The sequence below is a fragment of the Sciurus carolinensis genome, chromosome X, assembly GCF_902686445.1.
Source record: "Sciurus carolinensis chromosome X, mSciCar1.2, whole genome shotgun sequence".
Taxonomy (NCBI): Eukaryota; Metazoa; Chordata; class Mammalia; order Rodentia; family Sciuridae; genus Sciurus; species Sciurus carolinensis.
In genome coordinates this window covers 130456096-130738781 of record NC_062232.1, presented here as the reverse complement: position 1 = coordinate 130738781, position 282686 = coordinate 130456096, and the positions used below count along the sequence as shown (strand labels likewise).

The following is a 282686-nucleotide window of genomic DNA, read 5'->3' as shown; positions in this document are numbered from 1 at the left end:
ACACAGGTGGCTTCAAACAGCCATAGGTGGTGCCCGCAGATGCAGTGGGTCAGGAACTCAGGACCAGGCGGCAAGGCAGTGTGCCTCCCCGGCGCAGTATTCCAACCCGGCGTTTCCTCTGCCTTTTAAAATAAGCCCCATGCACCGAGACCTCTCTGCCCAGCTCCCTTGCCCCCTGCTCCTGCCTCATCTGAGACCTCAGTCTCCATGCAGCCGACCGATGCACCGCAGCCCATCGACCCCTACCTCCTCTCTGTCTTCCTTTCTCTGTTGCTGTCCTTCCTGATGTCTGCCTCACTACTCAGCTTCTAGATTCAGCTCTGTGAGTTTCTCCCCAACACTCCCCTGAGCACCCTCACCTCACTCAGGTGGACCTGCATTTGGTGGCTCATGACCAAAGAGCTCTGACCCGCCAGAAACTGGCAACCTAGGGTGGGTTGCAAGCCACAGACTCAGAGTTGTGTGGGGTTTCAGGTGATTTGCAATCAGCTCCAGGGTCAGCATGGGGAAGGCCTAGAGACTCCTCCTACTCATGTTGCAGGGTAGGAAAGTCCGTGGCAGATCCAGCTGTCCGTCACCCATGAGCAACCAGGACTGTGTGTTCTCTGAGGGCAAACTCAGGTGTGGGAGAGGCCGTGAAACTGTTTGTAGAGGTGACCATGGGGTAGGAAGTCACCTCTGATGTTCTCAGATAACCTAGAGCCTGGGAGCCACAGAACACTATCTTGACAGACCCAGAAAGGTCCTTCCGGCCTGGCCATTTCCTGGACCTTGCTGATGGGGTCACTTGGCGCGTGCCAACCAAAGTCTGGATATCCCAAGAAAACCCAACTCAGGCAAGGATTCTGAAAGTTGAATAAACTGCAATGCTGGCTGGGCTCCTAACCTCACCCTGTGTCTGCAGTGATTGTAACAGTGCCGACTAGCAAAGAGTAGTTTCCTCTCAGTTGCAGTGGACCTGGCCAATACTATTGGGAAGACTTGGAGGACCCTGGGTCTCTCCAAGAATGCTGAGAGTTCTATAAGCCTGCCTCCTAGCCTTCCCAGAGAAACTTCTTTCCTCTGCTTGGAAGAGTCTCAGTCTCTGTCTGTGTCTCTCTGTGTCTGTCTCTGTCTCTCCCTCTCTCTCTCTGTCTCTCTCCCTCCCTCCCTCCCTCCCTCCCCACCCCTTTTGTCCCCAACATCCCGTACTGTTGCTTCAGGTCATTTCCTCAGGGAGGGCAACCAGGATCACCAACCTAAATTAGCAGGGAGAACAAGTGTTCAAGGATCAACCAACACAGGCATTTAGACTTTGGCAAAGAGGACATTTTAAACTCAGTGAGTAAAACACGCATTACTCAACAAATGATGTTGGGACACTTGAGTAACCTTTCAGCAGGTGATACAACACCTTCTCTCATGCCAAAATAAATTTTCCAGTAGATTAAAAATTTTAATGTGCTACAATTTGCTGTCAGTGAATAGTTTTATAATTTTATGGTGGATAGTGGTTTCCATAGGCCACAGAGGCTAGATTCATAATGAAAAAAATTGATCCACTAAATACACTTAGAGTGTGCAAGTGTCAGAATAAAAACGGGGCCTTTTGTGTCAACCCTAACAAGAGCCAAATAAACAAATTTGGTGGGCTTTGAAGGAAGAGTTCTCATGCTTGATTGGCTGATAGTAACTGTCACACAAGATTCTGCTTGAACCACACCTTGTACAAGGGCCACCACAACCTTATACCAAAACAACAACAACAACAATAGCAACAAAAAGCCCCACGCACACACACAATTCTGCAACTATCTGTTCCACCGTGGACTGGTGTCACCTTGTTATTAATTTTTGTGGCCAAGGCTTATTGTTTCAAAATACCTGATATGATGTTCCTCATTTTTTTGCGGTAATCAACCACCCCTATGAAGTGCCTCCCAATAGGCCATGCTGAAACTGCCTCAGACTGGCTGTGCCAAGTGTCCAGTGGTGGCTCAGACCCTGGGAAACAGATTTGGGATTCCAGCAGTTGGAAGAAGATGCAAGATGCAGCTGGGAGGTAGCATCAGCCCCCACCCCTACCCCCAGCCTCCAGTCGCAGTCCCATTTTGGTGTGTGCGTGTATTGATATCAGTGGGCGCATATTCATAAGGTAAGTGTTTATGACCTTGAGTTCATATGCTGAATCAGGGTATTCATGACCTTGGCTACATACTAAAAAGATAACCCGCCAGAAACCTCGGAGAGGGAGCCTAACTATAGCCATCTGGGGCCTGCCCTACACCAAGCCAGGCCACAGTGTCCCCTCCAAACGTCTCCAGAGCCAGACTACACTCCCACAGGTCCCTGTTCCCTCTGAGCACCTGGAGAACGGTAACAAGGCTCGCGCTGGGGCCTGAGCTGGCCCCGGGGACTCGGGAACGCTCCTTCTCCAGACCCCACTGCCAGACTTCCTCAGCGTGGTCTGCACTGGCCCCGGAGCCCCTCAGCCTCGGCGGCGCATCCCCGCAGCCCCGTGGTGCCCTGGCTCGCCCCACCGAGAGGCCCAGGCGGCAGTGCCTTACCGCTTCGCCGTCTTCTGCCTCCTGTGAGGAATCTGGCCCCGTCTCGGGTCCCAGAGCCCCCAAACCTCTCCTCTGGTATTGCATGAGTTTCTTTGTTCAAGTCGTGGTCTTTCCTAATTAAATGTTGGGGAAATGGGGTCGGCGTGCGGGCTTGTCTCTGGGCCGGGCGGGTAGACCCATTGGGGTCTGGGCGAGCTGGACCCCCGGGCCGGGAGAAAGGGCCACTCTTCTGAGGACTCAGGGGGGTCCGAGGCCACAGCCAATCCATCGGCTAATCTCCGTGGTTCCAGCGTCAAGAGACCCCCAGTCTCCTCTCTTCTCCCACACCCAGATGGAAGGTGCCATTGCGTCTTGCCCAGCCGCCAGTCTCTCTGCTTCCATCCCGGCCCCCTTCGCCTCCTCCTCAGTGTGGGAGGCAGAGGGGTGCTGTGGGGAGACGAGGCGAGTTCCCCTGTGCTTAAAGCCCTCCAGTGGACTGGCGGCCTGGGAGCTCCTTCCTGTTGGAGCTGTGACTCCCCTCCCGGTGCCCTACCTACACCTGATCGTCCCCTCCTGTTAAGAGTGATGCAGGTGGGGAGAAGGGAGGGTGCAGTTTCACACAGGGTGGCCAGGAAAGCCTCGTTGAGGGTGGCATTTTGGTGAGCCAGGTGGAATGCTGGGCAAGCCAGCTACAGACAGGCAAAGGCCCCCAGGCAGGAGAGGGTCTGGGGTGCTTTGCCAAGGGCGAGGGGCCCAGGTGGTTGGAGGAGAGTGAGCCAGAGGGAGAGCGGGAGGGGAAGAGGCCAGACAAGACACAGGCCAGGTCGCCCTGGACTACTGCAGGCCACTGCAAGGGACCTGCACCGATTCTATCCCCCCCCCCCCGGTTTGATTCAGATGCTAGCGGTCAAGCCAGGGCCTCGCGCGTGCTGGGCAAGTGTTCTAGCGCTGGGCTACATCCCCAGCCCGAGGCTTTGGCTCCGACTCGGAGTGAGGGGGAAGCCCCTGGAGGGTTTGGAACAGAGGAGTGTTGTGTCCTGACTCAGGTTGAAAAGCCACTGAGTAACGCGAGCAGTCCGTCCACAGCGCCGACCACACTGTGGTGCTGGTGGTGACTGTCAGCACCTGCTCCGATTCACAGGACAGTGCATGGGAAATGGGTGAACTTTACAGTACCCGAGTGGGACCTCAAGAAACCAGAGTTAGCCAAAGACAATTCGACCACAAGCCTACTGGGCACACAGGGCTGGGGCTGGGGCTGGGGCTCAGTGGCAAGGCGCTTGCCTACCTACCACGTGCACGCCCTGCTTCCATCCCCAGGACCAGAGAGAGAAAGAAAACACCACCAGGGATACAAAGAGATGGGGAAACGCAGCCCACGTTGAGGAGGGAACTCAATCACTGGAAGCCAAAGTGGAGAAGAGGAGGTACAACTCCTTTATTCTCAGAAGACGCGATTATCTATGGGGAGAGACAGATGGCGTGGGCAAAAGGGTCATGGGACTGACTGGCAGCCTAGAAGTAGCAGAGGTAGCGACGTACCTCACCAGGAGCTAACGCCAACGCCACCCCTGAACACCTGAGCCGGTTGTCCCAGCCCTTTTCCTCACAAGGCAGGGAAGCCACAAAACCCCTACTCGAATGTTTCTGGGCAGCTATTCTTCTCATTCAAACACAAACACAGGGTTTTTGTGCGGGGTGCGGGGGGGGGCTTTGGCGGTGTTTGGTTTTGGGTGGGTCAGTGGCGCTTCGGCTTTGAGCAGCCAGGATTCTCATGGGTGGGTTCACATTCTGGAGAGAACTTTTGTACCATTAAGTTGAAAGCCTTAAAAAATAAACTGAAGCCAGGCATGGTGTCGTGAACACCTGTAATCCCAGCAGCTCAGGAGGCTGAGGCAGGAGGATCTTGAGTTCAAAGCCAGCCTCAGCAACAGCGAGGCACTAAGCAACTCAGTGAGACCCTGTCTCTAAATACAAAACAGGGCTAGGGATGTGGCTCAGTGGTCGAGTGCCCCTGAGTTCAACCCCCGGTACCCCAAAACATGAAATAAAAAAACTAAGCCAGACATGGTGGTGCATGCCTGCAATCTTAGGGCTCAGGAAACTGAGGCAGAAGGATGGCAAGTTAAAACCAGCCTCAGCAACTTAGTGAGGCCCTGTCTCAAAAAAAAAAAAGGGGGGGGGGCTGGGGATTTAGCTCAGTGGTTAAGCACTCCTGGGTTCAATTCCTGGTACCAAAATAAATTGAAAACTAAATATTTAACTCGGTCATTCTACCTCTTGGAACCTATAACAGCTGAGCCCTCCCACTCCCCACTGCAGCCCTGCAGAGAGAAAGTAAGCCTTTGTTCCTAAGGGAAGGAAGGAGGCCCCCAGGGCCCTGCCAGAGGAGGGAGAGATGGTGGCTCCTCTGTGCCTCCTACAGACTGCCCCAGGCCCTGTCGTCCTTTTCTCCAAGCCATGTGCTTGTGGGGGACGGTGGGGCAGGCACTCCCGAAGCCTCACTCCCTACACACATAGAGCTCTAGTTCCCCCACCAGGTGGACACTGTGGAAGGACCAGGGGAGCGGCTGGTTCCTGCTGGGTCCACAATTGTGAGCCCAGGATCAGGTGTTTCCAGGCTAAGATGCCCTCCTGCACACCTGGACCCACTTCCCTTAGTGCCTTGATTTGGGCCCTGCTGTGGGGAGGGACTGTCAGAACCAAGCCCTGCCCCATGCCAGCAGCCACAGCAGCAATGCCCGCTCCCTCCTACCCTCGTGCCCATGTGTTGAGATAGCCCAACCACCTATTTATTAAATTTGACTTCACCTGGATCTCCAACTGTACTAATAGAAAACCTGAATCCCAGAACCTCCCCTCTAACCCACAGATGAGAAAATCTGGAGGTACCACAGCTGAAACTAAAGTCAGGCTAAAGAATAGCTCGGTTTTATTTTCTTTAGTAACCAACATTTAAGCATGCACTACTTTAGCAACAGGGAAACAAACAGGCCAAGAGATATGAAGGGCCAGTAGAGAGGGGAAAAAAATAAAAGACTTTGATTATAAAGTGGCCGTTACCCAAAATATCATTTCCCTATGCCTTGTCAAGTACAGGAGAAAAGATTAGACTAAGGTTTCTTTCCTTTTCCTCGCTTTAGCAGAGCTGGAACCCCAATGCGCCGAATATTTCTCATCACCAAGGAAAGCTGGTCAAGGAAGGTGTTAACAGATGTTCGGAAGAGAACAGGGTCTTCAGTTGTCCATCTACTAAAAGTGAGGAAAAGAAAAACATCAGATTATAGCTGATAAGTCTATGTACATCCAGGGATTCATGCCTACTGTTTACACTTGACCAGATAAAGTCTCCGTTACAATGAGTTACAGTGGAGACCACCTCCCAGCACCCGCTGCCACGACCCACTCCAGATTTTTCCGGAACTGACACAGCCAGGTCATTGCCATTCACTGTGAACTCCTTGTGAATGATCTCTTGTTGTCGTTGCGCATCTGGGACCAGGGACCTGCGAGCCATCTCTGCCTCCAGTGGTGATCGGAAAGGCACAGTTAAAGAGCTGCGGGAGATATAGTTAAGGTACCATCCACTAGTGAGTTTGCTTGGGCCCCAGTACTCTTCACGACTAACAGGACTGCCATCACCCCAGGCCTTTTTAGGCAACCTCCTGCCAACCCAGCCCGCTGCCAATGTTTCAGACATTCTTCTACACTCTGCAGCCTTCTCAGACATAGATGACTCCCTCTCTGCCAGGATGCCCACTGCCCTTACCACCAGTGTATTACCAGTCTATCCATTCCCCAGACTCATCCACCTCCCTGTACTGTGCCCACAAACGCCTTGACTGGTCTGTCCTCCCTGACCCCCACGGGACTCCTCGGAAAGGATACAACTCCAGGAGTCGGCTTCCAGATACTACAGTTGAGGTTGCTGCATCTCCACTGGGTCCTGGGGCACGAAGGGCCTGCTCGCTTTGGGAAGCAGCGACTGCTACTTCGCCAACTGCTACTTCAGCCACCACTCCTTCTCTAACAGCGTTACCTTCGTCGGGGATTGAAGAGGTACCCTCAGGTCCAGTGGCCACCTGTGTGTTTCCACGACCCAGCCAGGGCTTGCTTGCACACACCACGTGGCTGAGCTTCCTGAAGCATCAATCCCTTTGTGGACAAGGAGATCTCCGGGACTTCTGGATGACCGAGTTTGGAGGCAAAGAAGCATGTAGAGGTCCACTTATGGAAGCGCACTGGGGTCCACTGTTGCGCACTGTGGGGTTATGCGAGGCACTTTGTGATGGAGTGGTGGTTGGCCTAGCAACCGAGCGCCGCGTTGGCGGGAGCCTTTGGCGCGAGAACCTCTTTGCGCAGGCGCAGTGCGCACGTCGCGTTGCATTGTGGGGGAAGGGGTGGAGCTTCACACCGGCTCTTCATTTCTTTGGAGCAGCGCGAGGGTGGCCGTTGGTGGTGTTTGAGGTCGCTGCGGGTGAAGGTGGTGTAACCATGGAGGCCCCAGGTGGCGGTGCAGCTGGCCCTGACAATGACCGTGGTGGCCACTATGGATCTCCAGCTCCAGGTTACCAGGATAATTCAGGGGGTTCCATTGAGGAGGGTAGCCATAGCGACTTTGGTCATCCAAGGGGCCCTACTGGTCTTGAAGTCCAGAGTACTCCAAGCAGCCCCGACGAAGGTAACGCTGTTAGAGAAGGAGTGGTGGCTGAAGTAGCAGTTGGCGAAGTAGCAGTCGCTGCTTCCCAAAGCGAGCAGGCCCTTCGTGCCCCAGGACCCAGTGGAGATGCAGCAACCTCAACTGTAGTATCTGGAAGCCGACTCCTGGAGTTGTATCCTTTCCGAGGAGTCCCGTGGGGGTCAGGGAGGACAGACCAGTCAAGGCGTTTGTGGGCACAGTACAGGGAGGTGGATGAGTCTGGGGAATGGATAGACTGGTAATACACTGGTGGTAAGGGCAGTGGGCATCCTGGCAGAGAGGGAGTCATCTATGTCTGAGAAGGCTGCAGAGTGTAGAAGAATGTCTGAAACATTGGCAGCGGGCTGGGTTGGCAGGAGGTTGCCTAAAAAGGCCTGGGGTGATGGCAGTCCTGTTAGTCTGAAGAGTACTGGGGCCCAAGCAAACTCACTAGTGGATGGTACCTTAACTATATCTCCCGCAGCTCTTTAACTGTGCCTTTCCGATCACCACTGGAGGCAGAGATGGCTCGCAGGTCCCTGGTCCCAGATGCGCAACGACAACAAGAGATCATTCACAAGGAGTTCACAGTGAATGGCAATGACCTGGCTGTGTCAGTTCCGGAAAAATCTGGAGTGGGTCGTGGCAGCGGGTGCTGGGAGGTGGTCTCCACTGTAACTCATTGTAACGGAGACTTTATCTGGTCAAGTGTAAACAGTAGGCATGAATCCCTGGATGTACATAGACTTATCAGCTATAATCTGATGTTTTTCTTTTCCTCACTTTTAGTAGATGGACAACTGAAGACCCTGTTCTCTTCCGAACATCTGTTAACACCTTCCTTGACCAGCTTTCCTTGGTGATGAGAAATATTCGGCGCATTGGGGTTCCAGCTCTGCTAAAGCGAGGAAAAGGAAAGAAACCTTAGTCTAATCTTTTCTCCTGTACTTGACAAGGCATAGGGAAATGATATTTTGGGTAACGGCCACTTTATAATCAAAGTCTTTTATTTTTTTCCCCTCTCTACTGGCCCTTCATATCTCTTGGCCTGTTTGTTTCCCTGTTGCTAAAGTAGTGCATGCTTAAATGTTGGTTACTAAAGAAAATAAAACCGAGCTATTCTTTAGCCTGACTTTAGTTTCAGCTGTGGTACCTCCAGATTTTCTCATCTGTGGGTTAGAGGGGAGGTTCTGGGATTCAGGTTTTCTATTAGTACAGTTGGAGATCCAGGTGAAGTCAAATTTAATAAATAGGTGGTTGGGCTATCTCAACACATGGGCACGAGGGTAGGAGGGAGCGGGCATTGCTGCTGTGGCTGCTGGCATGGGGCAGGGCTTGGTTCTGACAGTCCCTCCCCACAGCAGGGCCCAAATCAAGGCACTAAGGGAAGTGGGTCCAGGTGTGCAGGAGGGCATCTTAGCCTGGAAACACCTGATCCTGGGCTCACAATTGTGGACCCAGCAGGAACCAGCCGCTCCCCTGGTCCTTCCACAGTGTCCACCTGGTGGGGGAACTAGAGCTCTATGTGTGTAGGGAGTGAGGCTTCGGGAGTGCCTGCCCCACCGTCCCCCACAAGCACATGGCTTGGAGAAAAGGACGACAGGGCCTGGGGCAGTCTGTAGGAGGCACAGAGGAGCCACCATCTCTCCCTCCTCTGGCAGGGCCCTGGGGGCCTCCTTCCTTCCCTTAGGAACAAAGGCTTACTTTCTCTCTGCAGGGCTGCAGTGGGGAGTGGGAGGGCTCAGCTGTTATAGGTTCCAAGAGGTAGAATGACCGAGTTAAATATTTAGTTTTCAATTTATTTTGGTACCAGGAATTGAACCCAGGAGTGCTTAACCACTGAGCTAAATCCCCAGCCCCCCCCCCTTTTTTTTTTTTGAGACAGGGCCTCACTAAGTTGCTGAGGCTGGTTTTAACTTGCCATCCTTCTGCCTCAGTTTCCTGAGCCCTAAGATTGCAGGCATGCACCACCATGTCTGGCTTAGTTTTTTTATTTCATGTTTTGGGGTACCGGGGGTTGAACTCAGGGGCACTCGACCACTGAGCCACATCCCTAGCCCTGTTTTGTATTTAGAGACAGGGTCTCACTGAGTTGCTTAGTGCCTCGCTGTTGCTGAGGCTGGCTTTGAACTCAAGATCCTCCTGCCTCAGCCTCCTGAGCTGCTGGGATTACAGGTGTTCACGACACCATGCCTGGCTTCAGTTTATTTTTTAAGGCTTTCAACTTAATGGTACAAAAGTTCTCTCCAGAATGTGAACCCACCCATGAGAATCCTGGCTGCTCAAAGCCGAAGCGCCACTGACCCACCCAAAACCAAACACCGCCAAAGCCCCCCCCCCGCACCCCGCACAAAAACCCTGTGTTTGTGTTTGAATGAGAAGAATAGCTGCCCAGAAACATTCGAGTAGGGGTTTTGTGGCTTCCCTGCCTTGTGAGGAAAAGGGCTGGGACAACCGGCTCAGGTGTTCAGGGGTGGCGTTGGCGTTAGCTCCTGGTGAGGTACGTCGCTACCTCTGCTACTTCTAGGCTGCCAGTCAGTCCCATGACCCTTTTGCCCACGCCATCTGTCTCTCCCCATAGATAATCGCGTCTTCTGAGAATAAAGGAGTTGTACCTCCTCTTCTCCACTTTGGCTTCCAGTGATTGAGTTCCCTCCTCAACGTGGGCTGCGTTTCCCCATCTCTTTGTATCCCTGGTGGTGTTTTCTTTCTCTCTCTGGTCCTGGGGATGGAAGCAGGGCGTGCACGTGGTAGGTAGGCAAGCGCCTTGCCACTGAGCCCCAGCCCCAGCCCCAGCCCTGTGTGCCCAGTAGGCTTGTGGTCGAATTGTCTTTGGCTAACTCTGGTTTCTTGAGGTCCCACTCGGGTACTGTAAAGTTCACCCATTTCCCATGCACTGTCCTGTGAATCGGAGCAGGTGCTGACAGTCACCACCAGCACCACAGTGTGGTCGGCGCTGTGGACGGACTGCTCGCGTTACTCAGTGGCTTTTCAACCTGAGTCAGGACACAACACTCCTCTGTTCCAAACCCTCCAGGGGCTTCCCCCTCACTCCGAGTCGGAGCCAAAGCCTCGGGCTGGGGATGTAGCCCAGCGCTAGAACACTTGCCCAGCACGCGCGAGGCCCTGGCTTGACCGCTAGCATCTGAATCAAACCGGGGGGGGGGGGGATAGAATCGGTGCAGGTCCCTTGCAGTGGCCTGCAGTAGTCCAGGGCGACCTGGCCTGTGTCTTGTCTGGCCTCTTCCCCTCCCGCTCTCCCTCTGGCTCACTCTCCTCCAACCACCTGGGCCCCTCGCCCTTGGCAAAGCACCCCAGACCCTCTCCTGCCTGGGGGCCTTTGCCTGTCTGTAGCTGGCTTGCCCAGCATTCCACCTGGCTCACCAAAATGCCACCCTCAACGAGGCTTTCCTGGCCACCCTGTGTGAAACTGCACCCTCCCTTCTCCCCACCTGCATCACTCTTAACAGGAGGGGACGATCAGGTGTAGGTAGGGCACCGGGAGGGGAGTCACAGCTCCAACAGGAAGGAGCTCCCAGGCCGCCAGTCCACTGGAGGGCTTTAAGCACAGGGGAACTCGCCTCGTCTCCCCACAGCACCCCTCTGCCTCCCACACTGAGGAGGAGGCGAAGGGGGCCGGGATGGAAGCAGAGAGACTGGCGGCTGGGCAAGACGCAATGGCACCTTCCATCTGGGTGTGGGAGAAGAGAGGAGACTGGGGGTCTCTTGACGCTGGAACCACGGAGATTAGCCGATGGATTGGCTGTGGCCTCGGACCCCCCTGAGTCCTCAGAAGAGTGGCCCTTTCTCCCGGCCCGGGGGTCCAGCTCGCCCAGACCCCAATGGGTCTACCCGCCCGGCCCAGAGACAAGCCCGCACGCCGACCCCATTTCCCCAACATTTAATTAGGAAAGACCACGACTTGAACAAAGAAACTCATGCAATACCAGAGGAGAGGTTTGGGGGCTCTGGGACCCGAGACGGGGCCAGATTCCTCACAGGAGGCAGAAGACGGCGAAGCGGTAAGGCACTGCCGCCTGGGCCTCTCGGTGGGGCGAGCCAGGGCACCACGGGGCTGCGGGGATGCGCCGCCGAGGCTGAGGGGCTCCGGGGCCAGTGCAGACCACGCTGAGGAAGTCTGGCAGTGGGGTCTGGAGAAGGAGCGTTCCCGAGTCCCCGGGGCCAGCTCAGGCCCCAGCGCGAGCCTTGTTACCGTTCTCCAGGTGCTCAGAGGGAACAGGGACCTGTGGGAGTGTAGTCTGGCTCTGGAGACGTTTGGAGGGGACACTGTGGCCTGGCTTGGTGTAGGGCAGGCCCCAGATGGCTATAGTTAGGCTCCCTCTCCGAGGTTTCTGGCGGGTTATCTTTTTAGTATGTAGCCAAGGTCATGAATACCCTGATTCAGCATATGAACTCAAGGTCATAAACACTTACCTTATGAATATGCGCCCACTGATATCAATACACGCACACACCAAAATGGGACTGCGACTGGAGGCTGGGGGTAGGGGTGGGGGCTGATGCTACCTCCCAGCTGCATCTTGCATCTTCTTCCAACTGCTGGAATCCCAAATCTGTTTCCCAGGGTCTGAGCCACCACTGGACACTTGGCACAGCCAGTCTGAGGCAGTTTCAGCATGGCCTATTGGGAGGCACTTCATAGGGGTGGTTGATTACCGCAAAAAAATGAGGAACATCATATCAGGTATTTTGAAACAATAAGCCTTGGCCACAAAAATTAATAACAAGGTGACACCAGTCCACGGTGGAACAGATAGTTGCAGAATTGTGTGTGTGCGTGGGGCTTTTTGTTGCTATTGTTGTTGTTGTTGTTTTGGTATAAGGTTGTGGTGGCCCTTGTACAAGGTGTGGTTCAAGCAGAATCTTGTGTGACAGTTACTATCAGCCAATCAAGCATGAGAACTCTTCCTTCAAAGCCCACCAAATTTGTTTATTTGGCTCTTGTTAGGGTTGACACAAAAGGCCCCGTTTTTATTCTGACACTTGCACACTCTAAGTGTATTTAGTGGATCAATTTTTTTCATTATGAATCTAGCCTCTGTGGCCTATGGAAACCACTATCCACCATAAAATTATAAAACTATTCACTGACAGCAAATTGTAGCACATTAAAATTTTTAATCTACTGGAAAATTTATTTTGGCATGAGAGAAGGTGTTGTATCACCTGCTGAAAGGTTACTCAAGTGTCCCAACATCATTTGTTGAGTAATGCGTGTTTTACTCACTGAGTTTAAAATGTCCTCTTTGCCAAAGTCTAAATGCCTGTGTTGGTTGATCCTTGAACACTTGTTCTCCCTGCTAATTTAGGTTGGTGATCCTGGTTGCCCTCCCTGAGGAAATGACCTGAAGCAACAGTACGGGATGTTGGGGACAAAAGGGGTGGGGAGGGAGGGAGGGAGGGAGGGAGAGAGACAGAGAGAGAGAGGGAGAGACAGAGACAGACACAGAGAGACACAGACAGAGACTGAGACTCTTCCAAGCAGAGGAAAGAAGTTTCTCTGGGAAGGCTAGGAGGCAGGCTTATAGAACTCTCAGCATTCTTGGAGAGACCCAGGGTCCTCCAAGTCTTCCCAATAGTATTGGCCAGGTCCACTGCAACTGAGAGGAAACTACTCTTTGCTAGTCGGCACTGTTACAATCACTGCAGACACAGGGTGAGGTTAGGAGCCCAGCCAGCATTGCAGTTTATTCAACTTTCAGAATCCTTGCCTGAGTTGGGTTTTCTTGGGATATCCAGACTTTGGTTGGCACGCGCCAAGTGACCCCATCAGCAAGGTCCAGGAAATGGCCAGGCCGGAAGGACCTTTCTGGGTCTGTCAAGATAGTGTTCTGTGGCTCCCAGGCTCTAGGTTATCTGAGAACATCAGAGGTGACTTCCTACCCCATGGTCACCTCTACAAACAGTTTCACGGCCTCTCCCACACCTGAGTTTGCCCTCAGAGAACACACAGTCCTGGTTGCTCATGGGTGACGGACAGCTGGATCTGCCACGGACTTTCCTACCCTGCAACATGAGTAGGAGGAGTCTCTAGGCCTTCCCCATGCTGACCCTGGAGCTGATTGCAAATCACCTGAAACCCCACACAACTCTGAGTCTGTGGCTTGCAACCCACCCTAGGTTGCCAGTTTCTGGCGGGTCAGAGCTCTTTGGTCATGAGCCACCAAATGCAGGTCCACCTGAGTGAGGTGAGGGTGCTCAGGGGAGTGTTGGGGAGAAACTCACAGAGCTGAATCTAGAAGCTGAGTAGTGAGGCAGACATCAGGAAGGACAGCAACAGAGAAAGGAAGACAGAGAGGAGGTAGGGGTCGATGGGCTGCGGTGCATCGGTCGGCTGCATGGAGACTGAGGTCTCAGATGAGGCAGGAGCAGGGGGCAAGGGAGCTGGGCAGAGAGGTCTCGGTGCATGGGGCTTATTTTAAAAGGCAGAGGAAACGCCGGGTTGGAATACTGCGCCGGGGAGGCACACTGCCTTGCCGCCTGGTCCTGAGTTCCTGACCCACTGCATCTGCGGGCACCACCTATGGCTGTTTGAAGCCACCTGTGTTTGGGGCGATTTCTCATGCAGCTGCAGGAATGGGAACGTCAACCGTGGCTACAACAGCAATACAAAAAAATGAGGATTGCTAACATGTATACAGCACTGACTTTGTGTGGGTCCTCCTTCTGAGCACTCTGCTTACAGCAGCTCAACTACTTCTCAGGACAGTACTGCTTGTGGTGAGATGTACTCCTCCCACGGTCGCCAGTCCCTAGACAAGGGAGTCTAGGCATAGAGCTGGTAAACGATTGGTCAGAGGTCCCATGGCTGCCACAGGGATGCACTACAACTGAGTCCCAGCAGACTGGCTCCAGAGCCCATCCTCTTAGCCACAGTGCTAGGTGGCCCACCCTGATTCTTCTTCCAGCAACTTAGCTTCCTCTGGGTGGACAATGAAGTCATGGGGTCAGAGGGCAACAGCAGAGGTTGGGCTCAGGGGCTTTCCCTTTTTATTTAGGAAATGTGCTGAGGGACCTTAGAGAGACAGACATAAAACTCCACCCCAAACCCAAAAGCGAGTAGCAGCACCTCCCTAGTGCAAAGGGAAGACTTCGCTCCACAGGGCCCTCGATGCCTAGAATCAGGATCACCCTTCAGATGTTCAGTGCAACTATCCTAACCTGAGATTCTGAGCAAGCAGCGGCATTGCCACGGCGGCAAATGGAGCACACATTAACAAAGGGGTGAGATCTGAGTGGGATGAAAATAATACTCATTTAGAGCAGTCTCCGAGAAATTCAAGCTTTTGCTTTGGGTATGTGATGCTGCAGTACATTGAATAAATTTCTGCTGGCCATAGCCTCCTGCTGCCCAAATGCCCAAATGCCACGTGAACAGGGTAGAAAAGTGAAATGGGGAGCAGGCCAGGCTGAGAATTAGAATGTTCAGGAGAGAGAGATGATGAGTGCAGGACACAAGGGGCACATCCCAGAGCAATGGGACAGACTCATGCATGGTACAGCATAAACTGGAGCCTCCCAGTCTTTTCCCGAACCTGGCCCAACACTGCTAAATGGCTCCTTACCACCCATAGACACACACACCCAGCTTCACTGCTTTTTCTGTTTAAGAAGAGCTCAGCACAATCAACCACGTGATACAATAGCATCCAAGGTGGCAATTATGGTGCACAGACTTCCCCTTTCCCCCATCCTTGTGCTGTGAGGGGAGGGAAGAAATTGGTAGGACGCCCCCCCAAGATTCCTTCCCTGTTTTGTGTGCCCTGCATATTCTATTCCCCTTGAGGGCAGCAGGGAGCTGTGAATAAGATGGTTGTTAGGTCACGCCAGCGAGTACCTTACATCACCTGGCAAGGGTGAAGGGGTTTTGCAGAAGGAATGAAGATACCTCTTGTTCGGCCAGGTGTGATAGGGCAGTGGGATAGCTTGCTGAGAGGCCCAAAGAACACCGAGAGGCAATGTGAGACATAAGTTTTATTGGAAAAATGCTAACGGGGAAGATCCAGTGGCAACTGGTGGGGCAGGTGCCTTGCCAGAAAGTCTAGAGTCAACAGGCCAGACAGGTGTGCCTCCATTTCACAGGGTGCCTCTGGTGCTTCACCAGAAAATAGTACCTCGATGCTTTGCCCAGGGGCGGCTGGTTGGATGAGCACTTCCCTCTGCATGGCTCTCTGTTCCACGCCAGTTACTGTGGGCCGAGGGGTTTATAATTTAGGCTACAGAGCTGTGGCATCCTTAGTTGGCATTACTCCTTGTAAGACCAGCATCCCAAGGAGCAGCTGTCTGGGAATGCAAGCAGGAAAGCACTTCCTACAGATAACACTACTCTGCCCTATTTGCAACGCATGTGAGGAGGAGAGACTCCGTGTCCTTCAGGATTGTATTCATCTGGACCATTCCTGTTGTTCCCCTTACTTGGCCAGGTCCCTGGGAACCGAAAGTGGCATTTTAGGGACACGGTGTTACACTGTCCTCCTTCTTTTAAGGATGGCATGCCCCTTTGGTTTGGCTTGGAGTCGATCCAAGGGGAGATGAACCTGAATGGTCCTGACCAAGCCAAGAAACTCTAAGAAGGTCTTGGGTCTTCCTTGAGTGCAGACACCCTCTCTTGTGGGTCTCGGAGAGCAAGCCACCATGAGCTGCACACAAATGAAATCTGGCAACCACCACCTGAGTTTGGAAGAGGCCACTGCAACTCAGATGACATCCTGCCTTGACCAACCCCTTGCTTGCAGCCTTGGGAGACCCTGATCAGAGAGGACCCAGCCAAGCAATGCCCTGTCTCCTGACCCATAAAATAGGTGCAATGATAAACAGGCATTCCTTTTGTTACTTTTTAAAAACCGAGATGAAATTCATACAACATGAATATAAACATCTTTAAAAGTGTACGATTCACCAGCATCTAGCCCGTTCACAGTATTACACAACCATCGCCAGCGTCTGGTTCCAAGTATTTTCCAGGAGACCCCATAGCCATTAACAGTCATTCCCCACTCCCCCTCCCCTAGCCCCTGTTAGCCATTACCCTGCTCTCTTTCTCTCTGGACAGTTCATATATGTGGAATCATACAACATGTGACCTTATGTGTCTGACTTGAACAATTGGGTAGTTTCCAGTTTGGGGCTGTCGTGAATGCTGCTGCTATCGACAGTCAGGTACAACTCCGCCCCCCACCCCCAAACCTGCTTTCAATTCCCTCAAGAGTGAATGGACCAGTGGGGCTGCCATCTTCTGTGGCATTTCAAATGTTTCATGTTTTAAGGAGTTTTCCTCAGCAGCCGCCCCATCACACACGCCCAACAGCAGTGTCAGAGAGTGCCCGTTTCTTCACGGCATCACTAATTCTTGTTATTTTCCCTTTAAAGATTAGAATTGGAGCCATCCCAGTAAGTGTGAATTGATAACTCATTGTGGTTTGATTTTCCTAACGACTGATGATGGCGAACTTCTTGTCACGAGCTCATGGGCTGTCTGTACATTGTCTTTTGAGAAATGCCTCTTCGAGCCCTTTGCCCATTTCTTAATTAGGTTGTCTCTCTCCTTGTTGTTGAGCCATAAGTGTTCCTCGTGCATTCAGGATAGGAGACCATTATTAGGTGCATCATTTGCAAATATTTTCTCCCATCCCATAAGTTCTGTTTTTGCTTTCCTGACTGTGGGTTTTGATGCATGTTTTTAGTTATGACAAAGACAAGTCTATCTATTTTTTTTTTCATTTGTTGCTTGTGCATTTGACGTCATATCTGAGAATACATTACCAACTCCAAGGCCATGAAGGAGTATGATTTCAGTACTGACATTTAGGTCATTGATCCATTTTGAGTTAATTTTTGTGCATGGTGCGATGTAGGGGTCCAACATTGTATTTCTGCATGAGGATAACCAGCTATCTCCATACCACCTATTGAAGAGACTATCCACCCCCTTCCCCACCGAATGGCATTAGATAACAACAGTATGTCAAGAGAGCAGGGTTGAACAGAGAGAGGAACCAAGCTGGGATGCAGAGCAAGGCAGCAGACAAGGGCTATCTTAAATCCTGTGGGACGCTGCCTCCAGGTGACCCAAGGTCGTAAGGAACTTTCTGCCAGCGAGGACAGGAGGCATTTGGGTCAGATTATGCAAAGGGCTGAGTGTGGATCTTAATTTTAAAATGATGGTGGGTGCCAAAATACAGTTAGACAGGAGGACCTAGCTCTGGTGTTCGATAGCACAGTAGGGTAAGTACAGTCTACAACTATAGACTACGTTATATTTCAAGTAATCAGAAGGGAAGAGTCTGAAAGTTCCCAGCACAGACGAGTAAATATTTGAGGAGATGGAAGTGCTACTTACCCTGATTTGCTCACTACACATTGTATACACGCATCGCATTATTGCACCGTGCCCCATGAATATGAACAAATATCATGTACCGATTGAACCAAAGAGAAAAAGAACCGGGCGCAGTGGCACACGCCTGTAACCCCAGCATCTCGGAGGCCGAGGCAGGAGGATCCGAGTTCAAGGCCAGCTGAGGCAGGAGGAACCACGTTCAAGGCTAGCCTCAGGAACTTAGTGAGACCCCCGTCTCAAAATAAAATACGAAAAGGGCTGGGGATGTGGCTCAGTGGTTAAGCATCCCTGGGTTCAATCCCCAGTACCAAAATAAATAATTAATAAATCCATACATAAATACAAATAAAAGAAAGAGACATAGTTGTCAAAATTCTCCTTGTCGACATTAATATCTGCAGTGTCCTTTGAAGTCCGTCTCTCAAAGTGAATTCCAGAAGGAGTATCTCTTTTATTTTGTTTTCGTTTGTTTTGTTGGTACGGGGAGTTGAATCCAGGGGTGCTTTGCCACTGAACTACATCTCCAGATCTTTAAAAAAAAAAAAATTTAAAGAAACTTGTGGCAGAATCTTTCTCACTAAGTTGTCGAGGCTGGCTTTCAACTTGTGATCCTCCTGCCTCAGCCTCCCAGGTTGCTGGGATTGCAGGCATGCTTCACCACACCCAGCTTTTCTGATGTTCTCGTAAATGTAACTATTTTCTTAATTTCATATTTAGAGTGATCATTGCTGATATATAGAAATACAATTTATCCTACAAGCTTACTGAGCTTTATATTACTTCTAATAGTTTGGTGTGTGTGTGTGTGTGTGTGTGTGTGTGTGTGTGTGTGTGTGTGGTTTCCTTAGGGTGTGATACGTACAATATTATGCTATTCATAATGAGATGGTTTTGTTTTATCCTTTCCAATGTGGATGCTTCATATTTTGTTTTCTTACTTAATTGCCCCAGCTAGAACCTGTAGTTGTCCATCAAATAGAAGTGGAGATAGTGCACATTCTTATTTTGTTCCTGGTCTTGCCGGGGAGGGGAAATGTTCATACTTTCACCATTAAGTGTACTGCTAGAAGTCAATTAATAGAAAACAATAAAGAGACTCAGTGAAACCAAAGCTGGTTCTTTGAGATCAACTGAAATTCTATCACTCCAGAGAAATAGAACCAACTGGATAAATGTAGATCTGTAAGAGGAGATTTATTATGGGAATCGGCTCACACAAATTCCCGCGACGAACTATCTCCAAAAAGAGTATTTCTCGTCACATTATCCTCCACCTTTTCCAAAAACACAAGTGTGCAAAACATATGATAAAGGTTATTGCAGTTTCTAAAGTCACACCATATGAATTTCAGCACTGGAACCATGTTTTTACAAGGATATCAAATTTCTTTTTCTATGTAAATGGAAAATTTCTACTGACCGATAACCAAACATTTACTGACCGCATTCTTTATAGGATCCTCTGTGGGGAGGAGAATGCAAGAAGAGGGAGTAGATAAAAGATAAACGAGTGCATGTCATTTAAGAGGAGAGAAAAAAAAAAGTGCTGTGCCCACAATTAACTAAAACTTAAAAACCACAGTATGCTACATGTTATGCAACAAATTCAAAAACAATCTTTTGGAGATATAGGGTAAGAGAGAAAGATCCTGACCAGGAAATTAATCACGACTTTCCTCCGTCTGGGCCTTGAATGATGGGTTCGAGTATGTTGGGGAGAAGGGAACAAAGTCCATGTCAACCAAATAAAACGAGTGGATCGAAGAACTGTAGTAGCAAAATACAAGGCTTTCTTTAAAGATGTGCTAGCAGCACGATGCGTGGAAGTGTCCTCAAAGCACTTCTAAAGGAGAAGGTGGGGGGTACCCGGAAAGAGATCTAGTTTCTGTTTTGTTAACACCTCCCTATATCATGGAAAGGTGAATATTCATTATGGATAATTTGTGTGTGGGGTGTGTGTGTGTGTGTGTGTGTGTGTGTGCATGGTGCTGGGGCATGGAACCCAGGGCCTCACACAATGTAGACAAGCGCTCTGCCACTGAGCTACACACACACAGCTCTCACTATGGAGAACCTGAAAAGCATATTATATATTCAAAAAGAGGGAGTTGAATCTATCATCCCAGCAGCGAGGTGTTGATAAGAGACCTATTTTAATGATACCCAACTGCAAATATTTAGAAAGCTGTCAGTTAAAGGAAATAATTATCCAAAATGTACATGACACAGTACTAAGCCGTTGACATATTGCCCGATTTAATCATTACAACGGGCCTAATTTTATAGAAAATGCATGTAGGTCTAGATAAAGTAATAGGCTGTGATCAACAGTAAATAATAAAACCAGCTTCAAAACCCAAGCTGTATGACTCCACGTTCCCTTCTGAAATGACACTCTGCTCTGGTATCTGGCAAGAGTCGGCAAATGACATGTGAGGTCACTCGATGATGAATAAACGCATCACACTTGTAATGATAAGGTTAGATGTGCAATATGCTGAGCTGCAAAGCTAATCCCGCTGAAAATGAACAATATGAATTTTTTTGTCTTTTAAATACATATTTTCTTAGTTGTAGAGGGACACAATACCTCTATTGTATTTATTTATTTCTACGCGGTGCTGAGGATCGAACCCAGTGCCTCCACATGCTAGGCGAGCACTCCACCACTGAGCACAACCCCACCCCTGAATTTTTATCTTAACATGTGAGGTGTAAATGAAAATGCTTTGTATAAAATAAAAATACAACTATTGAGCAATCGGGCACTAGCTACAGTTCTTTCCACACTCATTTAAGCCTTACCATCAGCACGTAAGTTTAGTCATGCTTCCCTTTTCACAGATGACAAAATCAAAGGATAAAGACCTTAGCGAAGTAGTCTGAGGTTCCACAGGAAGAAGGCGGCAGAGCCGGGACTGGGGCCAGGGTCACAGGGACTCTAGTTTCCATTCCCTCCTGGCATTTGTGTCCATGCTGTCCTTTAGGGAGATTCCTCAAGTTATTTTCTCCCTGTTGGATGTCGAAGGGACCATGACTACAGCGAATCAGGAAGCTAAAGCTGCGGCAGGAATAAATTCATCTTCTAGTGCTCCTGCAGAAGGGAAACCAGATTATTTCCTCATCTCATACCATTGTGGGTGGACCGGATGCAGCAGCATGAGCACCAGGCTGATTATGTACTGAATCTGTGTGACACTGCTTTGTGTGTCTTATAAACACATTTGGCTAATACAGAGAAGCTTGAAAATTAATTCTTTTAAAAATAGAAACCAGGAAACACAAAGAGTGCAACAGACATGGTGGCTTAGCATTAAATTCACACCCCGATTAATAACCTAAGAATGGCCCATATTTATACAGGGGTATTGTATTGTACCTAGTTCAAATGAAATGTGATTATTTACCTAAACTATTGTACCTGGTGGAGAAAATAAAAGACTGACTGAAATTTTTCCAAAGTTAAATATGCAAATGTCATGGAAAAGACCACAGTTCCCTGTGGGTGCCTCATTCACTTATGTCTAATCACGTTTTCAAAGTGTTTTTTTTAGGTCAATACCAAAACGGGAGTCACATGTGTGAGATAACTTGGTTCTATCACTCCCAGTAGGTCTTGCAGTGGCTTCAGATGTTCCTGTGGCTGCTCCGTGGGGGATGTCTCAGGACTCTTCCTTTCGGAAGGCTTTTGAGAACATGTAGGGAACATACATGCGTGTGCGACTTGAAAACCCTTCCGAGACAAAACGATTTTTCCACACTGCATGTCACTTTGTGTATCCCAACCTTCTTGAGTTCCTGAATTCCGTCTCTTCCCTACCTCTGGCCAGCGCTGCCATCCATCACCATAAATTCTTTTCAATCTTCAAACTCAAAAATCTGAACTTCCCTGTGCTTTGGGAGTCATGTTAAGGAAGTCTGATCCTTAGCCGACAAGATGAAGATTTGGACCAACTTTTTCTTCTGTAAGGTGCAGGGTCTCTGGTCTGATTCCAAGGTCATTGATCCATTTTGAGTTGAGTTTTGAGCGGGGTGAGAGATAGGGGTTTGTTTAGTGGGAATATCACTCAGCCATAAAGAAGAAGAAAAATCATGGCATTTGCAGGCAAATGGATGAAGTTGGAGAATATCATGCAAAGTGAGATAAGCCAATCCCCAAAACCAAAGGACGAATGATCTCACTGATAAGCGGATGATGATACATAATGGGGGGTGGAAGGGAGGCAAGAATGGAGGAAGGATGGACTATATAGAGGAAAAAGAGGGGGTGAGAGGGGTGGGGGAAGGAAAAATAACAGAGTGAGTCAAACATCATTGCCCTATGTAAATGTATGAGTACACAAATGGTATGCCTCTACTTCGTATACAACCAGAGAAACAAGTTATACCCCATTTGTTTACAGTGAATCAAAATAATTAATAAAAAAAAAATCTCAACTTCCATTCTCTGGCCAGAGTCTTTTCTTAACATTTCTTGGATCTCTGAGCTCCTGTGGAACTTGATCATTCGTTTATCATAATTTCCCATACTTTGAGCACACCCTATTTTTCCCAGCTTGGTGCTTCTGTGCTGGCTTCACACATCTCCCTGCCCAAAGAGAAAAGTGATGGCTGGCCATGGGGGAAGCATCATCATATTGGCTGCTTTAGAGCAACAGATTCTTAGGAATCTCTGCCATTCCTGCCTAGCAAATGCTCAGCTCAGTGAGGTAGGAAGGGTGATTGTCTCTCCCACTGTTAGTCTTGCCTGCTTATGTTCCCAGGTTGGCAGAATGTTACCAAACCCCAATCACTGAGCCACTAAAATGGGAATGACCACATCATTTAACATCTGACTCAGAGAATGGTTGTGAGTGAAAGAGCACCCCATAAAAACCATTCTAAGCCAGCACTTTCCCAGGGGGAATTCTGCGAAGTCACCCTATCATAAGTAGCAGTATACACATTTTCTCATTGGGGTAAGTTTGAAAGGATCTTTTAGAGTTTATTTCAACCAGAATCTACTACTCCCACACTGAGATGACCGACATCCTCCAAGTTAAACCTCCAAGTTAAACTCTGTCAAGGTTTCCTCCTCACCACCTCAAAATGTCTCTCTCTCTCTCTCTCTCTCTCTCTCTCTCTCTCACTCTCACTCTCACTCTCTCTCCTGGAAGTCACTTCCCTTTTCTCTGACTGAAAAAAAACAAACAAACAGTCCTTCATTTCTGACTCAAAGTACAATTCATTCTTGCTTCCTCCAAAATTTACCGGAGAAATTTTTTAGCAATGGCGACATCTTATGCTCCCCCTTGGCCTCCCTTTTTGGGAGGAAGAGTGGGCTGTCCCATGCTGCTGGCTTTCCCCTTGCCCCGATCTCAACTTCTCTGAATACTTAAAATCACTCTTCCTACCCCAGAGACCTGGACCTCATCCACTGGTGTCTACACATCTCCCACACTGGCCGTGCTCAGTCACCACTAAACTAATTCGTGCACAACTGAAGCAATGGCCAGTTCCCAACCCTGTTTCTACCAACATTCTGGATGAGGGGTACAAATCCAAATTTTGCAACGACACCTCAAAGTTAGAGAGTCCAGAGCCAAACTTAATTTTTACATTTGGCCTCCAATTTTCACTTTCTTTAAAAAAAAAAATCCCCACATTTCCTTATTCATTCATCATTATGAAACCCGGGATTAAGTGCCCCTCTTTTGGGAACCTCTGAATAGAATTAGTCGCCTTTCTGTAGATTGTTCTTCTACCACACTCCTCAAAGTTACTATCAAGTTTGGTCTACAAATATTTGAAGTTCACAGTCATTTACCATGTTTGTTAATGTCTGGCTATATGTGTTATTTCTAATAGATATAATTTTGGCTTCATTTGCAAAGAAGTGACAGAGAGAGGTACGGTATGAGGTAGGATGCTAACTGTATCAACTTATTTGTTTATCTGTTCATCCACTTATTTATTTTTAATGAGTGGCCAATAGTCCAAGTACTATTATTTGAATAGTCCATTTTTCCCTCACCCCTTTGAAATGTGACATTTCATATACACTGACTTCCAAAATGTACTGAGCAGTATTTCTGAGCTCTCAATTCTGTTCTACTCACACACACACACACACACACCCACCACCACCACCACCAACAACAACTTTAGCTTTTGGGAATGTATTTGTAACTGACAGAACTAAGGGAAGAAGGGCAAAGGGAGGAGGAGCAGGACAGGAGCAGGAGGAGGAGGAAAGAAAAAAGGTAAAAAATGATGGAGAATTATCCACTGATTTGTTAAGCAGAATTTACATAGTCTAGGGCGATTAGGCTTGGGATGGAAGGCAGTTTCAGTGTAGGCACATTTAATTTCCTCCCAGAGAGGAGCCTTTTTTGCTGAAGAAGTGTTGGCTCAGCCTACATCACTCTGGAAAGGAGAAAAAAGAGGGAGAAGAGGGACAGGAACGCTGGGAAGCATTGAAGGCATTTGCAGGTGCTGTGAGGGTGGATTGGGGAGAAGAGGAATTTCACATTGGGATTCTTTCCACAAATTTCAAGACGTGCTAATAAAGAGTTTGAACTACTCAATGCACTGTATGCTGCTGAACTCTTCCTTTGAGCCTGACACCTCACTGAAATGGAATCCCAAGGTTTCGGCAGGCTACAAATGTGCTGTGAAATGTAACTGAGCGGGAAACCAGGAGAGAGACAATGAGAGGAACAGGTAACTAACCAGCACATTGTGTAGCATGCCCTATGGTCACCGCTTCATTCCTGCAGATGCACTGGTTATGAAGCCATTCTGCTGGTGTTTGTTCCTTTCCCTTTTCCTGATGAAATGCTTAAGTTAAATTTGCTTTATCCCTTGATCGTGTCATTATTTTTTAAATGAAACTTTGTACAAATGTTTCCCCTCAGTGTATTACAGGTGCAATTAGTAACTGCCTGCTCTTTCATTTCAAGTGTTTGTGAAGCGAGTCATTGAAACAAGGTGCTATACAGTGGTATCTTTGGTCATTCTTTCATCCTCTAGTACCTGTGGGGGACAAAATGCCAGCTGTTCACACGCTTTGCTTTTCTTTTCTTTCTTCTCCATTCTAGGCCTAAGTTTCATCTGGACCTGAGAATGAGCTTTACCATATTTTTTTCCTTTTGTCTTGAAGTTGGAAGAGAGAACTGCAAATGTCTGCAGGTTACATGTGGCACTTATTGGCCTTTGTCATCAGCACCAAGGTAACCCCTTGTCAGCCTTGCCCTTATCTATCCCTGATCTGCCATCAGCATCTCAGGTTAACATCTCACTGGCATGACTACACCTTTTCTGTGTTGGATTCCTCTTTTGAGCATCAGAAACTAAATCGAGAAGATAGAATTTAAATCCTCCTGACCAAGCCAGCTAAGAGAGTTCATCAAGGCAGGATGTTGAGAGATCATTCAATCTCGCAGGGGGTTCTTCCAGAGAAATTTATTTTAACATTTCCCAGTGCCTTACAGTGTGCTGGGAATACTGTTCAGTTGGGTCAATAGCCTACCAAATATCTAATCTTGTCAATTATTTCAGCATTCCCGTGAAACCTATGGACAGCAACACAGTTTCTGTGGGGGAGCATGCAAATGTGCTAATGTTGATGAGTTTAAAATTTTACGTCCTACTATGATCTTATCACACATAATTTGTGCTGTGATGTTGCCAGGTTTTATAGACGTTTCGTTCATATGGTGGTTCTGAAAGTGAGTTGAATTGCATGTGCACTACACAAAGATTTGAAGATCGGATCAGTTTTTTCATGCAAATTGAGTCACCCCAAAACTTAATGGCTTCAGACCGGCTTTATTGTTGGTTGCAACTGTGGGCATTGGCTGGGCAGTTTTCCAGTTTAGGCTCACTGGCCGGGGCTGGATGATCCAGGACGTCCTCATGCACTCTTTAGGCTGCCTGCAGTGACTGAGATGGCTGCCACGTCTCTGCAACAGTCCCTCCTTGTCCAGGAGGCTGGCCCACCCATGGCTTGATCGTATGGTGACAAAAATTTTCCCTGTGGTGAGAGAAAGCCCAAGGTGCAAGCGTTCCTCAAACCTCTGCTTCTGACCAAGTTTGCTGATGTCCCTTTGGCCAGTAAAAAGTCACAAGGTTTGAGCCCAGATCTATGTGACAGAGGAATTGGCTTCACCTCTTGTCGGGATAAACAGACAGCAAAGTCCCTTTGCAAAGACACATACATAGGTGGGAGGAAATTGTGGTCACTTTGCAGGTGGCCACAGTGACTTTCGTTAATTATTTTATAGCACTGTCTTTATTTTGCAGTCTACCAGAATCCATTTCTCAGAAAGCTCAAACTGGATTCTTCTAAGGCATTTGTTTTTTAAAAAGGTGAACATTGTGCCAATTAAACTTACAATGGGAATTTCACTTGTTCACTTGACGTCAGATAAAATTCCGACATTTTACTCTTCTGAGTTTATGGCAGAGCTCAGAATGGCTACTAAAGAGATGGAAACAAAGCCTGTTTAGCCGTTTTGAGAGCTTTGGTCCTGTGATTTTCCAAAAGGCAACGTTAACATTTGCAACTGTTGGGTGCAGAGGTCATATCAACCAACGTGGCTTATGTGGCATTACGGTGATTTGCAAGGAATCTTTCATGCTAATCACTCACTATTCATCTCCTGGGGTTTTATGTGCTTTTTAAAAAATGCTAGTAGTATTGGTAAATTTGTTGTTGACACTGATTGTCCTATTTCTCACTTGACTTTACACTGTATTAAAATGATCACTGATCAAAATTAGATACGTGTCCAACCTATTTTCCCCAGCACGTTCACCCAGGGCAGCACCCTAAGATAAGTTAGATTGCCACCATGACTTTTACATGCTGCTTGTCTCAGTGCTTGATTGAATGAGTATTATAGCTGTTCCCAGAACCACCACAATTTACCTTCCCCAGCTGATCATTCATTGGTAATTTCTCTAAGACCATAAGTCTCTGAAACTTGATTTTCTTTTGTTTTCTATTCCAGGCACTGACTTGCTGCTATAATATAAACAAACTGCATCCATAGTGTTACACAAAAATGACGCATTATCTCAGGAAGTATCATCCAATGGCTTCGATGTTTATAGCACACAGTTAATGCAATGTTAGGGTTTGAGACAATAGCGCTACAGAAATGTCTATTAAGTACTTGGGCCGCTTTTTCAGGAAGTGAACAAAATCCCAAGGGGATGGTTCATTGCCTCAGCTGTGGGATACAGAGTCAGGAAACCAGAGGAAATATACATTTTTCTTTTTATACTGGGGATTGAACCCAGGGCAGTTTACCACTGAGTTACATCCCTGGTCCATTTTAGAAGTTTTTAAAATTTTGAGACAGGGTCTCACTAACGTTCTGCTACTGGTCTCGAACTTGCGATCCTCCTGCCTCAGCCTCCCAAGTGGCAAGGACTACCGGTGTGTGCCACCATGCCCGGCTATACGTTCTGTTTTTTCTGGCGCAGCAATACCATCTGCATTTCTGTTGGCAAGTGACTCTGCTGCATTCCTTATTGGTGACCTTATGATTTTATCGTTTCTTTTTTTCACATATGTAAAATCATGAATATAGCAGAATAAGGAACTGTCATTATCATTATATTGTGCAGGAAATACTGGGAATAAATTGGGAAGATGATAAATGAAAACTGGAGTGTGGGTGAAGTTTCTGCTGCCTTAGAAATACCTTTATTTGTACCAAATAAAAGCTGCAAGTATTTGTTCAAGTAGGACAATCATTTGTATCCAACTGATATAGGAGTAACACATCTCCACTAATTACTGATAAAACACAAAACATGTAGTCTCTTACATTACTGCAGTTTGTGAGAACCACTGAGTCATTTTGGCACTCTTTATGGGGTGGCAAAATTAAATCGGTTTGCTAATTGTCCACAGTCATACAATAAGACCTCTGAATGTGGGCTGCATCATATTTACCTCAGAGCCCACGATGATGGCTTGCTGCCGTCTTTCTCATATCCTTGTTCTTCTTTCCTTCCTTCCATCTTGCCTGCCTACCTGCCATCCTTCGTTTCTCCTCTTTTCTCTCCTCCTTTCTTTCCATCTTCATTCTCTGTGTTTGGTTGTAGAACTTGATTATGTATTGATCAAAATACAATGCATGGGTTTTCTGGGTGACATCACTGAAAATGGGATAGTGAAGAACTCCGGAGCTCCAGTCCTCCACCAAAGTCGGCAAAAACTGTCAGTATCAACTTTTACACAAGGCTGGAATCCGGACAAAAATGTATAATCACCAGGGAAAGACTTGGCCAAGAAAGAAGGTGATTCTGGTGATGTGGCTCGGTGGTAGTGACTGCCTAGCATGTGCAGGGGGACCCTGGGTTCCATGCCCAGCTCCAAAGAGGAAGGAAAAAGAAAAGAAAATTAAAGAGAGCAGGTACTGACTGGCAGTTGAGGGAATCCCTGCAGCATCTCTCATTGCCCACCTAGCAGCCCCGATACCTAGCTCAGCAGAGAGCCTGAGGAACGCAGCCGGCATACCTGTCCAGCGTATGCAGTCCCAACAGCAGGAATATGGACTTTCTTCCCAAAGGAGCACGGTTTCTGTTTCAACCTGTTGGACAGCTGACTGCCTGAAGGGACAGCAAGAGGGCTATCATCTGCTTTGCCTGGTTCTTGGAGCTCCGCAGGCCAGGAACCGGGAGGTGGCTTGACTACAAAGAGGTATGAGGGAACACTGGGGTTGATGAAAACACTCTGTATCTCGACTGTGGTGCTGGTGGTAACCATCTGTACGCACCTGTTAAAATTCATAGACCAGCATGCTGGAAAAGGGTGAATTTTATGGTTTGCAAGTCGTACCGCAATAAACCTGTTGACAAAAAAAAAAAAAAAAAAAAAAAATGAAACAGAACAAAAGGAGTACAAAGGTAAAGAGAGACACCTGTGAGGCAGGAGTGGGTAAAGGGAAGTCCCAGGACATCACCTGTGTGTTTGGTCAGCCTAGAAAGAACCAGCCCAACAGAGGGCAGAGGACAAGAGAGATGGTTTAAAACACTAACCCTTGCAGGACTACAGAAACTAAGCCAAGGGAGAAGACAAGGCAGTTTTCCACTTTGGGGGTGGAAAATCCCTCAGAAATGGATAGAATCTACTAGAACCATAATGAGAGAGTGAAGGGAGGCAGAGTGGAGAGTGTTGTCAAAGAGATAATTCTTGCCCATTCATCAATAATTGATGTCTGTAAGACGTGGAGGGTGGTGAGGGAGAGAGGGAGGGAGGGAGAGACTGATTGATGACCAGGGCCCAGCAGGTCCCGGGAGTTCGGCACATGAAAGTCTGATTCACAGCATCTGGACGGCTGGAGTTTTCCAGGGCAGAGGACCAGAGGACCAGAGGACCAGTGTGCCCCATGTGAGTATCCAGCAGACCACGGCCAGCACAAGCACGTGAGGAAACAACCTGAGGACTGGGAAAGGATCTGCCCCTCCAGACGATGCAAGTAAGTGCAGCAGCACTCGGGAAGAAAAGAGAGCAGCGGTTTTCCCCACCCACCAGGACAGAAAGTCCCATTGTCCTGGAAGCATCAGGCAGGGCACTCACCAGGGTCTTGCCTGCCAGCATAGAAACGTTTCTCCTACACTAAGAGCTGCCCTGGTCTCATGCCCTTTGTCCTCAAAGCAAGACTCAGAAGGATCAAAGGTCAAAGCAAGGCTCAGAAGGAGCAAACCTTTTGCCAGTCACTCTTAACGGCATCCCAGCACACAGCTCATGGATCTGTCTAGGAGTACAGAAATATCTACCTAGCAGTCAAGGAAGTAGGTGGAACGGGAGGGACATCCAGTAAAAAGCTACCAGGGATACAATGGGGCATCCAATAAAAACACTACCGGGGGTGCAAAGCAGCAGGAAAATGCAACTCTTGTTGAGGAGAGTAACCAATGAATGAAAGGCATCCAGATTAGGAAGGAAGAAAGGGAAAGAAAAGAAGAAGGGGAAAAAAAAAACACCTTTATTTGCACTCGTGATCATCGATGCATGAAACCTGAGACCATTTACAAAAGAGCTACTTAGACTTAGGGAGCCTGGCATGTTTGCAGGACACAATATTATTTTAGAGACAGCTACTCTAAGGACAGATGCAAATTAAAAATGAGAGGATTAATTCTCACTGTTGAAAAGACGCCTCCCTCTTCCCTTTGTTAAAGCATTTACTTAAGAGAACTACTTGTAAGTTCTTTCTCCGTCTCTGAGAAGGATGTAAACATTTTTTCAAAGGTACATAAGAACGAACTTGTTGCCAGCTTTATGACCCAGGAAGTTCTTTTCCAAGGACCTAGGAACCGTCTCTATGAGAAGTAAACAGCTGGGATGATGTTCCCCCACTCCCCAGTTCCTGTGAGAGAAAGGGAGTGGAAGGGGTGGGGGGTGAGGAAATATTAGGAGTCTAACTCCAGTGGGCTCCTTGCTCCAAGTGCCAAAACTAGATCCTGTCATAAGAATGTGAGAAGTTTACTTATTTTTCCTTTGGATAAAGATAGTTATATTAGTCTGCTCAAGCAGCCATAACAGTACTAGAAACCAGTCGGCTGAAACGACAGAAATGTACTTTCTCACAGTTGTGGGGGCTAGAAGTCCACGATGGAGGTGCCGGTAAACTCAGTTTCTGGCGAGGGCTCTCCTCCTGGCTTGCAGCTGGCCACCTTCTGGCTATGTCCTCGCTTGGCCTTTCCCCAGTGCACGTGCCCTAAATGGGCACCAGAGCTCTCGTCTTTCTTAGAAGGTCACATGGATCAGAGCCCCAAACTTGGGACCTCATTTAACCTGAATTGCTCCCTCAGAGACCCTGTTTCCACATACAGCAGCACTGGTGGTGAGAACTTCAACACACGAATCTGAGGAAAGACACCCTCAGTCCCTAACACCAATGAACTAATACATATGGTCGCCCTGAATGCCATATTAATAACTGAGGATGCACTGTGTGTGAGAGATGGTGCGGTCAAGTCATCCTTCCCGAGGGACCGGTTATTGTTTTCTCACGAGCACCTATGGAACGAGTTAAATCTGCTTGGATACTTGAGAGCGTGAGATTTCTTTCTGCCCCTTTGCAGTCTCAGCGGATTGGCTTTGGTGCACTGCTTATTCAGTAATGAAACCGTTTTCTACCTTTGTACAGACGGTCTCTGGCTGGGCTGGCGGATGATTTTCTTTCTCATTGTATTTTCCCAACACTACAGCTCTCCCTCCCCGAAAACACTCAACTCATTGCCCGAGGCTTTTTTTCTTGGCTGATCTGAAACCGGGATAGTAAGACATGAAGTTTTTGTTCTGGTGTTTCTTGACTGCTCGTTCTTCTTGTGCAAACTACTTTCTTAAAAATTCCAAGCAAGAACTAGATGCAGCAGTGACAGAGACGTGAGGAAACCAGCATTCTGGTGGAAGGGTGCAATTCCTGGAGAGCAGAGCGATTTCGCATGGACATATTCCAGAACCTTAAATAAGCAGGAAAGTAAATGAAATAATGCTTTCTCATGCAATCCTTGTTAAAAAACAAGCAACCATTCACTCAGGGGCCCGTGTACAGAAATCTCCAGCAATCCTCATCCAAGATGAGGAGGGGAGATCAAGTGCAATTTCAATGCTCAATGCTTACATTGCAGTGTGCGTGTGTGTTTGCATTCACATGGTTTTCAAGACTTTCTTGAAAGAGGTCAAACTCAGAGGTCATATGGAGAAAACTAATATTAAATAGCAAACCAAACCTTTTACATTTCTGTGATTGCTATTCATTTCGAATGTAACTACAACTTTCAAAGTACAAATAAGCCGGGCCTGGTGGCGGCACAAGCTCAGTAATCCCAGCAACTTGGAGGCCGAGGCAGGAGGATCACAAGTTCCACACCAACCTCAGCAACTCAGTGAGACCCTGTCACAAAATAAAAGATTAAACACGGCCGGCGATGTCGTTCAGTGGTTGAGCGCACCTGGGTTCGATCCTCAGTTCGTCCCCCGCACAAAGTACGGACAAATATATTGGAAAATGCTGACGGCATAGTGGATGCTGAATGAACAGGACCCAATCGATTTTCGCCTTCCATTTCCTAAACTGCCTTCAATTACGTTGTAATACTTGACTACTGAATCTCAGAATTGCTCCTCCAGTGCAAGGACAAGGGCGGGAAAAGCTGGACACGCAACAGCTGAAGAGACACTCAGACACAGAGCAGCAGCTCAGTTTTATTTCCAGCGTTACAAACACTCACGCGCCCAAGCGCCAGTCCAGAGAAACAATTCCCACCCCACCCCCACCAATACACGGGCGACTACCGCAGCATCAGTGCCCTAAGGGCTGGATGAGGACTCAGGGTGAGAACTCAACCCCCTTTTCCTGGCTGAGGCTTCAGGAAATAGGGGGGCACAAAGCGCTGCATGGCCTGCACCACCACGGAAAGCTGGTTGAGCAAGGAGGCGACGGATATCTGCAGGAGGCTGGGGTTTTCAGCAGTCAATCGGCTGAAAGTGAGGGGAAAAGAAAATCACTCCGGAGGTGCCAACTCCTCTCCCTCGGCGCCCCTCCGCCCCCGCCTCTCCACAGGTGGCCATGAGTTAATCCTGCAGCATCTCACCTAGAGCGCCCCCTCCCCCGTGCGCAGCGCCCCTCCTCCTTCAGACCCTCGGAGTCTGCAGGCGTCTCATACAGAGCCCCTCAGGGCGAGACGCGCCAGCCACCTGCTGCTGGCTGCTGCGGCCCAGCCAGGCCCCTTCTGGAACTTACATAACCAGGTCACTGCCGATCACTGTGAATTCCCTGTGAACCGCCCCTCCGAGGGCCTCGACGCCCGGGGCCAGGTACCTGCGGGCAATCTCCGCATCCATGAAGGACAGGAAAGGCACCATGAGGCTGCTGGTGGAGAACCAGTTAAGGCGACTTCGAGACCCGGGCCGGGCCTACCGCTTCCCAGGACCCCTTCCACCAACTCCAGCCCACGCTGCCCACAGCATAGCCCCCCACCCGTGAGGCTGGCTCCCCAAGTCCCGCTTCGGTTCCCCACTCGTCCTTTGGCCCCGAGGATGTTCCTCCCTGCCAGCCCCCAAACTCTCTCTGCCCATCCCAGGCCAGCGCCAGCCCGGCCCTCAGCCCTGGCCCGACCCTTGGGAAGGATACAATTCCAGCGGTTGGCTTCCCACGCCTTCTGGCGAAGCTTCTGCACCCCTCCCTGGACCATGCAACGCCCCTCGACCTGGGGCGCTTCCCCGGCAGCAGCACCCTCCGCTCCTGCGCCTTCCCACACACCAGGGGCTCCAGGAGCCCAGGGCCACCGGGCCCGCCGGCAACCGCCCTCTGCTCCATCTCGACACCCGCGGCCGCCACCGCCGCTGCCGCCTGGGGCCTGCATGGCCGCTGCACCTGCCCCCTCAGAGCCCACCTCCAACGCGACCTCGCCCTCGCGCGGCGCTAAAACAAATGAGGTGCCCACGCGAAGCCCCGCCCCTTCCCCCACAATGCAACTCGCGAGGCCCACTGCGCCTGCGCCCAACAACCCCACGTGCTGAGGCACCAGCCACGTGGTGAGTTCCCACCAAACGCGTCCTGCCGCCCCTGGGCGGACCGTGGGTCCAAGAGAGAGGTCGGCTCCCTCACGAGGCCCCACCCCTTGACACCCGGCGCTCCCAGAGCACATGCGTGGGCAGGCTCCTCGCGAGGCCACCCTGAACTGTGTCAGGTTTCGCCATTTAAGGAGCCGCGAGGCTGCACTTAGGCCCCCATGGACAACCACTCATGTTACCAGCCTGCCCTGATTTCCCTTGTCTCCGGGCACGAGGTCTACACCCCCGAGAGCCCCCACCCCCCTTCTCCAGTGTCGTGGGGGGGTGCACCTGAAGGGCCTGCAGACCACACAGGGAACTGGGGCAAGCAGGTACTGGGTTGGAGTTTGGGTCTCTCCATGATGGCAGCAAGGACCCAGCAGGCACAGCCAGCCACGCTGGAGACAGGACCCAGGACCCGTTAGGCACCTTCGGCTCTCTCAGGCTGAGAGACAGTGCCTGGGCAAGAGGGACGGTGACAGGAGTAACTGCTGGTAGCCGGCTCTCCCAGGTCAGAGAGCCAGCCTGGGGACAGCGGTCTGGATGATGGAGACAAGGGAAGCCATTGCAGGTTCATCGCCCGAAGGAAGGACTAATGGCAGTGGTCATGTCACAGCCCTTTCAGCGTGGAGGCAGCGTTTTCTCCATCAGTCTGTCAGTGCCACGCCACGCACGTTCCTACACAGATACAATAGATGAAAACAATCTCCAGCGCCACAAATGACACTACAGTGCAGTAAAATGACGTTTTTGTAGCTTTCAAAAATGTAGCTTATGCAAAAAAAAAAAAGAAAAAAAAAAAGAATGTAGCTTATGTGATTACCATCTGAGAGATGGCTGCAGTTAACAGCCAGTGCCGCAACGTGGGGCATTGTAACAACCAGCCTTCAGGAACCCAAAGGAGCTAGCCACAGCCCACGAGCGCATATTGGTCCCCTCTGTCCTACTCCCACCTCTCTAGATGGCCCTTTCATTAACCGCTCCTTGACCAAGTATGTTGGAATGTGCCATCAGTTCCCTGATGTGCCCAGAGTATGGCTCCAAGGATAGGTGGAGGCATCCTAGAGCTAGGTGGGGGGTGTCTTCATGTATCAGTCGGCATGCATCTGCAGATAACATAAACCTCTCTAACTAGCTTTTGCACAGGGGCTTTATAACACAGAGATCCAGTTGCTGACAAATCATTCAAGGAGCCAGACCCATGGAATGTAGGCCAAGACTCTGACAATGACTCCCAAAATGCCACAGAAGACCTGCTGGGGAAGCCAGAACCGGTGCCACAAAAGGAAGGTGGACAGTGTCCAGGTGATGAGTTTGGTAGCTCGCCACAGGGTGAGTTATCAGTTTGTGCCTGTGAACTCCACCATTGTTTCTGGGAATATACCGCCCTTGCTATGGTCCAAGTACTGTATCGGGAAGGTTCCTCTGTAACTATGAGTCCCACCGCCACTCTGCACCTGCTAGATCCGAGTAGCACGTATGAAAGGAGGCCTCGGACCCAGTCCATGTTAGTAAATGTTAGGGATGAGCTCTTGAGAGGCAGGGAGGAGCCCTGATTTCTGGCGCTTGCCAGAAATCACATCATGCTTGCTCCCCCAGCATGGCCAATTTCAAGCTACCAACAGGACCTTATTGAGGGCACAGGTGACAAGAGGTGGTCCCCATGGGCTTTCTGTCACCCTCAGATACGGGCTGGCTCCGACACACCACTACTGGCACCTGCCTTGCCCCACAGAAGGGACCTCTGCTAACACTGCGGTGGAAACGTGAATCTCTGTGCCTTGCAGAGAGAGAAGAGGTAGCACCGTAGGTGGTCAGCTAGGGATTTTTATAAACCATTTCCACAGAGTTGTCAAAGCAGGGGGTCCTGGAGGACATTATTTTCAGAGAGACTTCTTGGAGTGTTAACTCGAGGCGTCAGCTTGGAGTGGGTCACATATGGTCGTCATGGGCAGGAGAAACCACGCTGCACTGAAAAAGTCGGTGGGACAGGAAAATCGAAGGTTCGTCACTGTGGTGGCTTTCCTGGGCAAGCCTCAGTGACCAGTGACCAGGTGATGGTGTCAGGGTGCCTCTGTGTCTGGTCTCAGTGGGGGTGGGGTGGGGCAGAGTGTTCCTCATTTCATGGGTCTTAAGAGAGGGGGTTGCGACTGGTGAGGTTGATAAGCTCCCTTGTCTGGTGTTCCTGATGTGATTTGGGGTGTCCCGTGTCCAGGTGATTTAGTTTGGGAACTTGCCACAGGTAAGTTATCAGTTTGTTATGGTTGTGCTGGGTAGGTGGTGATTGTTTACTTGTCCAAACGAGGGGCGGAGTCATTCTGCCTTATACTCAAAATGGTATTGCTGCTTTACAAAATGGAGCAACTGAGGTTTAGGCACAGCCAGAAAACTGCTGTTCTATACATCGTGGAGTCACTCTGAGCAGGGCGCAGCCTGCTGTCCACACAGCTTAAGCTCCAAATTGTTCACTCGAGCCCTACCTAGACAGCAGATAGCTGACACTGAAAAATGATCCTCTCTTGAGGACCTCAACCGGTGCAGATAAAAATCCACGGTGTGCACCCTGGTGAGACCACCACCCATGGCCCATCGACCGTTTCCAGCAACCTCCATGAAGCAAGTTTTAAGTACCCAAGTTGCAGCAGGAAGGAAAAGGGCAAATGCCCAGAATTCAGTATCTCCAGGCAGCTGCAGGACCCTTCCTGTGGTTCCAGCTGCAGGTCTGGAAAGTTTGGGAGGGTGTCTCAGCCCTGAGCCCTCTCCTTGTCACAGTGGTTCACTTTATGCTTTGACTATATCCCTTGCTGTTCTAAAAAACTCACAATTTAAAACAAAATCTTCCCCACCTTCTCCTCGCTGATCCTCTCCTCCCTGACCTTCTCCTGCCTGATCCTCTCCTCCCTGAACCTCTCCTCCTTAATCTCTCCTCTCTATCTTGGGGAACAGAATTCCTCTGAATCACGTCTTCAGAAACTCCCTGTTCCCACCGGTGGGCAGAATCACGGACAGTGAGACAGGAATCCCTGTGTTTCTCTGTTGCTAGCAGAGAAATCGAGCTTCTTTTTCCTTTTTCTCAAAACCATGCCCCTGTTATCGGATTGGCATAGGGGACAAGGACCCAGCTTTCGGTGGCAGTACCGCCTGGGAGGAAAGAGGCTAGGCTCCAAAGCTCACTGCTCCAGAATTATCGGGAGTTAAATTGGGAGGAAAAATTGGTTTTATTCAAAGTGGGCTCTGAAGAAAGCCGGAAGAAGCCTGTTTGCTTCAAAGTTTCCACAGATGCAGTGACCAGCACCCTGACAGTGCAGGTTCCTGCTCAGGAGGTGTGAGCAGCCTGGGATAACACAAGTGTGAACTGATCAGAAAGAAATAAGACAAAGCCGAAGATTAGATTTAACAAGCAGAGTGCCTGATGGGTCTTCCAGTCCTGATAGGAACTGGAACTGAACAACTGAAACAGACCCCAATTCCTTATTTAAGGGGGAGCACATCAAAGGCAGGGATAAGCTTTCAGTGGGAGGAGTCTTGTTTTTGGTCCCTGCTTCTCAGTGTGGCAGGGTCTTGCAGTGAACAGGTCATTTGGCATTTGGTTCTTGGCGGGTTACTCCCATCTCTGGGGCTGTGTTTGAACTTAGAGCTGCAAGCTAGGTCAGGGTGCTGGGGTGATCCAGGCATTCTCGAACTGGGAGATTCCACCCAGGAGTTCCGAAAAGAGTGACTTCCTTGCCTAATGGCTGGAACACCGCTCAGTTCACACAGGGCTTATAGATGGCTTCCAACAGTGCAGGACGAAAGGCCTTTGAAAGTGGAGTTGAGGAAGAGAAGGACTTTGTGAAGGCGGGTAAGGGAGGGAGGGTCTTGATGACAGGGGAGAGCCAGGTCATTATGTTCTGAGACAAGGTGTGGGTGGAAGCCCTTGGTAAGCCATGCAAGTGCAAGTGCAAGTGTGACAATTTCATGAGCGAGAGGGAAGACCTTGGTGAGAAGAGATGGGTGAGGGAAGGTCTTTGTGAAGGGAGGTCAGTATTTTGCCAGACGAGGGGAGGGACGTCAGTGCTTTGCTAGAGGGAGTGAGGTCTGAGGGAAGGCCTTTCTGAGGGAGTTGGCGGACAGAAGGATTTCGTGAAGTGAGGGTTGGAAGGACATTTGAGGGGAGGTAAGGGATATCACTGCATTGTGGCTGGAGTGGAGGAGGGAAGTCTTTTGTGAGGAGAGGAGTGACAGGAAAGGCTTCTGTCGGGAGAGGTGATTCAGGGGAGAGATGTTTGAGGGTAAGCTCAGGAGGAGGCCTAGGAGATAGGAAGGGGAGGGAAGGAAGGCCTTCGCGGCTTGCGATGAGGGAATTTGGGGAGAAAGGGAGAGCTGTTGAGTCTCAGAGGAAGTGGCCCTAGAACCATGAAAATAGAGGAGACGCCCATGAACCACTGAAATGCCAAAAGCACTGGTGAACAGTGGCAACCCCTGAGGGATAGGCGGGCAGGAAAACTAGCGTGGAACAGTAGAGCTCCACCCTGGCACCACCACCTCTACTCTAGCCCCTAGCAACCACCCTCTCTAAATGTGAACACCCCACACCAACGGGCTGTTCTCTCTCCCTCTGGAGATGGCCCACATCCAAGTGTTCCTGGCTTTACCCGCAAGGCGTCCCTCTCTTGAGATTGCCCCCATCCTCCCCTGAACATGTACCTACTTTTCTAAGTAAGCCTCTGTCTATGCCTTTGACTGGCACAGGCTGAAATTCTTTTCTGTCAGGTATGCCAAGAACCCTGCTGGTCCTGAGTCAAGCTCCCCCTTCTCTCTGGGAACTCCTCAGATCCTTCTTTGGAGACATCTCTCCTCCTGTGGCAGAAGGATTCGTAGGGGATGAAGAGGCAAAGAAGTAAGCGACAGAAGGTCTTTGCAAAGGGAAGTGAGGGGTATTAGTACCTCGTGAAGGGAGACGAGTTTGTGAAGGCCTTACAGAGGAGTCATGAGGGACAGAAATTACCGTGATGCATGGTGAGTGGAGGGAGGGTTTTGTGAGGGCAGATGAGACCGGGAAGGCTTTAGGAAGGGAGGGAAAGCGTTTGTGAGCTGGCAGAGATAAACAAAAGACAAGCTTGTTTCCTGGTCACCTGGTATGTGGTGGGGGACAAGTCAAAAAATGACTGTTGATGCACTACGGTCCCCTCAGGGATGGATGTCAAAGACAGCTGTGAGGGGAAACCATCCTCCCGTGGGACAGAGTTTTTGGGTGTCACGCCTGCTCATAGACCGTGTGTGGAAAGAGAAGGGTCTCGAACTCAGAACACACCATAACTCAGGAGCACGGGCAAATGGCCTGGCTGTTTGGCCAGGAACCTGGAAATTTAGGCTCTTCAGGTCAGGGAGTCTGGTTCACAGAGGGGCCCACTTCCAACATGGTGCACAGGAAGAGTCTCGTTGAACATGAAGTGTTGGCGGCCATCCGCTCCCTTTGGATTCCCCACGTCCTAGACACCAGCAGGCAAGGAAAGGATTCGTTTTGCCATTGTGAGATGCAGACTGTCGTGCAACACTGGCTACAGGGAACAGCCTTGTCCTAGATCCCCTGCTGTCCACCTGGGAATTGATCTATTTCTACAGAAGAGCCCATTTCATCTGCATTCAAGGTAGTTTTGCAATTTCAACACTTTTAGTTTCATCCCTCCTCCTCAATTTTATGTGCTTTTGTTAGATCACTGCATCGTGATCAGACACCCATTTCATTGTGCCCAGAGATGCAGTGGGCCAGCAACTCCCACAGGGCGCAGTTGGGACTGGTGGCCTCTGCTCTGGGAAGTCTGCAGGAGCAGCAGGGACATCTCAAGCAGCTGGAAGCCGAATCATCTGAGGGTTCTTCACTCACAGGTCTCCTGTCTGTGTGGGGGACTCCAAGGCATGGCCCTGTGGACCAGAGCAACCCCTCGGGTCCTCTCCACGCAGAGGCGGCCCAAGGCAGCCTGACTTCTTACAGGCAGCTCGGTGCTCCCAGAGCACATGTTCCAGGGAACAGTCTAGATGCTTCACTGCTATCATGTCAGGCAGCACCAACCCCACTGTCCTCCACCAGTGGAAGCAATACCATACCTGCTCACATTCAAGGGGACAGGGTGGCAAAGGGGCACAGACCCCACATCTCAAAAGGAGGCTGTCAAGGCCAAGGCGTAGATCACGTAGGACCCTCATTCTGTCCTTCCTTGGAGAGACACTCGGCCACACAGTTATTTTTATTATCGTGTACACTGTGGAGAGCAGTGACAGAGGAGGAGAGAGCAGTGACTGAGATCGGGGGGGTCTCTGATGCCCTCATGGTTGTGGCCTGCCCGGTGCCTGGGAATGTTCCTCATCAAGGGCACAGGATGCTCAGCTGCTGTGGCAATGCCCTGCATGAGGAGGCTGTGCAAGAGTCCTGTCAGCTCTGGCCTTGATCTCAGGCACACAGCTCCCCGGAAGGAAGGAATTCTTATGCTAGGCAGCCACAGTATTTCACCAGCTTCTCCAGTTCCTGTCTGCCTTACAGTAACTTTAAACAGTGGACTTTCTTGAGAAGATGCACAGAGCTCCTAACATTGCACTTTGCAACTGTGGATTGCAACTGGGGAAAAGCTACATAGGATGTCCTAGTTTCTGTAACTTTCCTGAGTACAAAGAATAATGGTCACATAGTCTTTAACCTGATAATGAGACATATAGAAATAAAGATTGCTGGCGTAACTCTTTAGATCTGCATCTCCGTCAGAGGGCAGGCTCCACCTTATCCCAGGTGTTTTATCTCAAGATCTGTGTTCCTGAGTCTTTATTTTTCCAATCCACCATCGCCCCTTGCTGGAACCCACAAGTTTGGCCATGCTGGTTGCGACAGTGCACATGTCTAGAAGTGGCATGAATGTCATTTCATCTTGGGCTGTCCTTGGCGAAGTCCGTGCGTGGCTTAAACATGAGGAAGACATGTCTCGATCCACCCAGGAGTACAGAAGGGGCACTGCGCTCTCCTCCGCTTGGCTCACAAGCCTAGTGATTGGGCCATGGGGCCAGAACCCATGTGTCTATTGCTTCCCAGGGACAGGAGCACCTCATTGTGCCTGTTGTTCTTGAGAAGTGAAAGGAGCCTCCTTGGCTCCATCCAAACAGGGCTTAACCATGGGAGCTGGAGAAAGGGGCAGGGAGGAGGAGGTGAGAAGGTCAGCCCTTCTCTCAGCCTCCATTTGCTCATCAATAGGGACCACACAGGGCCTAAGTCGTACATACACAAATTCAAGGGGCAGGCGGGGCTCCAGATGGGTGGTGAAGGACATTCAGAATAAGTGGAAATTAAGTCCCCAGGGCCAAGCACACCAAAGTCACTCCAGGAGTGCTGGTTCCTTGAGCAGATGAAGGGGGAAGGTGGCAGAAATGTGGGCCCAGCCAGATGCCTGGGAGATGGGTCTTGTGGACAGCCCCCTCCCAGTGAAGGGAAGGAAAAGACAAGGCGTCTTTGCTCAGAAGCAGAAGTCGATGTCACCAAGACCAGACCCTGCTCCAACTGAAGAGGCCCTTCAGGGCCCCCTTCATGTCCTTATTCCTTAGGCTGTATATGAAGGGGTTGAGCATGGGAGCCACCACTGCATATAGCACTGTGGCCACAGAATCCCCAACTGTGTAAGACGAGGACGGCCGCAGATAAACCCAAACAGAGTCCCATAGAACAAGGACACCACCGCCAGGTGAGAACTACAAGTGGAAAAAGCCTTCATCTTGCTCTGAGAAGAACGCAGTCTTAGGATGGCTGAGAAAATGCGCATGTAGGAAAGAGAAATCAGGAGGAAGGGGGTCACAAAAAGAAGGCTCCCCAGAGTATAAACGACCAACTCATTGACATGGATATCTGAGCAGGAAAGCTTGAGCAATGCATAGAGTTCGCAGAAAATATGCTGAATTCGGACACTTACACAGAATGACAATGTATCCATAAGCAGGGTGTGGACCAAGGGGTAGATGTTCGTGACAATCAGAGCCACAGACAAGGAGGTGACACAGAATTTGGGGCTCAGGGTTGCGGCATAGTGAAGAGGGCGACATATGGCTACGAATCGGTCATATGCCATCATCGCCAAGAGGACGTTGTCCAGTTCTAGAAAGAAAATCAGAAATACATCTGAGTGAGGCACCCAGCATAGGGATGGACTGGCCCTGAGTCTGGATGTTTAGCAGCATCTTTGGTACAGTGACAGAGGTGAAGCAGATGTCCACGCAGGATAGACTGGCTATGAAGAAGTACATGGGTGTGTGGAGGGTGGGGGTAGAGCTGATAGCCAGGATGATGAGCAGGTTCCCCGCCACCGCAATCAAGTACATGGATAGGAACAGGCCGAAGAGGAGGGGCTGATGTCCAGGCACCTCTGACAGGTCCCAGGAGGAGGAATTCTGAGATGATGGTTAGATTGCCTCTCACCATGGCTTCCAGTTTCTGCAAATAGGCATTGGAGGTACATCTGTCAACACGACCAGGGCAGTCTGGGAAAGCATGCATGACACCCATCATCACTGATGGAAATCCAACTCTGCGATGCTTATGGAAGGATCTCCAGCCTGTGGTAGTAAGGACAAGAGAGTATGGGGACCCAATAGGCCACCAAGTGTGTGGACGTGCTGCTGAGGTTCTCCATGTGGCTGACTTTGCTCAGCAGCCCCTCCTGCTTCCCGGGGAGGAAACAACCAGGCAAAGAAGATACAGAGAACTGAAAGAAAGGTGGGGGTGCATGTGGGGGCGTGTGGGGAGAGTAGGTGGAGGCAGCTAGGGTAGTTGACTTGCCTCAGTGGGAGCTCTCAAAGAGGGGCAAGGAGGGACCTCTGTGAACCATTTTGCTTGTGCACATAGAGGTGTGAGAGATGACTATTAAGGTAAAATCGTGTGTGCACACACAATCAAATGCAGGCATATTATATGTTTGCAGAAGATATCTGGAAAGGTATTCATGAAAATGTTAACAGGGTTATCTCTGGGATCTGAGATTGTAACTTGCGTCTTTCTTTTTAAAAGATATTTTTACTTGTAGATGGACACAATACCTCTATTTTGGTTATTTAGGTCTCTGGTTTCTTTATGTGGTGCTGGGGATCGAACCCAGCGCCTCACACATGCTGGGCAAGCGCTCTACCACTGAGCCACAACCAGAGCCCAACTTACATCTTGCTTAGGACAATAAGCATGTATGGGTTTTCCAACTGTGCTGTATTGATGTTAACAAGTCTTCCAAGAGGATTCTGTGAAGGGTAACTTTCCCACGAAAGCACAATTAGGGGTTCATATTCAAACACTGCCATGCAAAAGGGTGTGTCATGACGCCAAACGAATTCGGGAATACTCCCATCCCCACTCTGAATGGGGCACACATGTCTCCTGCCGAAGGACTGCAGCCTCCCCACCAGGGCAGGTGCCAAAGAAGATGGGGTGGGGTGGAGATCGCCCACTCAGCCCTGTCTACCTACAGGCGAACTAAATCTACATATGTGTGGTCCCTACCCTCTTGTCACTTCCCTGCCTCTTCTCCTTTAAAGGTTGTGCTAATTTTCAGGGATTTCGGAGATGGGATTTTGGAGATGGGAACTGTTTGTTTCACAAACAGCTTCTTCAAAGCCCACGTTGAGTAAAACCAATTTTCCTACCAACTTGACTCTGAACGTTTCTGAACAGTGAGCGTTCTGGCCTAGCCTCTTTCCTCCCCAAGTGGGATCCTCTGCCACCCAATGACAATACGCAGTTGTGTCCCAAGAATGGAGAAATGGCAGACTGGAGGCATAGCTGTTCCAGGAGTTGAATCAAAGCAGTTCCTGAGGCTGCACGGTGAGGTAGCAATGCCATGGGGATTCCCTGGGGTGCCATCCAGAGTCAGTAACCAGGGGAAACCCAGGAATATCAGTTTAGGGAGAATTAGTACAAGAGTTCACAAAAAGAAATACATGTCACCAAGAGTGGCACCTGGGGGAAGCTCTGACTAGCTCAAGGAGACTTTCCCAGTGAATTTAAATAATGCAGGCTATGCTGTCCCAGGAAAACTGCAATCTGAGTAGAAAAAAAAAAAAGGCTCTGATACTGCAAGGAGGACCACAGCAGGAGGAGAAAGCTCCAGGGCACTTCCCAGCAGATGCAGCGAAAGCAGGGGAGTCAGTTTCAAGAGCACCTTAAGTGTTTTTATTGCTTGGGAAATTAGAGATCCCTGCAGTTCTCTCTCTCAGTCTCTCCCCCCCCACACACTTTCTCTTCTTTTGTTTGCTTCCTGTGTGTGTGTGTGTGCATGCACACCCAAGATCCAATGGCCACCTGTGCCTCACTTGTCACTGGATTGGTGGGCACTTGAGTCCATCTGGGCCAAGGAAAGAGACTGTGGCATGAACCAGTGGGAAGCTCCAGGCAGCTGCGAGAGGTGCGGCTGCTTGTCAGCCATGCAGGACAGCAGAGGGTGCTTTCTTTTGAAATTGGTGATCTGAACTCTGTGACAAGGTGGAAGGTTGGCAAGGAGTGGAAGTGGGATGGGCCTGGGTCTGGTGGAAGCTCTTGCCCAGGGCAGCCTGTGGGGGGCCTAAACCCCTCCCCCACGCTCAGTGGTGTTTGGAGGATCTGCTACTGAGACCTGGGCACTTCTCCCCACACCCTGCTGCAGCACAGGGACTGAGGCTCTGGGAACAGTGGGGCTGTTGCCACCTGCATTGCTCCCAGGGCCGCCAGAAAAGGAAGATTGACCCGCAGCTCCTGAAAGAAACACAGACCCCTGCCCGGGTTCAAAACCAAAACCAAAAACAGTGCTGTCAAGTTGAGGTGAATTCTGCTTCCAAGTGGACAACGCTCTCCCAACACTTGCTGGCAGGCAAGGGGAGGGGACTAGGCATAGGAGCTCCCCCAAACAGGTCTGGCCAGCTTGAGTCAGAGCTGGAACAAAGAGACTGCACGACAATTGAGTTCCACAAACCTCTTGTTACCTGTTATCCTAAGACCAAAGCTCTGGGCAGAAGCGTCTGCCTTTGAAACCCCTCAGCAAGGAGGAAGCTGAACTGTTTCATAACTGCTTTTGCATTCACTTCTGAAAATGGTTTTGCTGAGCCCCCCCTCGGTTGGTTGGTTTTCCATAGTTCTCTCTAGTCTTATGTATTGTTTCAATTCATTGCAGTTTTTCTTATTTTATATATAATATACATATGTATATTTCTTTTTAGTTGTCAATGGAACTTTATTTTATTTATTTATTTACTTATTTTTTTGTGGTGCTGCGGATAAAACCCGGTACCTCACACATGCTAGACAAGCGTTCCACCACTGAGCCACAGCCCCAGCCCCGGCCCCATGGAGTTTTCCTTGATACATCTGCTCTTCTTTCTCCTTTTTACTCCCATTCCTTCTCTTTTCTCCTACTTTCTCTCTTCATTTCTTCCTTTGTCCCTCTTCCCTCCCCCACCCCTTTTTCTTACCTCAGCAAGGAGAAATCTGAACCTCTGCATGTCAACCACTGCATTTGCTTTTTAGTCAATTATTGAACTTTGTCTTTCCTCGTTCCTTGTCATTTCATAATGCTCATTTTAAGCAATTAGTTGGTCTTTCCTTGATACCGCTTTTCTTCTTTCTCACCTCTATTCCCTTCCCTTCTCTTTTTCCCTTCATCCTCTCCTCCTTCTCTCTTCATTCTCCCTTCCCATCCCACTCATTTGTCTCTTCTTCCAATATAAATGTTCACTTTCAAGCACATATATTAAGTGTACCATTATTATTACTTAATTTTATCTGCTTATTCGATATTACTTCTCACCCACTTTTCTTACTTGTTAGTGCACTTTATAGATCCTTATTGATAAGTTTTCTGTTATTCGTTGATACACAGCGTGCCCTTAAGTGACCACTGCCACAGTTACACTGGCAAGTACTCTCTCCTCCACAGTGGTGCTGCTGACCAGACCTAACACTTTGATCCCACTGGTTCGGTGCTTTGATGCAGAGAAACACCCCTGGTGCAGAACACGTTGTAGAGAGATAACCTCTTACTAAAATAACGCTCGTATAACAGAGGAAGAGGAATCCATTACAGCACATTCACAAGCAGCACAGAATCATAGGTGAGCACAAGGAACCAAGCCAACGTGATGCCTGAACAAATTCAAAACTCCCCCAAAACTGAATCCACACACAGTGAGGTGGATGACATGCAAAGAACACAAAAGTTGATCATTAAAACGATCAATGCATTAAAAGAAGAAGTAAGGAAGGAACAAAGGGAGGCAATATGGGATGTGAAAGCATACTTCAATAGCAAGAGAGAGATCCTGAAAGAGAACCAAAAGGAAATCTGGGAAATGAAAGGCACAATTAAGTCAAGTAAAAACTCAGCTGAAAGTCTCTCCAATAGATTAGATCCAGAGCAGGATGAAATGTCAGAGCACGAGGACAAGGTGGCCGCACTTGAATATTCATATGCTATTGAAGAAAAAAATGAGAAATCATGACCAGAATACCCAAGAAAATCTGGAGTAAAATTACGTGTCCTGACTTAGGGTTCACGGGTTTTGAGGAAGAAGCAGAGACACAGGCTAATGACATTGAAAACCTAGTCGCTGAAACAATAGCAGAAAAATGTCCAAACCTTGGGAATGAGATGGGCATCCAGGTACTGAAGACATTTAGAACCCCAAGTAGACAAGACCCGAAAAGAACCTTGTCACAATACGTTATGGTTAAGATGCTGAAAATCCAGAACATGGGGGAAAAAATTGTTTTTAAAGCTGCAAGAGAAATTCCAGGTCACTGATAAAGGAAAATGAATCACAATAACAGCAGATTTCTCAGAAGGAACCATAAAGGCCAGTAGAGCTTGGAAGAATGTGTGTCAAGCCCTGAAAGAAAATAACCACCAACCTAGGTGGCTAGATACGGCAAAACTATCCTTCAGGAAATTAAAGGGATACAAATAGGAAAAGCAGAAGTCAAATTACCTCTGTGTGCTGAAGGCATGATCCTATACCTAGAAGGCCCCAAAATTCCACCAGAAGACTGCTAGAATCAGCAAACAAATTCAGAAAACTATCAGGATACAAGAGCAATATTCATAAATCAATCACTTTATTTTTGAAAATAAATAAATGAAGGTATGAAGAAAGAAAATGTCTTTTAAAAAATACCAATGACATTCTTCACAGAACAACTACAGCATCAAAATCGGTTCTAAAATTCATTCGGAAGAATAAAAGCCCAGAATTGCCAAGCAATTCTAAGCCATAAAAGCCATGCTGGAGGCATCACGCGATACCTGGCTTCAAATCATGCTACAGAGCTGTAGTAGTGACAAAACCGGCGTGGTGCTGGCATCAAAACAGACACAAAGGCCAATGGACTACAATGGAAGACACAAAGACAAACCCACAGAGCTATAGTCGTCCGATCCTTGACAAAGGTACCAAAAACATTCGTTGGAAAAAAGACAACCTTTTAAACAAATGGTGCTGGGAACACAGGATACGGTGTGGATCAGAATGAAAATAGGTCCTCATCCCTCACTTGCCCACAAAAATCAACTCAAAATGGATCAAAGATCTAGGAATTAGACTAGAAACTTGGTGACTTCAGGAAGAAAACATAGGAGCAACACTCTTACAGGGACAGACAACAACTTCCTCGACAGGACCTGTAAAGCTCAAGAAATAATGCCAAGATTTACTAAACGGGACGGCATTAAGTGAAAAAGCTTCTTCGGGGCTGGGGCTGTACTTCAGTGGTAGAGCGCTTGCCTCACATGTGTGAGGCACTGGGTTCCATCCTCAGCACCACATGAAAAAGTAAATAAAGATATTGCGTCCATCCACAACTACAAAAATAAAAGGTTTCTTCACAGAAAAGGAACCAATTAGGAGCATGGAGAGAGAACCTACAGAATGGGAGAAAATCTTTGCCAGTTGTTCCTCCCACAGGGGATTAATATCAAGAATTTATAAAGAACTCAAGGGGGGGTTTCAAGATGGCGGACTAGAGGGCGGCTGCATTTCATGTTGCTCCAGGACGCAGGATTCAAAAGAGGAGATAGTGAGAGACTTGGGACCAACTCAAAGCCGCCGGGTGAGTCTCTCCCATTGGGGAGGCGTCCCGGATGGGGCGGTAGCCCCGGAACACAGGGAACTTTGTGAAGTAGAGTTGCTCGGCGAGACGCCCCTCCCCCCACAGGAGCGGTAAACACGGACAACTGGGATCATCGTAGAGGAGGCGGCTCAGCACAGCGCTTGGACTCGGAGCAACCACTGGGGCTCCAGGTGGCTGCCTGAGGAGGAGCTGCGTGGTGAGCTGTTTAGACCCAGAACGACCGCTTCTGAACACCAGGGGGTTGCCCGGAGGAAGAGGAGAAGCACAGCGGGTCGCTTGGTCTAGGAGTGACTGCATCAGAGCCACAGGCGGTTGCCAGAGGAGGAGGCGAGTGGTGAGTTGTTTGGACTCAAAGCGACCGCTCCTGAACACCCGGGGGGCTTCCCCGAGGAGGAGGAGGAACAGGGTGGGTCACTTGGACTCGGAGTGACTGCCTAGGGCTACGGGCGGTTGGCGGGAGGAGGAGACGCAAAGTGAGTTGCTTGAACTCCTAGTGACTGCGTCGGAAACCGGCGGCTATCCGGAGGAGGAGGCGTGTGGCGGGTCTCTGGGTCTCGGAGCTATTGTACGGGGCTCCAGGTGGCGGCTCAGAGGAGGGGCCGCATAGCCAGGCGATTAGGTGCAGAGCAGGGTCCCAGGACCGGCTTCTTGCTGGAAGAGCCGCACAGAGACACGCCTAGGGGCGGAGCGAAGTTTCCAGGACCGCGGGCAGATTCTCTGAGGAGGTGCAGCCTAAGGAGACTCGCCTGCGAAGGGTGAAGCTCCCAGGCCCAGGAGGTAGGTCCGGGCCCCTGGGAACGTTGCAGAGGAAGACAGCCCAGCCCAGGCGGTAGTTGTAGATTGAGGGGAACCTCTAGGAGGGGAACTGACCAGCGAGACCTCCCCACTGGGTGAGTCTTCCCTGCCGGGTGAGGTTTTCCCACAAGGACGGTAAAACCAGAGACACAGGCACAAACAGGCCTTGCCTCAGCCTGCAGCCTAGTTCCCCTTTGGATGACCATTGGTCAACAAGTAGAGGCACCGCTGCTCACTATCAGGGAATATACCCCACCTGAAGACCACCACCCCTAGAGAGGCAGCTTCCTTGTGGAGCACCGCATTACCAACTTCCTCCAAGACTGCAGGCTACTGAAGGATAAGAGGGGATATACTAGCAATCTTCAGGGACATTATAAGTCGATAGAGGAAATCTGCGATATCTTAATGACCCACTGATTCCTGAACAATATGAGAAAACAAGGGAAGAAAATGCCCCAAACAAATCTAGATGTTACATCAATAAAATCCAACGACAGCATGGCAGAAGAAATGACAGAAAGGGAGTTCAGAATGTACATAATTAAAATGATTAGGGAAGCAAACGATGAGATGAAAGAGCAAATGCAGGCATTGAATGATGAGATGAAAGAGCAAATGCAGGCATTGAATGATCACACCAATCGACAGTTAACAGAGCAAATACAGGAAGCAAAAGATCATTTCAATAAAGAGTTAGAGATATTGAAAAACAACCCAACAGAAATCCTTGAAATGAAGGAAACAATAAACCAAATTAAGAACTCCATAGAAAGCACAACCAATAGGATAGAACACCTGGAAGACAGAACCTCAGATATTGAAGACAAAACATTTAACCTTGAAAACAAAGTTGAACAAACAGAGAAAATGGTAAGAAATCATGAACAGAATCTCCAAGAACTATGGGATATCATGAAAAGGCCAATTTGAGAATTACTGGGATTGAGGAAGGCTTAGAGAAACAAACCAAAGGAATGAACAATCTATTCAATGAAATAATATCAGAAAATTTCCCGATTCTGAAGAATGAAATGGAAAATGAAGTTCAAGAGGCTTATAGGACTCCAAATACACAAAATTACAACAGACCCACACCAAGGCACATTATAATGAAAATACCGAACATACAAAATAAAGACAGAATTTTAAAGGCTGTGAGAGAAAAGAACCAAATTACATTCAGGGGGAAACCAATACGGATATCAGCAGATCTTTCAATCCAGACCCTAAAAGCTAGAAGGGCCTGGAACAACATTTTTCAAACTCTGAAAGAAAATGGATGCCAACCAAGAATCTTATACCCAGCAAAACTTACCTTCAAATTTGATGATGAAATAAAATCATTCCATGATAAACAAAAGCTAAAAGAATTTATAAAAAGAAAGCCAGCATTACAGAACATTCTCAGCAAAATATTCCATGAGGAAGAGATAAAACACAAAGAAGCAAATCAGCAAAGGGAGGAATTATCCTAAAGGAACTGTCAAATAAAGGAGGAACCGAGTTGTGTCAAAAAAATAAATAAATAAATAAAATTTTAAAAATGAACCAAATGACCGGGAATACAAATCATATCTCAATAATAACCCTGAATGTTAATGGCCTGAATTCATCAATCAAAAGACATAGACTGGCAGATTGGATTAAAAAGAAAGATCCAACAAATATGTTGCCTGCAAGAGACTCACCTCATAGAAAGAGATACCCATAGACTAAAGGTGAAAGGATGGGGAAAAACATACCATGCACATGGACTCAGCAAAAAAGCTGGAGTATCCATCCTCATTTCAGATAATGTGGACTTCAAGCCAAAGTTAGTCAGAAGGGATAAAGAAGGACATTTCATACTGCTTAAGGGAAGCATAAATCAGCAAGATATAACAATCATAAACATCTATGCCCCAAACAGTGGCTCATCCATGTATGTCAAACAAATCCTTCTCAATTTCAGAAACCAAATAGACCGTAACACAATAATACTAGGTGATTTTAACACGCCTCTCTCACCACTGGACAGATCTTCCAAACAAAAATTGAACAAAGAAACCATAGATCTCGATAACACAAGCAATAATTTAGACTTAACAGACATTTATAGAATATACCATCCAACCAAGAGCGAATACACTTTCTTCTCAGCAGCACATGGATCCTTCTCTAAAATAGACCATATATTATGCCACAAAGCTAATGTTAGCAAATACAAGAAGATAGAGACACTACCTTGTATTCTATCAGATCATAATGGATTGAAGTTAGAAATAAATGAAAGAGTAAAAACAGAAACTACTCCAACACCTGGAGATTAAACAATATGCTATTATATGATGAATGGATAACAGAAGATATTAGGAAGGAAATTAAAAAACTCTTAGAGGTAAATGAGAACAAAGAAACATCATATCAAAATCTCTGGGACACTATGAAAGCAGTACTTAGAGGAAAATTTATTTCATGGAGCTCATTTAATAAAAGAAGTAAAACTCAACAAATAAACAACCTAACACTACAGCTCAAAGCCCTAGAAAAAGAAGAACAGACCAAGACCAAAAGTAGTAGAAGACAGGAAATAGTTAAACTCAGAGCTGAAATCAACGAAATTGAAACAAAAGAAACAATACAAAAAATTGACAAAATAAATAGTTGGTTCTTCAAAAAAATAAACAAAATTGATAAACCTTTAGCCACACTAACAAAGAGAAGATGAGAGAAAACCCAACTTACTAAAATTCAGAATGAACAAGGAAATATCACAACAGACACGACTGAAATACAAAACATAATTAGAAGCTATTTTGAAAATCTATACTCCAACAAAATAGAAAATTTCGAAGACATCGACAGGTTTCTAGAGACATATGAATTGCCTAAACTGAACGAGGAGGACATACACAATTTAAATAGACCAATTTCAAGTAATGAAATAGATGAAGTCATCAAAAGCCTACCAACAAAGAAAAGTCCAGGACCAGATGGGTTTTCAGCCAAGTTCTACAAAACCTTTAAAGAAGAGCTCATTCCAATACTTCTCAAAGTATTCCATAAAATAGAAGAGGAGGGAACCCTCCCAAACTCGTTCTATGAAGCCAATATCACCCTGATACCTAAACCAGACAGAGACACATCGAGGAAAGAAAATTTCAGACCAATATCCTTAGTGAACATCGACGCAAAAATTCTCAACAAAATTTTAGCAAATCGCATGCAAAAACATATTAAAAAGATAGTGCACCATGATCAAGTGGGTTTCATCCCAGGGATGCAAGGTTGGTTCAACATCAGGAAATCAATAAATGTAACTCACCATATCAATAGACTTAAAGTCAAGAATCACATGATTATTTCAATAGATGCAGAAAAAGCATTTGATAAAATACAGCACCCCTTCATGCTCAAAACACTAGAAAAAATAGGGATAGTGGGAACATTCCTTAACATTGTAAAGGCCATCTATGCTAAGCCCATGGCTAATATCATTCTAAATGGTGAAAAACTGAAAGCATTCCCCCTTAAAACTGGAACAAGGCAGGGATGCCCTCTTTCACCACTTCCTTTCAATATCGTCCTTGAAACTCTAGCCAGAGCAATTAGACAGACCAAAGAAATTAAAGGGATACGAATAGGAAAAGAAGAACTCAAACTATCCCTGTTTGCTGATGATATGATTATATACTTAGAGGAACCAGGAAATTCCACCAGAAAACTCTTAGAACTCATAAGTGAATTCAGTAAAGTAGCGGGATATAAGATCAATGCTCATAAATCTAATGCATTTTTATACATAAGTGATGAATCTTCAGAAAGAGAAGTTAGGAAAACTACCCCATTCACAATAGCCTCGAAAAAAATAAAATACTTGGGAATCAATCTCACAAAAGAGGTGAAAGACCTCTACAATGAGAACTACAGAACACTAAAGAAAGAAATTAAAGAACACCTTAGAAGATGGAAAGATCTCCCATGTTCCTGGATAGGAAGAATTAATATTGTCAAAATGGCCATACTACCAAAAGTGCTATACAGATTCAATGCAATTCCAATTAAAATCCCAATGATGTACCTTACAGAAATAGAGCAAGAAATTATGAAATTCATCTGGAAGAATAAAAAACCCAGAATATCTAAAGCAATCCTCAGTAGAAAGAGTGAAGCAGGGGGTATTGCAATACCAGATCTTCAACTCTATTACAAAGCAATAGTAACAAAAACGGCATGGTATTGGTACCAAAGTAGAAAGGTGGATCGATGGTACAGAATAGAGGACACGGACACAAACCCAAATAAATACAATTTTCTCATACTAGACAAAGGGGCCAAAAATATGCAATGGAGAAAAGATAGCCTCTTCAACAAATGGTGCTGGGAGAATTGGAAATCCATATGCAACAGAATGAAACTAACCCCATATCTCTCACCATGCACGAAACTAAACTCAAAATGGATTAAGGACCTCGGAATCAGACCAGAGACTGTGCATCTTATAGAAGAAAAAGTAGGTCCAGAGCTTCAACATGTCCGCTTAGGACCAGACTTCCTCAACAGGACTCCCATAGCACAAGAAATAAAAGCAAGAATCAATAACTGGGATAGATTCAAACTAAAAAGCTTTCTCTCAGCAAAGGAAACTCTCAGTAATGCGAAGAGAGAGCCTACAGAGCGGGAGAAAATCTTTGCCAATCATACTTCAGATAGAGCACTAATCTCCAGAATCTATAAAGCACTCAAAAAACTCTACACCAAGAATGCAAATAATGCAATCGACAAATGGGCTAAGGAAATGAATAGACACTTCACAGAAGAAGATCTACAAGCAATCAACAAACATATGGAAAAATGTTCAACATCTCTAGTAATAAGAGAAATGCAAATCAAAACCACCCTAAGATTCCATCTCACCCCAATTAGAATGGCGATTATCAAGAATACAAGCAACAACAGGTGTTGGCGAGGATGTGGGGAGAAAGGTACACTCATACATTGCTGGTGGGGCTGCAAATTAGTGCAGCCACTCTGGAAAGCAGTGTGGAGACTCCTCAGAAAACTTGGAATGGACCCACCATTTGACCCAGCTATCCCACTCCTTGGCCTGTACCCAAAGGACTTAAAATCAGCATATTACAGAGATACAGCCACATCAGTGTTCATAGCTGCTCAGTTCACAATAGCCAGATTGTGGAACCAACCTAGATGTCCTTCAATTGATGAATGGATATAGAAACTATGGTATATATATACAATGGAATATTACTCAGCCATAAAGAATGATAAAATTATGGCATTTGCAGGCAAATGGATGAAATTGGAGAATATCATGCTAAGTGAGATAAGCCAATCTCATAAAACCAAAGGATGAATGATATCGCTAATAAGTGGATTAGGACACATAATGGGCGGTGGGAAGAGTTAGTGTTAGGGTTAGAGTTAGGTTTAGGGAGGGTGGCAAGAATGGAGGAAGGAAGGACTTTATAGAGGGAAAAGAGGGGTGGGAGGGGTGGGGGGAAGGGAAAAAATAACAAAATGAATCAAACAGCATTACTCTATGTAAATGTATGATTACACAAATGGTATGCCGTTACGCCATGTACAAACAGAGAAACAACATGTATCCCATTTGTTTACAATAAAATAATTTAAAAAAAAACTCAAAAAGTCTTAACACCAAAAAGAAAATCATTCTAATAATGCACTCAATAAATGGGCAAGTGAACTAAACAGATATTTCTCAAAAGAAGAAATACAAATGGACATCAAGTATGTGAGAAAATGTCCAACATCCCTAGCGACCGGAGAAATGCATATCAAAACTACACTGAGATTTCATCTCACTCCAGTCAGAATAGCAACCATCAAGAAGAGAAAAAAATAATAATAGTGAATTCTGGCAAGGAGGTGTGGGAAAAGGAACACTCATAAACTGTTGGGGGTGGGGGTCGTACATTAGTAAGATCACTACAGAAATTGGTATGGATGTTCCTCAACAGGACAGGAATGGAACCACCATAAGAACCAACTATCTCACTGCTTGGTGTTTATTTGAAAGATCTAAATTCAGTGTACTATAACGATACATGCACACCAATGTTTATGGCAGAGCAATACACGGTAGTTGAGTTATGCAACCAGCCTTGGTGTCCATCAACACATGGATGGACAAAGGAAATGCGATGTAGATACACAATGACGTTTCATTGGGCCACAAAGAACAAAATTATGTCAAAATTTTCAGGAAAATGGATGGAGCTGGAGAGCATCATGTGAAGCACAAAAGGCAGACTCAGAAAGTCAAAGGTCGAAAGTTTTTCTCTCAGGTGGGGAAGCTAGGGAGCAAAAAAGGGGGGGAAAGAGGGACCTTGAGAAAACAGAAGAGAGGCCTTTAGAGTAAGAAGAAGGGGATTGGGGGAGAGAGGAGTGGAGGGCAAGGGGAGATACTGTGGAGTGAAATTGATCAGATTATGTTATATGCATACATGTACATGCCACAGCAAAACCCGCTTTCCATATAGTTAATATGTACCAGTTAGAAAAAAAGAAGTCATGTCCCTACGTCTTCATGTCTCCTTCTCGGGTTCAAGCCGTGGACCCCACAAAGGCTACATGTCCGCGTGGCATGATTGTACCCGATGGAGACAGCAACTCTTATAAATCTGAAATTCAGAAGAAGTAGAAAATAAACACTGATTTAAAAATATTGATTCAAAAATGGATGGATGATGGACACACAGCCATCCATGAAAGAAACCGAAAAGCTTTCATGGCTCTCCCCATAACGATAAACTACATGCTTTTGACCCAGGTGCTTTTATCAAACAAATTATCTTAGTTCATCAGATGGTCAACTCCCTAGCTCCACATCAAATACCAGAAGCTTACAAAGAAAGGAATGACATCTGCCTCGTTCACGGCTCAATCCCTATGGTCTCAAGACAGCATCGCACTAAAGCTAAAAGGAGGTGACCACAGCACACACACACAAAGGAATGATGAGACACAAACTTTGAATATGAGCAAATACAGTTCCTCAGTATAGTGAAGGCTTACTGCATTAAATAGGAATACAATAATGGTGGATATGATGGCTCCCATTAATGAGATTGATGAGAATACTTGATGGAAAGAGAAAAAACTGGGATATGAACCAAATGGTTGCTAAAATGGAACTTGTTAAATGCGGTGTTCCCTCACGATTTTTGAAGCCCTTAGCGAAACTACAACTGAAGGTTTGTCTCAAAGCACCAGAGCCTGGATGTCTCTTCCCCTGAATAAGCTGCCCCACCCAGACCTCTCCCTCACACCCCAATCCTTTCCATGTGCTCTCTGCAACTCTTGATGTGTGATCCATCTCTTCTCAAGGCACTGCTCTACCTTGTACCTTAATATATGCTTGGCTCTGTCCCCAGGGACGCTAGTAGCTTTCTCATAGTCCTGTCAGGGTCAGGAAGCAGGTCCAATGACCACTCCTCCCTCCCATTGCTACTTTCCAACCCAGTATTTTCCTCTGTTTAAAAGAGACTCCCGGGAGTGACGTCAGCAAACACATTATGAAATGCAGTTTCAGGGGCCTGGCCCTTCACAGAAACACTGGAACGATAAGCAGAAACTATCAGAATCAACGTCTTCAGAACTCATGAAAACAGCCAAAGACTTTCAGCACCCTAGCAAATGTTGAATCAAGAAAAAGGTGACTTAAACAAGGTAGAAGAAATTTCTTGTGTTTTACTTAGCCTTGTCCCATACCTGTCCCTAGCACAGCAGCAGCCTTGAAGATGTCACCCAACATTTCAAGGGTGGTACTTGGTTAGGGATGGAGGAGAGCAGCCTTTGCTCCCAAGGAGTTGTGTTTCTGTGTTTGGATCTATATTCTTATTCCCAGAAGGACTGACGGAAGGCACTGGCCTTTGTTTCAGCTAACCCAGAACTCTTTCAGGACAGAAAAGCAGCTACACGAAGGGAGTTCCTTAAAAACAATGAACAGGTCACTGTCTCTTGGGGCAAAAGATTACAGCTGGAACAAACAATAGACTTACCATATGCCTTGGAGGAAACCATGGAGAGAGAGTTAATTTGGGAATAGGAGCTTTGAAAAGCTCCTGTCTATAATGAAGAACCCAGAAAGCCATTTGCATGTCTCAGGTCAGAAAAGACCTGAGCATATGATAAGCTCTCCTCTCCTACTGATATTTAGGCTCAGGGAAGAAAAGGTAATAAAGACAACTAAAGTGGAGTTGTAAACTGACTGGCTCAGCATTGAAGGAGAGCCACCCGCATGGAACCAATCTGCAAAGACCAGAAGATTCTTTTTCTTTCCTTCTCCCGGCCCCCTTGGCGTTTAAGAGAATCTCTGTGAAACCACAAACTGACCATATTCTAAAAGAAGAGACTTTAGCGACCAGGCACAATAAAATAAATAAATAAATAAATAAAAAGTCTTTTTAAAAAAATAGCTTAGAAAGGTCATCAAATGAATAATCAGCTACAACTCCCAGCAAGGAACACAAAATAACCCCAAACAGGGGGAAGAATCCAATTTCCAGTGCTGCCACACCATAATATTCAAAGCACCCATTTTCAAGGAAAAATTATGACACCTGGCAATAAACAAGATAACATGGCCCACTCACAGGAAGAAGATAAATTAGCAGACATTGTCTATGAAGATGCAAGACGCTGAACTTCCTAGACAAAGACTTCAACTCTGTTCGAGATGTTCACAAGTCTACGGGAACCATGCTCCAAGAACTAAAGGAAACTGTGAGAACAAAGACTCAACAAACACAGAGTATCAATCATGCAATGAAATCCGAACGGGCAGAAGAAATAATCAGCAAACCTGGAGAGAGAGAAATTGGCAAGTATCCAGTCTGAGAAGAAAGATAGAATAAAGAAAACAAACAGAGTCTAGGAGACCTGTGGGACATCATTAAGATCAACCTACATATTGTGGGAGTCTCAGAAGGAGGAGAGAGAGAAAGGGCCAGAAAAAAATTTGAAAAAATAATGACCCCAAAGTCCCAATTCTGATGAAAGACACGATTCCACACATCCAAGAAACTCAATGAACTACAAGTCATATAAACACAAAAAGGTACACACCGATTCATTGCATATTAAACTGTCCAAAGACAAACAGAGAGATAATCTTATAGTAGGAACAAGAGAGCCACTCATCACATACAGGGGAACCCAAATAGGACTGATCATTTCTCATTAGAATCCCGGGAGGACGGAAGGCAGTGAGGTGACATATTTAAAGTGCCAAAGGGAAAAACAAATTGTCCACCAAGAATTTTCTGTCTGACAAAACTCTGTTTCAAAAATGAAGAGTAAGGGGCTGGGGATATAGCTCAGTGGGTAGAGTGCTTGCCTTGCAAGCATAAGGCCCTGGGTTCGATCCCCAGCACTGCAAAAAAAAAAAAAAAAAAAAAAAAGAAGAAGGTAAAGATATTTCCAAATAAACTAAGGCTGTCTAAAGCTACGATGATTCATTGCTAATGGCTCTAACTGACAAGCTGGGCCAAAACACTATTTCAAGCTGAAATTCAAGGACCCTGGACAGTAACCTGAAGGCTTACAAAGAAATAAAGGATATTGGTAAAGGTAAATACACGGGTAAATATATGAGAGCCGATGTATTTTGGTTAATAAACCCTCTTTTCTGTGTATGACTAAAGGACAGATGCATAAAACAGTAATTATAAAATGATGTTAAGGCACCCAACGTACAAAGATGTAAGTTGTCGTAACAGTGATCACTCTTGAAAAGTTTCCCTACGCAATTACTTGCCCTCCTTTGACCCGGCACTCTAAACCCTAAGGAAAGGTTGCACCTAAATAATTAAGATGTTAACTGTTAAATAATGTTTATTTAGATTGACAGAACCCACGATACAGAGTGGCCTTTGGATTACATCAGAATGTGTGAGATGATGCCTAACTTGCAGAAAAGGAGGGTGTTTACCTAAACACTCACAGGAACTAGGCTCAGGAGGTCAGGGTCGATTGCGATCTTCTGGCCAAGGAAAGACACACTTGCCCTGGATGATGAAGAGCCCTGCTCAGAAAGTAGCCTTCCTGCCTATCGTCCCACCACACCTCTTTCCCTCCCTGCAAGAGCCCTTTTGTGTGCCTAAGCTCCACAAGATGGACCGTTCCTTCTATGATAGCTCCCCACTCCCATCTTCTCACAGTGTGGGCCCTTGAATAAGCCTGATTTTCTTCCCACCAACTTGTCTCCCAGGTATTGGCTTCCGAGTGGCAGGCAGACAGATGTGGGTCCCATAGCAAATTTGGCAACCCAGACAGGAGCTGTGCACAAGGGGTGGCACAGCCCTTTCAGTTTTCAACAGACAGAGCCATTGCCTGTTGCAGCACAGCAGGGCTTTCTTACTCGGGCTACCAGGGAGAGCCAGGACTACTCATAAGAGCCAGCTGCTGGTGACAAGATAACCCTGTGGTTGGGACTGCAGGGAGACTTACCAGCAGCTGTTGAGAGTCTTTGGTCTCAGGGATTCTCCCTTCGCTCCTCCTCTCCAGTTGCCTATGAAAGGTTTCTTGGTGGAAGGAAATGATCTTTGGGGGAGTCCTCAAACTCCAGGCTGAATAAGTCATGCCAGTATGCACATCCGGAATCTTCTCTCTCTGCCACTCAGGGCTCAAATAGCCATTTGGGCCTTGCTGGGGTTGTTTTCAGTACCAGCTGCTGTGAGGTCAGATTCTAAGAACTGGTATTCACAATTTCTCCTCTGGGGGAAATCTGTTTGTGTGAGGAGCACTCGGTTGGGTGTGGCTGTTCCTCCTCTTATAACTACTTTTTTCTTTTGTTTTTCAAATGGGCATCTTGATTTCAATACCATCTAAGAGTCCTCTGGGCCACCCACCAGCTGACTGCACATCTTACAGCTATGATCCTATGACCAGAGAGAAACTGGAATTCCACTGCAACACTGTACACACATATAACACAATATGTGTTTGATTCAGATGACAGAGGGCCACCTCTCAGATCTTGAAATTACCGTACTATTTCACAATTGAAACAGTTGTATCAGAGATCGGGTAAATGGGGTGACATCCCTCGAGAATAACAAAGAGGGAAGGAGGCTGATGGTTCAGAGTAGGAAAAGACAACCCCCACCATATTAACATTCAGGAGGGGTTGGGCACGGTGGTGCACACCTCTAATCCCAGTGACTTGGGAGGCTGAGGCAGGGGGATGCCAAGTTCCAGGCCAGCCTGGACGACTTAGTGAGACCCTCTGCAACCTAGCGAGTCCCTGTCGCAAAATCCAAAATAAAAAGTGCTGGGGATGCAGCTCATCAGTAAAGCTCCCCTGGGTTCAGTCCCCAGTTCCAAAAGCAAAAACGCAGGAGGTTAAAGAAATGTGTCTTTCAAATGCTTTAAATCTGCCCCCAGTTGCTATGAGGCCATGGCACCACCAGGACCCATGGACAATGAGGGGGGGTCCCGGGAGCCCTCACAATCTGTGCACAACCTGTGTATCTCCTGCATGATATGAAAGCAAGGAAGGAATGGTCTCCCACTGAAACACCCAACAGGGCACTCACTCACTTTGCTCAGGGAGCATCCCGTCGCAGGGCAGGACAATACTGTCTCAGACAGCATCCAGTTGGACGACTGAACCCAAATAGTTGTCTGGCAAGATATACTGGGTTTATAGCCCATTCTCAATTTCAGATTTGTTAAACTGAAAACGTCATAACACACCTCATAGAGACAATCCATTAACACGACTGAATCAGCCTGACCTGGTGGCACACGGCCGTAATCCCAGTGGCTCAGGAGGCTGAGCCGGGAAGATCGCAAGTTCAAAGCCAGCCTCAGCAAGTTATCAAGGCCCTAAGCAACTCAGCGAGACCCTGTCTCTAAATAAAAAAATAAAAAGGGATGTGGCTCACTAGTTGAGCACCCCTGGGTTCAGTCCCCGGTGCAGACTGAATCACATGTCTCCAAATTTTGCAAGGCAGGCCGCAGTTTTCATGAGGAGAACACGAGGCGAGGAAACAAAAACAGGTGGGGGAATGTGAAAAAAGAGAGTCCCTAGGAAGGGCCCCATGTGCATATTGCAAGGAAGAGTGGTGCTGGCAGCACGACTGCCTGAAATTAAAGTAAGGGAGTGAAAGTGAGAGGGGAAGTCGCATAGACAGATGGTGAACTAGGGACTCCCGGGGGCTCCCTTCAATCTTCTGGAGCCGATTCCAATTTCCTCACAGCAGCCCTGCTTAGCATTGACGACGACGGGGAACGAAATGATTGATTTTCTTGTGTGCTGGTACCACGTATTCTGTTCTCAACACTGAAGTGGCTTGCAGTAGGCAGAAGGCGGTGTCTATTGCAGGCACGCACGCCAAAGAAACCTTTCCTCCAACCTATGGAATGCCAACTAGGGGACTCCAAACGAAAGCACAGTTTTCTTTACGTGCCAGGACGTCAGTTCCATCATCAGGATGGGATTTGCTGTTCAGAGGAAATGTTCCTGTAAGCTTCTCTCAGAAAAAGACAGCAGCCCCACCTACAGGTCGCACGGGAACAAGCCTTAAGATGGCAGATGCTGCTTCCTCGCGTCAAGGAAACCACCGAGGCTTGCCCTCTGAGATCTATGAGAGGGCAGGACCGCCTGGGCAGATGGAACCCTGGGAGCAACAGTAAGTGCACACCCAGTAAACACCGAGTTGAAAGAGTGAGCTACTGTACCTCAGAAGAACAGCACCCTCTCAAGACAGAGACCTTAGAAGGAGTGCAGCCAGGGCTGGAGAATTTCTTTCAGTGTGAACTGATTTGGTCTTGTCGGTCACACTACAATGCCCCAGTTCTGCCAGTAAGGAAACCTCATGCAAATGGGCACAGATTTCTTCAGGATCTGAGAGCCACCGATTACACTGTGCGCCACGTTCACCCTGCTCTGCCAGATCCTTGTGCTTTATCGACTCTCATAACTGGGGATCACCGACGGCTTTCGGTATTGGACCTGAAGCAAGAAGCACGCTTTCTTTTGTATCCCACTTGAGGGCACTTCTCAGTTACTGTTTCTTTCTTTCTTTTTTTTTTTTATGAATTGTTGGTGAACCTTTTTATATTTATTTGTATGCAGTGCTGAGAATTGAACCCAGTGCCTCACACATGCTAGGCAAGCGCTCTACCACTGAGCCACAACCCCAGCCCTACTGTTTGCTTTTCAATGGTGAGAAATTAAAGGAATTTTGTCCTGGGAACAAAAGCCACCCTCCAATACTGCTCTGCTGCCTCAGGGTTTTAAAGTCCCCACCACTTTGGGTGAGATTTGAGCAAAGACTTAAGAGCTCTCCACGTGGAAGAGAAGAAGGTCTTGCTGAAATATGTTGATGACTGGCTTAGAGCAAGCCCCGCTTATGGAAAATGTCCACGTGACACCATTTAGTGCTAAATCACCTGGCATACTGTGGATACGAAGTGTCACCCTAGAAAGGTCAGACTGGCAAGCAGAGAGTAGCTTACCTTGAGTTTTAATTTAAGCAAGGAAAATGGAGCATGATGTCCAATTGCAAACAAACAATTGCTAATGTCACACAGGAGACAGCTGTGAGAGTTTCTAGGCGTGGCACAGAGTTCTGCCAAATCTGGGTCCCTAATCTTGGACCTAGAGTTAAACCTCTTTCTGAAGCCTTCAAGGGCCAGACTCAGAGCGCCTACATTAGACCACTGAGTGCCAGCAAGCCTTCGACTCTGTTAAGGAAAATTAACATCAGCATAGCCTTGGGGTGGCTTGAACCTTGAAAGCCCTTCAAGTTCTAAGTCCATGAGAAACAAGACATAGGTTTACAGTTACTTATTCACATGCTTGGAGATTGCCCTGGACCTACAGCTTCTTTCCTCAAACAACTGGAACGAACAACCAAAGGATGGACGCCCTGTCTCCGAGCACTCACTGCCACTTGTGGCAGCTTACGTGAGGCAGAAGAGTTCACCTTGGGAGAGGCCATTAGGGTACCTGTGCCTCATCAGGTTGTTTTGTTTGGGGCTCTTGCGGTACTGGGGACTGAATCCAGGGGCACTTTCCCACTGAGCTACATCCCCAGCCCTTCTGAATTCTTATTTCAAGACAGGGTCTTGCTAAGTTTCTGAGGCTGGCCTCAAACTTGCGATCCTCCTGCCTCAGCCTCCCGAGTCACTCCCCAGTGACTCGGGCATGAGCCACCGTGCCGGGCTGAAGCCAGTTTCAAAACACCTACACGAAGGGACACATTGTGGAAGAAATGAACTGGCAGTTTCAATATGGTCCGTCTTGATGGAAGACCCTTTCTAGCCTCTGTGGTCCCTGCCCCACCTTTTAAGTTAGAAAACAAAGTCATGATTGAAAGATATGTACAGTTGGGCCAGATGTTAACTATCTTGCATTCTTTTGCTCTTTCCAGGTTTGCCCACCTGACTTATGAGCCACTCTGCCCCTTCCGTCCTGGAGGGGCTGAGGACCCAAAGAAAAGGTGACCAAGAAGTGGTGAAAGGACCAAATGATTCGCTCTTAACAACCCACTATTCATTGAAGCTTGCAGAGTAAAGCCTGGGTCCATCGCTCTAGAACCAAGCAAGCTCCACCAGCGGAAGACACTTCTGGTCCTTCTTCCGGTCCTCTCTGGGCCTACACAGCAAGAGAGGATCCCAAATATTTATTTGGAAGAACAAGGTAACTAAGACAAGTAAGTATGAGGATATGAACCCTTCTGATTATGCCTCTGTTTTTCCACACGTTGCACACTTGGCAGGATGAAGCCCAAATGAGGATGACTCAGACTGTGACCACCACTGCCAAAGTAAATCATCACTAAACTTGCCACCCCAAGCATCGTCCGTGCACGACAGGGGGGTCAGCTAATTCAGCCCTTATACGATGCCTCCTCACTCCCAGGCTGTGGGAAACACAACCCTGAGCAGCAACTGGGAATCCCGTACTATGTCAGAATCACCAAACGCCCGAGCCCACTTCTGCCTTGACGTGGTCTCCTAGGATCCCCTGTACTCAGGTCTTCAAGCTCCTGAAATGCCATCCCCTCCATAAAACCATCTCAATCCAGACCCGCGCCCATCGCCAGCACCCCTTCGGCCCGGCCCCTTCTGTGCCCACCTCCCACTGCCTCTCAAGACTCCTCTGCCCTCAAATGCTCCCCAACAAGCACATCCACCCTTTGGCCCACCTAGAGTGTTACTGCTGAGCCGCATCCATTGTTCTCCTCCCGATTTCTGCTGTAGCCCTACATTCCAGGGCCGAGCCTTCAGAATCAATCTTCAGCACCAGTCCTTGCACCAGATGCACCACCTGAAATGGGGCTGGGGCTCCGGCATGTGCCCGCTACCCATGGTGGCCTGACCATTAGCATCAGAGTGTAGCTGGCCTGGCTTTGTCTGTGGTCTCTTCCTTCCTGACAGAGCAGGTTACTTCCACCATTTGCCCCGGAAGCCAGCTGCTACTGCCATAACCTCTCATTAGAGAAGTGGGGAAATAGGAGGAGGAGAAGGAGCCTGCTTTCTGGCTCTGGATTCACCCCTCCCTGGCTCTGCAGGTTGCTAAGAACTGGGCTGTGCTCCCAGCATAACCACCCACTCCCAGCATAACCAGCATCCACGACCATCGCTCCCCACCTGCCATAAGTGGAATCTGGGGAAATGCTGAGCTTCTTCTGCACTTACGGTAGCCATGTAACGTCAGATGAGTCACCATTTCCAGAGGTAGCATTACTTGCTCTGTCTCGGAGCATCATTCATTCCATGGAATTAAGCTGCCTCCTCCATATGGAAGGCCATCCACAAGTATTCAGAAGATTCTGAGTGGTGACAGTTGAGATGGTCACCAGGGCCAGGAGCTCTGGAGTGTGACAGATCTGGATTTGGACCCGGTTCTGCCTCACTCTAGCAGAGTGAAGTTGGGGCAGTTATGTAACCTCACGGAGCTTTGGTGTCCTTGCCTATGAAACAAGGATGACCCCTCACGCTCCCTCTGACATTCTCCTGAGAGATGAACGAGAAACCCGACATGTATGTGAAGCTCCCACCACAATTTTTTTTTAACATACTGCCTTTTCTATTTGTGCCTTTTTTAAACGTTGTTTTGCGGTGCTGGGAACTGAACCCAGGGCTTGGTGCATGCCAGGCGAGTGTTCCACCACTGAGATACATCCAGCGTGGCCCAGCCCAATTTTTTACTTTCTTTCTTTCTTGCCATGCTGAGGATGGAACCCAGCGCCTCACACATGCTAAGCAATTCCTCTTTCACTGAGTTATACCCCAGCCCTCCCAGCACAATCCTTTGCTCTACATTAAGGCTATTGATTGACAGCTTTTGATATTCTCAGATAACCTAGAGCCTGGGAGCCACAGAACACTATCTTGGCAGACTCAGAAGGGACCTTCCGGCCTGGCCATTTCCTGGACCTTGCTGATGGGGTCACTTGGCGCGTGCCAACCAAAGTCTGGATATCCCAAGAAAACCCAACTCAGGCAAGGATTCTGAAAGTTGAATAAACTGCAATGCTGGCTGGGCTCCTACCCTCACCCTGTGTCTGCAGTGATTGTAACAGTGCCGACTAGCAAAGAGTAGTTTCCTCTCAGTTGCAGTGGACATGGCCAATACTATTGGGAAGACTTGGAGGACCCTGGGTCTCTCCAAGAATGCTGAGAGTTCTATAAGCCTGCCTCCTAGCCTTCCCAGAGAAACTTCTTTCCTCTGCTTGGAAGAGTCTCAGTCTCTGTCTGTGTCTCTCTGTGTCTGTCTCTGTCTCTCCCTCTCTCTCTTTCTGTCTCTCTCTCTCTCCCTCCCTCTCAAGTGTTTAGAATTTGGCAAAGAGAACATTTTTATATCAGTGCATAAAACATGCATTACTCAACAAATGATGTTGGGGCACTTGAGTAACCTTTCAGTGGTTGATCCATCACTGTCTCTCCCATCAAAATAAATTTTCCAGTTTGCTGTCAGTGAATATTTTTATGATTTTATGTTGGATAGTTGTTTCCATAGCCCACAAAGGGTGAATTCATAACAAAAAAATTATATAAATACACCTAAAAGGTTTTTTTACCTTATACTTTAAAACGGATCATGAACAAAGTTAAACTAAAGTCATGAAGAGGGAAAATGCTTTTAAATTATGACAAAGTTGGTGCTCTATTTGTAAAGAGTAATTACAAATCAATATGAAAACATACCCATCTCAATTAGAAAACAGGCAAAATATACAAATGAACAGTTTTCAGAAAGGAAGATACCACTGGATAAATGTTATATGAAATAATTTTCAACCACATTATAATTCCAAAGGAAAGTAAAATAACATTGGGATATGATTGAAATCATTGTACAAGAAATTATATGAAAGATTGAACATAATGAATCTGTTTGAGGTGGGATGCGAAAAAATGGAAATTGGTGCAAAATTTTGGGAGTATCATTCAGTGATATGTACCAAACACTAAAAATAGTTTACACTCTGATGTAAAAATTTTCTTCCTAAAAATCTATTACATAAATCAAACATAATTTTATTCATTTCTTACTGAAAAACAAAAAACCAAAAGGTATGTAAATAGAGGACTAGTTAAAACAGCTTTGAAATATATGTTGTGGAATATTATCCATCCCCAGTCAACACCCATATGTATGTGTAGAGAAGCTATGGGAGGCTGCACTCCAAGTCAGTAGTGTCCTTGGGAGGGTCATTGCTGTGCTGGACATACAAGACATCTGTAATTCCTTCTTTCTGACTTTCTCAATCTCTTTCCGACAAGAATTATGTGTATTTTATCATCAAAATAGGCCGATGAGCAATAAGGGGACTTCGATGAAAATAGGAATGCTTCAGGAGTAGCAGCAATAGAGGCAGAATGGTCTGGTGTATACTCTGTAACCCCTGAAAAGTTGATCAAACAAACACAATTCTCAAGATCACCAAGTTGCCAGAACTGGTCCCTTTATCCTGAGTGCACCTTCATACCCACCCTCTGAATCCCGAATGCAGAAGTCACACAACACATGTCTTGCATCACCTGGGCTTGGCATGTTGGATCTGTGAGCTTGGTTACAATAGTTAATTACTCTGAGCCTGACCAACACTGGGTGATACTTTCAGCTGAAATTGTGATCCCCGCATAACAGAGAACTAGAATGTGTGTTCCAGTGACCACACAGGATGTCACCTCTCCAGTTGCTCTGTCTGGGCACCTCATGGACTCATGTCTTTTCTATGGCCTCCTCAGTCATTTTCATTCCACCTTGTGCTTTTTGCACCAGGGCCCAGGTCCTTGTCACTGAGACAAAGGGCTGGAGGTGCAGTTTTGGCATACCTTCCAGCCAGGGTTCTTCCTCCAACATCATCTGGAAGGCACAGCCCTGATGGCTGCACCAAGAATACAAGACCACCAGTGCTCTCCGATCTGGCCCTGGGAACTAACTAGACCTGCCTCAGAGTGAGCAGGGCCAGCTCAGCAGTCCATGGCATACACATGAGCTTCTCTCCTCAGTGCCACACCCCTGCCCTGCCACTCCTTTTCCAGGGAAGCTGTTTTGTTCAGAAAGAAAAGCCTGGGCTAGCTGGCATTCCCAGTGCAGAAGCCTGCCTTTGCCTCCTTTCTGAACTCATGCCCAGAGCTTCTGTACTTGCAGAAGCTACCTACCCACCCATCAGTTTCCCTTCTGCAGTGTCCTTTGGATGGGGTTGGCATTGTACTCAAAGACACACCAAATCCATCTGCAGCTCATTTACTGCTGCGTTGGAGAGTAGCCTGGCTACCCTATACAGAAATGACTCTCTACTGTCTGCACACAAAGTTCTCCATACATTTGAAGACTCCCCTGTGAGCTGCTAGCATGGAACAAAATCCAGGATCCTGCACAGGTTAGGCATACTAACAGCATGAGCTCTTTACACACACACACACACACACACACACACACACACACACACACAAGAAAGAGACAGAACTCTAGATGCATGTACTAAATATCTACACACATCATACACATGTGAGCACACACACACACAAACTCATGAATACCATAAAACCAGAGGTCCACAGCACTGACACAGCATCCAGCTTTGCCTGCTTTCAGATTCATCCAGAGTTCTGTCCCTTCCAGGAGAAGTCACCTCCCATCTGAAGTTATCATCTTATCTTGACTTGTATGTGTACTCCTGGAAATATCCCTGGGCTCTCTGGCACCCCAACTCCTAGCCAACTCTTGACTGGGAGCAGGGCAAAAGTACACACATACAGCATGGGTAGATGGAATGAACAGAACAGCAGCTTCTCTGCTGTGATCTGTCTGACCTGCTTGGCTTGGACAACAGCTTGAATGCCCAGGCCAAGTAATGTTCACCAGCAAAAGAAACCTGTGTCTCCCCATGCCTTCTGTCTTCCACACTCTCAGTTGGCCACAGCTCTCCAGAATGTTCACCAGTGTCTAATAGACCCTGGCACCCCTCTCAATGCCCAGAGACCTGAAACCTTCACATATTTCTGTAAGACTTAAGAAGCAGTACCCCAAGAACATGTTTGTACACCAAAGGATATGGGGAAGGGTGTTCTTTTATAAGCCCAGTGTGCAAAAGGAGGCAAAGCTTTCCTTGATTTTTTTTGGGGTGCTGGGGATTGAACCCAGGGCCTTGTGCATGCAAGGCAAGCACTCTACCAATTGAGCTATATCCACAGCCCTGCTTTCCTTGATTTTGAAGAAGGTAAGCTGCCAAGACCCAAACCCTTGCAGCCTGATATGGAACCAACTTTCCTCACCTCATCCATGGGAATAATATGGGTGTATTTCACCCACCTTTAACCAGGAAGTTTCTTATAAGATGCTCAGGCACTTTCCTGGAGCCTTGATCCACAAGAGCAGTAGAGTAGAAGCTGGAAGCAGTAAGAGGAGGCCAGAAGCATTGTTAACAAGGATGAAAATGGAGAAGCTTCAGGGACTCCTGGTGCCTTGGGAGGGAAATTCCCATAAATGTTTGTTAAAGAAAACGATATGATTGGTCCTTTGGAAGGAGAAATGTTTTCATATTTTCTGGTGTGTTCCTCTCATCCCACTGGGCAAGTACAGCTTCAAAATTAACTGTAACAGGCATTGGTTTAAAAAAATAACACTGAAAGATCCCTTGGGGCAGACCCACTTCCAACATCCAACAAAGACAGAAAATGGCTGTCTTTCTTATATACCCATTAGCTCAGAGACCAGACTGAATAAAGAAGGAGAAGGAGGCCAGTTGAATGAGTTTACATCCTCGTAGTCACACTATATTTTCCATTCTCATATTTCACCTTCAACCAGTGGTTCTCGAAGTGATGTCTATAGGCCAGAATAATTAGCATCATCAGCTAAATCTCTGGGAACAGTGAACTCTGTGGCATTCTAATTGTTCTGTTCCTAATTCATTCTCCCAAGTTCTGGAATAGTCCTGAAAACCAGCACCATGATGTCATGGCAAAAACTAGAAATCTAGCAGCCACTGGAATGAGAAATCTGGTTTGGAAATCCTTCAAAACACCATTCTGAGACCGTTATCATTATTTGATTTTTCTGGTGGTTCCCTAGAAGACCCCACCTAACACTAGTCTTTATTTAACTTAAGTCAGAGCTCATCCAGTACAAACAGTCCTTCCCTAGGGGGAGATAGGGGGCATCAAAAACAATCAGAAGCAATTGTTCAACATTGTGGCTTCCTGCAGCAGTGGAAAACAGTTGAGACAAAGAATAGGCAAATCAAGGCCAGGCATGGAGGTGCACACCTGTAATCCCAGCAGCTTGGGAGGTTGAGGCAGGAGGATCACGAATTCAAAACCAGCCTCAGCAACAGCAAGGCACTAAGCAACTCAGTGAGACCCTGTCCCTAAATGAAATACAAAATAGGGCTGGGGATGTGGCTCAGGGGTCGGGTGCCCTGAGTTCAATCCACAGTACTCCCCCACAAAAAAAGAATAGCCACATTAAAAGGCTTATAAAGAAAAGCTATGGAATGAGATGTCCATAAGGGGCTTTGAAAAGCTCTAACAGATTACTGGGAATCTAGAAAGCCAAGGACATGCATAGACCCGAGAAGGCCTTCAGTTCTCAAATTTGGCTAAACTTGAAGCAGAAAGTGAAAGCTAAGGCTAAAGCAGAGGTATACATTTCTTGATCAAGTAGTAAATACACACAGGGCTCATCTTCAAAGACTAGAAGACATACTTGCTCCAGAAATTGAAGTAAGGACCAGGGGTGTAGCTCAGTGGTAGAGCACTTGCCTAGCATGACTGAGGCTCTGGGTTCAAGTCGCAGCACTACAGAAATTGAAGTAAATATTCGCTCAATCATTATCTGACCACTAAGCTAAACAGAGACTCCAGTGGCCATATTTTTTAAAGTATTTTTATTTGTAGATGAACACATTACCTATATTTTATTCATTTGTTTTTATGTGGTGCAGAGGATCAAACCTAGTGCCTCATGTGTGCTAGGCAAGCACTCTACCACTAAGCTACAACCTCAGTCCCTCCAGGAGCTATATTTAATAAGAATTCAGACTACTTGACTGTTTCAGAAAACTCATGAAACAACCATCAATAATAACAAATCCTGTGGCGGATGTAGAATCTGAAACAAAAAAGTATGTAAAGGTAACTATAGAAGTAAACATAAAAGATAATATAATTATATTTTTATTTTTAACTCTTTTATCTGATTCAAGAACCAATGCATAAAGTAATAATTATAAAATTATTTGATGTTCTTGTACAGATATGTAAAAGGCACAGGTTGGCATAATGAATTTTTTTAATCATGATCTGAGAAATATTTTAGATTCAAAGACATAACAGGTTGACAATAAACAAATGAAAAAACATATATATCAGGCAAAAAGTAGCCAAAGACCTAGAATGCATATATTAACATCAGACAAAATAAAATGTAAGAAAACAGTTGCTACTAGAGACTGAAACAATTTATAGTGATAAAACATTGAAAATATATATCGACAATAAAACATGTTTAGAGTGACATTATTCATAATAGCCAAAAAAAGTGGAAACAACCCAAATTTCCATCAATGGAAATAACAAAATGTGATATAGGCATACAATGGAACATCATATCATTTTGCCATAAAAACAAAGTATTGATACATACTACTAAATGGATGAACTTTACAAACATTATGCTAAATAAAAGAAGCCAGTCACAATAAAGCAACAAAGTGTATGATTCCGTTCATATGTAATGTTCTAAATATTCAAATCCACAGTACAGAAAACAGATTAGTGGGCTACAGGGGCTGGAAGTGGGGAGATAGGGCCACAGTGGTAATGAATATGGGTTTCTTTTTGGGTTGGTAAAAATATTCTGGAACTAGATAGTGGTAATGGTTGCATAACTCTGTGACTATACTAAAGACCACTGTACTGTATAATTTAAATGGTGAATTTTATGTTACATAAATTATATTTGTTTTTAAAACTTCAGGAGAAAAGCTCTATTGCTAAAAGGAAGAAGCAAAGAAGATGTATGGAAGATGACATGTTTGCCATATTCTGCCTCTCTGGCTAAGCAACTATAATTCTAGTTCCAAGACAGTTCCAACTGTTTTAGCTGTTCCAGCAGTTCCAGTTCCTATTTTCCCATCAGTAGTGCGGAAGGAGGGGTTAGGGGTGAATGAAGCAGCAGAAAATAGAAACAAAGCATTTTCTTTTTTATAAGATATAACCCAGTAATTACACACATCATTTATGCTCATATTCCTGTGCAGAAATTAATCACACACAGGGATGGCTACCTAACTTGTTGGACCTGGTACAAAATGAAATCAGCAGGGGAAAAAATGCAATTAAAGGCATTGAAATAGAAAGCGTTTTAAATTATTTTATCACCTAGAAAACAAATAGAAGTAACAAGGAAATATGAGAACAACCTAGACTTACAAACTACAAAAAATAATATTTTCATGTCATTTTATGCAATACAATAAATAATAATATCTTCACCTAAAAAGATACCAATGATTCCTTAGGCTAAGGCATTGATTCTACCTCAGTTATCTCTTTGGAGGATAACACAGCAGGCTATGTCTGACAGAATAAGTTTGGCACAGACTTTCCATTCACGGTATCTGGCTGCTGAGACATCCAGGCAATTTCTGACTTGAGGAAGAAGGCACACTGGAACACTGCCCCAGGAGACATGGGGCCACTGGTCGCCAGGGTAGGAAAGGAGAGAAGCATGAACACAAACTTGCCAGAAGGGTGTTACCATAAATGTGACTGTGGCTTGTGATGAACTTTCTAGTTCCTGAGTCTGGGGTTGAGGGGGATGGGGAGGAAAGGGGAGTGGCAAATGCTGAGGGCTTAGTTCAAACAAACATATCTGAGCCCCAGTGGAAAGAAGCAGATCAGACCCCACCCCAATTCAGTTCCTCCTTTATGCCTGTGCTCTAAGCCTTCTCTCTAGACAAAAAGTGCACCAGTACTGCAAACAAAATGAACATTAGTGAAATGCACATTAAACCCACAGTGAGATGCCACCACATACATATTAGAATGGCTAAGGTGAAAAAGAGTGACCATACCAAGTGCTGGAAAGGATGTGCAGAAACCTGGATTCTCCCATTGCTGGCTGGGTGAAAATGTGTGACCCACTGTTTTTCTTTTTAAATAAATTTCATTGTGCATATTTAAGGCATACAACATGTTGTTATGGGATACATATAAATAATAAAAAGTTCCCTATAGTACCTATTTTTTATTTGTTTTTGTGGCATAATCAAATAAAACATACTCATTTAAGGGGTAGAGTAGTAGCCTAGGATATGAAAGTTCCTGGGTTCAATCCCTGGCATCATAAAAAACTACTCATTTAGCATGAAGTTCATATACAGTATAATTTTCTTTCTTAGAGTCCTCATGCTGTACATTGGACCTCTACACTTGCTAATCCTACATCTCTGATACTTCATATCCTATGATCTACATCTCTCCATTTCCCCTCCCCTGTTTTGTTCTTGATCTCCTTGTATTTGAAGACTTTTTGCTCCACATTATAAGTGAAATCATTCAATATTTTTCTTTTCTTTGTCTGACTTATTTCACTTAACATAATGTCCTCCAGTTTCATTCATGCTGTGACAAGTAATAATACATTCTTTTTTTAGGGACAAATAACATTCCATTGTACATATATATCACAGTTTACTCATTCATTTGTCCTTTGATGGACACTTGAGATGCTTCCATCTCTTGACCTTAGTATACAATGCTGCAATGAAGATGTGAGTACAGGTATCTTTACAAAATTATAATTTTATTTCCTCTGTATATATGTTCCAAAGAGGAATTCCTGGTATGTTAACCAGATTTTCATCACTGTGACCAAAACAACCTGAAGGAGGCAAAGTTTATTTTGTTTCATAGTTTCAGAGGTTTCAGTCCATGGTTGACTGGCACCATTGCTGTGGGCCTGAGGTGAAGCAGAATATCATGGCAGAGGGCATGGAGGAGGAAAGCATTTCAGCTCTTGGCACTCAGGAAGCAGAGAGAGAAAGTCAGAAGATAAATGCTTCTAAATGCTCCCAGAGCACACCCCCAGCAATCTACTTCCTTTAACTAGGTCCCACCTCCAAGTAGTCCATTCAGATATCAGTGGATTAATCCACTGATAATGTCAGAGCTCTCTTGATCCAATCATTTCCTGAAAGACCAACCTCGAAACATATGAGAGTTTGGGGGACATTCTTGACCCAAACCATAGCAGCTCGGTCATATGGTAGTTGTAGTTTTCATTGCTTCACACACCTCCACTTTATTTTCCAGAATCTTTTTACCAATCTACATTCCCACCAACAGTGTACAATCGGTCCCTTTTCTCCACACTCTTGCCAACATTTGTTATCTTTTGACCTTTTTTATTAGAGCATTATAGTTATACACAGTAGTTGGGATCTTTTTGACAAAATCTATGTGCATAGAATTTGATTACTGCATTTCAGTCCCTGTTTCCTTCCCTTTTTCTCCCCTCCTCCCTCCCCCTATTCTCCTTCCTCTACTCTACTGATCTTCTTTTCACTCCTTTATTTACATATTTTTGATTGGTTCTTTCCACACAGACATAAGGGTGAAATTCCCCCAGTACATTTATATATTCATGTAACATGTTAAATTCATTTCACATTTCCTCCCCTTTCCAGTCTGTCCTCCCTCCATCTCAACATCCTTCTTCTACTCCACTAATATTCCCTATATCTTTGTTATACCAACCCACTCCCATTTTTTTCCTTTTATTTTGCTCTAGCTTCCACATGTGAAAGAAAATATTCAATTCTTGACTTTCTGAGTTTGGCTTATTTCACTTTGCATGATATTCTCCAGATTCATCCATTTACCAGAAAATACTATGATTTCATTCTTCTTGCTGGATAAGTAAAACTCCATTGAGTATATATACCACTTTTTTTCATCCACTCATCTGTTGATGGGCACCTGGGCTGCCCATAACTTGGCTACTGTGAATTGTGCTGCTGTAAACAATGGCATACATGTATTGCTATAGTATGCTAATTTTAGTTCTTTTAGATAAAAACCAAGGAGTGGAATAGCTGGGTCAATGGTTGTTCCATTCCTAGTTCTTTGAGGACTCTCCATACTGCTTTCCAGAATGGTTGTACTAGTTAGCAGTCACACTAACAATGTATGAATGTATGTTTTCCCCATACTCCTGCCAGCACTTATTATTATTCATATTCTTTTTTTCTTTACACGATTCATATTTTTAATCAGTTCTGTGAAGGATATCCTAAACACTACAAGAAACACAACAGAATATTTTTTTCCAGCTTTAAAAAAATGACATTCACAAAAATTTTTAAGATGCTTGTCTGTATAATCAGGGTGGTGCTCTTGAATTTTAAGAAAAAGTATCATGTTATTGACACAGATTGCTTATAGGTACATTTGGAAATTGCTTTCTAATCATGGTAAACGTTGTATACATGTTTTAAAAATGTCTCCATTTTAACTTTAAAAATATTAGTCTGGCCAAACTTTTCTTTTGCCAGAAGCAATAATCTTGAGAGCCCAAACTAAAAACCTGATAAAACGAAAAATACCTGTGGCCAACAAATGTCCCAGAATTTGTCTTTAAATGAGAAAAAAATTACATGGAGCTTTTTAAAAGGTGTTTTAACAAGCTACCTTGGGAGCTCAATTCAAAAATAGAAGTCGATGTACTAAAACAGATGTCTGAGCACAGCTCCAAAAGTCTTTATAAATCGGCGATTTGGAAGGACATCCGGGATCAGAAGTGTTATTCCTTGTGTATCTACTTTACGTGTATTTGCTTCAACTCAGTTGTCATAATTGTCTCGGTAATTTCTTCCTGAGTAGCGGTCATAGCCACCCCCGCTGCCACTGTAGTCTCAGGACCGTCCATATCCATATCCATATCCTCCAGGTCGACTGTCATACCGGCCACTCCCATAGCCCTGGTCCCCACCACCTCTAGAGTAGCTGTGACCACGCCCATGGGCCCCAAAGGCACCCCCTCTGGTGCCCCGGGCAGACTTGCCTGCATGGTCCTCATGGATCTGCCGACCATCCAGGGACTCTCTTTTCATGGCTTTCATGGCATCTGAGGCATGTTCTGGGTTGGTGAAAGTGATGTAGCCAAAACCCCGGGACCGCTGAGTCTCCCGGCCCTTGACAAAAACCACCTCAGAAATAGGCCCAAAGCTGCTGAACTGATCTTCCAGCGCCTGCTCATCAGTATTGAAGTTGAGCCCTCCCACCAAGAGCTTCCCTTCTTCAGAAGACATGGCAGTGGATTTGAATCCTGGAAATCAAAAAGTAGACAGACAGGAGGCTCTGAAGAGCAAGGAGAATAGGAGTATTCATATTCTTGAGAATTGCCTTTCTGACTGGAATGAGATGAAATCTCAGTGTAGTTTTGATTTGCATTTCCCCAATTGTTAGGGATGTTGAACATTTCTTCATATATTTGTTGGACATTTGTGGTTTTTTAAGCCATGACCTTTTTAAAAATATACAAATTTTTAGTTGTAGAGGACACAATACCTTTATTTTATTTATTTATTTTTATATAATGCTGAGGATGGAACCCAGTACTCTTATTGTTATCTAGATGCAGAGGAACAAGTATTCTGGTCTATGTCAGGTGGAAATGGGAGCTGCACAACCTTTTTGAAAAGTAGTTGGGCCATATCTATTCTTACTAGTAATCATTCCCAGATTTTAAAAAAAGGCCCCCAGGACAAAGATGTCTGTGAAAAAGATGCTTTAATGAAACTTTTTATCACAATGACAAAAAAATCTGGAAATAAAGTTAATGACCTAGAAGTGAATGGTTTAAAGACTCTTAAATATCATGCAGGTATTAAAAAGAATGAAGCAGAGCTGTGCAAATTGATTTGGAGAGATTTATACTAATTACTAAGTGAGGAAAAAGTGCCAAGAGTGGATTTGGGAAATGTCAAAACAAAAAAGAAAGTAAAAATCTACACTACACCCCAGAATATTTGATATGAACTCATGTGTGCAATTCTGTATGCAAAAGGAAAGAGAATGAATATTTCTACTTACAAAAAAGAATGAGGGAAAATAAAGACATTTTCAAACATGTTTTGATTTTTTTCCAGTGCTGGGGAATGAATCCACAGTCTCACATATGTGTTTGTGATTTCAATTCACTTCTGACAGAAGGAAGATGATGAAGAGGAAGGATGAATAGTTTTATATTTAAAAAATAAAGATCCAGATAAAGTTCTAGCAACAAGAACAAGGTAGGGAGATATGTTCAATTCACAGCTAAATCATGTTAAGTTCCATGTCTTTTTTGAAAGTAAAAAAGAGATATCAAATAAATCAGCATTCTTTTAGAAACAACTATTGTTAAATATGCTTTATATTTTAAGGGAAATTACCAAAATAATTGAAAGTTAATCTAAAGCTTCCAAATAAGCAGATGGGAATATGAAATATGGAAAATTTTATAAATGTGATAGAAAGCAAATGACAAAATTAAGCACTAAAATATAAGCAGATAAGAAAATAAAATTGTTAATTAATTCAGACATATCAGTAACTATAATAAATACGAAGATATTAGCTGGGTGAAGTGGCACACATCTGTAATCCCAACAAGTTGGTAGGCTGAGGCAGAAGGATTGCAAGTTGGAGACCAGCCTCAGCAACTTAGAAAGACCCCATCTCAAAATAAAAAATAAAAGGGCTGAGGATGTTGCTCAGTGGTTAAGCACCTCTGGGTTCAATCCAATCCACAGTACCAAACATAAATAATTAAATGAATAAAAAAAATTAAACTCACCTACGAAAAAACACAAATACACTGGATTTATTTAAAAGCAACCATATACTACTTATAAGAGACATGCCTAAAATAAAACCAAAAGTTTGAAAATGAAGGGATGGAAAAAATATATCATGCAAGTACTAACAAATAAAACCAGACAAAATAGAACTTATGGCAAAATGTATTATTAGAAATGGAATGAAGGTATTCCATAATCATGAGAGAATAATCCACTAAGAAGTATAAATCCATGAACTTATGTGCACAAATTTTCTTTTTTCAAAATTTTTTATGCATCACACTTTTTATTTTTACTATGACTCATTGATAAGAGAGCCAATAATGGTAGCCAGGTGCAGTGGCACACACCTGTAATCCCAGCAGCTCAGGAGGCTGAGGCAGGAGAATCTCCAGTTCAAAGCCAGCCTCAGCAACTTAGTGAGGTCCTAAGCAACTCAGCAAGATCTTGTCTCTAAATAAAATATAAAAAGGGCTGGGGGTGTGGCTAAGTGTTTAAGCATCGGTGGGTTCAATCCCTGAAACAAGAAACAAAAGCCAATAATGGCAGAAATTGTGGAATTTTTACAACTGAATCATAATGAAAGTATTACATATCAAAACTTACAGAAAGCAGTGGTCTTTAGAGAAAGTCATAGCTTTAGATACATGTATTTGAAATCATTAAGCATTGGGTTGGAGGAAATAGAAAATCACCATTAGACACTGTTCTAGTCAGTTATTTCTCTGCTGTGACTAAAGGACCAGCCAGAACAACTGTAAAGGAGGAAAGGTTTATTTGAGGGCTCACAGTTTCAGAGGTCTCAATCCATAGACAGCAGGCTCCATTCCTTGGGGCTCAAGGTGAGGCAGGACATCATGGTGGAGGAGTGTGGTGGAGGGAAGTGGCTCACATTATGATGATCAGGAAGCAGAGACTCCACTGGCCAGATACAAATATATATCCAGAGCTATGACCCAATTCCTACCTCCTCCAGCCACACCCCACTACTTCAGTTACCACTCAATTAATCCTTATCAGGGGATTAAATCACTGATTGGGTAAAGACACTCGCAACTCAATCATTTCTCCTCTGAACCTTCTTGCATTGTCTCACACGTGAGCTTTTGGGGGACACCTCACATCCAAACCATAACAGACACCAAAGTAATTATCGTTGTTGACAAGATTCACCAGTAGATGCTAACATGAGTAGTGAGTGAAACTTTAAGAAGAAATGGGAGGGGATCCAAGATGGTGTATTAGAAGAAGGCTGCATTTCCAGTTGCTCTGTGTACTGCTTCTCAGTGAGGTGGGCAAAAGAGGGAATTCATGGAAATTCAATCTTAGACAGAGTCTCTTACAAGACTCATAAAATCAGGTGCATTGAACAAAGAACCAGAAAGAGTATATTGGAGCCAAGGTGGTTGTGGCAGCGGTAGTGGCAGTGATTAACCACAGAGAGAAAGGAAAATACAAATGGGGAAACACAATGGCTAAAACTGGCACAGGAAAACCTGTATGAGGGATCTGGACAATAGGTCCCAGGGAACTTCCCTTATCTACAACAGTTGCCTTTACCCATCCTCCTGCCACATGTATGCGGAGGTGTCTGTAGTAAATTGGAACTTTTGTCGTTGCAGTGGGATAAAATAGAAGCCCAGGGCTCAGCTGGAGGGATGGCAGGAAGGGAAAATGGGGAGAGCACAGAAGGGACTCTCCCCTGGTCTGCACCTATAGCTGAACCCACTGTCCCTGGTACTGGGCCCCCATGATCTCCATCCATACCCTTTGAAGGACATGGAAAATAACAACTCCCAGGGAGAAAAGGAGAATAATAGGCCCCAGGGAACTTCCCTTATCTACAACAGCTGTCCCACCAACCCTCCTGCTCCACCCTAAATGAGCCCACCACCAGCAGTCATCCTCCTAGACCTGGTCCTACTAAACCCTATAAAACTCAGACCCTTGTAGCCTGTCACCATTTTCTCCTTGAAAATGTGCTCCTCCACTGGTTAATAAAACATCGCTGATCTGTTGAAGTCTGCCTCCCTTTCTTTTGGTATTCTCTTTCATTTGCTTTCACTGTAGATCAGAAAAGCTGTAATACAAAGCTGCTCCCCCGCCCTTTCCGGTGCAGCCATTTTCCCCCCTCCCAACTACTTGTCAATCTGTGAACATCCTGGCTAGCTATTGGTTCATCTGTCAGCTTGCAAGAATCCTTCTCCATTATTGGTCCCCTGTTAGCCTGGTGGGATTCTTAAAGATAGCTTCACCGTCATTTTTTCTCTCTTGCTTTTCTCTCCCCCTGACTTGCTTTCTTTCTCCTCCTTGCTTTCCACCCTCTCTAGCATGCGCCCTTTCTCTTTCCTTTTTCTTTTCCTCTCATTTTCTCTCTTACCCTGCAGGGAGACACTTTGTTTGCTTAATAAACCCTCTTATGTGATTTCCCGTGTCCAGCGTGGTTTTCATGGGATTACCTTACAAAAGCAACCTGAACTTAGCTGATCCAGAAGCTGCACAGTGAACTGATGTTTGAAAAGTGCTCAATTGACAAATGGAGAGCTAAGGACGGGAACTTTTTTAAGGAGACCACATTGCAGCTTGCTGCTGCAGGAGCCTAAGAGATCATTGAAAACTTTGCCATACTGTCCCAGAAAGTGCCTACTGTGCATCCAAGGGTATGCCTAGAAGAACATAAGTGAAACAGGCACACAGGACATTGTACCCAAGGGTTATTCAATTCAGAAAAATGGAGGGGAGTCCAACTCGCTTTCCCTTTGCATCTGGCAGCTCATATGACCAGCTGCATAAGGTCAGGAAACAGAACAGTAGGGCTCAACTACCCTCAGGGATTAAGCCAGGGAAGGCTGTATTTGTAGGCAGTGGAAGGTATGAGATCTGAGGAGGGTTGGCTCCCCTCCCCAACAAGTACAATTCTTGGAGGCTCCTGAAATCCAAACTCCCAGCAGAGATAAGCATCTACCCGGCCCTAGGGTTGTGTTGATATAATCTCTGCAGAGCAGATACCTCCCAACAAAGTCCCTAAGGCCCAATTAGAGCTAAGCCCCAGCCACCAGAACTCCCCTTATAGGCCTGTGCATCAGCCCCACCCTGGGAGTGCACCAATCTGATCTGTGTAGACCAAACTCCAACTGACAGTGGTTCCCATCGCATCCTACCTCATACTGATGAAAAGGGAAGTTGAAAACTATTTTAACCCACTACAGTTTTAGGTCACTGCAGCTGACAGTTTGGTGAGTAACTCAAAAAGAGGAGGAAGGTAACAACCTTTCTCTCTCTCTCTCTCTCTCTCTCTCTCTCTCTCTCTCTCTCTCTCTCTCTCTTTCTGTACATAGCCCAAGAAGAAATAAAAAGAAAGGCAGTCAGGCATGGGTAGTGACCATCCATTCTCATTGACAGTTTTGACCACCTCATTGAAGGCAATTCTTTCATGTTTCATAAAAAATCTATTTTTTTTTCCTATTTTTTGGTGTTCTTGCTGCGCTGGTTGGTATATACATATATACATATTTGTTTTTCTTTTTGAATATTCTAAATGTGATATTCACATTTCGAATAGTCTAAACTTCCTTTCACCTTCCTATCACATTTTCTTTTTTTTTGGGGGGGGGGAGGGGTGCTGGGGATTGAACCCAGGGCCTTGTGCTTACAAGGCAAGCACTCTACTGACTGAGCTATCTCCCCAGCCCCACATTTTCTTTCAATGAACTGTATTTTACCATCTTTTAGAAATATTTGATTTGTATAACTCCTACTCCCCTAACATGTTGTTACATTTATTAGTACTATAAGTGGCATAATTGACAAGTTCTGTTTTGTTTTAGCCAGACCTAATTCATGGCTGTTTATCATTTTTGCTTTTGGTAATTGCTGACCCCACCATTTATGTTTTTGTGCTAATTACTATTATAGATGTTATAGTAGGCACTGAGTATTTTTTAAACTGTATATTGTTTGCTTCAGTTGTTGATATTATTTGTCTTCCCCTTTTTGTGAGGTGCTGGAAATCTACAAGGACACTACAAGTTCTCAGGGTAAAGACTCTGCTGATAAACTAAACCCAGTCAAGGGAGAGTATATCTTGCTCCACAAGCAAATTAACCACACTCAAACTTCAGCAATACTGTAACACAAAGAAAAAAAGACAAATTTGGGCTGGGGATATAGCTCGGTTGGTAGAGTGCTTGCCTGCCATGTACGAGGTCCTGGGTTCAATCCCCAGCACCACCAAAAAAAGAGAGAGAGAGAGAGACAAAAATCCTAGGCTAATAACCAGGCCCCAAGTAGAAATGGCTAGGCATGGGCCCTCGAGTCCCACCAATGGACATCCACTCCTACAGCAAAAGCAAAGATAATTAGCAAAAAGGCTGTGGATGCCACATCTATGAGGGGCCTCAATCTATATCACTCTAGAATACTCTGGCAAAAGAAGACTGGACTGTGCCCTAAAAAGTTCCACACATAAGAGTGGAAGAGAAACCCATCACAAGAGCTACATAAAACAACACAGGAACACAATAAATATGAAAAAACAAGGTAGCATGACCCCCCATAAAGTTTGTAATTCACCAGCAACTGACCCCAAAGATATTGAAGTGGATGAAATATCAGATAAATAATTTTAAAAAATGATTACAAAAGTGATTAATGCATTCCAACAGCACACAGAAAAACAACTGAATTAATTAAGGAAGTCAGTATAGGATACAAATGAGAAATTCAATAAGGAGGTAGAAATACTGAAAAAGAGTCAAACAGAAATCTTGGAAATGAAAGACATAATAAATCAAATAAAATGTTCAATTGAAAGTCTTTTTAATAGATTAGACCATGGTGAAGACAGAATCTCAGGGCTGGATGACAAAGTGGCCAGCTTTGAACATTCAGACAGTATAAAAGAAAATAAGTAACCATGACTGGAATATACAAGTACTTTGGGATTACATTAAAAGACAAAATGTAAAAATTCTTGGAACTGAAGAGGGTTTTGAGATGCAGACTAATGAGGAGGAAAATTTTTAAACCGTGAGAATGAGAAGGACATCCACATACCAAATGCATTCAGAATCCATATTTCAAGATCAAAAAATAATCTCTCCACTACACATTTTAATTAAAATGTCTAACATACAAAAAAGATAGAAACTGAAAAACCTCAAAAACATTTGAGGCAGGCTAAACAGAATTATGTCCAATTTCTTAGCACAAAATCTAAAATCCAGGAGACCTGAAAGAAAAGATCTGTCAACCAAGATTGCTATATCCAGCAAACATATTCTTCAAAGTCTAAGGAAAAATAGACTGTTAGGGTTTGGATATGAGGTGTTCCCTAAAAGTTCATGTGTGAGACAATGCAAGAAAGTTTGAAGACGGAATGATTAGGTTATAAGATGTTTAATCTAATCAGTGAATTAATCCCCTGATAGGGATTAACTGAGTGATAACTGAAGGCAGGCAGCATGTGACTGGAGAAGGTACATCATTGGGGGTGTGACTTTGGGGTATATATTTTGTATCTCACAAGTGGACACTCTCTGCCCCCCCCTTCTTCCTGGTGCCATGTCCCTAGCTGCTTCTTTTCTGCCATGATGTCCTGCCTCACTTCAAGTCCTGAAGAATGGAGCTGGCTGGCTATGAACTGAGCTATCTGAAACCATGAACCCCAAAATAAAATTTTCATCCTCTAATTGTTCTTTTCAGGTCTTTTGGTCACAGCAATGAAAAACTGACTAAAACAAAGATATTCCAAGACAATAATAAAGTGATAGAATTTGTGACTACTAATCTGGCACTAAAGAAAATACTTAAAGAAATACTACAAAGAGAAGAACTCAAAATTAATCCCCAGAGTTCACAAATGGTCAAATCTCATTTTATGAGTAGTTAAGCAAATTAAAAAAACAGGACAAAATCAAACATCAGAAATAAATCAAAATTGTAGGAATTAATAAATATCTCTCTATATAATAACACTGAGTACAAACAGCATCAACTCTCCAATTAAAAGTCATAGGCCAATATAATGAGTTAAAAATCAAGACCCAAATATATGTTGTTTGCAAAAGACTCAACTTATAGGCAAAGACAGTCACAGGCTGAAAGTGAAAGTATGAAAATTTATATATCATGCAAATAGAGTCAAAAAAGCTGTAGTAGTTACTCTCATATCTGACAAAGCAGACTTCAAGCCAAAATTAATCAGAAGAGACAAAAAGGTCATTTCATACTGATAGAGGAAACAATCCAACAAGAAAATATGATAGTAAATATTTATGCCCAAAATCTTGGTGCACTAATTGCATAAAACAGACAAAACTCAAATTAGAGACTCAGATAGATCCTAGTACAATAATACTGGGTAATTTCAACTCACCTCTCACCAATAGGTACTCATACAGGCATAAATTGAGTAGACTCTTCAGATCTAAAAAAATATTATAAATCAAATTAACTTAACAGACATCTATAGAATATTCCATTCAACAACTGTCAAATAAACTTTCTTTTCAGCTGCTTAGGGAAACATCTCCAAAATAGACCTTATTTTAGGCCACAAAGCATCTCTTAGAATATACCAAATATTGATATAATTCTTGTACTTTATCAGATCATAATGGATGAACTTAGAAGTAAACACCACAAAAAAACTTTCAGAAAGCATATGAACACATAGAGAATGAGCAATACACTTTTTAATGATAAATGGGTGATAGAAGAAATCAGGGGATAAATTTTTAAACTTCTTAGAATCAACTGAGAAGACTAATAGAACACACAAGATATGAAGACTGTTCTAAGAGAAAAGTTTATTGATATGAATGACTACATAAAAAATTGGAAAGATTCCAAATGAACAACCTAATGATGAAACACAAGACCCTTGAGAAACAAGAACAAACCAATTCCAAAACCAGTAGAAGTAAGGAAATAATTACTAACAAAGCTGAAATCAATGAAATAGAGAATAAAAAATCAAAAGATAAATGAAATGAAGAGTTGGTTTCTTGAAAAGATAAAAAGATTGATAAGCCCTTAACCAAAGTAACCAAAAGAAAAATAAAGATCACCCAAATTAATAAAATCAGAAATGAAAAAATCACCACAGACATCACAGAAATCCAGAGGATCATTGGGACTTTTTTGAAAACTTATACTCCAAAAAGTTGAAAAATCTAGAAGAACTGGATACATATCTAGACAGATAAAACCTGCCAAAACTTAAACAAGAGGTAGAAAATGTAAACAGATCAATAACCAGTAATGAAATAGAAGCAGTGTTAGAAATACTTCCAATAAAGAAAAGTCCAAGATCAGATGGATTCTCAGATGAAATCTACCAGACCTATAAAGAGGAACAATTGCCAATGCTCCTCAAATTATTCAATGAATAGAAAGGAATGGAACACTTGGAAATTCATTTTGTGAAGCCAGTATCACCTCACCCTCATACCACATTAAGGAAAGAAAACTACAAACCAATATTCCTGATGAACACAGATGCAAAAATCCTAGATAAAATATTAGTAATTTGTATTCAATGACATATTAATAAGATTTTACATCATAACCAGATTGATCTTATCCCAGGACACAAGTATGGATCAATAAATGTAATTCTTCACATATAAAGAACTAAGGACAAAAATCAGTTATCTCAATAGATGCAGAGAAAACTATTGACAAAATTCGGCACCCATTCATGATGAAAATTCTGGAGAAACTAGGGATAAATACCTCAACATCATGAAGGTTATATATGAAAAACCCAAATTCAACATCATAGGGAATGGGGAAAAATTGAAAGCATGTTCTTTAAAATCCAGTAAAAGACAAGGATGTCCATTCTCACCCCTCCTATTTAATATAATACTAGAAATTCTATCCAGAGCAATTAGGCAAGAAAAAGGAATAAAAGGGAAAAATAGGAAAGGAAGAAGCCAAATTATCACTGTTTTCAGATGATAAGATATTATGCTTAGAAGATCCAAAACAGTCCACCAAAAGAGTTCTGGAGCTAACATACAAATTCAACAAAGTAGGTTACAAAATTACCATACAAGAATCAATAGTTTTCCTATACACCAATAATGAATCTGCTAAGAAAGAAATCAGAAAACTATCCCATTCACAATAGCCTTCAAAAAATACCTAAGAATAAATCTAACAAAGGAGGTGAAAATAGTTTTCTACAATGAAAACTATAGAACATTGAAGAAAGAAATTGAAGAAGATCACAGAAGATGGAAGGACCTCCCATGTTCATGGATAGGCAGAATTAGTATTGTTAAAATGGCTATATGACCAAAAGCAATACACAGATTCAATACATTGCTTATCAAAACAATGGCATTCTTCACAGAATGAGAAATAAAAGTTCTAAAATTCATTTGGAACAATAAAAGACCCAAAATAGCCAAAGCAATTTGAAACCAGAAAGCAATGCTGAAAGTTTCACAACACTTGACTTAAAATTATACTACAGAGCTATGGTAATAAAAACTGTGTAGTACTGGCATAAAAACAGACACATAGGAGATCCAAGATGGCAGACTAGAAGGAGGCTGCGTTCCTTGTCACTCCATAACTCCGATTTCAAGCAGAGGATATCTGTTTCTCAGTGAGGCAGTTTTTGCTGCTTATCGATCCCCTGGTGTTTACCCCATTTGTCTGCTGTGATGACCTGCAGTCTGCCAGCATATCAACGCCTTTTTTGAGTGCAGATTGCTCACTGTCAGGCATCTATCAACCGCCATTTGTCTGCCTCTCGCCTGTCCATCGCCTGCCTTACACCTATCCATCACCCAATGCACGAGGTTCAACTCCCAATCTTCCGACAACAGTCAGCAAACTTATCGCTGACCGCCAGAGGAGCACCAGCTGCCTGCTGTCGCCTGGAAGTTCACTGTCACAGTACCTGCAGGTTTGATTACACGTGGCTGCCGCCATTTTGAGACAACAGCCAGGCCCCATAGGACCCCTGGCCAGACTGACTGAGCCCCATCTCCAGGATCCCTCAGCCCGACCGATCACTCTCTGCCTCCAGGACCCTCACATCGACTGACTACTCCCTGCCGCCAGGACCCCCAGACCAACTGACTGTGCCCTATCACTGGGACCCAGACCAACTGATTGCACCCGGCCTCCAGGATCCCACAACCACACCAAACACACCCAACCTCCAGGACCCCTGCCAGACCAACCGCATCCCGTCTCCAGGACCTCCAGCTGACCTCATCCACCCTGAGCTGCAGCTCCCCATTTGCCAACACATTTCAAAGCCAGAGTGGCCATCTTGGATAATCCTGGAAGCTGTAGCTCCGATCTTTGGGTGGGGCAAATCCCATCTTGCAATGCCTGCTGGAGGTTTGAAGCTCATTGTCAGGTACCTCTCATGCATCAGGCTACTGAACCCTGGGAGATTTCATTAGTATATGACTGTTATACAGATTTTCTTTTTTCTCCTTTTTAAAAATTTTAAGTTTTTATTTCTTTACTTTTCTTGCTCTCTTTTCCTTTTGTTTACCTGTTCCCTCAGAGTCTCTTTCTCCCTTTTTTGCATGCTAACATCTGATTTCTTTTGATTACACTCTCACCCTTTCTATTTTCTAGAACTTCGATATATTCTTTTCTTATCCCATTAACAGCCACATTCTACATCCCTCTGCATCCTCATTGTCCTCCATTAGAAACTGCAGACCTTATTGCAAACCTGTTTGTTTTACCAAAGATAATATTTGAACTCATTTTGTTTATTATGACAATTTTGTTATTGTCCCCATAGGGGTTATTTGGTCTAGGATTGCATAGTGTCTGATTTGGGCACTGCTAATATTGCTCTCCCCTTAAATAAAGGGTTTTGGAAACCTATAGGGCCACTATAAGCCTATAGGGGGAAATCTGCAATACCCCAGATCTGCACTGCTAGAGGGGAAGATACATGAACAACATGAAAAAACAAGAGAAGAAAATGATCCAAACAAATCTAGATTCTATATTAATAGAATCCAATGACAGTATGTTAGAAGAAATGTCAGAAAAGGACTTCAGATTATACATGATTAAGATGATTCACGAAGCAAAGGATGAGATAAGAGAGCAAATGCAGGCAATGAATGATAATACCAATAAGCTGAAAGAGCACCTGCAGGAAGCAAAAGATCATTTCAACAAGGAGATAGAGATTCTCAAAAAAAAAAAAAAAAACCAAACAGAAATCCTTGAAATGAAGGAGACAATAAACCAAATAAAAAACTCAATGGAAAGCATCACCAAAAGACTAGACCACTTGGAAGACAGAACCTCAGACAATGAAGACAAAATATTTAATCTTGAAAATAAAGCTGCCCAAACAGAGAAGATGGTAAGAAATCATGAACAGAATCTCCAAGAACTATGGGACATCATGAAAAGACCAAATTTAAGAATTATTGGGAATGAGGAAGGCACAGAGATACAAACCAAAGGAATAAACAACCTATTCAATGAAATAATAGCAGAAAATTTCCCAAGCCTGAAGAATGAAATGGAAAATCAAATACAAGAAGCTTACAGAACACCAAATGCACAAAATCACAACAGATCCACAACAAGGCACATTATAATGAAAATGCCTAACATTCAAAATAAAGATAGGATTTTGAAGGCCGCGAGAGAAAAGCATCAGATTACATATAGGGGGAGACCAATACGGAGAGCAGCCGACTTCTCAACCCAGACTCTAAAAGCTAGAAGGGCCTGGACCAACATATTTCAAGCTCTGAAAGAACATGGTTGCCAACCAAGAATCCTATACCCAGCAAAACTAACCTTCAGATTTGAAGATGAAATAAAATCCTTCCATGATAAACAAAAGTTAAAAGAATTTACAAATAGAAAGCCTGCACTACAGAATGTTCTCAACAAAATATTCCATGAGGAGGAAATGAAAAACAACAATGTAGGTCAGCAAAGGGAGGAACTACCTTAGAGAAAAACCACTCAAAGGAGAAACCAAGCCAACTTAAAAATCAAAAATAAGCCAAATGACTTGGAATACAAATCATATCTCAATAATAACCCTGAACATTAATGGCCTAAACTCATCAATCAAAAGACATAGACTGGCAGAATGGATTAAAAAGAAAGACCCAACAATATGCTGTCTGCAAGAGACTCATCTCATAGAAAAAGACATCCACAGACAAAAGGTGAAAGGATGGGAAAAAACCTACCACACACATGGACTCAGTAAAACAGCGGGGGTTTCCATCCTTCTGTCCGATAAAGTGGACTTCAAGCCAAAGTTAGTCAGAAGGGATAAAGAAGGACATTTCATACTGCTTAAGGGAACCATGAATCAGGAAGACATAACAATAGTAAATATTTATGCCCCAAACAATGGTGCATCCCTCTACATCAAACAAATCCTTCTCAATTTCAGGAATCACATAGACCACAACACAATAATTCTGGGTGACTTTAATGCACCGCTGTCACCACTGGATAGATCTTCCAAACAAAAACCAAACAAAGAAACCATAGAACTCAATAACACAATCAATAACCTAGACTTAATAGACATATATAGAATATTCCATCCATCAACGAGCGGATTCACTTTCTTCTCAGCACCACATGGAACCTTCTCGAAAATAGACCATATGTTATGCCACAAAGCAGCCTTTAGGAAATGCAAAAAATAGAGATACTGCCTTGTGTTCTATCAGATCATAATGAACTGAGAGTAGAAATCAATGACAAAATAAAAAAGAGAAATTACTCCAACACCTGGAGACTAAATAATATGCTATTGAATGAAACATGGATAACAAAAAACATCAGGGAGGAGATTAAAAAATTCTTAGAGGTCAATGAGAACGACAATACAACATATCAAAATCTCTGGGACACTATGAAAGTGGTACTAAGAGGAAACTTCATTGCATGGAGCGCATTCCAGAAAAGAATGAAAACTCAACAACTAAATGACCTAACATTACAGCTCAAAGCCCTAGAAAAAGAAGAACAGAATAACAGCAAAAGTAGTAGAAGACAGGAAATCATTAAAATCAGCTGAAATCAATGAAATTGAAACAAAAGAAACTATTCAAAAAATTGACAAAACAAAAAGTTGGTTCTTTGAGAAAGTAAACAAAATAGACAAACCCTTAGCCACACTAACAAAGAGAAGGAGAGAGAAAACTCAAATTACTAAAATTCGTGATGAAAAAGGAAATATCATGACAGACACCACTGAGATACAGAACATAATGAGAAGCTACTTTGAAAATCTGTATTCCAACAAAATAGAAACTACTGAAGACATTGACAAATTTCTAGAGACATATGCTCCTCCCAAACTGAACCAGGAGGACATACACAATTTAAACAGATCAATATCAAGCAATGAAATACAAGAAGCCATTAAAAATCTACCATCCAAGAAAAGCCCAGGACCAGACAGATTCTCAGCCGAGTTCTACAAGACCTTCAAAGAAGAACTCATTCCAATACTTCTCAAAGTATTCCAGGAAATAGAAAAGGAGGGTACCCTACGAAACTCATTCTATGAAGCTAATATTACCCTCATACCCAAACCAGGAAAAGACACATCAAGGAAAGAAAATTTTAGACCAATATCCTTGATGAATATAGATGCAAAGATCCTTAACAAAATATTGGCAAACCATATCCAAAAACATATTAAGAAAATTGTGCATCACGATCAAGTGGGGTTCATTCCTCAAATGCAAGGATGGTTCAACATTCGTAAATCATTAAATGTAATCCATCATGTCAATAGACTTAAGGATAAGAATCATATGGTTATTTCAATTGATGCAGAAAAAGCATTCGACAAAATACAACACCCCTTCATGCTCAAAACACTAGAAAAAATAGGGATAGTAGGAAAAGGCTATTTATGCTAAGCCCATGGCCAACATCATTCTTAATGGAGAAAAACTGAAACCATTTCCTTTAAAAAGGAAACTCTAGCCAGAGCAATTAGGCAGACCAAAGAAATTAAAGGGATATGAATAGGAAAAGAGAAACTTAAGCTGTCACTATTCTCTGATGACATGATTCTATATTTAGAAGATCCAAAAACCTCCTCCAGAAAACTTCTAGACCTCATCAATGAATTCAGCAAAATAGCAGACTATAAAATCAACACGCATAAATCTAAAGCATTTTTATACGCAAGCGACAAAACAGCTGAAAGGGAAATGAGGAAAACAACCCCATTTGCAATAGCCTCAAAAAAAATAAAATACTTGGGAATCAATCTAACCAAAGAGGTAAATGATCTCTACAATGAAAACTACAAAACATTGAAGAAAGAAATTGAGGAAGACCTTAGAAGATGGAAAGATCTCCCATGTTCTTGGATAGGCAGAATTAATATTGTCAAAATGGCTATACTACCAAAAGTGCTACACAGATTCAATGCAATTCCAATTAAAATCCCAATGACGTACCTTACAAAAATAGAGCAAGCAATCATGAAATTCATCTGGAAGAATAAGAAACCCAGAATAGCTAAAGCAATCCTTAGCAGGAAGAATGAAACAGGGGGTATCGCAATACCAGAACTTCAACTATACTCCAAAGCAATAGTAACAAAAACAGCATGGTATTGGCACCAAAATAGACAGGTAGATCAATGGTACAGAATAGAGGACACAGACACAAACCCAAATAAATACAATTTTCTCATAATAGACAAAGGTGCCAAAAATATGCAATGGAGAAAAGATAGCCTCTTCAACAAATGGTGCTGGGAAAACTGGAAATCCATATGCAACAGAATGAAACTAAACCCCTATCTCTCACCATGCACAAAAATCAACTCAAAATGGATCAAGGACCTTGAAATCAGACCAGAGACCCTGCATCTCATAGAAGAAAAAGTAGGTCCAAATCTTCAACTTGTTGGCTTAGGATCAGACTTCCTTAACAGGACTCCCATAGCACAAGAAATAAAAGCAAGAATCAATAACTGGGATAGATTCAAACTAAATAGCTTTCTCTCAGCAAAGGAAACTTTCAGTAATGTGAAGAGAGAGCCCAGAGTGGGAGAATATCTTTGCCACTCACACTTCAGATAGAGCACTAATTTCCAGAATATATAAAGAACTCAAAAAACTACACCAAGAATACAAATAACCCAATCAACAAATGGGCTAAGGAAATGAACAGACACTTCACGGAAGAAGATCTACAAGCAATCAACGAACATATGAAAAAATGTTCAACATCTCTAGTAATAAGAGAAATGCAAATCAAAACTACACTAAGATTCCATCTCACCCCAATTAGAATGGCGATTATCAAGAACACAAGCAACAATAGGTGTTGGAGAGCATATGGGGAAAAAGGAACACATACATTGCTGGTGGGGTTGCAAATTAGTGCAGCCACTCTGGAAAGCAGTGTGGAGATTCCTTAGAAAACTTGGAATGGAACCACCTTTTGACCCAGCTATCCCACTCCTCGGCCTATACCCAAAGGACTTAAAATCAGCATATTACAGAGATACAGCCACATCAATGTTCATTGCTGCTCAATTCACCATAGCCAGATTGTGGAACCAACCTAGATGTCCTTCAATTGATGAATGGATAAAGGAACTGTGGTATATATACACAATGGAATATTACTCAGCTGTAAAGAATAATAAAATTATGGCATTTCCAGGCAAATGGATGAAACTGGAGAATATCATGCTAAGTGAGATAAGCCAATCTCAAAAATCCAAAAGACGAATGATCTCACTGATAAGCGGATGATGACACATAATGGGGGGTGGGAGAGGGGCAAGAATGGAGGAAGGAGGGACTGTATAGAGGGAAAAGAGAGGTGGGAGGGGTGGGGGGAAGGAAAAAATAACAGAATGAATCAAAGATCATTACTTTATTTAAATGTATGACTACACAAATGGTATGCCTTGACTCCATGTACAAACAGAAACAACATGTATCCCATTTGTTTACAATAAAAATAAATTTAAAAAAAACAGATACATAGACCAGTGTGTATGGGATAGAAGACACAGAGACAAACACACACATCTACAGTCATCTAATCTCTGACAAAAGTGCCAAAAATATACATCGGAGAAAAAAAACAGCCTTTTTAGCTGTTTTAACACTGGTCATCCATGTGTACAAGAATGAACCTAGACCCTTATCTCTCACCCTGCACAAAAATCAACTCAAAGTGGATCAAAGGACTTGGAATTAGACCAGAAATTATGCAAGCTCTAGAAGGCAAGGTAGGATCAACACTCTAGCATATAGCCACACGCAATGACTTTCTCAGCAGGACCCCTAAATCTCAGGAAATAAATAAGATATTAATAAATGGGATGACATTAAATGAAAACAAAACATACAGAAAAGAAAACAATTAGGAATGTGATAAGAAAACCTACAGAATGGAAGAAAATCTTTGCTAACTACTCTTCTGACAGTGTGTACAGAACAGAAGACAGAGAAAAACCCATCTAGAATATGTAAAGAACTCAAAAAACTTTACACCAAAATATCAAATAACCTAATTAATGAATGGGGCAATGAATTAAGCAGATACTTCTCAAAAGAAGAAATACAAATGACCAACAAATATATGAAAAAAATGTAACATCATTAAGAATGAGGGAAATGCAAATTAAAACTACACTGAGATTTCATCTCACTCCAGCCAGAATGGTAGCCATCAAGAATACAAACAATAATAAATCCTAGAAAGTATGTGGAGAAAAAAAGAATCCCTTTTGTACTGTTGATAGAATTATAAGTTAGTGCAACCACTATGGAAACCTGTATGGAGATTCCTCAAAAGACTAGGCATGGAATCACCATAGGACCCAGTTACGTCACTCCTTGGTATTTATCCTGAAGAATTAAAGTCATCATATGCTAGTGTTACATGTATACCCATGTTTATACTGGCATCATTCACAATAGCCAAATTATGGAACCATTATAGGTGTCCATCAACAGATAAATGAATAAAGAAAATGTGGTGTATATACACAATGGAGTTTCATTCAGTCATAAGGAAGAATGAAAGTATGTCATTTGCAGAAAAATAGATGGAACCATTATGTTCAGTGAAATAAGTCAAACTCAGAAGGTCAAGTTCATGTTTTCTCTCATATGTGGAAGCTAGAAAGGAGAAAGGAAAAGAAAGATATGGGAGGGATCTCATGAAAATCGAAGTGAAATCAGTAGAGTAGAGAAAAGAGATCATGGGGAGGGAAGAAAAGAAGGAGATGAGATATGCTGAGGAATGATATTGGCCAAATTATATTGTTGTAATGTGTGCACATACAAATATGTAACAACAAATTCTACCTCCATGGACACTAATAATGCACCAATAAAAATATGGAAAACAGGAAAAGAGAGGTGGGAGGGGTGGGGGGAAGGAAAAAAATAACGGAATGAATCAAACACCATTACCCTATGTAAATGTATGAATATGCAAATGGTATGCCTTTACTCCATGTACAAACAGAAACAACATGTATCCCATTTGTTTACAATAAAAATAAATTTTAAAAAAATATGGAAAACATTTAAAAAGAAGAAATGGGAAGTGGCATACCCTCAAACAGCTCCCCTAAAATGTTCATTAATTACTACAGGAGGTGGAGTTTTATTTTCTTTCCTTTAAGGCTGAGCTAGATTTAGTCACTCCCTTCTAAGAGTTTATTAAAAGAGAAAATAGTAACTTTCCAGTGGAGAAACCTGGCAGTTAAATGATCAAAGATAACTTCACCAGTGATAGAGATTATGTTCCCTTGAAATATGATGAGAAGAGGACTTGCCCTTTGTGATATTCTCCCCAAAACTCTGTAAACTAACTTTAGTCACTTGGAAAAAATCATACAAACATAAATTAATCCTGGTCAGTGCTCTTCAAAAGTGTCAAGAGGCTGAGGGTGTAGCTCAGTTGTAGAGCACTTGTCTGACATGTATGACATCCTGGGTTCCATCCCCAGCACCACAAAAAAAGTGCCAAAGTCATGAAAGACCAGGCAAGACCAAGAAACTGTCAAAGAGAAGATTAAGGAGACATGTCCTTTTTTCCTCTTTAGTAGTGCATTGTAGTTATACATAATAATGGGGTTTATTTTGACATATTCAAACAAGCATGGAATATAATTTGCTCCATTTCAGTCCCTAGTACTTCCTCTTTCCCTTCCCTCATTCTCTTCCCCTGTTCCCTTTCCTCTACTCTATGGGTCATCCTTCTATTTACATACTGTTTTGTAATTAGTGTATTATAGATATACATAAAGGTGAAATTCACTGTGATATATTTGTATATGTACATAGGATAGTTTGATCAATTTAATTCCAGCATTTCTCCCTTTTCTGTCCCTCCTCCCTCCCTTTCTATCCCTTTCTCCTACTCCTCTGATGTCCCTCCTATTTTAAAGGGGGGATCCCTCATTTTGTTCTACTAATGCATATGAAAGAAAGCATTCCATCCTTCACATTCTAAATCCAGCTTATTTCACATAGCATGATGTTCTCAAGTTCCATCCATTTACCAGCAAATGCCATAATTTCAGTCCTTTCATGAATGAGTAAAACTTCATTGTGCATACATACCATGTTTTCTTTATCATTCATCTGTTGACGGGCACCTGGACTGGCTCCACAAATTGGCTACTGTGAGTTGCACTGACATAAACATAGATGGGGCTGTATCGCTGATTTTAGTTCTTTTAGATAAATACCAAGGAGTCAACTATCAGCAATGTGAAGAGAGAGCCTACAGAGTGGGAGAAAATCTTTGCCACTCATACTTCAGATAGAGCACTAATCTCCACAATCTATAAAGAACTCAAAAAACTCTACACCAACAATACAAATAACCCAATTAACAAATGGGCTAAGGAAATGAGTAGACACTTCACAGAAGAAGATGTACAAGCAATCAACAAACATATGGAAAAATGTTCAACATCTCTAGTAATAAGAGAAATGCAAATTAAAACTACCCTAAGATTCCATCTCACTCCAATTAGAATGGCGATTATCAAGAATACAAGCAACAACAAGTGTTGGCAAGGATGTGGGGATAAAGGTACACTCTTACATTGCTGGTGGGGCTGCAAATTAGTGCAGCCACTCTGGAAAGCAGTGTGGAGACTCCTCAGAAAACTTGGAATGGACCCACCATTTGACCCAGCTATCCCACTCCTCGTCCTGTATCCAAAGGACTTAAAATCAGGTTACTACAGAGATACAGCCACATCAAAGTTCATAGCTGCTCAATTCACAATAGCCAGATTGTGGAACCAACCTAGATGCCCTTCAATTGATGAATGGATAAAGAAACTGTGGTATATGTGTATAATGGAAGATTACTAGGCCATAAAGAAGAATAAAATTATGACATTTGCAGGCAAATGGATGAAGTTGGAGAATATCATGCTAAGTGAGATAAACCAATCCCAAAACACCAAAGGCTGAATGATCTCTTTGATAAGTGGATGATGATACATAATGGGGGGTGGGAGGGAGGCAAGAATGGAGGAAGGAGGGAGTGTATAGAGGAATGAGGGGTGGGAGGGGTGGGGGGAAGGAAAAAATAACAGATTAAGACAAACATCACCCTATGTACATGTATGATTGCACAAATGCTATGACTCTACTTCATGTACAACCAGAGAAATAAGTTTTACCCCATTCGTTTACAATGAATCAAAATAAATAGATTTTTTAAAATAAAATAAAAAAATAAAAATAAATAAATAAAAATAAAAAATTTTTTAAAAATTAAGAAAAAGGGACTCGGGATGTAGCTCAGTGATAAAGCACCTCTGGGTTCAATCCTACTACCAAAATGAGAAAAGAAAAAAATAATAAATTTGATTTATTTACATTAAAAAAAAAATACCAAGGAGTCAAATAGCTGGGTCATATGGTGGCTCCATTCCTAATCTAAAAGTCTTTAACAAGTACTCATCCATGTTAAAAAAAAAAAAAACACTGGAGAAACTAGGGATAAAAGGAAATTACCTCAACATTGTAAAATCTATATATGACAAACCCAAGACCGAAGTTATACTGAATGGAGCAAAGCTGGAGACAATTCCTCTAAAATCAGGAACAGGACAAGGATGTCCACTCTCACCACTCCAATTCAATATAGTTCTTGAAACTCTAGCCAGAGCAATAAGATAAGGAAATTAAAGGAATGCAAATAGGAAAAGAAGAAGTCAAATTATCTGTTTTCTAATGACATGAAGACCCAAACAGTTCCACCAGAAGACTTGTAGAGCTAACAAAAAAAAAATTAAAAGATATAAAATCAACATTAATAAATCAATAGCTTTCCTATACTCCAACAGTGAATCTGTTGAGAATGAAATCAGTAAAACTATTTCATTCACAATAACTTCAAAAAATATTTGGGAATTAATCTAACCAAGTAGGTAAAAGACCTCTATAATGAAAACCATAGAACACTGAAGAAAGAAATTGAAGAAGACCTCAGAAGATGGAAAGATCTTCCAAGTTCATGGGTAGACAGAATATCATCAAAATGGACATGCTATCCAAAGCATTCTACAGATTCAATGCAATCCCCATCAAAATATCAATGACATTCTTCACAGAACTAGAAAAAAAAGTCCTAAAACTCACTTGGAAAAATAAAAGACCCAGAATAGCCAAAGCAATTCTAAGCTAAAACAGCAATGCTGGAGGCATCACAATACCTGACTTCAAATCATACTACAGAGCTATAATAACAAAAAAGTCATGGTATTGGCAACAAAATAGACATGAAGACCAACAGAAGACACAGAGAGAGACCTACATACTTAAAGTCATCTGATACTTGACAAAGGTGCCAAAAATATACATTGGAGAAAAGATAGACTTTTCAACATATGCTGCTGGGAAAACTGAATATTCATATGTACAAGAATGAAACTAGATCCCTCTCTCTCATCTTGTACAAAAGTAGACTCAAAGTACATCTGATACTTGAGAAGACTAGAAACATTGCAACTGCCAGAAGAAAATATAGAGACAACACTCCAATATATTGGCGCAGGCACTGACTTCCTTAACAAGACCCTAAAGCTCAAGAAATAAAACCAAAAATCAGTAAGTGGGACAGCCATCAAATTAAAAAAGCTTCTACACAGCAAAGGAAACAATAAAGAGCATGAAGAGAGAGCCTAAAAGGGAATGGGAGAAAATTTTTTGCCAGTTTCTCCTGTGACAGGGAATTAATATCCACAATATATAAAGAACTCGAAAAGATTAACACCAAAAAAAAAAAAACTAATCAATAAATGGGCAAAAGAACTAAACAGGCATTTCTCAAGAGAAGAAACACAAGTGGCCAACAAGTATGTGAAAAAATGTTCAACATCCTAGCAATCAGGGAAATGCAAGTCAAAACTGCATTAAGATTTCATCTCACTCCAGTCAGTGTGGCAATTATCAAGAGCACAAATAATAATAAATACTGGTGAGTATGTGGAGGAAAATGTACAATCATACCTTGCTGATGGGACTGCAAATTAGTGCAACTGCATTGGAAAGCAGGTTGGACGTTCCTCAAAAAACTGGAAATGAAACCACCACACAACCCAGCTATCCCACTCCTTGATATTATCCAGAAGGACAAAAATCAGCATACTATAGGGATACAGTCACATCAATGTTTACAGCAGCACAACTCACAATAGCCAATTTTGGGAACCTTCCCAGATGCCCATCAACAGAAGAATGGATAAAGAAAGTGGTATATATATATATATATATATATATATATATATATATATATATATATATACACACACACACACACACACACACACACAATGGAGTTTTATTCAGCCATAAAAAGAATGAAATTATGGCATTTGCCAGGAAATGGATGGAACTGGAGAACATCATGCTGAGTGAAATAAGTCAGACTCATAAAGTCAAGGGTCAAATGTTTTCTCTCATATGGGGAAGCTAGAGCAAAATAAGGGGGGAAAGTGGGGGTCAGATATCATAAAAATAGAGGGAAGGTCACTGGAGTCAAAGGAGACAGAGGGGGAGGGAAAGTGGATGGGAAAGCAGAAGAAATGCAAAATGAATTTGACACAATTATACCATGTGCATTATAAATATACCACAGTTAATTCATACATACATCTATATTCCTTTTATGTATATTCATATGTATGTATACATGTATTTATCCAATTAAAATCAATAACTTAGTAAAAGGAAGACTACTTAGGGGAAGGAGGATAGGGAGAGGGAGAAGGGGAGGGAAGGGAGGCATTGGAGTCTGAAATGGAGTATATTATATCCCATGCATGTATGTTTATGTCAAAATGAACCCAACTATTATGTACGAGTAGAAGGCAATAATCAAACAAAAAAGTATATATTTATTTATATATGTGTGTTTATATTATTTAGTTAAAAGTATATATATGTATGTATGTTGGTGGAGCTTAATTTTTAAATTGAGTTAACTAGAGAGAAAGAGTCAGAATGTGAGTGATCTTCTTGTTGGTGACGATCATAACAGAACAACTGATTGTGGAATTGGTATGACCCCACTCTGCTTGGTAATTTGTTTCTTGAAGATCAGCCTGAAGGTTACCTTTTCAGTTTCATATGAGCTTACTTAATACCCGTCTTAATAAACCTCTTTCTCCCCAACGTAGCTAGAATAGATCTTTTTCTTCTGCAACTAAACCCAGTCTTCACAGAAAGTATGGTTCTTTCCTTTCCTGTTTTTTTTAGTTATTTTGCTACCATGATTGAAATGTATTGTGTTACTCATAGGTTACCTCTCCAACCAAATAGTTCATCCAAATGTTTGGGTTTTGTTGCTACTGAAATTGTCCCCCAAAAAGGCTGTGCTAATTTCTGTTCCCCCCTCAGCAGTATTTTCCCAAACCCTCCTCTACACTATCATTATAAATATTTTCGTTTTTGTTAACATATAAGTAAAAAGTGATATTTTTGCTGTTGCTTAAGCATGAGTGTTTATTTCATTTTTACTGAATGGGGTGTTTGTGCCCTTGTTATCATTTTTTACTGGGGAATTTGTCTTCTATCTTAAAGATTTGCTAAGAGATTTATATTTATATACATACTATTGATTATTTTTCTGTTACATAGTTGCAAACTTTGCTCCTTGTTTGGAGCTTGCATTTTCTTTTTACTTAAGATAATGTGACATACAACAGTTTTATGTTTTATGTCATTAAATCCTTGTTCTTAGGCAGGGCATGGTGGTGCATGCCTGAAATCTCAGCAGCTTGGGAAGCTGAGTTAGGAGGATTGCAGGTTCAAAGCCAGACTCAGCAACTTGGAGAGGCCCTGAGAAAGTTATGAGACCCTGTCTCAAAATTAATTTTTTTAAATGGCTGGGGATATGTCCCAGTGGTTCAGTGCCCCTGGGTTCAATCCCTGGTACCAAAAATTTTAAAATTTTAAATTTAAAAAAAATAAATCCTTGTTCTTGTGTGTTATTCATATGCTTTGCATGTTCTTTCTCATTTCTGAAGTGTCACTCAAAGATTCAAAGTTGATAGCGCAGCTAAAGTCCTTGAGCTATACTGTCACCCAGCACGCCATTGTGCCATTGAAGCATCAGTACTTGGCCCTACAGGTTACTCGCCTGAGAGCAGTTTTCACATCTTTATTTCTCAGTGTATAAATCAAGGGATTTAGCATAGGGGTCACTGCTGCATAAAATATGGAGACAATTTTATCTCCATCTTGGGACTTTTTGGTCTGGGGTCTCACATAAATATATATTAGTGTCCCAAAGTAGATGGTGACCACAATCAGGTGAGAACCACATGTGGAAAAGGCTTTAAGCCTGGCTTCCTGTGGTTGGATTCTTAAGACAGCCCTGAGGATACAAAAGTAAGAGATAAGAATGAAAATTAAAGGTACTGGCATTGAAATGACAGCACATGCCATCATCATAATCTCTAGGGAAATGGTGTTAGAACAGAGCAATTTAAAGATGGCTTGAACCTCACAGGAGAAGTGATTGACTGCATTATGCCCACAGAAACTGACAGGAAAGAGCAGAATGGGTATAATAGTGAGCAGGAGGGCAGTCATCCAGGCAACCAAAGCCATTAAAATACACACTCGAGGGGACATGACCAGGTTATACCTCAGTGGGTCTGAAATAGCCACAAATCGATCATAAGCCATAATGGCAAGAAGGAAACAGTCAGTGCCAGGAAGGCTCGGATGGCAAGCTGGGCAAAACAGGAGCTGTAGGAGATGGTGGGGAAGTTCCATAATGAGTTCACCATGATCAGGGGCACAGCACTGGTGGAGAACAGAAGATCCAGCAAAGACAAGTTACCAAGGAAGAAATACATTGGGGTGTGCAACTGAGAGTTGACTCCAACCAAGAAAATGATCATACTGTTTCCTGCCAAAGTTACTATATAGAGAAACATCAGTGCCCAGAAGAGAACACTCTGGGATGTGGGGTGCCTGGACAATCCCATGAGAATAAATTCAGTCACTTTGGTGTGGTTTCCAATTTCCTGGTAATTCATTTCCTCTATCCACAGCTATAGGAGGGGAGAGAAAGCATAGGCGTCAATTCTTTGTATACCAAATAGGTTAAAGCACAACAACCCTTGACACAAGCTTGTTTCTGAAATTTTCAGCCCTTACACCGACAGCACCTTCAGTAGACCACCCACCAACCCTGTGTCCTTTGCTGGGAAGATAAAAAGGCAACCGTCCAGCAAAAAGAATTGTCACTCCTAGACTTGTGTGAACACAGTATTCAAGGGGGACCAGAGGTTACACCAAGATTTCTGGCTCACAAGCCCCCTATGGTCTTCCACTCCAAGTTACATGAGGCCTGACCACAGATAGAAAGGGACTGCCTCGGGCTGGGGAGATAGCTCAGTTGGTAGAGTGCTTGCGTTGCAAGCACAAGGCCCTGGGTTCAATCCCCAGCACCGCAAAAAAAAAACAAAAAAAGAGAGAGAGAGAGAGAGAGAGAAAGGGACTGCCTCATTCAGGGACAGAAGTGTCTCATTCAGGGACAGAAGGATACCAGTATGGTGGCACTGAGTAGAAGAGAGAGAAGAGGAAACAGAAGGTTGGAAGGTTGGGATATTTAGGGGAGGGACCCTTTACAGGTCAGCTAAAGACTGCCCTGCTGGGTGCCACTGTTCCCTTCTGGCTCTTGCCTGTACGTGAGCAAGTGAATGGGGCTGCATTCACCTTACTCCCAGAGAAACCAGCCTTGCCCCTCCCCTCATATGTGCCCCCAGAGTCTTCCAAGAGCTGTCTCTTGTCAAGGAAAAGGGTCCTCCTTGCTACTTAGTCCCATCTCCGTTGTATAACTAACTCCCGCTCTTCCTATTTCTCAGAGTTCTTTCATGCCTGATGTCACTGGATGCTATAAATACTGAAATGGTCTGAAAGCAGTGCCCTGAACAAAGCAGGTCTCAGGGTAGTAGTGGGGGAGAGAAGGTAATTCTCCTGTGAGTCAAAGTTGACAAATGAGAGGACTAAGACCATTTTCAGTTAGGGCCCCAAAGACCTGCCCAAGGTTCTGTCCACTGCACCAAAAGACTGTAAACATTTTTGCTCACCTTCTGTCAGAAGAATTTTGGAAAACTATTCACACACACACACACACACACACAGGCATTTTTAAGCTAGTACCTGAAATTGGTCATGTTTAAATGGTTGAAAAGATATGATTTTTGCTTACTGTGAATATTCATAATTTAAAACTACCCCTGCATGGATATTTCTTGGAAAGACTTTGTTTACCCTCAGCAGTATGCATACCTGGGTTTGAAGAGTGGGCACTAAGAACATATATCCTGTCAAAAGGGCACTAATAGGCCTTGTTCCATGGGGAACTCCTGGTGACAAGGCTGCTGCCATGTCCTTCATCCAAGAACAGGCTACTCATTTTGGAAGGTGGCCACTTCTTGTTGACATTAGGGCCACTTCTAACCTCATGCAGGTCAACTTGAGTGAGTATACTGACCCTTCTCCTCTGGTGACTCCATCTGGAGGTCTAAGGGAAGTGGCTCCTTTGCATTCAAAGAACCCTGCAACATTGAGATATTATCAACACCATTCCCAAGGAAAAGGTACCATCAAGCTCTTCACCAAGAACTCCATGGGTGACATGCATTTCCAAAAATGATATTCTAGCACCTCCCCCAGATATAAGATGAAATCATCAACAAATTACATCTGTGAGATGGGCTGAGCAACTGACTCGAACCAACCCAAACACTCAGTGACAGTGGAAAGAAATAGACAAACCTTATTTTACCAAGATTAAGTCTCCTTTAGGATGAACATGATGAGATTTTTGTAACCAATTGTCAAATCATGACATGTTTGCCCAAATTCAGTGATGCTTTAGATGGCCACAAAGTCTTTACTTACCTAAAGTATTAACTTCCAGTTCTCCTGGACAGTGGGAAGAACAATGGTCTCTCTTCAGAAAATGTTTTCCTTTGGAAAGAGGCCAACAGACCCATCATTGGTGACCTTAAGGACCTAAGACCTGTATATAATCAATAGTTTATGAATTATTTGATTGCTTCTTCAGAGATGAGATGCTTAATGGGTAATTCTCTCCTACTTCTTCCAGGCAGCGTGGTAGGAAAAGAATATGTGGACGGAGATTAATATTTCTTTTTTCCCAAGAGTGTAAGCTACATTTCATTCTCTTTCCATAACTATCAATATTTCCCAACAACTTTGTCCCCAGATTCTGAGGTCCACCTGAGATAGGCACAAAAGACATCTCTCTAGGCACAAGTTTGCCAAGGACTTCAGAGGCTTAGGGGATACCAAGATAGGTAATATGAAAGTCTAGTCCTTTGCTAGGGACAAACAAAAGCCAACTGTAGCTGGCACACCTCCAGCTAGACTCACACTCTACAAAGAAAGACTCTTCCCACTCACATGTCTCACAACATGACTCTGGAAAGTAATCACAACAGTCTAATCTTGAGGAAAGGAGAGTTGGCTTGGGAGTCTATTTTGATGGCCTTATTAAGGAGAGAAAGACATGAGAAACACAAAAGGATCTTGGCAAGAAAGCCTCAGGAGAAACAATTAGAAGTTTATGCCAACCATCATACTGAAGTTGTGAGTAGCCTCTGTGGGCAGCCACAGTAAATGTGGTCCCTGGTGGAGCAAACAAACTGACTCTTTGAGCCAAAGAATTATAACACATAACAAGTTCATGCTGCAACGTCACAGCCCAAGACAAGGGATTTCTTCACTCCTTGTCCAAAGCTGTATTTCAAGACTCTTTCAGGAATAAGTGATTCTTATCCAGACACAAATATTACACAGACTGCCATTATTTACTCTGCACATCTTCTATGTTAGGATCTGTGCTGGCTACTGCAAGGAAGGCAAAGTCAACAAGAGTTCACAGACTAGATAAGAGACTAAACAGAGACATGTGAAGCAAACATTAAGAATTAAGCATTAGGGACTACGGAGATAGCTCAGTTGGTAGAGTGCTTGCCTTGTAAGTGCAAGGCCCTGGGTTCAATCCCCAACACCAAAAAAAAAAAAAAAAAAAAAAGAATTAAGCATTAAAGCAGGATATGGTAGTGCCTGTAATCTCAGCTCCTCAGGAGTCTGAGGTAGGAGGATTGCAAGTTTCAGGCTAGCCTGACAATATAGTGAGACCCTGTCTCAAAAGACAGACAAAAGAGAATTAAGCCTTAAACATTAAGCATTAGAATTAAAACTGCCTAGGAGGAAAATTGAAGGCAAGGCTTGACTGAGGGGTGCAATCGAGCTGCAGCCAGAAAGACCACCAGAGTTCCAACCTCAACTCCACCACTTCCTAGCTGTGTGATTTGGGGTGAACTATGATAATTAATCTGTCTCAGCTTTAAGTTTTTCCTCTTTGTCATGGAATGAATAATAGTAATTACCTTATTTCATTGTTTGGAGATAACTAAAAGAATATATGTATAACTAATTCATAAGTACAGGCTTTTTCAGGAAAAAGCCCAACACTGACCCACTCACATAAGGGGGGTCTGATCCTATAGCATATAGCAATACATACAGGGTCATTCCATCATCAGCATGTAGAGGATCAACAATCTAGGCCAGTACAGTTCCTTTGTCTCTCCTTTAATGCAGTTAATTAGCCCCACCATGTTCCCCATAGATGTTTGATATAATTAGGTGGAATAAATTCTGAGGGATCTGGAGCTGTGACTCAGTGGTAGAATGCTTACCTAGCATGTGCAAGGCACTGGGTTCGATTCTCAGCACCACATATAGATAAATGAATGAAATAAAGGTCTATCAACTTCTAAAAAATATTTTTAAAACACTCTGGGAAATATAAAATAGATAAGTAATACAAGATGAAAAGCACTGAAGAAGTAATAGGGAGCGCTGATTTAACATCTCCAGACCGATTGGCATTTGGAGAAGATCCGGGAGCCGCCTAAGCCTGGGCCCTGCCTCCAGGAACTCAGCCCAGGGGCTCACCTCTCACGCCAGCCATCCGGAGGGTGGAGCGCCAGGCTCCAGTCCAGCCCACCTAAAACCGCCTAGAAGAGAAGCTGAGCATCTACTGAACTCCCACAGACAGAATTCGGGACGTTTCATCACGATTTTCTAAAGATTCTTTGCTCTGTTTAAGGGCGACCTCAATACCTATTCATGTTTGTTTTTTTAAACCACTTCTAGCATTTTTGAAGCCAGTTATTTTTGATGGATCAGTTTTTTGTGAACTAGGGTTTGATTAGCATTTAAAACTTTCTTGAGATGTTGAGAGGCCCCCACTCTACTCACTTATTTCTATGTGGTGCTGAGACTCAAGCCAGTGCCCCACGCGCGCCAGCAAGCGCTCCATCACTGAGCCCCAGCCCCAGCCCCCGAGCACTATATTTTAGTTTTGGGTTGTGTTCTTTCAGTTTCAATTTCAAAAAACTTTTCACTTTACTGTTGGTTTGTATTCTTTCATTTTCATTTTTAAAAATTTTTCACTTTACTCTTGGTTTGTATTCTTTCATTTTCATTTTTTAAAATTTTTCACTTTACTGTTGGTTCATATTCTTTCATTTTCATTTTTTAAAATTTTTCACTTTACTTTGGTTCGTATTCTTTCATTTTCAATTTCTTTTAGATTTTCTCTATTCATTTGCATTTTCCTCCTACCTGTTTCCCTCGATCCTCTGCTTTCTTCTGCTAACAGCCCATCTCTGTTGTTCTTTCACTCTTCCTTCAGGCGTTTACTTGTCTGCTCTCCTCCTCCCTCATAGTCATCACATCCTACACTGCTTCCCTTCGCTCCCCGTTCCACCATTTGAAAATGTAAATCCTATTGCAAACTTGCTGTTGCCTCAACTCAACATATGGCTTCTGCTTATTGTGATAGTTAACATTGTGGATGTCACAGCAGGAACTATTTGGTTTAATGCTGTATACTGTTTGCTTTGGTTGTTGTTATCATTTGTCTCCCCCTAAACAGCGAGGTACTGGAAACCTTCACGGACACTCTAAATCCATGGGGTAGAAACTCTGCTGCCTCAGATCCATGCTGTGAGATGGGTAGACACATAGACAACGTGGAAGAGCAAGGGAACAAATCTCCCCAAACAAACCAAGATTCTCCAATAAGAGAATCCAACGACACCACAGTGGAAGAAATGTCAGAGAAGGAGTTTAGAATGTACATATGCAAACTGATCTGCAGAGTGAAGAACGGTATTAGGAGTGAAATCAGGGAGAAAAGACAGGAAGCGAAAGATCATTTCGATAAAGAGGCAGAGATTCCGAAAAAAAAAAAAAAAATAAGCAAACAAAAAAGGAAACGGCGACAAGCAGAAATCCTCAAAATGAAGGAAACAATAAACCAAATTAAAAATTCAATAGAAAGCATCACCAACAGACTAGACCACTTGGAAGACAGAACCTCAGGCGATGAAGACAAAACATATAATCTTGAAAGTAGAGCTGACCATGGAGAGGAGATGGCAAGAAACCATGAACAGAACTTCCGAGAACTGTGGGATGACTCGAAAAGACCAAATAGAAGATTTCTCAGGATGGATGAAGGCGCGGAAATACAAACCAAAGGAATGTACAAGCTTTTCAATGAAATAATATCAGAAAATCTCCCAAAGCTAGAGAATGAAATGGAGAACCAAATACGACAGCCTTACAGGACCCCAAATGTACAAAATTACAGCAGCCCCACACCAAGGCACATCATAATGAAAATTCCTAACATACAGACTAAGGATAGAATCTTAAAGGCCGCAAGAGCAAAATATCAGATTATGTATAGGGGGAAACCGATTTGGATCTCAGCAGATTTCTCAACCCAGATCCTCAAAGCTAGGAGGTCCTGGAATAACATTTACCAAGCTCTGAAAGAAAATGGATGCCAGCCAAGAATCCTATATGCAGCAAAATGAAGCTTTGGATTTGAACAAGAAATAAAAACCTTCCATGATAAACAAAAGTTAAAAGAATTTGCAACTAGAAAGCCTGCACCACAGAAAATTCTCAGGAAAATATTCCATGAAGTTGCAATGAAAAAAAAAAGTGAAAACCAGCAAAGGGAGGAACTACACTAAAGGAAGAGTCAATCAAAGGAGAAACTAATTCAAATAAAAATTGGAAATAAGCCCAAATGACCAGGAATACAAATCCCATCTCAATAATAACCTTGAATGGTAATGGCCTAAACTCATCAATCAAAAGGCATAGACTGGCAGATTGGATTAAAAAACAAGACCCATCGATATGTTGCCTCCAAGAGACTCACCTCATAGGCAAAGACATCCACGGACTGAAGGTGAAAGGAAGGGAAAAAACATACCACTCACATGGATTGTGTAATCAGAGGTTTCTATCCTCTAAAATAGACCAAGTTATGTAAGCTATGTAATTGTAATTATACAACTGTAATATTACCTTAATACAATTTTAGCATCTGTAGTATTGTTTTGATAGCTCCCTTTCCACTGATATTTTTTCTCACTTTTTTCTTGATTAGACTTGTTAGATTTTTATCAATTTTTAGCTGTATTTTTTCTTTTCTACTTCACATATTTCTGCTCCTACTCATTTTTCCCTTCCTACTCCTAATTTGAAAATAATTTGATTGTTAATCTAGCTTCTTTCTAATACAAATAGAGTTTAAGTTATAAGTATTCATCTGAGTACAATCTCATTTGAGATTGTGATATTTTAAGCTTTTATTATCACTTAGTCCAAAGCACTTTTTATTTACTTTTGTTGTGCTTTCTTCTTTGATCTGTGAGATATTTATAAGTGTGCTGTTTAATTTTGAAGTAGTTGAGATGTGGGGGTGGGGTTCTGTATGTCTTCATGTGATTGATTTCTAACATAATAAATCTTATAGGAAACAGTCTGCATGATTTCACATTTTCAAAATTTCTCAAAGTTTATTTTATGATAGAATATATCTATCCCTGTAAATTTTCTAGTTGTCATTTTTGTACATAGCTCTCTATAAATAACAAATAGGCCAAGGTGGCTGATAATGTTAAGACTACAAAATCATTACTCCTTCCAGCAAAGTGAGGGGGCTTAAAATTTCCAAATATGATTGTGGATTTGTCCTTCTAGTTTTATGAATTTTTACTTCATGTATTTTGAAATTTTGGTATTAGGTACATACACATTTAGGATTGTTATATTTTCTTGAAGAAGTTAACCTATTATAATTATGAAATGCTCCCCTTTATCTCTGAAAATACTTTTTTTTTGCTGTTCTGGGGATTGAACCCAGGGCCTTGTGCATGTGAGGCAAGCACTCTACCAACTGAGCTATATCCCTAGTCATCTGAAAATACTTTTTATTGAAATTTATTTTATATTACTAACTCTACTTCAGATTTCCCATGCTTTTGCTTTTAACCTATTGGTGTCTGATATTTAAAGTGTGACACAGGTATAGAGCATGTAGTTATTGTTTGCTTTTTACACGTGTTGAACATTTATACCTTTTAATTACAATATCTATATCATTTATATTTAAATTAATGATTGATATTGTTGAAAAAAAAAGAACACCTGACGTGATGGTCAGTGGAAAATTGGGTAAATGACAGGTTTGATGCTGTGATATTTTGGAAAACGGGTTGAATAGTCCTGCTGGCAGAGTCAGAGAGAAGATTGTTGGAATGCTTTTGTTCCAATTGTTCATTCTCTCATTTATCATGTGGTACACAGCAACAGATTTATTTTATTGTTAACACTTTTTATTTCAAAAATAAAAAATAATAAAATAAATCCTAGGTGGATCAAAGAATAAATATGGAAAAATTAAACACACAAGTGGATGTATTCATCTTCTCAGAGTATTAAAAACATTTTGAGCTGAGAAACCATAGAGGAGAAAAACAATAATGTTGTTACATAAAATTAAAAATGTATGTGTAGCAAATGACAAGTGGAAAATCATCATAAAAATTGGACAAGGCTAATTTTGTTAATAGAGGGGGAAGTTTGAAACAATTTAAATTGTGCACAACAAGTTCAACAATGGGAAAGGAGGGAGGGTCCAGATGACCAGTGAGTCTGCTCTGGCCAGAGGACAAAGTACTAAAGGAAAGGGAAAGACAGGGAGGCCTGCTGAGCAGCTATCTGCATCTCAATGGAGGGCTTCCTATTGGGCTCACTGTGCCAGGTTCTAAAAATGTACCTGATTTCAGAAAACCCCAAGGGCACTAGGGGCCCAGCTGCCACCACTCAATGAAATGCTCATTCCAGAAGTGAGAGCTCAGAGGCTAGAGAAGAAACAGAAAAGGTAAGTGGAAGGAGATGCTATGTGTTTACTGTTTGACCTTGAGTAACTCATTTCCTGGTTTTCCATGCCATTTCCCTACTTTCTGGACCTGGGATGCAATCTGGCAGCAGGGCATGGTGACAATGAGGCAGTTTTACCACTGAGAAAACAGCATAGGAGAAGGTGGAGAAAGGAGTCAAACAAAACAGGATCTCCATTGACTACTACTTCCTGAACTCAGTGTTATGGACATTAGCTTGTACTTTGCATGAACTGGCTCACAACCATATTACCAACATCTCCTCCAAGTTCTCTCATGGGCCAGCACTGCATGTAGACCACATCCAGGAGGTGTGTCTATCTCTTAATGGGTATTTTAGACACGGAGAGAAATCCAGAGGGTGCTTTGTAGCAGGAGGGTTTCACATGATCCCACACCTGGACTGTCACCTCTAATCAAGAGCTGCGGCCATGTTTGCCACTATTCCAATAGAAGGTGCAGAAGAAATTGTCTTCAGAAAAAAGGAAAAATGAAATGGATGCACAGGGATGAGAGACACAAAGAAGTAGAGTTCTGATGGTATCTGAGTCTGGAAGCCCAGCTACAGTCCTGTCATACGCTTCTCCAAATCTGGTATTCATAGATGTTCTCATGGTTTCCTGGGATAGTTGGAATTGGTTTCTGCTACTTTTGACCAATAAAATCCTAACTTGTGCATCTGTCAGCTCATCCTTACAGAAGGTCTGTGTCTACCAGTATTGGGAGGTAAGAGGGCTACATCAGACACCATGTATTCCAGTCTTTCAGGCAAGATAAAGAGAACCAAAAAGTAGTTTAGATTGTCCGTGATTGTACTTTGCCAGTTAAGTAATCTGGTTAAATGTGAACAGTCCAGGACACTGACAGAAGAGAGGTACTTTGAAAGGCCCCCATGAACTCATCCTTGGAGAAACTTGGCATTTCTCTTCCTTCTTGGCTATGATTCATTGAATTGTGTTCCCCAAAAGATCTTTCCATACCCTAACCCCTAGAACCTGTGAATACATCTTATTTGGAAATAGTCTTTTTACATGTAATCAAGTTAATATGAGATCATTATCATGAACCCTAATCCAATATGACTGGTGTGACAATAAAAGGAGGAAGTTGGAGATAGACTCCATACAGGGAGGCAACCATGAGACAACAGAGATAAAGATTGGAATGATGCATCTAACATCTAAAAGACAAAGAACACCAAAGAATGCCAGCAACCACCAGAACCTAGGAGAGACAAGGAAGGATTTTTTTTTCTATGAGCCTATGGAGAGAGCATAGCCCTTCTGATACCTTTATTTTAGACTAGTTGTGTTAGTCAGCTTTTCCTGTAGTGACCAAAATACCTGACCAGAACACCTTAGAGGAGGAAAAGTTTATTTTGGACTCACAGTTTTGGGGATCTCAGTCTGTGGTCAGCCAACTCCATCACTCTAGGCCTGAGGTGAGGCAGAACATCATGGCAGAAAGGCACAGAAGCAAAGTCACTCAACTCATGGCAGCTGGAAAATAGACAAGGAACAGCTACAGACAGAAGGTATAATCGCCAAGGGCACACTCCAGTGACCCACCTCCTCCAGCCATGCCCCAACTGCCTATAGCTTTCACCACCTCCCAGTAAGTTCATTCAAATTATTAATGCATCCAATGAGTTTAATCTGCTGATGAATTCAGAGCCTTTATGATTGAATCATTTAATCTCTGAACATTGCTCTTGGGAGACATTCCAGATCCAAACCCTAACACTAGTAGACTCCAGAACTTGTAATAAAATATGTTTTCGTTGTCTTCCATCATGAAGTGTGTGGTATTTTTTTCTGACAAGCCCAGGAAATGAATACAGTCTGAAAATTGATAGTCCATAAACTGTTCCTGGCATGTGATAAGTATTAAGATTGAGAGTATAGGTAGACAGGGTATGTTTACATTTACTGAATCTAGTAATTAAAAATATGGGATTGCCCATAAATCAATAAACATAATCCATCATATCAATAGACTTAAGGATAAGAATCATATGGTTATTTCAATTGATGCAGAAAAAGCATTCGACAAAATACAACACCCCTTCATGCTCAAAACACTAGAAAAAATAGGGATGGTAGGAAAAGGCTATTTATGCTAAGCCCATGGCCAACATCATTCTTTTTTTTTTCTTTTTTTTTCTTTTTTTTTTTTTCTTTTTTTTTATTGTAAACAAATGGGATACATGTTGTTTCTCTGTTGCAACATCATTCTTAATGGAGAAAAACTGAAACCATTTCCTTTAAAAATGGGAACAAGACAGGGATGTCCTCTTTCACCACTTCTATTCAACATTGTCCTCGAAACTCTAGCCAGAGCAATTAGGCAGACCAAAGAAATTAAAGGGATATGAATAGGAAAAGAGGAACTTAAGCTGTCACTATTCACTGATGACATGATTCTGTATTTAGAGAATCCAAGAACCTCCTCCAGAAAACTTCTAGACCTCATCAATGAATTCAGCAAAACAGCAGAATATAAAATCAACACGCATAAATCTAAAGCATTTTTATACGCAAGCGACAAAACAGCTGAAAGGGAAATGAGGAAAACAACCCCATTTGCAATAGCCTCAAAAAAAATAAAATACTTGGGAATCAATCTAACCAAAGAGGTAAATGATCTCTACAATGAAAACTACAAAACATTGAAGAAAGAAATTGAGGAAGACCTTAGAAGATGGAAAGATCTCCCATGTTCTTGGATAGGCAGAATTAATATTGTTAAAATGGCCATACTACCAAAAGTGCTACACAGATTCAATGCAATTCCAATTAAAATACCAATGACGTACCTTACAAAAATAGAGCAAGCAATCATGAAATTCATCTGGAAGAATAAGAAACCCAGAATATCTAAAGCAATCCTTAGCAGGAAGAATGAAACAGGGGGTATCGCAATACCAGAACTTCAACTATACTCCAAAGCAATAGTAACAAAAACAGCATGGTATTGGTACCAAAATAGACAGGTAGATCAATGGTACGGAATAGAGGACATGGACACAAACCCAAATAAATACAATTTTCTCATACTAGACAAAGGGGCCAAAAATATGCAATGGAGAAAAGATAGCCTCTTCAACAAATGGTGCTGGGAAATCCATATGCAACAGAATGAAACTAAACCCCTATCTCTCACCCTGCACAAAAATCAACTCACAATGGATCAAGGTCCTTGAAATCAGACCAGAGACCCTGCATCTCATAGAAGAAAAAGTAGGTCCAAATCTTCAACTTGTTGGCTTAGGATCAGACTTCCTTAACAGGACTCCCATAGCACAAGAAATAAAAGCAAGAATCAATAACTGGGATAGATTCAAACTAAATAGCTTTCTCTCAGCAAAGGAAACTATCAGTAATGCGAAGAGAGAGCCTACAGAGCGGGAGAAAATCTTTACCACTCATACTTCAGATAGAGCACTAATCTCCAGAATATATAAAGAACTCAAAAAACTCTACACCAAGAATACAAATAACCCAATCAACAAATGGGCTAAGGAAATGAACAGACACTTCACAGAAGAAGATGTACAAGCAATCAACAAACATATGAAAAAATGTTCACCCTCTTTAGTAATAAGAGAAATGCAAATCAAAACTACACTAAGATTCCATCTCACCCCAATTAGAATGGCAATTATCAAGAATACAAGCAACAATAGGTGTTGGAGAGCATGTGGGGGAAAAGGTACACTCATACATTGCTGGTGGGGTTGCAAATTGTGCAGTCACTGTGGAAAGCAGTGTGGAGATTCCTTAGAAAACTTGGAATGGACGCACCATTTGGCCCAGCTATCCCACTCCTTGGCCTATACCCAAAGGACTTAAAATCAGCATACTACAGAGATACAGCCACATCAATGTTCATAGCTGCTCAATTCACAATAGCCAGACTGTGGAAGCAACCTAGATGTCCTTCAATTGATGAATGGATAAAGAAACTGTGGTATATATATATATATATACACAATGGAATATTACTCAGCTATAAAGAATAATAAAATTATGGCATTCCCAGGCAAATGGATGAAACTGGAGAATATCATGCTAAGTGAGATAAGCCAATCTCAAAAAATCCAAAAGATGAATGATCTCTTTGATAAGTGGATGATGACACATAATGGGGGGTGGTAGGGGGGCAAGAATGGAGGAAGGAGGGACTGTATAGAGGGAAAAGAGGGATGGGAGGGGTGGGAGGGGTGGGGGGAAGGAAAAATAACAGAATGAATCAAACCTCATTACCCTATGTGAATGTATGATTACGCAAATGGTATGCTGTTACTCCACGTACAAACAGAAACAACATGTATCCCATTTGTTTACAATAAAATAAATTTTTAAAAAATGGGATTGCATTAGGTATGCCTTTATTCTGTTTTGCTACTAATTAAATTGTATTTTTCAAAAGCATCAATTCATGATAGCTGGGAAAAGCAAAGCTAAAAAAGAAAGGTGCTTCACTAAAGAGAATTGAGAGCACCGTATAACATAGCTAGCAGAAAATCCTCAGTGTTTCTGGTAAGAAAGTGCTATTATTTTCTAGTTTGCTGCTGAACCTGCTTTCTCTATAATTTATATTTCATCTATACTTTCAGGAGAAGGTTAGAGAGAGGACTTATACTATCAAATCACTGTCTTGTCCAAAAGTTATAATCACTTAGTGTGCTGTTGTATCAAAGTTAAAACATCCTTATTAATTATGCTGATACAGAGGGCTATATTTTATAGATCCAGATAAGATGACAGCAGTGATGGTAGCATGTTTTTTAATATTCATAACTCCTACCCCGAAACAAGAGAGGGAATAGAATAATAAAACAAAAAACGCAGGGCAGTGTCCACCATATAACCAGGTAACAAGGTATCCTCATAAAATCCAAGGACTGGGGTGGCTGGGACCAACCCTGGCACCGGCCTCTGTAGAATCATAGCATCTGAGGAAAAGAAGCAAGGGAGCACCTGGTGGACCTGGAACTCCAATACTGACCTACCTGAAGGCAATTCCAACTGTGGAATTCTTCGTAGTTGCCACAAATACAAGATGAGAAATGGAAAGAACCTACTTACGTGTAGCTAACCTTTTTAAAACACAAAGAGGTGGTAATTTATAAGCTCAAGTGATAAATAAATAATAACCAGATTGTTTCATCACCTTTTAACCCAATATGTAGAGATAGTTTTGTTGAGAAGAACTTAGTGCCCAAGTTATGAGAATTGCTATGGCTTCCTCACTCCCTCTAGGGGCAGTAGAGTTTTTCTCCAGGAAACACAAGTATCAAAGGAATTATCAGATTCCCAATTGGGAATACATTCTTCGATATTGGGCACTCCAATTATTAAACAATTTACAATTGGTAGCATAGAAGTTGAGAATTTGGGGGAATATGAGGGGTCAATAAATGGCACAACTCTTCCATGCCAGAATGAGTTCTAAGGCTGCTGAGAAAAACCATAATCATGCCAGCTTTACACTGGGAAAGGCTGGTTGGTGGATGCAGCTTGCTGTGGGAACTAAATGGGTTCATTAATTACCTACATGTTCCCCAGTCTGGACTTGAAGCAACCCATTGCAGGAAGGTGTTGGGTCCACAGTGCAAGTTCACATCCCCGATATTGTTGCTTCTACTAACCTGGGTGAAAAGGAAAGGAAAAAGAGGCCAATCACCCATGTTCAGAACTTTTGAAAAATTAACCACTTGATCAAGAAATGTGAACCCACTGCATATGTCACTGCATCCCCACAGGGCATTTCCTTCCTAGGGAAAACCAGGAAAGAGAAGAGTTACTCCCGCATGCACACCTAATATATCACTTACTTTTTATACCTCTTAACTCATTGAGCTTAACTATTGAGTATACATTGTGCCTATGGCCAAAAGTTCATTTTTTTCTCCACACTTTTACTGGTGCATTATAGTTTTACATAATGTTGAAATTTGCACACCATATAACAATATGATTTGATCAATATTTCTCCCTGGCACCTCCCCTCCTCCATTCCCCTGGAAAACTTTACTCTTTATTCTATTTTCCAATCCCAAATTATTTCTAGCCACCATTGCCTAACATATCTCATGAGAGGTTCTGCAACAAGATAAAATGATAACTACTGCATTCTCTAATAATAAAAGTCCAACCTACCAGATATCCCACAGTGAATCTTCCTGGGGAGACAATAAACTTCAAGATTCTCCTCACAGAAAAATGAAGCAGGAGGCATCACAATATCGGACCTCAAATTATACTAAAGAGTATAAAAAAAAGCAAGGTGCTGGCACCAAGACAGGCATGAAGACCAATTGCATGGAATAGAAGACATAGAGACAATCACACATAATAAAAGTTATCTGATACTGAACAAAGTTGGCAAAAACATACCTTGGAGAAAAGGTAGCCTTTTTAACAAATGGTGCTGGAAAAACTTGAAATCCATATGTAGTAGAATGAAATTTAACCCCTATCTCTCAACATGCACAAAACTCAAAGTGCATCAAAGACCTAGGAATTCGACCAGAGATTCTGCAACTGCTAGAAGAAAATGTAGGCCCAACACTCCAACATGTGGGCAAATGAACCAATTTCCTCAACAAGACTCCTAAAGCACAATAAATAAAATAAAAAATCAATAAGTGGGTTGGCATCAAATTAAAAAGCTTCTTCACAATAAAGGAAACAACTAAGAGTGTGAAGAGAGCCTAAATAATGGGAGACAACTTTTGCCACCTGCACCTCAGATAGAACATTAATCTCCAGGATATATAAAGAATTCAAAAAACTTAACACCAAAAAACCCACAAATAACCCAATCAATATATGGGCAAAGGATCTCAACAGGCACTTCACAGAAGAAATATGAATCATCAACAAATATATGAAAAACCGTTATTCGTCTCTAGAAATTAGAAAAATGCAAATTAAAACTATGCTAAGATTCCATCTCACTCCAGTCAGAATGGCAATTATCAAGAATACAAGGAACAATAAGTGTTGGTGAGGAAATGGGGGAAAGTGTACACTCATACATTGCTGGTGGGACTGCAAATTGTTGTAACCACTATGGAAAGCAGTATGGAGATTCCTAAGAAAAACCAGAATGGAACCACCATATGAGCCAGCTATTCCAATCATCAGTATGTATCTAAAGGAGTTAAAATCAGCATATGACAGTGACACAGTCACATCAATGCTTAGCCTCTCAATTTACAATAGCCAAACAATGAACCAACTTAGGTGCCCTTCAACAGATGAATGGATGAAGAAAATGGTATATACACACAAAAAGAATGACATTACAGCATTTGCCAGTCAATAGATGGAACTGAAGTCTATCATGCTCAGTAAAATAAACTAATCAAAGGTCAAATGTTTTGTCTGATATGTGGAAACCAATCCAAAATAAGGGGTGAGGCTGTTAAAAGAAGAAGAAGAAGAAGGAAAGAAAGAAAAAGAGAAAGGAAAAAGGGGGAGGGGTAATTTCATCAAAATAGAGGAAACAACAGTGCAATAGACAAAGTGGGTTGAGGCGGAGGAAGAAGGGATGGGGAAAGAAAAGAACTGTGGAATGAATCTGACCAAAATTTCATATGTGCATAAATGGATGTGGTATGGTGTGTCCCGGCATTGGGTGCCACACACACACAAAGACTGTAATGGAGTGGAGGGAGGAAGGGAAAAGGAAGTGCTGGGGACTGCATCTGAGTGAATTGGGTTCCTTGCCTTTGGGATTATGTCAAGGTGTATCCTGATGTTATATCATAACTAAAAATTTTAATTTTTTTAAAGATTCTCCTCACAAATTCAATTTCAAAGACTTTAGAGAAAGGCCCAAAGTTTTGTGAGATAAAGTAGAAAGAAATTAAAGTCCTAACTCACTCTCTTCAATGTCCTCTCTGCTCAGACTTAGCTAGAAATGCTGGATGGTTTGTGGAGGCAGGGTTATGCATTCTGAGCCACTGTCCACAGGAATGGGTGCTATGCCTTCAGTGCTGATTCACTGTAACTCACTATCACTGCTTCAGAATGTTCAGGAATTCTCCAAGACAGAAGCCCCAGTTACTTAGGCTTCACTTGAGGCACTTTTCTTTCAAAATATTAAGTTTCTATTTGAGACTTGTCCCTTTCCACTCCCTGCTTCAGGCCTCATGTCAAGGTGTTCCTGATACTAAAGCTGTCAGCTGCAAGAGTCCCACGGTTTCCATGAGGAGACACTCTCAGCTTCCAGGCCAGGTCTTTCCCTTGGGTGCCCTTGGTTTTCTGCTGTTTCCAACTTGGCTCAGGAAGACTCAGTGATTGTAACCAGACCACATCTTCCACATGCAGGGCAAGACCACATAATAGAGCTTTTCCCAAATCCTGTTCCATGGGTGCTTAGAACAATAAGGTTTCCATGGCCTTTGTCTCTATTAAAAGCAGTAGGCCTTTAGTTTTAGAAACTATGGCCAAGAGAAGAGGGGGACCAGAGAGGAGGATGGAAGAAGAGGAACATGACAGGGCTAAGAAAGTGCCACATGTCCAGCTTGGAGTATTGGAAGCCCCTTGCTGGTGGAGGCAGAGACAGAAAGTACTAGAATGATTCAAGGTAGATTTGTGTGGTTCTGAACTCAAACAGGGCTGTTTGGAATCTCTGTTTCAGGGTGTGTAAAGAGGCCACCTTACCCTGCTGCTTAGAACCCAACACTGTTGCTGGCCCTCCAAGGAGTGGAAGCTTACAAGACATGACAATGGCTTTGGCAGAAGATTAGGCAGCTTAGTAGTGTTACTCTTGAGGTTCCATAATTTATTCCCCATGTCACTCATATGAAGTAAGCCATTTTGATGACCATGAGTTTGCAGAATAAAAATGGAAATCCTGAGAATCCTGCCCATACCCTCTCCTACCTATGACACAGATACACAGAATCTCAGCAGGAGGGAGGGTGCAACCTAAGAGACCACCCGTCTCAGGCTCCATTGCCCACTTTTCACTCCTCACTAGCATGGCTTGATCACTGAATTCCACCCAAGCCAAACTCGTATGTCTTCTGCACCTCAAATCAGCCTGAGGCCTCTTCACATAGTGGTAACTGCATAATTGGGACTACAATTTCAGCAGAACTGACTTAAACAACACTGTCAAGACCTGTAGCACAAGCAAGGTTTACAAATAAGACAATAGCCATTGGGGTTTAGGTTTGGATTCAGCTGTGCGACCTGAGGAGACACTCCCCTCTGTGTGTGCATACTGGTACAGCCTCCTTCCTCACCTCTCCTAGGACTTTCTGAGTCCTGCCCTCACTGCTATTTAATGCAAGTTTCAGACTGTGGCAACTCCTCTAAGGACACTTCCCATCCTAACAACCATCAGCAATACTTCCGAGGGCTGCTCCCTGTGGTCCATACAGGCTGCAAAGCCACTGTCTGGGCTCTGGGAAGCTGTGCTGCCAGTTCTAACCATTCGGTCATGCCACTGCTCTCCTAAGGATGGGTTCTTCATCCTCAGGATCCCCAACAGCAGATGGTAGCAGCAAGGTCTCCAACAGGATTGTTCCCCAGGTTTCTAATTCACGCATCCATCTGACCCTTCAAGGTAACCCTAGGCCTCTTCTCTAGGAGTGTTCAGTGACATGAGAAAGGAGAAGAAAAGGACACCCTAGCAGCCGTCACAGCCTGGTCGCTGCTCTGTGCTCTACCCTGGGATATGCTTTATGCCATGGAGTGTAATAAGAAAAAACAGCAAATTGTTTCAATGTCGAAGTAGTAAGAGAGTGATTGAATTATAATTAATTTCACTATTTTTATTTGCTTTCATTTATATATTATTACTATGTATGTGCTATTAATATTAGATTTTAATTTATTATAATTAATCAAATTGTAATGCATCTATCCTATGCAATGCAGCAGTTATAAAGAATGAAGGAAATCACTATGTGCTTTTTGAAAATCTCTCCCAGACATATTAATACATGGTTTATTACAAGAATAAGAGCATTCAGTTTGTGTATTACGATCTCATTTAATATTTTAATGTGTGTGTGCTGATTGTTTATGTATATATGTGTGTGTGTGAGTGTGACTATGTATACATATGTGTGTGCATGAGTATGTGTAGGGGTGTGTGTGTTTATGTGTCTGTATACATATGATTGTGTGAGGGTGTGTATATATGTGTGTGGTGTATGAGTGCACAGGTATGCATTTTTTGCACGAGACACAGCTGGAAAGGAAATGCCCCTCAATACTAAGAATGGTTCTCTCTGAAGAGTGGGGGAAAGGACTGAAGGAGCAGAAACTTCCACATTGATATTCACTTCTTACTTGTAAGTGTTTGGATCACGTGTGACTTTTACTTATATCTTTGTGTTTTTCAGTATTTTCAAGGGTTAGGGTCCAACAAAACAAAGCAATCCACATATCTCTGCAGCACTGGCATGGAAGAAAAGAGTGAAAGTGATTGGGCCTGGATAGCTAAAGCCAAGGGTACAAGTCCAAGACAGATAAACAAGAACCCAGAAGCATACTTTCATTCATAGAGTGATCAAGGGAGGACAAAGGGGCTCTTGAGAAGGTTAAGCATGTGGAGAGTGGGAGACTAGACTGGGCCACAGGAGGGTTTTGATCTCAAGTTGTTGGGGCTCCTGTCTGGAAGGAGGCTGGTCACCCTGGCCTCTGCCAGTCCCTCCAGCTGGGCTCCTGAAACCATAAATGGGAAGATGTCTGAGGGGAGAAACCTAGGCTGGGCTGGGTTCCATCAGCAGAGGTCTTCATACAGGAACTTATTGTGGGTTTGGGGCAAGGGCCAGCAGTTGGGAGAGGACCAAGGGGTGGGTCACCCAGGGAAGAAGATTTTGTGACCATCTACTTGGAAGTGAGGAGTGGACACATTGCTCTCTAGGGCTGTGTCCAGCTCAAAGACTTCAAATGCAAGTGACTGGGAAACAAAAATCACCACCACCATCTATGCCAAGCAAAGCTACCATCAAAATTGGCTTTCTGGTTTCAATTGGCCCCACACTGAACCTCAGCAGTTCCTGTAGAAATGCTGTGTCCTGAAGAAGTAAGCTCATTTAGGTGACAACCCCATTCCCACACGGCCCTTAACTCATTAATTCTCAATTTGCTGAATCTCTAAAATTTTTAGAAACTTTTTTTCTATTTATCTGTGATGGAAGGTGGCACAAGAAAAAATTAGAGGCTGAAAATAAGGTTACCTGCTTGTAACTTAGGTCCTTTCAAGGGAAGGAAGAAGCAAGGGTCCCCAAAATCTGGGAAGCAAATCAACCAGAGGTGTGGCCTGTTCCACTCCTCATTGTCCTAGACCTCTCCTGACTGTCCTGGTCATTCCTACCGTGCAATCTGGCCCAGCCCTTTTCTCTCTGCTCTTCTCACTCTATGCCTGACCCGGGACTAATTGTGGAAGATGCAGAAATGAGCAACAAGTATTAATTCAACAAATATTTATCTACACTCCTAACAGGTGCCAGCCACTGTGTGAGAGGCAGACTACTGAAGTAGACAGAGAAATAAGGAATTACAGAACTTCCTGGGTGCAGTGGCACACGCCCATAATCCCAGCAGCTCAGGATGTGCAGCAGGAGGATTGTGAGTTCAAAACCAGCCTCAGCAATATAGCAAAGCCCTAAGCAACTTAGTGAGGCCCAGTCTGCAAATAACAAAGGGCTGCAGATGGAACTCGGTAGTTAAGCACCCCTGGATTCAAACCCAATATAAAAAAAAAGGATTACAGAACTTGGTGATAATAAAACATGATTGGGGAAGCCCAGTACTGTGGGACTAACCCAGCTAAGCAACCGGAGAGGCCAGAGGAGGTGTCTAGAAGGAGATGGCACACAAAATGAAGGCCTCCCCTGCAATCAAAGACCTCAAATAGACGAGAGGCAGCAGTTACTGCAAGTTATATGCGTCCTTCCTTTCTAGCATACTGTTCACAGCCTGTCAGCGGCAAGAATCTTGGGAGTTTGGGAGTGGTAGTAAGGAAAGGATGATATAGCTAATGCATAAAGTCAAAAGTGTCTAAGATTAACTCACCAGACCTTCCTTCCTACAGGAATTTCCTACAGCAATGTCAGTGACCCTACTGATTACATCAACCGCAGCCTCTTCCTCCCACCCCAGACAAGTCTGCAAAATGTAGAACAGCTCTGATAGAAACAGTGTCATTGGTCTATGGAAAATAGCTTCATATTTAGAATTCACTCATCTTGGTTCATGTTCGTAATAAGTCAGCAGGTGAACCAAAGTGACCTCACTTCAGCAGTTCTTCATTCTCCATGAGGAGTGGGCAGAACTTGAAGGTTAACAGAATGAAAGCAAGGGCTAAGCCTGGAAACCCTGGCTGCACTCCCATCCATGGAAACAGCTCCATAGCATCCCACGGCTTGGAGAATTGCTAGAAAGTTGTGGCCCAGGAATTCCACAAAGGAGAACATAGGATGGACCCATTGCAGAAAAATCACACCTTAAGTTCTGAGTTTATTATCTTGGGCTTTGGGGACCTGGAAGAACTGAAAATTCTCTTTTTTGTACTCTTCCTAGCCATGCACCTCATCACCCTAGCAGGGCACACAACTATTGTGCTCATCACCCTCATTGACACCTGCCTCCAGACCCCCATGTATTTCTTCCTCCGGAACCTGTCCACCATTGAAATTTGTTATATATTAGTCATTGTCCCCAACATGCTGGCCAATTTCCTGTCCAGGAACCAGCGGATTCCCTTCCTGGGCTGTGCCTTGCAAATGCACCTGTTCATCGCCCTGGGTGGAGCAGAGTGTTTTCTGCTGGCTGCGATGGCCTATGACCGCTTTGTGGCCATCTGCAACCCGCTGCGCTACACACTCATCATCACGAGGGCTCTCTGCCTGCAGATGCTGGTTCTCGCATGTATCAGTGGCTTTGCACTCTCACTCACCCTTACCACACTAATATTCCTCCTGCCCTTTTGTCAGTCCCATGTGATCAATCACTTCTTCTGTGACATTCCTGCTGTGCTCTTCCTGGCCTGCTCTGACACGCGGGCCAATGAGATTGCAGTCTTTCTTGTCTGCATGCTCATCCTACTGATTCCCTTCCTGCTGATCCTGCTCTCCTATGGATTCATTATTGCTGCCATCCTCAGAATCCACTCTGCTGAAGGCAGGAGCAAAGCCTTCTCCACCTGTGCTGGCCACCTCTTGGTGTCTCTTCTGCACTATGGCTGTGCAATATTCATTTACATTCGCCCCAAGTCCTGCTACACCCCAGAACAGGACAAAATTGTGTCCTTAATCTACACGAATGTAACCCCTATGCTCTACCCTATGATCTATAGTCTGAGGAACAAGGAAGTCAAGGGTGCCCTGAGGAGACTCCTGGAGAGCCCCAACCGATGAAGCAACAGCCCATAAAGTAGAAAGGGATGGTGTGGACTACCAGGATTAACATAGCCCCTTTTCAAGCATCCAGTCATCCCCCTATTCACCTATGTGGGATTCTCCATTGTTCTCACTGTCCCATTTTCTGTGGTCAGAAACATGGGACAGAGCCTAAGGTTTTCTGAGACATGGCAGTACTGCAGTTTGTAGATGTTTTTCTGCCCCCTCATGCAGGATTCCATTCATCATCTAGAGCACTGTCAAAGATGTGGACGCTGGCGAGCAGGTCACAGGAGGACCCAAACAAAACTTCTTTGGCCACAGAGCCAGGAGAGATAGAAATCAAAGGAGCTCCCAGAACCAAATAAGGTAAAGTGAAGCAGAAAGGCAAAACCAGCTCAGTCATGGAATTTCTGCATCACCAGAAAATGACCTCAAGATTACTTGATACACAATGGTGCAAATCGAAGCAGCAGTAGCTATGCCGTCACCATCCTAGGCAATTTCAGGATTGCCCTCACTTCTACTTCTGAGCCAGCTGACTCAACTGTCCCTCCCATGTGGCCTCATGTGCATCATTTAGTGCTGAAATGACTTTTCTGCCTCCTTACTGTCCTAGAAGCCCCTTGAAAGTGAGAACTATGATTAATTGTCGGTCACCCCAGTGTATGGCACATAATAAATGCTCAATAAATGATCATTGAACTGAACTATCAATCCCTATCAGTGATTCAGGGACAAGGGTCAGGTGTTCTGATCCAAAAAAAGAGTTTATTGACTCTACTCCACTCCACAGATTGGACTAGGTGCCTTGAATTCCTGTGTTTCCCTCCACCATAGTACTTAGGAGAAAATACTTTTTGAATAAATGAATGAGCACCTCAGGTACACCTGGTACTGGGCTTGATGTTGGGTATACAGAAAATGTTAACACAAGATCTCTGTTCTCAAGGAGCTCACAGATTAATCTGAGTTACTAGACACTAACACAATTCATTTTAGTACAATAATTACTTTTCATTCCTTCACAGAAATGGATGAATCATTCATATCACCAAATCTGGGAACTCCTACATGCTGTTAAAGGGGTCAAGAAACATGGAGCCTAGGTCCTAGATGGGTCTTTCATCTAGAAAATAAAACACTACTAAGGCACCTTCTTCTGGACTTTGTGTTCAGTCAACAAAAATTTCCTTATGGATTGAACCAAAAAAATTCCTAAATCAGGCACAAAACAAAATCCCATAAACATCAGCAGTTTCCAACTTTCTTGCTCTCCCCAATTTACCCCTCCTCCTACTACTTCCACCATCATGCCTAACTGATGACCCTGCCCTCGGAGCCACTGCTCAGGATAGAGCAGGGCAATGCTGCAGGTTGGGGTGGACAAGGGTAGCAAAAGGGACACTAATGTGAGGTGCTTTCAGGGAAATTAGATGACAATTTCGGGTTGATCAAAGGAAGTCCAAGTGTTAGCCAAATTAAATCCGTGTGACTTTGGAGGGAGAAAAATAAAATGAGAGAACAAGAAAACAAAAAAAAGAAATGTGAGAACAAGATAGAGATCAAAACAGTTGCTGCCTAGTGCTGACAACACCCCACTTCAGCTCCACGTGGTCTGGGCTTCAGGGCCATGAGAAGCCCTGGTAGTATCAGTGGGCACTCCTTCCTTTGAGCAAGTTTAGGTGGGTGTTCCTCCTTCTCTCACCTCAAGAAATATTAGCTCCCTCTGCTAACATCCCTAAATCCTCCCCCAATTTTAAAATGAGCCAGTAAAATTTTGACAACTATTGAAGATTTATGAAGGGTAATTTTTTCTCTTGGTACTGGGGATTGAACCCAGGGGGTCTTAACCACTGAACCATATTCCCAGCCCTTGTTTTTTATTGTGGGGGGGACCAGGGATTGAACTCAGGGCACTTGACCACTGAGCTACATGCCCAGCCCTATTTCATATTTTATTTAGAGACAGGGTCTCACTGATTTGCTGAGTGCCTCACTTTCGCTGAGGCTGACTTTGAACTCACGATCCTCCTGCCTCAACCTCTGGAGTCACTGGAATTACAGGTGTCCGTCACTGTGCCTGTCTCCTTTTTTATATTTTATTCAGGGACAGAGTCTTTCTGAGTTACTGAAGCTGGCTTTGAACTCGTGATGCTTCTGCCTCAGACTCTTGAGCTGCTGGGATTACAGGCATGTGCCACAGCACCCAGCAAGGGAAGACTTTTTAAAATATTTTCTGTACTTTTGTCTAGATATCTGATTTTCATAACAAAAAGTTTTGAAAGTTAAAGACTATTGACTAGTCCCTTTTGCTCAGGCAGTCCACTTGCATAGAATACCCTTGCCTTCTCTGTCTCTCTTTCTCTCCCTCTCTCTCTCTCTCTCTCTCTCTCTCTCTCTCTCTCTCTCTCTCTCCCTCTCTCTCTCTCTCTCTGCCCCCCCCACACACACACACACTCACACCCAGTCTTTTGAGAAGGACAGACTGGGAGTCAGGTGGTCTGGCAGCAGTTAGTAGGAATAGGCCCCCTCCAGTCAGAAGCATGGCATAGATTGGGCTGTGGGGTGAGAAGGGAATGGACACCATCAAAAGAGCCATCAATGGCAGGTGACTTCTTGGTCTGGATGGAAGCACCTGGAACATCAGCTGAGCTGCTCAAAGCAGAGTGCACCCCACCCCCACTATTCCCAGATGAGTGGGTCCTGGCCCCTCAGAGCTGCTTTTCACTGCCCCCAAACTGTGAGAGGAGGGTTCAGAGAAGACCAAGGATGCAAGACCCACAGTGTGGTGGCAGGGGGGCTTCCCACCAGGATCCCACCCGTGTCCTGGGTCCAGCACAAGAGCCCTCAGGAGGCTGGAGACCTTCAGTGGCCTCCAAGAGGAAGGGCAAGGCCAGGCCCACCAGCCCTGGTAGGTAGGGCTGGCCCCTCCCATGGTCCATATCGAGTGGGCCAATGCCAGTCCCATCCCCCTCCCAAGAGGGACAGACCCACTCAGGCATTATTTCTAAGAAAGGGACCCAGGAATGTGTGCAAAAGAGGGGAGACACTGTTCTTAACACACAGGTGAGAAATAGTCCCAACCTGAGCTCGGGTGGCCTAGGGAGGGTGAATAAGACACATTGAGAGGAATTGATTAGATGAAAGTCGAGATGAGCGATGAGGAGGCTGTGGAAATGTCTGTCACCAAGACAGAGAATGAAGGAGAAGGAAACATTTAGGGAGTGGGTAACAATGAGTTTCGTTAGGTGTTGGTCAACCCTCTAGGTGTGCAGATGCAACCAACCTCAGGTCAAAAGTATTCAAAAAAATCATATCTGTACTAAACATGTACAGATTTTTTTTATTATTCCCTAAGCAACACAGTTGCTGTTTCTATAGTATTTTTATTGTATTCAAAATCATAAGTAATCCAGAGATCATTTAAAATATACAGGAGGAGATGCACAGGTTACAGTCAAATATGATGCCATTTTAATATGAGGATTTTAGTATCTTGGGGGGGCCCGAGAACCCATCCCCTGTGGAAAGTGCAGGATGATTACATTGGTTTGAAGCTGAGGAATTCAAGATCTTGAAGATCTGGTAAAAAACTAACTATTGATCACTTTTCTTGAATTTATACACCCTGACCCTGCTACCTCTTAGGCTTAATCATTTCAGACTCTGCCTGATGTGTTTCAAAATGTATTTATTACATTCTGAACAAGTCACCTCTGATTTCAAAACACAAAAGATGTGATTGCCAGAATGTTTAAGTTAGGACTTGTGCTGTGGAGAGGAGGAGCCATCTTTTGCTGAGTACTTCCTAAGTGAGGGGTTCAAACAACAGTATACTGAGTACTTGGAATGGATGAAAGGAAAACATCTCATTGTGTAATGTTGATGAAATGCTGATGAAGCAAACTACTGCTCTCTAGAGGAATGACTTTCAAGACAGGATGAGACCTGTGTGTAGAAGTTAGGAAGCAACTGAAAGCCACAGAGACAGAGCTGTGCAGTAGTGGCCCCACGGTGTCTAATCTTGGCCCCAAGCTTCAGTGACTTCAGAGACTTCATCATAGCATAGTATTCCTCATTGCATTAAGAAGAGATGCCAATTAAAAAAACTATCAGAGGAAAAATTTGGCCCCCAATGAATTGTACAGGATAACTAAAACTTCCGTCAAGTATTTCACTTGGGAACTCATTAAAAGTTTTTCTCAACAATTAAATAACTTTCTTGATGTGTTTTTTTGTTTGCTTGCTTGCTTGCAAATGTAACACATGTTCATTATTTAAAAAAAAAAAAAGAAGAAAGAAAATATAGGCAAATTTGGAAAATAAAATAAAAATCAACCAATCTCACCACTAAAGATAACCACAATGAAAAAGTTGTGTATTTCTGCAAAAATGAGCCAATTCCTGTTTAGTGTGCAGAACAGTGACTGGAACATAGTAACCACTAATAAATGTTACTGGTTATTATCATTATTCCTTGGTAAGTAGGCTTAGGAAAGCCTTTCTCCATTCAAAAATTTAATAAAGTCCATCTGAACTTTTTTTGGTATTTTTAGTTTAATCTGTATGTATTAGGTGAACACATTTGAATTATAAACAATTCATATGATATGGAAATGTTGCTGTATATGATATTCTTTCACACATTTCTTTCCTACGGTTCTACTGAGAGATATAGCAACAGCTTAAAAAGCCAGTGCCCATTTGGCCACTCCTGTTTCCACTCATTTATTTCATTTCACCCATGCACGTCACTTGGAGCTCAGATTTACCCCCCAAAGGGTAAGGGACTGAGGCATTTATGAAGTGACAATTGGCCAATTCAGTGGAGGGTTGTGTCCAGGGATGCAAACTCTCCTGTACTCCCAAGTCACCAGGCTCAGTGAGGCACAGAAACAAGGGAGATGTGCCAGGAGCTAGAGAAGGGTAGTGTCCCTTTACATGGTCCTGGGCCTGCAGATGCTTTGAGAGGTTTGTCGTTATCAGAAACTGACCAAGCTTCTCATCTGGAAGTTGCCTTTCCAGAGGTTGGTGAGAGAGAGAAAGACTAGGATTTCAAGACCAATGAGGTTTCAGAGTGCAGCTATTGGTACCCTTCAGGTAAGGGGACAGGCTTGGTAGTATGGAGGAGGACTGCATGGCTTCTCCAGGAAGGAAGTTAATAGTGTGGCTCTTGCCAACAGGAGGCTAGTGAAGCGTACCTAGTGGTTTATTTGAAGATACTAATCTGTGTTCCATCCACGCCAAGAGTCACCACCATGACCAAAGACATCTTGGTGGCTCGCCATAAGGGGAGAGAGAGCTTAAGTGAAGGCAGTTTTTATGTCATTTTGTAGTAAATTCTGTAAAATACTTTGCTTTAATTTGTGACTTTTTAAAGAAATTGTTTATAATATGTTGCATTTGTGCTTCAGTCATTCCATCTTTCGCTCAGGATGAATGCTCAGTCTGTTCACAGACTTCAGTGATGCTCATGAGTGACAAGTTGCCAATATGCAGAAGGGATGGGTGATACTTCTTGCTTCTCACAATGCGTGTTTCTGTATGTTGGCTTGTTGGGACTAGAATCAACAGATGGCAATAAAAGTGGTTATGTCTTAATCCAAGTGTTTAACAATTGGAGCTGTTAAGTCTGACCATACATCACTATAATATATAAAAGATCTATTATAGGAGCTGTGGGTGCACGCGCATATGCGGAGCCGCAGCTAGCTCCGGCTCCAGCCCGCTGGGCCCCCCGGGGGCGCGCACGTCGCTCCCCGCCCGCCGCCCGCCGCCCTCGGTCGGTTCTCTCGTTAGTCCGCGGTCGCCTCTGGAGCTACCCGCCCTTGTCTCCAAGCTTGCGACTCACGGACAGGCGTTCTCTGCTCAAAGAGGCCAGACTCGAGTCGTCTTCTGAGGTGCCTCCCCGCATTTTATTTTGAGACAGGATCTTGCTAAATTTTGGAGGCCGGCATCAAACTTGTGGTCTTCCTGCTGCAACCTCCTGAGTAGCTGGGATTACAGCTTTTCACCTGGGAAGTTCAAGTTACTTTGTAGAACTTCCATCACACAGGCCGTGCATTTTGCAGCACATTTGTAAGTTATGGCTGCCATGCCATCAGGAAGAAATTGGTGATTGTTGGTGATGGAGCATGTGGCAAGACATGCTTGCTCATAGTTTTCAGCAAGGACCAGTTCCCAGAAGTGTATGTGCCCACAGTGTCTGAGAACTATGTGGCAGATATTGAGGTAGATGGAAAGCAGGTAGAGTTGGCTTTGTGGGACACAGTTAGGCAGGAAGATTATGATCGCCTGAGGCCCCCCTCCTACCCAGACTGATATTATACTGATGTGTTGCTCCATCGACAGCCCTGATAGTTTAGAAAACATCCCAGAAAAATGGACCCCAGAATTCAAGCATTTCTGTCCCATCATCCTGGTTGGGAATAAGAAGGATCTTCGTAATGATGAGCACACAAGGCGGGAGTTAGCCAAGATGAAGCAGGAGCCAGTAAAACCTGAAGAAGGCAGAGACACGGCAAACAGGATTGGTGCCTTGGGGTACATGGAGCGTTCGGCAAAGACCAAAGATGGAGTGAGGGGAGTTTTTGAACTGGCCACGTGAGCTGCTCTTCAAGCCAGACGTGGGAAGAAAAAATCTGGGTGCCTTCTGTTGTGAAAACTTGCTGCAAGCACAGCCCTCATGAGGTTAATTTTGAAGTGCTGTTTATTAATCTTACTGTATGATTTCTGGCCTTTTTCATTTATTTATAATTTACCTAAGATTACAAATCAGAAGTCATCTTGCTACCAGTATTTAGAAGCCAACCATGATTATTAATAATGTCCAACCCATCTGATCTGCCAGGGTCCTTCTGACACTGTCTAACAGCCCTCTCTGCACTCCACCTAACACACCAGGCGCTAATTCAAGGAATTTCTGAACTTCTTGCTTCTTTCTAGAAAGAGAAATGGTAACTTTGTGAATTAGGCTGTAACTACTTTATAACTAACATGTCCTGCCTATTATCTGTCAGCTGCAAGGAACTCTGGTGAGTCATCACTTTGGAGCTTTACTCCTCAGCAGATTTCATTTCCTAGCTCTGGGGTGGGCATCCAGTTTTTTGAAATGTACTCAGCCAAAAAGGCCCAAGTCCATGCAGCTGTGGCAGAGTTACAGTTCTGTGGTTTCATGTTAGTTACCTTATAGTTACTTTGTAATTAGTGCCACTTAATGTATGTTACCAAAAATAAATATATCTATTCCACACTAGATGTAGTATTTTTTGTATAATTGGATTTCCTATATACTGATATTTGTCATCCCACAGAAGAGTGTATTGGCTTTTTAAAAAAGAAAGTGTATTTGGAAATAAAGTCAGATGGAAAATTCATTTTTTAAATTCCCGTTTTGTCACTTTCTCTGATTAAAAAAAAAAAAGGCCATATCACCCTTTTTCAACCCCTCATATCCCAGTACCCTCCTCCAGAGCAGGACTAAGTAAATAGGGATTTGGTTTCATGCCTGAGCCAATTAGACACTTAAAGGTGGCATAGCCTTTCTCACCTAGACTGCAGGGACTGGCTCTTATTCACAATGCTTCTTTCTTCTCACTGTATCCAGGTTCCCTCCCAAAAGAGCCACTTGTTCTCATGTGGCACTCAGTTTTTCTCTTCTCTCCAGCTGACTAAACTTTTTTTCTGTACCAGTTAATTTTTCCAACTAATACAATAAAGGCAGTTAAAAAAAAAAAAAAAGCTGCCAGGTTCACTTTTTTCTTTAGGAAACTGTAAGATACACTGTGTGAACATTTTTAAATTAAGTGTTTTACATTCCACGTGGTGGGAAGTCTTGTCTTAAGGTGTGTGTAATTTAGAGTCCAGTTGGTTTTCATCTACCTAGAGGCTGCACTTGTTTTCACAGTAGTAAAATGCTAGGCAAAACATACCTCGCAGAAGTCCTCATTCTACCACATGTTCACTAACCCTCTAGCTGATAACACAAACACTAACTGGGTGATTTTATTTATAAGGACTCTAAAATAAACTAACAAGTTATTCATCTTCTATGTCAGTCTCACCTCAATAACAAGAAAAAGGAAAAGGAAAGACTTTTTCAGGCATACAAAAGCTAAGATAATTCGTAGTGAGCAGAAAACCTGCAGCACTACACAAAATGTTAAAGGTGATACCAGAGAGAAACTTGGACCTAAACAAAGCAATGAAGAGTTCCAATATGGAAAATCTGTAAATAAATGTAATTTTTTTTCTCATTTTAATTTTTCTTTAAAACTCCATAGACCATTTAAAGCAAAAATAACAATATGTTGTGGGGTTTATAATTGGAAGTATTGTTAGAATGTTTTTACATTATATGTGAAATTGTTTAAAATTATTTGGAGGCCATTAACAATGAAATAAAATATATATTGGAAACCCCAGATACAATAAAAGGCATAGTAAGATACAATGAAATGCTTTTTAAAAATAGCCTAAAAGAGGTCATGAAATGGTGGACAGATAATAAAGAACAGAAGGGAAAAATAGGAAATAATAAGCAATATAGTAAATTCAAACTTGACCATGTTACTAATTGCATTAACTGTAAATGGTCTAAATGCTTTAATTAAAAAGCAAATTGTCAGACTGAATAAAAAGCAAAACAAAACTATATGCTAAACATCAGAAATTCACTTTAAAAGGCTGGGGATATAATCCTGTGATTGAGTTCTTGCCTAGCATATACAAGGCCCCGTGTTCCATCCCCATCCCCAGTACTGCAAACAAAAATAAAAAGGAAGAAAGAAAGAAAGAAAAGAAACTCATTCTAAATATAAAGGTATAGGTATGGTAAAAGGAAAGAGATGGACTATGCAAACTCTAATCATAAGAAAGCTTGAGTGGTTATATTAATAGTCAAAGTACATTTCAGGACAAAAAAATAGGATGGAGGATATTTGCTAAAGACAAAAAAGTCAATTCATGAAGAAAACAGTAACTTTAAATATGTATGCACTATATACAACAGAGTTTCAAAATACATGAATTAAAACTCACAGAAAAGACAGAAGAAATACATACACAATCACAGATGAATATTTTGACACTTTTCACCTAGTAATAATATTGATAGGTTAGTATTGCAGAAAATCACATATAGAACAGCAAATTAAAAATTAAACATGTAAGTAAGAACAAAATGAATAAAATTAAAATAGACAAAGAATACAGAATCATCCATGAATCTGCAAGTTTTTGTTTTTTTGTTTTGTTTTTTGTTTTTGGTGTTTTTTATTTTTGGGTGCTGGGGCTTGAACCCAGATGGCCTTGTGCATGGGAGGCAAGCACTCTACCAACTGAGCTATATTCCCAGCCTCCAAAAGTTTTATTAATACCAAAAAAACTGATATAAAGAGTAACCAGCATTACTCTATGTAAATGTATGAATATGCAAATGGTATGCTGTTACTCCATGTACAAACAGAAACAACATGTATCCCATTTGTTTACAATAAAAATAAATTTAAAAAAAAAAAGAGTAACCAGCAAGCCAGGTGCAGTGACACATGCCTGTCATCCCAGCAGCTCAGGAGGCTGAGGCACAGGATTGAGAGTTCAAAGCCAGCCTCAGCAAAAGCGAGGCACTAAGCAACTCAGTGAGACCCTGTCTGTAAATAAAAAAATACAAAATAGGGCTGGGGATGTGGCTCAGTGGTCAAGTGCCCCTGAATTCAATCCCTGGTACCCCCACCAAAAAAAAGAGTAACCAGCAAATATTAGAAATAATATTTATAAATAAGTCTGCCAATTTAGATGAAATGAACAAATTCCTTGAATAACACAAATGGCCAAAACTGACCTATGAAAAAGTAAAAACTAAAAACCTGAGTAGCCCTAAATCTAAGAAAGATGTTGAACATGCTTAGGTCCACATGACTTTACGAAAAATATTATCTACTATTTAAAGGAGAAATATTCTCAATACTATACAAATTCTTTCAGAAAGTAGAGGAGGGGTAAGCACTTCCCAAATCATTTTATGAGGCTAGTATTACATAATACATTACAATAAAATAAGACCACAGACCATCTAGGTATACAGTTCAGTGGGAGAACACTTGTCTAGCATACACAAGGCCATGGGTTCAATTCCCAGCACCACAAAAAAGACTCCAAACCAAGATCCCTCATGAAATCATAGTATATGCAAAAAATCTTAATAAATTTAGCAACCTGAATCCAGCAATTTATAAATAGGTTGATGTATCATTACCAAATGTAATTTATTCCCAAAATTTAAGATTAATTTTGTATTTAAAAAATCAAGTCAGGCTTGGTGGCATATGCCTATAATCCCAGTGGCTTGAAGGCTTAGGCAGGAGGATCATGAATTCAAAGCCAGCCTCAACAACTTAGAACATAGCAAGACCCTGTCTGTAAATAAAATATAAAATATAAAGGACTGAGGATGTGGCTCAGTGGTTAAAGGCTCTTAGGTTCAATCCCTGGTGCCAAAAATAAATAAATAAATAAATAAATAAATAAATAAATATCATGAACAATGTTAAGGAAATAAAGGAAAAATATAATCGTTTCAATACATGTACAGAAAGCATTTGACAACATTTTATCAATATTCATGGCTTTTAAAAATTCTTAGAAAACAAGGAACAGAAGGGAAATTTCTAGACATAATAAAGGGAATCTGCAAAAATCTCACAATTAACTTCACACTTAGTGAAAGGCAGAATTTCCTCCCCAAATTGGGGAACAAAGCATGTATGATCACTTCCAGCACTTGTATTCAATGTTGTTCTGGAGATCCTAGACAATGCACTAGATAAGAAGGAAAATAAAATTTTTACAGGTTGGAAAAAATAAATAGAACTGTCTTTTCTCTCAGAGATGACATGTCCGTGTATGTAAAATTCTTTTTTTTTTCCCTAATGAGGATTGAACTCAGGGGCACTTAACCACTGAGCCACATCCTCAGTCCTTTTTTGCATTTTATTTAGAGACAGGGTCTCACTGAGTTGCTTAGGGCCTTGCTATTGCTAAGGCTGGCATTGAACTCATGATCCTCCTGTCTCAGCCTCCTGAGCCGCTGGGATTACAGGTGTGTGCCACTGTTCCTGGCGCATATGAAATTCTTAAGTAATCTGCAAAAGAAGAAAAAAAGTGAAATTTTAAAAACCAGTAATACTTACAATAGTATCCCCAAACATAAACCACTTAGGGAAGCATGTGATAAAATATAGGCAAAACCTTTACAGTGAAAACTACAAACTGTTGAAAAGAGAAACTGAAGAACACTTACAGAAATGAAGAAAAATATAGTTTGCATAGATTGAAAGACTCAATCTTAAAGTGCTCACTCATCACATTATCTATAGATCAGTGCAATCCCCCAAATCTTGATCTTATAGAAATTAACAAGCTGATTCCAAAATGGATAGGTCAACCACACTTGAAAATGAAGACTAAAACTTGGAAAATATAAGAATGGCTAAAAGAGGATATAGATAAGATGGAAAACTCATACATGACTAACAGAAATGTAGATTGGTACAAACATATTGGAAAACAGTTCATTGGTTTGTCTTATGAAGTTAAATTTACATACTTATCTTATGACTCAGCAATCCCACTTTGTCATTTACTTAAGAGAATTTAAAAAGACCTTTATATAAAATTCCATATCAGATTGATTGATAAGAACTGCAACTTGGAGACAACCCAAATTTCCATCAACAGGTGAATAAATACAAATGCAAAAGATGGTCGAAGGCTCCCACACAGCTCAGTCTCACTCCACAAGCAGCGCAGATTCTCCTTCAGGGCCATGTTCTGACTGTCCCTCTCTCCATCTCAGGGACTCACCTTTCTTGGTGTCTGCATGGGTTCCTTACCCATTGCCCCTCCTCACCACTCTAGTGCCCTGTGAGCAACCCTGCTTGGGTGTTCATTGGGGCAGAAGGAGAATCTGCACACTTATTCCCCCACCCCAGGGAGACCTCCTCTCTTTGTTTTCCTCCAGGATTCTGTGCATGACTTCAGGGAGTAAATGAGAAGCACAATGAATGGAAGAAACACGTTTGGGATGGATGATGCAAGAGATGAGCCAGACAAAGGATGCCCTGGGAACCTTGGGGAATGAGGCCTCAGATGAGAGATGAATACAGTGGGTAGGGGGGGTTACAGATCCCAGGTGATTTCAATATGTCAGATAAGTGGTGATTAAGAGGCAACTCAAGTTAAGGAAGGGCCACCCTCTGGACACAAGCCCCTCTGAGGGTCTCCCTGAAGCACCTGTAACACTTCTACCTTAGGCAACTGATGAGCAATTGTACCTGACAGTTGTTGTTCTGCTTCTTGATATTTGCTGCCTGGATTTTATACTCCAGTGTCCATAAACTCGAGTGCACAAGTCAGTTGCTCAGACAGTTTTAAATTGTCTGGATTCCAGCTGTAATGTAGCTGGATTTCTGAACCAGCCCAGCAGAGGATCAAGCCCTGGGGTATGGTAAACACACTGGATGCTGCTTCCTGGGGTGGGCACATGCTGGACTTGTGAACAGTTTTGACTGAGCCTCCCCATTTTACCATGAGTCCAACTCCTCTAACCACATGACAACCACTGTGCAAATTTGAGAGGACAGAAGCAAAGGTGACTCATAAGTGTTTGCCTTAGAATTATAGAATATGAGGGTTAGAAGGAACCATTAGAAACATTGTGCTAGTCACCTTTTCATTGCTGAAAAAAAATATCTGAGAAAAACAACTTAGGATGAAAGATTTTTGCATTACATTTTCAGAGGTTTCAGTCCATGGTTGGCTCGTTCCAAGACAGAAACATCATGGTGGAAGGGTGTGGTAGAGGAAAGTTGCTCAGTGCATGGCAGCTATGAAGAAGAGAAAGAGGTAGAAGGAAAGAAAGGGGCTGGGGACAAGACCTACCCTTCCAGGGCACCCCCTGCTCCATGACCTACTTTCTTCAACCGTGCCCCACTGCATATAGTTTCCACCACTTCCAAGTTCATTCGGCTTTCAGTATATTCACGAGGCACATTAATAGCCACATGGTTCATTATACCTGCTGAGTGAGTGAGCTTTCTGTCACTGTGACAAATGCCTAAGAAAAGAACTTAGAGGAGGGAAGATTTATATTGGTTCACAGTTTCAAAGTTTTCAGTCTTTAGTAAGCTGACTCCAATGCTTTGCCTAAGGTGAGGCAGAGCATCATGAAGAAAGAACATGATTAAACAAAGTTTCTCAGGTCATGGCAGCCAGGAAGCACAAAGAGAGAGGGGAGAATGTGTCAGGGACAAGATATAACTTTCCAAGGTATGCCACTATCGCGCTCCCTCTGGCCGCAGAGAGAGACACGACAAACGTCTGAAGCTTTGGAAGTTTATTACGCACAGTCCCTCTCCTACACTTCTCTTACTCCTAGCTTCCGCGCACTCCCAGCTTCTCTTCTCTCAGCTTCTTCTTACTCCCAGCTTCCGTGCACTCCCAGCTTCTCTTCTCTCGGTTTCTTCTTACTCCCAGCTTCCGCGCACTCCCAGCTTCCAGCTCAGCTTCAGCCTCCGCCTCTCTACTCTCCCACCCACCAGGCTTATATACACTTCAACCAATCAGGGGAGAGTACACGAGGTAAACGCGGACAGCTGCAAGCATAGGATAGGTACACGAGGGGGGCATGCTCTAGTCACATCGTTAACTAGCCAATCATTGGAATTCGCTGGTTGTTTACTGTATAGCTGGCCGCTTTTGGCTCAGCGTCAGGCGCCATCTTGACCATGCCCAAGGCTGGGAGTCCCGGAAACCCCGACATGCCACCACTGACCTACCTCCTCCAACTAGGTCACATCCATCTTCCAATAACCCATTCAAATTATTAATCCATCAGTGGATCAATCTGCCTATAAGAATTAATCATGAGTCTTCATGATCCAGTAACTGCCCAAAAGCCCCACCTCTGAACATTGTTTCATTGGTGACCAAATCTTCAGAACATTAGCTCTTTAAGGGACAGTCTGGATCCAAACATCTTCATCTGAGGCTTGAATTCTTCCATCACAAGCCTTGACAAATGCTCCCACCATCTGTGCCTGATACCTAAAGACATACCTCGAGAGCTTATTTGTTTCCCAAGGAATCATGCTGGCACACAGAAAGGCCTTGGTGACATTTGCACACCTCAGGCTGAAACAGTAAGTCCCCTTTCTGCCCTTTGTGTAGTCAACAAGCACCCACTCCAGCTCATCATCTTGTCTCAGTTTTCATCTATTTCTCACCCTGACTGAAACTCAGGTATCTCCTAGAACACCACTGGCCCACCAGAAAAGGAAGCTGCTCATATCCTTCACCTTGGGTTGGATTGGCACTCCCCTGCTTCCACTGGGACTTCCAGACCAAGTTCCACTTCTCCTATGGAAACTCTCCTCTGAGATAGGACTGACTTCAGCGCTGCCTGGCTCTGAGACCCCCTCACTCTCTTCGCCAAGCTCTTTCACACGAGAGCTAGATGCCTATATAAACAGCTCAGCTGAAGAGGTATTTACCACAAAAAGACAACCACACAGACACTGATGTCAGGCAACTAAGCAGTCTACAGAGCTAATACACCCCTTGCCAGCCTCTCCTGCAGCTGGAGGTGACCATGTGACATGGTTCTAGTAAGAGTTTTGTTTTGTTTCATTTTGTTTTGTTTTTTGGTACAGGGGATTAAATCCAGAGCTTTACCACTGAGCCACATTCTTAGCCCTTTTTATCTTTTATCTTGAGTCAGGGTCTCACTAAGTTGCTGAGGCTAGCCTCAAACTTGTGAACTTCCTGCCTCAGTCTCCCATTACTGGGATTACAGGTGTGCACCACTGCACCTGGCACAACCTAATCAACTCTTAAAGTTCCCACCACCTCCAACTCCATTACAGTGGAAATCAAATTTCAACATGAGGAGAAGGGAGATAAGTCACATCCAAACCATAGTAGCAACCCAAGCATACTATGACAATATTGTGATTTTTTTCCTGATTAAAAAATATCTTTCTTTTAGTTTCATTATGGTCATAGAACATTCTATGATTTCAATCCTTTCAAATTAGTTGAAACATGTTTTATGACCCAGAATATAGTCCACCATGATGAAGGGTGCATGTGCACTTGAAAAGAAAGTATATTCTATCATTGTTGTTGCTATTGGGTGGAGTATTCTACAAACTGTGAATGGGTCGAGTTGATTGACAGTGCTGGGCATAGTGGCATGCACCTATAATCCCAGTGACTCAGAAGGCTGAGGATCACAAGTTTCAAGGCCAGCCTCAACAACTTAGTGATACCCAGTCTCAAAAAATAAAAATGTACCTCAGTCATACAGGACCCCTGGGTTCAATACTCGGTACTGCAAGAAATAGTTGATTGATGGTGTTGTTCAGATCATCTGCATCTTCACTGATTTTCTGTCTACTTGTTTCATCAGTTAGAGAAAAGTGTTGACAACTCATTAGGGCATTATAAGCAAATGTTTCAGGAAGAAATCAATCTCTCTGGCTACTGTGTGGAAACTAGACTAAGGGAATGAGCAGAAAAGCAGGGAGATTAATGAGGAGCCTGTTGTAATGGCTTGTGCAAGTATTGATGATGGCTTGGGTGAGTCCAGTGGTAGTATTCGGGGCATTATGAACTGGTTGATTATGTATATACTTTGAAGATATAACAAACAGGACTGAGGAATTGGGACTTGAGATAATACCAAGGGTTTTGGCCTGAGCAACTGGGGGGATGGAGCTGCTCTCATTATGATGAGGAAGATAATACAGAGCACGTTTGGATGGGTGGAAATAAAAGCAGATCATGTTTTGGGAGTTTGTGTGAACATTTTTTATTGAAAAAAAATAAGACAAGACACAGGAACAAGTTTCCTAAAAGCATCCAATGTTGATGGAGATGTCTCTCAACCTCAGGGTCTGCTCTTAGCTCAGTCCACTGATACCACTGGATGTTAAAATGTATCCCCATGACACACTGGAATGACCTATGGGCATTTTGCATTTTAGAGGGAGTCTCTTGGGATAATGTCAATTTCATTTTATCATCAACTCTTTGTTTACCAGGTCTTTATCTGTCAGAATGGAAGGTATGTTTAACATATACTATACACCCTGGGTGGTGCAGCTTAGGGTAAGTGGGTAGGGAATAGGGACCCTCCAATGAAACTCTGCTAACATCACTTACCTTAAACCACTCCTGGCAAGAATCTTGACATCAGCTTGATAATAGGTAGAGCTCTTAGAATCAAAATTTCTGAACTTGAGATGTGGTAATACCATTGAATAATACATACTTTTTATAACTTTATTGAATAATACATAAATTATTTACACAAGCAATGACATGGAGATAATGTTACAATTAGTAGGAACTAGGAAGAAATCAAAATCCTACAAATCAGTTTATCTGTAAAAGGAATAGGTTAGAGAAGGTGATCACCAGGGTCCCTTCTGGCTTTATTAAGTGTTGATTCCAAATTCTAGCCTGTATATAAATATGATCAATAATTTGAACTCAGTATTTATTTTAAAGCATGTATTTTAATGAATACATGTTTAAGTTTTTTCAGGTTTACTATAAATTACATTGTGCAATTACTCAATACTCTTATTACTGAATACTAGAATAAAGCATATTGTCCTTGGAGATGTTAACTTGAAATACCTATTTTCCATCCAAATAGAGATATTTAGGTGATAATTAGATATAAAAATCTGAAGTTTCCATATGGACTGGAGATAGATCTTTGGAAGTTATCAGCACATATAGATTCCAATTAAAGCCAGTAGCTTGGGGCTGGGAATGTAGCTCAATGATAGGGTGATTGCCCAGCACGCACAAGACCCTAGGTTCAACCCACAAATCACAAAAAAATTTCACTACTTTATATGGGCTCACCAAGGGAGGCAATCAGTGGATGTAGAGGGTAAGGCAACCTAACCACTGGCACCTAAGTCCTCCATGCTATTTATATTCTAACTATCTATTTATCTAACTCCAACCCATCATCTCCACTTGGAAATAAATGTGTTCACCCAGGGATATTGTCAAACTCATGTTCATTCTTCTCTGGCCCCCCTTCAGCCCATTCTTAGTGTGGGAGCAGAGAAATGTTAAGATAAAGTCAGATAATGTCCCCAACAATGATCAAAACCCTCTAATGGAGCTGGGGTTGTGGCTCAGTGGTAGAGCACTTGCCTGGAATATGTGAGGTCCTGGGTTGGATCCTCAGCACCATAGATAAATAAACAAAATAAAAGATCCATTGGCAACTAAAAAATATTTTTTAAAAACCCTCTAATGGCTTTCGTTGCATCCAAACTACTTAAGACCTTGCAGCTCCTTACTGGTGGAGCTGTGATTCCCATCCTGGTGCACCTATCTAAGCCTTATACCCCACTCCTGTTGAGAGATGCAGGTGGGGAGAAGGAAGGATGCAATTTTAAATATAGTGGCTGAAAAGTTTCTTTCCTTAATGCTATTGTCTAGTAATAAGCATTTGTCATAGCAGAGGTGGCTCAGTCCAGGCCGTCATTGTGCTTATCTCCACATGTTCATTCGGCAGGAGTGTATTACAAAACAGTTTGTGCCATAGTCCATACAGATGCCCATTATCTCTTTCTATACTAGTACCAACCAACTGCCTTGCTCTTTCTCTAACTGCTATGTAATAGTATTCCATCAGAACAGTCATACCATTACCTACTTAATTCTTCCAAAGCCAGTGTGCATTTTCACCCTTCCAGTTTTTTAAAGTGAGGGTGTAATTAACATCCTGCCTCATGTGCATAAGAACTTCTCTGTGAGACTCCCAAGGATGGGTCAATGAGTATGCACCTCTCTAAGACAAGGTGCCAAATAAGTGTCCAGATGGATTTTACTACCACTCCCACTGACAGTATATGAGAGTCTCTGTGTCCAAATACAACCTTGCCAAACACTGGAGTGTCAATTATGCTAATCCTACCTTAATCCTACCTCTGCTCTGATACTAGTTAGAAAATCCTAAAAGCCAGATTCAAAAGGATCAAACTGATTCCAAGTAACATTAACAGCATTTCAGGACAAAACTCAAGATACTTTTAGAAACAGAGAAATAGCCAGAACTCAACGTTAACTATGTCGCTGGGTGCAGTGGTGCACACCTCCAATCCCAGCAGCCCAGAAGGCTGAGGCAGGAGGATCACAAGTTCAAAGTCAGCCTCAGCAACTTAGTGAGGCCCTAAGCAAATCTGTCGCAAAGTAAAAAAATAAAAATAAAAAGGGCTGGGGATGGGACTCAGTGGTTAAGAGCCCCTGGGTTCAATCCGTGGTACCAAAAAAAATTAAAAATAAAATAAGTTCACAATGTCCAGCATTCAATGTAAAATTACTAAGTATGCCAAGAACCAGTAAAATCCAACCCACTCTGAGGGAAACCAATCAATATAAGGTATTGACTGGAAAGGAAGAAATCAAGCTGTCTTTCTTGACAGCCAACTGTGTATCTAGAAAATCCAACCAAATCTATGAAAGACCTATAAGACTAATTAGTGAGTTTAAGAAGGTTGCAGGAAGCCGGGCTCAGTGGCACACGCCTGTAATCCCAGTGGCTCAGGAGGCTGAGGCTGAGGCAGAAGGAGTGCAAGTTCAAAGCCAGCCTCAGCAAATTAGTGGGGCCCTAAGCAACTCAGTGAGAACCTGTCTCTAAATAAAATATAAAAAAGTGCTGGGGATGTGGCTCAGTGGCTAAGTGCCTCTGGGTTCAATCTCCAGTACAGCAGGGGGTAAGGTTCAAGGATATTTTACAGGGAGCTAATCTCTCACTCCACACTCTGAACCAATTATTCCAGCACTTTTCTTCTATATCTGAAACTAGGCCAATAAGTTAAAAATTCCTATTCTCATATTTTAGGGGTTTTACATTTATTATATAAATGCAACTAAAATACTAAGAAAATATTCCAAAATCTTGACAGGAGTTAAAATTGAATGATAAGACCCAATTGATTATTTTTCTTCTGTTTTCTAAATTGTCTTTGATTACTTTGTACTACTATGATATCTGAATCCCAGAACCTCCCTTAAAACCTGAGAACAATGGCAAGAATATTTGGAGGTTCTGGAACTTAAAAGAAACAAAGACACCGGAATAGCACCTCAGGTTTATTTTGTGGCATAACAAACATTTGGTTACTAAACAAAACAGATAGACCCTGAAGCCCAGGGGTCAAACATAAGAAAAACATTAGGCTCCCAAAGCAAAGTAACAAATACTGTAGGACTCATCAGCCAAGGGAAGGGTTTACTGCCTAAGATGGTGCTGAAGGTAAAGCTCAGTCCCACTATCCCTGCTGAGGCTTGGTGAAAAATGGGGGCATGAAGCACTGCAGGGTCTGCACCACCAGGGAAAGACAGTTAAGACAGAACGAAATGGAAGTCTGGAGTTGGCCAGGACCTTCAGCAGTTAATCATCTAAAAGAGAAAGAGAAAATCAAGTCAGGGAAGTCAGGGAGCAGGAGGGGCACTTTCCTTGTTCTGCCTCCCCACACAGGTGCAGAGCGCCACGACCCTTATTTAGACATCATTATAGTGCTCCTTTGGGCTGAGACAGGCCCTGGTCACTTGCTGTCATCTTCTACCAGGCCCATTATATAACTGGCACAGCAAGGATGCTGCCATTCACACTGAGTTCCTTCTGAACTGGCCCGTAGAGATCAGCATGTGTGTCTACAGGCTATGGGAGTCACTGGGAGTGTCCTGGTACAGATACTGGTTAAGGCGCCACCCACACTACTGATTTTACCTGTGCTCAAGGGATCCTTCTCTGAGGCTTGCCTCTGCTGTCTACCATCTCCTACCTGACACCCTTAGGCCACCCTGGACAGCATCATCCTTTGTTACCTGACTCCCTCTGGGCTGATTTTCCCCATCACCACCTCCTTTTGTCCAGGCCATGCCCTGCCCAAACCCTACAGCTACAGTTCCCTCCTGCTCCTCTCTCAGTCATCACCTGCCTGAGGCAACGAACTCCAACTGCCCCTGGCCTGTCCCCTAGTTGCCCGGACCACTGGGGGGGGCACTGAAATAGGATATAACTGAATCAGTCGGTTACCTGGACCTCCAGCAGCTGGCGCGGCATCTCCGCCAGGTCCTGGCGCATGTGGAAGGACACCAACTGCAGCATCTGCCTCTCCTGCAACACCAGGCCCTCCAGGGTCACCTGGGCCACCAGGGTCACCAGGGTCATCAGGATCACCAGGATTCCCAGGACCGCCTGGGCCACCAGGCCCTCCTAGGCCACCAGGACCTCCTGGGCCGCCACGACCTCCCGGACCTCCAGGACCTCCAGGATCTTCAGGACCGCCAGGACCTTCAAGACCGCCAGGGCCAACCGGTCCAACCTGGCCGGCAGCACCACCCACTGCAACCACTGCAACACCTGCACCTTCTTCTGCTGCCTGCATAGCTCCTCCTTCATCAGCCTTGGGGCCCCATCTAAATTATTCCCGCCTTTTCCACCGGAAGCTGCGTTTCTTAGCACGCAAAGCAACTCGGGATACCCAGAACGCCTGCGCAAACACACCGCTGGCAAGGCCTCCAGTCCCATAATTGGCTCGCACCAACATGACCCAGAAAAATCGCTCTTTTCTAACCAATGAGTGCTCCCTCATGAAGCTCCGCCCTTCAGAGCAGGGGGCGGGGTAGACCTAGTACGACTGCGCAAACAGATCCCCATAGGCTGTTTCTGCAAAGTGGGTACTATCTGTATAGTGAGTGGACTTCCAAATGGTGCTGTGTCCCTTAGTACACAGCACCAGTTCCCTAGTGCACATGCCCAAACACTAACCCCTGAGACTGCTAAGCACATGACTGGTCCCCTTCAAGCTTACCCCAACCCAAGCATGCCCGGGAGTCCTGGAAGATGCTGCCTATGCCTGCAGGGACAACCTTACCTATTACCACCCTGCTGACTGGTACCATGTCTTTCAGTTCTGTGAGTGAGGCAGGCTCCTCCAGGCCAAACTGGTCCTGTCTCCCACATGTGGTCCAGTCGTGGGCACACAGGACCAGGTATGTAGAGCAGCCACTCCTGGAGTCTACCTGTCCCCATCCTGGGGAAGCACCTAGGCAAGTCCTTGGGTGGGCCTTACTCCTTCAGCGAGACCAGAGGCTGCATACAGGGAGAATCTACCACCTCTTGAGCACTGGTCTCTTTCTGTGTGTAGAAGGGGTCAAATCAACAGGAAAGGTACAGCTGGAAGTTAGTGGGTGGGCACAGCATTGCCTGTGAGGCATGTGTCTGCAGGGGACACTATTACAACAGAAGGTAACTGACCAGGACCAGGACTAGGGTCTAGGGGCGGGGGGGCGGGGGGGGGGGCGGGAGGAGTTCCTTAAATACAAGGCTATTGTCTAAAAACACAACAGGATGTTCAATGACAAAAAAGGTAGAAATGAAAAATCCCCTGAAAACTTGAAACCTCTGTTCTCTAAAATGGGCAAGATCAACAGCTTAAAGAAAAGACAGCTTTTACCAACAACCTGTTCAACAAAATCCTCATTGTCATCCTTGTCCTCAGACTCTTATTCTCAGAGTCTTATTCATTTCTGCATATTTATCCTCATCTTCTTTTCTTGTTTTTTTGGGTTTTTTTGTTTTGTTTTGTTTTTGTGTGTGGTACTGGGGATTGAACCCAGGGCCTTGTGCATGCAAGGCAAGCACTCTACCAACTAACTATATCCCCATATATAGTCCCTTTTTCTTGTTTTTTTCAGTCACAAAAGTTCCATTATTTTTACATCACGTTTCTGTTGGGGGTTTACAGGACAATGTCATTCTAGATTTCTCTCTCTCTCTCTCTCTCTCTCTCTCTCATCAGCTCATTGTTCCCAGTTTGTGTAGCATGTCCATGGAGAGGGAAGGATGCTGTCCTGGGCTAGAGTGTGGAAATATTGAACAAAGGAGTATTGAAATCAGTGCTATAGTGGGGAAAGTTCACTGTTGAAGACAAAGACAAAAGGGGCTCCCAATTGCAGAGGTTCAGGCATGGATCTTAATTTGTAAATAGCATGCTTCTGTAAACACAGCTCATTAGAGAAATGACCAATTCCAGAGTAGGGCAGAGAATGCACGAGATGAACTGGATATCTTGTCCAGAAAAATAAGGAAATGCTCTACAAATAACAGGGGCAAATTTAGCAGGACTAAGGGGCAAAAAAAAGAAAGAGAACACAAATCAAAGAGGAGGCACATTACTAATGACCTTACATAAATAGAAGTATGCATGGAAACCAGGAACCATATATGATGTCCTTTATTTCCCTCTCCTCCTGTACCTCTGAGTCAATTAAGAATTAGGAGCAAGCAAGATGCAGTGGCATATACCTGTAATCCCAGCAACTTGGAGCCTGAAGCAGGAGGATCATGAGTTCAAAGCCAGCCTCAGCAACTTAGCAAGAACCTGTCTCAAAACAAAAAATAAAAAAGAACCCAGGGGGTTGGAGTTGTAGCTCGGTGGTAGAGCGCTTGCCTAGCATGTGTGAGGCACTGGGTTCTATTCTCAGTGCCACATATATATAAATAAATAAATAAAATAAGATCCATCAACAACTTAAAAAGTATTTTAAAAAAGAACTTTGCAAGCACAAGGCCCTGGGTTGAATCCCAGCACCACAAAAAAAAAAAAAAAAAAAAAGAGAGAGAGAACTTTGGCAGGACTGGGGACGTAGGTCACTGGTAGAGCACTTAGCACTTGCAAGGCCCTGGGTTCAATCCCCAGCACTGAAAAAAAAAAAAAAAAAAACCTTGCTGGATACAATTCTCAATTATTCTCAATTTTGTCATTCTGTTATCAACATATTAATAAAATACTCTAAAAAAGCAACCTGTGCCATGAATAGTGGCACACACTTGTATCCCAGGAGCTCAAAAGGCTGAGGCAGGAAGATCACAAGTTCCAGGCCAGACTCAGCACTGATTGATCCTGTCTCAAAATAAATAAATAAAAAGGGCTAGGGATGTAGCGCAGTGGTTAAGCACCTCTGGGTTCAATCCCTGGTACAAAATATCTTTCTTACATAGGACACTACTGCACTCAATGGAGGATCATTCTCTCACAGTGCCCTCACCTGAGACCCTCAGGCTCAAGGGTTTTTGGAAGATGAGGAGGACAGGAGTGAGGGGTGGAGGCAGGAGGGACAAGAAGGAAAACTGGCAGGAAGATCCATTATTATTTTGGTGCTCCCATATGCTTATCCAGAAGCAATTTTGAGAGCTTGTTTGGAGGTTCTAGCAGGGAAGCACATCTATTTGCATACCCTTGAGTGAAGAACAAGGGTAGGTCATCCTCTTTGAGCACACAGCTTCAGGAGGGATGCACATGGAAAAATGGGAAAGAGGAACACCCACCTAGGCAGCTAGATCAGCCGAATCAACCCTGGAGATCATGGGATGACAGATGTCACAGTCAGATTGTTCTCACACCCTCCAGTGACAAATTTAGCTGAATCCTCCTGAAAAAACCCCAAGGTCTTTGATAGTTTACCTTTCTAAGAGGATGTCTCAGGTTTACTATGAGCACCTCATACTTGAAATAAGCCATTACTCCAGAGAGCCCTGGTTCCCCTCAGTGGGAACACTTCAAGACCACAGTCTGATGCCACTTGCTATGGGGTTATATCATTGCTTCCAGGCCATTTCAGGAGATAAAGAAAGGAAATCTATATTTTTTAGAAAGATAAAATAAAATGAGTTCACAGTGACAGTTTCCAATGCAGATTTAACACCTTGGATTTGTTGCTTTTTTTTTTTTTTTTTTTTTTTTTTTTGCGGTTGCTGGGATTGAACCCAGGGCCTTGTGCATTCGAGGCAAGCACTCTACCAACTGAGCTACATCCCCAGCCCTTGATTTGTTGCTTTCTATAGTTTCCTATTCTCTGCAGGTGTTTCCAAACCTTTTTTTCTCCTTTAAACTTAAGTTCATTCGTTCTGTCATAAGTGTCCCATGACACCAGCATCTTCAGTTTTTTCTCATGACACCTTCCTTGCTCATAGCACCCTTTCTCCTTGTGTTGTTTTTGCTTTGGCTTTGGTATTCTGTATACTACTTGTTCAGCAATGCTTTTTTAGGGTGGACACACAGCCATGCACCGTGTCCATACCCCCTACATGCAGGGAAAAGCCTTTTTCCAGGTGTGGTAGACGTCTGTGCACTGTGGCTCTGCCAGGCTGAGAAACCAAATCTCCCTTCACCAGGCTTGGGCATTCAGCCAGTCCCCGTGCTTCCTGACTGGCAGTTGTTTCTCTGGGGACATAGTAACAGCCATCAATTGCCTGCCCCTACAGGTACACACACTCCCACTTGAGGGGCTTTGCCTCTGCATGAGACAGAGAAAGTAGCCTTGGCCCAAGAGCAAAAGAGCTGCCAGTCTTCTGGTTGATACCAACCCTGGCTGTCTGGGGAAAGGACAGAGTGGTATCACTCAGCTTCACCAGAGGAAGTCAGACAATCCACCACTCTCCACCTCCAATTCTTCTGCCCTTCTAGTTAGTGGAACAGAACCAAGAGTCCATTAAAAGGTCATCTGTCAAACAGCTTTAGGAGATGTAAACGTTGGTCTTTATTTCTGGGTCTTCATTTTCATTTTCATGGGAGACTTATAGGAAGCTAAATAGGGCTTTTAGATGACTCTTTTGGTTTTGGTACTGGGAATTGAACCCAGGGCCTCACACATACTAGGCAAGTGTACTACCACTGAGTTACATCACCAGCCCTTTTGATTTTGAGACAGGGTCTCACTAAGTTGCTGAGGCTGGCCTCCAACTTGGCATCCTCCTGCCTCAGCCTCCTGAGTAGCTGGGATTACTGGTATGTCACCACCAATGCCCAACTGACATTTTTAATACCACTTTATTGAGGTTAATCCATATACTATACAACTCACCCATTTGAAGTGTACAATTCAATAGCATATTCATAGATAACTGCCAACTATCACCATGATCAATTTCAGAACATGCTCATCACCCCAAAATAATCTCTGTATCCATTAGCAGTCACTCCATTTGCCCCCAAATACTCTGGCACTAGGCAATCACCAACTTTCCTTAGACAACATTTGAAACTGCTACAGAAATAACCACCTAATGGAAAATCGTTTGGGGAACCACCTAAACTAGAGTGGTTTTCACAGTTCTCCCTTCTACCTTGGGTCGGGCCCTGCCCTAAGTGCATTCCATTGCCTCTTCAGTAGCTCTACAGCATACAGACAGCAGTATCCAGCCTGTTTTCAACTGAGGGACCAAGGCTCAGAGAGATTAAGGGAGCGGCAGTGTGGGACGTGTCCATGTGGTCTCAGATTGTGTGTTCTTGCCTATTCAATGTTTATAAGAAGTCCCCCCCAAAGTAGTCATCCCAATGCCTAAAACTGGTTTTCAGTGCTATAGTTTCTATTGTATTAATGTAGTAAATTCCACCAACCACCCTTTATGGTGACAGGTGATGTCCACAAAAATATTAACAGAGCAATACTGATGAACTGTGAAAAAAAGTTCATGCCATCAATAAACATGCACGGTCACTCTGTGCTGAGCACTGTTCTAGGGATACTGCCACACTAGGACGGATGAGGCCTCTAATGGGGGGAGAGCAGAAACAAAACAGAAAAACAGGTCAGTTTAACTGTCTGGCAGAGAATTAAACCAGGGCAATGTGATCTAGGATGGAAACTTCAGATGAAGGAGGTGATGTTTACACTCAGAGCTGAATGATGAAAAGTAGGCAGTCACACAAAGATTAGGGGGAAGAGTCCTTCCTGGCAGAGAGGACAACAGGTACAAAGGCCTTAAGACACAGAAGTGTTGTTGTGTTTGAGGAAAGGGGGAAAAAAGGACAGCATGGTATGACTGGGCCAGCAGGAGAGGGACATGAATTGAGGTCAAAGTAGCATAAGGCTAGGAATGGAACCTAGGTCTCAAGAGTAAGAGAAAGCTACTCAGGAGGCTGAGGCAAGAGGATGGCAAGTTCAAGGCCAATCTCAGCAACTTAGCAGATCTTGTCTCAAAATTTAAAAAATAATAAAAAGGGGCTGTGGATGTGGCTCAGTGGTAGAACAACCCTGGGTTCAACCTTCTAGTACCAAAAGAGGAGTAACGGAAAGCCACTGGATATTAAGCAAAGTAGAAATACAGGTTTACCAGATCACCCTGGTCACTGTGTAGGAACAGATTGGAGAGCCTGCAGTCTCATGTGAAATCTGTGAGGGTTTCACCATAATAGTCCAGGAAAAAGATGAAGGGATTCAGGAGGATTTCACACTGAGCCTGGCTGAAGCCAAAGTGGACTTCGAAGCCCTCCCCTAAATCTGATCTTCCTTTCCCTTGTCCCAGTCTTGGCAGATGGCCCAGCATACCCAGTTGTGTAAACCAGAAGTCCAGGAGTCGTCCTGAATTCCTCCTCCTCCCCTCCACAGCCAGTTGTCATTCATCTTGTTGGCTGCAGCTTCACACTCAGGCCTCTCATGTTGCTCTGGCCTGAGTCTCCCTTCCAACAAAGTCACCTCTGCAGATTGGCACAGAGCTCAGCTCTTTCCCCCTATTGTCACAACTTTAATGACTGTCTGCCCATCTCTTTGACACTCGTATCCCTATAGAGAGGACACTGACACAAAGGGAGACATGTAACAACAGGGAGTGACTGGGGAAGAAAACCTTTTCATTACTGGTGATTCACTACTATATTCATCCAAAGACAGCAGGATGCACGCTTGGAGTTTTTGCTGCATTTCACACATTGTACATAACTTTGTCCCCTGGCCTTTCCACACCAACATACTATAGAGGACAGCCCATGTGCAAGATGTTCAAAACGCTGGCTCTATGGGCCACTGGTAGCCACAGACCATGGTGCCACAAGAACCTCTCTAATGCACAAGATGTTGTCTTAGGGTGAGGAAGGCTAAGGATGCTTTCCAAGGGCTTGCTTCATCTCACCAAACATCCCCCTCATAAGGACTGCCACCACAAGGCCTGTCACACACCTTTTCAGCAAGGCTCTATACACACAACTGCATCTGTTGCTATTGTGATACCATTTTTGCTTACTATTTGTGCCCATGTTGTTTGGTTACTAGTACAGAGGAATACTCTTGTACTCTGCTTACTGGTCATCTGGATTTCCCTTGGACTTTGGCAAGAGAGGAGGGGACACATGCCTAAGCAACAGGGTAATGACATGGGTACTGAGTGGAACATATTTCTAGCTGTCTGGATGTATGGGCCTAGGCTAATAAGGCAGGCTGGTTCCCTCATGGGAGGAACACAAATAGTTGTTCCAAAAGCTCAACCTAAGTAAGGCTACATAGATAAGAAGAAAGTAAAATGCCCTATGTCTGGGCAAATAGTGGGATTCAAAACCCTTGGTGTCTAATGTGTGGCTAAACCGGCACAGCACTAAGGGGTAGGCAGGTAACAAGGGCGCTCGGCCTCTGAGAAAGGTACTGAGTCCCAACCAATGCCTGGTCCCATTCTAATTCTGACTCAACCCGTGCAGGGGGCCCAGGTCAGGGTGTTTTTCAAGCTTGCAGGTAACTGCTGTGCAAACCCATGCTGAAAAGTTCCTCAGTGCCCCTGGGTCTCACCTTCTTTCTAAGCCCCTTTCAGAAGAGGGTGCTCATCAGGGAGGAGCTCCTACACACCTCTGTTCACCTTCCAAGAGGCATGAAGCCCATCCTTACACAGTTAGTGGCAACCACCCTGGGCACAGATGGTCCTACTACAACCTACCTTACCTGCCTCTCCCAGCCATATCTGCTGGCCCTGGCCATGGTGTCCACCTGGAGACAAGATGTCCCCATAGCTGATCCACACCAAATTCTACAGCCTGGTGGCTACCCCCACCTTGGGGACCAAGTCCTGCTAGCAGACCTGCAGGTCTTAGAGTTACCTGCCTTTGGGCTGATTTGCCCTAATCTATGAGCTCTGAATCAGATATTCCCAGTCTGGGTTGAATGGTGACTCCAAAAAGGTTAAGTACAAGTCCAAATTCCAGTAACTTGTGAACATAACCTTACTTGGGAAAGGGGTCTTTACAGGTGTAGTGAAAGTAGGGATGTCAAGATGAGGAGATCATCCTGGATTATCCAGATGGACCCCACCTACAATATCTGGTATCCTTAAAATAGAAAACACAGAGGAGGCCATGTGACACAGAGGCAGAGATGGGAGCAATGGGTGTACAAGGCAAGAAATGTCATCAACTACCAGAAGCTAGGAGACAGGCCCAGAACCTATTCCCAGAGCTCAGAAAAAACAGCTTGACTTCAGGCATCTGGCTTCCAAGAAATGAAAGAATGAGTTTTGTTGTCTTAATGCCACCAAGTTTGCGGTGATTTGTTACAGTAACCACCGGAAACTCATACCCCACTCCAAAACAAACGAAACAAAATAGTGCTTTTATAGAAAAGTTATAGGAGTAGGATTTAAGTGCAGTACCCATGAGCAGAGAACCTGTCTGTGCCTTTAACATTTCCCCAAAGTATTGTGTAATAGACATGCGGGCTTTAGGAAAGTCCATCCCCTGTAGAGGCTGAGAAAGTTCCCAGCTCAGGCTAAGTTTTAAAAGATATTTTTAGTTGTCAAACAGATCTTTTATTTTATTTATTTATATGTGATGCTGAGTATCAAACCAGGGCCTCACACATGCCACGGAAGTGCTCTACCACTGAGTCACAACTCCAGCCCCTCAGGTTAACTTTTTAAAGTCCTAATATCCTAGTTCTAGTCATTCTTCTCACTGTCAAAGAGCAGAATACCCTGTGAAAAAGTCCAGGAATAGAACTACATCTTGTTCCTAACCAGGGAGCTTGGAGGGCTCTTGGAAGGAGGGCCCAGGCCTGAGGAGTGAGTGATGCACAGATTCTGAAGTCTTTCTCAATTTCCAGCTTCCTTTCCTTTACTAGATTGCAGAGTTAGTTCCTATGGCTTTGACATCCTAGGAAATATCCAAACCTTACAAAAACAAATGCTCTTCCTCATCTGCAATCATTGTCAACTGGCTTCCATCTGTAAGGCCAAGGAATCTGGGGCTGATGTAGGACATGGCATCAGACACTTCTAGAATGTGATGAACCACAACCACCATCATTTACACTGGGGAATAACTGCTTGGTAAAGACAAGAGCACACTTTGGTGTTAGAAAGAGGAAAGTATGTGAAAGTATATGTGTGTGAAGCATCCATCAGACCACAAAGTGCTCACAACTTCAAACCCAAAACAGTGAAAGGGGGAAAAGGATAATGTGACAATGTAAAATAAAAAACATTCAAGGCCAGAACACAACAGTGGCAAAATCAAAGGGGAAAAGAAACATGCACTTTCAGTCACAGACAAGAGCTAATCTTGCTAATGACAAAAGAGCTCCTAAAACATGAGGAACAAAAAGTGAAAATCCAGTAGGAGAACTGATAAAAGACATGCACAGCCCATTCACAGAAGAGGAATTTAAAAAGGTCCATAACCTTTGGAAAATATGCTTAAGCTCACTCTTAGTGGAGAGCAGCATGCCCAGCAGGTGGCAGAAACACAAAGGACTGCCCAACCACTCCCTGGCCAAGACACACATGATTAGTACACAAGCATTTTCACTGCACCAGAAACAACCCACACGCCGCCAATAGCAACTGCTTAAACCAACCCTGGTACAGCTGCAAAGTGGACTACCACAGGGCCCAGGAAGAGAGGCTGGAGCACAGAGTCAGCAAGTCAGTAGCCAATGGAAGGAAAAGTGGTTCTCCCTGAGAGCCCCTGGCCCACTCTAACCTCTCTGCAGAGATGGGAAAGGAAGGAGGGATTAGCTACCAGAGACAAGCAGTTCAGGCAGATAGGACAGAAGGAAAGAACAGAGAATAAGGCCTGACTCAGGCTCCATCTTCCCTCAAAGAGGTGAACCTGCAGAACAAATGGCTTCAGCAACAGCTCTGCAGCTAGCTCCTAGGACCTGGTCTTATCCACCAAGCCCTTGATTCTGAATTAGGCAGGGGGGAGAGGAAAGCACATGTTGCATTGTCCTGGGCGTGGCATCTGCAGGCAGTCTTGCATCCACTGCCCTACTCAAGGCACTCCATGACGTGTATCTGTAGGGTGTCCATATCAGGAGCCTGATACTGGCACTTGGGACAACAGAAGTCAGGTGGTTCCTCAGGGGGGCTTCTCCTCTGGTTGGACAGGGCCAAGTGAAAGGAGTGGTGAGCTGAGAAAAGAAAAGAGGCACTGGGAAGTGGGTTTTATGTACAAGCTGGGTACCACTCAGAGGCAAGGGGAGGTTGACAAGGTACCAAGACCTAATAGGACTGCCATGTTCAACCATTAGGATCAACACCACTGTGTGACCAGGAGCCAGCACTACCACTGCATTCCTTCCCTTGGCCTAAAGGAGCCCACCTTCAGGGCTCTGGAGAACAGCAGGCATGCCTTCTTCTGGGGCGGTGCACTGCCCTCCCCACCCACCTCCTGCAGCCCAATGCTCACTCACTCACCTGGGGCAGGGGGTAAAGGGGGCTGGGAGGCCTCTACATGCCGCTTCCTCATATCCTCAATCCTTTGAAAACAGAAACCGTCCAATCAATGCATGCCATTTTTGAGGGCTCCTACCTGGACCAGCAGGAAATGCCATTGGAAGGACAGGGCAGAGGGAGAGGAGAGGGAAGTACAGGGAACCTAATCTGAAAACCAGGAGTCATCAGTGTCCCGCAATTACTACTGGTCACCCGCCGAGTGCTACACCCACTCCTCACGTGGCCACTCTCGGGGGCCTACCTGGCTGATTCTTGGCAGCTGGCCTTCAGCTTGCTATACTCCCGCTGCAGCTGCTCCAGCTGCTCCTGTAGATGCTCTTTCTTCTCGGCCAGCTTCTCCCGGGCCTGCCTCTCAGCTTGGAAGTCTGCCTTGTAGATATCCGCCTGGCCAATTCAAGAGCGGAACATGCCCACTACCCACTGGGCACACCATGATAGGCCTGCGGTAACAAAGCAAAGCCTCCTCCTCCTGCCCTCTGTGAACCTCTAGCAACACAGAGGGAGCAGATCCATCAGCAAGTAATCCCAAGGGTACAAAAAGGTCAAGAAAGACTGCAAGGAGGAGAGACCTCACCTGGGCCTTGAGGACTGGTACAGTCTCCATCACAATCTTGTGCTGCTCGGCCTCCTCCTTTAGTTTGTCAATCACTTCCTGCTTGGCCACCAGGGCCTCCTCAGCCTGCTGGAGCTGCTGCCTGAGATCCTCCAGTTGCATTCCCTAGAGATTGGCAAGGGGCACTGACAGGGCCTCCCAGCCCAGGGCAGGGCAGAGCCATAACCAACGTAGGCCACTGCTCTGAATGAGAATTGAGAAGGACAAAAGGGAGCCCTAGCTGGTCAAAGCCAGGACAATGCCAGCTCCTTAGACTTCAGGGCCAAACACAAGTGTATGCAAAGAGGAGGCTGCATCCATATGTAAGATCTCAGGACTGAGGAGAACCTCAGGTCATCTGGTTCAGCCTCCCACCAAGGCACTCATTCCCTTCACAGAATCCTCCAGCCCTTCAAGGACAAGAGCCACCCTCCCTCCTGAGGCTGCCCACTCTACACACTCCCAACTACACACCCACCATGTGCACACCTAAGCTCAACCCATCAGTCCTTCCACTCGGCCACCTGATCAAGGTCTGCTCATCCCAGACACCCCTCCCCATAACACATACACACCACACACACGAGAGCGTGCATGCACACACACACACTCTCTCTCCTCCCTGCCAGGACTTCACTCTGGAGATTAAGTGGCCATTTTGTAACTAACTTTTCCTCAGGTGACCTGGTTTCAGGCTTAATCCTTATAAATCTCTCATGGTACATCTGTGGTTGACAATATCCTTCTTAAAATGTGATTGCTAAAACTGCACCCAGTTTAGGTCTTGTGAGGACAAACTACAAAAGAGCTTTGGTTCTCTTTCCATGCTGAGATAGAGTCATTACTAGAGCTTACCCTGACCCAGGGAAAATTTAGCCAGGAACCACACAGCCCAGGTGAGGGTTGAATGTGTCCTAGCCCCATGGAGAGAGCAACCATGGCTCTGGCCCAGCCCACCCTGGGGCCTGGCAATGAGCCCCATCTCCCTGAACTGTCATAGCAGACTGATGAGGTCTAGGGAAAGTCAAGTGTCCCTCCCAAAATCTAATTCTTTCAGGTCTCAAGAATTGTAATCTTCTCTGTCCTCAGGGAGACAGGAAGCAGGGAGACCTCTCAAGACAGCCCAGGCTGGCCATACTCACTCGCTTTCCGCTCGCTGCTCACCATGCTACTCTTGATGTGGTTGTCATATTCTTGGAAGAGCTGGTGATAGGCTACCTGCAATTGGGCGAGTTTCCTCCTGCAAAAAAAGGAGCTGTCACTGAAGAAACCACCCTTTCCCAGCCCAGTCATGACATCCCTGCCTCCAGCTCTACCGTCTACATTCTTGTCATATCCAAACCTGGAATGGGGCCTTCCAAGGGTACCTCTGGACTTCTAAGGTAATCAACTCTGAGGCAGGCCTTGCTGACAACAAATATCTACTGCAACTGACTCAGTTACTCAATAGTTCCTATCAGTTTCCTTAAAGCCAACAATTTTAAATGTTTGTAATAAGGATTAGGGGTATAGCTCAGTGGTAGAGTACCTTCCTAGCATGTGCAAGGCCCTGGGTTCCATCCCCAGTACTGCAAAACAATAAAAAATAGGTAAAATGTCGTCATAAAGTGGAACTATCCTGCAATCTTCAAAATTGTCAACTTCATGAAAAGCAGAGAAAGGCAGGAGGCCATTCCAGACTAAAGGAGACTCAAAAGGTGTACGGGCATGCCAAGGAAAGGAACATGAAATCCTAGACCAGATGGCAGTAGAAGGGTAACAAGAACATGTGGAGATACAAAGGGAAATATGAATGTGGACTGGACCAAAGACAATATTCTTGCCTTGACCAGGCGTGGTGGTGCACACCTATAATCCCAGTGAGTCAGGAGGCTGAGGCAGGAGAATGGCAAGTCTGAAGCCAGCCTCAGCAAATTAGCAAGACCCCGTGTCAAAATAAAAAATATGAAAAAGGACTGGGGATGTAGATCAGTGATAAAGCACCCTTGGGTTCAATCTCCATTACCAAAAGAAAAAAAAATTCTTGTGTCAAAGATTATTTGACTGTGGTAACAGTGGACTCCACTATTACCAAAGCTAAAGGAGAAAAGTCAAACCTCACCCACAGCCAGTCCTGATAAGGGTTCTCCAGAAGGCAGAAAAAGCCACAGAACCCACTGGTAATCCCCAGTACCACCCCTCCACACCCACTCACTTCTCCTCTGAGGCAGCCTGGCGCTCCATGCGCAGGGCGGCCTCCACACTCTGGCTCTGCATGCGCAGCTGGTCCACCTGCACACTGTGCTGCTGCTGCAGTGCCTCCCGTTCACTCTCCAGCTGCCTGGCCTGCTCACTGGCCGCCCGCACCCTGGCACAGAGAGAAAGAACACACTGAGGGGACAGCAAGCAAGACAGCACGGGCAAGGGGTCAGGTTCCAAACACCCTGTGACTACAAGTTGACTCTGGGTGGCAGAGTGGAGGCACTGCCACAAAAAATAGGAAAAAAGACTAGGGGTGAGGTGGGGAGCAGATGATAAGCAGCTGCACCTGAGATGCACTTGCTTCAGTGCAAGGGCCCAGCAGGCAACCAAGTGCAGATGGCAAGGAGACCAGAAGCCAAGGGAGGAGGTGAACTGAGAAGATGGGTCACTGCATCCCAAGCTGCCCACTACAACAATGTGAGAGGAACCCCAGGAAGGTGCTGGGACCTCAACAAGAGCAGTCTCAGGAGAGGGGTGTAGGACAGACTATTCTAGAAAAAAACAAGGAGACTGCCCACCTGGGAATGCAAACACTGAGCTCAACAGCAGACCAGGACTCAGCTCTAGCCCTGCTGCTGCCCACAGCTCAGCTGGAGTCCCAGCTGTTTGCAGGCTCAGTTCCCACACCTGGATCATAGGGAGTTGTAGGACAGGACAGGACATCAATGGCCCTGGTAGGGAATCCCTCTCTCCATTTCATTGTAACAGCTCAGGCTGTCTCATCTGGATCACCCCATAATCCCCAATCCTCTGATCTGAGCCTCACAGCTCCCTTAATCTCATTTCCAGGCTCCAGCCTCATTATCCTGCTGTCTCAGGGCCTTCAATAGCCGCTAGTCTGGCACAGTAGCATGTGTCTATAATCACAGCAATTTAGAAGGCTGAGGCAGGAGGATCTGAAGTACAAGGCCAGCCTCAGCAACTTGCCTCAGCAACTTAGCAAGACCCTGTCTCAAAATAAAAGATAAAAAGGGCTGGAGATGTAGCTCAAACCCCAGTATCTCAAAAAAATAAATAAATAGCCCCCACTGCAGGCACAATGGTGGGTGTTTCTGTGTGGTCCTGTGGTGGCCTCCAGCTGCAGGTCACCAGAACTCTGACAAGGCAGGCCTAAACTGTCAGGCCCTCTCCACTTCTGCCTTTGCTCATGCTTCCTACTCACCACCACCACCAACTCTCTCTGAAATGGAACTCAGTTCCCCTCTTCTGCAGGAAGGTTTCCCTGACAACTGCCTCATGTGCACAATGATCACCTTAATACTGTACTAAGAGGGCTGGGGCTACCCTGTAGGCTGCACCCATGTGTATGAGAACCACAGCACCATCCCTGCACTTTGACCCAATGATCCCACTTATGATGACCAAACTCACTTTGCAAAAGAGTGATAGGCAGGCCTGAGGCTGCTAGTTTGAAAGGTTGACCCTCAACTGGTACAAGTTCCCTGCACTGAGCAGATACTTTCCCTGCTGATAAGGGTGGTTCCTGTGCCCAACTGTTTGTAGAAACAATATGTACTAGGTTAAGCATGCACTCATTCTGCCAGGAGTTGGGAATTTTAGTGTGTGCCTGGCAGAGGGTGCCAACATGAGTAGCCCCCAGCAGAAACCCAGGGTGCTGTCTCTATCAGACACACATGGGAAGTGGTTTTCTCTGTGTGCCTTGCAAGGGTAGGGAGAGTCTGAGGCAGGCTTCTCCAGTCTTCACCCATGGATCCTATATTAGGGGATCCCACCATGCACCCTTCCCCTGTGATAAACCTCAGCCTGGAAGGTAACTATGTGTTGGGTCCTGGGAGTGCTTCCAGAGAATCACCTATCAGAGTGTGGCATTAGGGGCCCATGAAAAGCCTCCAAAGGAAATAATACAAACTCCAGCAAAGGGTTGGAAAGCCTAGAAGCAACAGCTGGGACCCAGGTCTTTGATACATGGATCAGAGCTGTCATAAAGCTGCCACAACAGGCATCCGTCCTCTCATAGAGGAATCCCCCGAGGCTTCTACACCCTCCTCATTTGAAACCGTGGAAGTGGCCTCCAGGACTGGCTTTCCCTCCCTACTCACCTGCCCTCCAAAGCCTGCCGTTCCTTGGTGGCAGCCTCCAAGCGACTCTGGCTCTCCTGGAGCTCCCCCAGCAAGGATGTCACCTGGGCTTTCACAGAGGCCTTGTCCTCAGCCATCTGCTATAGGAGAAAAGGTCACCTCCTGTTAGTGCTACTTTCTGTTCAGCTTCCCAAGCCCCAGGGCAACCTGAGTGACTGAGGCATGTGCACCCTGAGGGCTCTGCTCCTGCCCTCCAAACCCAGACACCCCAGGGCCTCATGAGCACGATGGCCACCTGACCTCTCCCCAGTGACCCACCTTGACCCTTGCTGCTGGCTGAGATATATTTCCCATCCCTACCCAACTCATCTCATCCCTCACCTCCAGCAGCTACCCAACCCTAGCAAGGCACTGAGGCAATGTGAAGGGATCGAGTCCCACGAGTCCATGCCTCCTAGTCCCTCCCTCCTCATTCCTGTGGATAGGGCAACATGAGACCTCAGAGACACAGGAGTACAGAGGTGCCTAGAGTCTTGGGTGGCTCCTGACAGCTCAGCTATTGCCCTGGCCACCAGACCATAAGGGCTGAACCTGGAGGCCATGTGGTTGTGGCCCCAGCAGGTAAGCTCTTATCTTTGAGAGTCAATGCCAAAGGAGGCAAAACTCAAACAGCAACAAAAACACAAGCCTAGTCTGCAGGCCTACAGCCCCTAGAAGGTGGGAGGTTTCACAAAGCAAGAGTGGATACTGAATCTTTTTAAATACCAAGAAGAAAAACTCTGTGCACCAGAACAGTGGTACATGCCTGTAATCCCAGCAACTTGGGAAGCTGATGCAGAAGGAAGGCAAGTTCAAGGTCAGCCTCAGCAACTTAGCAAGACTACAGATAAAAAAATGAAAGATCTGGGGATGTAGTTTGGTGGGGGGAGGGTCTCTGCAAATACTCTATTCAAACCCTGCATTTAAGAAACTTAACCCAACTAGTAAAGCTGAGGTAGGAGGATGGCAAGTTCAAGGCTAGACTGGGCAACTTAGTGAGACCCTGTCTCAAAATAAAATACAATAAAATGACTAGGAATATAGCTCAATGGTGCACTGGATTCAATTCCGAGAAAGAGACAGACAGACACACAGACAGACAGACACACTTGACCAAACTTTAATAGGGCTTTCAGCAACCTGAGGCCATGCTAATAAGATGCACCAAGCTGCTTCCAAGACCCTGTCTGGAAATGCTCAGAACTGTTAAAAGAACTGTCTAGTCTGGCCAACACCTAACATAGGCCACTGACCTTTCTTGGACCTTTTACTAAAAGAACTATCGACTATGAGTCCTTCCTCTGTCTATGTGAGTTGTCTGTGTATCTCCTACAACCTAGCAGTGTCTACCGCAAAGACTTGAGAGCTATTCCTTTGAAATGGAATCATCAAAAGAGATGATTCCACAATCTCCCAGTCTCTCTGGGAGAACAGAATCCTAACTTTGTTACATGCCAGGTCACAGACACACTGGCCTCATCACCTGGGCACTGACACCCTTTATCATTTTTCACTTGAACTCTTCTCCCAACCTGACACTCTAATTCATTCATAGTCTGCCCCCCTCTCTCCCTTTCAGTGCTAGGGTTGGAACCCCAGGCCTCATGCCTGCTAAGTACACTGCTACCACTGAGCTACACCCTAGCCACCATTCTCTCTTTAAATACTGGTCACCTATGGAGCTCAGCTCTTTTCCCTACTGACAACAGTTACTAAACAAAATGTGTTTTCACAGCTACAAGGAATGCCCACCTTTGTTTGACACAGGTTGTTCTTATAAAAAGAAAATAAATACACAGAAAGAAGGTCACATGATGACAGAGGCAGAGACTAGAGAGATGCAGCTACCAGCCAAGGAGCACCAACAACTGCCAAGAGCCACCAGGCACTGGGAGAGGATCTCAAATGGGTTCTCCCTCGCAGTCCTCAGAAGGAATCCACCCTGAACACACCTTGATCTCAGACCTCTAGCCTCCAGAACTGGAGAACAACAGATCTGTTGTTTAAGCCAAGCCCCCAGTGTATGGTACTTTGCTTCCATGGCCCTAGCAAACTCTTTACACCTCCACATATGAGAAACAAGCACCTTGAGCCAGGAACTCCCAGTAGTGAGGCACACAGCACATGCCTTTCCTCCAGGGCTGGAAGCCTGCCTGCAGCAAGTGCCCCCACTCCCATCTCCTCACCTTGCCCCTCCCAGGCAGCACACACCCTGCTCAATTATTGTCACCAGGGTCCTGAGACCAGCCAAGAGAGAAAGGCCCTCAAACACCCACCTCAGCCCACATGAAGCATGCCATCCTTTGGGGACAGTACACTGAAGGGCCAATTTACAGATCCACAAGGGGGCCAAAGCCTGAATCTCCCAAAGGTGGGTCTGGGCCCTGCCCAGCTTCTAGAGGATGACCTCTAAGGCCCTTGGACGTCCTGCCTGATGGGCATGTCTGTTCACCTGGGGCTTAGGGCCCCAGCCAGGCGGTCTATGCTGATGCCTTGATGCAGGTGGGGGCCAAGCCTTGGCCCACATGTACCAGCTGGACTTCTGGGAGGCTGGCACTTGAACCACCCAGGTCACCCACTAGGGTGCTCAGTCCCTTCAAGACTGACACACTGGCCTCATAACCTGGACACAGACACTCTTTGTCATTTTTCACTTGGGTCCTTCCCCGCACCTGACACTCTAATTCATTCATTCTTGGTCCCTAGACACCAGGGACCAAGTGAGCTTCCTGGCTGACTATACTCTGTGCACATTGTTCCACAAGGCTGATGGGAGAAGCAAGCACTGTCTGCAATGCTCCCTGGGAGGCCACCTAGAAGCTCACACTGGCCTTGCCTGGCCCCTACCCTATGCATCCTGAACCTCAGCTGATTTTAATTTGTATCCTTTCACTGTAATAAGCTGTAGCTGTGAGTATGATGGTTTTTTTCAGGTGAGTCCTGCAAATCAAGTCTGAGTGTGCTCTGGGGGACCCCTGACCATGGGCTCCTTGTGGGAATACTGGTGTCCCAATACTTTTCAGAACATAGGTGAAGAAGTTAGGCACAGTGGTGCACACCTGTAATCCCAGCAACTCAGGAAGCTTGAGACAGGAGAATTCCAAGTTTGAGGCCAGCCTCATCAACTTAGTGAGATGCTATCCCAAAATAAAATAAAAAGGGCTGGGGATGTGGCTGAGTGGTTAAGTGTCCCTGGATTCAAGCCCTGGTACCAACGAGCAAACCAAAACAGAACACAGGTGGAACTAGAGCCTCAAGCTCCCAGAGAAGAGCCTGCCCTGCCTGCCACCTACCTGCTGACATAACTTCAGATGCTCCACCTCCTGCAGGGCCTCCTCTCTCTGCCTCCTCAGGTCCAGCTTCTCCAGGCTCAGTCTCTCCACCAACTTCCTGGCCTCCTGAAATTTGCACATGAGGAACTCCTTCTCCTCCCTCTGGCTGACTTGGAAATGTAGCAGCTCCTCACAGCGCTCCCGTAGCATCTGGTTGCTCTGCTGGATGGCATCTGGGGGCACAAGAGACAGCAAAGGGGAGGTGAGTCCTGGGAGTTAGGCAGTCTGAAGCACCAACCCCTGTCGGGCTCACATGGGCATGAGGTCCACAAGGCCCAAGGCCTGAAGCTGGGCTAACCATCACAGCACCCTACATAATACCAGGTGGCCTCTCCCTGAGATAGATAGCTTCTAAACACTCCCCTTCACTTCTTTAAACACTTCCAAAATCAACTACTAATGATATGCCCGTAAGTTTCTGCAATACCATACTAAAGACGTGAGTTTCGCTTTAAAGGACACAGCAAAAGCTACTTTATTGGTAAGTGACTCTGGAATTCATTTGTATTCTGTTCAGTTCAAGGCATGCCAACCCTAGAGCAATCTCTCCCCATTCCCTCTCCCTGATCCCTGGCACCCCCTCATCTGCTCTTAGTTTCTGCTGGATAAAACACATCAATGGAATTGCACACAAAGTAAGTGCAATTTTTTTATATGAAGTTTCTCCCCAAATATTACAAGCAAAAGCTACACCCTCCTATGCCTCTCTGCTGCCTCTCACAGCCTCCTCCATGGACATAATCAGGAGTATCATGGGGGGAAGACACATCCAGAGCCCCTAGAGGTTTCACTTGTCACCCACCAAATTCAGGTCTGTGTTTACAGGTAGAGGCAATGCAGCCTAGAGGCCTCTGCCCACTGCTGGAGCCCAAGCAAAGCTGTAGCACTGAATACATGAACTGAAAAAGAGCTGGGGCACCATGTTATACCATGGTCCCTACAACACAGCTGGCCTACAATACTCTCAACCCCAGGTCCATTCTTGACAGAGAACTCTCTGGGAAAAAGCAGAAGTCCCTAACCTGGTCACCCACTTTATGTGTGTGACTATTCTGAAAACCTCAACACAATGGGTCTTACCTGGGGACAATTATATCGCCCAGGAGACATTTAGCATGGCAACGAGTTGGCCAGGAAAGTGCAAAACATCCCTAGAATGCCCAGGACAGTCACACCACAGAGAATTCCCTATCCCCAGATGTCAATGATGCTGGGGTAGAGGACACTGTCCTAAAAGAGTCAGTTCTTATTGATCCTCTGTGCTCAAAGCAGGGCCTCTCCAACATAGCCTCAACATCAAGGAGACCAGCACTGGACCTCCTCCACCATGGAAGGAAAAGCAAGTCATCTTGACAGAAGAGGGGATCTGAAGGACATATATTGTGATATATACAGGTTTGGTTCCTGCTTACAGGCAGTCAGCCAGCACTACCCTCTGAGGCCCCCAGTGCTCATGACTTGTCAGCACAGTCATGTTATGTCACCACAAAACATACCATCTGTGGTGTCCAGCAAAGGAGGTGAGGTAGTAGTGGGAAGGTGGCTGAGGCCACCACTCAGGATGTGCTACCCTGGCCAAGAGCCATCACGTTGAGTCACCAGCTAGCTAGAATATGGATGGCCAACTGAAGACACAACTGAGGCACCAGCTCAGAAATGATTCATTCAAGGGAAGGGTAAAGTCCTCCAGAATACAGTATATATGGAGGCCAGAGTCCCCAATAAGAACCAAGGAATGAAGCAAAAGGGGCTGTACTTGCAGTGACTCCCCTGGAAGGCAAGGGTGTGCATGAGTCAAGAGCATGGACTGGGTAGCTCACTAATACTTATTTTGCATTTCAAAGGTTCATGTGCATTTCCTGCATTCCAATGGCTTATCTTTGGAGACGAGATCTATCTTTTTCTGTATCCCAAATTCCTGTATCAATACCAGGAGACCACTGTACTGAAAACAGATGCAGATGGGTTAGTGGGCTTGTGACCCATTCTTTTTCATTCTACCCCATCCAGAATCTGTAGAAAGCATAGGCGGAGCCCCAGCTAGGAAGCAGGTCTCTGTGCCAATAGAGGACCAGCCTCCAAAATGCTCCATGTGCATAGATTCAAAGATGATTCTGTCTTCAGTAAGAATAATGCACAGAACCAGGCATGGTGACACAACTGTGATCCCAGCTACTCAGGAGGCTAACGCAGGAGGATGGCAAGTTCTAGGTCAGTCTGGGCAACTTAGGGAGACTCTGTCTCAAAATAAAAATTAAAAAGGGCTAGGCTTGTAGTTCAGTGGTAGAACACTCCTGGGTTCAATCCCCAAAACCAGAAAAAATAAAAACAGATTTGGGAACTAGAATAAAACAAAAGGTGCTGGCTGCCCTACCAATCCCAGTGCCTCCCCCTCCTCCAGCAATTCTGGGCCAGACCATTCAAAGTCCCTACAGCAAGTGTCCTTATTAACTAGAGGCCACCTGGGTACTTAGGGCCCACTCAAACCAAAGGACTAGCAGGCCAGAGGAGGAAGCCCACCCCCCAAAACCATGTGGCATGATCATGAGCTAAAAGAAAAAGGATAAGGAGAGGGGAGACGAGGATGTTCCACTTGGTGCGGGGCAGGTGGGGATGTGCATCTGCTCCCTGAAAACCAGTGGAGTTGAGCAGCACAAGGACAAGCGGAACTGTCATGGAGACATGGATGCTGACCCAGGAAAACATTGGTACACAACCACACTAGAGGACAGAAGGCCTTCTGCTGAAGCCTCCAGAGGACTGCCTCAGTTGCTCCAGAGAGCCACTGTCCCAGTCAGAAGCCAAGCCTCACCCACAGTATCTGGTACTGCCCACTTCCACAATGGACAATAGTTAATGATTTATCACTGCACGGATACAGAGGCCTGGCCAAGTTTGGCTCGACTAGGAAAGGTCACTCCAGCTCCAGAGCTCCCTGTACCCACAACCCACTTCTCTCTCTGCCAAACCCTGCTCCTTTCCCTGTCCTTTTCTTTTCCAATATCAGTCCTCAAAACACTCTAAATACATTTCCTTAGCCAGGTGTGGCTGGCATGCACCTGTAATCCTAGCAGTTAGGGAGGCTGAGGTAGGAGGATCTTGAGTTCAAACCCAACCTCAGCAACTTAGTGAGGCCCTAAGCAACTTAGCAAGACCCTGTCTGTAAATAAAAAATAGATAGGGCTGGGGATATGGCTCAGTGGTTAAGAGCCCCTGGATTCAATCCCTGGTACCAAAAAAAAAAAAAAAAAAAAAAAAACATTTCCTGCACACTAATCTGTACCTGAGTGTACTTCCAACAAACCCCAAATGAAACCAAGTCAGAGGGTAACTAAGTTTGAAATGCTAGCCTGCTCTCAGGAATATACCCATCAAGACCCAGCAAACACAAAGGTGCAGATGAGAGGAATAAGCCCTCCACTCCACCCTACCACCCCCACCACTGGACTCACCTCGAAGCTCTTGATTCTCCTCCAGACAGCGCTGGAGGGTCTCAGGGATACCCTGCTCTGAATGCAGATGTAGCATGGCCGGCTTTCCCAGAGAAGACTCTTCACCCAGCACGTCCTGGTCCCCTGCTGGGCCACCACTGGGCTGCACCATCTCACACAGCTGATTCTTCCAGAGGTGTCTGCTCATCCAACAAATCAGTGTCTAGAAGAGAAAAGTATGCATCACATGAGAGCATGCAGAATTCTCTTACCCAGCAGGACAAGGAGTCTACTCTGTGCAGAAGCCCTGGGCCCACATTTGCAGCAGAATGCCAACCACTTCATCTACTGTAACCAGATGCTGAAATGGGGTTTTGGTCTAAGAGGTAGCAAACACTCCCACACCAAAGGGAGGGGATTAAGGCTGGGGATATAGATCAATGACACAGTGCTTACTAGCATGCACAAGGCCCATTACCGCAAAAAAAAAAAAAAAAAAATCCAAAGGCAGAGGATTATTTGTAGAGGACACATGCCAGTATTCTGGGAATCCTACCCTACCCCTCCCCACACTTCTAAGCAGAAGTGGAGGGTCACAGTCCCTCATCCTCACCTACTGTGATGAGTTGAATAGCCCCAAAAAGGATATGACCATGGCCAGGCACAACAGAGCATGCCTATAATCCCAGCAGCTTGGAAGGCTGAGTTGGGAGGATGGCCAGTCTCAACAACTTGGCAAGACCCTAAGAAACTTAGCAAGACCCTGTCAAAATAAAAATAAAAGGACTGGGGATGTGGCTCAGTGGTAAAGCACCCCTGAGTTCAATCTTTGGTACAAAAAAAATTATGACCATAGCCTAACCCCTGAAATCTATTAATGTGACTTTATTTAGAAAACAGGTCTTTGCAGATGTAGTTTAATCAAGGATCTCAAGATATCATCCTGGGTTATGTGGATAGACCCTGACTCCAACAACAAGTGTCCCTGTAAGAGAAGAGAAAGTAGAAAACAAGGAGAAACACACAGAGAGGAGGCCATATAGAGATGGGAGTGATGTGAGAACAAGCCAAGGAACAACCGGGCCACCAGCAGCTAGAAAAGACAAGGAAGGATCCTCTCCTAGGATCTGCAGAGGGAGTCTGGCCTTGTTCGCCCTCTGATTTTGAACTTCCAACCTCCAGAAATGAAAGATTAAATTTCTGTTGTTTTAAGTCACCTAGCTTGTCATTTCTATGGCAGCCACAGAAACTCATACATAGAAGAGGGGCTTCAAGAAGGCCTCCCTAGAATTGGGAGGATAGGGGTAAGAAAAACTTCTGGTATCTGACATGTACTGAGAAATCTGTGTCAGTACCTGAGATAGCAGAGTGAGCTGCTTTGGTTCATAGATGTAGACCATGAGGAGAAGCACCAGATCCACCATTCTAGATCCACCCAAGACTGACTACCAGAAGTGGAGGCCAACCCCAATGTAAGTTTCCAGCAGCACACCTGAGGCTAGGAAGGTTGACTTTAACACTGATTAAATTTGGCTGTTTTGCTGGGCCTGATGGTGCGCATCTGTAATCTCAGCAGCTCAGGAGGCTGAGACAGGAGGATCCCAAGTTTGAGGCCAGCCTCAGCAAGTTAGACCCTGTCTCAAAATAAAAAAGAAGAAGAACTGGGGATGTGGCTCAGTGGCAAAGGGCCCCTGGGTTCAATTCCAAAAAAAAAAATCAAAAAAAATTTTTTTGGTTGTTTTGATTGTTAGCACTGATTCCCACTTATAATCCACTGACCCAAACACAGCAGCTGACCTGACTTCTTCATCTTCCTTCATGTACTTTCTTCTTTCAGCTTCCATAACAGCCCACTCTCTTGGTGTCCTTCCCACCTCAAAGGCTGATCCTGCTCAGGCTCTTTCACTGAGTTATCATCACTTTATATGGAGGTACCCAGAGCTTTGCTGGAACCACTTCTCTTCTCTAACTACACTCACTCCTATAGTCATTCCATCCAGCGTCATAACTTTAACCCAATATTAATGTGAATAATGCCCCAAAACAGACCTCTTTCCTGAATTCCAGACTCACGTATCAAACTTGATATACCTATTTGGATGTCTAGTAGTCCTCTCAAAACTAAGTTCTTGGAACTAAGAATATAGGTCAGTGGTACAGCACTTGCCTAGCATCCATGAGACCCTGAGTTTGATTCCCAGCATCACAAAAAATAAATAAATTAGTATAAATAAAGGGGAAACCAGGCATGGTGATGCACACCTATAATCCCAGTGACTTGGGAGGCTGAGGCAGCAGGCCAGCTTGAGAAACTTAGTGAGAGATCTCCTCTCAAAATAAAAAATAAATAAAAAAATAAACATTAAAAGGTCAGGGATGTAGCTCAGTGGTAAAGCACCCTGGGTTAGATCCCCAGTACCAAATAAATAAATAAGTAAATGGGGAACTCCTAAGTATATTAAAATACATCCACATATAAATGTTCATAGTGGCATTACTCAAAGCAGCCAAAGAGTGAAAACAACCCAAATTTCCATCAACTGATTAATAAACAAAATTTAGTACAGCCACATGCTACAACATGAATAAATCTTCCAAATATTATGGTAAGAGAAAGAAAAGTTACAAAAGAGCACATATTGTATGATTCCATTTATCAGAAATCTACAAAATAGACAAATCCACACAGACAAAAAGCAGTTTCCAGGCTATTTAAGGAGATGAGGTGAGTGAGGCCAGAAGGGTGCTTAAAGGGTCCAGGGCTCCTTTATAGGGTGATGAAAATGTTCTTGAATTAGTAGTGAATATGCTAAAAACTATCAAACTGTGCACTGGTCAATTGTTTAGCGTGCAAATATCTCAAAAAAGTTGTTATTGAAAATGATGGTAATGGAAGAGGATTGTCATGAGTATAGATTAAACACAATTAGTCACTAGTTGATAACTGCTGAAAGGAGGGAAATGGGTACATGGAATTTACTAATCTTTCTACTTGTTTACATTTTAATAAAATGTTCATAGTACCATTGTCTCTCACACCTGGACTACTGCAATAACTTCTTAACCCATCATCCTGCTTCTAGTCTTGGCCCCTACAGTCCACTGTCCTCACAGTGGCTATAACGATCTGCCTAAAAGGTAATTCAGGCTGGTGTGGTGGTGTACGCTTGTAAACCCAGATACTGTAGAGGTACTCAAGAGGCCGAGGCAGGAGGATAGTAAGTGCAAGGCTAGTCTGAGCAACTTAGCAAGACCCTGTCTCAAAACAAAAAGTAAAATGAGGTTGGGATGTAGCTCAGTGGTAGAGTGCCTCTGGGTTCAATCCCCAGTACCCAAAACAGGCAACTCAGATCACTCCTCTACCATGAACCCTACCTTGGTTCCCCTTTGTAGCCAAAGGCCTACAAGGTCCTATACCATCTGGTCTTCCCATTCCTCCTTCTGCCCCTCCTCTTGAGTTTCTAGAATATATCAAGACGGCCCATTCGTTCTCAGGTCACAGAAACGGTATGAGGGAGGGCAGGTAGTCAGTTATCGTTTTGCAAGTGAGCAAACTGAGACGCATGGAGTAAGACACAGCTGCCAAGCTATACTCCAGTCCTTTTTAAAGATTTCAAGTGCACTCGAATTTGATGAACAGGAAATGTCTCTGGACTAGGAGAGTTCTCGCACTAGGGATATGGTGAGACAGACTGCTGCGGCGGTGGGAGGAGCAGAACCAGTCCCACTCGCCGCTCAAGTAACCTGGGTCCTGGTGTTCTAGAAGCGCGCGGCCGGAAACGATAGGGCCCAAAAGGAGTGGGAAGCCTGGACATCAGGAGGCATTTCGGAGGCAGCAGAACACCCGCCGATGGAACCCTGTCTTGGGAGAAGAGGGCCACACCTGTCACCAGAGTCGGTCAGACGTGAGAAGGGCTGAAGCAGCGGGTTGCGAGAATTCCAGGGCCCGGACTCTAGGAGAAAGTCCCCGATCGGGCGGCCGCCTTTCCCTTCCCGGCTGTGGAAATCCCCGCTTCCGGCTTCCGGCGTCGTTGCCGTGAGATCCGGAAGTAAAACACACAATCCCTGACCCCCAAGGGTGCAGGAGGCCGGCAAGAGATGCAAGGCCAAGGGAAGGCAGCTTCCTGCTCGAGGGAAGCCCGAACCCGCAAGCCTAAGCTAGCAGGCAGAACACTCCCCAGGGATAAGCACCACCCTCTTCTTTTCGGGGCGTCACCATGTACGCTACCCCTAGTCTGAAGGCAGCGCATTCAGACGCTGGGCGTTTCTCTGCACCCCCGACACGGGAGGGGCCGGGACCAGGCAGCAGAAGGCCCCGCCCAGGAGCCAGAAGGGTGCCGGGGGGCGTGGCCACGCTGCCGGCGGAAGTAGAAAACCAGACTGTAGGGTGAGGCCGGTCTGGCAGTAGGGACGCGGGGAAACTGCATGGGGCTGCCCCCGTGCCCACGAAGCACCTTGATCTTGGGCAGCGACGACAGCAGGCTGTGGGTGGATCGGCCTCCTGTGCAGGTGTCCGAGGGGCGGGGCTGTTCGCGCGCGGGGCTGGTCAGGGATGCGCGCGCACTTATCCTCGCCCCTCCTCTCCCTCTGGAGATGGGCCGGCAAGGCCCCGCCCCGCGCGCCTCGCCTGAGGCAGGTCAGCTCAGCCTAGGCGCCCGCCCCCGCTGGTTAAATGGGCCGACGGGGCTCAATCCCCGGAAACGACCGTACACTCCGGGGCTGCGAGCGCTGCGGGCGACGGCGACGAGGCGCAGGTAACGGGGCGGGCAGGCGCCGCACCGGCAGAGGGGCGTGCTGCTCGCGGCTGCACCACGCGGCCTTTTGATAAGCGCTATTTTTCTAGATGGTCTTAACCATTCCCTTTGTAACCCGCTCGTCCCCCATTGGAACCTTGAAGGCAAGACCCTGAGAGAGTAGAAGACTTACCAGAATCGCCCTGCTTGGCAGGGGGAGGGCTGGAGCTAAACTCCATCATCTGCATCATCTAACGTGCTCCAGTTCATTGTGGAGTTTCTGGCAAAGTCCGCAACGAGATGGTCCCGAGCATGTAATGCGATGCTCTAGCAGGATTTTTATCCGGTGGCCCAGAATTGATGCTCTAGCTGAAATCCATTCATGCTTTGAGTAATTTTGTAATGTACACCCTGAAAAAAGGCAGCATGAGAGAGTAAGACTGGAACCCAGAGGCAGCAGTGTCTAACCCACCGACCCTGCTGCCCCACCCCCACCCCGCCCATTCCCAGAGAGTGGTTTCATTAATCTACCATGAGCATGGTAAGGACCCAAAGGACCCCTCAAGAAGGAGACCAACTTGTCAGAGCTCTTCTGTTCTGCCTTGTCAAGGAGGCTTTCTTTCACCAGAGAGCACCATGGCAGAGCAGGTGGCCCTGAGTCGGACCCAGGTGTGCGGGATCCTGCGGGAAGAGCTGTACCAGGGTGACGCTTTCCACCAGGCTGAGACACACATATTCATCATCATGGGTGCATCGGTGAGTCTCCCCCAGGCCCCAGAACTGAAAAGTCAGACTTTGAGTGTGGCATTGTGCAAAGTACTTCCCACTCTGTGCCTCAGCTTTCCTGATTGAGAGTTGTGGGGCTGCATGGGCTTGAATAGATTGAGTTCTACCTGTTTCCCCTGCCTGTGTGCCACTACCATCCCTGCACTGCCTGGTATACACATACTTTTGAGATGTTTCTAAAATCTGATCACCCATTCAGTGTAGACAGAAGTCCTAGAGCTGCCAGGTCCTAAGGGACCATGTCGTTGAATTTCTTCCTTCTCAGTGGGAAAAACTGAGATGCAAACAGGGAATGGTATTCATTCTGTATTTTTTCAAACCAGTTTTTGACTTGACAAATGTCACAAGGTCAGTTCCAGAAGTAAGATCTGGAGCCCCGTCTCTGCCTCTTCTCTCTCTACCAATGAAGTTCCCTGGTCACAACTGCTGGGTCTTTGAAAACATCCTCTTTGCCACAACTTCAAAAGCCTCCCAAGGAGCTCTGCCCACCCCACCTGGCCCCAGTTGTCTATCTGGCACAACTGCCATTTTGCTCTGATAGGAAAGGCCAAAGAGTAGAAGCAAAGGCAGAGGTATTACATATTGATAGTACATGGTGGGGCAGGAAAAGGAGGGGTGGCCTGTAGATCTGTTGCCCCTAACAAGAGCACCCTCCCTTGTGTGCTATGTGGCAGCAAGACAAGTAGAAGGACTGACGACCAAGGTTTGATGGCAAAAGTGGTTTCAGTTGTTTCCTTTTAAGCCTAGATGTGCCCAAAATTCTGCTCAATAGTGTGTGACTATCTTCACCCTTAACTTATTGTGTAACCATCAGAACTGGTTAGCTCTTGACAAGGTAGGCTCAGCACCATGCATGTAGTGAGCCCCTCCATGCTGGAGCAAATCTGTAGTTCTTTATTCACACAGAACGTGCCACCTGCTTTTCAAACCTGCTCCCTGCTGCCACCATTATATTTCTTTCTTTCCCCTCTGATAGTGGGGATTGAACTGAAGAGCACTCTACCTCTGAGCTACACCCTAGCCCTTTTGGTTTTGAGATAGGATTTTGCTAAGTTACTGAGATCCTCCTGCCTTAGTCTCACCAGTACCTGAGATTACAGGTGTGCACCACCATGTCCAGCCCATCTTTGTATTTCTGATCAGAACTTAGAAAAGAATGAGGAGGAGAGCAAGAGAAAAGGGCTCTGCCACCCCAAGCACTGTCACCTGGTAACACCAAGGTCCCCAGGAGATACCTAGTTGGGGCACACAGTGGGACGGGCTTGGCCTTAGCCCTAGTCCCATTTGAGGAGCCATACCTGTGTCAGCCACAAACCTCAACACCTAGGACTCTGACCATAGGCCCTCATTTCAAGGATCAGACTGGAGCAGAAAGTAACTAAGGATGATTTCCCTTCCCCATTTCTACCCCATGTTCTCACAAACCTAGGCCAACAGTGACCCAGACCACAATGATGGATCATAACTCCAGGCCCTCGGCTCTTGGGTACCTCACTGAGAGCATCCAAGCTTGCTGTGTGACTAGAGCAAGTGTGTGTATGTGTGTGTGTCTGTCTCTGTGTCTCCCCCTCTCCCTCAGTATTTCACCTAGCAAACCAGGTCTTCACCTTCTTAGGCTGATTGTGTGAGTTCCTGCTGGCCTTGGGTTAGGCAACTGTGTCTAACTGCAATCAGTAGGGTTCCCCTTTGCTCTCCTGTGCTCTGGGAGTGAGAACAAGAGGCTTCTGGAACAGAAATGGTAAGTACTGGCTCCAGCAGAGGGGAGTGGAGAAGACAGGGATCTTCTGAAGTGCCCCATTGTTTCTCCCCCCACCTGCAGAGAAGGCCTGGAGTACATGCAGGGGCTTCTATGCCCAGACAGCACCCAGAGCAGTTCCCATCCTTAAGCCTCCTTCCACACCTGGCAGCTCACTTGCTGTGGGACATAGGCTGAGTACCAGCTGTTCTGAGAAACCAGCACGTTCTCCATTCATTCATTCAACATGTAGCAGTCAAGTACCTCTTCCAAACCACAACAGCCACAGCCCCTCCCTCATGGAGCCTGTAGACTGGGGAGCTAGAGACCCAAAGAGAGTAAGCAGACCAAGAAGAGTCCAGAGGGGCTCACAAGAAAGAAGCCACAAATGGGCCCCGTGTCCCCTGCCCCTTCAGCACACAGGTCCCATGAAGAGGACCTGGAGAGTGAGGCCTTCAGGTGAGGGCCGAGGTTGCCTCTCATGTAAAAGCAAGAGCAAGTGCCCATAGCCCTAAGTCAAGAACAAGCCCAGTATGACCTAGAAACCAAAAGGAGGCCAGCAGCTGGGCAAGCAGGACACCCCAAGGCCAGCTGGGTCCAAATGGCCATCCTCTGCCACTTCCTCTCTGGAAGGCTTACCCAACCCTCACCCACATGCCCAGCTTCCTTCCTGGGAGTGTTCTGACGCTGCCTCAGTTACCAAATGGGCTTTCAGCCACTCAAGGTTTCCCCACTTGGGGACTTTGGCAAAACTGGAGAGTGACACTTCCCTCACCCATAGGGACAAGGGAAAGAGTATCCCACTGGGAGTCCACATGGGTGGCAGGGCCCTCTCCTCCCTGTGCCTCATTTTCCCCACCTGGACCATGATGACCATGGCATGATGTGTGGCCTTGCTGCCCCAGCCCTTCCCTCTTCTTGGGACACTTCAGGGCTGGCTGCCCCCCACTTGGGCCGATAAGATTCTTGCCGTATCATGATGACGATGATGTTGGCATTCTGCCAAAGGCCTGGTGACTCAAGAGCCCCAGAGTGTGGGAGGGAGGCCCTTTTGTTAGTTCTTCCTGCCTGAACCTACCTTAGCAGCCCCAGGTTTCCTCACCCCAGTGGTAAGGAGCCAGCTGGGCCTCCACCAAAGCCCAGGGCTCCACCTTGGGAAACTAAGTGTATCCCTGATGCCAGCTACTCTTTGGGACAGGATGGCTCACTCCTGCTGGGCCTCCACCCTAAAGCCCTCACACCAGAACAAAGGCTTGCAGTGATTTGGGTTTATAAAACAGGAGGTTGAGGTCAAGTGGCAGCCCAGGTCCCTTTGCCCTATCCTGCTTCTACTGAGGCGCAGTTTGTCCTTGGGTACACCCCTTCCCCACCATGATTCTTTGGCAAAGCAAGGGGGTGGCAAACCTGAGAGGCTTCACCTGCTGTAATTGTGCCCACCCCCACACGTGTTTAGGTTTTATGTCTCCCTGTATTCCTTGCTCCAGAACAGCAGAGAGGACAGGGCCACCCCAGCCCTGAAGAGAGTGGCTGCCCACCACCCCCACTATTCTTGGTCCTACCTCAGCTCTCCTTTGGGTGACTCGGAGTCAGCAGATTATCAGTTGCAGGGACTGAGCTGAAACAAGGCAAGCAGGTTCTATCTCTAGTTAATCCCAAAGGGAACACAAAAACAAACAGCTCTGGATGCAGAGCAACTGTGACTCAGCAAACCAATCCCATACATGGCCTGGAGTCTATCCTGATTCCTCCCAGTCAGTTGGAATTTTATCATAAGCAAACATTGCTCTTAGAGCATTTTGCAGACTGGGATTCCTACTGTTTATTTCAGGGTCTATTTCCCAGCAAGCTGGCCCTTTGTGGAGCATGTGGAGTCGACAAACCATCCAGACATGTGCGGTGTCCCTCCCAGCCCCTCTGAGGGGAGAAAGCCAGAGGCAGGCATTGACAATGCACTGAGAAACTGAGAGTCATGTTGGGGGAGCCCCTACCGCAGGGTTGGGGAGTCATCTGAGCTAGATCTTGAGGAACCAGAAAGAGCAACCATAGGATATGGTAGGTTAGAAGCTTCACCCAGCAGAGATCCAAATGGCTTTGGAGAACAATGAGTAGGCCCTTGGGTGGCCAAACTAGGCATCAGATGGGGGATTGATGGGTGTGCAGATGCATGAGGAGGTCCACCAGGCAGTCAGAGTCTAGCTGGCAGCAGTTATGGGACATTTTTCTGAAGATAGTCACTGCCACATTGTGGGCCAGGGAGGCCACCTAGCCCAAGCTCCCAGAGGTTCATATGGGTTTGTTTTATTGTTGTATGGTTTTGGTTTGGGGTTTTTTTGTCATCGTTTTGGTTTGGTTTTAGTACCAGAGGTTGAACTCAAGGCTGCTTTTCCACTGACCTACGTCGCCAGCACTTTCTGTTGTTTTGAGACAGGGTCTCACTAAGTTGCTGAGCCCAGCCTCAAACTTGCAATCCTTCTGCTTCAGTCTCCCAAGTAGCTTGGATTACAGGCATGCACCACTATGCCCAGCAGTATTTTGATTTTTTTTAAATAAAGATACAATGCAGCAGGGCTGGAGTTGTGGCTCAGTGGTAGAGCACTTGCCTGGCATGTGTGAGGCCCTGGGTTCAATACTCAGCACCACATAGAAATGAATAAAAGATCCATTGACAAGTAAAAAAGATTTTTTTAAAGATACAATGCAGGGAAGGTTTCTACAACTTAATTTTGCATGAATATTCAAGTCATTTATTCCTGGAGATGGATTTTCTCTCTGGGTTGAGTTGAGATCTGGGTTGGGCGAGTGCTTTGTGCCTGTGGCACCCACTCACTTCTTCCCACAGAGTGGCAGTGCCTCATGAAATGTGGGTTCACAGCCCAGACCTTCCCACACTCCTGATTATAGGGTCTGAGATGAAAGGGCAGGTGCCTTGTTCCATTCTTCTTTAAGAGTGTACTGGTCATTTCTGCCCCTTCCTCTTCTATCTTGTTAGTCAGGTTACAAAATTAAAGCTTGTTGGGCTGTCGATGGTAACTAGGTGACTGAACTGGATGAGCAGATGGACTTGGAGAGGAGAGATGTTGTGATTCTTCCTGGTGCTTCTGCTGCCCAAGAGCATGAGGTGTTCACTTGGTGATTTTAATGGAGTTGTATCATTTTCTCTGTAGTGCGCCTGAACATTTATTTCTAGTTCTTTTTCTTTTTCTTTTTCTGGCAGTACTGAGAATTGAATGCAGTGGTGCTCTACTACTGAGCCACATCCCCAGCTCTTTATTTTTTATTTTGAGACAGGGTCACACTGAGTTGCCCAGGCTGGTCTCCAATTTGCAGTCCTTCCTCAGCCCTCTGAGCAGCTGGGATTACAAGCACGCGCCACCATGGCTGACTCTGTCTCTAGGTTTTTTATAGCATTTACTTTTGTGGTATGCACCTCTAACCCTAGTGACTTAGGAGGCTGAGGCAGGAGGATGGAAAGTTCCAGGCCACCTTGGGCAACTTAGGGAAGCTGTGTCCCAAAATAAAAAAATAAGGGCTGGGGGACTGGGGCTGTAGCTCAGTGGCAGAGTGTTTGTCTAGCACATGTGAGGCACTGAGTTTGATCCTTAGTGCCACATAAAATAAATAAATAATAAAATAAAGACATTCTGTCCCCCTACAACTGCAAAAAAATGTTTAACAAAAGGGCTGGGGATGTAGCTCAGTGATAGAGCACCCCTGTGTCAATCCCTATACCAAAATAACATTTACTTTTGAAAGCGGTATTACTTTAAATTGCTTTTTGTCCCCTCCAACTTCTTGTTGCTAGTAAATATTGAAGGCAGGTGACGTGAGCCTATTAATATTTTATAATGTTTTATTGAAATATATGTTGAAAAGAATACAGGCCATAAGGGGACAGCCTGATGACTCTTCACAAACTTGACACACCCACATACCTTCTACCACATCAAAAAACAGAATGTGATCTGCAACCTAGAAGCACCGCCTTACAGTCACTGCACCCCCAGGGTAATTTCTAACCCACTCCCCACCCTCTGTTCAGTGATTATTTTGTCACTCTTTTGGGAACACATGACAATGCACAGATATAGGACATTTCCATCTGCCCCAAAAAGTTCTTGGGTACCTCTTCCCAACCACCCCACCCCCTGTTCCAGGAAATCACTGATTTAATTCCTGTAATAATAGACTGGAGTTGCCCATTCTAGGACTTTATTTAAGTGAACTCAAGGGTTTAATCTCTTGCGTCTGGGTTCTTTGGCTCAGCATAATATTTTTTGTGACTGGTCAGTGTTGCATGGATCTGTAACATGTTCCTTTGTTGCTGAGTAATAATGCCTTTGTCTGTTCACCTGCTGATTCATTTGGGGTGTTTTCAGTTTGGGTCTGTTTCGAGTCAGACTGCTATGAACATTCATGCACAGATTTCTGTGTGGTCTCCTGCTTCCATTCCTCTGGGCAGTACCTAGGAGTGGAATAGCTTCTCTTGATGAGAGACCACCAAGCTGCCTTAGAAAGTGCCCAACCATCTCATGTCTCCATCCACCTCTGAGTTCCACACCGACCCTAGGTGTTCTCAGGCTTCTGGATTACAGTCATTCCAGCTAGTGTGAAGTGGTATATCATTTGCAGGTTTTTTTGACAACTAACAATCTTGAATATTTTTTAATGTCTTATAGCCATTCATTTCTCTTCCTTGTGAAGCATCTGGCCAAGACACTTACCCATTTTTAATTGGGTTGTTTTCTTATTGTGTTGTAGGAGCTGCTTGTATATTCTGGATACAGATAAGTTGGGTGAATACTGTCTCTCGGTCTGTGGCTTGTGTTTTTTGTTTGTTTGTTTGTTTGTTTTGTTGTGGTGCTAGGGATCCAACCCTGGGACTTGTGCATGCAACGCATGCATTCTGCCACTGAGCCACCCTTTGCCCCTCCATGTTCTTAATAACATCTTTTGATGAGACGGTTTTTTATTTCAGTGAAGTCTTAATTGTTCAATTTTTATGGTTATTGCTTTCCTAAGAAATCTTTGCCTGTTCCTATTGATGTTTTTTAACCTAGCAACCTTGCTAAACTCTCATTAATCTCAAAATTTTATCTGCAGATCAATTTCAGGTGGGTTTTTAATAGACAAACCATCATGACAAATAATGGCAGTTTTATTTCTTCCTTTCCAATCCTAAAGCCATTTTCATTTCCTTGCCTTGTTGAACTGGCTGGTTCAGCATTGGCTAAAGAACCGGTAGCAGGTATTCTTTTCTTGTTCCTGGTTGTTTACAGGGAGTTATTTCAATGTTTCCCATTCGTATTGTGTCTGTAGGGTGTTTCATAGATGCCCTTTATCAAGTTAAGGGAGTTCCCATTTGTTCTACTTTGCTAAGAATTTTCATCATGAATATATAATACTCTGAAACTCTACCTACATTTCTTGAGTTTAGCAAGGTTGCTAGATTTTAAAAATCAATACATAGGAATAAGCAAAGATTTCTTAGAGTTTTTTCCTTTATTCTCTTAACGTAATTCTCACTGATTTTTGTTTTTATATCACACCAATCTTTTATTTCCCAGATAAACCCACCTTGGTTCTTTTGTTACATCTTTTAACATCACAGGATTCGGTTTGCTGACGTTTTCTGTAGGATTCTCACATCTGCATGTGTGCATGTGAAGGGGCTTCCCACATGCCTGTCTCATCAGATCTCAGTGCCAAGGCTCTGCAAGAACCCGAAAGTGGCTTCAGGAGTGTTCCCCTTCCTGTGTCTGTAGAATAAAATTCTCTCTTCCCTGATTTGGTAGAACCCACTGGCAATGCCAGGCGTAATCTTGGTGGAAAGGTCACTGCCCTGCTAAGTTCCCTTGCTCCATTTTGTAGGTTGAACTTCTATAGAATGTGTCCATCTCATCTAAGTTGTTAGTAATGGAATAAAGTTGTTTATAAAACTCTCTTCTGTGCTTCCCAGCTATAGTTTTATCCCATTGTATCCCCAATTATTTGTGCCTGTTGAAAAAGCCACGGTGGCACAGGGGTTTTTGGCTTTTAGTAGTCTTTTTCAAACACCAAATTCTGGTTTCATCGATCTTTTCCTTTCCTTAGTTTTCCATTTCATGAACTTTTCTTTTTTACCATTTCTTTCCTTATTTGGGGGGAGGGCGAAAGTCTGCTATCCTTTTCCTGACTTCATAAATTGAATAGGTAGCTTATTGTTTTCGCTGATACCAGGTTTAAGGTCACATCTCACCGGTTTGCTATGTGGCACCTTCATCATCTTTCAGTTCTAATGAATTGAATTTCCGGGAATGCAGGAAATACACTCATGCCTTCCAGATCAAGGATGCAGGGCTGCAGCAGACTCAAATCTCAGGGCTTCTGTGGCAGTGTATGGGGACAAGATAGATAAACTTGTGGCTGAGTGGTGATGCTGAGTGAGTGCTCACATCACCAAGAGGAATGATGATCTAGGTCATGTTCCTAGCTTCTCCTGACCACACCTGTTCTCTTTGTCACAGGGCGACTTGGCCAAGAAGAAGATCTACCCCACCATCTGGTAAGTGCATTCCCTGCTGACCCCAGGGCCTCCCCACGAGGGAAAGGCCTGGTCCTGCCCTCTCTGGCCTGGCCTGGCCTGGCCACAGCTGTGCTTTGCCCTCAGGTGGCTGTTCCGAGATGGCCTTCTACCCGAAGACACCTTCATTGTGGGCTATGCTCGCTCCCGACTCACAGTGGATGACATCCGTAAGCAGAGTGAGCCCTTCTTCAGAGTGAGTGGCTTCAGGGTCCCCCAACCTTGTTCTGCCTTCTTCCCCAGCCCCAGGTGGCCCAGTGGGAAACCCCTCATCCCATCTGTAGGACAGGCTTCTCTTCCTCCTTCCTCACTTGACTGGCAGAGAGAGAGAACTGCCTCAGGACAGCTGCCTGGCACTCAAGACCTAGCACCTCACATCCTTGAGGGCCCCCAAACCATCCACTTGTCAACCACCCAGAAGCTTTGCCTATCCACCCTTGCTGCTTCCTCCATTCTAGGAAGAACTTGGCACAGAGAGGGAAAAAGGTCCCGCTAGCCTGAAAACCCATTTCCCAGCCCCCCTCTGACTTAGATTTACTCGGTCCACCCTGCTGTGCTCTGGGGCCACACTGGGATATGCCACGAACTAGAAAAAGGATTCCCCGCTCATGGGTACCTCGTCCCCACAGGAAATCCTACAGATGAACATTTTTCTTAGCAAGTTGTAGTTTGGTGTGCTGATTTTGGTAAAAGATATTTCTCCATTGTATTTCTCCCAGGTCAAATTTTCTTGAAATAACAACTTCTGTCTCAGGGCAAAAAGACGCTAGGGATATACAGGGTGCTTATAGAGGTTATATGCCCCGTCTCTGCACAGTAGTCCTGCCTACCTCAGCCTCCCTCCCATGAATTCACAAACCTGGTGGGGTAGACTGAACACTGTAGGGCAAGGACCACTGACTTCTCAGGGAGCCCTCCCAGGCCTCCACGGAAGCCCATCCTGGCTGTAGGAAAAAAAGAGACAAGTGTTCACAAGACCCTCTGCTTACCTGGGACAGAGCAGACATGGACTCTGAGGAAGGTGGAAGAAAGGGGCTGACATCACGTCTATCTGTCCTCCCATCTCTCCCAGGCCACCCCAGAGGAGAGGCCCAAGCTGGAGGAGTTCTTTGCCCGCAACTCCTATGTGGCTGGCCAGTATGATGACCCAGCCTCCTTCAAGCACCTCAACAGCCATATGAACGCCCTTCACCAGGGGCCACAGGCCAACCGGCTCTTCTACTTGGCCTTGCCTCCCACCGTTTATGAGGCTGTCACCAAGAACATCCATGAGACCTGCATGAGCCAGACGTAAGGACTGTCCTTTGCCCTTCCTCCCTGCCCCCTTTGTTTGACCTGCCTTGATCTGGCCTGCCCTGGCCACAGATCCAGCATTGGCCTGGGAAGACAGAGTGAGGGGGGATGCCCCATTTGTTTATACATGAATTAGCTCTCCAAATAAAGGGACAGGCTATAAATACACTAGTTTTCTAACAGTCTTTATTAAAAATGCTGCCTCATGTTTGTGTGCAAGGTCAAAGTTCTTTGTTACAGATCAAATGGTCCCTAGCAGTAGTGCCCTGTAGAACCACAAGATGGCAGTGTTGCTCCATGAAATGCTCAGCTGCCACTTAACTTTTTCTTTTGCATTTCACGTTTTCCCAGAGTCCCTACCATGCCCACAAGGTGGCAGTGTTGCGCCACAATAAACTACTTCTGACCTGCCACAGTCTCTTTCCTGGCTTTCAATGAGGAAAATTGTGTTCACACTGCAGAGACAGAAAAGGATCTTTCCTCTTTTTAAAACAAATGCGCACGAGCTTCTAATCCCAGTGACTCAGGAGCTTGAGACAGGAAGATGGCAAGTTCATTGTCAATGTCAGCAACTTAGCTTATAAGTTCGAGGCCAGCCTGGGCAATTTAGCAAGACCTTGTTTCAAAATAAAAAATAAAAAAACTAGGGATGTAGCTCAGTGGTAGAACACCCTTGGGTTTTAATCCCCAATACCAAAAAAAAAAAAAAACAGTGGAGAAGCTCTTACCTTGATGTCCCTTCCTCCTGCTCCTCCACTAGCCACTGGGTCACTCTTGACCCACTGAACACCCAGTGTGGGGCCAGACAAGAACAGTGCCATCTAGAAATATGCCAGCAGTGCCACTATAGGACCCACAGTGGTTAGGCTGAAAGCTGTTCAGTCACCAGGAAGGTGTTGGGAAGGCTTCTGACATGTTGAGCCCAGTATTAAGGACTAGGGGGACAGAAAATGTTCTCAGGTATGACAGGGCTCTGTGCTGAGAAAGGAGGGCAAGAGCCAGCCTAGCAGAACTTCCCTGAGTCACATAGGAATACAGGACAGAGGCCCTGCACCCTGGATACAGGGTCAGGGTGACATGGCTGTGGGCTCCTGGCAGAGGCTGGAACCGCATTATTGTGGAGAAGCCCTTCGGGAGAGACCTACAGAGCTCTGACCAGCTGTCCAACCACATCTCATCCCTGTTCCGTGAGGACCAGATCTATCGCATCGACCACTACCTGGGCAAGGAGATGGTCCAGAACCTCATGGTGCTAAGGTGGGGACAAGTCCTGGCCTAGGCCATGGTGGGTGCTTGGGGAATCCCACCTTGTCCTGCTGTTGCCCCAAGGACAAATTCCTCAAGAATGTAGGTGAGGGTGGTAGGCCCCAGGCCTGGGTGTAGTCCAGCTGACCAATCAGATTTGACCGCTGGGCTGCAGAAGCCAAAGACAATTCCACCTGGGGACTCTTCCACCTCCCCACAGATTTGCCAACAGGATCTTTGGCCCCATCTGGAACCGGGACAATATTGCCTGTGTGATCCTCACCTTCAAGGAGCCCTTTGGCACTGAGGGCCGTGGGGGCTACTTTGATGAATTTGGGATTATCCGGTAAGAACCTGTCTCTTGCTCTTGCGAGGCCAGCATAGGGCATGGAGCACAAATCCAGCCATCCTGCAGGGCTACTCCTTCCTGTTCTGGTGATTCTTCCTCACAATCTGAAGTCCAAAAATCTGACTGAGCTGCCACATGTGGCTAGAGGGGTAGGACCCCCATCCAGCCAAACATCCCAGGGGGTTCTTGCTTTAAAGGCACCTGGAAGACATTGGGGAGCAGGAAGCAAGTCTCACAGCCTGTCACTGGAAAGCCTTGTTTGGGGACCCTGGGTTCCTTAGAACCTAGCCAACAGGGAGGGGGGACAAAGTGAGCCCATTCCTCATCCCTTCATCCCATCCTGAACGTGCTGTTTGACCAGAGCTTTGGCCTCTTCTGTCTCCAGTGATGTGATGCAGAACCACCTCCTGCAGATGCTGTGTCTGGTGGCCATGGAGAAGCCTGCCTCCACTGACTCAGATGATGTCCGTGATGAGAAGGTGGGTGGAGGTGCAAGGTGCACCTGCCAGGTCCCCAGTGGCCATCTCACACCTGCCGTCCTGCACCCCATCTTGTTACCCAAGGGCCCACTCTCGCTGCCTTTCTCCCAGGTCAAAGTATTGAAATGTATCTCAGAGGTGCAGGCTGACAACGTGGTCCTGGGCCAATATGTGGGGAACCCCAGTGGAGAGGGTGAGGCCACCAAAGGGTACCTGGATGACCCCACAGTGCCCCGTGGGTCCACCACTGCTACCTTTGCAGCTGTCGTCCTCTATGTGGAGAATGAGCGGTGGGATGGTAGGTTACACCTCTGGGGGCTGGTAAGTCAGGGCTGGGCTTTCCCTCGTGGAGACCCTTCTCGTGGGGCCAGACACACTCACTGCTCAACAGTAGGGAATTCTGGAGGGAGAGGCCTGGTGGGTGTGGGACCTGGTACCCTGGTCATACAACACATACACATTTGCATGCACATGTTAGACTGGAGTTGTCACTCATTTGTACGTGTGGCCCCACACTACTGGGAGAGCCAGTCCTGAGACCAGCCCTGCCCCCACCCAGGGGTGCCCTTCATCCTGCGCTGTGGCAAAGCCCTGAATGAGCGCAAGGCCGAGGTGAGGCTGCAGTTCCGCGACGTGGCTGGCGACATCTTCCACCAGCAGTGTAAGCGCAATGAGCTAGTGATCCGAGTGCAGCCAAATGAAGCTGTGTATACCAAGATGATGACCAAGAAGCCTGGCATGTTCTTCAACCCTGAGGAGTCGGAGCTGGACCTGACTTATGGCAACAGATACAAGGTGCCCACAGGGATAAGGTGGTCAGGAAAGGCCTCGAGGGGATGGCCTAGGTGGCCATGCACCATGGTGTCAACCAAACCCCCTCTCCCCACAGAACGTGAAGCTTCCTGATGCCTATGAGCGCCTCATCCTGGATGTCTTCTGTGGGAGCCAGATGCACTTTGTACGCAGGTGAGGATCCCCAGAAGCTCAGCCCTAGCCGCATCATTGGGGATGGGATGCCAGGCAGTGGGGCGGCCTTCTCCCTCCGTCCCTGTGTGCCCCACTCCCCACCAAAGCTATACTTGATCCCCTCAGTGATGAGCTCCGGGAGGCTTGGCGGATCTTCACACCACTGCTGCACAAGATTGAGCGTGAAAAGCCTCAACCCATCCCCTACACATATGGCAGGTGAGGAAAGGACAGGGACTAGGGGAGCAGAGACGAGCCGGGAACATCAAGGTCAAGGGTTCCTCACCTCTTGTCCTCTACCTGCCCTGTTTCTAGCCGAGGCCCTGTGGAGGCGGATGAGCTGATGAAGAGAGTGGGCTTCCAGTATGAGGGCACCTACAAGTGGGTGAACCCCCACAAGCTTTGAGCTCCAGGCACCCACTCCATCTGCCCCCTGCCCCCTTTGTCCTTCCTATCACCCCGCCTCACCTCAGAAGGACTAACCCCACACCAGGAAGACTTCGGGACCATAGCCTCACATTCCTCAACCCCAGGCTTGGGCCACCACCATCTTCCCCTTGCTGCTGCTGCTGTTGCCGCCACTGCTGCCACCACCACCATCAGTACCCCTCCCTGGGCCCAGCGGCATTCCTCAACCATCAAGCACCCATGACATGCACCGTGACTGTCCTGGGCCAGTGCAGGCCCTGTCTGAGCCACCAATCTCTCCATGGGACCTGAGGCACCTTCACTCCAGCCTCCACAGAAGGAAGAAGAGTGGCCCATCAGTCTGTCATGGAACTCCTCAGGACAAAAGTTAGGGATAGTGGAGAGGAGCCATGGGCCTCAGTGGGGCAGTGGCCAAATCACTCCCCAGTGGCTATGAGCAAGCTCCTCTGAACTTGAGGAAGTGGTCAAGTACATCTATGTGAGATCCCATGGCCATACTAGCCTCAGTACCAGTTAACATTCCTGGTCACCAGCTGGAAGGGACCTAATGCTGCCCAGCAGTATCTTGTTCCCCCTGATGTCCCTTCTTACAAATTCTACACTCCGTGCAGAATCATCAACTGAGACCCCCCGCTCAACCCCTGCCATTAAATCCTCAAACAATTCTACCTGTGCCCTTGTCATTTCCTCCACTTACCCATTTCCTGTGTTCCCCACTATGCCTCCCTTAGTACCAGCTCCATGCCTCCCTGCAGGGGCCTCCTCACCTCAGACATCTCCCATAACGGTGTAGCCAGGAACCTGGGCCTGGACCCCTCCCACTCGCCCTATATCTGTTCCCATCAGTCTGCTCCACTTCATGGGTGCTATTGAAACCAGCTTGAGGTACAAGGACAGGTCACAAACTGGGTGTTTGCAACAACATAAATGCATTCTCTCACCGTTCTGAGGCCAGAAGTCTAAGGTCAAGGTATGGGCAGGGATGTGCTGGAGGCTACCTCTTCAGCTGCACGGGCTCCTGGTATTCCTTGGCAACAGCCTCCATGGTCACAAGGCCTTATTCCCTGTGTATCTGTCTCCCTCCTGTAAGGAACACTCTCATATTGGAATGGGGGCCACTTTCTGCAGTATGATCTCTTCCTTCTTCAACTAAGTATACCTACAAACACTCTAATAAGGTCATAATCTTAGGCTCCGAGTGAACATGAATTTGGTTCAACCCAGTACTCTTCCCCAACAAGGACAGCATCCCCTTAGCACAGCACCTGTCCTGCCCCTTCCCCTCTGGGCTGAGCACTGGGGAGATGGACAGGAACTGGCACCCTGGGCCCTGAACTCATGACCTGGATTCTGATAGATGAGGCTGAAGGTATAGTGATCAGAGGGCAGGGCAAAGCAACAGCCCAGAGACTGACCCAGTGAGGAAGAGTGTACTCCAGGTAGAAGTGAGGACCTTGGCCATGTTCCAGTAGAGGGGAGACTGGACAAGGCCTGTGACATCAGGGCAGATTCTTCAGGTTGTCAGCAGGAGGCTGGTGGGAATGAAGCCAGCTTAGACTCAGCACTTGTATCCCCACCAACCCCACTTGGGAAGATGGGATTTCAATATGTTGCCCAAGCTGATCCTGAACTCCTGGATTGCAGCCATCCTCCTGCTTCGAACTTCCAAGACATTTCTTAGACTGTCACTGAGAACCAGCTGCCCTCACTCCTGCACACTTGCCCTAGGCTGGGATGGTAACAGGCTGGTTAGGGTAAGCACAGCAGGAAGGGCTTCTGCCCAAGAACTGTAGAACAAATACATGAAGCACTACGTCAGCTCGCACGTGGGCTCACTCCCGTCCTCAAGCTCGGCACTGCAATTTCTGCTCTCCCTTTCCATTCTGCAAGAGTTGATGCCTCCAGATTTTGTGAGGAGGGAGATTACCAAGTTCACCTGGAGCCTGACTAGGGAACACGGGATCTTGATAGGGGACAGGGAAATGTCATTGGGCTCTTAAGGGTCCTTCCTAACAGGTCCTTACAGAACCTGTGTGGACAGGGTTGGAGTCCAGGTTCTGGTTACAATGGCAGGCCTTGATCCTCTGTCCTCCTATTCTCTGTGGTCTACTGGAGAAGGAACCTCAGGGGACCACAGCAAAGGCTGAGACCCAGAAGCTGTTTAGGCCTGGGACCTGGCAGGGCAAATGTGTGTAAGCAACAAGCCACTGCCTTTCATATTCTTTCACCTCCATTGGGTCTCAAGAATGTCACTGGGCCCACTGTGCTAGAAAGAGCATGGTACAAGTACCCTGCTATGATTTATATATGAGGTGTCCTCCAAAAGCTCCTGTGTGAGACAGTGCAAGAGGGTTAAGAGAGCTGGGTATGGTGGCACACACCTGTAATCCCAGCGGCTCAAGAGGATGAGGCAGGAGATTGTGAGTTCGAAGCCAGTGTCAGCAACAGCGAGGCACTAAGTAATTCAGTGAGACCCTGTCTCTAAATAAAATACAAAATATGGCTGGGGATGTGGCTCAGAGGATAAGCACCCCAGGGTTCAATTCCCAGTACCAAAAAAAAAAAAAAAAAAAGGATTCAGAGAAGAGAGAAGAAATGACTGTGTTGTGAGAGCCATGAGCCCTAACCCAATCAGTGCATTGATCCCTGATGGGATGAACTGAGTGGTAAGTGAAGGTGGGTAGGGTGTGGCTGGAGGGGGTTCGCTGGGGTCCTGGCTCTGGGGTATATATTTGTATCTGGCCAGTGGAGTCTCTCTCTGCTTCCTGATCACCATCATGTGAGCTGCTTCCCTCCACCACACTCTTCCACCATGATGTTCAGACTCATCTCCAGTCCTAAGGAATGGAGCCAGCTGTCTATGGACGGAGCCCTCTGAAACCATGAGCCCCCACGTAAACTCGTCCTCCCCTAAACTTGTTCTGGTCAGCTCTTTTAGTCACAGTGGTGAAAAAGCTGACTAAAACACTGTTTATAAATAAGAAGTAAAAAGGACTGGGGATGTGGCTCAGTGGTTGAGCACCCCTGGGTTCAATCTCTAGTACAAAAAAAAAAAAGCAACTGTTTAAAAGAGAAAGAAACAATACGTGTACACATGCAAAACTTAATCTCACATAGATTAGAAATCTAAAAATGAAGGACGAAGCTATAAATGTTTTACAAGGCACTTGAGAGTATCTCCATTACTAAGACGAAGCAAGCGGCTACATGGACGCTTGCCTTAGAATTGTGCTTCCACAGGCCCGTCTCTGGGCCACCCCCGATCTGCTTTCTGTCACCACAGATTAGTTTGCATTTTCTAGACTTCCACATAAATGGAATGATGCAGTAGACACTCTTTTTCTATCTGGCCTATTTCAGTCAGCACAATTATTTTGGGATTGTTCCAGGACGTTGCTGTGTGGCTGTTGCCTCCCCTTCTGCTGCGGAGTAGTATTCCTTTGCGTGGATGTGCCACACTTTATCATTCACCCTTGGAAGGACATTTGGGTTTCCAGGTGGAGATAAAACTGCCGTGGATTGAAAACGCACAAAGACGTGAACCCCAGGTTGAGATGGCAGACTGAACATCGCCTCTAATTCCACACCCGGCAAAGCAAGTCTGGGGAGGAAAAGGACATGAGAGGGGACGGCAGGGGAGGAGGCAGCAGCAGCCACGTTTTGGGAGGTGGGCAAATGGCGCCCAGAAAGTCAGAGCTGGCAGAGGGGGCGCTGAGGGCCCAGAAGGGGAGCTGGGTGAGGGGGCGCTCAGGTGTAGAGAACTGAGTGAAAGCTGATCACTAAGCTCTGGGAGTGCTGGGTACCAGGGCGACCTGCGCTCCCGTCACTAGCGGCACTGCCCGTTCCATGGCCTCTGAAACCCCTCAGTCCCAGGCAGATCTCCCTGCCTGTGTCTCTGGGCCACTCGCCGCCTCCATTCTGGCGAAAACCAGGAACTCTATTCTCTGGAGAAGGCAAAACAAGGCACCGGTATATGTACGAACTGTGTGGCACCAGGTCCGACTGGAGGGTGTGAAAATCTACCTGGACAGTGCAGGCCACACAGCGCACCTTGTAGAGTGCCTGCCTCTCATGCTGGAGGCCCGGGTTCGAATCCCCAGCACTGTGGGATTGTGGAAAGAACAAACAAACGGAAATCTACCTGGAACAGGGTGACTCTGGGAACATGTGTGGCCTGCATGAGCAGAGCAGGGATCCCTGCCTCTGCTCAGCCCTGGGACGCTGCAGCCATCCCTGCCCTTCAGGTGGGCGTGACAGTGTCCACAGGGCATTAACACTGTGGACTCCCCAGGCACGCAGCTGACCAGGTCTCCCTCAGTGGAGCCCACTAGTTCCCCAGACTGAAGGACAGGAGTTGCCAGGTTACAAAGGCCCACCACAGCCAGGAGCAGTGGCACGTGCCTATAATCCCGGCTCCTCGGGAGACTGAGGCAGAAAGATCCCAAGTTGGAGGCCAGCCTGGGCACCTGTCCAGAGGAATATATGCAGAGAGCAGATCAGTGTTGCCAGGGTTGGGGGACAGGGGAAAGGAGTGACTGCTACTGGGTCACAGTTTCTTTTGGGAACAATGGGAAACATTTTGGAACTAGACAGTGCTAATGTATGCATAAACTTGTGCATACACTAAAAAACACTGAATTGTACACATTTTAAAGAATGAATTTTATGGCTGGGGGTGTAGGTCAGTGGTAGAGTACTTGCCTAGCATGAAAGGTCCTGGGTTCAATCCTCAGTACCAGAAGAAAAGAAAAAGAGAATTTTATAGAATATATATCTCAAATTTTTAAGAGAATGCAAATTTGACATATAATTCATTGCACTGGCTCTGGGCCTCCATCCAGAGCATTTGGTTAACATTAAATAAACAAGAAATTAACAGCTTTTCTTTAATGAGTCTTTATTACTTGTGTTTTTCAAACGTACCTTTTTTTTCCTTTTTGGACAGCACTGGGATGGAACCCAGGGGTCTGTGCATGCTAGGCAGTCTAGCAGCCCCTGCCACCCAAATGTACTTTTTCATTTCGATGGAGCAATTTTTGCATGAAATTAAATAGTCTTCTAAATAAATATGCAGGATATTCATTTGATCTATTTTAAAAAAAAAGATTCCACTTCACACCCATGAGCATGGCCATAAGCAGAAGGATGGGCAATAACCAGTGGCGGTGAGGATGTGGAGATATCCAAACACTCACAGTTAGTAGTTATAAAATGGCTCAGTCCTTACGGAAAACAGACTTGCAATTGCTCAAAACGTTAAACACTGAATTACCATAGGACCAGTAGTTCGATCCTGCATAGCTACCCACAAGAAAGGAAAACACATGTCCACATGAAGGCTTGGACCCCAGTATTCAGAGCAGTACTTGTACTAGAAGAAAATCGGAACCAACAGAAAAGTCCATCATTGGTGAACAGATAACGAAATGTGTACTCATCCAATGGTCTACCACGAGGCAAACATAGTAGGCAAATATATAGGGAGAGAGGCACATAGAGAGAGGCAGAGAGAGAGAATGCTACAACATGGATGAGCCTCAAAAACATACCAAGTGAGGGAAGCTGGTCATAAATGACCACCTACTGCGTGACTCCATTTATATGAATTCTATCCTTTTTGAAATGTCCAGAAAAGGCAAATTTACATGAGACAGAAAACAGACCAGTGTTTGCCTACATCTGGAGAAGTGGTAGGGAGTGAATACTAACTTCATGGGGTGATGGAAATGTTCTGAAATTGAATTAAGGTGATAGTTGCACTACTCTATAGATTTAGTAAAAATTATTGAATTTTATGTGTACTTATTGGGTGAATTTTGTGGTATGCAAATTTTCTTCCTTTCCTTTCCTTTCTTTTCTTTTTCCTTTTCCTTTCCTTTCCTTCCCTTCCCTTCCATTCCCTCCCGCCTGATGCTGGGGATGGAACTCAGGGGCACTCTACCACTGAGCTACATTCCCAGACCTTTTCATTTTTTATTTTGAGACAGGGTCTCACTAAATCATTGAGACTGGCCTCAAACTTGCCATTCTTGTGGGCTGGGGAGATAGCTCAGTCGGTAGAGTGCTTGCCTTGCAAGCACAAGGCCGTGGGTTCAATCCCCAGCACTGCAAAAAAAACCAAAAACAAAAAAAACACAAAACTTGCCATTCTCCCACCTCAGCCCCCAAAGTCACTGGGATTACTGGTGGGTGCCAGCACGCCTGGTTGCAAGTTATATTGGTCAATGAGTTTAAAAAGGAAAAGAAACAATTCAACAAACCAGACTGATGGAGAGCTACAAGTACCTGGCAAGCTCTCTCCAGAGACCCATGAGCTTATCAAACACACCAGAAGACTGAATGATGTAACACCCTTCCTCAAGGCCATAAAAGGAGGAGTACCCTGAGACTGGACACGGCAGCACCCTGAGTCCAGCACGTGGTCACTCATCACCAGCCTTGCCCAGGAGAATCACCACAGCAACAAACCTCCAAATCCCTATCCTCAGGCCTCAGCAGAGCATGGCATCTCCTTGCCCTGATGACCACACCACTCAAGCTGACACTGTGAAACTGCTTTCAGTCAGGATCTTGGCCTAGAATAAGTTCCTGGGCCCTGACAGCTTCTTTAGCTTGTTCTTGATCTTATCTGACCACCTACAGTGCCCCTTTGCACTCCATCTGCTTTCTTCTTTTGCTCTCAGTTCAGTCTCCTGAACCCTGTGGTTGCCTTAAACCTTTCTTAGTCTTTCTGTGACCTGTATATATAATTGTGTAAAATAGGATATGTGACTTGAACGTTATAGATATTAGAAATTGAGAGTGAGAAAAGAACCTGCAATGGCCCAGTTAATGACTGCCAGGTAACCCACAAAAATTCACTGATGAAATGGTGTAGTTTGGTCTCTTGTTAATGACATAGCTCACTCCCCACAGTGGGGCACACTTGTATGCAAATGTACACATATAAAATCAGTAGAATGCATTGGACATAACTTTCCTACCTTGTCCCTCCCTTGTGGTGACACGTTCCTCCCACCTCTCAAATCCCCACCAGCCAGTGCAGGGTATACATATAACCTGGTTTTCTATCCTTCTCTCTCTTTAATGCCAATGCTCTACTTCTCAGACCTTCAGAGGGCCTGGCCTGGTGTCTCATTGCTTGTTTTTCATCTTTTTTAACATGTTACCTCTTTTTCTTCTGTCCTTCAACATCATGGACAGAAGCTAGACAGACCCTCCTGCTAGACCCTACCCCAGGCAAGGTAACTCAGACCTTCAACTTCCTAGCATAGACCTGCAAAGTACTGAGCTGGATGAGAATTTCAAGCTAGCCTGACCCTTCAGACTGAGTCCCAGGAAGAGGAAGCTTGGCTTCCCACACCCACACCCAGGGAACTCTCAGGACAACGCTGGGATGCTGGCTCTAGCAATATGACAAGACAAAAGAACACTGAAAACCCACACTCCCCTTCCCTTAATTCAAACCTGGTCCACTGCCAGTGGCTGAGCCATAGATGACAGCGAGGGGGGTGGTCTGCACATGCCCCTTCCCACCCCATGTAGTAGAAAGTAGAGAGGGCAGGACAGGAGGAAAGAAAAGAGAAAGAGGCTCAAATAGGGTGGGGCTTTATCCTCTAAGTTCTTTAAGTTCAAGCATCCAGAGGAGATCATCTTTCTTATACTACAAAAGGAGAAACTCAGAAACTGTAGCTCTAAGACTTGTTCAGACTAGCCCAGGGCCACGGCTGGACACCCAGGACCAGAGAAGAGGCCCCTCTGCAGGTCTCTTGCTTCCTAGAGCTTCGCCCTTTGCTTCACTACAACACTTCAAGGAATCTCTGCAGAAACAAGAAGCTAACTAAATTCCACTTTCCACAGGAAGGTATTTACAAGGCCAAATGTTCAGAGAAAACTAAAACCCAGTGACATAAATCAGCCCCCCCCCATACACTTGCCTTTGCCCTGAGGTATTTGCCCACAAATTTTTCCTTGACAGGGAAATAATTGTGCAGGTTGACTTCAAACTTGTGATCCTCCTGCTTCAGCTGCCCAAGCAGATGGGGTTGCAGGTGTGCATCAGTGCGCTAAGGCTTAATAAGTTTTCAATGTTTTTGTTTTTTGCAGTGCTAATTTAAACCCACTGCCTTGCACATGCTAGACAAGTGGTCTACTGTGCTGGGTACAGCAGTGCACAACTGTAATTCTGGCGATTTGGAAGGCTGAAGCAGGAGGATTACAAACTCAAGGCCAGCCTCAGCATGTTACCCTGATCCTGTCTCAAAAGAAAATAAAAGACAGGACTGGGGATGTGGCTCAGTGGTAAAGTGCTCCTGAGTTCAATCCTCAGTACCCAAAAATAATAATAATAATAAGCTGGGTATGGTGATGTACACCTATAATCCCAGCAATTTGGGAGATTGAGGTAGGAGGATTGCAAGTTCGAGGCCAGCCTCAACAATCTAGGGAGACCCTAGCAACTTAGTAAGACCCAGTCTCAAAACACAATAAAAAGTGCTGGGAGTGAGACTCAGTGGTTAAGCATCCCTGGGTTCAATCTCTAGTACCAAAAAGGAGGAGGAGGAGGGGGAGAATTAAAAGAGCTGGGGGTGTGGTTAGTGGGAAAATGCTCTGGATTCAATCCTAAGTAGTGTCAAAAAAAAAGTGTGTTGTTTTAGTCGACAATAATGTGCCAATGTATTTTTCCTGGTTATGATACTGCACTACAGTTATATATATTACAGTGGGGAAAGCTGGGAGAAGGGGACACAAAAACACTGTTTTTGCAACTTCTATGTGTATAATTATTTCAAAGTGAAAAAAATGAAAGAATTAGGACATTACAGCCGGGCACAGTGGTGCATGCCTGTTATCCCAGTGATTAGAGAGGCTGAGGCAGGTGGTTCACAAATTGGAGGCCAGCCTGGGCAACTTAGTGAGACCCTGTCTCCAAGTAAAAAACAAAGAGGTGGGGATGTACCTTAATAGTAGAGCACCACTGGGTTCTATCCCCAGTACCCCAAAATAAACAAGAAAATAAAAGTCAAGGTATGGGGATAACACTCAGTGGTATAAAGCACATGCTTAGCACAAGCAGAGCTTGATCCCTAGCACCAACAACAAAAGGTAGAAGTAAAATGCTGGAACCACCACATTATGTTATATATATTTTAGTCCAATACAAATATATATAGTATTATTTTATGTTTCTGCACACTCATCATCCTATGGTGTATGTCAATGTGTAACTTGCTTTTTCTAATTGTGCCCTCAATGTCATTCTCCTTTTCCCAAGCCTCAGGAGTGCTGACATCCTTTGGCCAAGAACTGGAAAATATTCTGTTTGTTGAGGACTCAGTCTCTGCTGTCTTTGAGTGAGGCTTCGGCCGTCTCTCTTTGAGTTCATATCCATCATATGTTCTCCTAAGCAGGTACCTCCCAAGCTTTATTCAAGTGTTTGCATGTATTTTTTTATTTTTTTCTGCTCCACAAAATTGTCAAAAGAATTCCTGGAGTGTCCTAACAGATCAAGAAACACCAGTCATAGCCTCCCAACTCCCATTTTGTGTTGTCTGCTATTTGGGAATTGCTGGAGCTGCCCTGAGCCAAATGTTGATGTTGAACGACAGATGACAGCGTCCCCAAGACTGTCAACCTTCATGGGGATTGAAGAGTCCCCAACAGAAAAAGCTGGAGTCTGGACAGAGCGTATGTGTTCTATGTACCACCCTGGTCACCACAAAGCAAGGTGGAGAGGGTGAAGAGCTGTGGGGTTCAAGTGTAACTCCTCTCTGTGTGCACATCAGGAAACAGTCCCAGGGTTTGGGTTGCTGCTTAGTGGTGGAGCATATGATTAGCATATCATAGGTCCTGGGTTTAATCCCAGGCACCAATAAGAAGTCCCAGAGAAAATAAGGAACTTGTGCGAGGCACATAACTTTGAGGCACAACACTTGTGTGGTGTCCTTAGGGAAGGAGGAGTTGTCTCTGTACTCTCAGAGTACTCATTAGACCAACTTTTCCTTGTGTGCTCCAGGCAAGGTATAAACACCCTTGTCTAAGAACTACTGGTCTGACAGATGCCCTGGGACTGGCTGTTGGTTCAGGGATGTGAGTAACTGAGAGCTACTTCTACTGGGCCCCACTGAGGAGGGCATAGTACCCAAGGTTTGGTACCAGAGAAATATGAGAGGCCACCAAGTTTGGTGACAAAACCCAAATACAAATCCCTGACCATCACAGAAGACCGACTGCTAAAATAGATCTCCTTGATCATGTTTGTAGAAGTGTGTATGAGAGAGTGTTGTGTATGTTAACCTAGAATCTGCTGGATTCTAACCGTGGCAGTGCCATGCTTGGCTCTATCAATTGTATTTTGGATTACTTCCTAAGCGGGGAGGTCCTGTAAGTTTGATCACTGGGTCAAGGGTCAAGGATATTGTTTGATTCTGCCCAGCTGCTGTCTTCCAGTCATATGGGAACAGCTGACAGAGTGATCCCAGTCCTCCCAGCGCAGTAGGGAGCAGTTGAGGACAGAGTTCAGGCTGGAGGAGTAGGCGAGAGTTTTCAAATGTGTCGAAATAGCGTTTCAGACACCCGGTCCGACTGAGTGATAGGTGAAGCAGAAGGAACGCGCTTCTAGACAGAACGCAGACTGAAAGGAAAAGCGTCCAAGGCTTACCCCTGGTTGGTTCTGGCTTGTCGGATTCTGGTTTTCCCCTCATGTGCCTCTGGACCTTCCACGTTCCTAAGTGGCACATTAGAACAATTTCTAATCTCCAGATCATCAGTGCAGCCCTTCCCAGGCCTCGGGTAGCCGACAGTCTCAGGGAACCAGCGCCAGCCCACCAACCCAGAAAGGTTACTTCTCCCACCCAAGGAGCGTCCGAAGGGACGTGGCGTACGCAGGACGGGGGCGGGGTAGACTCCGGCTCCTCCCACTCGGCGGCCTAGGAGGTGGAGCCTGCACCGGGCTGTGGCTGCCTCACGGCGCGGCCCCCGGCGGGCGGCGCCTGCAATCTCTGGCCCCTCCCCCGGCCGCCATTGCGGGGCCTGCCGGGTTGTTCTGCGCAGCTCCCTCTCCTCGCTGGGTCGAGCTGGGCACCCGCCCGACAGGGCATTCCCTGACCGGGCCCACACCTCCCCACGGCCAGGCAAGTCCCCGGCCAGCCCGGTCGCCGTCCCAGCCTCGGGAGAAATGGCCTTAGCCCCGAGGTTCCCTCGGGAGTAACCCGAGTCTGAGACATCCACTTCTGCGCCCCAGTCCCGGAGGCTTCTGTCGGCCCGATCGTTTGCAAACGGTTTCCCGACGCCCCACCTGGCCACGCAGGGCTTCTCTCCACATTCCCGAGTGGTTTGAGGAACAACATAACATCGATTGCGTTGCCCCCTAGCAGGAGCCTGGGACAAGCTTGCCCTTGGCCCCTGCCCAAACCTGCTCTTCTCCTTTGTTCCCCCCAGAGCGCACTGTCCTCCAACAGTGCACCTGCCGGCGGTCCCAACCCAGCGGGAGAAGTGGACATGAGGTTGGCAGGTGGGTGGCTTCCACGGCGAACGGGAGGAAGGCCCAGGTGTCCCGACATCTATGTCAGGAAGGGCCCGGGTGAACCACTGGGGTTGGTTGAGAAAATGGAGGACTATGAACAAACATTTATTCGGTGACCTTGAGAAAATCCTTTCACCTCTGAGGGCTTCAGCTTCCCAAACTATGAGATAGAATTTATATACTCAGTTTCATCCAACTCAGATAACAGGCCGGCTGCATTTTGGAAAATGAGTTGTGACAGAGGCTCCAGAGAACATGGCAGCAGGGTGGAGATGGGTGGAGAATACAGATGGAGAAGTCTAGTCTTAGAGGAAAACTGGCAAAGCTGCCTGTAGGGTTGGATATGAACCCAAATGGTATCAGCTGCACAACTAAGATAAAGATGCCTTGTGGAAAGACAGACTGGGTTATGACAGAAAGTAGAAACCAAGAAGTGGACTTCAGATCTGCTAAGGTCACAGCTTGATGGACTTACCAAGTGGGGCTGGGCAGTAAGGAAGGGACTGGGAAGATGGAGGTTCAACAGAGCACAGGATTGGAGCAAGACAACAAGGAGTCATAGCCCCATGTGGTTAATTCAAGGCCTGGGTGTAGATAAAATCACCAAAAAAAAAAAAGTACAGGTAGAAACAAGAAGGCAGTTGGAGACAGACAGCTGCTTCTGTCCAGCTTTCTCCCTCTTTTTCTTGTGGTACTGAGGATTGAATTCACAGCTTGATCCATTCTACACAAGCACCATACCACTGAGCTATACCCCAGCCATTCTGTCCAGCTTAAGGGGAGGGTAGAGGAAGACTACCTAACCAAGGGGGAAAAGCAGCTTATGGGTCAGAAGAGTATGCTCTCCTGGAAGCCAGTGGGGAATTATTTTCATCAGGAGGGCATGGACAGCTTACTGAGAAGTCAAGGAAGATCAGAGCCAATGGATGACCAGGGGAATGACATGAAAGTTATGGGTAGCCTTAGCCACAAGATATTTGGTTGGGGTGGAGCAAGGCCACATTGGAGCAGGCTGTGGAGAGAGTGGGAGATGAAGATGGAAAGGCAGAGTATAGTTGACTTTTGTGGGGACAGACGGGGGATTGGACCCACGGCATCATACGTTAGGTAAGCACTGTACCACTGAGCTATAAACTTAGGTCCTGTAGTTGACTTTTAAAGTTTGATGGGGTAAGGAAGGCAAGGGCAAACAGCATGGGGATGAGGTTTTTTCATCTTTGTAGTCTTAAGATTGGCAATGTTGAAATATGGGAAGGTGGGGAGAAGGATCCCTGTTACAAGAACTCTGAGAAGGGAGGGTTACTAAGGATCTAGTTTGCAGCAGGTGAAATGACTGCTCTTCAAAAGGAGTAGGAACCCTCCATAAGAACAGGAGGAAAGGGGCTGGACATGTGGCTCAGTGGCAGAAATCTCATCTAGCATGTACAGGTCCCTGGGTTTGATCCTCAGCGTCACACACACACACAAAAGAACCAGAAAAGGAGGGGCAGATGGGTGGGGCACAACCACCTTGGTAGTCTCAAAGGCATACATTGGTGGTCTCAAAGGCAGGAAGCTGAGGGAGGTCCTGGAGGAGAACCCCTGCAGCCCTCTGGAATACTGAATTCTGAAAAGCCCCTCCAAACCTGCCAGGGCAGCCTGGGGTTTGAACTCAGTTTCCTCCTTCCACCTGCCAGGGAGCTTGAGTCTCCCTCTTGGGCCTGCTGGATGGGGTCAGCTCCCACCTGCCTGTCCTCTGGTCACTTCTTCCCAAGCAGAAGGGGAGATCCCATCATGAGGGGCCGTGAGATCATTCCAGAGGTCACCGGCATCTGAGGTGGGCCTACCCTGTGTCTGTCCTGCCTCCAGGCCCGCTCCGCATCGTGGCCCTAGTTGTCACTGTGGGTCTCACCTGGATCGTAGGCAGCATCCTCCTGGGTGGGCCTGGCAGTGGATTTCCTCGCATCCAGCAATTCTTCAACAGTGAGTGTGGGACCCTCCCTTGCCTCACTGCAGAGGCCCCCAGGGTGGCCTCCTGGGCTTGGGACAGATGCCCAGGGTGGGATGGAGGTGGCTCGGGTTATCCACTGGCTGCCCTCAGCCTACTTCCTGGACCAGATGCCACCTTCCCCCTACCGGCCGGGAGCTCCAGCTAGGAAGGCAACACCCACTACTTCCAATCATGTGCCCAGTGGAGTTCATAGGGTCAGAGTAAGGGGTGAGAAAGCTTGCACTGAAAGTTGGGAATGACACCCTGGTTAATGCCTGCAGGCTGTCTGCTGGGCTCTGAGATGGGGAGGGGACTCTACACCTGTGACTGGTGATACATCACCGGACTACTCTTTACAATTCCAGTTCACCCTCTTCACTTTTCCATATGAATATCACTTAGACATGGGCAGAGAGCATGCCAATGGCAACCTGCTTAGTCCCTGGCCCCTGAGCCTCACTGCACTGTGCAGGCTCCTGGAGGCCTCCATGCTAACAGAAATAATTCTCTGTACCTACAGGCCCAGAAAGCTCTGTGACTGCAGGTAAGGCTCCTGCCACCTCACTGCTTCTCCCCTCTTCCTGCTCCTCAAACTGCCTTTGTGACACGCCTGCCTACCCCTAATTCCCCAACAATTCTGCTCTCCATCCCTCCTTCCCCAAACTAGCTATCATAGCCTGCTGGACTGTGAACCTAGTAAACAACTTACCTGCTGCTAGAAAGCAGTGGTGAGACAGGCATAGAATAAACATTCCCATTCCAAAAAGGATAAATTTAGAGGAAAAAAAAGGATCACTAATCCCAAGAAAACCCAAAACCCAGCACAGCAAGTTTTCATGGACTAAGAATTCTCTGTGGCCTGATATTCTCTGAGCATGCTGGCATGACCCCATCCTCTGGAACAAGACATGTTCTCACCTTCTGGTTCTGCACCCTCTCTGGCCTCTACATCCCTGGCTCTGCCTTCAGAATCACCCTTCCTTCCTTTTATCTCAACTCTGTCCCTTTCAGTCCAGGCTGTCAGTGTTTCTGCTGGTATAAAATACTAACAAAAACATTTGTGGTCCCATGTGCAATTCATGAGGGTCCAAGTTGTAAGACAAAAGAGTTCTCCACAGATCCTACCTGGATAACCCCATTTCAAGTCCAGATTTCTGAAAGGATGAAGTGTACCCACAGGCTACACACCTCATCTCTTTAGCAAATGCTTGGCCAGCCACGCCCTTGGAATTCTCTCTAGAGGATACTTTCTCATTTTGCAATATGATTAGGCTGATATCCCAAATCTTTATACTCTGGTTCCTTCATGGTTGACAATTCTTTCCTCAATTTCTCTGTTTGTACACTTCAGTGTAAGCAACAAGGAGAAACCAGGCCACATCTTCAACTTTGCTGGAAATCACCCCAGCTAAATATCCAAGTGCAACACTTATAAGTTTTCTTTTCCACAAGACACTAGACCACAAGACAGGCAAGTTCTTTGCCACTTTATGACAAGGATGGCCTTTCCTCTAATGCTTAGTGACGTGTACCTTATTTCCTTCTGAGACTTCACCAAAAGTACGTTTTTTAAAAGAAATTTTGGTGCTGGGGATTGAACCCAGGGCCTCACACCTGCTAGGAAAGCATTCTACCACTGAGCTATATCCCCAGCCCTTTTTAAAATTTTATTTTGAGACAGTGTCTCTAAGTTTCCCAGTCTGGCCTAGAACTTGTGACCCTCCTGCTACAACCTCCAGAGTAGCTGAGATTATAGGCATGTACCACCATGCCCAGGCCACTCATATTTCCAGCAACGTTCTGTTAGTGATAATGTATATATACTCTTAAGACAATAGAAGCTTTTATAACTCTCCTGTCTTCTTTTTGAACCTTCACCAGAATCATCTTTATAATCCATATTTCTTTCTTTTTTGGGGGGGTGAGAATTGAAACAGGGCACTTTACCACTGAGCTACATCCTCAGCCTTTTTTATTTTTTATTTTGAGACAGGGTCTCACTAAGTTACTTAGACCCTTGCCGAATTGCTGAGGCTGGCCTCAAACTTATGATCCTCCTGCCTCAGCGTCCTGAGTCTCTGGGATTACAGGCAGGTGACACCACACACAGTTTATAATCCATAATTCTACCAACAATCTCTTAAAGGCAATCTAGGCCCTTTCTCCAATGCACCTCAAAATTCTACATCCTCTACCCACCACCCAGCTCCAAAGCCATTTCCACATTTTTAGGTATTTGCCACAGAAACACTCTCCTTCCTGGTACCAAAATCTACATCAATTTCTTGGAACTGCCATAACAAAGTATCACAAAGTGGGTGACTTAAATGACAGAAATGTATTTTCTTAGAGTTCTGGAAGCCAAAATCATGTTATCAACAAGGCTTGTGGCTGTGTCACTCTAATCTCTGCCACCATCATCATATAGCCACCTCCCTCACTGTGTCTTTGTTTTTGTTCTCCTTCTAAGGATACCAGTCATGTTGCATTAAGGACTCAACCTACTCCAGTATGAACTCCTCTTAACCAATTTATCTGTAAAGACCCTATTTCCAAACAAGGTCCCTTTCTGAGGTACTGGGAGTCAGGACTTTAACTTATCTTTTGTGGGGACACAGCTCAACCCATAACAGGCTGTCTGCCCAGCCTCACCCCATGGAAATCAAACTAGCAGAGCCTATGCTTTCCTCACCTGTTGTAGTTGTACCACTTTGGTCTAGCTCTGTACCCTGTCTGTGTGTTTGGCCCCCAGCCCAACTTTCTCTACCCCTGCTTTGTTTCTGGCTGTGTAAGGACTCTTGACCTCCTTTCTTTTCTCCCACCAGTAGCAAAAAAGCCTCCTTGGGTCCCTGTCACCTTGCCAGTAAAACACAGTATCCGTGGAAGTGTCCCTGACTTTGGCCCAGGCCATGCCCCCCCCACTGAGTTCCCTGCTATATGGTCACTCATTCGACTCTGTGGCTGGTCCTGACCTGCCCACTCAGATCTCAGGTGACATTAGGGCCAGGCCCATGGGTCATACCTGCTGTCCCTGCTCAGAACCACGGGCCAGGAAGTACAAGTGTGGCCTACCCCAGCCATGTCCTGAGGAGCACCTGGCCTTCCGCATGGTCAGCGGGGCTGCCAACGTCATTGGACCCAAGATCTGCCTCGAGGACAAGATGTGAGCTCCTTGAGATACTCGGGGGTTGGGAAGTGGGCTGGTGGAATTGAGACTGGTTCCACAAGGGCTGAGGGCTGTGCAAGGAAGAACAGAGCAGATGTGCCCACTGGAGGTCTTCCGTCCTGTTAGGCTCATGAGCAGTGTCAAGGACAACGTGGGCCGTGGGCTGAACATTGCCCTGGTGAATGGTGAGTTCCCCTTGCTCTGGGGTCAGAGTTCAGACCAAAGAGGTGGGAGCCATGCCATGATCTGCACTCTCTCTGCCTTTCCTCCCTAGGCGGCTTCTGGGTGTTTGCCCTGACCCTTCTCTCTAGGAACTCTCAGGGAGGTCTGGAAAGGGGTCTGTGTGAGCTGAAGACTCCACAGAGGAAGTGACCCAGTGAACAAAAACATGTAGCAGTGAAGAACTAGAAGGATCTAGGAAGTTGGAGGGTGCTTCATGGGAGCCCCTGGAGGGCCTCAAATGCAAGGCAAAGACTCTGCAGTTGTGAGTGGGCTGCAACTATCAACAAGGGGATAAGTAGGATGGTGTTTGAAAAACTTCCAGACAGGTTGCACCCAGTTGCCACCTCCCCATCCACTGTGTTCTGAGTGTGTTTTGAGGGCCACACTGGTAGAGTGGAGTGACTGGCAGCTCACCCAGGAAGACACCCTTCCTCCTCTCCATGCAGGCGTCAGCGGTGAGCTCATTGAGGCCCGTGCCTTCGACATGTGGGCTGGAGGTGAGTGGCAGTCAAAGATGGAAAATGATTGGGCGACTTTTCCCTGTGTCCATGTGCTCAGGCTTTTCAAGCACTTGCCTGGGTCCCCAAAAGGCAGCAGTAAGGGAGAGATCATCATCTCTGTCCAGAGGCTGTGTTTTGTAATAGGATGGCCCCAACTTCGTTACCAATTTGCCCCTGTACATACTGGTGGCCCTTGATGGGGCACATCCATGGCCCAGTCCCTATGGGTTTTATCATTTGGAGAACAGGGGTTGGTGGGGAGCAGTTGCTCAGTGGGGTCTGCCTTCCCTCATCCTCCAGATGTCAATGATCTGTTGAAGTTCATTCGGCCACTGCATGAAGGTACCTTGGTGTTTGTGGCATCCTATGACGACCCAGCCACCAAGTAAGTGAGTGCCAAGGCCAATCTCGGTCTTGCCCCTCTGCAGTGACAGCTCACAACTCACATTTCTTCTTCTGTGTGCTAGGATGAATGAAGAGACCAGGAAGCTTTTCAGTGAGCTGGGCAGCAGGAATGCCAAGGAGCTAGCTTTCCGCGACAGCTGGGTGTTTGTGGGGGCCAAGGGCGTGCAGAACAACAGCCCCTTTGAGCAGGTACAGCAGAGAACTCAGCACCTCTGCCTTCCAGCCCTGGAAGCCTGGCCACCCCATCTCTCCATACCACAGCCTACCCTGAATTTTTTTCCAGCAAGACTCTGAGCAAACAGAGCAGCTCTGTCCCCCTTCTGCCCCTGGGTGGCCCTGGCCTGCTCGCCCTCTGCACAGGGAGGGGCAGTAACTTTGACCTTCCCTATCCAAAGGGTCTTTAAGTGGCAAAGTTTGCACAGTGGCAAAACTCACAGCTAAGAAACCATCCTCCCAACACCTTCCCGATGCTCAGTACTGTCTTAGTTCTCTCAAAACCCAGTATCCCCAATCCACACCACACACCCTTGCTACCCTCTTGGGTCCACACATGTCAGGCCCTATGCTGGGGCTGGGTGAGAGGAGCCCCAGTCACCATCCTCACCTGTGCAAAAGCCATGGCACCCCAAAGGTCTGCTCTTTTTTTATATATCTTTCTTAGTTGTAGATGGATACAACACCTTTGTTTTATTTTTTTATATGCGGTGCTGAGGATCAAACCCAGTGCCTCATACATGCTAGACAGTCGCCCCACCACTGAGCCACAACCCTAGGTCCAAGGTCTGATCTTTATGACACAAATTTCTAGAAGGTTCTGGCTGACAAAAAGACAGCTCAAGCTGTCCCCTCCCCAGAGAAAAAAATGCCCCCATGACCTTGCTCTCACTGAAGCTTCTGATAACTCTTTATGGTGGGGTACACACATACTCTTTTCCCTCCAAGCCCATGTAAGTGCACAGAAATTCACTCCGAGTCTGCCTGCCTGCGAAGGAATAGGTCAGTACAGCTGTGGTCATTTTTTCCTGGGGCAGAGGGAAGGAGCCAGCACCTAAAGAGTACACAGGTGGTGGACAACAGGAGGGCCTAGGCCCTGGCCCACTTCTGTCCCCTGTCCCTAAGGCCAGACCATGACTTCTTGCTCCCTCCATCTCACAGCATGTGAAGAACAGTAAGCACACCAACAAGTATGAGGGCTGGCCTGAGGCGCTGGAGATGGAAGGCTGCATCCCACGGAGAAGTGTGGCCAGCTAGCACAGCCAAGCACCAAGACCAAGCTGAGGGAGGTTGCATGGTGCCAGCACAGGGTCCAGGTCTCGCCTCATGCCCAAGCAGGAGGTTCCCCAGCCCCAACACAGCAGGGCTCTGAGGCAGTGACCACATGGCCCCAAGGTGATGGGGACTGTGGAGCTGGCCGTCGTACTTTGTCATAGAAGCCCAGGTACCCATCTCCTTCTCTTAAAGCTGGCCCCACAGTCAGCCCCCACTCTGCCCTTTCTTCCTCCACTCCTGACCTCTCCTTCCCCATTCCCAAGAGCCCCTGGCTGCAAAGGCTCTCGGTGCTCATCCCTCTCACTGTAGCAGCCACTTCACAGGTTGGGGCATCTTCCAGAACCTCTACCTTCTAGACCTGCTCACTATATTGTGGTCCAAACTTGCTTCCAGTGTGATTTGCTTTCAGTGAGCCAAACCTAGTGACCACTTTCACATGCCTGACTGCCTCCAGCCTCACTCTAAGCAGGAGAGGGTCTGCTTGGAGCAGACTGTCCTTGGGTAAAGCCAGAGCCTGGTCACAGCCCCTAATGCAGCACATGGCAATGTGTGGTTTGTCAAAGGGCCCATCTTCTATATGACCTCTTAATAAATTGATGGCCCCCAATGGAATGAAATGCATTCAGATGTTGTCCTCAGTGGAGAGTCAGGGGTGGTGTTGTGTGTATGGAGGGGATAAGTCCTAGAGACTCAGCCAACCTGTCCCCACAGCCTTAGCAGACAGCCTTTGTCTATAGGGTCCCTGCCATTGACAGCCCCCCTCCCAGTGGCTAAGATGTGACTCGTGGTGAGCAGATTAGCTCCCCAAAGAGTATCACCCATAGCCTTGACTGGAGACATGGTTCTGTCTTCTGGGGCCCAAGGAAACTCAACAACTCCCTCCCACCCAGTATGCCCCTAGAGGAACAAGTATGAGAACTGAAACCACCAAGGTGCTGACATATCTAATATGGGGGTGCAGAAGCAGTCTGAGTTCAAAAAAACAAGAAATGGGGACTTAGACTTCCCAATGGGAGGAATCAGAGCATTGTGGTAATTTGAGAAACAAGTCAGGCATTCTTGAGGTGGCTATGTCAGGGGGCAATGGACTTAGGAATCCTGCTGTGGGGACAGACTTTCTGAGCCTTCAACTCCTAGGCATTAAGTGCTGACAGATGCAGGGCAAGTACTGAGTGCAAAGCAGACCTTAACAATGAAAGTCAAGGGCAGGCAGATATCAAGTTAGAGGCATGGAAGTGTCGAAGAGAAAAGGCCCACCAGGGAGAAAGTGGTTGTTATGCCAGGACTGTAGAGATCAAGGCAGAGAAAGGAGGGCTCAGCCTGTATGCAGATGGCAATCATAGCAGCCAACACGCAGCCCTGAGCCTGTGCCAAGCTTGTAATCATGTATTCCTTTTTTCCAGGAAACATTTCTTAGAGCTATTTTAAGTTCACAGCAAAACTGAGCAAAAAATACAGAGTGCTTCCCCCATCCTCCATTTGTTAAAATCAATGAACCTACATTGGTTTACATTAGGGTCTACTCTTGGCATTGTGCATTCAGAGTTTTGACAAAATTGTGTAATAACATGTGTCCATCACTACAGTATCAAATGCGTATTCATTTCTGAAAAAAAATTTTTACAGTACTGGGAATTGAACCCAGGGGTGCTTTACACTGAGCTACATCCCCAGCCCTTTTTATCTTTTATTCTGAGACAGAGGCTTGCTAAGTCTTTGAGGCTGGCCTCTAACAACTTATAGTCCTACTGCCTCGGCCTCCCAAGTCACTGGGATTACAGCCACATGCCACCATGCTTGGTATATTTCTTAAATCTTTTATTATAGGAAATTTCAAACATATCCAAAAGTAGAAAGAATAATATGGTCAACTCCAATGCATCCTTTACGGGGCTTCCACAGTATCAACACATGGCTAATGTCTCATCTGCACACCTGGACTCCCATATGTTGAAGCAAACCCTACAGCGTTTGGCCATTATTCCCACTGTACAGAAAAAGGTAAAGGAGCATGTGAGCTTAAAGAGTTACAATGGAACCTGGAGGTTAGAAGTTAGATGTGTACAATCCCACAGGTTAGTAGCTTGCCCCAAGATGAAACTGAACCTCACTGAGTGTATTCAGTGTAAGGCTGGGAGGGTTACAGACCTCACTGTGCCTCCTAACGTGCTGTGATTGTCCAGTTTCCCTCCATTTGTCCATTTGTTTACCAAGTGCCTGTGTAGGACCAGCCACTGTGCTGCAGACTAGGAACATGAGAGCCAGAGTGCTGGTTCCTCCCTCCTCAGGGGGCTGTACCCCACTGGGGTGTTGCCCATGTAACAGATGTAAACAGCAGGCCAACTTTATTCCCCAGCTGACCCAACATGGGCCAGGAAGCTGAAGCTGGGGAGCACAATCTGGCTGAGTTTCCTGCAGTCTTCTGCCAGGATATCATGCTCCCACCACCCCAGGTCAGCCCTTTAGCAGTTCTGGCATTTTCAGTTCAAGTGCCAGAATCCAAACCAAAACTGATGTATGGGGAAAAAATGAGGATGGGATTTATTGTACCTTTAATGGGCCCCCAAACTCCTAGGTGGTTCTAGCTCCAATAATGTCATTCTGACATGGGTTCTTTCCATTCCTTGGCTCTGCTTTTCTGTTTTTGCTTCATTTTCCAATATGTTGTCTTCCCAGGTAGTAGGAAGGAGGGCAATAGTAAAGGTCCCAGTATAGCAACCCCAGCAAAACAGAGCTCCCACCTTCCCAGTAGTTTCAGTACAAGTCCCTAGGGACTAACTCCTTAGTACTGATTGGATTATGGGCTTAGCCTGCCACCAAGGTGAGTGGTTCTAACTGGCTACAACTGGGCATGTGCTCACCCCAGGAATTAGTGTTAGGGTCATCCCATTCAAACCATGTGTACTGAACTGAAAGCGGAGGAGTGATGGTTGTTTCAGAGAAAACTTAGGTGCTATGACTTTATGCTAGGCAGGCAAAAACAACACCTGTGACTACACATCCCTGTATCACATCCTTGTACATATGCTTGTATATGACTTCCATGCCTGCTTATTTATCACATATTTCTGGGGGAGCCTGCCTGGAGGGTAGGAGCTAAACTTGCCTCTCAGGGTCACCACTATAGCCCTAATATGTAATACAGTGGTGGATCTCACATCTGAAGTGCATTTATGTTGTTCTGGTTGTTGCTAACATTTGTTCCAGCTGGTCTCTCAGTTTAGATGACTTTTCTTTTGGAACTAGATATCCTTGTTCCAGCCTAGCCATCTCACATATCCCAGCTGCAAGTACAACCTGCTTCTGTCAGGACCCCCGAACATCACTTGAGAAAGATAGTATGAATGTTCCAGGAAGCCAAGTACATGCACATATGTGGTGTAGTTACTGATCCTCTATGGCTGAAGAACAGCCTAGAGTTATGGCTGAAAATGTCTGTTTTGTTTTTTTTCTTGTTTTGTTTTTGTTTTTTATGGTGCTGGGGATTGAACCCAGGGCCTTGTGCTTGATAGGCAAGCACTCTACAAACTGAGCTATATCCCCAGCCCTGAAAATGTTTTTAATGGTTCATATATCAAAGCCCTTTGAGCATGCATGCCCAACATGTGAACACTTGCTTATATATAATATACACATATTAAATTTCATAAAACATTTTTTGTAGTGCTGGGAATCCAAACTGAGCCTGACATAGGCTAATCAAGTGCTCTACCACTGAGCTACACCTCTAGCCCAAAATACAGTTTAAAATAAATTTCTGTGCAAATGAATTTATTAAAATTACGATTATTTGAAAATTAGGTACTTAAAGGGCTTTGCACCTCCTAGGGGCAAGTACTCTGGGGACCACTGCTTCCATCACAGCCAAGACAAAAGCTCGTTTTATTATTTATTTACCTTTTTTTTTTTTTTTTGGTAGCAGAACCCAGGGGCGCTTAACCACTGAGTAACATCCCCAGCCCTTTTTATTTAGACAGTCTCACTGCGTTGCTGAGGGCTTCGCTAAGTTGCTGAGGCTGGCTTTGAACTCCATCCTCCTGCCTCAGCCTCTCGAGCCGCCGCAATACAGGCGTGAGCCACTGTGCCCAGCTCTGCCATCCCTTTTTATTCCTTTTCTGTAGTCACCAGACCTTACTAGTGCCAGAATGAGTGGCGACAACCACAGAAAGCCGTAAATCACAGTACCCGGTTACAATCACATGTAACTCAGGAAGCAGTCTGTTCACCGCTCCCGTGACGGTTCGTCGCTTTCAGAAACGTCACATCCGGTTGGAATCAGTCATGGCCGCCAGAGGTGAGCGGACCGCCGCGGGAGGGCGGGGATCTGACGCGCGGGCGGAGCCTCTGTGGGGAGGGGCGGAGCCCTCGGTGGGCGGGGCGGCGCCCTGGCGGGCCGAGCTCGCGGGCATCCGCCGCCCCGCAAGCGCTGGTGCTGACCTGTGCGGCCACGGCGGCAGGTGAGAGCCTTTGGCTGGGAAAAGATAGGCGGGAGGCGACTTCTGGCCGCGATCGGCCACTTGCCACCCTGACCCGGCTAGACCCAGCAGGGAAAGGCCACCGCGCATTTGCGAGGCCTGGCGGGGCCCGGGAGTGATGTGAAGGCCCCTAACCCGAGACCGCCCAGCAAGTTGTGCACCCTTCCTTTTCTGTCCGCCTCCACCTCCAGTTTTCACCCGAGCTCTGCTGGTGCTTCACCTGACAACTTCCAGACTCACAGGTGGGGAGGACCACGGGTCAGCACTGCCAATTACCCTGACCCCCAAACATTCAACCGCTGTGGAAAAAGCATCAGGGCTGGCATTGCCTTCCCTGCCTTGGGGTGCGTCTCTTCAAACTCTTCCAGCCCCTCAAGCAGAAACCGTGTGGGATCTGGGCCAAACTCTTGCAGTGACTCAAGGCCGCCAGCCCTGCTGAAGGGATGGGGCGTGGGGTGAATGGCCCTTAGCCTATGGCTTTGGAACTGGTTTATACCACCCTGGTGCCTGCTTATTTTCCCCTCCACTTGACTTCTACCCAACTCTCGTTTTCCTGCCTCGCACCCCCAGCAGTGAAACACAAGGTTGAACCAAGGCCTCCAGGGTAAGTGACCTAAACTCCAAGCCAGCAAGGGCCATGTCATCCTGTGGAGGGGGAGGGGAGATTTTCCCAGGGAAAAACCTTTTGCTGAACCTGCCCTCTATTCCCACCTTCCCCTCTCCTCAGTTTAAGATGTGGGTGGGGGAAGAGCCAAAGACTAACTAGGATCCAGAGAGGTCACAGCCTCTGAGACACTACAGGGCACAAAGTAACGGACTGCTGTGAATTATAAACACTGTGTGCCCATCCTGGTTGCCCCAGTTCTAGCAGATGATGTGATACTAGTGTGGTGACTGACCAAATTAAGAAGAGGAGGGAGGCAGACCTCCTCCTTTCACCAGGAGGTACCCCACCCTCTGGAAATACATCCCATTGGGAGTGTCAGTCTCTGGTAGGGACATATTTTTGGGAGGCCCAAGACTCTGAGCACAGCAAATCATATGTAATCCGGCAGCTCTAGGAGCTCAAATTCTGGGACTGCCTGAGAAGTGGGAGCTCTTACAGAAGAAGTCCCTCCAAGTGGACATGTGGTTCTCTCTTACCTACTTCTGCTGCCCCTTCTGGCAACTTCCCTGGGAAGAGGAGACCTGCTTCCTATCAGGATTCCTATCCCATCACTTTAGGGCAGGTACAGCAAACCAGGTAGCCACAGCAGCAGTGTTTTCCCAACTGCATGCCACTTGAAGATATCAGCCCCTGAGACCTTTGGTACAGTGGTCACCCACTGCCCACATCACTTTGCCACCACTTTGTGCCTGGCAAATGACACTCATATCCCCCAACCTACTCTCCCATATCTGGACCAACCCAGTGTTTCCCATCAGCACCCTTTTTTCTCATCCAGCTTGTCTCCTTTTCACCCCCAGGATGACTTTCAAAAATTTCAACCCCACTGTGATATCAGAGAAGCCATGCTATATCTGCATTTTTTTTTTTTTTTTTTTTTTTTTGGTACCAGGGATTGAACCCAGGGGCACTTAACCAGTGAGCCACACCCCAAGCTTGTTTTTTTTTTTTTTTTTTGGAGACAGGGTCTCACTAATTTGCTGAGGCTGGCTTTGAACTTGGGATCCTCTTGCCTCAGCTTCCTGAGCCACTGGGATTACAGGTGTGTGCCACCGCACCCAGCTTATATCTGCATCTTGAAACCAGTGTTAAACAGGCTAATGGTGACAGGACTGGAAGTGGCTCTCCTGAATCTCTTGGTAACAGGACATCTCTGCACAGGTGGACAAACCCAAGGAATTCAGCAGGTATCAGCAGGTGAATGGGAACTCCTGCCTTTAGGTGGCACCTCTGGATGAGGAATGGGAAGCTTGAGACAGCTGTGCTGGGGGAGGGGAAAGCCAAATAGCACTCAACAGGAAGCACTAGGCATTGCCTTTCCATTCCTGAGCTTGGGATGAGGGGTCCTGCTGAGTCTTCCAGTAGTGGACTTCCAGATCCCCATGCTCCTGGGCTCACATCTGCTCACTTTCACCAGCCACCTCTCTGTATTCCATCCCTCTTCAGGGAGAGCCCTGCCATCAGGAAGGCAGCACAGGACCAGGACCTACTGATGGACCCTTCTCAGGACAACCCAACAGCAGCGGTGCTCTCCTAAACTGCAGAAGACCTGGGCACACCTTCTGGAAGAGCCATGATGTTCAGGAGGGGCAGGGGCAGCTCTCAGCAGTGGCCTGGCTTGGGAGGGGAGTGTGGCTGCACAGGCCACCTAGGCATGCTCAGAGCTGCCCTGCTGCTCATCTGCCTACCATGGGGGGCCCAAGGGGTGGCCAATGCCAACCTCAGCACTGCTCTGGGCCACACTGTGCCACTGACAGGGGGTCGCTACTTGAGCATTGGGGATGGCTCTGTGATGGAGTTTGAGTTTCCTGAGGAGAGTGAGGGCATCATCGTGATCTCAAGCCAATACCCAGGCCAGGCAAATGGAACAGGGCCCGGCCCCACACTGAAGGTCACATCCCTGGACACAGAGGTGCTGACCATCAAAAATGTGAGTGCCATAACCTGGGGTGGTGGGGGTGGCTTTGTGGTAAGCATTCACTCAGGTCTAGCTGGACTGGCTCCACTCCACATCCAGCTCATGGACCCCCATGAGACCTCACCCATGCTGATTGAGGAGCGGAGAGATTTCTGCATCAAGGTGTCACCTGCAGAAGATACCCCTGCTACCCTCAGCACCAGCCTGGCCCACTTCTCAGAGAACCCAATACTCTACATGCTCTTGCCTCTTATCTTTGTCAACAAGTGTTCATTTGGTTGCAAAGTGGAACTTGAGGTTCTGAAGGGGCTCCTGCAGAGCCCTCAGCCCATGCTGCTGGGCCTCTTGGGCCAGTTTCTGGTCATGCCCTTGTATGCTTTCCTGATGGCCAAAGTCTTCATGCTGCCCAAGGCCCTGGCTCTGGGCCTCATCATTACCTGCTCGTCACCTGGAGGTGGGGGGAGCTACCTCTTCAGCCTCCTTCTTGGAGGGGACGTCACCCTGGCCATCTCCATGACTTTCATCTCAACCGTAGCTGCCACTGGTTTCCTGCCGCTGTCCTCAGCCATCTATAGCCACCTGCTCAGCATCCACGAAACTCTCCATGTGCCCATCTCCAAGATCCTGGGGACCCTGCTGTTCATTGCCATCCCCATAGCAGCAGGAGTGGTGATCAAGTCCAAGCTCCCCAAGTTCTCCCAGCTGCTGCTTCAGGTCATCAAGCCCTTCAGCTTTGTGCTCCTCCTGGGGGGCCTCTTCCTGGCCTACCGCATGGGGGTATTCATCCTGGCCGGAGTCAGGTTACCCATCGTACTGGTGGGCCTCACGGTGCCCCTGTTTGGCCTCTTGGTGGGCTACTGCCTGGCCACATGCCTGAAGCTGCCAGTGGCTCAGCGGCGGACGGTCAGCATTGAGGTAGGGGTGCAAAACAGCCTACTAGCTTTGGCCATGCTACAGCTGTCCCTCCGCCGCCTTCAAGCAGACTATGCTTCCCAGGCCCCCTTCATTGTGGCCCTGAGTGGTACCTCTGAGATGCTGGCCTTGGTCATTGGCCACTTCATCTATAGCAACCTGTTCCCAGTTCCATGAAGCCCCTGGGGCAAGCTTTCATCACCCAACCATCACACTCCATCCCCTGTCCCCACAGTTCTTGTGTACCAAAGGCCTTTAGTTCTCATGCACTATGCACTCAGACAAATCCAAGCTTATTTTTTTTTACTGGTTTTTTATTCTCCAGCTTTCAGTGCCAAAGAGGCCACGCTGAGTTAGGTAGGTGGGCAGTGCCCAGAAAATATATTTCAATAAAAGACAGAAGCAAGCTTGAGTCCCTTCTAGTCTTTGTCCCTTGGGACCTGGGGGTGGAGGAAAGAAAAGTGTGCCTGGGTAAGTGTGGGCCAGGGTGAGGGTGAGCTTGAGTGCCACAGTGACCCTTGCACAGGCTTTCTCTATCAGCCCTTGCCATTTAGCCCCTCCCCAAGTGAGGTTGCCTCTTGGTTCTAGAATGAAGGGTAGGAGGATGGGGCAGAGGAATGGCTTCCCTACCTGCTCCCCAGCTCAGCTGGGTTTTTTGCAGCCAGACTAGAAAGGAGGCAGAAGAACATGGGGCAATATGGTCAGCTTGGCAGGACTGGGCCAGTTCTGTTACTGAGAGAGACAATCCGGATTTGCACTGACCTGCTCCACCAGCAGGCTGGGAATTTACAGCAGGCCAGGTCACCGGTGCAGGCGAGTGGACTTCCTGGTCCTTACTTCTCCCGAGCCCCAGCTCGAACCTCCTCCCCATCCTGACGGGGTGGGCGCGCCAACTCCTGCACAGTTGCAGTGAGGGGACCTGACAGCCCGGGAGGTCCCCGTGCCTTTGCGAGTCTGGTCCCCAAGGCGACTCCTCTTCGCGGGGCGGAGCGGGGCGCGGGCCCGGGGCGGGACCTAGGGGCGTGGGCGAGGCGCGCGGGCGCGCCCCTCTCACGGCTTCCGGCGGCGGCGGGCGGTTCCGGCGCGCGCCCGGGGCGGCGGCGCGCAACGGGGGGCCGTTGGGGTGCGCGCTGGCCCTAGTGGACGCCGCCGCGGCCGCCATGCAGCTGACGGTGAAGGCGCTCCAGGGCCGTGAGTGCAGCCTGCAGGTAGGGTCACCAGGCCCGGACCACCATCCCCGGCTTGTGCAGTCACAGCCTCCTGGCACAGGGACGGGCAGGGGCCGAGGACGGGGACGGGGCGGCCGGACCAACCGGGCCAGGGAGGCCGGGAGAATTGCCCTCTGGAGGGGACGCGAGGTTTTCGCCGCTCAGGGGCCGCGGGCTCAACCCCTGCCTCCCACCCTCGGCCCGGTCAGGTGCCGGAGGACGAGCTGGTGTCCACACTGAAGCAGCTGGTCTCCGAAAAGCTGAACGTCCCCGTGCGCCAGCAGCGACTGCTGTTCAAGGGCAAGGCCCTAGCAGGTAACAGGGAGAGGAGACACCCAGGGAGCCCCGCAGGAAGTCGAGGGATGGGGTGTACAGGCCAAGCCCGGCAGCAGCGTGATGGATCTGGGCGCTGGCTCCCAGCGCCGAGGGCCGCTGGAGCCTCGGGAAGCTGAATCAACCACAGCCAGATGCCGCGGCGCTCCGCTCCGGCTGCGCGAGGCGGCATCGTTTCCGGGGCCACTTCCACGGCAGTGGGTAAGGAACCCCACGGATCTCTCTTTGGCAGATGGGAAACGACTGTCAGATTACAGCATTGGGCCCAATTCCAAGCTCAACCTAGTGGTTAAACCTCCAGAGAAGGTGTTACTTGAAGAAGGCGCCGCCCGGAGACTGGCTGACTCCGCACCTCCGCCTGTCTGGCAGTTGATCTCCAAAGTCCTGGCCCGCCACTTCAGTGTAGCAGATGCTAGCAGGGTATTAGAACAACTGCAGAGGGTGAGAAGTGACATTCAGTCCCAGCTGGTCCCAGTCCCTGCCTCTGTCACAGCATACCCCTCCCCACAGGCACCCCCTGAATCCTCTTGGCCTTCTCTCCTCAGGATTATGACAGGTCCCTGAGCCGCCTGACACTGGATGACATCGAGCGCTTGGCCAGCCGCTTCCTGCACCCTGAAGTGACTGAGGCTATGGAGAAGGGGTTCTCCAAGTAGCATTCTCGGATTATGGGGAGGAGCCCAAGGCTAGGCCACAGCTGCATGTTGCATTAAATGTGTTCTCCTGTTGCAGTTTGGCTTATAATAACAATATTAATAACAATAATAGCGGCTGGTATGTACCAGGCTCTTGCTAGGTGCTAGGCACTACTCAGAGCACTTGACCAGGGTTCTCTCCCACCCCTGCAGTAAAGCTGAGACAGCACAGTGGAGGCACCTAGCAATGACATGGAAGAGCCCAAATATGAGTCCAGCCAGCTTGTAGAAGTGCCTCAATGTGAGAAGGAGAAATGGGCTTTAGCATTTCATATTTAGCCCACTGAGAATAAGCCCTTGAGTGATGTGCTCCCAAGCCTGAAAGGGTAAGCAGTTGGCCCCTGCTGCCCAGTCCTGTCACCTGACCTCTGTGGAGTGTGGCATAGCCCTCAACAAATCTCCACAGGAGGACAAGTGACAACCAGCCCTGGGCCTCAGCTGCTGCAGCCAATGTGCTCTTGATGAAGGAAAAGCAGGAACCTGGGAATCAGAAAGTCACCCCCATTCTGTGGCGTGACTTGGAACAAGTTTCTGTGCTACTTTGGTCCCCGACCATTGAGTCTGTGCAGACCTGAACCAAGTTCCTTGCTCCCTACCGCAGCCCAGGGTGGAGAGTCCCTACAGTGATCTTCCACCTTGTACTCAATAAACAAACTGAAGCCAAAAGTGAAGCTATAGCCAAGCATGGGCCAGAGATGGTATGCCCTGGCCCTTGGTGACACAGCTCTTCTCTGGGGCATCCTGTCTGCTTGGCTCCTCCTGGAAGTGGGTGGTTCTCACCCACTAGTGCAGACAGGTCACTTAGCAAGTCAGTGTCACAGCTAGGACTCCAGCTCTGTCCCTGCACCTAGTGCTCACCCACAGCATGAAGACGATGCTTCCTGCGCCACCTGTATACAGGGGCTTACACTTTGCACACACCTCATTGCCTGAGAGGAAACCTCAGGGTGCTGGGGAGGGCTAGAAGTATGGACTCAGTAGCAGTGATTCCTCTTTCATCCTGCACTGTGCATGGTGCTAGAGGTCATGTAAGTACCTACCTTCTCCTTGGAGGAGGCCCCCAAGGGTGATAGAGATTGGAAGGCAGCCATATGTACTTGGTTCTTCCACTTTCACCAAGGGAGCTACTCTGTATGGGTTAAGGTTGGACCTGCCTTTCCTGCCAATAGGCCCTGCTGCCTGGTCCTTATGGGGTGAATGCTGGATCCCCATACTGGAAAGATGAATAGAGGCCTGAGGTCAAAGAACAGACAACAGCCTCTGGCCCTTCCTGAGAGCTGGAGACATCACATAGCAGGTATCTGCTTAGGAACATCTGTGGTCTGCCGGCTTACATGATAAGCTTACCAATACTCTCATTTATTTTGAGTCAGGGAATGTATTTTGAAAATTCACACTAAAGGTGCATGTCAGACTTATCCAAAAGGAACTCTATTAGCTAGGCTGGTTTTGGTTTCCAATAATTGTTTTAACAATAAAGGAAACTTAATGTCTTAGGAAACTGAAAAGTCCTGGTCCCGGCAGTGGAGGAACAATTTGATCAGATATCTACTTTCTCTCTGCCTCCCTGTGCATCCTCCAGTATCTGCTTCATCCCAGGCCACCACCTCTGGGGATCAAAAGGTGGCTGCCTGCAGCTTCGGTGGAATGCTTTGTTCACTGCCGATGAGGAGCACCTTCTCTCTGTAGTTTAGCTTCTGTCTCAGATGTCCCCAGCAAATAAATGCTATTGTTTATTGGTCAGAACTGGGTCTTGTGTCCAATTATTTTGGCCAGGGTGGAGAGTGGTGGCTGGTTCCCTGGAACTGGGTATGGGGCCTTGTCTCTGTACATATATGGGCTGCACAAGAGACTAGGGAGGTCCTGGAGGAGGGCTAAATGGGTGTCCTGAATGGTGGCAGCAAACAGCAACTGTCCACTGCAGGGGACGTGTGTCAGAAAGATCAGGACTACCTTGGTGGAAGTGAAGGGGAGGACGGTCTGGAGGGAGGTTCCCTGAAGGCAGTGGGCTCAGGAAGAGTATTTTTTGAGATTTGCAACTTGCTGTGCCCTGTGCTGCATGTTTGCAAAGATATTTAAACCTTAGACAAAGACTCATTGTCCCCATTTTATAGGCAAAGAGACAGACCTCGACATGGTTATTGAGTTCCTTGTGCCACTGCTTCTCAGCTCTGGGTGCCAGAGATGAAAAGCATTGTTCTTGGTCTATTTAGATGGTACAGTTGGTGGTTTTGCCAAGTGGCTACGTGTGCAGTGAGGGTTCTAAATGGAGGGTTCCTTAGGCATCACACTCAAGGCTGTGGGAGGCTGTGGTACAGTTACAAAATTGGGGAGCCTGGGAAAGAGCATAGGTCTGGGAGAGGCTCAATGTGGTGATGTTGCCTTGAAAGACTTCAGGCACCATCTGCTGGGTGGTCACACATGTAGAGATCAGGAACTCAGAGGAGATGGGGTTGGACATGGGGACTGACGAGTGAGGGCTTCCTCAGGGTATGTGCTGAGAGCTTTGCTGATAGAAGAGCTGACCCAGGAAAGCAAGAAGAAATACCCTTGGATGGTCAATCACTGAATTGTTCTAAGCCTTTTCTATGCAGAGTTCATAGTTTATTTCAACTTAACCTGACTACCAAGTGCTGGGAAGTGGAGGGTCCACTTGAACCCAGGTCTGGTCTAATCTTCAAGCCTGTGTAAACATGCTGTGCCCAGGAATTATCTGTAGACAGGAAGTCCTGCAAGCTATTAGAATGAATGAGATGGTTTTCCAGAGAGACTGGCATGAAAATGGAAGAGGACAGGAACTGCTTTTTGTTGTTGATTTTGGTACTGGGGATTGAACCCAGGGGCACTTTACCACTGAGCTACTCCCCAGACATTTTTATTTTTATATTGAGGCAGAGTATCACTAAGCTTCTGAAGGACTCGAACTTATAATCCTCCTGTCTCAGCCTCCCTAGTCTGTGCCTGTGCCTGTGCACCCAGCTGAGGAATTTCAACTAGAGAGGAGGCAGAGGAGTATATCTCCAACACAGGAAGACAGAGAGCTGGAGTGGGCTTCCAGAAAAGAGAGGCCATGTAGTGCTGCCAAGATGTGAAGTGAGGGCAGAACAGACTCCTCTGGTGTTAGTAATGAGGTTGTTGGCAATGCTGGGGGAAGAAAGCCACTATATGGTGGGCCTAGCAGTGAGAGAAGATGAGGAAGTGGCCATGGTGACTGGGGACCCCTCTGAGACAAGTTTCCATCCTAAAATGGTGCCACTGCCCCCTGCCCAATACCATGAGACCCAACACCTGCCCCTTGGAGAGGGATCTCAGTCCCTGAGCCCCAGGAATGTGTGATCAGGGTAACACCAGGAAATAGCAGCATGAGTAAAGGGCCTAGCTGAAGTGGCCTCGCCAAGACAAAAGTAATCTCTCAGATGGAATAAGATGTTTGACAGGCCATTTCTTAAGAGACCAAAGGAGGATCAGACTGAAGAACAGCAGTATTTGAAGTGGGGCTTATTGAGTCAGAGGTGCCCAGGTAACAACTTAATGAGAAGGTCAGGATGAACTTGTGAATTCTTTCACATCAAAGGAACAGGGGAGGGGGCTGGGGATATAGCTCAGTGGGTAGAGTGCTTGCCTTGCAAGCATAAGGCCCTGGGTTTGATCCCCAGCACCGCCAAAAAAAAAAAAAAAAAAAAAAAAAAAAAAGAACAGGGGAAACTGGGTACAGTGGTACATGCCCGTATTCCCAGCAGCTCAGGAGGCTGAGGCAGGAGGATCATGAATTCAAAGCCAGCCTCAGCAATGGTGAGGTGCTAAGCAACTCAGTGAGACCCTGTCTCTAAATAAAACACAAATTGGGCTGGGGATGTGGCTCAGTGGTCGAGTGCCCCTGAGTTCAACCCCCAGTACCAAAAAACAAGAAACAAAAAAGGACAGGGGCATGACAAAGTGACAGGAGCAACACTGAAAAAATATCAAACCTTTAGGATAAGTGTGGTGGCACATGCCTACAATCCCAGGGATTCAGAAGACTGAGGCAAGAGGATTACAAGTTCAAGGCCAGCCTCAGCAATTTAGTGAGACCCTGTTTTAAAATTTAAAAAATAATTTTAAAGAACAGGGGATGTAGTTCAGTGGTAAAGTGCTCCTGGGTTCAGTCCCCAGTACCATATATATATACATGGATATATATATCTCCATCGTTTTGGAGAGGAGTCATGAAGGACCATGCCAAGCCCCCTCCCTGTAATGACATCCTACTTTCTGGTACTACAAGATGCTCTAGGTGGCTTGGCATGGTCACACATGCCTGTAATCCTAGCAACTCAGGGGGCTGAAACGGGAGGAGTATAAGTTTGAGCCAGTCTCAGAAACTTAGCAAGGTCCTAAGCAACTTAATGAGACCTTCTCTCAAATTTTAAAAAATAAAATCAAATTTTAAAATGGCTGAGGATGTAGCTTAGTGGCAGTGGCAAAGCAACCCTGGGCTAAATTCCTAGTACCAAAACAAATAAACAACAACAACAAAATCGCAAAAAAAACAAAACTCCAGGCTCATCTTGTAGTTATTCTAGTTATTCCTGTCCAATCCCAAGAATCGGCCATTTCCTCAAAGAGCCCTGGTTCCTTTTAGTGGGGACTGGTATTTAGAAACTAAGATGTATGTGCAGGATATTCTTATTGCTACTGGGGTGTCATTGATCCCTGGACTCTTTGCACAGACAGAGCTTGGAAACACATATATTTTTAAGAAATCACAAGTTCATACTGAAACCTCCAATTACAATCCAGCATCAGAGTTCTTTCACACCTTCCCTCATCCCACAGTGAGAATTCTGGTTTCTGACATCAGTATATTTACTCATTTTCTCTACCAGATAGAGTCTATCTTAAAAGTATACTCAAAATGGCTTCACACTCACTTCATCCTTATCATTATCAACTATGAATATGCCGCACATAAAGTCAATTCTTTTTGTCTTTAGAATATATCCCACAAAGGGACTACAGTCAGAGAGCTGAGCTTAAAAGGTATTGAACTACCTTCTCTGTGTGGTTTCATCATAAAGGCTCATTTGATTTTTGCTCTTATTCAATTATAGCATTTTATTTATTTTCACTCTTTAAAATTTACTTTTTGAACATGCAAAATATTTGCATACTTCAGAAGTCAAAAGTTCATTAAAAAGAGATAATCTAAGAAATCCCCTTATCCATCTCAACTCCCTATAAATGACCATTTTGATTATGGTTTATCCTTTTTTTCAATAAACCTGTATGCCTGTGTGTACATCCTTTGCACTCTACTTTTTTCACATAAGGATACATTCTAGAAATAATTTCGCTTTTATTAGAAATTTTCTTTCATTCTTGTTGCTGCATAGGACTAACATGTGAATATATTGTAGCTTATTATATGTATCTCTTGTTGAGAGACATATGCATTGTATCCAATAGTTTTGTTATCAATTATGTTACAGAAATTCTGTGTATATGTTTCATTTTGTGGAGCAACTTACCTGCAGGAGTACTGATTCAGAGCTGATTCAGGTGGACATCTGTCTACCTTAGCACTGATTCATTCAACAAGTTACAAATCACCTACTGCATACGTTGCACTGTCCTAAGTGCTGGGGATATATAAATAACTGAACAAAAGATAAGGCACCAGGGACAATATCAACATTAAAGAACTAAGGAAAACAAAAATACCATTTCAGATCATTAGAAAGTCTATGCAGCAAATTGAAACCAGGTGTGGCAGCACACTTCTGTAATCCCAGCTACTTGGAAGGCTGGGGCAGGAGAATCACAATTTGGAGGCTGGCCTGGGCAACTTTGTGAGACCCTGTCTCAAATAAAAATAAAAAGGATTGGGGATGTAGCTTGGTGGTTAACCACTCTTGGGTTCAATTGTCAGTACTGATAAGAAGAAGAAGAAGAGAAGAAAGGGGGGGGAGGAGAAGAAGCAGAGGAGGAGGAGAAAGGAAGAAAGAGAAAGGAAGGAAGGGAAAGAAAGAAAGAGAGAGAAAGAAAGGAAGGAAGGAAGGAAGGAAGGGAGGGAGGGAGAGAGAGAGAAAGGGAGGGAGGGAGGGAGTAAGAAAGGAAGGAAAAGAAGAAAGGAAAGAAAAGAACACAACCACTCTCAGAAATTTCATGTCAGGCTGGGGATATAGCTCAGTTGGTGGAGTGCTTGCCTTGCAAGCATCAAGGCCCTGGGTTTGATCCCCAGCACCATAAAAAAAAAAAAAAAAAAAAAAAATTCATGTCATTTATTTTTGGTCCTGGGGATTAAACTTAGGGGTTCTTAACCATTGAGTCGCATCCCCAGTCCTCCTGCTCCCTCTTTTAAATTTGAGACAGGGTCTTGCTAAGTTCACAGCCTTGCTACGTTGCTGAGGCTGGCTTTGAACTTGCAATCCTCCTGCCTCTGCCTCCCAAGCCACTGGGATTACAGGCGTGCACCACCATGCTAGCTAAAAAGCCTTTGATTGTAAATGTCACCTTACGTCCCCTTTTAAATAAAACTGAGTGGAAAATATAAAAATGTGTTAAAATCACCCACTATCCCATCAGTCAGAGATTCTGAATACTTACACGTTGGCATATTTTCCTAGGATTTGTATGCATACACTGTATAATGTAGTAAATTGGTATTTTGGTTATTATAGTTTTGCACTGGTTTTTCACATATTAGACCTATTCTCACTTCGGGTACTTTGGTTGAAGTCCTTGTCGCTTCCCATCTCTGCACAGGCAGGATTACCCTGCATACAGCTCACTCTAAAACACTCCTTCCAAGAAGCAAATTAGATCGGTTCATCATCACCCGTAAAGTCCTTTTGTGTGAGACCAAGGGAATGGAGTATCCCTAGGGAGGATACCTGACCGGTCGTCCTATCTACTCTCTGCAAATCTCTGCAGGGATGTCACGCCACATGTCTTGACACTAGTCCTGGAAAACAGCCAAGGCAGGAACCTGGCCACAGGCCTGGTTGCCTCACCCCAAACCACCAGGAAAACTAAAGTAGGACCAATTTGCATCGGCACACTGAGCTCTTAAGGGTACTACTGAAAGGGGCGGGGCTTCGTGAGGGAGCGCTCATTGGCTGGGCAGTCAAAGGTGTCTCCGGGAATGCTGGGTAGGGCCAGTTGGGTGGGAAGCAGTAACACGCCCATTGGTAGTCCCTTGTTTGCCTGTTTGGGCAGCCACTTTGGGGAGCCCAAGTCGCCTCCTGCTCTGATGCATGAAGTTTTGTGAGGAAACCTTAGTCTACCAGGCCCGAGGGCAGCACAGACCACACACCTGGTGGCCTTGCTAGGGGAATGTTCGCGCAGGCGCCCTGGGATTAAGTCATGTGCGAAAGGGCAGAGTTTTTGGAAGGGCCCTCAGTCTCCACTGCTGACTAGATCAACGAGGGTCCCTGGCAGAGTCGTCAAGGCAGGAGCTGACCACGCCCCCGGCGTACTGGCCGGTAGCCGGTTTGCGCAGGCGCGCGTGGGGTGGTGTCAAGAGTTAGGGGCGGAGTTTCAGGAAGGAACCGCTGAATCTCGGAAGCCGGAGGAGAGGGCGGGCTGTTGGTCTTGCGCTCGGAGCGTGGAGTGGAAGGCGGAGCAGCGGCGGACATGCAGGCCCCAAACAGAGGTACAAGCAACGCGGCGGCGGGCCGTACCGGCTGCCTGCGTCCCCGCAGCTGCACCTGCGGCACTGACATAGTGGTAGCTGCAGCCCGTGGATCTTACGGTACTGTCCCAGTTTCCGGCACAGGCGCCTCTGGAAACAGAAGGTCTCTAATCCGACCTCATATGTTGTATCCTACCCCGGGGGACGGCAGGGAACTGGCGGGGGACTGCCTGTGGCGGGGATAGAGGTGGCTTGGGAGAAAGAGAAGGGCCAGGGGAAACCAGCTATTGGGGGTATTTGGGCGGAGGGGCGGTCTGGGCATGAGAGCGGGTGCGATGGCCGAAGGGAGTGAACAGGCTGAGGCTGCGGTGGGTTAGGCCCAGGGATCGCTGAGGCGTGCGGAAATAGGTCTGAAGGGGTTTAGATTAGGGTGGCCTGAGATGGGGGTGTGGAGGGACCAAGAGGCTCGACGTACATACACGCCGATATTGGATGGTGCCTTTACTCAGTCTCCACCAGTGCCCTCAGGGTGCCTTTCCCGAGCCCTTTGGAGGCAGAAATCGCCCATGGATCCCTGTCTCCAGATGTTGAGCCACACCAAGGGGTCATTGAGAAGGAGCTTACAGTGAGGGGCAACGTCCTGGCCATGTAAGTCACAGAAGGGTCTGATGGGCGGTTGCCAAGGGGCTGGGCCAATCTCGACTGCAGATACTCCATTGGAGACATGGAGACAACAAGGTTTAGTTCTAAGGAGGAGGAAGGGTGCACTGGGCCACTCTGCCTAAGGAGTTCTTTAACAACAGGGCCCCAAAGTGTTATGCTTTAGATGTGAGGTGTCCCCCAAAAGCTCATGTATGATATAATGCAAGAATGTTCAGAGGTGAAATGATTACATTATATTTTTTTATTTTTTATTTTTGTTTGCGGTGCTGGGGATTGAACCCAGGGCCTTGTGCTTGTGAGGCAAGCACTCTACCAACTAAGCTATCTCCCCAGCCCGAAATGATTACATTATGAGTGATGTAACCATTTTTGTTTAAGTCACCTTTTCATCACTGTGAACAAAAGACCTGACAAGTTCATTTTGGCCATGGTTTCAGAGGTTGGGTCCACGCTCTGCTGACTCCATTGCTCTGTGCCTGAGGTGAGGCAGTGCATCATGGCAGAGGGGCATGGCCGAAGAAAGCAGCTCAGGATAGCACAGCAGGAAGCAGACACAGAGACAGACAGACAAAGCTCTGCTCACCAGGCACAAAAGATAAACCCCAAAGGCACATCCCCAGTGACCCACCTCCTTCAGCCACACCCCACCTGCCTACAGTTAGCACCCAGTGAGTCCATACTCCACTGACCAGGCACAACTCTCATTATCTACTCCTTGCATCTCACAATATTCTTGCATTGTCTCAGATGAGCTTCTGGGGGACACCACATATTCAAACCATAACACAAGAGTTTCTTGTAATAGATACCTGAGGAAGACATCAAGAAAGCCAAAGAGTTACCACTTCCAACTCAATTTTCTTTTTCCTTCACTTTTTTAGCAAATGGACAGCTGAAGATGCTCGCCTCCTCCGAATTTCCATCATCAACTGTCTTGAACACCTTTCCCTGGTGTTGCGGACCATGCAGCACTTTGGGCCCCCCATTTCCCGCTAAGCCTGTGCTTGGCTAAGGGATCCAGTTTAACCTATGACCCCCATCTAGGTAGTACATGGTTGCCTAGGGCAGTGATTCCCAAAGTACTTGCTACTTAAGTGTTAGGGTCTAAAAATTTACCTGGACTGGCCCTTGGGCACTACGAGTCCTCTTATTTGGAGTTTTACATGTTTGTTAGTGCAGAAAATAAAACTGAGCTAGTCAACTGCATCTGAGTTTTTTTCAGCCTCTGCGTCTCCACATTTTCTTGCCTTTTGTGCTTGTGTTGGAGGGTAAGTCCTGGGATTCAGATAATACTACAAGGTAATTGAAGACAATTTCAGAAAAAGAAGATAAAAACGAATTGTGTCCTCTCATTCAGGGCTAACTACAATCAACATCTTGGGAGCTCTTCTTAGGTTTAGAGTTCTGTTCATATTAAATATATAGCAATAACATACAATGCATAATTTTCACAATATAGTATTCTTTCCTGAATTGTTTTCACATAACCTTTTCTGATTTCTAACATTTTTTCCAAAATGTTATCAAAAAAACGAGATGCATTTTTTTAAATATTTTTTAGATGTCAATGGACCTTTATTTACTTATATGCAGTGCTGAGAATCAAACCCAATGCCTCACACATGCTAGGCAAGCGCTCTACCACTGAGCCACAACCCCAGCCCCCCCCAGATGCATTTTAATGTAATTGTTGCACATGTAGATCATTTCCCACTCCCTCCCCTCTTTTTTTTTCTTTTAGCACTGTGGATTGAATCCAGACACACTTTACCACTGAGCCACATTCCACAACCCTTTTCATTTTTTATTTTTTGAGACAGTATCACTGAGTTGCTGAGGCTGACCTTGAACTTGCGATTCTCCTGCCTTAGCCTTCCAAGTTGCTGGGAATTACAGGCATGCACCACCATGCCAAGCCTTCCATTTCCCACCTTTAATAAGTAATAGTTTCTATGAGATTATGCATATAAATGTTTGAGTGGTGGGTTATCCCCTTTAGATAGGTTCCAAGAATTAGAATTACTGAGTTTTTTTAAATATTTTTTTAGTTGTAGATGGACACAATATCTTTATTTTTCTGTAGTGCTGAGGATCTAACCGAGTTCCTCGAAAGTGCTAGGCAAGTGCTCTGCCACTGAGCCATTACCCCAGCCCCAGAAATACTGAGTTTAATATTTACTTTTCAATTAATTGTTTAAAGCTCTCAATTTAGGTACAAAAGTTCTCTCCAGAATGTGAACCCACCCATGAGAATCCTGGCTGCTCAAAGCCGAAGCGCCACTGACCCACCCAAAACCAAACACCGCCAAAGCCCCCCCCCGCACCCCGCACAAAAACCCTGTGTTTGTGTTTGAATGAGAAGAATAGCTGCCCAGAAACATTCGAGTAGGGGTTTTGTGGCTTCCCTGCCTTGTGAGGAAAAGGGCTGGGACAACCGGCTCAGGTGTTCAGGGGTGGCGTTGGCGTTAGCTCCTGGTGAGGTACGTCGCTACCTCTGCTACTTCTAGGCTGCCAGTCAGTCCCATGACCCTTTTGCCCACGCCATCTGTCTCTCCCCATAGATAATCGCGTCTTCTGAGAATAAAGGAGTTGTACCTCCTCTTCTCCACTTTGGCTTCCAGTGATTGAGTTCCCTCCTCAACGTGGGCTGCGTTTCCCCATCTCTTTGTATCCCTGGTGGTGTTTTCTTTCTCTCTCTGGTCCTGGGGATGGAAGCAGGGCGTGCACGTGGTAGGTAGGCAAGCGCCTTGCCACTCAGCCCCAGCCCCAGCCCCAGCCCTGTGTGCCCAGTAGGCTTGTGGTCGAATTGTCTTTGGCTAACTCTGGTTTCTTGAGGTCCCACTCGGGTACTGTAAAGTTCACCCATTTCCCATGCACTGTCCTGTGAATCGGAGCAGGTGCTGACAGTCACCACCAGCACCACAGTGTGGTCGGCGCTGTGGACGGACTGCTCGCGTTACTCAGTGGCTTTTCAACCTGAGTCAGGACACAACACTCCTCTGTTCCAAACCCTCCAGGGGCTTCCCCCTCACTCCGAGTCGGAGCCAAAGCCTCGGGCTGGGGATGTAGCCCAGCGCTAGAACACTTGCCCAGCACGCGCGAGGCCCTGGCTTGACCGCTAGCATCTGAATCAAACCGGGGGGGGGGGGGGATAGAATCGGTGCAGGTCCCTTGCAGTGGCCTGCAGTAGTCCAGGGCGACCTGGCCTGTGTCTTGTCTGGTCTCTTCCCCTCCCGCTCTCCCTCTGGCTCACTCTCCTCCAACCACCTGGGCCCCTCGCCCTTGGCAAAGCACCCCAGACCCTCTCCTGCCTGGGGGCCTTTGCCTGTCTGTAGCTGGCTTGCCCAGCATTCCACCTGGCTCACCAAAATGCCACCCTCAACGAGGCTTTCCTGGCCACCCTGTGTGAAACTGCACCCTCCCTTCTCCCCACCTGCATCACTCTTAACAGGAGGGGACGATCAGGTGTAGGTAGGGCACCGGGAGGGGAGTCACAGCTCCAACAGGAAGGAGCTCCCAGGCCGCCAGTCCACTGGAGGGCTTTAAGCACAGGGGAACTCGCCTCGTCTCCCCACAGCACCCCTCTGCCTCCCACACTGAGGAGGAGGCGAAGGGGGCCGGGATGGAAGCAGAGAGACTGGCGGCTGGGCAAGACGCAATGGCACCTTCCATCTGGGTGTGGGAGAAGAGAGGAGACTGGGGGTCTCTTGACGCTGGAACCACGGAGATTAGCCGATGGATTGGCTGTGGCCTCGGACCCCCCTGAGTCCTCAGAAGAGTGGCCCTTTCTCCCGGCCCGGGGGTCCAGCTCGCCCAGACCCCAGTGGGTCTACCCGCCCGGCCCAGAGACAAGCCCGCACGCCGACCCCATTTCCCCAACATTTAATTAGGAAAGACCACGACTTGAACAAAGAAACTCATGCAATACCAGAGGAGAGGTTTGGGGGCTCTGGGACCCGAGACGGGGCCAGATTCCTCACAGGAGGCAGAAGACGGCGAAGCGGTAAGGCACTGCCGCCTGGGCCTCTCGGTGGGGCGAGCCAGGGCACCACGGGGCTGCGGGGATGCGCCGCCGAGGCTGAGGGGCTCCGGGGCCAGTGCAGACCACGCTGAGGAAGTCTGGCAGTGGGGTCTGGAGAAGGAGCGTTCCCGAGTCCCCGGGGCCAGCTCAGGCCCCAGCGCGAGCCTTGTTACCGTTCTCCAGGTGCTCAGAGGGAACAGGGACCTGTGGGAGTGTAGTCTGGCTCTGGAGACGTTTGGAGGGGACACTGTGGCCTGGCTTGGCACAGCCAGTCTGAAGCAGTTTCAGGTACATTGGCCCACCCCAAGTGCTGCTGGTACCCTCTTCTTGGGACAGGTGGGCCAGCCACAGCAAGGATGCGGTGCCAAAGGCTAGGTCAAGGCTGGCAATGTCAAAAAGGAGCCAGAATGGGTGAGAGAGTTCAGAACAAATCAAAGAGAGGAAGGTCAGTGAGATTGGCAACACCCCTTGGGGACACATACTTACAGATGGAGATGGAGGTGGAATCGAATTTAATAAATAGGTGGTTGGGGTATAAATAGCAAGGAGGGCAGGGCTATCCCAACACATGGGCACAAGGGCAGGAGGGAGGGGGTATTGCTGCTGCTGGAAGGGGGGTTGGTCTCCTCACTCCCTCCCCGTGCAGGGCCCAAAGCAAGGCACTAATGAAGGGGGCCCAGGTGTGCTGGGGGCATCTTGGCTCAATGACCTTCCCCACAACACCTGATCTGGGGCTCTGTCCTGGACAACCAGGCTGGAGCCAGCCACACCCCTCGATGGGGGCGGTGGACAGCTTGGCTCAGGACTGAGGAGTCCCCTCCCACCAATTCCACCACCACCCTCAGCTGTTGCTGGACACGAGGCTGATGATCTGTTCCAGCTTCTGGCGCAACTTGTGCTTCCGACAAGAGGCATCCCTGTCCAGGGCGGCGAGAATCTGGAGGAGAAGGGTCCCCTGCAGCTGGGCTTGAGGGGAGGGCCCAGCCCTTCCTGTCAAAGCCCCACTTCCCAACTAGGCTCTTCCCTCCTGCAGACTCAGCCCATCCACACCCTGCAGCCCTGTGGGCAGCTCACGGTTCAACTCTCTCCCCTCTGAACAAACCCACTGGCTTCACCTCGACCCTCAGCCCTTCCAGTTACGGAGCCTTCTTCTCTCCACGACCAGCAGGCAGTCCTTCTCAAGAGTGGTCTGCACTCACTGTACCGACTGCCCCTTCCCACGGCCTTCTAGTCCCCAACCTCCTCCACCCAAACCTCTCTTGCTAGGTCTCCGTGATCTCACTGCCAGACCCAGGGAGTGCGCTGTAGCTCCATCCACCTTGACCAGCAGCAGCACCCTGCAGAGCAGGCCACTCCCCGCTGCTTGACCCGAGGGGGTCCTTCCTCAGGCCGCAGGACTCCTTGAGACGCTCTTGGCTTCCCTCCCACCCTGCTGCCAGAGCCCCCTCTCCTCTCTGATCTCTGAGTAGCCCAGCGCTGCACACTTGGGCCACACCTGGCTCTGAACCCACTCTGACTTCTCCCGCGGGGGAGCCCACCCACGGTCAGGGCTTTAAATGCTCTCTACAGGCTCACAAAGGTGCCTCTGCAGCCCAGACTTTCCCCCAACTCCAGACCCGATATGCAGTCGCCTACTTGTCAGGTCGAGTGTCTTGGCTGTCTTCGCTCTAGAACGGTCCTGGTTCAGCCCTCCCAGTCAATCCACTCTCCCTGGGTGCCATTCCTCCCACCCATCCTGAGAGTGCTCTGAGGTTCCCCCAGGGCTTTCCCACTTTCCACAGAAGGCCTGAGTGGTGCTGAAGAACTCCTGGTCTCTGTCCCCTAAACCTATCATAGGACTGTTCTACCCACGGTCTTTCCAACCTATGTTTATGGCAATGGAGCCTGTTCTGCCAACTGCTTGGCCAAAAAACCCCACAGTCATCCTTGGCCCCTCTCTTCCTCTCCTGGCCCACATCCAATCCTTGAACCAAGAATAAATCTTGAGTCCACAGACTTATGCCCCACCCCTACTAACATCTCCAATTACAAAGCCCACAAGCCCTATAAATGGCCAGCCCCACCCACTTCTATCCCCATTCTACACCCCTCAGGCCATCCATTCCAGTGCTCAAACTCCACACCCCCTTTTTGTTATACTGGGGATTGAACTCAGGGCCTCACACATGTTAGGCAAAAATTGTACCACTGTCCATCCCTTTTAATTTTGAGACAAGGCCTCACTAATTTAGAAGCTGGTCTTAAACTTGTGATCCCCCTGCCTCAGCCTCCGAGTAGCTGAGATCACAGACACATATCATAGCACCTGGCTCAGCCCCTCAACTTTTGCCCAATGGGAACTCTGTGCTCTAGCCAATGGCTTCTCGTCTGTGCTCCCCAAATCCCAGCCTCTATGGAGAGTATCATCTGTGCTGACTCTGCCTCCTTGCAGTACACCCCCATCAGCCCCCTGCCTGTGCCCCTGGCTGCGCCTTCAGGGTCAACTAACTAGGGGCCTAAGGGGTGCACAACACACCTCCTGGCGGTACTTGGTGACATAGAAGTAGAGCTCGCTGAGTGCACTTAGGACATTAAAGTCACTGGCATGGAGGCGGGACTGCTCCACCAGGTAGGCGTCCATGTCTTGGTCACTGATGGAAGACATCTTTGCAATGTCTCGGTAGTACCTGTTGGGACCCTGAGTAGGTTAATCAAGCAGATGTCACAAATTCCAAAACCCCTACCCTTGCTGCCCAGTCAGCCTCTGGGGCTTTTTCCAACAGCTGGCTTGCCTCAGACAGGCTACCCAGGGTGGGACAATTCTGTCACCCACAGTGGTCTCCTCTTGGGGCCCACCTCTCCACCCAGCTCTTGTAGTTGGGAATGTCCTTGGCATAGAGTAGCTTGTTGGAAGGTGAGTCCTTGCCCAAGCGGTGCTCTGATGTGGAACAGGAGTCCATGAAGGTCTGGGCCACCACTGACAGGCAGGCATCTGTGATGCTGTTCTTGTGGATGTCGAACACGAACTGAGGGTTCTTGATCACATTCACCCAGAAGCGCAGGGGAAGGCTGAACAGAAGGACATACATCCAAGGCTCCTACTGACCCCATGGGCCCCTACCACCACTGCCTCCCTTCATACTTATTCCTGTCTGGCCAGCTCATGTCTTGTCCTGAGGTGGCAAGAGACATGTGTTTAGGGTAAATGGCATATGAACTATCAGCTAGACCTCAGGCAGTGAGAAATCAGAGGAAATGCCCCTTCTGTCCTCAGTAGGTCTCAACTCCTTCTGCAGCTTTCACTTTTACCACTACTTCCACCTGTGACAAGCCATCAGCATCTCTACCCTAAGCAAGGCCCTGGAGGGCAAAGGGCCATGTCCCTGAAGTGGCCTCACTGCTCACATCCCTCTCACCCAAAGAACCTGGCAACATCCACCTACAGAGTCACTCAACTCCAGGCCAAGCCACCATCTTGTCCTGCCCCTGCTGGTCATCTTGCCTCCATGGGGCCTAGGTCTTGGCAAAGCCACCAGCCTCTTCCAGCCACCCATCCCAAGGGGGCCAGTGGCAGCCAGGCATGGAACAGTACCAGTTACTCTTCCAGGTGTGGCGCACATCAGGATCGCTGATCTGACGCTGGTCAGCCTGCTCATCCAGGAAGTCAAACATGTACTTGATGGCCAGGGGCAGGGCCGAGCCCCGGTGGGCCGTGCTGAACACAGTTTCAAATAGGTCATCCACAAACTTCTGCAGTGTGCCCTGTGGGGAAAAGTGAGGACACAAGCTATGAGGGACCCAGGTCAGAATGTCCCTGAAGCCTGGCAAACTGCAGAAAGTCTTGGCAAAGAGAGGGGCTTTCCTACAAGACACTACCTCAACCTCAGGTTTAGAGTTCTTATTCCAAAGCCCTGAGAAAGTGGCTGGGGCTGGAGGGTATTTGTGCAGAGACTGAGATGACACAGGGCAGATGCATACCTTAGTGGCCAGCAACCGTGTTAGATAGATCTCCGAGACCATCTTGCTGCCACGGTCCCCCTCTCGGTGGTCGGCATGGTCATGATTCTTTACCAGGTGCCACAGTTTGGTGCCCGTCTCCTGGTCAGGTGTGATCATGGGTGCCCGTGAGCGGAGGCTATCAGGGCTGCTAGCAGTGCGGAGCAAGCTCTCTGGGGCAGAGAACAGGTGTGACCCTTAGGCCACTGGGGCCAGTGACCTTGTCCAACTTTCTTTCCCAGGAGCCCAGTAGCCTGTGGTGGACTTGGCTGCTCTTGCTGACCCACCCTACTTTGAGGCTTTACAGAATGGGAAACCACCCAAGGGCATGACTTGGTAAGGCCTCCAGGGCCAAGCCAAGTGCTTGGGGCTTCCCAAGATGGTTTATGCAGCCTCGAAGGACATAGGACCAGCAAAAGCCACCATGCATGCTAAGGACACTTACCATAGCGACTGAGGGAGCGGGTGAAGGTGAAGGAGTTGGCCATGTTATAGGCAGACACTTGTTTGGGTACCAGTGCTACTAAGGAACCATCTGTCACCTGGAGGTCCCAGAGACAGAGAAGGGGCAGTATGGGAAGCCAAAGACCACCCCCTACCCAGACCCTTTAGTGTGCAAATGGGTGGCGCTCGGGGCCCCATGAGGTGGGCTCATGAGTACAGGCAGAAGGGCAGGGAGAAGCCAGGACCACAGCTCCTGTGTCCTGCTGTGATTCAGAGCAGGGCCCTGGCTCCCATGTGGCCCTGGGGGTGAACAGGCTCCCAGTCTCTCACCTGGTAGTGGGCCAGGGAGTTGACCCTCTTCCAGTCACACTCGATTTTGGTAGTAACGTCCTCATCCTGAAGGATGATGCGGGCCATGCGGCCCTGACGCCATTCTGTGGGCCACAGTTAGCCCTTAAGAGCATTCCCCCGAGACTCTGGGCCTACTTCTTTCAGGGAACTGAACTCCAATGGGGAGTATGACAGCCCCCTTGGCATGTGTAGGTGGGAGCCAGGAGGAGAAGGACCAAGCCTCACCCAGATCCATGTCCTCAGCCTTCGGGCGCTGGGAGTAGGGGATGCCCTTGAACACAGTGTCCAGCAGTTTGTCTTTGGCCTGGGTTATGCTGTCACAGTTGAGAACCTTCACTGGGACCTGGGTGCTACCCTCACTCTCCGGGCACACACAGTGCAGGGTCTAAGTGTAAAGGGGACCAGAGGAGCATCAGTCTGAGCGAGGCCTCTCCCCATCCCCACATCTGCTGCCCCCCTGTCCCTCAGCTCCTCACCAGTGTCTTGTAGTCAATCTGCTGTCGGATGAGCTTGTCCTCACTCAAAGAGTAGCGTGCCTCACCTGTTATGGCATCGATGGGACCCTTCTCCATCTGCTGCTTGATGGCACAGTAGAGCAAGAAGAGTGGCTCCCCAGCACACTCCTGCAGTTGGAGTCAGGTGCACTGCTTGCTGCCTGACTAAAAGCCAGGTGTCCCCAACAGTACCTCCCCTGCTGCCCAGCCCACCGAGCACACCTTCAGAAACTTATGCAGCAGAAATGTGAACCAGTTGGTAAGCATCTTCTCAGCCACTGACTCTGTCCTAGGGCAGGAGAAGAGTGCTCAGGGTAGGGCCCTGGCAGGGAGCAGGGCCAAGTGTGTAACCTAGACATGAATGGGGCCAGCCAGAGGCGAGATGGGGGCTGGGACTAGGCAGGACAGTACAGACCTGCGCAGCAGCAGCTTTGGGTGGTTCTTGCTCTCAAGGTTTTTCTCTATGAGGTCCGCCAGCAGTTGCTTGAGCAGCCCAGTGGCATAGTCGAGCCGGCTCTGCAGGGCCACCATGGTGAGTGAAGCCACAGTGCCACGGTCACGCATGGAAAAGCTGCTCTGGGCCTCCAGCGTGTGGATGAAGGTGAGCACGAAGGCGCGGTTGTGCAGCAGCTGCCCAAAGAGGCGCAGAGCCTTCTCGACATTTGGGGGGGTCTGTGGGGAACAGGGAGTCTCAGAGAGTAGGCATGGCCCTGGGGGAAATAAGGCGTGGATAGGCTAGGAATGGCTCACATCCAACTCCTTAAGCACTGGGTGGGCCTCAATGCCTGGGAAGAGCACGCGCACAGCATAGGTCCGATAGTCCAGGAAAGGGATCTGCACCCCATCCATGTGGTTTGTTAGCTCGTTGATGTCTGTCTGCAGCTCTGCAAAAGCTGGAGAAAGGTGGGCCAAAGAGTGATCTGAGTAGGTGAAGGCAGGCCCAGCTCCCACAGCCTGCATCACACCCTCTGCCTCAAGCACCTTCCTTGCATTCCAAGGCCACACGGGACTCCAGGTTGTCCATCTGCAGCTGGAGCCGCTTAAGTGTGCGGTCTGCATCCTGAGTCTTGCGCTTGTAGGCGACCAGCACAGCAGTGATGGCCAGAAGCAGGAGCCCACCCCCCACTGCCAGCCCCACCATGGCTGGCAGGGTCAGTGCCCGCTCAGCTGTGATGTGTAGGGTACCCAGCCAAAACTCCAGGCCACCTACCAGCACCTGTGGGGACAGGTCCAGGGTGAGCCAACCCACCACCCCCAATCCGGCCTCCCCTGTGGCCTCCCCATCTCCCACCCACCATGACAGGCTGCCGGCCTGTCTGGCTGGGCGAGTCACACAGGAGTTGTGTGTCTGAGACAGTGAGTGCACAAGGCTGGCCTCCGATAAGCACTGTGTAGTTGAGGCGGGAGCTGCCGGCTGCTGCCGGAATCAGGTTCTTGCCCTGGGGGTGGAGCACACAGCACAGTCAGCCTAGGGCTCTCGGGATCCCTACCTCTTCCTTTTTCTCCCCACCTCTCCCTGCCCCACCAGCACCTTCAGGACAACGTGGGAGCCGGGTTTGACATCCAGGACGCCAGAGGGCCCAAGTGGCTCAAAGCTGGGGTCGGGGTAGTAGGTGAAGGAGGAGCGGTTGAGGGAGCGGGCTGTCTGTACATGGTCCAGCAGGAAGCCAAACTCATCAGGGTGCTCGCCTTGGGCTCGTGGCTGGGGTTGCCCAAGGAAGATGCCAGGGGCCTTACACAGCATGGCAGTGTCATTGATCACCTGGCACGTCTGTAGGAACACAGGTGGGCAGCCCAGTGCATGAAGCCAGGAGCAGCAGAGGCAGGGCAGGGCAAAGGCAGCTGGTACTCACATTGGTAGTCTCAATGCCACGGTACTTGGCCCGGACCCGAGGCTCCTGGACGGTCAACAGGTGAGTCCCACTCACAGTGATGGCAGTGCTTCCACTGGGACAGGGGTAAGGGACCTCAGGTTCCTCCCCACCCAGCCCTGGAGAGTTATCAAGGCTGCCATGACAGCCCAGGGCCTTCCTGACCCTGCATCACTCAGTAGGCGCCAGGTACTGTGTCATCAGTACAACTCTGCCCCCTTCACAGGGGGAGGCTCAGGCTCAAAAGGAGACATCACTTGATGGCCAAGGCCCCACTTACCAGGTGAGGCCCTAGGGAAGCAGCTCAGGGACCCAACCCAGTCTCTAACCCCCTCCTCCCCAGAGTCTCACTTAATAATGCTCCAGGTAGGCTCAAGACGAGTGACGGTGGGGTCCTGAGTGTAGGTATAGATGACTCCAGGACTGGATATGTTGGCACGGTCAATGGCAAGGGTGATTGGGGCCTGGCTGGGGCCCAGGGTGGAGACAGGCGAGATACACACGATGGCCTCTGCATCTCTTCTACAGGGACAAGCAAGCAAGCAGCGTGCTTGAAACAGGTGACTGGGGATTTTCAGATAACCTGCCCCCACAGTCCCCCGCCAATGCTCAGCCCACCTCACAAACTGGCACTCGCCATCTCTCACGGTCACTGTGACCCTGCTGCCAGCATCCAGAGAGCTGCCAGAGATGGTGAGCCGTGTGCCCCCTGAAGCTGGGCCCCGAGTGGGACTTACACGGTCAAATGTCGGGGTCTGGGGAAGAAGCAGCCTTGAGAGGAGGGAGGAGCCAGCCTGGTGCAGGGGCTGTTCCGCATCCCCCTTGCATGGTGAAGGGAAAGAGCTGGGAAGGGGAAGGGGGCGGTGGGCCACACACCACAAAACTGTAGAGCTGCTCAGACTGTGTACGGAAGTCAGCAGAACAGTCGCCTACACAGAGCTCAGCAGGCCCTGGCTGTGGGCTGGGCACCAGTGACTCCTCCATCTCACAAACGATCCTAGAGATCAGGGAAGGTCAGGGCCAACCATGGCAGATGGGGCAGGGCACCCTCATTGCCACACTCACCTCTCAGCACTGACGTACTCGGTGGGGATGGAGTTGCAACGTACGCCAGCCACTCGCAGGCCCACCTCTCTGGAGGCAAGACCCAGATTCTCGCCCACGATGGTGACCCGGGTGCCTCCCTCCTTGGGCCCCATGAGCGGGTGGATCTGCAGTGTGGGATAGGAGGTGAGGGTCAGCAGACTCACAGGTGCCCAGCAGGAGGCATACAACTGATGGAGGACGCTGACCTGGGTGATGCGTGGGTGGGTACACCGGGTGCCCTTCTGGCTTGGGTGCATCCAGTTGGTCTTGGGGGCCGGGCAATGGGCCCGCAGCTGGCACCTGTTCTCTGAGATGCACCAGCCACAGTTGAAGCGAGGGTCAGCCTTGAGGCAGAGGCCGCAGTTGGGCCGCTGGGCCCAGCACTTGTACAGGAGGGCTGTGGACACAGGGGGCACTGCTGACAGAGTGGCAGTGGCAGAGATGCAAGGAGCACTAAGGCCCACAGACCTGCCCCTGGCAGTGCCAACCATGCTCTGGATGCAGGCAGGCTCTTCAGTCCCATGTCACCCCTCACCTCGGAAGCTGGGAGGTTTGTCGATGGGGAAATCTCCATCCCAGACCACGGAGAAGTCCAGCTCAGTGTCACCATACTCATCACCGTCGTAAGAGTACTGGGGAAATCGAACTCACATGACCCCAGGTAAGATAAGCAGACCCTCCCCCGAACTTTTGCCAAACATCCCCTTCCCCAAACTCAGAAGTTTCCCTGCCAGGGCCACTTGAGGCTTCCAGACCAGGAAGCTGGCCATGGACAGGAATTACCCCGTCCTCAGCTTGCCCTTGTGAGGGGAGGCCCTGGCAGGGCCTTACCGAGGCATTCTGACACTGCACGCTGCTGCTGTTGAAGCGCACGGCTGGCACTCGCTGCTGCCGCCCCTGCACCCGGACCACGCACTCATAGTTCTTCTGGCCCGACTGGGGCTGTGGCAGGTTCTTAGCCCGCAGGGTAAGAGGCTGCATGACACCCACAGGGATCAGGAGGTCTCCACGAGGCAAGATCTCAGGGCAGCCCTGGGGGGAAAGCACCTGCCAGTGGCACCCTGGGCCCCTACCCTTCTCCAGGCCCAAAGAAACTAAAGAGATCATCCAATGCAGAAGAGCCAGAGGCCGCCCGCGAAGCCCAGCCCCTCACAAGACACATGGCACCCGCCTCACCTCGGGGCTGTGGACCCTGCCCTCCTGGAAGGAGCACTCGTGGGGGTGGCTGGTACACACGTGGCGGTACTTACACCAGTGGCAGGGATAGGGGCTGCCAACACAGGACATGCACCTGGGGGTGGGGAGTGGCTTCAGAAATGGCAGAGAAGGCCATGCCACCCTGCACTGCCTTCCCACAGGACACAATGGGAAATAAAGAAAGAACACAGCCAGGTGCCAAAGGCCCACAACTCGAGTAAGCAGCAAAGCAACAGACAGACAGGGATCAAGAAGACCTGACAGCTATAACCCCTGAGGCCCCCAGAAAAAGCCACCCTGCAGACCTGGCCTATCCCAGAGCCCCCTTCTGTCCCCAGGGACAGGTACTAGGCCAGGTACTCACGACTGGAGGACACTGCAGTTGTAGAAGACAAAATCAGTCCCAGCAAACCTCACACCAGTCTCCTTGGAGAGCAGCTGCAGCCGCACAGTGCGGGTGGCCCCTGCAGCAAGCCCAGGGGCACCATCAACTAGCAAGGGGCAACGAGCCACTCCACCCCACCCCACCCCATCCCAAGCAGCCCCAGCCCACTGACCGTGCCCCCTGGTAAGAGCCTGGAGCTCCTGGAGGGAAGGTGAGGAGCAGTGCAGCTCGCCAGAGGGCAACAGGACAGCCTCACTCTCTGTCACCTCCTCGAAGGCACAGCTCACACCCGCACTGAGGTCTGGCACGTTGCGCATGGCTATGGTCAGCTGGGAGAGGCAGAGGGCTCAGAGCAGGGTGCAGCCCCCCAGTTCAGCACACATGGGCCCAAGCACCCCCCATGCCACTCACCTGCACCCCAGGTGATGTCACTGACACGTTGTTGGGCCTGACCCGCAACTGTACACACCTGCTCAGCTCCTCTGCAAAGCCATGTGGGGCCGAGGCACTGGGACAAGCACCTTCACGGCAGCACCTGCATGGGGACAGGCCAGAGGTCCCACCACTGCACCAAGAGGGCCTTGGTGGAAGTATAGTAAGAAACTGGGGGAACAGGAGGATGACTGCCCAGCTTGCAGTGCCAGGCAACAGCAAGCCTCAGTCTCATCCCCTGGGACACAAAGGACGTCACTCAGGGTGGAGGTTGCACTCATTAGCTGGAGAAAGTGGAGGGAGGGAGGGCAGGGAAGCTGCTAGGGTGCTGCCAGGGCACAGCCCCAGCAAAGCCACCACCCCGCCCCCCTGCACCTGCTGCCCTCACCTGTGCTGCAGCACGCACCAACCACAGTGTGGGTCCCCTGAGCCCAGGCAGGCCGCACAGCTCAGGTACTGCTCGCAAGTCTCCACTGGGAGCTGGCTCACCTGAGGACAGCCACATCAGCACCCAGCCTACCCCTGCCCCACCCCCCACCACCCCCCACCGCGGGCCCACCTGCTTCTCACTCAGGAGGTAGATGTGCCGGTAGTCGGGGCTGAAGAGCAGGTCTCTGAGTATGGGGCTACCATCCACCACAGGGACTGTCTCATACAGGTGGGCATCCTGGGAGCCATCAACCCGTACCTGAGTCACAGAACGAGGCAGAGGAATGACGGGTCAGTCAGAGACCCCTCAGCCCCCTGCACCCAGGGCACCCTTTTCTTGAGCCAGGACTTTCTATGTTGTGGCTGAGCTGAAGCCAGGGCCTGCTCCAGCTCAGTGCTTGGCCTGTAGGCCTGTGGTTCCCATGGCCACAACCCTATGCCAGGGAAAGCAAGGTGGAGACTCCTCCCAGAGTCTGCCAGAAAATGCTCCCAAGAGACGGAAAGGTCTGGTGGATGGGGGAGTAGGGGTGATCATCAAATAGTATGGCATTTTTTAGGGTGATGCAAATGTCCTGGAATGAGACAGTGGTGATGGCTGCACAACTCTGCAAATATGCTAAAAACCATGGAATTGAATGCTTTAAAGGGGTGAATCAAATGGTTCATGAATTATAGTTCAACAAAGTCATTACGGCAGGGTGTCGTGGTGCACCTTGCAATCCCAATGACTCAGGAGGCTGAGGCAGGAGAATTGTAAGTCCAAGGCCAGCCTGGGCAATACAGAGACCCCATCTCAAAATAATAAAACAACAAGGGCTGGGGATGCCAGGTATGGTGGTGCACACCTGTAATCCCAGTGACTTAGCAGGCCGAGACAGGAGGATTGCAAGTTCGAGGCCAGCCTCAGCAACTTAGCGAGACCCTCAGCAACTTAGTGAGACCCTGTCTCAAAATAAAAAAATAAAAGAACTGGGGGTGTGGCTCAGTGGTAAAGTGCCCCTGGTTCAATCCCCAGTACCAAAAAAGACAAGAAAATAAAAAAAAAAAAAGAAAGAGACAGAGAGAAGGGGGCTGGGGATGTAGCTCAATGATAGACCCCCTCTATCCCCAGCACTGCAAAATAAAAGGGTGGGGGGCCCAGTGTCCATGAATAAAAGAATGTGGGGGTGGTAATGGGGATCTAGAAAACCCTTTCCAGGAACGCACTGTCTCGGGTGAGAACAAAAGGATGAGGCAGTGTTAGGCAGGGAGGGAGCAGGAGGTCTGCAGGCAGAGAGCCTGCAGCAATGACAGCTTAGCCTCAGCTCCTGCTCCCGTGGCAGGGAAAGGGAAGCCCTATAATAGGTGTGGTCTCTGTCCTCAGAGCCCCAGGAAGCTGGAAATTCAGGCCAGAGTGGGTGCTGGCACTAGTGAGGACGGGTGCTTGAGGGATCACCCAAAGAGCAGGGCTGGGCTTCTGGGGCCTAGCCTGGCTCGTCGCCATGCCCTAAGTCAGGGTTTCCCAGAGTTTAAGTGTACTTCTTGTCCCATAGCTGAAACACTGCCCCCCACCCCACATGCCAAGGATTCCAGGGCCCACCTTCTTCAGACTGCCGCTGCGTGTGCCAATGAAGACCACAGAGTGCTGGTGGTAGGTGTAGGCAGCCACACTGGCCATACCATCAGTGCTGTCAGCCAGTAGGGGCAGCCCCTCAATCACATTCAGGCCGCCCAATGGTTGGTTCAACACCAACCCACAAAAGTTTCCATTGATCTGCATGGGCTGGTGAAACAGGAGGGACGCGTGAAAGTCCAACCTGGACAGAGGGCATCAGATCTCATGTCCTGCCAGGGCACAGGATCTGGAAGTCAATGCTCTCCAGCCAGGTCCCCAAAGAAAACTGGGACTGACAAGGGAGAACATGGAGGGCAGAAGCCTGGGCCTGCAAGAGAGGGACAGGCAGCTGGGCACAGTGGCACATGCCTGCAATCTCAGCAGCTCAGGAGGCTGAGGCAGGAAGATTACAAGTTTGAGGCCAGCCTCAGGATCTTAGCAAGAAATAAAATAAAATAAAATAAAATAAAATAAAATAAAATAAAATAAAATGGGCTGGGGATGTAGCTCAGTGTTAGAGTACCCATGGGTTCAATCCTTAATACCACACACAGAAGAGGAGGGCAGACTGGGAGACTTCACCAACTCGAGAAGGAGCAAGGAGGAATAAGCTAGGAATGGATGGAGGGACAGAAGAGGAAGGTGGTAGTCTATGAGCAGAGGACACCCAGTAAAGGAGTGGTAGTAAGAAGGAGGGCAGAGAGAAGAGAGGGTAGGAGGTCTCTGAAAGGAAGGAATGGGCAGAAGGCCAGCAGAGTTGCCAAGCTCAGCCTGGGAACACTGTGGGGTGGGCAAGGGGCTCACGGTGTTGATGCAGGGCAGCTCCTTATTCAGCAGCCAGGGCAGGGCCAGTGTGCCCTCCCCACGATAGCAGGACTGGATGCGGCGTCGGATGTGGGCATTGATGTTGCTGAGGGTAAAGAGGCAGAGGATGGTCTGCCGAGGTGGGCTGGCCCTGTTCTTCTGGCCCTGAGAGAAGATGGTGAAGAGGACATCCTCATCAGCTGGCACACCCAGGGCCTGGGCCAGCAGCAAGCCAGGTTTGGCTAGGTGGGCACTCTGCACCAAGCGGTACTCCACACCACGCCAGGAGCAGCCAATGGGGAACTCCACATATGAGTAGAACTCTGAGTCCCCTGCGCACATGCGCACAATTTTGGACGTGAAGAATTTCTCGCCTGCTGTGTCCAACAGAGTCTGCTGAGTGTCTAGTTGCAGTGTCAAGAAGTACACAAAGGAGGTGCTAACAAAGCCATATATGTAGTAGATGTCAAAGGCAGGGTACAATGACAGTGTGTCTGAGGGGATCTTGATCTGAGAGGAGACAAATTCGTCCTGGTACACCTGGGGAACAGGGTGAAGTGCAAGCATGAGAGGAAGCCCAGAGCCCACTACCCATCCCATCCGCACCTCCCAGCCCTGCTCCAACGACACCATCTACCAGGGGCCTCCCTCATGATTCCCCACTTGCCCTGGCTAGACAATCACAGGAACCCAGGCCAGAAAGGCCACAGAGGGAGAGTAACTAGATTCCCTACAGATGGGGTCCCCACAGTAGGCTCAGCCTGTCCTCCCTTCCTTGACAGCTTGTCTGCTGCTCTGACAGTGAGTGGCCAAAAATTCCCCTCCTGGACTAAGGGCTCTCTCAAGAACCAGGACTGAGTAAAGAAAAGAGGGGACAGGGACTGGACTCATGAGAGGCTGGGGAAGGAGGACTGAGTGGACAGGCACAGTTCACCCACCAGACTGAACATGTCAGCACTGTCCTCGTCGCCAATGAGCTTGCGGGAGCTCAAGGTGGGGAAGTACTCCGACTTGCCATCCACAGCAGTGCCCACGAACAGCTTGCTAGGCCCCTGGCCCTGCTCCACAATGACACCAGCCATGGAGTCAGGCTCCTGGGCCCCCGACAGGTAGTGCTCCTTTCGGTGGTGAGGCTCACCCAGCTTGAAGAGGTCATCTAGGCGAAGGAACTGGCAGATGCCCTGCCAGATGCTGCCACAGGCCACTAGGCGACGGGCCGCATAGTCTATGAGCAGCAGCTTGTTCACATTGTCCACGGGCACCAGGCGGTGGGCACACACACGCATGCTGGGGGGTGGGTAGCAGCGAGCATTGTCCTCAACAGGCCCAGTGACGTGGGCCCGCAACTCAGTCAGGTTGGGGGCCAACTTGAAGACCCGGTTCACTGCACCCACAAAAACCTCCCCAGTCACTCGGTGCACAGCCAGGTGGGTGAGTGTGGTGTCTGTCACCACAAAGGCACGGAAGGGCCTGCTGCTGCCCAGACCCTCCCCCACAGTGAGGAAGAACAGCAGCAGGAGGCAAACAGTGGGCATGGCCAGCAGCTGCGCCAGGGACGGGCCTGAGGAGAGATGGCAAATGGGAGTCAGAGGCCCAGGCTGCCTGCCTTCCTCCTGGCCTGCCTGGCCCAGGGCCACAGGAGGCCAGGGGCATTCACCACCACCATGCCAGAACCCCAGATGGTGACCATGGCTGGGAAAGAGGAGGGGCCTCCAGCAGGGCACATGAGTGAGTAGCAGCGCAGGCAGGCTTGGGGGCAATCAATCATTCCCAACCCCCCACCCCACTCCCACACTGGAAAGGAGCCAGGAGGCCTTGCCTCAGCTGGGCCACACCCAAGGGGGCAGCACAGTCAGATGCTTGGGAAGACAGGGTTGGAGGCCCTCCAGGAACTGAGACCACATCCCAGAGCTGCGGGCAGCCAGCCCCACAGGAGGGCAACTGTAGGGAAGCCCCAGGCCCCAGACAGCCCACTGCCTGAACTGGGGAAAGGAAACAAGGAGGGAACAATCACAAGCCAGGGGAAGGGGGAGGGATGCTACCCCAGAACGGCACTGCCACCAGGAGCCTCTGGGTAATCAAGGCCTGAGGCTGGCTTTGGAGCCACCACATCTCCTGCTCCTGGCCCCAGCTGCCTCCTCTGCCCACCCCAGGGCCTCAGCTGGCTGTCCAGGAGCCTGTTGTCTGGCCTCCTCACTGCAACACAAAGCAAGTCTCATTGGTCCCCACAGCCACGCGTCGAGACAGACATTAAGTCAAGCTTTGCTCAGGCACAGCCAGACAGATACCCAGGCAGCCCTGCAGGGCTCTCCCTGCAGATCCAGAGGTTAGCTGGGAAAGGAGAGGTGCAGGGGGCTCCAACCCACCCGTAACAGTCCCAGGAGACTTCCAGATGGGAAGAAACATCCCCAAATACAGTTGAGGCCTTGGGGAGATGGGCCAGGGACCATAGGGCCAGTGCCAGGGCTGGCACTTCGCCCCTAGGCCACACCCAGCCGGCCCAGGGCTGAAAAGGCAGCAAAACAGTGTAGTGGTCACCAGTGGGGCAGAGCACAGTGATTCTCTCCCAGGCCCAATCCCCAAGGGAAACGGGGGGGGGGGGGGTACTAAGCATGGAGGTGCAGGGAGCCAAACCAAGGAGGCACCGAAGAGAGAAAGGGAGAACTGCAATTGCTAGAACAAGGAGCAGGCCCAGCTTTAAATCACAAAGTTTCAGATCCCATTGATCATCTCTCTGGGGTTCTTTTTGTCAGGTTTGCATCCTGAACCCCTGAACCCGGGAGAAGAAAGGAAGGCAAAAAAGAGAGACTACATCCTGCCCTCGCCTCCTCTATACCCTGCAGGAAGACAAGTCCAGGAACAGACCCCAGACAGGTGGGGAAGGAGTCCTGGAGAGTCAGGATTTGCAGCCCAAGACCCCGCCCCAGCCCCCACCTGTAAAGTGGTAACCTCGGGCATCACAGGTACCCAGTCCTTCTGCTGAAGCCCTGCCTGCTGAGAACCCGATGATGGGGACAGCCGCACGCACAGACGCGGGTCCAGCGCCCGTTCCCCAGTGCGCCCCAACCGTGTTATCCCAGCTAGCCCAGCCCCCTGCAGGAGCACCCCTCAGCAGACCCACGAAGACCTCGGTCGCTGGAGGTGCGGCAGCAATGCTCGCAAGGGCCGCCAATCGGCTACAAAGACTCTACCCGGCAAGAGGGGTGGGTTCGGGTTGGCCGTCCCTACCCGCTCGAAAGGCAGGGGCAGGGCCTGACCCCCGAGAGGCCGAGCAGGACCCCCAGGCTGCCCGAACCCCTGCCACGAGAAGGCTGTCCCTGCACCGGCGACAGGGATGGCGGCCTACCTGTCCCTCCGCCGTCGCCAGCTCCGGGTGGCCGTCCGCTGGCCACGTGGACGCGCCCCGTGTCCCACAGCAGCCCCGTTCGCGCGCCCCCGCCGCCTCGCCCCGCGCCCAGAGCGCACCGCCGCCGCCGCCCACACACTGGGCCGGCCCGTGGCCGCCGGGCCTTTTAAACCTGGACTGTACCACCGCGCCGGGCGGGGGCGCCCAGGGAGGGCCGGCCGAGGGCGCTAGAGCAGCGGGGCGCGCGGGAGGCGGGCCGCTTCTCCCCGGGGCTGGGAGCCCCGCAGCGCAGCACCGGCCCCCCATCACCCGCCAGACACCTGGCCCCGAGAACCGACCCCCTTCATTCAGTGGCCGCGTCCGAGGCGCGCGCCTCCCAGCCCCCCTCCAGCTCCTCGCCTCCTGCCTTGGGCAACCTGGAACTCGCGCGTGCCCGCGCCACACCCCCTCGGCCCTGGGGCGCGCGCCCGCCCCGCCCCGGCGCCGGGGGCCGCGCCCTTGGCCACCTGCTGCGGGTGCAAGGTCTCCCTTGTCCTGGCTAGTCGGGTGCACTCCAGCGGAGAACTTGTGGTCCTAGTTCGGGACCCCCTGACCGTCATAACCTGGAGGGCCTGTGGTTAATAACACTCAAATGCCCAGCACGGGGACTCTAAGCTTACAGCCTCTTAACACCTGGCTCCTTCGGCCAGCCACCTCGACCTTGCATGGGGCAGGGGGTATTCCCTTACTTTCCTTTTCCTTTTCTCTGCAAGCAGCTTTATGAGACTTGAGTCACCTATCATATAAGTCACTCATTGATTGCATACAATTCGGTGGCTTAAAGTAAATTCACAGAAGTTGTGCAACCATCACCACTATCTAATTCCAGAACATTTTTATCACCCCAAAAAGAATCCTGTACCCTAAAGAAGTCACTTCCCACAAGCCTGGCTACCACTAGTCTATTTCTTACTATGGACTTGCCTCTTCTTCACATCTCAAATAAATGGAATTATACAATATGAATATGTCTGAGTTCTTAATGTTTCCAAGGTTTATTGATATCATAATATGGGTCAGAATTTTAGTTCTTTTTAATTTATTTTTATTTTTACAGACTACATTTTGATTCATTGTATACAAATGGGATACATCTTTTCATTTCTGTGGCTGTAGAGCCACACCATTGTGTAATCATACATGTACATTTCTTTTTAATGCCAAATAATATTCCATTGCATGGATATTTACATTCTATTAATCTATTCATCAATCAGTAAAGATTTGAATTGTTTCCACCTTTTGGTTGTTATGCATATTTTTCTTAGAAACACCTGTGTATGACTTTTTGTTCTGAACATGTATTCATTTGCTTGGGGCATATACCTAGGAGTGGTATTGCTGGGTCACATGATAACTACATTTTTGACATTTGCACTTAAGTTTTGGAACTCGGAATTATGAGTTCTCCAAATTTGATGTTTTTCAAGAATGTTGTGGGCATTGAGGGTCCCTTGTATTTCCATATGAATTTTAGGATAAACTGGACAGTTTCTGCAGAAAACCCAACTGGGACTTTGGTGGGGGTTGAATTGAATCCGTGCACCACATTCAAGAATACTGCCATCTTGGTTTTTGAGCTGCTGCTTCAACGTTTGAGGGAACCATAGAGGGAAGGATGGTATGCGAAAAATGTGAAAAGAAACTCGGTTCTGTTATCACTGCAGATACATGGAAAGATGGTGCAAGGAATACCACAGAAAGTGGTGGGAGAAAGCTGAATTAAAACAAAGCTTTGACTTCAAAAAAAGAAAGATCTGATCCATATGGAAAGAATAAGTTCTCCACTTGCAGCATTGGTAAAAGTTCTGTACACCAACTAGGTTCTCATTACTGCCAGGGCTGTGCCTACAAAAAGGGCATCTGTGCAATGTGTGGAAAAAAGGTTTTGGATACCAAAAACTACAAGCAAACATCTTTGTAGATGTATTGATGAAGTTACTGGCTTTCTGTGATTTTCCTTTCTGCTTTGAATTTTCAAGGCATACCATAGATGTTCAACTTAAAAATAACCTATTTCAGGACAAATGATTAAGTTTTAGTGAGGAAAGTTGATCAGTATTCATTCGTTTGCTCTCAATAAGTTCTAAATGCAACAATGTAACTAATATTTTGCTTTAAGTGGTTATTTTTCTTATGAGCATTTTTTTGAACTGAAGTAAGTAGTAAATTTAATGAAAAAGTATTTCTGAGTTCTGTATGCACTTTTTACTTAACGTTATTTTATCTTATCCTCTCCATCTACTTTTACTTATAGATATCACAAAAGTGAGGAGATTATTGATATTTTGCTTTGAACTTGACATCCAGAATGAGAATTCTTACCTCATTCCCTTACTGGTGACATAGTTCTTAGAGTCAGCAGTCCCTTAATAAATTGCAGTTTCAGAGGATATTTAAAATGTTTGAGGCCATTATTGCTGAATGGTTAGTCTAGATCCGAATCAAAACAACCCTCACACATAGGAGACAAGCACTCTACCACTGAACCACAACCCCAGCCCATGGATTTGTGATTTAAAAAAAAATTGTTCTAGAAGCCAAAGTGCCAGTTCCTTTCATATGTGAATAAGAATACGAGGATTTCATTGTGTTCAAATGAATTCACTGGATTTCAGAAAAACATATCACACATATTGATTGCCTTGAATTCAAATTGTCATGAAAGCTATGAGAACAGTGCTCATCCATGTTGATGTGTATTGAAAATGAATCCCCCTCTCCTTTGGGAAAGCTCTTTGAAGCAAGTAACAAACTTTTTTTTAACCTCCTTCCCATCCCTCAAAGAAATAAAAAGAACAGAGCAAACATCTTGACTCTTTTTTATAATGTAGATAACTGAGAGATTACTTTGAGGTTTCAAATAAATATCTTTCTTATACAAATTCAGAACTTCTCCTTTTAAAATTCACAGCCTATTATAGGCGACCAAAAGGATATTTCCTATTTCCAATTGCAGTATGTATAAATTTGTGTCACTATAAAATATGTAGAATATTGTAGATAATGTGATAATATACATGGTAAAGACATTGCTTTCATTGTCTTAAAATTACTGTATATTTAAAGTTTTAACTGTACAAGATTTTCTGAATAGTATTTTTAAGATACAATATTATTTGCATATATCCAGAAAGATTACAAGAATAATGAAAAATAAATATCTAGGGCTGGGGTTTTGGCTCAGTGATAGAGCACTTGCCTAGCACGTGTGAGGCACTGGGTGCAGTCCTCAGCACCACATAAAAATAAATAAAATAAAGGTTAAAAAAAAAAGATGAAACCTCAGACTTTAAAGAATAAATAAATAAATAAATATCTCTGAGAGCAAGGGGGAAAAAAAAGAATATTACCATTTTTTTAACATTACAAAAACTGCTTTCACTTTTTCAGGGTAACACTTTTATAGAATTTTTTTCTTTTTTTATTGTAAACAAATGGGATACATGTTGTTTCTCTGTTTGTACATAGAGTAAAGGCATACCATTTGTGTAATCATAAATTTACATAGGGTAATGTTGTTTGATTCATTCTGTTATTTTTCCCTTCCCCCCACCCCTCCCACCCCTCTTTTCCCTCTATACAGTCCTTCCTTCCTCCATTCTTGCCACCCTCCCTAACCCTAACCCTAAACCTAACCCTAACCCTAACACTAACCCCTCCCACCCCCATTATGTGTCATCATCCACTTATCAGCGAGATCATTCGTCCTTTGGTTTTTTGAGATTGGCTTATCTCACTTAGCATGATATTCTCCAAATGCATCCATTTGACTGCAAATGCCATAATTTTATCATTCTTTATGGCGGAGTAATATTCCATTGTATATATATGAATATTACCATCTTAACGAAAGTATGTCTTCCAATCCACGAATGCAGGTTGTTGTCATAGTTAATTGTGTCACTTTGTGAAGGTATTTTGGCACAGGAGATGGAACTCCAGGGGTGCTTTGCCACACTAATCAATATCCCCCACCTTTCTAATTTATTTACTTATTTGTTTGTTTATTGCTGTTTTTTTTTTTTTTTTTTTTTGGGTGCTGGGGATCAAACTCAGGGCCTTGTGCTTACAAGGCAAGCACTCTACCAACTGAGCTATCTCCCCAGCCCCTATTGCTGTTTTTGTACTGGGGATTGAACTCAGAGGTGCTTAACCACTGACCCACAGCCCCAGACCTTTTTATATTTTATTTAATTTATTTATTTAAGTGTTTTTTAGTTGTAGATGGACACAATATCTTTATTTTGTTTCTTTTTATGTGGTGCTGAGGATTGAACCTAGTGCCTCACAGTGATAGGCAAGTGCTCAACCACTAAGCAACAGCCCTTAGCCCCCTTTTTATATTTTATTTAGAGCCAGGATCTCACTAAGTTTCTTAGGGCCTTGATAAGTTGCTGAGGCTGACCTCCAACTTGTGATCCTCCAGTTCAGTTTCCCAAGTTGCCGGGGTCAACGGATCGGCCTGTGAAAGTATTTTGTAGCTGTGGTCAATGTCTATAGTCAGGTCATTCTCTGCTCTGAGTCATCCCACTCTGGAGAGTGTTCTTTGTTTGAGCCTTACTATCCTTTCACACATAATAAAATTCTCCTGTAGCCGGGTTGGGCACATTGGTGCATGCCTGTAATCCCAGTGATTTGGGAGGCTGAGGAAGGAGAATAGTAAGTTTGAAGCCAGGCTCAGCAACCTAGTGAGGCCCTAAGCAATTTAGTTAGACCCTGTCTCAAAATAAAAAATTAGGGGTTGGGGATATACCTCAGTCGGTAGAGTGCTTGCCTTGCAAGCACAAGGCCCTGGGTTCGATCCCCAGCACCGCAAAAATAAATTAATTAATTAATTAAAAAATAAATAAATTAAAAATTAAAAAGGACAACTGGGTGTGGTGGTGGTGCATGCCTGTAATCCCAGCGGCTCAGGAGGCTGAGGCAGGAGGATCATGAGTTCAAAGCCAGCCTCAGCAAAAGTGAGGCACTAAGCAACTCAGTGAGATCCTGTCTATAAATAAAAAATACAAAATAGGGCTGGGGATGTGACTCAGTAACTAAGTACCCCTGAGTTCAATCCCTGGCACCAAAAAAATTAATTAATTAATTAATTAAATAAATAAAAATAAGAAGGGCTGGGGATGTGACTCAGAGGTAAAGTACCCTGGTTCAATTCCCAGTACCATAAATAAATAAATAGATAGATAGATAGTTAGATAAATAAATATGCTCTTGCTTGGGGAAAAACATCATCAATCAGTTGACTTTATTTATTTATCTATTTAGTACTGGGGATTGAACCCAGAGATGCTCTACCACTGAGCTACAGCCCCAGTCCTTTTTTTAATTTTGAGGCAGGGTCTCACTGACTTTCCCAGACTGGCCTCAAACTTGCTATCCTCTTGCCTGAGCCTCCCAACTCACTGGGATTCCAGTTGCCCACCATACCCAGCATGCTCTGTACCCACAAGCTCTTTCTTCTTTTGGATCTCTCTTGCTCCCCCTATTTCAATATCTATTGTCGCACCCCAACAGCCAAGGAGCCAGCAATGGGACCTTTGGGCATCCTGCACTGGTCCCAGTCACAGGTAGGGGGCTCTTGCAACATCTCCCCCTGAAAAATGCTGCTGCCCCAGGTTTCTGTATTCCTGTGACTGTTGAGGACATTCACATCAAGCAGTAGAGGCCATGGGTGAGACCAGCAGAGGCACAGAAAAGGCCCACCCAGGAAGGGACAATTGACCTCCATCTGGAAAGGTCAGGAATGGGGGATGCAGGGATCAAGCAGCTGCTTGACCACAAAGGTAATTTTGAGACAGAGTCACCCTAAGGTTGGCTTTGAACTTGTAATACTCCTACCTCAGCCTCCAGAGTTTCTGAGATCATAAGCTTGTGCCACTGCACCTAGCAAGTTCCTACTTCTTAATACCAGCACAATGGCAATTCAATTTCAACATGAAATTTGAAGGGGACATTCAAACAATAGCAGTCTTCTTTAATTTCTTTCAACAGTATTTTGTAGTTTTCAGTGTACAAGTCTTGCAGATGTTTTTTTGTTTTTTATTTTTGTACTGGGGATTGAACTCAGGGGCACTCGACCACTGAGCCACATCCCCAGCCCTATTTTGTATTTTATTTACAGACAGGGTCTCACTGAGTTGCTTAGCACCTCGCTTTTGCTGAGGCTGGCCTTGAACTTGTTTTCCTCCTGCCTCAGCCTCCCAAGTGACTGGGATTACAGGCATGCACCACCATGCCTGGTGTTGCAGTTTTTTAAAAACATATTTTGTATTTGTTTTATGGAATTGATTCCTAAGCATTTTGTTCTTTTTGACACTCTTGTAAATGGAATTGTTGTCTTAATTTCATTTTGGATGGTTCATTGCTAGGGTATAAAAACATAATTGATTCTTAAAATTTTTATTTTACTTGTTTATGTATTTATTTTTGGTACTGGGTGTTGAACCCAGGGCACTTTATACCACTGAGCTATATATCCCCAGTCCTTTTTATTTTTTATTTTTTTATTTTTGAGACAGGATCTCTCTAAGTTGCTTAGGTTCTTACTAAATTGCTGAGGCTGGCTTCGAACTTGTAATCCTCCAGCCTCAGCCTCCGGAGTCACTGGGATTACAAGCATGCACCACCACACTGGGCTGACAATTGATTTTTATATGATCTTTTATCCTGAAGCCTTGCCAAACTTGTTTATTTGCTATAATAGTCTTTTACAGGGCTCCTTAGAATTTTCTATACACAAGATCATGTCATCTGAGAATAGAGGTAGTTTGATTTCTTCCTTTCTGATCTGTGTGCCTTTTATTTCCTTTGTTGCCTAATTTGTTCTGGCTAGGACCATTGTTGGATAGAAGCGGTTGCTTTTTTTTCTTTTTACTTTTATATTTTGAAATGATTTGTTTTGCTTGACTGATTTTTCTCCTGGTTGAGAAAAATTCCTGTTTCTTTATAAAAATATTTATTAGATGTCGATAGACCTTTATTTTATTCATTCATTTAAATGTGGTGCTGAGAATTGAACCCAGTGCCTCACATATGCTAGGCAAGTACTCTACCACTGAGCCACAATTGCAGCCACTATTTCCCTATTTCTTTGCATGTGTGGTGATTTTTCTTACACGCTACACCATATGACTGTGGTGTAGTTCAGTATTAAATTTTGTTGTTTTTCTTAAAAGAGTGTTGGAATGGCAGGCAGTAAAGGTACTTGTGAATCAGCTTGATCCTCTCAAGGCCTGTTTTTAGGCTTTGTTAGGACAGGTCTAGGGAACTCTTTGTTCTAGGGTAACTATAACCTATTCCCAAGGTGTGACCCTTCTGGATTTTCATTGACTGATTTTGTGGATTTTCATGCTGTGCATATGCAACTTAGTATTCAGCCTGAAATCCAAGGGGGCACCTGTGCAGAGGTTTATAACAAATGTGCAGGAGTTATTTTTGGGAAATTACAAAGAAGTAGAATTGCTTAGTCATGAACTCTGTGATCACTCAGCATTCTCATGTAATTATCCCAAGGGCAAAATACTACCACCTACCCTGTCACATCCTGTTTCTCAGTCATGTCTTTTACATATCATCCATTTGTTCAAACAGGAAGCCTAAGTGTCACCTTTTGATCTAGTTCCAGAGCATCAAACAAGGTTACTCTTGACAACTCTTGAAATTTCTTTCTCCAGCTTCCCAAGCTCTCTTGGGACCCTAGGTTCATAGATTTGACTCTTTGCTTGGCCGCCCCACCGGACTAGCTAATAGGAATGTCAACATAATATGCCCACCAGTAGTTAATTGTTCACTCTAAACTTGCTTCTTGTTACATGTCCCCCATCTTAGTAGATTCCTCCTCTTGCTCAGGCCACGATCTTGGAACTGTCCTTCACTCCTTTTTTTCCTCTCAACACCATATCCTATCTGTCAGCAAATCTTGTGGCTTTCCCCAAAAAAATCTACCCAGAAGGTAACGTTTTCTCCCAGTCTGTCCAAGCCACCAGCCTCTCACATCCTTTGCAACACCTAACTGCAGAAGATCTTCCTAAGTATGACCTAAAACCCAGAAGCAAATGGCAGAAATAAACAGTTGGTAGATGAAGTCTATATTTTTAACACATAAAGAGAAATACATATTAAAAGCACAAAACCATGACACAGATGTACATAGCAGCATTGTGTACAATAGTCAAAAGGTGGAATCACGCAAAATGCCCAGCAACAGAGGACTGGAGAAACATAATATGGTCAGTTATGAAAAGAAAGGTGACAGGGGGTGTACCTCAGAGGTAGAGCTCTTGTATAGTTCAATACCCAGTACCACACACACATACATATAATAGAAATGAAATTCTGATCCATGCTACAATATGAACAAACCTCCGAAACATTACGCTCAGTGAAATAAGTCAGATGTAGAAGGTCACATATTGTATGATTCTGTTTATGTAAAACTTCCAGAATAGTCAAATCCATAAAGACAGATTAGTAGCTACCAGGGCTTGCAGTGAGGAAGAAGGGCAGAGACAGCTTAATGGATACAGGATCTCCTTTTGGGGTGACAAAAATGTTGTGGGAGCAGATAGAGAGGATAGTTGTACAACATTGTGAATATATGAAATTCCATTGAATTGTACATTTAAAAATGGTTAATGGCTAATGTTATATTATGTGAAATTTTCCTTGAAAATAAAAAAAAAATAAATTTTAAAAATTAAAATTAAACCAGGTATAGGGAGGCTGAGGCAGAAGGATTGTGAGTTCGAAGTCAGTCTCAGCAACTTAGCAAGACCCTAAGCAACTTCACAAGACCATCTCTAAATAAAATACAAAAAAAGGGCTGTGGATGTAGCTCAGTGGTTAAGCACCCTGGGTTCAACAATCCCTAATACCAAGAAAAAAAGTAAACCAGGTATGGTAGTACACACCTGTAATCCCAGCTACACAGGAAGCTGAGTTAGGAGGACCCCAAGTTCGAGAGCAGCCTAGGCAACTTAGCAAGACCCTGTTTCAAAATAAAAATATAAAGGACTGGGGATGTGGCTCAGTGGCAGATCTCTTGCCTATTGTTGGGAAGGCCCTGATCAATACCCAGTACTGCTGAAGAAGAATAATAATGGTCTTCCATGATATGGAAATAGGTGTAAGCCTATCCAGCTATATTGTAAGTGACACTATAGTAGCCAGGTACATGCAAGGTAAAATCAGGCTACATTTTGTATAGAAAGGTAAGAGACAGGTTGCATATATTTTAAATTTTTTAGTTGCCCATGGACCTTTATTTGTTTGTTTGTTTGTTTATTTATTTATTTATGTATATGCAGTGCTGAAGATTGAACCCAGGGCATCACACATACCAGGCAACTGCTCTACCACTGAGCCACAACCCCAGCCCAGGTTGTATATTTATGAGCTTGTCTTTGCATAGAGAAACAGGAGGGAGAACCAGGAGAGGAATAAAAGTCCATCTCTCTTGGTTGGGGGAGGGTGGGAACTGCATTGGGCCAGGACCCAGTCTGAAGTGAAGCACCTTGCTGTGTGCTCTTTCATGATGATGTGTGAACCATGTGAATACACGGCCTCTGCTGGACAGTTCAAGGTAAGAGAAAGAGTACTGTGTACCAAATCCCTTTTTCTCCCCGCTTCCCTTCCCTCCATCTGTTCCAGCCACTTGCCTCCAATCTTCCCAACAGGGTATCCACACTTGCTGTTCCTTCTGTCTGAAAGGCTCCCTCCTGTTTGGGAATAGCTAGCTTCTTGTCATTTGGATATCAGGTTAAATGTCCCTATGCCAGAAAAGGCTCCTTATCTTTTTGTTTTCTCTTTGTTGTACACACACACACACACACACACACACACACACACAGGATTGAAGTGTGGGTGAGCAAGGGACAAACAGCTTCCTCTCTAGCTGTATCCTCTGTACATAGCCTACCTTGTACACGCTGGTCCTTGGTGACCTCATCTACTTCCAGAGCATCAAACAGCATCTGCCTTGACAGTTTCTCAACTTCTATCTGCGGCCTCCTAAACTCTGTTGTGAACTCTACCTTCAAATGGACCCAACATACCAAGGGACTCCCCAAACCTGGGCCATACCTAGACAGTCCTCCCTCATCAGCAGGAATTTAGGTGAGCACCAGTCTCCAGGAGACTGAGTGGGATATCTAAAAGCAACTCTCCCCCATGCTCTTCCAGTTCAGCCTTTCAGACTGCCACCTTGGTCCTGGACTTTGGCTAAGGGGCTCCTCTGCTGGGCCCCCCACCATGACAGTTTTTTCTGTCCTTTTGCTGGTCACAAAGATGTGGCTCTCCTTCTCTAACAGCAGCCTCCCATCTCCTTGATATTGACCCCAAAGGGCTCCCAGCACCCCTGTCAGGGACTTAGGGCCATTTCCAGAAATCAGATTCTTCCCTGCAATACTTAGGACTGGTCCTCAAGGAGCTTGTTTTCCAAAACCCACAGGCCTGGAGGTAGCTCCTGTCTACGTATGACCCAGGCTTACAGTCCCTTGGCACCTTGGATTTATATGAATGTGCAGTTCAAAAGAGCTTAGGACTGCAGAGAAAAGTTGAGATGATGTCAACTTGTATGCTATTGGGTAAAAATGACTTCCTTTCCCTGGGAAGTCTGCTCTTCTGGAGGTTTTTCAAAGGGTAGGAAGGTGTTGGCACAGAGAACTTGAAGAACCTCTCCAAGGTTCCTCATTAGCCCAACAACAGACCCCATTGACCTCCTCAGACCTGTCCCCCACATCTGGAATATAGGATCAGGCTCAGCCACTCACTCCTTGCTGTGCCCCAAGATACCCTAGCCTACTCCTACCCTCTGTCTCCTCGAAGTGACCCCAGATGGTTCCACCCCAGGCACAGGGCCAGAAATGCAAGTGAGAGCTCCTAGCTGGCTCATGGTCCAATCTCATCCTTTGCCCTCCCCATAGACACAGAGAGTAAATTAGGGGTTTCCGGGGGCTGGCAAGAGAGAATGGGGAGTGACTGCTAAATGGCCTTGGGGTCTTTTGGGGTGATGAAAATGTTCTGGAAGTAGGTGGTGATCGTTGCACAACACTGAGAATCAACTAAATGCCACTGAATTAAAATGATCAAGCTGGACATGGGGACACACACCTATCATCCCAGTGACTCAGGTACCTGAGGTAGGAGGATGGCAAGTTTGAGGTCAGCCCGGGCAACACAGCAAGACCCTGTCTCAAAATAAAATAAAAAAGGGCTGGGTATGTGTCTCAATGGTAAAGTGCCCCTGGGTTCAACCCCAGTAGAGTAAATAAAGTAAAATGGCCAAATGAGGAATTCTATGTTAGGTGAATTTTCTGTCAATAAAAAGTACTTCTAAACAGAACACACTTTCTCAGAATGCAGGTACTCCAGCTCTAACGTGTGCACTTATTTATTGTAAAAGAAAAAAGCAATAATGACAGTGCCAGGGGGTGTGTGGCTACCGTCCTCCCAGCACACTTCAGCATAGCCACTTGAGTTCTGGAGACATGGGGGTGCGCACCAGGTACAGCCAAGGCCACACGACCTCCTAGAGGTTCACCGGATCTGGTGTAAGAACAAGGTGGGCCAGGGACAAGGAAGGGAAAAGAGAGATGAGAGCACTGGCTGGCATATCCGCCTGGGTCTCTAGCAGGACACTGACCGCCCACTAGGTCAGGCTGCCCCCCACCTGGAAGGGCCTCCTGGTGCCCAGCCTCCCCACCTTCCCTGCCTCCTCACCGTATACTTGTCCCACTTCTTTTCAGGGTCATAGGGCTCCCAGCGGCTGGCAGGGAAGATGTGCTTGTTCTTCTCATACCAGCTCCTCAGCACCACCTTGCCTGCATGAGACTGAGGAAAAGCAAAGGCCAACCTTCCTGACCTCTGCTTCCCTTGATCTCACCACAGTGCAGGGACACTACCCTGTGGGCCCAGGGCACCTTTCCCCACCCAGTGCCTTGGCACCACCCTACCTCATCCTTCTCCACAGTGGCATCGCTGAGCAGCCGCACATCATCATGAACATCAAAGTTAAAGAGTGGGCCTTTGGGGGAGAAGCAGCCGTCCCAAGGTTACAGTGCTGCCCCAGGTACACATATACATACACATACACACATGGCAAGTTGTGGGAGGGGCTAGGCTGGGTGCACTCACCACTCTTCCCACGTGCCTTGGTGACAATGAAGTCATAGAAACTGTGATGCTAGAAGCCAAGGATAGGAAAGGCCAGTCTATCTTGGCCTCTCTTACCCACACCCCACTTCCCACTCACAGGCCAGATACAAGCATGGAAGAATGCAGAGCAGTGTGGGAACTCTACTGCAGAGGCCTAAGGGCACAGGCCCACTGCGTGACCTGGAGCTTAATTAAGGGACTCACATGGGGAATGATTAAGTCCTCCTTGATGTACATGAGCTGCTCCACCCCTGCTGACCTGAGGGAGAAAGACAGGAGGGACAGATGAACAGAGCACATTCTCAGTCCATGAAGGGAGGAAGCAGACACTTAAAGAACTAGTTGGAATGCTTTAAGGGGAGCTCTGTGGTTTAGTCAGCCTGGGATAGACACCCCACTGTCTTCTACCTTTGGGCCAAGGCAGGATGCTCCCACCTAAGTTCTTTATGACAGGAGGAAGGAAAAAGGGGCCTGACATGCACAATGCCCAGCATGCCATCTTCCTAGCCAGGGAGTGGTGATCTTGGGATCACAGGGTCTACACATACACGCACAGGGGTGCACACGCCACTCACCTGAGCTCACTGAAGTCTTTACGCAGGATCTCAAGGGCTTTCTGTAGGAACTGCTGCATCGTGTTGCCCTTCTTCATCTACAGGAGTTGCCCAAGAGCCAGCACCCAGAAAACCAAGGAGTTGGGAAGAGAAGACAGAAAACTGGAGAAGTGCTTTCAAGTAGGCAGAGGCTCGCAGGCCCTTATTCTCCCTGCTGCTTTCAGGATCCCAGGGGGCTTCCCAAGTCATACCTGTCAGTTCCTTCCCAACAAACCCAAGGGAGGCCCTCCACTGCTTACTTTGACTGTCCGCCGGTGTCCGGAGCCATCCCAGTAACTGAAGGTGATTTCAATCTCTTCACCTATAAATCAGAATTACCTCTTGGTCTCCAGACCCAGGCACTCCCCTCCAGAGCTTCCTCAGGGCACAGTGCACTGTCCAGAGAACTATCTTTAAGAGAGCTGCTTGGGCCCAACCCTGTTCTCTCACTGCCCCAGGACCTTGGGGCCAGACTACACGTGCCCAATTCCACAAGCACTCACTCTTAATCTTCTCCTGCTTGGCTTCCCACTCCTGCCTCAGCTCTTCCCGGAGACGATTTTCCTCCTCCTAGGAGAGGAAATGTATGAAGGAGTGAGGCCCAGGGCTGCTCAAAGGGTATAGTGACCCACTCCCAGAGCCAGGGCTGAGGTCAGGTCAGAATCAATGTCAGAACTAGAGCTAGTTGGTCTTTACCTCCCGGTCTCGGTCAGGTAAGAAGCTGGTGTCCACATCTGGGTTCTTCCCCAATTTCCTTTTCTTTGTTGTGATCTCTAGAGCAAAAGGAGGTGAAGAACATCTTAGCATTATTCTGAAAATGGTTTTGATCTCATGGACCCCGATGAGGGTCTCTCAGATCCTCAGGGTCCCTGAAGCACACTGTGAGAACCACTGACCTAGAAGACAGACGTAAACTAAAAAAACAAAACAACAACAACAACAAAAAAAAAACAGGTATCAGGGTCCCACTCCACTGTTGGGTCCCCTAAAATAAAACCTTTAGAGGGAGGGAAGAGCCTACACCCAGCAATGCTTTTGGAAAAGCCCTAGAAATACACACAGCCTGGACATAACAACCTCCCCTCACCCAGGCCTGCTCAGTCCAAAACAGTAGTTCCCACCAGAGCACTGAGCACGTGGCAGTTGACATGTAGCTAGCTGGACCAGCCTAGATGGAAATATTTTGGATACAGTCATGTTAAATACAATGTATTACTAAAATAACAATTTCTAAAACATCCCAGGTCTGTTACCTTGCCTCCCTGAGGACTACGACATAACTTGTTCAGAGTTCTCAAATATATCCACTCCTTCCTGATGTTTCAGTGTAGCTATATCTTTTCACCCCTCCTGTCTCTGTGACTAATGAAATTCCCTTCATCCTTAAGGCCCAACTATCCCCCTGTGACACATTCCTTGACCTTGGGCTACCCCCCAGGCCCCAGGTGGGACAGTAATACGTCCTGAACACATGCTGACCTGTGTGACTTTCACTAGGAGAAGGAAAATGCCCTGTGGGCCCTTGATCAGGCACAGAGCAGGTGTGTAGTACACAGGAGTACCAGGCTGGCTTTGGATTCACTCCCCAGCCTTCCCAAAATGTCCCTGATGTGGCCTAGTTCTCACAGCTGAGGTCTGTAGTGTCTACCTAGGAGCCCCTGAATTTCCTAAGCTGTGTAAATTTACAGTGGAACTAATCCAACAATTAACCATTTAGTGCTCGTGTCCACCTGCTGCAAGTGGCTACCATACTGGGAAGCAAGCACCCAAGCATGGTTCTCCTCAATCTATCCTACATAGCACCTCCAAGGGACAGCTTCTGGAACCTTCTGGACCAGGTACCAACCTCACTCTGCCAGTCCTTGCACGGGTGACTCCTGCCCAGGACAGGCTGGGATTTGACTCAATTTACCACGGACAGTGAGCCCCTACTTGGCTTTCAAAACTGATGCAGCTGGGCATGGTGGTGTACACCTACAGTCCCAGCTACTCAGGAGACTGAGGTAGGAGGATCACAAGTTCAAGGCAACATAGTATGACCCTATCCCAAAATAAAAAAATAAAAAGTGCCAGGCACTTCAGTACATGCCTATAATCCCAGTCACTTAGGAGGCTGAGGCAAGAGGATCACAAGTTCAAGGACAGCCTTAGCAACTTAGCAAGACTGTCTCAGAAAACTTTAAAAAGGAATGGGGATGTAGCTCAGTGGTTGGTCACTTGCCTAACATGTGCAAGATCCTGGGATCAACAATGAGTACTGCAAAAAAATAAAACATAAAAAAGCAGTGCAGTCTTGGGTCCTTCTTATCCTCTCCTGCTGCATGTGAACTTCGGGACCATAAGCACAGCAAGCAACTGAGGCTGGGCAGTGGACACACTTCTTCCTTCTACAGCCCAAAAGCCAGGAGTTCGTTCTGGCGGGCAAGGCCCTCACCTTCCCTTTCCAGCTCCTCCTCATACATGGCCACCTCCTCCTCCTCTTCGCCTCCCTCCTCTTCTTCCTCCAAGGTGAAGGACAGGCTAGAGATCTTCCGCTTGGCCTCCTTCTTGCGCTCCTTCTCTCGCAGCTTCTCCAGCTTTCTACCAAGGCATGGGTGGCCATCATGCCCCATGTCCCTGCCTCTAGGCCCTTTTCCCTGACCCAGAGATACTTGTGTGCTCAGTGTGGGGCTCACCAAGTGCAGGTTGGAACTGCCTAACACCCCAGAGGGATCCTACTGCCCTGAGTCACTTCACTGCTCATGGGCAGAGAGCTCTGATTATGACACAGAAGGTATAGAGAGACACGGGTAACAGGATAGAGAAAGGGGCCAATGCAATTTCTTAAGGTACCCGATGGAAGAAGAGGGCCACAAAAAGGACTACCTTTATAGTATAGAGGAACAGAAAGAGGAAAGATAAACCAGGAAGGTAAGAAGACTTTAGTGTGGGCCTAAACTAGATGCTACACCTGTTTCCAAAACAGGAATTGGGTTTCCCCCCATGAAAAAGGAATAGCCTGACCCATCCCCAGGAGCCCCCAGGCACTAGCTACATCTTGAGATGAGGACTGCTGGCCAAGAGACCAAGGAGGGGACCCACAGCTGCAGCTCCTTTGATTGCTCCTTCTTGGCCAGCTGCTTCTCCCGCTCCTTCACCAGTGCTTCTTGTTTGGCTTTCATGTCATTCAGGGTTACAAGACCTATGAGGCAAGGAGACATGGGGGAAGGGCTGGTCACCTACGGTTGGCACAGAAGCAGCCTCCCTGGGTCTGGGAGAGTGTGGCATGTGCACCCTGCTCACCCACGGTGCTGGACTTGAGCTCTGCCTCCACGGCATCATAGTGTGCAGAGAACTTCTTGTCAATGTTGGATTTCATTATGTTCTCCTGTAGAGGAGGGAGCATAGTAGTGAGGACCACCCATCACTACACTGTGGAAGGAATAGGCTGGCTGTTGGGGACCTGGGATCTAGTCCTAGATCTGTCCCTGGAAAAGACATACCCTCCTTTCCTTTATAAGTGGAGGCTAGGGGATACTCTGTCAGTGCTGAGAGAGTCAAATGGATCTTTTCCCACCAACCCCTGTGCTGCTCTGACCCCTTTCATGTCTCCTGCCGAGGATCAGAGCTGCTTTGGTGGTCTGCAGTCACTGGCCCTACTCATTTTTGGCCTTTTTCATACCCAGCCTATAAGATGATGCTCCTGAGACCCAAGCCAAGGAAAGGACAAAGGAAAAAAGAGTGGCTGAAAGGCCTAGCCCTTTCCTGAGTGATCTTCCTCCCTCCCAGCCCCTGGTGTTGCCAAAGTTTCCCAGAGGCCTCCTCTCTCCAGCCAGCCCCATCCCAAAAGGGTGCCATGTAGATCCCTCTCTGGCCAGGGGAGTCTTGTGTCAAACACAAAGCTTGTAGTGAGTCTGAGCAAAAGGTCTCAGCCTTAAGTCTTGTTCCTACTCTCCCCTGGAGTCTTCCCGACTCTTCTGATGAGTTTCCCCCAAAGGCGCAAGCTGAGGGCTCCTGGTTCCTCTATTCCTGAGCACACCATCACTGGCCACTCACTAAAATACTGGGGGAACTGCTAGAACCCCAGAATGTGGTATGTGCCTTCCTTCATCATGGGTGCAAAGGGTTTGGAATGAGCCTCAGTGGCCTGCCCATGTCTTGCCAGAGGGCTTGCCCTTCCCGGTATGCACTGGATCCCAGCAGAGGCCTGGTTCTGAGGGCTGGGGAACCTGAACTAGGGAGTTCTGTGCTCGAGAAGGGCGCTTGGGAAGCCCTTCCAGCCCCGGTGCCACCAATAGACGTACTAACTGGCTCCCTCGTGATGGAGGCTTGTCACAAGCTGTCTCTGCCTCTGACATGGCCTGACTCTGACCTATTTTACAGATGAGACCGTCGCTGGCTCACTTCTGCCATCTGCCAGAGGGGCAAGCAAGAGTCCTGCTCCCGATTCGGGGACCGCCCCCTAGAGCTTCTAGCCCGCGGCCCCGCGACTCCCAGGGCCTGAGAGTGGAGCTGGGCCGCTAGGGGGCCCGCGCGGTGCGCATGCTCCAAGGCGCCCGGGCCCAGCCCGCACCTCTGCGATCCGCTGCTTCATCTGCTCCATCTGCTCCCGCTGCTTTTCCCGCTTCTTCATCAGATGCATGGCGCGGCCAGCCTCGCTCGCGGCACCCTTGTACTGAGCCATGGTGGTGGCGGTGGCGGCGGTGGCGGTGGCGGCGGCGGCGGCGGCAGCGGCGGCAGCAACAACTGTGACAGCGGCCCGGCTAAGTCCAGGCAGCGACAGCGACCGCGGTTCAGTCAGCTGACGCGTGACGTCGACCACTAGGGAATGCGCGCCGGCGCCCGCCCCGCTCCGCCCCGCGATCCCTGCACGTGATCGCGGTCTGCTCCGCCCCGCCAACCGCGGGAGGCTAGACCCCCATTTCCGTACGTTGGCTCTTGCGGGAAGCCGCCCGGGTCCCTTCTCCCAGCTCTTCCTTGACACCAACGCTGGATACCGAAGCCTCCTGCGCTTCCTCGTCGTTAACCCCGACCCATAGCTGGGCCCGTTCCCCGCATCTCTTCAGGTACTGACCAACCCCGAGTGTCCCTGCTTCCTCACTGCCTGAGACCAGATCCAGGTATCCCCTGCTCCCCCAGCCTCACCCCGCAGACTTGTTCACCTATAGATTGCTTGACTTTTACCCAAAGCTAGATGTGCCCTTCTTCAGGCCCAAGAGTGGTCCCTAGTGAATTCTGCCTCCTTATTTTTGACCCAGAGGTTAGTTCTGTACCTTGACCCCCACCTGAGGCCAGATGCTAGCTTCCCTGCTTCTCTTGCACTGACACTTAAGGGATGCATTCCTGGTGCCAGATGCTATGCCTGGGCCCCAACCCAGATAGCCAAGGCCCTGTCAAGCACCCAGCTTTTGGGAATTCAACCTAAAGATCCAGGTTCAGGTTTCAACACAGTTTTTATTGGGAGGTTTTGTTTTCTGTGAAATACACTAGAGGCTGGGGGAAAGGGACACATTCACTTTGCAAGATAAGGGTTTCCCACCACTAAAGGAAAGGCATGGGGCAGGGCACACTGGGGTTTGGATCCATTTTTCCACCTCCTTCTGCTTTGCTCACATTTCTTTTCTCTCAGCAAGTACCAAAGAACACAAAGACAAGGAATAAAAACAGCAAGATCAACCCTCCATTGGGGCCACACCTAAACCTCCTCCCCTTCCCTAGACTTTGCCAGGACTAGGAGGGGCTGGAGAAGCTTACTCTACAGCCCCCAGGCTGCATCAGAGGGCTTCAGGCTCACAGGGAAGGGTGGAAGAAGTTAATAAATTAGAATAAATTATGGGGGGGTGCAATTTTGTGCTGGGAGGGCCCCTTCTTTCCAACACATGAGAGTTGGTGGGGGGAGGCAGGGGGCATCTCCAAAGGCCACTACAATGGGGGTAAGAGCAGTGGGGGCAGAAGTCAGCTTTTCCTCCACGTCCTTCCCAAACAGAGCAGAAGAATGGTGGGGGAGGGGGACACACACAAGGAAAACAACCCTCTTTTTCTAGGGTAAGGAGGGGCCAAGAAAGAGGATGCTATCCAACCCCCATCTCCCAAACCATCGCTAAGGTTAAAGATTTGGTCAGTGAATCAATGAGGTGGGTGATGGGAACGTGGTGGGGGAAGCAGAGGATGCTGGAAACAGGGTTGCCCAGCCATACTGTCTCCCCTGCTCTGGAGGAGAACAGAGTTGGGGGAGGGGGCAGTGGGCAGCAGGGGCTAGGGGAAGGGGGTCAGCAATCACTGGTCAGCTTCTCCAAAGACGTCATTCTGTTTGCGCTTCATGTTCTCAAAGTCAAAAGCAGAGCCAGCCATGCGTTTGTAGATGTCTTTGATGTCATTACAGGTTGTCTCAAAGTGTGTGGTAGCATCATAGGAGCAGGAACAGAACACCTGCAAACAGCCAGAGCCCATGGCCAGAGTGAGTTGGGTAGGGGCACTGGGTGGGCAGCCAAGATCCAGGACTGGGACAGGCTGCTTACCTGGCTCTCAGAACCATCATCAATGGGCTCATACAAGTCACTGATAGCCACAAACCTGGGGGGCAGATAGAGGAGGGAGGACAAGCCTCACAATGGGCCTTACCCTTCTTGGTTTTCATTACCAGCTCCTTCCCTCCCATCCTCCCCATCGGGCTCAGCCCAGCCCCTCACTTCTGATCAATGGGCTCCAGCAGCTCCAATGCTGGCTCAATCTCCTTTTCAGGCTCTGCAGTCTCCACTGTGGTGCTGGCAATGGCGATGTATTTGCCCTGTGCGGCCACGTTGTGTGCGTAGGAGATCATGCACACATAGATGTCTGGCAACAGGAAGCACTCCATTAACAAAGGCCAAAGGAAACAGCCACAAGTGGAGAAGCCTCCTTAGGGGCCTTCTGGCCCACCTGCCCCTTCCTGTCTGGGCACAGCAGGCAGCAACCAAGCTGTCACCCTCATGGAAAGGAAAGAGTCCAAGCCATCCAATCCCTAGGGCCCCCAAGTTGTGGTGACTACCATGAGGGTCCTATTTGTTCCATGATGGGATCGCATGGGGAGCCCCCAAGGCTGGGGTGGAGGGAGGCACGGAAACCCCAAAGAGAGTGCACAGGAGATAGTCACGGCCTGGCCTACCTGACTTCCTGTTGACCTGGTTCTGGGGGATGATGATTTGGCAGGAATTGGCATCATTGGTGTTCTTGATTGGGTGGCTGAGGATACAGATGATGCGGATAACCTGGCCAGCCTTCCGCACACGGTCTGGGATGTAACTGGGGTCACAGATCAATTGCTTGCAGCGGGCCACCTGTGAAGGCACCAGAAGTCCTTGTCCATCAGACCACCCCTTGCCCTGGGTGGTCATAGTCTGGGTCCACAGTGAGAACAGATAGCTCTGGCAGGCAGTACTCCTCTGAGCTGTCACCACTGCTCCTCCTACAGCCCAAGTAGGTGATCCCTAACTCAGAGAAAGGCAACCCTGCTGAGTGACACTGTGATCAGGAATACTTTCTGGGTCAAAGACATAGCATATGGTCTTTGAGAGATACCTCTTGCCAATAGAAATGCCTATGTAGACTTCTTTTGGGATGCTCCCCCAGTTCCCAGCTCTTAGGGCTTTGAGGCTGAGGAGCAGCAGAGCCATCAGCAGTCAGGCTCCTTGGAACAGAGCCCCTAAGATGGCGATCAAACACTGGCCCAGCCATGATGACCCCACTGCACGGGGAAGGCTTACCTCTCCCTCAGATTTCACGCCCACCACTTTGCCGTTCTCCATGATGATGTCATCTACAGGTTTGTTGAGCATATATGTTCCCCCATAAATGGCACTCAATCTGTGGTGAAGAGAGTGATGGTGAAGTCCCGCTTCCAGGAAAAATGGGGATCAATTCACTGCACTCTCCCCACTCCACCACCAAGGTACAGAGTACAGTAAAGATTTCCCCAGGCAGGCTGAAGTCAGGAGATCCAGCTGTTCATCCCAGCTCTGTCACTGCCACGAACTCAGGACTGATCTCAGCGTGTTCCTTCCTCTCTGAAGCTTCTGCCCACAGTATTCTGCAATAGGCTAGTATGAGGATGGCAAAAGGGAGCAGCTCCACACAGAAATGGCAGAGAGGACCAGAATAAAGGGACTCGCTGGAGAAGGGCCAGCTACCAGCTAAGCCCTGACCTCAAGGTTCTGGGACCCTGGGTCCAATCCTGGTGTTGCCAGGAACTGAGAAATCCACATACAAAGAAGCCTAGTTCTTTTCCTCCATACTTCAGTGTACTAGGGCTATGCTACCACCCAGGGATGGAAAAAAGTAAATGAAGATCATGAATGGGAAAGTATAAATGCTATAGAAATGCTCAAGGGGGTCATTTCCACTCTTGGCCTTAGTACTACCCAGTTAATGCCAACTGAAAAAAATACCATTTCCTCACCTTGCAAAGCCCTGAGGCAGCTCGCCCAAGCCATAGAGTGGGTATAAATATGGGCTCTTGCCATACCGGGCCAAGGACTCGCTGTACAACTTAATGCGGTTGATGGTCTCAAGACAGGGCTGGTCCAGGTAGCTGGGGGACAGGGATCAGGGAAGATGCTCTGACAGCAGCACTCCTGCTCGTCCCCACCCAGGCACCAGGTCTGCTTTCCCACCACCCTGTATGGCCTGGTAAAGGTATAGGTAAAATGCAGGGGAGGGAGAGACTGAAAGGCAACAGATGAGCCTGTGGCTAAGTACAAGGGACATGCAGGGTGGGCAGAGGGAGCAGCAGGCAGGTGTGAGGAGGGTAGGGTATGGGCTGGGCAAGGGGACTCCCACCACACCAGCCTCTCTCACTCATCAGTGCGGTAGAGCGCCAGGGCATGGCCAGTGAAGTCAATGACATCCTGGCCCAGGTCAAACTTCCGGTAGACGTCACGCATGCTAGTAGTCTGGGGATCAACACCCTCGAAGGTCTTGGGGTCGTTCTCATCAAAGTTTGCCACAAACACCAGGAACTTGCGGAAACGCCGTTTCTCAAACATACCCATCAGATCTGAGAAAGGGAGCATGAAGAAACCCTCTGCATCACTGGAACACCAAATCCCCCTTCCCACCAGGGCAGGCCAAGAAAGTGGGTGCCTAGCTTTGGCTGAGCTCTGTCATGTGTCCTGATGTTAACCGCCCTACCCTTCTTGGCCTTAATTTCCCCACTGTATGAAGAGGGGGTTGAGTAGGACTGGGCCCTCCCAGCTCCACCACTTGGGATGTTTCACGGTTAAGTGGAGGCCCTTCCAAAGTCTTTCTAACAGGAATCCCCCTCCATGTGTGCTTCCCTCCTGGCAACCTGCAATGGAGAATACAAAGCTAGGGGCTTCTGGTACTGCCTGGTGGATGTGACCTAGGGCAAAGGAGAACCCTACTCTGAATGGCTACCTTGCCACCAGCCCTGAGGACAGTCTGTCTCTCCCCCTTCTGCCAGTCCATTATTCTGTGGTTCAGGGGACCCACACTCACTAGAAGCCAAGGCCTCAGTCTCAGTGGATGGCACTTTGTAGATCTTGCCCCCCTTGTAGACGAAGCTCCCCTCCACCACCTTGAAGTCCAAGTAGCGAGTCACTTCTGTATACAGTAGCATTTTTACCAGCTGCCCTGTTGCGGGGGAGGGGCAACATTAGCACAGCTCCCTCCAGAAGCTCTTGTATGGTCTGGCTGCTCCTGCTGTGGAGTCTAACCCTCCTCTGGTCTTCCGAATTGCCCACCCCTCAACAGTATGTTTTTCATCTCCCTCACCATTGGCCATGAGGAATTTGGGGATCAGATCAACATTCCAGTCTCGGCCCCGGCCCATCGACTCAGGCGGCCCCTCCAACAATTGAAAGCGCTTATACAGCTGTAAACAGGAGGAAGAGAAAGAGAAAAACCTCAGGTCTACCCCTGCCTCCCCTACCATCCCAGAGAACCTGGGGAGCTTCTTCCATCCTATGCCTCAATGTGAGAGATTATGAAGGATGGATCTGGGCCTCAGTCCAGGTCCAGGCAGCCTTACCTCCTCCAAGGGAGTGATAGAAGAGCTCTCGCCCCCATAGTAGGGGTTTCGGTCCATGTGCAGCACCTTCTTTCCATTCACGGACATGATACCTGACAGGATGCATTCCTGCAGAGGGGTGACATTTGCTGCTGCACTCCCACCTGCCTGCATTCCCACTGGCCGCACTGATTTGTCCCCAAACCTGCCACAATGGACAGCTCCTTCCACCCCCAGCTTGTTGCACTGCCTAAAATTGAGGGTGATGGCTTTATCTGACCAGTCTCCTCCATAACCTTGCTGGAGAAGACATGAAGAAGGATAATGGAGACTTTGAGAGGAACAGAGCATCCATCAGACACAAGGACAGTCTTCCAATACTAACATGCCAAGAAAGCCATCTATCTATGTAGAGCACATGGAAAAGACAGATAAGACACGATGAATCATAGAGAAGACCCAGCTCAACCTCAAGGGCACCTGAAAGGGGAAGCCAAGATTAGCACAGTCCTTGAAATTGCAGGCCCCACCCTGGGTTGCTCTTTTTTCAAAGGACAAGAGTCCTTGACCCTGAGCCTTCTTGGCCACAATCATGGAAGGAGGGTGTCTGGGCCCAGACTGAGGGAGATCAGCCTCAGGGGAGAAGACCAACAGGGTCTGGAGGAAGGGGAAAAGATAAACACCCTCAACAGCTACTAGCCCAAGGACAAAGGCTGCAGACACCATTCAGCCTGAGGTCTCCATGGGAAACTGGGGTGAGGTAGCAAGAATGTGGTCAGTGCCTCTACTGCTGCTGCTTCTGGAATATTCCCTGGGTCCCCTGTTCCCCGAAAAAGCCAGGGAGGTGGGATGAGGGTCCACCCTGGCAAGGCCATCTGACCCCATGGCCTCATGCTGCAACCCCACAGCGATTAGCACAAAATAGGAGAGGATACTGGGAAGGGATGCTGGGTGGGTGATGGGTGCAGAAGATGGGTGAGGGCCGGGTGGGCGGGGTCGGGGCAGCAGGTCGAGTGGGGGTGAATTTTCCGGCCCAGCAAGCCAAGGGAGGGAGCACATCAGGGGGCGGGGGTCGCGACCTGAGGAGTCGTGGGGAGGGGTAAGGAGGAGAGGGACCCCTTCGGGGAGACTAGGGCGTAACAGTAGAATACAGCTGACAATGTGTGGCGCGGTAGTGAGGTGGGCAAGGGGCCGGCTTTTGGGGAACCTGAGCGGAGGATGCAATGATGGGAGGATGGGGCCGGCGGCCAGGGGATGCATCATCGCGGGCGGTGGGGAAGGCATGATGTGCGGCCGCGGGCGCCCAAGGATGCACTTACGGTGAGACCGGTCCCCAGCACGATCACATCGTATTCCTCATCCATGGTCAGGCCTCGGTGCCAGCGACCGCTCGGCTCCTCCTCCTCCTTTACCACAGCAGCCGCCGCCGACGCCGCCGACGCCGCACTGGACCAAAGATGGCGGCTCTACGGCCGCCGCCCGACTCCTCCGCCGCGTCAAAGAGTCCCGCCCCCTCCCCGCGCACCCGCCACGCCCGCCGGGGCCACTGCCTCCGCGGATCGCGTCCCAGGAGGGCTGCCGGCGCCCGGGTCCCACCACCAGCGCCACTCCACGACCGATTCTGCTTGCGGAGGGTCCAGAAAGAAGCGAGGAGGGGCGGGGCGGCGGCCGGTGCTGCGGCCCGTGAGGGATCCATGCGCGGGAGCCGCACGCGCCCCGCCCCGCCCCGCCCCGCCCCCCGGGAGGTTCAGCGCGGTCCCGCGCGTCTGTCGCGCGCCGCTGCAGCAGGCAAGGGCAGTCCCTCGTATTGCTTTTTCTGAGTGCTGCTATTGTCACGAGTTCCTCCCAAGGCTCGAAGCGTATCCAGTCTCTGCCCTAAACACCCCTTCGTACCCTAACTAGTTAGGAGCTTCACTTGTTATCCCAGCCACCCTAAGTGTTCTCGCCTCCGCCTTGTCCAGGCTCGGCTACATCCGGGTGCCTCTTGCATCCCTCGGCCAAGCGCATACCTAATACCCAGCGCAGAAATGAGTGACAAGAGGTCCAATGTATGGCGACCCGTCTTTATTTTATTAGGAAGGAAACAACAGAGCACCCCAGGCTCCTGCCAGGCACCCCAGGTGAGAACATGCCAGAAACCCAGTGATCACACCCAGGCCACCTGTAGTGGGCGTCCCTTCCTTCTCAGGCCACAGAAATAAACCGCAGTGTACTGCTTATTGTTAGCACATCACCAAATAAATGATAACAGCCAAGCTAGACAGTTAAGCAGTACCCTCCACACTCAGGAAATCTCAAGTTCATGGCTGCTACTGGGAGCCCCATAAAGCTTGGGGAAAAAGTATTTGCTACACAAAAGCACTATGAACAGCAAGGGATAATGATGGAAAGACAATAATAAATAAGCAGAAAGGGGACCCTAGAACTACTGCCCCCTCCCCTCACAATGACTGAGTCTGGGAAATTTGTCTAGTGTCTGCAGAATATGTACACCTTATTGGTGGAGATGGGGAGGACAGCCCCAGGGAAGCCCCTCAGTGGGTAGAAGAGGGAACAAGACAGGTTGAGGGAAGCTTGGGATTCATGCTATGGTAGGAAGAGGGGAAGCCCTTCAGTCCAGTGTGCCACAAGATGGAAAAGTGACAACCTGAACACCATCACACCCTCAACCTCCCACTGGCACGGGTCACACAATCTGGGTCAAAGAGATAGTGGGGCCTTTATGGTCATCAAAGCGGTCCATGGTCTTGAGGCTGAGGATCATGTGCAGGCCATAGGTGAAGATGAAGAGCATGAAGAGGGAGGTGAGCAGCCCCATCCAGATGCCCGGAGAAAAGAAGCCGGCACAGTCACTGGCGTAGGAGAACTGCTCACCTGTCACATTGAAAGCCTGGATCTAGGGAAACACACAGATGTGAGTCAGAAGAGACCATGTGGCTCCACACAAATGGGAGGCCCAGAGTCAGGGACAGTCCATATTCCAGACAGGCAGCACAGGACAGGACTGTCAACCACAAGCCCAAACCATGCTGAGACTCTTCAGGTTCTTCCTCCCCCTCCCCTAGTATCCTGCTACTATCACCCTACATCTCCACCTGAAGCTCGGTCCCTCCCTATTCCATACCTGAAAGTCCTGAAGAGTCATCTGCCACAGGGAGGGCTGCGTGCGGGCCACAAGGAGACTGCCCTTCTTGCTAAGACTGCTGACATACTCGCAGTGAAAGGAGTAGATGCTGGGCCCTGTGACCTGGGAAGCATTGAAGTAGGTGACAGAGCCATTGCTGTGGATTTCGAGGCGATCCATGGTAAACCAGTGACGGGCAGACACTGAGTAGAAGCCGCTAGCCAGAATGAACCTGGGGGAGGTGTTAGGGGTGTCACGTAAGCAGGGGAGACTGAAATAACAGCAGCCCCCACCTCTACCTTAACCATTCTCAGAACTCACTTATGTTTTATTTATTCATTGTCTCTTTTCTTGCAGTGCTTGGGATTGAACCCAGGGCCCTGCACACGCTAAGCAAATGCTCTACCACTAAGCTACATCTCCATCCCACTTGAATGACTCACTTGAATGTCACTGTGGTACCGAAGAGCTGTTCATAGGTCAGTGAGAGCCTGCAAGATGAGAGAGAGATGTGCTATCAGTCTCCAAGAGGGCCTTGGGTGGCTTAGAGGAGCAAGCTTCTCAGTTTGCTCCTGCCTAGCTGCCCCAGTTCCTCACAGTCACCTGAAGAGGCAGTGTTCCCACTTGATAGATCAGGAAACTAAGGCTCCAGTCATAACCAAGTTTAGAACAGAGCTGGAAGCTAGAAGCCAACACCCAGGTGCTGTGTCTTTAGCTTGTGGCTCCTTCCTCTGGTCCCCCTGACTGCCCCTCCTTTTAGCTCCCTCTTAAGAGTCGCTGAGCCACCTAGTTTGGACTTTGGGGTAAGGGGAAATGGAAGGGTATAGGGGTCCTAGAACTGATTCTGGTAGCTGATCTGGTATTTGCCCACATGCAGGCCTGTTTCCTTCAAGGGGCAAGCGCCAGATTCCCAGGTCCCAACCAAGGCCTAGGGAACATGGGGAGGCAGAACTCTGAGCACCTCCCCCTCCAGCAGCTCCACCTTGAGATACCACCTACATTTCCCTGGTGAACACAGCCCACCAAGACCACCCTCACCCACAACACACATACCTGCCCCTGGATCCCTGCCCCTGCCCTACACTGGCAGGAAGACCATGTGTGGTAGCTCAGTCCTCCCCAACCCAGTGCCCTTACGTGGCAATGGAGTCATTCCAGGAGGAGCCAGTCAAGTTGAGCCCCTGCACCCCAAAGGTGAGGGAAGTCAAATCTTCCCACTGCTCCTTGTATGCCACAGAGAAGTTCTGGGCCCAGAACAGGATCCGCGGGGCAGTGTCATTATAACTCACAGGAGGATGGATCACAGCTGATGCCGCCTGTTCTTGGAGTAGCTGGCGACCTAGTCCCCCAGCCACCATGGCTACATCACGAGCCACCTGCAGAAACACCCAACAAGCCTTTGCTCAAGAGCCCTGGGAGCAAGTCCTGATCCACTGTCCTCCCCTCCCTCCTCTCCCTAAAAGTCTCAGTAGTCTGAGGAGGCAACTTTCTCCAGGAAGCTTTTCCCATGGGCCCCCAGCCCTGATGATATTTCCTCTCCCTCAAACTTAGGATCACTTGGACTGTGTCCAAGAATGCTGCCCATAAGGCTTGCAAAGAAAGAAAGCTGCCCCTGGATGGAGAAAGCAGAACTTGACTGCTCTGCCTACCCTCCCCACAGCTGCCCCATCGGGGTAATCTGTTCACTGCTTCCATGAGCCCTGGGGCTTTTGGGAGGCCTTGCATATAGCATACGCCCCACCTCTAGGCAGACTCACCACACTGCCTCAGAACCCCTGCTGGTAGGGCACATACCCTGGAGGGGCGGACTGCAGTGAGAGCTGCTGTGTAAGGGACATCTTCAGACTTGAGTGTGCTTAGCACCTGTCCAATGACTTCATCTGAGGGGAGAGCAGAGAACCAGGTCACCAGGCAGCCCACTTAAAGAAACACTGCCTACCATCTGCTTTAGAAACCTAGATCATATGAAAGCCGTGATTTTAGTTTCCACTCAGGATACCTAAAAACTGCTATTTCTCTTCCTACCCCCTCTACAAGCCTCCCCAGGGAAAACTGTGGCCTGTCAGCAACTCCCGATTGCCAAGCCCAATTGAAGCAAAAGGAAAAATACACAAAGTCCTCCTAATTGTTTATCACAGTGTTGCCAGTCTACTAAATCCAAAACTCTAGTATTCACACAGCCTGAGCATCACCTGGATCCATGGGCTCTGGCATAGTGAGTCCCAAGGCATTTGGACACCTGTGCAGGTGGGACTGGTTGCAAAGAGCTGTGACAGGGCAGTTGGCATTTCTCTGCCCAGCTCTCAGCTGCCCCAAGAAGCAGGAGTGAGAAGGGACTGAAGAGCTGTGGGCTAGCCGTCTGTGGTCCTGGCCTGAGGAGGGGGTAAGAACATGCATCCTCCCTGACCCCACTCACCATTGCCTGTGAGGACTTCCCTGGGCGCCATCAGACCGGAGCTACGGACAAGACACAGCATGAGCGCCCCACAGGTGGCTCTGCCTAGCTTGCAGTCTGCTACCTTTCCCTCATCCCCTCTAGTTTCTCCCTCTCTACTAGCTCCACTTACCAAACCTGCACACTCTGGCCAGCACTCTGAAACCTGTGCAGAAGCCAGACTCACCGACCCCCTCCATTTTTGCTTACCTCAGTACCCCTGCCTGGAATCATGTTCCCCTTCCCCCCAGGCTTCACAGTTACCCACATGTCCTTGCCACCTGCTCTGTGAACAGGGCCTAGATAGGTGAGGAAACTCCCCACAAGCAGGGCCCCTGTTTGCCTCTTCTCTGGAGGACTAACAGGCTTAGCTCAATGCTGGATACTGACTCCTAAGTCATAGCCTGGCAGAAGGCCCTTCCCATCTCTTCCTGGCAAACAGGGAACTTTCTGGAAGGGTTTTAAGGTGATACATGGCAGAAGGAGTACTGTCATCTTTGACCAAATTGTGCCATCTGAGCCCAGAGCCTTGTCTCTCTCTGGGCCCCAAGACTAGAGGCTGGAGGCTAGGCCATACCTGGCTGTATAGGGCAGGCGGATGAGCAGCAGCGCAGGGAGGCTGGCATTGAGCTTCAGCTCCCGAAGGGTAGCCAGGTCCACATGCAGGGGACTGGCCCCAAGCTTCTCTTGCAGGTAGGTGGTCAGAGTGCTGACTGCATACCAGTCCACAGCAGGAAGCACCAGTGAAGAAGGGGCCAGGTCCAGGGCATTCTGGGAGTGGGGGAGAGGTGGAAGGCTGAGTGAGCCAGGGACCAGTAGACCCAGGCTAGTCCCCCAACTTCCCTGGCAAGATATACCATAGGGGTCTCACTCCAGGTCAGAAACAAAATGGCCCCCTTGGACCTGAAAGTTAGGCCCCAGGCCTTTCTACCCTCAAAGCCAACATCTCTGGTCCCAAAGCATACAATTCTTAATTTTTTTTTCAGTATTCTACCACTGAGATTTCATTTTATTTTGAGACAGGGACTCTCTAACTTGCCCAGGCTGCCTTGAACTTAATGATCCTCTTGTCTCAGACTCCCAAGTAGCTGGGATTATAGGCATGTGACGACACACCTGGCTAAGTACAGTTCTTATTGTGCCAGGAAGGGAGGCACAGGATGGCCTGCCCCCATGACCCAGGGCTGGGAGAGGACTCTTACTTACCTCCAGGTTAGAAAAGGCACTGTCCTGCTTATTTCCAAATACACCACCATATGCTGTGAAATCCTCAATGCTTAGCTAATAAGAAAGCAGATGAAACATCTCAGGAGGTTGGGCAATGAACAGGGGCCAGAGTGCCTATGTATTCTCAGGACCAGCAAAAATCTCATTTAGAGTCAAATTTGGCATGATGGAGGACAAACTGCTGGTATGTAGGGTGGGGGAGGGGTGGAAGGCTCACTCTTCCCTGTAACGCTCTCAGGATAGGGTGACAAGACACAGAAGATGGTCATGGGGTTAAAAGATATGCAGGTGGCTGGCTTGTGGTAACCTCGGGAGTAGGAGTCAGCCAGCAAGAGGAACTGAGGAGGAAAGAGGGAAGCTGGGGGAAGAGAAGGTTGCAAGCAAAGCATTCACAGCATGCCTCCCAAGAGGGAAGTAGAAGTCAGAGCAAAGGAGGGCCAGCTACATCCAGTCTGAACAGGATCCTCTTCAAGGAGGGTGAGAAGTACCCCCCCAACCACCAGTTTTTGATGGGAGGGAAGCAAGGCACAGATGGTAAAACACACTGGAGGAAGTAGCAGTCTCTGGAGCTCTCAGGACCACAGTAACCCCAACCCCATCCCTTTCCCTCTACAATGTACACATGTCCCTAAACTCCTGCCCTCCACCTCAACTCCCAGCTTCTTCTGGCATCTCTCAGGTTGAGATGATCTTAATCAGCTTCCTTAACCTTACTGTTTAGTATACACACTTGCTCAGATGTCCCGTGTTTCTGGGCAGGAAATTCAACCATGTTTGACTACCTGTGCTGTCCAATGGGCCTTGTTTAATCAAGAGATCACATCATTCTCTGTTCCAAGGCTTTCTGTCATATTGAGAACTGCAACCAACCTTTCTCCTCATGGCCTGGACAGCCCTCCCTCATCTCCTGGCTACCTGGAAAACGATCTCCTAATCCTTTCACTTACAGGCTCCAGCCACACCAGAACCCGTTTGAACTTACCAAGAGCACTCTTTACATATGGCCCTTGCTCTGCTGTTCCCCTACCAGGGATGTCCTCCCAAAGCTAGATGGCTCCCTCTCTCTATCAAGATATCACCTACTCAATGAGCAATTGCCTAATCATCCTCATCTAAAAACAGTGTCCCCAATCACTCTGTTCTCCTAGCCTCCTTCCTTCTCTAGACTATAGTACTGATGTCATATTATATACCAACATAGTATTTATGAGTTGATCCCACAAGAACATCAGTTTTCCGAAGATAGAGGCTTGTTTGATTCCGCTCACTGCAACATCCCCAACACTTAACAATATCTGATACGTGAGGCATGCCATCTTTGGTAAATGAATGAATGCCCTAAGACTGGGGGACCCCAAACATGCTTTATGTAGTGGTGGTGTCTTCATTTCATACATGCAGAAAATAACATTTACAGAGATTATTCACGTGCTCAAAGGCTGACAAGTGGTAGAACTAGGACTCCATTACTTATACCACCTCCTGGAAATACTACAGGCCAGCATGACCACCACCACCTACTGACCCAGCAATGGAAGAAGGCTGAAAAGGGAATGGGTCAGAAAGCCCACTAATAAGGAAGGGACAAGTAGAGACTTTACAGGCTCCCAAACACCAATCATAAGTTTCCCTAGAATCTTCTCATGTACTTCACATTCGCTTTGGGGCAGAGGCCTAGAGTGGAGGGAAACAACATGCTGATTATGGACACAAACTGGGGGGGAGGTCTGACAGATTCAAGCTGGAACCAGTGTGCTGTCTGAACTGTGGAACTTCTACAAATCATTACAACTCTACAAACCTTAGTTTCTTTAGCGAGATGATGACATCAGCTTAGTACAGCACATATGAAGCAGTAAATATGGGATCATTTTTGGATTATTCCTATTCCTACTACAATCACTACAGTTTGAATTACAACTCTGCCAATCATTAGCTGTGTGACCTTGGGCAAGTCACTTATCCTTCCCCAGCATCAGTCTTCTCATGTATAAATGGTTATGATAATCCCCACCATACTAGAGTAAGTCATAGGATGTCTAAAGTGCTTGGTACTTAGGGGTCTCCTCCAATCTCTCCCATTCCCAATGAAGCTTTTCCTACAGGCCTTACCAAGAGTGGAACCACACCTCCTTACAGTTGGGACAAGGTCACGGAAGTATCCCTTGGGTAATGGGCGGTAGGGGCAGGCAACCTGCCTGTCTCCCAACTACCAGGACTGAGCAAGCTGGGCGGGCTCACCTTGTCCTGTAGGAAGAGCAGCACATTCCGGGGGCCCAGCTCCAGGGCGGAGTCTAGGTAGGTAGAAAGTTGCATGTCACTGGTGATGTGGCCCTCGTGCATGTCGACCACAGGAGCCCACAAGTCCCTGACAGGGGACAGAAGAGGTGCTGTCATGAGAGAGCGCGTGGCTTGAGATCCGAAGCCCATGGGCGCCCAGCTTGATGCACGGGGCCCAGAGCTCTGATACCCGACGACTTGAAGCGAGCCCCGGAGCAATGGGCAGTCCCCCTCTTGGCTTTGCAGCCCCTCACGGAGGGCGTCTCAGCCGCCGAGGCGCGCTGCGCAGCCCGTCCCAGCCCAGCCCAACCCGGCCCGCTCACCGGTCACTCGACCACAACACCAGCGGCACCTGCTGCTCCGCCACCACCGCCGCCGCCGCCGCCGCGATCAGCAACAGCGGCAGCCACGGCATTTGCCAGAGCGCCGGGGCCCACCGCGTCCCTGTCTGCCCCCGAGCCACCGCCACCGCCGCCGCCATCATAGTCTCAGCCTTCACTGCCTCGGACGCTGCTACCGCCGCAGATCAGGTGACCATAGCCCCCTCCCGAACCCTGCCCCGCCCCACCATTGGCCCGGGAGCAGGCTTCTCACCAGCGCCGCCCATGATTGGGCCAACTGCATGGCACTCTCAGCCACTCCTTTTCACTGGTTGGCTGTACGTGTCTCCAGGCACGCATGCTCCGCATGAGAAAGGGGGCGGGGCCGAGCCCTACCTGCTCAGACCCGATCCGCTCAGACCCGATCCACTCTGGCCCCGTGCTGTGCGGTTCCAGGGCACTATATACCAAAATATTGGCCCTTCCCTGTTTTAGTCTTTTTGTTTAAAGTTGCAGAAGTGGTATATTTTTTCCTGCAGATAGACTCTCCCTGGTACAGGTGAGAGAATGCAATCCCTTAGCGTGAGGACAGACGAGGACCCAGGAAGGCATCGAAGGGAACACCAGCACTTAGAAGGGGCAGGGAGGAGGAGGGTCCAGAAAAGACATACAGGAAGCAGCATCTGAAGAGGAGGGGGAAACCGCAGGGGTAAGCGAGGTTTCACGGACACCATAATTAACAATGTTACTTGTCAACTGCCACTAAAAGATAAAATAAGGACAGAAAAGTGTTGCTTGGACTTAGCCACAACTGGCAACTTTAGCAGTGTGAGTTAATGGAGACAAGGTATAGCATTGTCCTTTTCTGAGATTTGCCCTTAAAAAAGGAAAAAGAGAGACAGCTAAAGGCAGGAAATGGAAGACAACCTCAAACGAATTGGGAGACTTTTTATCTTTCTGTGCCGATTTTTGTTGTTGTTTTGTTTTGTTTTTTGTTTTTCAGACTGGTGATTGTTGCAAACAAAATGATAAATATAACCAAATATTGAATTCTCCATAAGGGCGTTATCCTGATTAATTTAGGAGGAAGTGAACAGATGTCTTCAACTTACTTTGAAATGTACCAAAAATAAAATGGAAAGAGGGCAGATAGAGATAGGTATGTGATGAAGCAAGGATGCTAAAATGTTAATGGCAAAATCTAGGAGGTGGGCATACATGCACTGGGTTGAATTTATGTCCACCCAGAATTTATAAGTGCCACCTTCTTTGGAAATAGGGTCTTTGTAGATGTAATCAAGTTACAATAAAGTCACGTTGGATTAGGATGGGCCATAATGCATTGACTGGTATCCTTATAAAAAGAGAATTATTTGGACACAGACACACAGGGAAGAAGGCCAGATGACAATGGAGACAGATTGGAGTGATGCAGTTACACACCAGGGAACACCCGTGATTACTGGCATCAACAGAAACTAAGAAAAAGACCTGAAACACATTCTTCCCTAGAACCTTCAGAGGGAGCTCAGTTCTACAAACACCTTGATTTTGGACTTATAGTCTCCAGAACTGTGAGAGAAGAAACTTATGCTGTTTTAACGGCTTGGTACTGGCACCAAAATAGACAGGTAGATCAGTGGTACAGGATAGAAGACACGGAGACATACCCACATGAGTACAGTAACTTCATACTAGACAAAGGTGCCAAAAACTTACAGTGGAGAAAAGATAGCCTCTTTAACAAATAGTGCTGGGAAAACTGGAAATCCATATGCAGTAAAATGAAACTAAACCCCTCTCACCCTGTACAAAACTCAACTCAAAATGCATCAAGGATCTGGGAATTAGACCTGAGACCCTTCACCAAATAGAAGAAAAAGTAGGCCTGACTCTCCAATCCTGTTGGCTTAGGACCAGACTTCCTTAACAAGACCCCCATAGCACAAGAAATAAAAGCAATAATCAATAAATGGGATAGATTCAAACTAAAAAGTTTTTTCTCAGCACAGGAAACAATCAATAATGTGAAAAGAGAGCCTACAGAGTGGGAGAAAATCTTTTCCACACACACTTCAAACACAGCACTCATCTCCAAAGTTTATAAAGAACTTAAAAAACTTTATGCCCAGGAAAAAATAACAGAATGAATCAAACCTCATTCCCCTATGTGAATGTATGATTACGCAAATGGTATGCTGTTACTCCATGTACAAACAGAAACAACATGTATCCCATTTGTTTACAATAAAAATAAATTAATAAAAAAAAACTTTACACCCAAATTACAAAGAACCCAATCAATAAATGGGCTAAGGAAATGGGCAGACACTTCACAGAAGAAGATATACAGGAGATCAACAAATATATGAAAAAGTGCTCATCACCCCTGGTAATTAGAGAAATGCAAATTAAAACCACCCTAAGATTTCATCTAACTCCAATTAGAATGACTGTTATCAAGAACACAAGCAATAATAAGTGTTGGTGTGGATGTGGGGAAAAGGTACACTCATACATTACCGGTGGAGTTGCAAATTGGTACATCCATTCTGGAAAGCAGTATGGAGATTCCTCAGAAAGCTTGGAATGGACCCACCATTTGACCCAGCTATCCCACTCTTTGGCGTATACCCAAAGGACTTAAAATCAGCATACCACAGTGATGCAGCCACATCAATGTTCATAGCAGCTCAATTCACAATAGCTAGATTGTGGAACCAACCTAGATACCCTTCAATTGACAAGTGGATAAAGAAACTGTGGTATATATATGCAATGGAATATTACTCAGCCATAAAGAAGAATAAAATAATGGCATTTGCTGGTAAATGGATGAAGTTGGAAATAGGCCAAACTCCCAAAACCAAAGGCCAAATGTTTTCTCTGATAAGTGCATGACAATATATAATGATGGGGGGTGGCCGGGGGGAAGAGAAGAATGAAGGAACTTTGGATGGTGTAGAGGAAAAAGGGGTGGGAGGGGGTGGAGATGGAAAAACAGTAGAATGATACAGACAGTATTACCCTGTATATATGTATGATTACATGAATGGCATGAATATACATTGTGTACGACCATAGAAATGAAAAGTCGTACCCCATTTGTGTACAATGAATCAAAATGTGTCTGTAAAAAAAATGTGTGGAAAAAAAAAGAAATGTATGCTGTTTTAAGTCTCCCAGTTTGTGGTAACTTGCTACAGCAGCCCTAGAAAATTAACACACTATGTTTGACAGATTTTATACTAAAAATATAGGGAGAATGTTTCATAATGCCCTTTATCAGCCAGGATGTTAGGAAGTAGTGTCTTTTGTATACAATGATAAGAACAATTGGTACAGCCTTTTCAACATTTCTTTTTTGGTACCAGGGATTGAAACTAGGATGCTTGACCACTAATCCACATCCCCAGCCCTTTTTATATTTTATTTTGAGACAGGGTCTCACTAAGTTGCTTAGGGACTCATTAAATTGCTGAGGCTGATCTTGAACTTGTGATCCTCCTGTTTCAGGCTCCCAAGTCACTGGGATTTCAGGCATGCAAACCTTTTCCACCAAGCAATTTCACTCTAAGGAATCCATTCAACAGAAATATTCAGCTGAACCTAAGATACACATACAAAGATATTCACTTGTAGTTGCAAAAATTCAAGAACTTGTGACTGCACACAGACACTGTACCCTATCACTGCTGCTGCCGTTCCTGTCCCTCAAACACCAGGATGTTTGTAACTTGAAGCAGAAGGCTGCTGAAGAAAATCAACTTCAGGGCTCTGCCTCTCACTGGCAGAATTCAATTTCTATTCTGACCCCTGGATATGAGAGAACCAGGGGAGCCAGAGGCTTATCATTTTCCTGCCATGAAGTGCAGGAAGACATACCAGAAGGGGGTGGAAGTAGGTGCTAGGAGCCACCACCCCTTATATATAATGACTCTGTCCCAGCCCTATTGTCTGAATAGAGCCTCATGTAGCTGACAGCCTACTTATCACCTCCACTTGTCAGAGAAACTGGTTATAAGATTAGTCATGATTATCATGTGTGGTTTGGACTGGAACAATGGCAGTTGAACTGGAGAGAGGAAGTCAACCTGATAGGACATGGTACAAAATGACAGTGGCCAAAGGTGACTTTTAGGTCTCTCTGCATTGGGGCCTAGGATATTAAATCAATAGGGGACATGTTAAGTTTTGGGTGCTTGTGAGAACCTGCTGCAAGAGACAGTGTCCAGGCCTGAGCTGCCTGAGGCGAGAGATTTTCACTGGTGCTTTCTCCAGAAGTTGTCAAGCAAGGGATTTTAAGCCCTAGTGACATGAGTGACAAGAGGAGTCAATGGCCACAGGAAAATACTGCAAAAGAGTACAGCAAACTTAAAAACTTGTCTCATAGCCAGGCGCGGTGGAGCACACCTGTAATCTCAGTGGGTAGGGAGTGTGAGGCAGCAGGATCATGAGTTCAAAGCCAGCCTCAGCCACCCTGCCTCTAAATAAAATACAAAATAGGCCTGGGGTGCTGGGGTTGGGGCTCAGTGGTAGAGTGCTCGCCTAGCACGTGCGAGGCATTGGGTTGGATCCTCAGCACCACTGTGAAATAAATAAATAAAATAACGGTCCACTGACGACTAAAAAATATTTTAAAAATAGGGCTGGGGCTGGGGCTCAGTAGCCAAGTGACCCTGAGTTCAATCCCCAGTAAGGTCCCCAAAACAAACTTGTCTCATATTTACTAACACAAAAGCCACCATTTAAATAGTTTCAAAGCCAGGACTTTCTCCCAGGCTGGGGGTGGATCTCAGGGTAGAGCCCATGTTTAGTATGCACAGGCCCTTGGTTAATCCCCAGCACAGACACAAAAAGACTTTCTCCTAACTATGACCTTGCTAGCTGAGCTGCTTCTGTCTGTGGAGGAGAAACTTGCCTGTGCTGCTTCTATTCCTCCCTGAGTTACCAGCATTCCTTAGAGTGGTGACCCTCTAGGTGTCCTTGAAGACAAGTTTGCAGTGAGGCCTAAGGAAGATGTAGGACAGTAGGTCATGATCCAGAGTGACAAATGACCTAAAGAAGGAGACAGGGCTGGGAGGGGGTGTGCGGAGAGGAGCACAGACCTGAGACCTCTTTGACCATGAGATAACATCTAAGCTGAGTCTATCACCAAATTTGGATAGTACCAAAGAGCACCTTCTGTCCTGGGGGTTCATCTTTAGGGTAAAACCATTTTTATGAAAAGCCTTGAAGGCATAATTGCCCCATGTACTACTCAGCTTTTTGTCACTGTGACCAAAATACCTGACAAAAACAAGTTAGAGGAGAAAAGTTTATTTGGGGCTCCAGTTTCAGAGGTCTCAGTCTATGGTCAGCTGGCTCCATTGCTCTGGACCTCATGATGTTCTGAGACAGAACATAATGGCAGAAGAAAGCTTGTGGTAGTCAGTAAGCAGAGTACACTTGTGCAAATAGCTAGGAAAAAAATATAATCCCCAACAGCACAGCCCCAGTGAACTACTTCTTCCATCCCAGCCCACCCACTACAGTTCTTTTAAATTATTAATCCATGAAATCAGTAGATCAATCTACTGATTAGGTTAGCTCTCAAATTCTAATCACTTCATCTCTGAACATTCCTGCATTGCTTAACCCATGAGCTTTTCTGCAGACATCTCATATTCAAATCATAACACACCATGGCTTCTTAAATTATCTTAATGAACTATTGGACACATACCAAAATGTGTGTAATTCCGTACATGTTTGCATATATGTTCCACATACGTGTGTGTGACCTGTAGTTGTGGTATTAAAAGGAAACTCACAGGGCAGGTGCAGTGGCGCACACCTGTAATCCCAGCAGCTCAGGAGGCTGAGGCAGGAGGATCACAAGTTCAAAGCCAGCCTCAGCAACAGCGAGGCACTAAGCAACTTAGTGAGACCCAGTCTCTAAATACAAAACAGGGCTAGGGATGTGGCTCAGTGGTCAAGTGCCCCTGAGTTCAACCCCTGGAACCAAAACAAACAAACAAAAAACTCCTTGTGGACACTCTCACCTTTGCTCCCCAAGCCTGTTTTCCACCAGGCCTAAATTCTTAAAAGGTACAATAAATCTTAGAGCACTGTAATTCCACTACTTTGTCACTTTGCATGATGTATTTTTAGAGTGATTAAAAGAAGCCTAGTGTTGGGCGTAGTGGCACACGCCTATAATCCCAGTGACTCTGAAACTGAATGAAGCAAGAGGATCCCAAGTTCAAGGCCAGCCTGGGCAACTTATATAAAGGGCTGGACGTGTAACTCAATAGCAACACTGAACTCAATACCCAGAACCGGGAAGAAAAAAAAAAAGCCTAGAGCTGAGCAAGGTGGCAGATGCCTGGAATCCCAACTGCTCAGGAGGCTGAGGCAGGAGGATCACAAATTTAAGGCCAGACTCAGCAATATAGTGAGGCTCTGTCTCAAAAAACAAAAAGGGGGCTATGGCTGTAGCTCAGTGGTAGAGCACTTGCCTTGCATATGTGAGGCACTGGGTTTGATCCTCGGCACCACATAAAAATAAATACATTTAAATAAAAATGTGTCTATAAAGAAGTATTTATAAAAAAAGGAGGGGGACTGGGGATGTGGCTCAGTGGTAAAGCACCTCTGGGTTCAATGCCCACTACCAAAAAAAAAGGCCTAGAGATAGAGAAGATGTTAGAAACCAATTTTTTGTGTATAGTCCAAGAGCTATCTATTAACTAGATAACATCAATATGAAGATTCTGAAAATAACAAGAAAATGATGACCAACTCTGTGCTCCACAATAAAAGGAATAGAGCTTACTAGGCTGGCAGCAGCACTGCATGCTTCTCATGTTCATCATTTACAAAGTCTTCTTTAAAAGAATAGCCCAAGACCACCAAAGCACATCTCACTCTCAAGCACCCACATCCCTCTCCTTTCAGTGTGTACCCTGCTCTACTGTTTGTTTTCCTAAATAAATCCCCTAACTTTCTGGAATAATCTTTATTTGTGACTCTTTTTGGAGCATCCTGAAATTCCTTTCTGTGCTATAATTCAAGAACCTGCTAGGCTAATTTGAGGTCCCCTTCTCCCTTCTGGGGACTTCCTTGGACCCCATCCAGTGACATTTCAACCACTTATGTAATGCACCTCTGAACAGTCTACTATTCAGTTTGCTTGTATTTGAGCTTTCCTTCTTTCCTTTAATTTTTGAGACAGTCTCACTAAGTTACTGAGGCTGGCCTTGAACTTTCGATCCTCCCACCTCAGCTTCCCAAGTTGCTGGGGTTACCAGTATGTACTGCCATGCCCAGCCCCTATTCTTTTTTTTTGTGGGGATTGAACCCAGGGCCTTTTGCTTGTGAGACAAATACTCTACCAACTGAGCTATATCCCCAGTCTCCTTATTCTTTTTTAAGGAGGGTCTTCTTGGGCTCTTGTCCTTCCATATAAATTTAGAATCAACTTATTGAGTTCTTCCAGAAACCTTAATTAGATTTTTTAATAATGGTAAAATCTGAGTAATATGGCCATGCCTGATGGCTCAAGCCTGCAATCCCAGTGGCTCAGGAGGCTGAGGCAGGAGGATCTTGAGTTCAAAGCCAGCCTCAGCAACTTAGTGAGGCCCTAAGCAACTTAGCAAGACCCTGTCTGTAAATAAAAAATAGAAAAGGCTAGGGATGTGGCTCAGTGGTTAAGCCCCCTGGGTTCAATTCCCGGTACCAAAAAAAATGTATAATACTATCCTTGTAACTTTTTAAAAAAAAATTATTGTAGTAAAATATATGTTAACATAAACTTCTTTCTTCTTTTTTTTTTTGTGCTGGGGATTGAACCCAGGGTACTCTAACTCTACCACTAAGAGTCAGCTCCAGCCCTACTTATTTATGTATGTATGTATGTATGGATGGATGGAGTATTGATTGATTGATTTGCAACAGGGTCTTGCCAAGTTTCTGAGGCTTGAAAGGAATACTTCTAAAGCTTCAACAACAAAAATACTATTTACTATCTAGGCACCATGGTGCACACCTGTAATCCCAGTTACTCAAGAAGTTGATACAGGAGAATCACAAGTTCAAGGCCAGCCTCAGCATCTTAGTGAGAACTTGTCTCAAAATTTTTAAAATGGGCTGGGTGTGGTAGGTGGCACAGGCCTGTAATCCCAGTAAACTGAGAGGCTAAAGCAATAGGATCACAAGTTGGAGACTTCAACTACCTAGCATGGCCCTAAGCAATTTAGTGAGACCCTGTCTCAAAATAAAAATAAGTAAATAAAAAGAACTAGGGATGTGCAGAAGACATGTTTGAGTAGCCCTAGGATGGCGGCTGGCGTTGAACCAAGAGGTGGCACATAGTTAGTGTTAACACGGCATGATCTACTTTTGCCTGATTAGTTAATGTCTCCTTTGCACTAGTGGTCAACAGATATTCCTCATTCTTTCTTGATTGGTACCGAGGGGCGTGCTTCAATTGTGCTAATCCTAAACTGATTGGCTGCCTTAGGTATATAAGACACGCACCTATAGGAAGCACCTCGGATAAGCAGCACCTCTGATAGATCGCTGGGCGGAGGACTAAGCAGACACCTCTAGGTTGTGGGTTGATGATGGCAGATTGCAGAATGCAGGTTGCAGCTCGCAGAATGAAGACCACAGGATGCAGGATGCACCTCTAAGAAGAAGCAGCAGATCTTTAAGAAATAACTCCTCTGATAATAGTAGCCTCTCTGAAAGTGTAGCAAGTCTCTTTTCCTGATAAGTAAAGTCTCTCTTCCTCTAAGCTTTAAGCAAAGCCTGTCTTCCTCTAAAACTTCCTCTAAAAGCAAGTAAGCCTCTCTTCCTCTATAAACAAGCAAACAAGCAAGAAAGCAGCACACTAAAGAGAAAGATAATAGAAGTAGCTCAGTTTCCAGTCCACCTCCAAAAAATACCCTCGAGATTGTTGCTGCAGGAGGTAACAAATATCCGCAGATTGTTGCTGCGGGCGGCGACAGAGATGTGTTTCTGTGGTAAAGTGCTCCGTGGCACAATTCCCAGTACAAAACAACAGCAACAAATTTTTAAAGGGGGACTGGGGCTGTGGCTCAGTGGTAGAGTGCTCACCTAGCACATTTGAGGTACTGGGTTCAATCCTCAGCACCACATAAAAATAAATAAATAAAAATAAAGGTTTCCACTGACAACTAAAAAAATATTTCAAAAAAATTTGTAAAGGGATGGGATGTAACTCAGTGGTGGTGCACCTGCTTAGCATGTGTGATGCCCTGGATTCAATCCCCAGTACTGCAAAAATAGTAATATTTACTGGAGTGTTTTGTGAATAGTTTCCATATGATTAAGAAAGTCTTCCTATACAGAGATAAACCACATAAATATGGTTATCTCATACTGACAAAGTCGCCAAAAATACACTGGAGAAAAGATAGCCTATTCAACACATGGTGCTGGGAAAACTGGAAATCCATTTGTAACAAAATGAAATTAAACCCCTATCTCTCATCCTGCACAAAAATCAACTTAAAGTGGATCAAAGGGCTGGGGAGATAGCTCAGTTGGTAAAATGCTTGCCTTATAAGCACAGGGCCCTATGTTTGATCCCCAGCACCCAAAAAAAAAAAAAAAAAAAAAAAGGTGGATCAAAGACAGGCACTAGAACAGAGACCTTGCGCCTAATAGAAGAAAAAGTAGTAGGCCCAAATCTTCACCATGTCAGCTTAGGACCTGACTTCCTTAACAAGACTCATAAAGTGCAAGAAGTAAAATTAAGAATCAATAAATGGGGGAGCTGGGGTTGTGGCTCAGTGGTAGAGTGTTTGCCTAGTGTGTGTGAGGCACTGGGTTCGATTCTCAGTACTGCATATAAATAAATAAGTAAAATAAAGGTCCATCAACAACTTAAAAATATATTAAAAAAGAATAAATGGGATGGATTCAAACTAAAAAGCTTCTCAGTAAAGGAAACAATCAATAACATGAGAGAGAACCTACAAAATGAGAGAATATCTTTACCACACGCATCTCAGAGCACTAATCTCCAGGATATAAAGAACTCAAAAAACTTAACACCAAAAAAAAAAAAAACCAATCAATAAGTAGACTAAGGAACTGAACAGACACTTCACAGAAGAAAAAATACAAATGATCAACAAATATAT

At 46.7% G+C, this 282686-nt stretch overlaps 15 protein-coding genes and 2 pseudogenes across 36 annotated transcripts; 8 read left to right on the top strand and 9 right to left on the bottom strand.

Moving 5' to 3' along the window:
* Positions 1 to 40622: 40622 nt before the first annotated feature.
* Positions 40623 to 41559, bottom strand: LOC124971705 (olfactory receptor 1D2-like; annotated as a pseudogene).
* A 32849-nt stretch (positions 41560 to 74408) lies between these two features.
* LOC124972474 (RNA-binding protein 3-like) lies at positions 74409 to 74822 on the bottom strand. Its single transcript, XM_047536901.1, has one exon. It carries the CDS (start codon positions 74820 to 74822, stop codon positions 74427 to 74429), a length of 396 nt encoding a protein of 131 aa, XP_047392857.1. The 3' UTR covers positions 74409 to 74426.
* Positions 74823 to 98977: 24155 nt separating this feature from the next.
* Positions 98978 to 101512, bottom strand: LOC124971704 (olfactory receptor 13H1-like). Its single transcript, XM_047535352.1, is given in 3 exon segments — positions 98978 to 99576; positions 99579 to 99927; positions 101486 to 101512. Coding segments are annotated over 3 exon segments (975 nt in total).
* A 19131-nt stretch (positions 101513 to 120643) lies between these two features.
* On the top strand, positions 120644 to 121582 carry LOC124971736 (olfactory receptor 10V1-like). Its single transcript, XM_047535394.1, has one exon. The coding sequence runs from the start codon at positions 120644 to 120646 to the stop codon at positions 121580 to 121582; it is 939 nt and encodes a 312-aa protein (XP_047391350.1).
* Positions 121583 to 127898: 6316 nt separating this feature from the next.
* LOC124972326 (transforming protein RhoA-like) lies at positions 127899 to 128174 on the top strand. Its single transcript, XM_047536615.1, has one exon. The coding sequence runs from the start codon at positions 127899 to 127901 to the stop codon at positions 128172 to 128174; it is 276 nt and encodes a 91-aa protein (XP_047392571.1).
* Positions 128175 to 144377: 16203 nt separating this feature from the next.
* Positions 144378 to 193209, bottom strand: Ikbkg (inhibitor of nuclear factor kappa B kinase regulatory subunit gamma). Of its 5 annotated transcripts, none has more exons than XM_047535526.1 (11): positions 193068 to 193209; positions 168760 to 168977; positions 163855 to 164056; positions 160364 to 160575; positions 157053 to 157171; positions 154946 to 155098; positions 153916 to 153991; positions 152734 to 152877; positions 152401 to 152543; positions 152121 to 152182; positions 144378 to 151834 (listed from the first exon to the last, which is right to left on the bottom strand). In XM_047535526.1, exons 3-11 carry the CDS (start codon positions 164039 to 164041, stop codon positions 151692 to 151694), a joined length of 1239 nt encoding a protein of 412 aa, XP_047391482.1. In that variant the 5' UTR covers positions 164042 to 164056; positions 168760 to 168977; positions 193068 to 193209; the 3' UTR covers positions 144378 to 151691. The 5 variants fall into 5 exon arrangements, with proteins under 5 accessions (XP_047391482.1, XP_047391481.1, XP_047391485.1 ...); XM_047535525.1 differs by lacking the exon at positions 193068 to 193209 and adding an exon at positions 172647 to 172739; XM_047535529.1 differs by lacking the exons at positions 168760 to 168977; positions 193068 to 193209 and adding an exon at positions 167717 to 168054 and having other exon boundaries at positions 157053 to 157168.
* G6pd (glucose-6-phosphate dehydrogenase) lies at positions 167971 to 183062 on the top strand. Of its 3 annotated transcripts, none has more exons than XM_047535523.1 (13): positions 167971 to 168342; positions 169177 to 169322; positions 177591 to 177628; positions 177734 to 177842; positions 178719 to 178936; positions 180038 to 180196; positions 180405 to 180530; positions 180919 to 181012; positions 181124 to 181310; positions 181572 to 181807; positions 181902 to 181978; positions 182105 to 182197; positions 182294 to 183062. In XM_047535523.1, the coding sequence occupies exons 2-13, from the start codon at positions 169203 to 169205 to the stop codon at positions 182382 to 182384; spliced, it is 1548 nt and encodes a 515-aa protein (XP_047391479.1). In that variant the 5' UTR covers positions 167971 to 168342; positions 169177 to 169202; the 3' UTR covers positions 182385 to 183062. The 3 variants fall into 3 exon arrangements, with proteins under 3 accessions (XP_047391479.1, XP_047391478.1, XP_047391477.1); XM_047535522.1 differs by having other exon boundaries at positions 167972 to 168342; positions 169195 to 169322; XM_047535521.1 differs by lacking the exon at positions 167971 to 168342 and adding an exon at positions 168414 to 168587 and having other exon boundaries at positions 169195 to 169322.
* Positions 193210 to 193390: 181 nt separating the features above from the next.
* On the top strand, positions 193391 to 203044 carry Fam3a (FAM3 metabolism regulating signaling molecule A). Its single transcript, XM_047536923.1, has 10 exons — positions 193391 to 193539; positions 193847 to 193919; positions 195780 to 195893; positions 196421 to 196444; positions 198940 to 199063; positions 199193 to 199251; positions 199735 to 199785; positions 200089 to 200173; positions 200256 to 200382; positions 201349 to 203044. Exons 2-10 carry the CDS (start codon positions 193907 to 193909, stop codon positions 201442 to 201444), a joined length of 693 nt encoding a protein of 230 aa, XP_047392879.1. The 5' UTR covers positions 193391 to 193539; positions 193847 to 193906; the 3' UTR covers positions 201445 to 203044.
* A 2525-nt stretch (positions 203045 to 205569) lies between these two features.
* On the top strand, positions 205570 to 209846 carry Slc10a3 (solute carrier family 10 member 3). 9 transcript variants are annotated; one of them, XM_047536700.1, is made up of 4 exons: positions 205570 to 205756; positions 206129 to 206541; positions 207570 to 207791; positions 208051 to 209846. In XM_047536700.1, exon 4 carries the CDS (start codon positions 208178 to 208180, stop codon positions 209609 to 209611), a length of 1434 nt encoding a protein of 477 aa, XP_047392656.1. In that variant the 5' UTR covers positions 205570 to 205756; positions 206129 to 206541; positions 207570 to 207791; positions 208051 to 208177; the 3' UTR covers positions 209612 to 209846. The 9 variants fall into 9 exon arrangements, with proteins under 9 accessions (XP_047392656.1, XP_047392657.1, XP_047392658.1 ...); XM_047536701.1 differs by lacking the exon at positions 205570 to 205756 and adding an exon at positions 205832 to 205919; XM_047536702.1 differs by lacking the exon at positions 205570 to 205756 and adding an exon at positions 206993 to 207166 and having other exon boundaries at positions 205842 to 206541.
* LOC124972361 (uncharacterized) lies at positions 209604 to 210779 on the bottom strand. The gene is made up of 2 exons (XM_047536709.1): positions 210065 to 210779; positions 209604 to 209874 (listed from the first exon to the last, which is right to left on the bottom strand). The coding sequence occupies exons 1-2, from the start codon at positions 210594 to 210596 to the stop codon at positions 209738 to 209740; spliced, it is 669 nt and encodes a 222-aa protein (XP_047392665.1). The 5' UTR covers positions 210597 to 210779; the 3' UTR covers positions 209604 to 209737.
* On the top strand, positions 210482 to 213416 carry Ubl4a (ubiquitin like 4A). Its single transcript, XM_047536707.1, has 4 exons — positions 210482 to 210642; positions 210852 to 210957; positions 211208 to 211416; positions 211521 to 213416. Exons 1-4 carry the CDS (start codon positions 210595 to 210597, stop codon positions 211629 to 211631), a joined length of 474 nt encoding a protein of 157 aa, XP_047392663.1. The 5' UTR covers positions 210482 to 210594; the 3' UTR covers positions 211632 to 213416.
* A 5443-nt stretch (positions 213417 to 218859) lies between these two features.
* Positions 218860 to 221151, top strand: Lage3 (L antigen family member 3). 2 transcript variants are annotated; one of them, XM_047536542.1, is made up of 3 exons: positions 218860 to 219303; positions 219792 to 219930; positions 220827 to 221151. In XM_047536542.1, exons 1-3 carry the CDS (start codon positions 219285 to 219287, stop codon positions 220939 to 220941), a joined length of 273 nt encoding a protein of 90 aa, XP_047392498.1. In that variant the 5' UTR covers positions 218860 to 219284; the 3' UTR covers positions 220942 to 221151. The 2 variants fall into 2 exon arrangements, with proteins under 2 accessions (XP_047392498.1, XP_047392497.1); XM_047536541.1 differs by having other exon boundaries at positions 218870 to 219469; positions 219802 to 219930.
* Positions 221152 to 224461: 3310 nt separating this feature from the next.
* Plxna3 (plexin A3) lies at positions 224462 to 240589 on the bottom strand. 7 transcript variants are annotated; one of them, XM_047536763.1, is made up of 34 exons: positions 240375 to 240475; positions 239395 to 239534; positions 237967 to 238589; positions 237029 to 237568; positions 236210 to 236392; positions 234761 to 234889; positions 234590 to 234690; positions 234181 to 234304; positions 233942 to 234098; positions 233749 to 233848; positions 233364 to 233478; positions 233019 to 233219; positions 232723 to 232819; positions 232394 to 232584; positions 232167 to 232312; positions 231978 to 232098; positions 231720 to 231856; positions 231453 to 231623; positions 231084 to 231177; positions 230762 to 231001; positions 230526 to 230669; positions 230212 to 230446; positions 229981 to 230123; positions 229646 to 229902; positions 229453 to 229519; positions 229213 to 229359; positions 228962 to 229121; positions 228716 to 228819; positions 228387 to 228483; positions 227924 to 228114; positions 227538 to 227707; positions 226802 to 227014; positions 226482 to 226632; positions 224462 to 224903 (listed from the first exon to the last, which is right to left on the bottom strand). In XM_047536763.1, exons 2-34 carry the CDS (start codon positions 239432 to 239434, stop codon positions 224808 to 224810), a joined length of 5685 nt encoding a protein of 1894 aa, XP_047392719.1. In that variant the 5' UTR covers positions 239435 to 239534; positions 240375 to 240475; the 3' UTR covers positions 224462 to 224807. The 7 variants fall into 7 exon arrangements, 6 of the variants coding, with proteins under 6 accessions (XP_047392719.1, XP_047392724.1, XP_047392720.1 ...); XM_047536768.1 differs by having other exon boundaries at positions 226872 to 227014; XM_047536764.1 differs by having other exon boundaries at positions 233019 to 233162.
* Positions 240590 to 242031: 1442 nt separating this feature from the next.
* On the top strand, positions 242032 to 242411 carry LOC124971339 (cysteine-rich PDZ-binding protein-like; annotated as a pseudogene).
* Positions 242412 to 251784: 9373 nt separating this feature from the next.
* On the bottom strand, positions 251785 to 257933 carry Fam50a (family with sequence similarity 50 member A). The gene is made up of 13 exons (XM_047536025.1): positions 257718 to 257933; positions 256448 to 256532; positions 256247 to 256346; positions 255600 to 255745; positions 253862 to 253938; positions 253669 to 253735; positions 253426 to 253487; positions 253148 to 253224; positions 252777 to 252831; positions 252552 to 252600; positions 252371 to 252441; positions 252138 to 252248; positions 251785 to 251963 (listed from the first exon to the last, which is right to left on the bottom strand). Exons 1-13 carry the CDS (start codon positions 257826 to 257828, stop codon positions 251955 to 251957), a joined length of 1020 nt encoding a protein of 339 aa, XP_047391981.1. The 5' UTR covers positions 257829 to 257933; the 3' UTR covers positions 251785 to 251954.
* Positions 257934 to 258584: 651 nt separating this feature from the next.
* Gdi1 (GDP dissociation inhibitor 1) lies at positions 258585 to 264646 on the bottom strand. The gene is made up of 11 exons (XM_047535734.1): positions 264467 to 264646; positions 263169 to 263276; positions 262913 to 263012; positions 262637 to 262771; positions 261977 to 262175; positions 261579 to 261710; positions 260887 to 260986; positions 260289 to 260460; positions 259834 to 259978; positions 259663 to 259717; positions 258585 to 259573 (listed from the first exon to the last, which is right to left on the bottom strand). Exons 1-11 carry the CDS (start codon positions 264509 to 264511, stop codon positions 259421 to 259423), a joined length of 1344 nt encoding a protein of 447 aa, XP_047391690.1. The 5' UTR covers positions 264512 to 264646; the 3' UTR covers positions 258585 to 259420.
* Positions 264647 to 265196: 550 nt separating this feature from the next.
* On the bottom strand, positions 265197 to 272723 carry Atp6ap1 (ATPase H+ transporting accessory protein 1). The gene is made up of 10 exons (XM_047535805.1): positions 272536 to 272723; positions 272174 to 272300; positions 269912 to 269986; positions 269283 to 269476; positions 268688 to 268728; positions 268066 to 268151; positions 267409 to 267647; positions 266715 to 266762; positions 266272 to 266503; positions 265197 to 266043 (listed from the first exon to the last, which is right to left on the bottom strand). The coding sequence occupies exons 1-10, from the start codon at positions 272694 to 272696 to the stop codon at positions 265834 to 265836; spliced, it is 1413 nt and encodes a 470-aa protein (XP_047391761.1). The 5' UTR covers positions 272697 to 272723; the 3' UTR covers positions 265197 to 265833.
* Positions 272724 to 282686: the final 9963 nt, after the last annotated feature.

Bases quoted from the DNA above. Each gene is read 5' to 3' on its own strand.
- Lage3 (XM_047536541.1), top strand. From the start codon at position 219,285: ATGCAGGCCCCAAACAGAGGTACAAGCAACGCGGCGGCGGGCCGTACC. The intron at 219,470-219,801 runs GTATCCTACCCC...AGTCTCCACCAG, and splicing joins CTAATCCGACCTCATATGTT to TGCCCTCAGGGTGCCTTTCC. The intron at 219,931-220,826 runs GTAAGTCACAGA...TCACTTTTTTAG, and splicing joins AGGGGCAACGTCCTGGCCAT to CAAATGGACAGCTGAAGATG.
- Fam50a (XM_047536025.1), bottom strand. From the start codon at position 257,828: ATGGCTCAGTACAAGGGTGCCGCGAGCGAGGCTGGCCGCGCCATGCAT. The intron at 255,746-256,246 runs GTGGGTCCCCTC...ATGCCTTGGTAG, and splicing joins CAATCAAAGGAGCTGCAGCT to AAAGCTGGAGAAGCTGCGAG. The intron at 253,736-253,861 runs GTAAAGACCAAC...TTCCTCTCCTAG, and splicing joins TACCTGACCGAGACCGGGAG to GAGGAGGAAAATCGTCTCCG.
- Atp6ap1 (XM_047535805.1), bottom strand. From the start codon at position 272,696: ATGATGGCGGCGGCGGTGGCGGTGGCTCGGGGGCAGACAGGGACGCGG. The intron at 269,477-269,911 runs GTAAGTAAGAGT...CCCCACTCCCAG, and splicing joins GTGCCTTTTCTAACCTGGAG to AATGCCCTGGACCTGGCCCC. The intron at 266,504-266,714 runs GTGAGTCATTCA...CACCTCCCCCAG, and splicing joins GGTACCACAGTGACATTCAA to GTTCATTCTGGCTAGCGGCT.
- Slc10a3 (XM_047536700.1), top strand. From the start codon at position 208,178: ATGATGTTCAGGAGGGGCAGGGGCAGCTCTCAGCAGTGGCCTGGCTTG.
- LOC124972474 (XM_047536901.1), bottom strand. From the start codon at position 74,822: ATGTCTTCTGAAGAAGGGAAGCTCTTGGTGGGAGGGCTCAACTTCAAT.
- Ubl4a (XM_047536707.1), top strand. From the start codon at position 210,595: ATGCAGCTGACGGTGAAGGCGCTCCAGGGCCGTGAGTGCAGCCTGCAG. The intron at 210,958-211,207 runs GTAACAGGGAGA...TCTCTTTGGCAG, and splicing joins CAAGGGCAAGGCCCTAGCAG to ATGGGAAACGACTGTCAGAT. The intron at 211,417-211,520 runs GTGAGAAGTGAC...TTCTCTCCTCAG, and splicing joins TATTAGAACAACTGCAGAGG to GATTATGACAGGTCCCTGAG.
- LOC124972326 (XM_047536615.1), top strand. From the start codon at position 127,899: ATGTGTTGCTCCATCGACAGCCCTGATAGTTTAGAAAACATCCCAGAA.
- G6pd (XM_047535521.1), top strand. From the start codon at position 168,506: ATGGGCCGACGGGGCTCAATCCCCGGAAACGACCGTACACTCCGGGGC. The intron at 181,808-181,901 runs GTGCCCACAGGG...CTCTCCCCACAG, and splicing joins CTTATGGCAACAGATACAAG to AACGTGAAGCTTCCTGATGC. The intron at 181,979-182,104 runs GTGAGGATCCCC...TGATCCCCTCAG, and splicing joins CAGATGCACTTTGTACGCAG to TGATGAGCTCCGGGAGGCTT.
- Gdi1 (XM_047535734.1), bottom strand. From the start codon at position 264,511: ATGGATGAGGAATACGATGTGATCGTGCTGGGGACCGGTCTCACC. The intron at 260,987-261,578 runs GTGAGGAAATGG...TCTTCACCACAG, and splicing joins CTGCCTCAGGGCTTTGCAAG to ATTGAGTGCCATTTATGGGG. The intron at 259,979-260,288 runs GTAGGCCAGGCC...TCCTGTTGCCAG, and splicing joins CCAGGTCAACAGGAAGTCAG to ACATCTATGTGTGCATGATC.
- LOC124972361 (XM_047536709.1), bottom strand. From the start codon at position 210,596: ATGGCGGCCGCGGCGGCGTCCACTAGGGCCAGCGCGCACCCCAACGGC. The intron at 209,875-210,064 runs GTAGGGAAGCCA...CTCCACCCCCAG, and splicing joins CCAGCTGAGCTGGGGAGCAG to GTCCCAAGGGACAAAGACTA.
- LOC124971736 (XM_047535394.1), top strand. From the start codon at position 120,644: ATGGACCCATTGCAGAAAAATCACACCTTAAGTTCTGAGTTTATTATC.
- Ikbkg (XM_047535526.1), bottom strand. From the start codon at position 164,041: ATGAGCAGACACCTCTGGAAGAATCAGCTGTGTGAGATGGTGCAGCCC. The intron at 155,099-157,052 runs GTGAGTAGGGAG...TCTCTGTGCCAG, and splicing joins CGGCAGGCTTTGGAGGGCAG to GGTGCGGGCGGCCAGTGAGC. The intron at 151,835-152,120 runs GTGAGTGAGTGA...TTCTTTTCTCAG, and splicing joins CCCTTTACCCCCTGCCCCAG to CTCACCACTCCTTTCACTTG.
- Plxna3 (XM_047536763.1), bottom strand. From the start codon at position 239,434: ATGTTTCTTCCCATCTGGAAGTCTCCTGGGACTGTTACGG. The intron at 229,903-229,980 runs GTGAGCCATTCC...TGTTCCCCACAG, and splicing joins CAGTGCTTAAGGAGTTGGAT to ACCCCCCCAAATGTCGAGAA. The intron at 224,904-226,481 runs GTGTGTTGTGCA...CTTCTCCTCCAG, and splicing joins TCACCAAGTACCGCCAGGAG to ATTCTCGCCGCCCTGGACAG.
- Fam3a (XM_047536923.1), top strand. The intron at 200,174-200,255 runs GTAAGTGAGTGC...TCTGTGTGCTAG, and splicing joins TATGACGACCCAGCCACCAA to GATGAATGAAGAGACCAGGA. The intron at 200,383-201,348 runs GTACAGCAGAGA...TCCATCTCACAG, and splicing joins ACAACAGCCCCTTTGAGCAG to CATGTGAAGAACAGTAAGCA.